We start from the raw sequence: 272,003 nt of genomic DNA, 5'->3' as shown, positions 1-272,003 counted from the left end.
AACGGATTCATCTAGCACTGCGGTAAAGAGTCCAGGTGTGGGAGATCGGTGGGGCAACCCCTGAAACCGCGGATGAACGGGAGGACTGCCCATAGTAAACGTGGTTCCCCAGGCATCACGTGCTATAACCGGAGCTCCTCCCCAGAGGGATCTGGAAGAGGAGGCGGGTTTTCCCGGCAGCTGTGCGGTGCCTGGAATTGCGTATGTCGTTGTGCTGAATGTAGACCTCACGCGGGACTCTCCCTTCACCTTCCATTCCCCCACCCCCACTCCTACTGCTTGATTTAGGCTCCCGTCTGGTGCAGTCTCAGGCACAAAGATACAGCTTCTGTAAACGTCTGTGGCTGAGCCCTCATCCCCATCCGGCTCTAGTGCACCCTTCCCGCTTACTAGAGGGACATTTCTAAAACGAAAAGCTTGTCAGAGTCCTCACCTGCTCAGACCTCTCTGCGACTGCCCACTACCTCCTTGAAAAAGACCAAACTTTTTAGTCTGGTGTTCAAGGCTTTTCCACTCTGGGGGCAATATATCTTAGCACCTCGTCTCTCTCCAACCGCCCCACACCAAGGTGCTCCAAATATAATCTCAGCGCCTTTTTACTTTCCCTTTCCTCTCTTCTCCACCTGGTAAACTCCTATTTAGTTTTAGGAATCGGTTCAAAAGCTACCAACTCTGTCTTCCGAGTTCCCTCTTTCGAACATCCATGGCCCAGTGTACGTCTCATGCTTCTTTATCACCCTCTATTGTAATGGTTGCTTATGTCTCCTGGACCTGTGGTCAGCTGTGGGCCCTTTGAGGAGGGAACGTTGTAGATAGGAGTCATCAGTGAATGAATGCTGAAGAAATGAGTGAACAAACCAACTACAATGAAATCTTTCCTGAATGACAGTCCCTTTCCCAAATCTGCATAATTTCATTCCTTAATGCCATTTGGTTTGGGACTCACATCTCTCAAACTTTAATCATTTAGGTTATTCATTTGCTGCTCAAGGGCTCCATGTCTTGTTCATATTTGTACATTCTCACCACTATGACCACCATCAGGACCTAGATTAATGCCTTGCTCTCAGCACTCGCTCTAAAGATGTTGAATAAGTGAGTGTTTTCCTTTAGTAGAAAATGAGAAATGAAAAGAAATCAGAGGAGAGCCACAAGTGACTATGGCAAGAGTAGGGAGTAAAAAAGGGAGAGATCAAAGACTTTAAAGAAGAATCTCATGAAAAAAGGTGGCTTCCATTTCATTTCCCTAGCCTTTCCTCAATGGCCCCAACTTCTGCTGCCCGAGTTTATCAATCCTCCCATACTTCCATGTAGAACACCTGTTTGGGACCTTAATTGGTGATTTTTTTGTCTTTCATTGTGTCATGAACGTGAGTCTTGTCTCTGTAACTCTACTTTGAGTTCCTTAAGTGTTAGGGATTGGGTCTGATTCTGCTGTTTATTCCCCACAACTGGACATACCTTGAGACTTAGCTGGTTCAGTTAGGTGTCTCTTCCTCCAAAATGATTTCCCTGACTGCTCCTTTTTGTAGCATCTTACAGATTCCTCTCATTTACTCACTGCTGGTTGTCAGTGAATTAGTTTTTTCGCGAGCAGAGCTTGTGTCTGATTTATCTGTGTGTCCCCAGTGGCCATCAGAGGGTCTGGCACAGAGCAGACTCAGGACATGTTTATTGAATGAATGAATCAATCAATCAATCTTCAATGCTCAGTAGATGGTTGAGAGTCTTTTGGGGTTGCCAATTCTTAGTGACTAAAATGGCTGCCATATTTGAAGGAAAGAGGGCTATCTTTAGAACCAAACAGGTAATTTGAATTCCAGATCTGCTACTTCCTAGTTGTAGAGCTCTGGGCATCACCTCTACAAGCCCCTGGTTCCTCATAGATAAAATGTGAATGATATTCCTCCCTGGCTAGGAGGTGGTAAATTACATGAGATACAAGTGAAGTTCTGGGCTCATAAGAGGTTTTCAGAAATGTAAGTTCCGGGCTTCCCTGGTGGTGCAGTGGTTGAGAGTCCCCTGCCGATGCAGGGGACACGGGTTCATGCCCCGGTCCGGGAAGATCCCACATGCCACGGAGCGGCTAGGCCCGTGAGCCATGGCTGCTGGGCCTGCACGTCCAGAGCCTGTGCTCAGCAACGGGAGAGGTCACAACAGTGAGAAGCCCGAGTACTGCAAAAAAAAAAAAAAAAAAAAAAAAAAAAAAGTCAGTTCCTTATTAACATATGAAGCGCAGAGAACCACTTCTCAAGTGCCTTTTGCCTAGAAGCTGCATGCATGAGTGAATCCAGGAACCTATGTTGGTTTGTAGAAGAAGGAGACATTCCAGAGCCATAGTCAGGGTGCTGCTAGTTCAGCCTGATCTTTTAAGGCTAAATAAAGCATGGGCAGTAGGTTTGGGCTGGGCTGAAGCTAAAATGATCTCTGCAGACATCAGGTTCCTGGCTAGGGATTAGGAGCATGGGAGAAGGAAGCGGGAAGTAATTCTCCTGAGTCAGTTGCCTACTCAGAAACCCAGGATACCCAGCTCAGGGCTGCCCTCCTTGAAAACATTCTGACCTCAGAAACTGTCCCAGATAACCATGACAACAATTCAGCAGCTCTATTTAGGATTTCCAAAGAGATCAACAGTTGCAGATGAGTGCTGGCTTGAACACTTTGCTGGCAGAAGAGAGCACCTCCCATGAAACATGCTCACTGGGAAGCCTCCAGGTTGCAGAGAAAGCAAGCTCTCCCTGGACGTTAAGGTGCTACCAGATTTTTTTTTAATTAAAAAGATTTTTTTAAAAACCCTCCCTCCCTGTCCATTAAGGGCTGACACACCTTCAGAAAAGTTGTAGGCAGCTAGTGAATGGACCCTGCTGGCTACAGCCCAGCCCCCTCTGGGGTTTGAGGTCAACCACACCCCAAAGTCGGAGCCTCCCAGGAAGCAAGGCCCTAATATTTCCTTCATCAGCCTCTCTTAAAGCTTGGCAGGCGATATAAATCTCACCCCATAGTCACACAGAGTGAACTCTTCCTCACGCTTGCTAATGTCCTCCACCACTGCCCTTGAAGCACACACTGTCTTCTCCCAACAGCACACATCCAAGCTCCCCAGGGGCCTGTCTAGTGACTTTAGCAATCAGGACTACCACCCAACGTTGCCCAGGTTGTGCACTGTGCAACTCCATAAGGCACCACAGACTATGATGTGAATGCCCATCCCCCTGTTGCACAATGCAGTGGCCCTGCTTTGGTTCATTTCCATGAGACACCGAGGCACATTATGGAAATATGACACTCATACACAAAGCCACCAGATACTACCATAAATTACATGAACACATGCTCATCACATGGGGAAATATGTAAAGCAGTTGATCTTTTTAGATTTGGTGGCCCAGGAGCTTTCTGTAATGGAACTGAAGGACACCGTGTCCTTGGTGTTGTTTTGGGCGGGGAGCTGTAGTGAGAAGACAAGTCCGGGCAAGTACATGGTCCAGTCCCCTAAGAGATTAATACCCAGCAGTTATTTTGCTTAGCAGCGTTAATAAGGATTCTAACATAGTAGAGGAATATATATGTTACAGAAACAAAAAACATATAATATTAATATTCAAAAGCAGGTCTTGTGAAGATAGGGGAAGAGAGAAGGATGGAATTACTTTTGGAATATCCTCTTTTCCAAAACTACCAGAAAGCTCACTACCAGAAGGCAAGCCAGACAGAAACAGAACCACGTCCTGAAGGCAGGTTTTATTAAACCCACCTCTGATCTTCACCCTGTTTCAGTGTTGGAAAGCAGGCACATTTACTTAGAAAGCACCATTGGTTTTTTTACAGTTAATTGCTGGGTTACATTTTCTCCTTTTGTTTGTTGTTTTATAACCTGCACAAGCCCTCTGCATTTTAAATACTGTGTTCTTCCTGCTTTCCCACTTAAGGTGTTGTCATTAACATGGAATCCATAGTTAACAACCCATTTTGGTGGGGAGCAGTGAAGTCAGTTCTTCCAACGCAATGTCACTGAACAAAGGTTTGGAAAGGTCAGGACAGAGAAGTGCTTCACTTGATTTCGCCATATCCCAGCAAAGATTTAGGTGAGCTGGAATGGAGGGTTGACCTTCCAAACTGTGACATGTATCACATGGGATGACTTGGATTCTTTTGTGGTTCCAGCCACATATGTGGATGGGCTGTTGACCTAGATTACCCCTGGCTGTTTTGATTGGACACACTTCACTTCCCTGTATCAAAACCATGGCCAGGCTGCCAAACAGCTGCCATCTCACACTCTGTGTCTAGACTAGAGGATCTTTACCTGCGATGCCGGAAAAAGAAGAGCTTTTTGGAGCTTGCAGGGAAGCTGCAGAGTCCAGAGATCAGAGATCTGGGAGCCAGAGACCAAAATTTTAGCCCCAACATAGCCTTGAGCTCACAGGCACTGGTCCAGTTTGTCCAATGATTTCCTTTCAGCCAGAATTTTTACTGCCAAAGGAGTTTCACTTTGGAACCCGTCAGCAATAAAGTTTCAAAGAAAGTCATCTATATAAAAAAACACTAAAGATGGTCCTTTCCTTTTATGTCCAAATTTCTTGCTCCCCTATTCTTGGAGTGTATATATATATATATATATATATATATATATATATATATATATATGTAAAATATATATAACTAAAGAACAATTATAAGAGTTGATTCGTAAGCATCCAACCTCAAACTTTAGCATGCAGTCCCCATGGGATCCCATCAAATGCAAATTCCCAGGCCCTGCCCCCACGATATTCTGATTGTTTTCTCATAGTATTTTCTCTTAAAGTTATAAGGTACTAAAGATTTTCTCATAATAATGCAAAAGCACAGAAAATCCAAATGAAGGATGCCTAAAGAAAGTGCCTTTCTCACATGAAAGAAGTTTGCAAGAGTCCATATAGCACTGGTGGGGTAGTTTCAAGAAGTCATCAGAAACCAAGGTTCCTTTTATTTCATTGCTTTTCCCTCCTCAGAATTCAACTTCTACCTAGGATCTAAGATAGTTGATCTAGTTCCAGCTATCACGTCTGTATTCCAGACCAAAGGAAATAGAAAAAGATGAAGAAAGACACAACCGTTCTTTGAAGGAACTTCAGAAGACATACACGTCACTTTCGTTCTCTTCTCATTGGCCAGAATTTGGCCGTATGGGCACACCTAATGGCAAAAGAAGTTGGGAAGTATAGTCTTTATTTCATGCTTTATGTATTAAGCTAAAAATGTATATTCCATTATCAAAGAAGCAAAGGGAGATGGTTATTGGGGGTGGGGCATGTAGACCAGAGAGTTTTCATGACTACCTGAGGTCTTATAGCCAAGTCAGTGCCCTCATTTTGCAGTTGAGGAAACTGAGGCCCAGGGAAGGGCCTTGTCTAAAATAACTCAGTTATTTTGCCCAGGTATCTTGACTCAAAACTCTTCCCTCTACTCGGTGATCCTCAAATTTTAGCAAGCATCAGAATCACTTGGAAGACTAGTTAAACCAGAATTTCTGATTGAATAGGTATGGGGTAGAGCCAAGAATTTTCCTTTCTTTCTTTTTTTTTTTTTTTCATTGCCCTATTACTTTTATTTTTTAAAAATTTTATTGGAGTATAGTTGCTTTATTATATTGTGTTAGTTTCTACTGTACAGCAAAGTGAATCAGCTATATGTATACATAACCCTCTTTTTTGTATTTCCTTCCTGGTCTTGCTCACTGAATTTTTCTAAATAGAGAATCTAATGACCTTACTCCATTGCTTAAATACTATCAAGTGGCTTCCTTATGTATGCAACTCTATTTTTCAAACTTGAGTGATTTTCATTCCAGCATCCCAGTTTTTGCCATATGGGTGTAGTTCCTTCACTGTCATTCCTTTAACATTTTTTATAAACTGGTTTATCTTTAAAAAACAAACAAATAAATATTCAGTCAAGACAACTTGATTAGCCACCCGAAATGCTATAGCCAAAAGGTATTTATCACATTTAAAATTATGAAAACAAAATAATGGTATTGAATTGCTCCTAGATCCTGTGAGTATATCACAGGCCCTAAGTCTGAGGCTTTCTTTCTCTTCATTAAAAAGGAAGATTAATAAGGTTAGAGAGAGGTGCTAAAGACTTACCAGCCCAACCTGGAAAGGTCGTCTTTACATAATGAGAAAGGCTGAAAAAGAATGGAAAAGGAGTGAAATTTCTCATTGTGTGATTCAAGATTATATACTGTCTTGTCTGTGTACCACCTACAACTATCTCATATACCCCACTGGGAAGGGACCCATTCTCTGGAAAGCACTGCCAGACTCCTGAATGTGGTACCCCAGGCACCTGATGAACTGGCACCTGCCTAACATTTTAGCATCATCTCCTGCCACTCTCTGAGAGCACTGTTCCAACCATTCTGAAAAACTTGAGGTTCCAAGTACTTACAATGGCATGAATACTATTTGCTGGAAGTAACAGAATGCATGAGTAAGAGTGACAAACAGTAAGTCGTGATTTTTCTCACACATCAAGAAGTCTACAGGTGAGCAGTTGCTGATGCTGGCTGGTCAAGTATGACAGGGCTGTGGGTTGGAATCTCTGGATGTTCTTGGCCTCACCTTCAGGGTCTTAAGATGTCTGCCACAGCCCCAGTCATCACACCGTGACATTCAGAAGCAAGACACAGAGGGCTTCAAAGAGCTGAGAGTTTCTGGTCACGAGCTTTCCTCTGATCAGGGAGGAAAGGTCTTCCTCAAGGACCCTCCAAGCACACTTCCTGTTATATCTTTTTGCTCAGGATGGGGTCACATGCCTTGATCTAGACGAGACCTGGGCCCACCTTCCCCGAGACCAAAGGACCCCAATGTAAAATAAACAGAATCAGAATTCTGCTAGCGAAGGAGCAGGAAAGTCTTTGGAGGAATCAACAAGTGTGTCCTATGCTCACCACACAACTTTCTTAGGCCTTTCAGTGTATGTCTGTCTGCCAAGAACAGCTACCTTGTTTGCCAGGGGAGCTCAGACTCAGGCACCCTCACTGCCTTCTCTGACCCCCCAGCAGAGGTGGGCATCTTCTCCCAGGTTGGTACAGATGCTTGGCCACATAACTGACTATTTATGTAATTGGCTATTTAGATCCACCCACTGGAGTTGCTCTTCCAGGTCAGTCACTTTTCTGTTGTGTCTGCCCTAAGCCCAGCATTATGCCCAGCACACAGTAGGCCTTTAATGAGAGTTTGTTGATTTATGGTTGAAATAATCAGTTTTCTTTCCTCTTGATATACAAGTCATAAGGAAGTCCGAAGTAATAAATGTTAGGTTGACTTTAACAACAAGCCTTGGAAAATTTGGGGAATCTCCTAATAGCGTACATCAAGTTTCTACTGGCATAGCATAAAATTTCTACCACACTGCTGATCTTTTGGCAAATCAGTCACTGTAAATCCTGGCAAGTGGCTTTATAAACTTAGTAAACCATTTCAGTCTTGTGTAAAACACATTGTACAGGGTAATAGCTTCATTTGGCCGAGTCATCTTAGGTGCAGTTCCACGATTGCATAAAGCTAGTCTTTATTGATATACCCTCAATGTTAAACAGCCTGTTAATGAAATGGATTGCCTTGAAGCCATTGAATAGTGCACATACACACACGTACACACACACGCAAAGTTATCACCACCTGAAAACAATGGCAGAGGCAGTAATTATATAATATTAACAAGCAATATCACATACAGTTGGATGTGCCAGTTTCTAATGTAGCTGAGCTGATTCTCAGTAATGGGTTTCTTGAAATGACCTGGCCCCCACAGAAGTACCTTCAGGTTCAACAGCCCATGTAAAATATAATAAATGCATAAATAATTTAGCAAGGGAAATAGGTAGCATTACGGCCGCACTTCTGTGCTTTTATTTAAAAGCCTGGCAGCTTGGTAGTTAGAAACCACTATGTCCAGGGGTGTTGTAATTCACCATTTGCTTGGAGTTGAAATGAGGCAGAGGAGAGCTCCAGGCCCCTAGCTCATTTCTTATTTAGAGGCAGGTTTTTTTGTTTGTTTGTTTTTAAATCCATTTGGCTATTTAAATTCCAAAAATAGAAAGAGGAAGAAGAAACACGCTTCAAATTTAGAAGTTTAGAGGCTAGTTGGAGTCCTCTTAGGCAGGCTCTGGGATGTGTTTTTTTAAGCAAGTGAGTTTAAAAATTAGTTTCATTGTGTGCGTGTATGTCTTTTTAATCCATATATGGCAATTGATGAGGCAGTGTTTTTCAAATTCAAGTTCTTTTTGTTATCTCAGACACATAATTTTTGCTTTATTGTTGTATGACCTATCTTATTTATTATTCACCCAACATTATTTGTAAATGGACTCAATTTTTTAGAACTTAACTAAATAAGTTGGAAAGAAAAATTCTGTTATCACTAATGTAAATAGAAAAATCAATACACCATGCCATAAATGGATACTGTCATTTATTTTTTCCTAACCCACACTAAAATAAATGAGTCAAGCAAATGCCTAGTAACAGAAATAAGAGTTCTTCTGTGCCATCTAAAGACATCTCAAAAACCGTCGGTGGCACTTTTAGGGAAGCCTGGCTTACTGGTTGAGTAATACGTACCATTTGAATCAGGCAAGATTGGTTCAAGTCCCACCTCTGACATTTGCCAGCTGAATGACTCATGAGCAGGTCCTTTTGTCTCTCTGAGCCACAGTTTCTGCATCTGGAAAATGGGAAAAAAAAATTGTTGAGCAGTTAGTTGAGAGGATTATATAGGTATATAATTATATAGGTAATATATAGGTGATATACTTTATATAGGTAAAGCTCTTAGGATGGTGCCTACCTATAGCAAGTGTCCAAGAAATGTCACCTATGATTATTATTCATTTGTGATTGGGGAGATGTGGGTCATCACAGAGAACCAACCACCAACAAATTCAGTCAAGAACAAACAAAATGTGCTAGATGTCTACCATATGACAGGCTCTGTGGTAGGCCCTGGGGACATGGAGGTAATTCTTGAAGTGACAGACGTGTACAGAGCTAATGACAGTGGTACATGGGAAGTGCAGTGAGAGGTAGGTTCCCAGGTTATTAGGGCAGGCCAGAGGAGGACATGATGAAAGTCAGTGTCAGGGAAGAAAAATGAGCAGATCCCCAAATCAGGCCTTTCCTGATAGCTTATGGGGGACATACATCAGTACTAGGAGGTACGAAGTAAATTGGATTTCTGCTGGGGAGGAGAAAGTGCATGAAATTCAGACATACATACAGCAGTGGAGACATACCATTTACTTATGGGCTTAAATGACATTAATGAATTGGTGAATATCATTTTCAAAACTAAATGGTGGTCAAGCAACTTGTAAATGGAATTTTAATTTTCTTTCCTTTCATAGAGGTCACAGTGATTCACAGATATTTTTTAATTTAGCCAGCCGGATGATTTTTGTGTTTTTTTCACTATTATTGTAACTTGGTAATGTAAAAATTATGCAGTTTCATAGGAAAACCCAGATTTGTGTTCTCTCTTTAAAAAAAGTGGAAGATGTAGCCATCTGAATCCATTCCCCACACATGGCAAATTAGGGCCTGCATTGAGTAGCTGCTGCTCTTGTAAGATGGGGCATTTGCTCTACAACACTCCCAAGGCGACAGTGCTGCCCTAAGACTCCAGCAAGTGGGGCCCCTGCCCTTGACCCCATGCAACCAAGGGATGCCTGCACTGCCTGTCTAGACCATGCTGCTGGGCCCTGGAATTCCCTGGCCACATGACCCAAGCCTGCTTCCAGAGCCTGCAGAGACCTCTTTCCCAGTTAGTTCTCCCAAGGGCGAATAGCACTGCTAGGGAGTATACCCCATGCCCAAGGGGTGGCCAAGACAAAGCTGGAGGGAGGGAGGGACTGAAGCTTGAATGTGCAGGCCCTGGTGTCCATTCACCTGTACAGAGTTCCTTGCTGTGGGGGATGGAGTCAGGCATGGGAAGAGAAGAAGATCAGACGGTGTGTTGAGTGGGGTGGGGAAGCCCTTGGCATGGGGACCAGTTCTCCCCATCATCTTCAGGTAAGGAACCCTGAGGAGTCTGAGAATTCTACATTGAACTTGGCCTTCCAGGTCATTATAAAGGTACATTTGTCAGGGTAGGATACTAGAAGTTACTTCAATTTGTTAACTCGATTTATAGCTTGTAAAGTATTTAGTGATCTGGTAGATTGACTTCCATTTAAACTTTTTCCCAGGGCCTGCAAAATATGAAGAGTGGGCCTGCTGGTGGATTTCACTCCTTTCTCCCTGCTGCCTGACCCCCATTAGTGCTGAGTTTGTGGTTCCCAGTAGACTGTGAGCTTCGTGAGGGTGGGAAGTGTACCTGATGTTTGCACTTTATCCCCTCACCCCTAGCACAGTCCTCGGCTGTGGTACCCAATTCATACTGAATGAGTGAGTGTCTAACCTGAGAGTTGATAGTTCAGGTTAGTCCCCTTGGAATTATCTTCTGTCAGAGATGTCCACACATCCCAGATTAGTTAAAATTGTCTCCTTAGCAACTTCATTAATTGCTAGAAATGATTTTGGTTATTTCTGTTTTACTGATGTAAAATGAATTTATGTACACGGTAACATAATCTGAAAGGTTTTTTTTTTAAAAGTAAAAAGAAGAAGAAAAGAACATCACACATCACCCTAATTCCACTGGTAAAGCCATTATTAACATTTTGATATATTTATTTCATTTTTTTTTCTATGTTTCTTTTTTGTGTGTGTGTGCAGGCTGGACACGCAGGCCCAGTGGCCATGGCCCACGGGCCCAGCCACCCCGCGGCATGTGGGATCCTCCCGGACCGGGGCACGAACCTGCGTCCCCTGCATTGGCAGGCGGACTCTCAACCACTGCGCCACCAGGGAAGCCCATTTCCTATGTTTCTTTTCAGAGTTGAGATCCTACCCAGAGATTGATGACAATAAGCTGCCATGTTCCAAAATTTGAGCAGCTTTCTGGCTGCTGTTTGTCACTCCCCGTGATGCATTTTAAAAGATAAATTGCATAAGAAACTTCTAGATTTCATGGAGAAATATTGAAGTGAGGAGGATTACAAACATTTTCCCAAGAGGTGAATGATATGGTTCTAAATTTTTGTGCGTGCAAGAGTTTGTGGTTTACCCTACTTACCGATCATTCATCATTTTTATCAACATCATAATCACTGTCAAGGGTCAAATATTTGCCGTCTAATTTTTTACAGCCTTTTTCTGTTAAGCTTGATATGAAGAATGCTGCATACACTTGGCCCCCTGTCTTTCAAAGCCAACAGACTGCCATGCATACATGCTTTTTGTGCTGCCAACGGTCCACAAACACTGATCAGGTGATGCCTAAATACCATGCACCACTGAAATCCTGAGACTATCCAGTGTAACAGGGGAGAGGTGACTAAATTCCAAATTGCAATAAGCATGACAAGCCAATAAATAAGGGTGCCATGGGGACACAGAAGAGAAGCTGCCTTACTCAGCCTGAGATCCAGGGAGGGCTTCCAAGAAGAGGGGATATTTGAGAGCTGTCTGGAAAGCTGAGCTGGGGGTTGGCAGCTGCAGAAAGGAATCAGGTGTTGGGTTGAGGCCCCTTAGGGTGTGGCTGGTGCAGAGGAGAGGACCTTAGCCACCTTTAATGACTCTGCACTATGTATCAGGGGCCATGCTGGGTCCTCAGAAGACAGAAATGTCTAGGCTAGTGAATGAATACATGAACAGACCTTTGGGTGACATCCTACCTGATAGGATACTTCAGAACTACATCCTGATAATTAAGCCCAAATCCAAGGCATTCTAGAAAATCCCTAATTAAAGTAATTTAAAATGTCCTCTACAATTTGGCAATATCTATTAAAATAAAAAGTGTGCATATCCCATGACCCAGAAATTCTATTTCTTGGTTCCTACTGTAGAGACAAAACCTGTTCAAATCACTTGCTTGTGTAAAAGGGTGTATTTTGCAGCACTTTTGGTCAAAATGAAAAAGTTGGGATCAACCCAAATATTTATGCATAGATGAATGGCTGTCAAAACTAGGCTGAATCTATCCCATAGAAATGTATGGAAAGTTAGTAAGGTTGATTTATATATACACAGTAAAGGCTATGAGACAGATAGATGAGGAAAAAAGTTACATAATATGCATACAATATGATATCATTCACGTAAAAAAATTCCACACACAAAAAGCACCATGTTTTCTATAGTTACAGAGATATGAGAGTTTTTATTAGTTCATAGATATACATTCTATATAAGCACGCAGATAACTAATTAAATGCATTGATTAAGGGCTTTTTAACTGAAAACAGTGGCTGCCTTTGAGGGGTTCAGAGATTGGAGGAAGTGGCGATAAGAGATACAGGCCTTACCTTTTAAATCTTTTTACAAGGAGCGTGTATGCTGTGAATGACTTCTGCAATTAAAGGTTAACTAAAACGGTGAAAATGTTCTTTCAGGGTAAGTCAGTACCACTTATTCAGAATCGAACTGAGCAACATGAAACAAGACACTAAAATGTTCCTACCCTATGACCCAGTAATTTTCCTCTTGGGAGTCCAGCCAAAGGAAATAACCCCAGAGAGTAGCAAAGATTTTCATATAAAGGTGTTCAATGCAGTATTATTTATCAGAGTGAAAAAAAAAAAAGGGAATCATCTGAAATGTACAGTAATGGGTGAAAGCTTAAATGGTAAGTTTGCATAATGGAATGCTGAGTAGCCATCAAAACCTGTTGCAGAAGAATTTTGTTGACTTGTAAAAATGTGACCAAAGTCACATTAATATAAAAAGGTGAAGGTAGAATGATCTCAAATATGGTATAAGCACAAATACACATACATAAGACCCATGGTGGTGGGGTAAGGGACCCAGGAGAGCTATTTGACTGTGCCTCATGTTCACCTAAGGTCTCAGATTTAGATTTTTGACATCGTCTCTAAATGCAGTTCTATAAATAATCACAGGGATACTCTGAATACTCGCACATAGTCACAGATATACTCTTGCTAATATCATGTGACTCTGATTGTTGCCTGTAAATATTTAAAATACAGCACAGTTTTTTTCCATCCTGCTTTAGCATTTGCTTCACAAATAGAGGAAGCCAGACTGCTCTCACTGTCTGAGAGACCCCGTTCTGCCACAGGTACAGAGGATCAGAAGGAAATACCCCAAACGGGGGTATACAAGCTGGTTGTCTCTTGGTAGTGGGATTTAGATGTTTTTAATGGCGAGTTTTCTGTTTTTCCTAACTTTTCTACAATGAACATGATAAATTAGGGGTTTGGAGTAACATATACACACTACTGTATATAAAATAGGTAAACAACAAGGACCTACTGTACAGCACAGGGAACTCTACTCAATATCTTGTAATTACCTATAATGGAAAAAATCTGAAGAAATAAATATATGTGTATAACTGAATCACTTTGCTGTACACTTGAAACTAACACAACATTGTAAATTAACTCTACTTCAATGTAAAAAGAATAGCTTCTAGAATAAAAGTTTTGAAAACAAACGGGAGAAAAACAAAACAAAACAAAAAAACAAAAGAGGAAGCGTCCTCCTTTAAAACACAAAAGCAGCGCCTGGCTGGAAAATGTGCCACATCAGGATGTCCCCGGGCGGAGTCCTCGGCAGGCTGGCACCAGGGCTGGACAGAAAGAATGTGGCTGGACCCTGCTCCAGTGTGTCACGGGAAGGCCAGCGCGACTCCGGCCCCCACCCCCCCGGTCCTGCTGGGTGAGGCCAGAGCAGTTCCGCAGACCAGAGGCGCAAGAGGATTCGGGTTCAAAGCGGGACCTGGGTTTTTCGAGGGAGTGGGTAGATTGTCCCGGCTCCTGATCAACCAGGCGAACCTGCGCCCGTGGCTCTAAATCAGAGTGCACAAGAGTAGGGAGGAGCAAATTTGCAGGAACAAATGGGACACTCAGGTCGGGCCGATAAATAAATCCCTTTATCAGGGGACTTCAGAGCGGAGTATTTATTTGCATAGCCGACAAGCTCCACACTGGTTGGCAGGCACAATAGGGTGAGAAAGACAAGAATTACTAGATTACGGTGGAATCTCTTATTAATAGATTTGGGCCTTAACTCTTGACAGGTTCAGGGTGTGTGTGTGTGTGTGTGTGTGTGTGTGTGTGTGTGTGTGTGTGTGTGTGTGTGTGTGATTGTGTGTTATAGTCAACAAAAGTGAACACTCCTTCCCACCACCCTCCGCCCCCAGGCTTTTACTTCTCACTAACAAAGCGGGTGTAACTGGTTCCATCAGTCGAACAAACACAAGGCCATCAGTTCTTCCCCTGGTGAGGAAATCGCTCCTGCGTCCTTACGGGAGGAACACGTGCTCTGATAGGTCAGGGAGCACATTGAGTGTCTGGTGGTGAACAGCTGGGGCCAGGAGCCAGCACCCTCATTAGAGGAAGCTGCTACTATTTCCAGCCTGCCTCTATTCACTGAAAGCAGGTCATTACAAACACAGCGCGTTTTTGCATATTAGCCAAATTAAAAGAATAATATGTTCTCTCCTTCCATGTGCTATACTGATAAATCCCAATTTATGAATGAAACATGCTGATTAGTTAGTTAAAAAATAATTAGTCCCAGAATGTGTTTCGGCGTCGGAGACAATGAAAGCACACACAAATACTGTTTCCCAAGTACTCAGTACATGTCTCTGAAAGAAAAATATTCATAAGATGCATTCATGAGAGACTAATGATAAAGTAGCCTGATTTTATTTTTATTTCTTTCTCACCATGTGGGTTAACGTTTGGATGTTATTTGGTGCCTGTCAGGCTGGGTCGCTTTAGAAATATGGGTCCAGGTGATGGCTGTTATCCTCGACTGAATCTTGATTTTTCAGATTGTCAAGAGAAAGGGTCTCAGCTCAGAAGCTCCATCTCATTCTGGAGAGAACCTTCCAACCCTGCTGTGGCGCCTTCATTTCTGGGTCCAAAGGTTAATTACAGAAAGACTGGCAGTGGAGAACCAGAGGGTAGCATCCAGTGGGGTCCATTAGATGTTCATTGTGTTCCCACAGCTGGGAAAACCAATATTGGGTTTCAGACAAAATCTGAGTGTTTTGGCCACTGAGAATCAGAAGGTTCCAGACACTCCAAGGACATAGGGGCATAAGGATGACTGCCAAGCCAAGGACCTTTAACCCAAATACCAGCTGACCATTCCTAACCCTGGAGGCTGTACACAGCACAACTGCACCTTACCACATACTACAGATTGTACTACAATGTATATTATAAAAACCACCCTTGCAAATGCCTTCACTTGCCTATCCAATGTATGTGGTACAGTAAGATGGTTTAGCTTCCATTTTTGGACCAGATCATGGTTTCTTTGATTGAGCCCCAAAAGGAGTATATGTTTGCATTTAGGAACTTTGCTGTGTGGAAATCACACCAAGATGCTTTGGCCATGAGAGGCCTGTGGGAAGAGAGATGAATCAGGCTTCACCCCATAGTTACTTCAGGGCGCAGGCCATCGAGAATTAAAATGTGTTTTTTTTTCAAATATGTATAGTGCAATTTACATAAGTGAAACAGTCCTACTTCCCTGCAGGGTATGGGCTAAGGGAATAAGATTTGATGTCAGACAGGCCTGGCTGTCCAAACTGTTATCATATTTCTCTGAGTTTCCACATGTGTATCTGTAACTTTGGGATAATAATAACTAACACCGATATAACACTTACTATGTGCCAGAGGATTTTAGGTGATATGTCTTCGCTCCTCTGATCTTGGCAATTCATCTCCCTCTGACAGGCAGCAGGGAACATGTAGCAGACTACAATAAATGACAGCTCCACTACTGTCTTATTGCTGCTCTTCAGTTTCATCCCCTGTGACTACCCATCCCACGGCCTCCATTTCATTCAATTATTCAACAAACATCTCCTGACCACTCTGGGCCTCTAACGCACCAGAGATAAAGAGGTCTCAATAGTCCCCCTAACTGACTCTCTCTCTTGTCCCCGCTCTTGAAGTTTGTTTGCCTAATGACCAAACCCTCACAACTCAGCTCAGGCATCTCCTCCTCTGTGAAGCTCTCTCTCAATCCACCACGAGCTGATATTCACCCAATTCCGTGTAAAGGCTGGAATCTGTTCTGATGGGTTAGGCAACCATTCTGCCTGGTACGTTAGTACCAGTTGTAATATATCTGGAAAACCCCCCCTCACCTCCCGCCCCATCCCTCCTTCCCTTACTCCACTCTGGGGTCCCACAGCACTTTGCATGCATCTCCATCTTTACTTTATTATCCTGCATTTTCATTGTTGGTTTTTCCTCTCCTATCTCCCCTACTTGAGTGTGAGCCCCTGGAGGGCAGGTTGGAGCATCACTCATCTCCAGGGATGGCCACTAGAAAATATCAATAATGGAGAGAGAGGGAGAGGAGAGAGCAAGATGGATAGAAGGTAAGAAACATGGGGGGAAAGGGAACTGGTATATTTTTGGCCCATGTGCTGATCACCATGAAGAAGTGGCCACAGGCTAAAAAGCTGTCTTTATAGACACCTCCCCCAGCCATCTGCCCCAAAACTCTGGCACAAGAAATCTCTGCCTTTCCTATAAAAATGTCAGCTCATATGCAAATTGTATATAAGTGTTGAGTATTATCTGAGTTTTACATTTTGAAAGGGGAAAAAAAAAAATTTCTTGCTCTTGCCTGTGTCTGTTTCATTGTCCGGCCCTTTGAGGCGCTGGTCTGTGAGTGTCTGTGCCAGTGTGTGTGGCTGAGAATGGACGCTTTATGTGCAAAGGAAGCGAGGCTTTTCTTTGGCTGCTTCTCTGAACCCAGCTGCCAGTCACAGGGCTGGCTGCCTCCATCCACTTCAAGGAAGTCTCTCGTCTGTGTTTTAGCTCTGTATTGAGGAGGCTGCTGCCTTTTCAGGCAGGCCTTTAGAATATCCCTTGAGTCAGGAGTGTCCTGGGGCCGTGGAAGGCCCACAGCCCAAGTGCCAGGTAGCACAGGGCTAGGGCACAGAGCCCTGATATGCGTTCTTCCTCGGGAAGCTGTGCTACAATGGAAAGGAGTCAATCAGATAGCACCAATGTGGCTCTAAGTCTCCAGCTGAGTGATCTCAGACAAGCTCTCTGACCTCTCAGTTTCCTCATCAGAAAAATGGGGAGAGCAGAATTGCCACCTCGATACAGTTACTGTGAGGAATAGGTGAGATAATGCATCTGATCACATTTGGTGAACGGAGAGGTTAGATGCACACGTCAATTTATTATTAACAGGAGGTTCAAGTTGAAGTTCTAGCTGAGGCACCAAGGTATGAGAGCTGCTGCATTCCACAGGAGGGGCCAGGCCAGCCAAGTGCAGAATTGACAAAAGAAAATTCCAAAAACCTGTCAAACCCTTCTCAAAGCTCTCCACCACTTTGGAAGGTAGAAAAGGGGTGGGCTGTTGAAATTTCGGGAAGGTTGTGTGAAGCCTTCTTTGGAGAAGGAGTTTGTGCTTTCACCCTGAGTCTTAGCCCATTGGGACTCTCAGAGAGCTTGTTTTCTGTGTCCTGCAGCTGGAGGACGTGGTGGGCCTGGGCCTGACCTCTGCTCAAGGGAGCTGCAGTGGCTGGTGGCAGCAGAGAAGGGGAAGAAGGGACATGGCCCTACGATGGCAGGCCAGAGATAGGTGAAATGGGGGCCAGGTATTGGGGACTGGGGGGCTGTCACATTCAGAACCGCAGTAGGAATGTCAGCCTGGGATCTTTGTGAAAGAGATCCTGTCCTGAAGGAAGTGCTGGAAGGGAGAGGCCAAGATGGGGAATGGCGGGGACCGGCCAAATGGAAAGCCTGGACTTGTCATCATGGGTGGTCCAGCGGGACATCTCCAGAAAACCTAAGCACGAAACTGTCAACTTCAAACATCTGTCAGACTCAGAGAGGGCAACGCCAGCCTTTGACAGTACCAAACAATTGAGAACTTTCCTATCCCCCTTACTTTCCTTCTCTATCCACATGTGATCCTTGGAGGGACCAGAAACTAGGTTATCATGCTAGTGGAGGAGCAGAAAGAGCCAACCCGCAGGATCCTGCTGGCAGCAGGCCCTGGTGGAAAGACGGGAGAAGAAGTAAGTTATGAATTGAGGCAGTTGTCCCTGACTTAAAGTGACCACATGACCTTTTATTACCTAACAGTGATTAGAGAACTCACGGGACTGCTCATAATCTCATTCAGGAGTGAGGAACAGCTTACTTGCAATGAATAGGTTTAAAGGGAAACAGGAGACAAAAATCAAGTTGTTTTTATAAGAATCCTGCTTGTTCAATGTATTGGATACATTATTTTTACTAAGCTAGCACTAACCATGCACTAAGTACTGTGCAAAGCGCTTTATATTTTCAAAATAACCACAGAGGTAGGTGCTATTATAATGTCCATTTGGCAGGAGAAGAAATTGAGGTTCCGAAAAGTGAGATAATCTGACACAGGTTGCAGGATGGATGGGGAGAAGCCAGGACTGGGAGCCAGGCAGTCAGGCTCTAGACTGCCATCCTGCCTTCCCAGTTCTGTGTCTCAGTAGGCAGATCAGACAAGGGCTAAAGTTGTCCAAGTATACGCAGCTAAAAATACTTCAAGGGTTCACAGGAATTTTCACAATCCCTTTGGGGAAGGACTTCAAGGAGACATGTTTTGATTAGAATGACTTGGTTTTAAATCTCAAGACCCTCTCAAGCTAGCTTAAGTAGAAAGCAAGGAGAAGAACATTGTCATAAGGATACAGGGACATATTTTGGAAGGCTGTTCAGCCCTCTCTGCCTCCATCCCTCTCCTTTCTAGTTCTTATTCCTCCTCCTTTTCCCTCTGCACAGTCCTTAATCCTTTTGCAGATTGTGGCTGCCTCAACTCTCGGGTTAAGGGTCCCTCAGTGCCAGGCCTGCAGAGGACAGTTGGCTGAATCCTGATTCCAAGTGCAGAGAAAGATTCAGTTCAATATATACTGTGCCTGGCATAATCTTAGGCACTTGGGATTTAACATTGCACAAAATAGGAAAAAAAGAAACAAAACAAAACAAATGCTGCCTTTGGTGGTGGTGTCCCTTCCAGTGAATTCTGATTGGTCTGTCTCAGGTCAGCTGACCTCTTCCTCCAGCCCAATCAAATGTGCCCAGGGGCGGGATCACAGAGGATAGCCTCTGTGGCCGGAAGCCCAGCCAGGAGGCTGAGTTGGGTGTGGAATCCAGGGCACCTATTTCCTGGAGCCAACCCAGACAGAAGATGTCAACCTGCCTTGGATCTGGGTCTAGCAAGGCTTCAGCCCTTCATAGGGGCAGCTGCCCGCTGCTAGGTCCTATTGGCTCTCCCTCTCAGGAGGACCCCTCCCTCATCAGCCTTGTCCCCAGTCTCTTTCATGCTGGGATTGACACACATTGTCCCCATTTTGTGTTGGATGAAGCCAGATCTTACTTTCCTGTTGCTTTTTATCCATCTCTCCTCTGTGAGTGAAGGCCTTTAAGGAGGAAACAGGGTAGTCTCCCCCTGCCCTGGTGCAGACAGACAGGGGAGGCAGAGGACAGACTATATACTGGGGCTCTTGTCCCCCCAGGTGGTCTCCTCTGAGGCAGTGACACTGCTGTGTACAGCTGGGCCTGGCTGTGGGCGCCTGGCTGAACCGGGCCTTGTCAAAGTGCCCTCATCCTTCGTTGTCCCACAGGCAGGAATGGTGATGATCTCAACAGTTAGGGTCCTCCCCTGCTTCCTGTTTGATGGTCACCGTGATCAGCTTGGATAATACCAGCCACTGCTTTTCAATTGTCTGGGTTCTGGGCCTCCCGCCTTCCTACCATTTCTACAGCCTTTTTTTTCCTTTCTTTCCTTTTATTTATTTATTTTTTAAAAATGTGAGCTACCGCGCATTCAGTAATGGAATAGATTACATCAGATGCTGTGTTTGCCAGCCTCAGTGCTAAGCTACGCATCTCACTGCTGCAGCAGAGGATGATGCCAACCTCGTTTATATTGGGATGGAATTCACAGGGCAGAATCCCCTCAGACAGGCTTCTGTAGGATCCCTGAGTTTTGTCAGTTGAGAAGCATGTTACTGTCTTCTTGGTGGTTAAGAACGTGAATGTCTGAGTCAGAGCAGACCAGGATTCCATCCTGCCAGAGCCACTTAATATGCATGACCCTACGTGTGTAACTTAACCCTCAGTGCCCCAGTTTCCTCGTGTACAATGAGGTTAATAATGGTTTCCTTGTTGCATCATTGGAAGTTGAAATCGGGATAACGTATGGAAGGTGCTTAGCATAGTTCCTGACAAGCATGGTAATGACCCAACACACGGCAGCCATTGTTAATATCTTCGTTACATCCCTTCTCAAGCTCTGTCCCCCAAATAATCCCTATGGCCATACAAACAGTGTGCTGGAACCAGGCTTTGGAGTCAGACAGACCTGCAGAGCTCTCACAATCACATATAGCTCCTAATCCTGTGAGGATAAAGTAAGTACATAATCATAATAAGCATATATAAGTGCTTTACACAGCTAAGTCATTTCATCCTCACAAAAAATCTAAGAGGTAGGTACCATTATCGTATACACTTCACATATGAGGAGACAGGCATTAACAGGGGCCTTAAGTAACTGGTTCAAGGTCACAAGTTGGTAAATAAATAAGGCGGGGAGTGGGTAGAGTCAGCATGTCTAGTCACTCTGTCAATTCCACTCTCTACCATAGGAGTTCAAAAAAATGTGAATTATATTTCTACATGTTGCAGATGTAAAATGACAAGGTGACAGAGCAGACTGGATGCTTAAGACAATGTCTGTGTGAATCTGTGAATCCTTAGGGAATATAGGCAAGTCGATGATACAACCAAATGAGGTTAAGAGTGCCTACTGTATACCAGGGGCTCTCCTGAGGGTTTGGCGTGTGTAATTGCAAATTAATTCTGAGAACCACCATGCGTGGTAGATGAATAGGCCCTGGTGGCTCATGTGAATTCTGTCCACACATACATTTGAGGTTCCTGATCTCAGATGAGGCTTGAAAAACACTTTTCCTTAGAGCTGGGAAGAAAAGTGACTGGCTGGTCCAAACCAGAGAGCAAACAGGATGTGCAGAGATTCGGAAGGGCAACTTCATCATGGCCAAATTTCCAACCTTATTTTCCACGTGGGCCAGAAAAATATATGCGCAGAGCAAAGTGATCTCCAGGCTGAGAACCTGGAGGTGTCAGTCAGGCGCTGGCAGGAAACAGATGGCATGTTCAAATTAGGCAATTCGAGGAGTGTTTAATAAAAGAGCTATTTACAAAGGTGTGGGGGAACCACAAAGATAGCCCAATTCCCTAGGACTGGTAATAACTGAGTTCTGTCACCTCGCCTAGGCCTGAAGAGAGAGGGGAAAAAGTGGTGACCAGAACCGTGAGACAGAGTACTGTGTGGAGAGTTCCACCTGGCAGGAGCTGTGGCCTTGGGTAGATGGACTCAGCCAACCCACAGAGGCCCAGCAAGGTGGAAGCAGGGGAGTAAATACCCCAGTCTCCCCTTCCTCCCACCTTCCCATCTCCTGTTCAGGCTCCCCATTGTTTGAGCCTAACCAGGAACCAGAGGGTAAGGGGCTCCATTGATTGAATCCACCAAGGTCAGCCTCCCTGGGGCAGGCACAGAGCAGGGTGAAAGTGGGTGGCGTATGGGTCTGGATATGAGCACAGGGAAGGTTTCTGGGACACTGGTTCTCAACTGGAACCACAGAGAGGCTGTTGCCCCCCCTCCCCCGGGACTGGAGATTCAAAGGCAAAGAGAAGTTTTGAATCTTAGGGTTGGTGGCCTGTTCCAGGGAATGTGGAGTTGGATGGCTGGTACCTGACTAGACGCGTGTTGGCCAAACTGGGAGCCTGACATCACCTTCTGTCCCTCCACACTTTGGATGGAGTCTCTCAACCAATTCGAATCGAATCGACTATTGAATCTCATTTTTCTCTATGGCTATATGCTCTTAAAAGTCAGAAGTAGCCAAAGAGGACTTTGCAAACATAGGATGTCTCTGACTACAAACCCATTTGTGTCCTTCAAATGTGGCATAAATTTCCCTTTTGTGATGTCTCTCGTGATGTTTGTGTGCATGTGTCCCACTTTTTAAATATAGACCCCACAATGGCATGTTTTATTCATTTCTGTATGCCTGGTACCTGACATGAGACTGACATACTGTAGGATCCTCAAAATATTCGTTAAATCTTTATGTCCCTATAGTCCTCAGCAGATTCCAATTTAACCAGCATTTATTAAACCCCTACCACTTTCTAAGCACTGTGTCAGGTCATTTTCATATCAGTTCTCTAATTTAATATTCCCAACAGCCTCTGTTATTCTCCCCATTTTTACAAATGAGGAAACTGAGGCTCAGAGAAATGAAAGAGGCAGAACCTGGATTTGAACAGAGTTCCACTTCCCTGGCCTAATGCTCTTTCCTTTCCTGCTCAGAAGGTGTCCTTTGATTGGTCATTGAACAGTAACTTCATGCATATGCATGAGCTGACTGCATGAATGAGCTCAGGGGAGGCTATGTGTGTGTATGTGGTTTGTGAAGCTCTGAACATCACTAATGGTGCTGACCTGTTCACAGCGCTCATCCCAGGTTGATGGCTGCTGCCAACTAAAGCACTCATCAATATCCTCCCTGTAAAATCTCCCTAAACCACCCTGCAATATGACCATGAGAGCGGATCAGATGGATGCTGCCCCTGAACTCAGCTCCAAGTTGGATGCAGGAACCTGGCTCTCTCATAATTGGCTTGCTCCCATTGATTCAAAGCACATCTATTTCTGACAGTTTCCTCTGTCAAATGCTGAAAACATGAAATTGTCAAGTGCCTACCCTTCAGTTGTTCTGCAGTGGAGCTGCCAAAATTCTAATTGGCCAATAAAATCCACCTGTCTTAGAAGAGCCCCAAACACACCCACACTCACCAAAAAGAGAACAAAAGTTAAAAGCTGGTCCTTGTTATGCATATTCCATATGCTCTGAACTTGCATATAGTTCTCTCAATCCTCATAGCAACCCTGAAGATAGCACTATTTATTGTTAACTGTATTTTATAGGTGATGGGCCTGAGGCTTCCAGATGGTGAGGTGTTTGTCCAAAGTCACACAGCTGGGAAGTGACAGAGTGCGGACTCAGGGCAGATCTGGACTTCTGTCTCTTGCCCATGGATGAGACCAGCCCGAGGGAGCTTTCTGCTGCTTTTAAACCTCCTGGCCTCAATCACAGGTAGTATCACCTCGATTCTTGCTTATTACCTTCTGCCCTATTTTACTGAAGATTCAGGGCAGATTTGAATCTGGCCTAGAAAAACATCTTCCTGACCCCTCAGAGAGGGAGAGAGAAAGAGAGAGAGAGGGAGAGATACACAAAGGAATGTGTTTCTAGGCTGTTCTATAGAACCTAAGGCATTTCCATGACATTTCCTGCCAGTCCTCAGGACATTTTAAGTGCCTCTTCCTATGGCCCTTGTCACAGTCTGCCTTGTTGATTTCAGCCCTACCTCCCCTTCTAGGCAGGGAGCTCTTCAAGGGCAGCATCTGCATCTGTTCCTTTTGTCTCCTCTCACACTCAAAGTCTCAGTGTCCATCAACATTCACCAAGCACTTTCCACGTCAGACACTTTCATAACTGTAACCATCTTTCCTGTTTGTGGCAACCCATGTGGAATGGATTGTACGATTAACCCATTTTACAGATGAGGATATTGAGGCTGGGAGTGGGGAAAGAAGTTGCCCAAGGCCACAGAGCTAGTCAAGGGCAGAGCTGGGAGTTGAGCACCAGCTGTGTAGCCCCACTATTGGTGATCTTTGTGCAACATCAGCAGCTACAGCTGCTGAGCAGGTGCTCTGTAAATGTCCTCCTTGAATGACAAAGGAAGGAGGCAAGGAAGGAGAAGAAGGAGGGATATTGAAAACAGTTGAAGATAGCAAAATAAAGAGAAACAACAGAATTTTTCAAAGCAGTAAACTGATGGAAGATTAGAGAAATGGGTCTAGGGTCTAACTTCCTTTCTTCTAAGTCCACGGAAAGACAGGCACACCCCCAAGATCAGAGACAGGAAAGCACGGAAGCAGCTGGAATTTGAGCTTCCGAGTGGACCTTTCACTGGACTTTCAGTGGGGATAGACACACTCAGAAGGTCCACCTCACAGCATCAAGATATGCCTCATAGCTCTGTGTCCAAACAGTAAGATTCTTTTCAATGAACTTGAGCAATTTATAGATATGATATACATATACCTACACGTGCAGTGAAGTTAGAGGTCTCTGCCCTTGGAGTTAAGTGACCAAGGATCAAATTCCAGGTCTATCCTTTCCTAGCTGCCCAGCCTTGGATAAAACTTCTTACGTCTCTTAACCTCAGTTTCCTCATTTGTAAAATTGGCATGACAAGATTCCTCATTTCACAGGGGACTAGTAAATCAAATTAAGTAGTGAACATAAGCCCCTAACAGGGGCCTTAGTTAAATGTTTCCCACATCATTCTATCTAATAAATTCATTTTAAATGAGGAGAGACAAAGTAACCCCCACTGCTACAAGTTCCAGCTCTCCACCTTGGTTAGCACATGGAGTCAGTACAGAGCAGAGAGGGTTTCCAGGGACTCTGGAGCCATACTATTGGGGTTTAAACCTGGCTTCACCATTTGCAAGCCAAGTGACCTGGGACAACTTACTTAACCTCCCTTTGCCTCAGTTTTTTCACCTGTAAAGTGGGAATAATTATAGGACTTCCCTCTTAGAGTTCTTAAGAAACATGTGGTCCCTTGGAACCCTGCCTGGCACACAGCAAGTGTTCAGAAAATGATAGTTATGACAGTATTGTCATTATTATTCTGTGCTGAGTGTTTTTCTTATGGCTGTTGCATTGCCCCCTCCCTCACTTCCCTCATATTCCAACTGCGGAGCTGCAGGACCCAGATCTGCAGGCCAGAGAGGCCTTACTTAAGCGAGGAGAGAGCCTCTTCATCTTTCACTGATGTCAGGAGGACTCCTTATCAATTATTGAACAGTTTTTCCAGGAACCCAATCTAGAGAGTGCAGCGCCCTGGCTGCTGCAGAGCCTGGCTGGCGGGGGCTCCCGGAAGGCTCTGGGCACAGTGAGGATTGTTATCTGTCTGCTCTGTGGGCGGAGGGGTCTGGTGGCTGCTGGAAGAACTCCTGCTGCAGGGTGGGACTCAAAACTCAAGCCTCCCGGCAAGGTCCTTGATCTTCCCCCCCGGGCCCCGCCCTCACAGATCCGTTCTAACAGCCTGAAAATAGAAGACCTATTCTGCACCTGGTGTGTTTGAGCCCAGAGGCTGGAAGTCATTCTGAATACTTTCCCCTCCCTTGCTGCTCACTTTCAGGCCATCCGTAAGTTCTGATAATTTTGTTTTTCAGCATGACCCAAATCTTCCCCCTTCCTCCATTCTTGTTACCACATCCTAGTCCAGGCGTGCTGGGGCTCCCACAGCAGCGTCTCTCTGGCTTCCCTGATCCCCACCTGCAGCCACCATCCCCACCCCCAGTGGGTGCACATGCACGCATGTACGCACGCGCGCGCGCACACACACACACACACACACACACACACACACACACACACACACACACACGGTGGCGGCAGCAGCAAAAGCAGTGGCGGCAGCTAAGAGCAATGTTTCTAAAATGCAAATCTGGTCATGTCACCTACATGCCTAAAAACGTCAGTGTCTCGGTGTTCCTCGTAGGAAAATATTCAGCCCTTCCATGTGTCCTCAAGGCCTGTGGTTAATCCAACTTCACCCCAAGCCCTTTTGTCTTCATTCATGACCTTCTGGCCACACTACTCTGTCCCTGTCACAGAGCCTTCGCACCTCCAGGCCCTCCCCCGTCCTGTTCTGTCTTCCATATCTGCCTCCTGCTTATCATGCAGTTCTCAGATAATGTCACTTCCACAGAGAAGCCCTCCCTGACCCCCCGTCTAAAGCAGTGACCCCACACCCTCACCCCTTCTTCCCTCCACAGACCCTGCATATTTCCACCAACCACAATGATTGTCAATTTATCAGCTTCCTGATTTAGAGTCTCCCTCCCCCACTAGAAGGTGAGCCCAAGAAACACAGATCCTGTCTGTCTTGCTCACAGCTGCACTCTCATGACATCCAATAGCTCCTAGTGCCTGGCAAGTGGGCAGCAAAAAGTTATTACACGGGTGCATGGGAGCTAGGTGGTCATGTTGTGTTATGGGGTGAGTGCTGGACCCGTGTTCAGAGCCTTGGGTTTGAATCCCAGCTCTGTGACCCCTGTGTGCTGATAAGTCCATCCTTGGACCCCTCTGAATCTGCAGTGGAGTCAGGAGACCTGGGTTCTAGCCCAGGCTCTGCCACTCGCAGGTTACGTGAGATTGGACAGCTCACCTTATCTCTTTGATCCTCTGTTTCCTCATCTGTCAAAGAGGAGCATACTGTCTACCTCACAGGGGACTTGTCAAGATTCCTTGAAATGGTGTGTGTGGAATCTGGGCAGGTAGACAGAGACTGACACATTCTGGGAGCAGAGCCTAGGGTCTGTCAAATCCTACAGGCATTCTGCACTGCACGGGTAGACGGATCCTGTGTTCATGCCAGGGAAGCCACAGCCAGAGCGGTAAAAAGCAACCAGCCCAAAGCCTAGTAGATGGTGCCCACTTCAAAAGAGCCAAGCCAAAGCACCAATACCCTCCGGACTTCACCGAATTTCCCTTGGGGAATGGGCTGCCAGGGAGCTCAGAGATACCTTGGGCCCTCAACCATAGACTTTTCTCCTGTAGTGTGAGTCTCCATTGTGCAAACTGGCTATAACCCAATGGATTATTTACAGTATACAATTGGCCTTACCGGGCCCCCTGAGGGAACCACAAGGGTGATAGGTGAATGGCTTTGAAGTTATAACATTTGCTTTGAGAGACTTCGTCATAACACTGGCTGAAAAAGACGATAAAGAGGATAAAAACATACCTAAGATACTTTGCCCCGATGTCAGAGCTGGTGGCCGTAAGGGGAATAGCACATGATCAAACACAGCAGGAGCTGCTGACATTTAAGTTTTAAGGCTGTGAACACCCAGCTACAGAAACACTTTTACTGCTGGGACTCCTGGAGGAAAAATTATTTGTGTTATTGCGACGCTAAAGCTCTCTAGTGCAAACCCCATTATTTTTTTCTGCCATCGGAACACTTTATTTTATAACCATGGCCCTGAACTCGGGGCTGCGCTGGCATTAAAACCAGAAATGGGCCACCAATGCTTAGCAGGTCTGCTTTCATCTGCTTGCCAGAGCGTTCTTTTTTTGTTGTTGTTGTTGTTTTCCAATCTTTGGAAAAACATTAATGCAGGTAAGGCACTTAACTCAGGACCTGCTATATAGTAAGCGCTCTGTAAACATTATCTGTTATTATTCCTACTCCTGTTTTATTAACAGGAGTGTATATAAACACACTATGTAGTCAACAGCCTCAGATCCTTTTGAGGTGGAATGAGGTGAATGGTAAAGAAATCCTAGGAGTCTCGAGGAGGTTCTAAGTGCGTGGATGGAGTGAATTTGGTTCCGTTGCCAGGTGACCCAATATCCATCAGGTAATGCCTGGCTGTCTCTTAAAGTTGGCCTAGGTAAGAAGCCCTGGATTGGATGGGAGGAGGAAACTTATATAAAGTAAGAACCTACCAGGTACCTACAAATGACCTTATCACATTGAGACCTCATGGCAACACTGGGAGGTAAGCCTTATTTTCCCCAACTTATAGAGACAAAAGCCGGGTCTCAGTATAACTCAGTAACTCGCCAGGGGAATAGAGCCAGAAAATGGCCAGGCTGGATTTGAACCCAGATCTTTATGACTCTAAGGACGGCAATCCTCTTCTCTCTGGTATCAGTTCTCAGGTCTTGGCCACTGCTTTAGGAGTCTGCAGCAAGTCTGAACTTGCAAAGTTTGCATTTGTTGAAAACTTAGCACCCTAAATTGCAATTTCTTTCTAAGTGTTCATTCTCCATGTTGCAGGCAGCCCTGCTTCAGACCTCCGACTTCTCTTAGCTGGTCAGACCTCTCATCTGTAATCCAATCCACGATCCTAGCAGAATCCAGTCAAAATAAGTTATCTGCTGTCAGGGCTGCTTAAATATTTCATGGTGGCCTGGATCAAGCTGGAGGACAGAGCTCTCTGCTATGGGGGCAGGAGAGGCAGCTAATGGGTCAGCTGCAGGCACCAGATGTCCGGGAGCCGGGGACATGGCTCGTCAGATGAGGCAAGCAGAAAATGGATGCTTCAGGTTAAGCATCTTTTAAGGGCGGGGATGCATGTTTATAAGAGGTCAAATTTTTAAATGCCTGCTTTAGATGGACATTGAAACTGGCCTTAAAGAAGAAGCTGCTTTAGTGTTTTTATAAGCATTATATCAGCCCTTGCATGATCTTCTAAGACACACACACACACACACACACACACACACACACAGAGCCGTGAGGCTGGCTGAACTCAGTCATTGGCAAATGGGTAAACAGAGGCTCATAGAATTTAAATGACGTGTTCTAGGTTACCCTGGATGTAATGGCAACTCAGGGGTCTGATCCCCGTTTTCTATGGCTCCATCTAAGAGAAGTAACAGGTTATTGAAAAGATCTTGGAATCTGAAAAGAGAGGAAACCGAGGTCCTCTTCCATTCACTGCCTGTGGCCAGATCATTTTCCCAGTCTGCGCTAAAGTTTCCATCTTCTGAGGAATTCTTGGGGTCCATTGCCAACGTGACCTTTTTCCCACTGCAGCAGATCAGGTGGGGGGGCTACTGGCAGAGAAGACAGGGAGATGGACAATAAAGCCATTCCAATCCTGGGCCCAGCATCTCAGTCTAGGGGCCATAGGCATCAATCCTGGGCAGAGAAACCAACTGCAGACCAGGAAGTTACTTATGTGTTGGCTGTCTGTTTTTTAAGGGTTCAAGTGCAAAGGGAGAATGCTGATCATTAGGGGGACATGCGAGAGAGGTTAATCAACTGGAAATTGCCTCTGCAAGCTAGGGAGCCCACGCTGCTAGGGCAACAAGGAACCTGAATCCGAAAGGAGGGAGGGGAAGTGTTCTGAAAGGTGGTGTCTAGCAAGGTGGCAGGTGCCTTGGATTAGAATGCCAGCTCTCCACTTCTCATTCACCCGGAGATGACTTCTTGAGTGCTTACTACATTCCAGGCACTGGGCTAGGTCCTAGAAAGCGAGATGAATAGCCCTCATGGGCCCTATGTTGCAACACAAGGGAGGATGGTGCTGTCCCTAAACAAGAGATGGTTTCATGAATTCCCAAGGGTTCTGCAGGAAACAGAACAGGATGGGATGGGGTGACTGGCAGGAGGCACATTCAACAGGGAAGTGGCGGAGAGTGACCTCAGAGGTGGACCTGAAGGATGGGGTGGAGCCAGCCAGGGGGAGAGGGTCAGGCAAAAGGAAAAACCTCGAGGCTATGCACACATTTTTCAGCTGAAAGTAACGGAAAACCCAACTCAAGGTGGCTTAAATGATAAGGAAGTTTCTGACTTCCCCGACTGGGAGTTCTCAAGTTCAAGGGTGAAAGGCGGGGAACACAGCAGTGTTCAAACACGTCATTCGAATGTGGGGGTCTCTGTGTGTCACTGCTCTGCCAGTCCCGGCATCCCAAGGCTGGATCCCCTTTAGGGTCCTAGGATAGCTGCCTGTAGTTCCAGGCACATTCAGACCTGTGTCTACGGGAGGGAAGAAAACTTCTCGTGGGTCATTTTGAAAAGAGAAGATGATTTCCCCGGGAGACCCCACCCCCACCCCCGACACACACACAGGACACTTCTTCTTAAACCAGAACTGGCTCACAAGCCCAGCCCCAAACCAATCACAAGTGAGAGAAATGGCATTATCCATGATTAGATTGGGCGTCTAATCGTGATGGGTTACGATAACCACCCCCCACCCCCCGTGGGTGGACATGTCTAGCCAAATCAGGATTCTGTTAGCTGTGGTGGGAGGTCGAAAGAGAAGGCAAAGGTAGCAAGAGGGAAGTGTCCTAGGAGAGGGGAGGTCAGGGAGATGGGCAGGAGACCCCTGATTCGCTTGTGAGCAGGCTATTACTCACTCATCCATGAGAAATGAAGGTGATAATCATATATTTCATAAATAAAGGCACCAGCAATTATAAAGCACACCATTATTTTATGAACTCCTAAGAAAGAATCACCACTGTCAAACTATGACATGCTATTAATTGTAAATTATGCTCTGATTTCTCAGATGTTAACATGAAGAAAAAAAATAAGTGTGAGTTCAAATCATTGAAATATGGTGGTAGCAACCTCTGGGGCAGAGGCAGAACTGGAATTTAAATCCACGTCCCCTGTTTCTCTTCCTATGTGGTGGTTTGATTTCTGTTTTTCTTCCAGTCTGGTGATACAGTTCCTGTAAGGGTTGTTATAGCCACACCTTAAAAGTAGGGCTGACACGTTTGACTCACGATGGGGTGGAAAACATACACAGCAACGAGTGAAAACAACGTAAGTTTGAATTCTTCTTGGGCCACTCAGCTGTAATGGGACCTTGGACGAGACCCTTGTCCTCCCTGGGTGTGTTTCCTTTTCTGCTTCTCCTCGTGCTATGAGGGTTCGCAGAAGCAACGTGAAGGAGCCTTCTAGCCCATCACCCAACACGTTTGCAGGAGCCCAGTTATTTCCCTTCCTTTCTCTCTTGCAATTGGGTAGACTCAAATATAATTCCCCAGAGATAGAAAGAGCCTTTGCTCTCAACGCCCCTTCCAAGCCCACTGGCCCTAATGTTGCATTTTGCCTTTGAGTCCACGGTAACCGGAAATGGACATCACCATGGGCTCCTCTGGATGGTGGCTGAATCAGCTGTGTCCAACCTACCCCGTGCCACCAATGCACTTGCTATTTCAGTCACAGTCACTAAGCGCTTCCATCTAAACCTCTTGAGGCTACAAGGTACCAAATGTTTTGAATTAATTGGCTTCTATTTTCTTCCCGTACGTGTGCCTTGGTGCCTTTTTAGGGCAAGATTGACTAGAGGAATCCTTTCTGAATTCTGGCAGCCCTGATTCAACTTGGAGTTAATTATCTGTTATATGCTATACAATTCCCTCTGTACTTTTTATGACACGGAGTGGAGGCATAACTTATCCAAGTCTATCATTTGAGACTTTTTTTTTTTACAAAAAGAAAATTATTACGTGTGTGCCTTATAAAAATATTCATTCTGCCATCAGTGTACATTTACGAGATGTTTATGGAGGACATACCTCTGTGCCAAGCTTTGCACTATGTCCCTTATAATTCGTTACCAGGTTAACTGCTCACAAGCCTGTCAGGTCAGTGGTCTTATCCGCCATTGGCAGAGGAAAAAACTGAGTTCAGAATGAAGAGGGAGGTCTGCCAGGAGCTGTGTCCCTCCGTGACTAAATTTTCCATAACCTCCAATAACTCAGTTTCCTCCCTTTGTCCTCCAGCCCTAGGGCTGGTCCCAGCTTCCCTCTGTTGCCTCAGCATCCCTGGTTGTCCCCTAACCATGTGCTGTGAATGGTCTTTCCTCCAGGGCTCTGGCTGGTCCACTTGTCCAAGAGCACGCAGCTGATAGGGAAGGGGTGACTCTGAGATCCCACGTTCTCCCTCTGTCTACCCTCTGCATTATTCTGCCCTCTCGCTCCCTGTTATCCTGAGAACTTATTTTTTGAGGATAAGAAAAAGAGAGCCGTGTTACATCTTCGAATGTCTCTGTATTTTTGATAGGACATTTAGAGGAAGACAGGCCTTTTTAGTATCCGGTGAAAAGTGAATGTGTTTCGCTTCCAAAATTCTATTCAAATTGAGCCAATTGACATCTATCACCTAGTTCCTTTTGAAAGACTCTTGTTCAGTGGTAGATTCAAAGATAACTATGCAGAGCTGTGCTCAGTTTCCCAGGGCTGTCGTAACAAAGTACACACACTGCGTGCTTAGAACAAAAGAAATTTGTTCTCTCTCAGGTCCAGAGGCCAGAAGTCCTAAGCCATGACATCAGCAGGGCTGTGCTCCCTCTGAGACTATGGGGGAGTCCTTCCTCACCTCATCCCACCTTTTGGTGGTGGCCAGCAATCTTTGGTGTCCCTTGGCTTGTAGCTGCAGCACTCCAATCTCTGCCTTCTCCCATGTGTCTATGTGTCTCCTCTTCTTCTAAGGCACCAGTCTTATTGGATGAGGGGACCACCTATTCCAGATTGACCTCATCTTAACTAATTACATCTTCAGCAGCCTTATGTCCAAATATGGTCACTTTCTAAGGTCCTGGGGGCAGGGGTCTGGATTTCAACATATCTTTTTGATTGACACAATTTAACTGATAACAGAGCTGTCGCGGAAGATTAAGGGTCAACTTGGTAGGGGTCTGACAGCCACTTGGAGATGGGTTTAGCAAAAAAGATTTAAGAAAAGAAAAAGATCAGGAGCCGCAATAAAATTTAAGGGCAACCTTTTTTTTTTTTTTTTTTTTTAATGACCTTAAGCAGTGTTTACACACTTTGGCTCACACCCATTCCTACTGGACGGGTGAGGATGATGGTGGTGGAGACCCCAAGAGGTGGGCGATTAGACAGATCATTTTCATAGAACTAACAGGACCTGAGGACACACGCAGTGTTGGGTAGGGGTAGTGGAGGGTGACTGGGAGATGACAGTAGGCTTTTTAAAAATCCCCTTTTCTTGTGTTTCAGAGTAACATGTACTGATCTGCACCAGTCAGTGTAATAGGCAAGAGCAGGGGGCTGCAAGGGCAGAGGGACAAGGGAAGCCTGAGGCAAGGGGCAAGGGTCTGGAGGAAGAGAAGCTTTGGAGGGGCTGTCTACAAAAAGGCAAGAATCAGCACCCCTCCCTCCATCCCTCCCTCTTTCCTTCTTTCTTTTCTTCCATCCATGTTTCTTTCCGGCCTCCTCTCCCTTCCACAATTGGCTCCCAGTATATCCCACATCGTGATCTTGCTAAATAAGGTTAGGCATTAGGCTGCCTGAAAGTCACAGGTTAGGATCCAGCCAAGCAGAAGCAGGGGCCACCAAGGAGGGTGTGTGGCGAGGAGGCTGTGGATGTGTAGATGCATCATCTCCAGCAGTGATGGGACACAGCCCAAGCTGTCTGCAGTCTGAACAGGCACTTAATAAACAAAGGCAGAAGCACTTCAAGAGCATTATAAAACAGCGATTCTCTTTTTATAACTTTCTTTCCTGTTTAAAAAGGCTGCAGTTCTGATTGCAGCAGGAACCCTCACTAATAGGAGCCCCTGCCCTACAGAAATAGAGGGTCCGGGAGGAAACTAAGTCAGGTGAAGAGTCCCACTCTGTGTACTCTTTTCAAGACTTCTTGTTATAGGAAAAATGGGATTGATCTTCTTTGTGTTTAGCTGTGAGTTGTATTAATGACCAGCTATGTGCTCAGCAAAATAATCATGACCAAGGAGAAATTGTTTCAACATTTGAATTTCCCATATTTAAATTCTTAATTTTTTTAATGATAAAGACTACATGTACATGAGGAAAAATATCTAGACAGTACCAAGGAGTAAGCACTAAAGAATAGCTTTTCCCTCCATCTCTAATTCCTGGTCCCCCAGAGGCAACCTCTATTTTGGGCTTCATTCAATGAACAATCTTTATAAAGTAAAAAGTCAATGTCTTCTTTGCTGATAGTGTTCTAACTGTTCCAAATGGTTTGCTTTAAAGTAACATAGAGGTTTTCTTGTTTTGTTTTCTTTTGTTTCTTTTTTCCCCAAAATAAACTTGTTTCTCTGGAGACTAAGCTTTTCTTCTACTAGGTCATACCACCTCAAGATTAACCAACAAGGCTAGGACATAACCAGTCAAACCTGGAAATACCTTGTGAGGTGGGTGTTGTTATTCTCATCTGTAGGAGTAGTTATCCCCATTTTACTGATGAGCAAACTGAGATCCAAAAAGACTAAGTGACTTACCTAAGGTCATAGGAGAAACAAGGTCTGACCACAGGTCTGGTGAGCTCTCTTCAGTATATGGAGCTGCCCTCTCACTTATTCCAAGAAGACTGTTAATCTATTTCAAGGTCAGTGATTCCCAAATAAATAAATAAGTAAATGATGGAATCAATTGATCCCTCAATTCCCAATCCTGCTCCATGTAGGTGATTCAGGAGGTTATGCAGGTAAGGGATGGTGCATTCAAAGATGGCTGCACACTTTTTGCCTCTTTTCCCATGAAGAGTCTATTTCGAATCTGGATTGATGTGTGACTTGCTTTGACTAAGAGATTTCAGCAGAAGTGATCATGAGGCTGGGCTTCAGGAGATTTGCAGCTTCCACTTTCACACCTTTGAAATACTTCCTTTTGGAATCCAGCTGCCCATGCCACGTGGAGAGACCATGTAGAGAAAAGAGTAGTCTGGTTGACAGCCCCAGCTGAGTTCCCAGCTGACAGCCAGGACCAACGACCAACCACAAGAGCAAGCCATCTCAGCTGAGCTGTGCCTCTAGATGAAAGTAGCCTCTGCCAACACCGTGTGGAGAGGAAGAACTGCTCAGCAGAGTAAGTCATGTCCTTCGCCATATGATAGCTTACAAACAAACTTCTGATGATTTCATGTGCTGCGCTATACCCTTTTTATAAATTTATCTTCTGTGTAAATAGGCTGGAGCTCTGATTGCAGTAGGAACCCTGAATGATGGGAGCCACTGAAGGCATTTTTGCTAAGCAGTGTCAGGATAAGTCTACATTTTACAAAGACCACTTTGGCTGTGACTTGGAGAATGCCTGGGAGAGGGAGAACACCAGAAGGCAGGGAGACCAGTTAGGAGGTCACTAAGGGTGATGATGATGTCAACTTGGCAGTGGCAGGGAGAAAATAAGCACTTTGGGAAAATACTGAAGATGTAGTCTTTATACGTCTTGGTGATACAGGGGGTAAGAGAGAGGTAGGAGGTAAGGAAGATGTCCAAGTTTCTGACTTGATCAACTGAAGGGATGGAAGTTCCAGTTACAGAGATCAAGAACCCTGGAGACAGAAAGGTGAATATTAGTTTCCACCTTTCCTTAGTAGGCAATAGTACTGAGCAGTTGCTGGCTTCAGATCCACACTCCAATTTATCCTCCCACCTTAGGCGATCTGAAGCCTGGGTGATTATTCCAGTAAGCACGTCTGATCATGACACATTGATACTTAAGACCCTTCATGGCATCCCCCTTCTTTTAAGATGAATCCACAGTCTTCACTGGCTTGCTCCTTACTCTTCCAGCCTCCTCCAAAACCTTGCTCAGCAAGTTCCAAGAACATGTATTTCCCACTGTGCACCGTGCTTTTGTCTATTTCCAGACCTTTGCTCCCACGATTCCTCTTGCCTGGATCATCCTTCTCCTCTTCTTTGCTCTGATGAATATTTTGTCAAGATTCAGTCATCACCTCCTCCAGCAGCTTTCCCATCTCAGGGTAGGCGTCAATCCTCCAAGATCCGAGAATACCCTCTGTTTACTTTTGGAGCCGCCCTGCTCAGATTCCATTGTAATGGCCTGTTTATGTGTCTGGCTCTCCCACTGGACTGAGAATTCCCTGAGTATTTGTGTCCTCAGAGCTGGCTCTGAGCTGGGCTAGGACTTTTCCCCTGCATTACCTCATTTCTTAGCTGTACTACCATCAGCAGCATTTTTATTATCGTTCTTGCTTCTCCTTTGTAAGGGAGTGCTCTTGGGGCAACCCTGTCCAGATGAATTCATAAATGTACTTAAGAAAAAACAAACAGCATTTCAGAATTGAACAACTAAAGAAAGAAGCCCAAAGTTTATGCACAACTTCCTGTGGTAGTGGTTTCAACAAGAGGAGAATGAATCCCCGGGTAATGTTTTACAACTCAAACAAGTCTCAGGGGACATATGGAGAGTCTAAGGCATGTGAAATTGCACAGGAAAATTGGAGAGCTTCAGCAGAAGCCAGCTTCTGGGAGCTAAAGCAGCCTGGCTTGTCCCTACTTCTTTGATCCCAGACCCCTTGCCCAGACGGCTCGCAAGCTGGGGCTTCACACTCACACCATACACCCGGGGGGCAATGCCCCAGGCCTCCTGCCTAGGGCTGTGTCTTGGGCTGTAGAGCAGTGCCTGCGAAGAAGTCCTAGAGTCCCCGTACTGTTGGTGCCACGGGAAAACTCAAATTCCCTCCAAATGCTCCCACTGTCCCATCCCTGCCCTTCCTCAAGGACTCTTGGCTGCAAATTTGGGTGGTTGGAGTGGGGAACAGATGCCATTGGATCCTACCATCAGCATTGCAGGCATCAGATCCGTGGGGGAGACTGCAAAAGGCCAACTGGGACAAGGCCAATGATACAAATAGGTGCACTGGCCAAGGGTAAGGTGGTAGAGAAAGGTGGGGAATGAGGCAAATCAGGTTGCCCTGCTGCATCCAAATGCATCCGCTGCTACCCAGCTCCCAGTGACTTTTGCCAGGAGGGAATGTCAGGTTAGGGATGCCAGATCTTCTCATGTCTCTTCAGCTATACCCAGAAATTGGAATTTTAATGTGGAATCTCTCCTATTGTTAAATATCAAACATGAATTTATAAAATTTAAAAATCTCTTCCCAAGCAAAGCACAGGCAAGGTGTCCAGTTGGTGACCTCTTTTCTGTTGACAGCATGTGTCCAAATTATAATCTGTATCTGAATGTTTTCTACTGCAGGAACTTTCCCAGGTCTGCGTTATTGATAAAGCCACAGGTAGAACAAGGCAGTGGAAAGATTTTTGGGAGTCAGGAAAAAAATGGGTTTGAAACTCAACTTCATAATTTTCTAGGTATGTGGTCTTCACTGAGCTTTACTTTTCACATCTGTAAAATGGGTGCAATAATTGTCCCCATTGCAGGCTCTTGGTTGCCTGCAAGCGGTCATCTCCTACCCCTACCCCCTGATTGGCTCTTCCTAATAGGAAATAATTTTGTTCAGGCATTGGAGGGGCAGCAGTGAGCTTACTGCACATATCTGAGAAGATTATGCCCATTCTTGGAGATACCTTATGTATCAAGCAAAGCCATAGTGCTCAGGAAGACCTTAGTTTCTTTCGTTCTGTCTTTATTTTCATCTGAAGACATCTGAAAGGGTTATTGTCCACCCAAGCCAACTTGATACAGGTCCAGCTTGAACTAACAGTCTGAAATATACCTGGAGGGCTGCTCTCAAAAAATATTCATTATGCAAATAGAAAGGACAGTGAAATTTCCCCTGCGTAACTTCCCATAGAACCTCTCACCTCCAGCATGTTTGAGAAACCTCTATGAAATGTGCAATATGGGGGGCTTCCTTGGTGGTGCAGAGGTTGAGAGTCTGCCTGCCGATGCAGGGGACACGGGTTCGTGCCCCGGTCCGGGAAGATCCCACATGCCGCAGAGCGGCTGGGCCTGTGAGCCATGGCCACTGAGCCCGCGCATCCGGAGCCTGTCCTCCGCAACGGGAGAGGCCGCAACAGTGAGAGGCCCACGTACAGCAAAAAAAAAAAAAAAAAAAAAAAAGTGCAATATGGGACTGGTTTCTACCTTCAGTACAAAATGTCAGTTCAAACCTTTGCAGTGGAAGGGCTTGAGATCAAGAATTTCCCTGTACAGCTCTTTTCAGAAGACTCCCACTTGGTGACTTTGGACTTCTCTAATTTACTAAACACCCACCTAATCATGCCCAGAAACCAGTGTAACTATTTACCATTATCTCTCATCATAGAAACCAGTGTAACTATTTACCATTATCTCTCATCATAGTGGAGTCTCTTCAAAGCTTCCCTCCCTAGACTTGCCTCTTGGCTTGCTGTCCCCTTATGACCAGGCTTTTTCTTCTGTTTTCCTTTTCACGTCTCTACTCCTACTTCCTATGAATCCTTTTCCTATTCCCCAAGCCCTGCACATTTTCCCTTTTCAGGCTGTGCTGATGTTTTCTGCCCAGCTGAAAGGGCTCAAAGGGAGGCAGTGTGGATCAGTAGAAACAGTCTGGCAAAGCCTCCCTTAAGAGGAACCCCTGCCCAGCCCTCTCTCAGTGGAGTCAGTGGGTCCAGGGGCGTTTGGTAGCAGCCAGTTTCTCAAACTTTAATGTACATATCCATTGCCTGGTGATCTTGCTAAAAGGTTGATTCTGTCTAGGGTGGGGCCTGAGATTCTGCAGGTGCTGTGAATTCTGCTGGTCTCCAGACCACACTTGGAACAGCAGGGTTCTAGACCTACACTGCCAAACAAGGCAGCCACTAGCTATCGAGTGGCTGTCAAGCACCTGAAATGTGGCTGGACTTAACTGAGATGGGCTGTCTGGAATTCAAAGGCTTAGCACAAAACAAAGGACATACAATTTCTCGTGAATATTTTTTTACATTTGCTTACATGTTAAAGGGATAGTATTTTGGATATACTGGGTTAAATAAAATGTTACTAAAATTAATTTGCCATGTTACTTTTTACCTTTTTTTCCTAATGTGACCTAAGAGTGAATTTTATTTTTCTTAAATAAACTAAACCTATTTATTTATTTATTTTTGGCTGCATTGGGTCTTCTTTGCTGCGCACAGGCTTTCTCTAGTTGCGTCAAGCGGAGGCTACTCTTCGTTGTGGTGCACTGGATTCTCATTGCAATGGCTTCTATTGTTGCGGAGCACAGGCTCTAGGCACGTGGGCTTCAGTAGTTGTAGCATGCAGGCTCAGTAGTTGTGGCTCGCAGGCTCTAGAGTGCAGGCTCACTAGTTGTGGTGCACGAGCTTAGCTGCGCCGCGGCATGTGGGGTCTTCCCAGACCAGGGATCGAACTCGTGTCGCCGGCACTGGCAGGCGGATTCTTAACCACTGCGCCACCAGGGAAGTCCCAAGAGCAAATTTTAAATTCCATATGTGGCCAGCACCTGTAGCTCATGCTATATTTCTATCAGATAGCGCTTTTCTAGGTCATGCTCCATGCACACATACTGGGGACAATGGAAGCCTTGCCCAAACGGCTAAAAGCCCAATTCCGGGACCTGCATAGACTCCTACCCCCGTCTGTCCTCCCAAAGGCTGAGCAAGCTGCCTATGTGCAAACCTGAAAGCCCAGTGGAGGTCAAAGGGCAGCTGTTGGAGGGGAGAGGGTGTAGATGATGGGGCTTGGACATGAGGCTGGGGTACTGTCAGGCGTTTGCCTGAACAAGGCCCATCTCAGGACAAAGACCAGGGTGGGGCAGGGGCCAGGCCTGGGGCTGGGGACCAGCTCTCCTAACGTCATCAGACTGAGGCACAGAATTCTGAGGCATGTGAGATTTCTCAATTCCATCTTAGCTTTCAGATTGTTAAGCAGATGTATTTTTCAAGGTATGTGGATAGGACATATTTTATTTAACAGTTTGTTAGCTTGATTTATAACTTTCAATATTTAGACCTATGATATGTGGGCCTCTGTCTGTGTTCTTGCCCTGGGCAAGTAAAGTAATTACCACAGAGCTTCGTAAGGGCTGATGCGGGATGTCTAGGGTGCACTGGGAGCCCAGCGGAGGGCCATGCTTCACAGGGACCTTGAAGAATGTTGAACTTCAGAGGAAAAACTCATAGCTGAAGGACCACTAGCAAGTACAGTGGGAAGAAGTTGAACCCATTTATTTTTCCATGGCAGAAAGGCAGGAGGAATGTCCTGGGCATCTAGCTGCTGAGCTGGGGATCCCGGTGAGCAACACAGCCAACCAGCTTTGCTTGTCTCCACTGCCTTACATTTGCAGCCATGGACCATCTGGTTGAGACACCATCCATCTGCTTCCTTAGGGGAAACAGAAGATTGATTAAGTACTGTGAGGGCCCAGGCTGCAAACTTAGTTCTTTGAAGCCTCCTGACAGCAACATCACATGCAAGATGCAGGACCACTGGGATTTGAATTCTGGGTTCCCCTCTCTGAGTCTCAGTTTCCTCATCAGTATAAAATGGGCTTGATAATACAGGCAGACCTCAGAGATTTTGGGGGGTTTGTTCCCAGACCACCTCAATAAAGCAAATATTGCAATAAAGAAAGTCACATGAATTTTTTTTTGTTTCCCAGAGCGTATAAAAGTTAAGTTTACACTATACTGTACTCTGTTAAATGTGCAATAGCATTATGCCTAAAATAACAATGTACATCCATTAATTAAAAAATACTTTATTGCTAAAAAATGCTATCATCTGAGCCTTCAGCCAGTTATAGTAGTAACATTGCTGATCATAGATCACCCGAACAAATATAATAATAATGAAAAATTTTGAAATATTGTAAGATTTACCAAAATGTGACATGGTGACACAAAGTGAGGGGATGAGGTTGGAAAAATGGGACTGATAGACTTGCTCAACTCAGGGTTGCCACAAACCTTCAATTTGTAAAAAAACACAGTATCTGCAAAGCGCAATAAAGTGAGGTATGCCTGCAATAGTACCATAAGTGGGTCCTTAAGAAGATGAATTGAGATACTACTTAGAAAGGACCTAAAACAGTGCCTGGCTCTGCCCAAGCACTATACAAACATTGGTTATCACTAAATCCATCTTACAGATGGGACACCAAGGTATAGAGCAGTGAGGGAATCTTGTTTAAGGACACCTAGTTCAGTGACAGAGCTGAGGTTCAGACCCAGCTTTCCTGCACTTCAAAGCCCATGCTCTTTCCTGCTGTCACGTTGCCTCTTCCATGTGCGCATTTCTCAACCACAAAGATAAATGCGTCTCCTCTTTCATGTGGGGTGCATTCGCTGAGCTGGAGAGAGAAGGCTAAAAATACCACCGGGTGTAAATCTGATCCAGCGAGAAGGGGTGAGTTTGGTTGGGTTGTACGTGGAAGGAAAGGCCCAGCGGACAGAGCATGAGACCTTACAGTGGCTCTACCGTTCCCTTCAACCTCCTCTCCTGTGGCCTCCTTCCGGCTTGCTCCCTAGGCTCCAGCCCCACAAAGCACGTCCCTGATCCTGGAACAAGCCAAGCTGGTGTCCTCCCCGGGACCTCATGCACATGCCCAGACCCAGATCTTCCCAGGGCTGGCTGCTGGCTCAGATGTCATAATCAAAGTGGCCCTTTCCGACCACCTTCCCTAAAGTGGCCTCGGTCACCTCCTCACACCGGCCCCTCACTCTATAGCCCAGAGCCCCTTCATAGGCTGTGTCGCACTTAGCACAATTTGACATCCCCTGTCCATCTGCCCCTCTAGAACGGGAGCCCAGAGACTGCAGGCACTGTGCTCATCTCGCCCACTGCTGCGTCTCTAGAGCCTGCAGTATACCTGATACCTATTCATGTTCAAAAATATTTTTTGAATAAACAAATGTGCGCCTGTAGGAATGAATGAAACCTCAATTCTGGTCTCGATTGTGCCACTCACTTGCTGTGTGATCTCAGGAAAGTCCCAAGACCTCTCTGAGTCTCAATCATAAAATGAGAGGGTTGTACTAGATTAGGAAGTTCAAAGGCTACTTTGTGGGTAATACTGGGATCCAATAGGAAGTGGATCAAATGTGCCCATTCTGGAGCCCAGGGAGTGGCCAAGAGGCTGTGACAGATGTGCAGGCCAGAGAGAAATGAGTAACCCAGGCTTATCAGAAGATAGCATGTAAAGATCACAAACTGTCTCAGGTGACAAACTGTCACTAGGGACCCAAGCCAACTATAGACTATAGAGTTATATATACTGTGGTTGAAACTTCTTTGTCTCTCTCTCTCTCTCTCACACACACACACACACACACACACACACACACACACACACACACACACAAAACCCCTTCCACCATCAATCTGCTTCATTATCATCTGGGTTTACAAGATTATGTGATAATGGCAGATTTTTAAAATTTTAATATTTTGATAAATTATTTTCCCACTAACAATTTATATATATCTAATTGACCCCTTTCTATGTGCATCTTACAATAACATGTACAATATTATATATGTACAATAATACTGTACAATACAATAATACCATAAAGTAGAAATTTATAAGTAGAGACCAAATCAAGATTACGGAAAGATAGATTTTAACAGATTCAGACCAAGTAGGAAGTTAGAACATAAACAAGCAAACAGAGGATTCTAGGCTTGAGTTTTTTGTTTTTGTTTTTTTTTTTTTTTGCGGTACGCGGGCCTCTCCCGTTGCGGAGCACAGGCTCCGGACGCGCAGGCTCAGCGGCCATGGCTCACGGGCCCAGCCGCTCCGCGGCATGTGGGACCTTCCCGGACCGGGGCACGAACCCGCGCCCCCTGCATCGGCAGGCGGACTCTCAACCACTGCGCCACCGAGGAAGCCCTAGGCTTGAGTTTTGAAATCAATTTTTCCTCTTGGTAGAAAACGAACAAAAAGAGCTACAATTTATTGAGTCATTTTTATGTGCCCAGCACTATGCTAAACAGGTGACAGACATGAGCTCAGTCCTCCCCCAGACCTGAGAGGATGGATTACCATCACACCGACTGATGGGCTTAGTGGGTTCTCATACCTTGCCAGAGATCAGGCTGCTCTTAAGACGAGTCCTTTTGACCCCAGGTTTCTGCCCCAGAGCATGAGACTCTTCCTCTCTGGGGAGTCTGTGACGTTTGCTGAGGATGTGGGTGTTGGTCACAAAGCCAATTTTATTTCATATCAACCCCCAAAGGAAGACTCTTACAGGAGATTTCATCCCAAGATGAATGCACAACAATGTCCACATCAGTTTCAGAGGGAGAAACTGATGAAGCCACAAAGATCTCACCAAGATCCACCAGATTGCTATAATGTGGTGATGTATTATGTACAAAAAATAAAATGTTCATTATAAGGTGGCAAATACGCTGCCCTCACAATTGCTTGCAGGAGGCAGAGGGGGACAAGGCCCGGGCAGCCAAGCCATTCAATTTTCCTTGATTTTGCCCATATTGCGCCATAATGCCATCCTTATTCAAAGACAAATACTAAAAAGGACAAATCCTGTCGTTTGGAGAAAACATACCCAGAGCACTCTTCGTCTACACTCTCACTTAAGTGTAAGCCTGGGTTCTGGAGTGTGAAGTTCAAGTTCTGGCTGTACCCTCACTAGATTCCTTTGGCCAGTTATCTACCTCCTCTAATAATAACAGCTCTGACCCCATAGGATTATTGTGCAGGTAAAGAGTGAGATGCTGGCAGTTTTCTCCCATGTCTGGCACACAGAAAGTGCCTAATAAATGGGAGTTATAATTATTCAGTAGCTTGGATTATAGCCCATCCCTGGACCAGTCACGCTGGCCAGAGGGATGTTGTACTCTCCTTGGCCTGGCTTGGGTCACAGAGTTACACTCTGAGAGATGATATTGATTGCAGCATGGGCATGGACTAGGGGCTGCAGGAAGGAAAGCGTGGGAAGCAGTGATTAGGAGCCTATTGAAGGGATCTAGGCAAGAGATGGTCGTGGTTTGAAAGAGGGTGGTGACTGTGGTGCCAGAGTCGAGGTCCAGGCATTGTGTTCCTGGCAAGCTGCGGGCAGTGAGTAATGTGTTCTCCCAGCTGTACTAGTAGCTCTGCTTCTTCTTATCCATGTGCATAGGGACAGAGGATGCCAAACGGACCAAGGTGAGGCAATACATACCACGGGCACATCTACAAGGCTGAATAACAGGCTATCCTTCCGATTATCAGGTCAGGCCACCAGATAATGCCTTCCTTTGATCTTGGATTTCTATAAAAAGGAACCCCATGGAGGAAGGGCTTACTGTAAAGCCAGAAGCAAGCTCAAGAGCACACCGCCAGTCATGTAACCACGGGTGACAGACAGTCCTTAGGCATGGGGAGTTGGGAACCGTCTTCTCCATGCCTCTACTGCTCATCCTTGATTGCAAGCGAGTCCCTGGGTTTCAAAACAGGAAGTAGCCCAACTTGGGTTGCTGTTCTTCCTGGCAGCTTCCCTTCTCAGCAGCCCCTCCTTCAGACAGAGGCGAGGCAGCTGTTCCACAAAGAGTGAGACCACACCCTTCGTGGAGCTCTGGGGCTGGAGACATGAATGGCCCTGGACGGGGGACCCTGGGAAGCATGGCAGAGCTTCAGCATGGCCCGCTACCGCTCTACAAGGCACACTTGGGATTAATCAAGCAAGAACCGCGTGAGAGGGAAAGAGACATGATAGGCATTGAGAGCTAGCCATGTGCCAGAGGTTGGGTTAGGAGGTTTTATCTTGGAGATGGCTTTCTGTGACCCTGAGAGGTGGGCATTGTATCTCTCTTGGGATAAGATCAGAGTTAGTAAGTGACGCAGCCGGGACTCAACAGCTCTGTCGGACTCCAAAAGTCTGTACTTTCTTAGTCAATCACCTGGTCGTCTTCACGTCCACAGTGAACCCATGACTCCACTGAGTTGGAGAAGCATTCAGAGCAGTCAGAGACTGCCAGCATCTACTTCCAGGAGATAAGAAGAGCCTCGTAGTTGTGTATACACATACACAGATATGCATGCACTTTGCACATTGTAGAAGGTAATGAAAACGTTAGGGTTTATCATTATGAGCAGCTCTCCTATTTATCATACTGATTCCCCTCTTAAATTAGAACAGTCTAATTTCCTTGAAGTCGGGAAGCACCTCTATCTGTTTCATCTTGTTCACCCAAAGGATGGTACCCCATTAATATCTCACACGTGGCAGGTGCTGGCTGTGTTATGCTTTAAAGGAAATGAATTGAATTATATGTTTTATCTGTGCTCTGCAGTTCTTCGGAATTTAAAAGGGAGCCGGTAGGCCACAAATTTTACTGCTTTGTCAACGGTAAAGAGCTTTTCAAAAGGGAACATTTTCTTTAAACTCCAAAGGGATTGGTAAACATGGGTTTGAAGGAATACAAGGGCACGATATTCCAGCACTTTTCTCAGAAGGGGTCTCATGTCTGACACGTATGCAATTGTGCTGTGTCCAAGACTCTTATTATGCTTTTAAGTTTGGCTTTGATGAGAGCCTGACCAACACCCAAAGACCTCTCCAGCCTAAACTAAGGCTTGTCTTGCCAGAAACGAAAGTTCCCAGCCATTAATCAATGTCTGGTCCCTATCAGGCTGAGAATAGACCACTTGCCTGTAAAGATGTTCAAGGAAACTGCCAGTGGCTTCCGGGAATAGGTGGTATGAGTGGGAAAAACATAAGTTATCAGGGGGGTGGGGTTGAGTGGATAGACAATGAGGGACCATTGTCAACGGTTTTATCCAGGTAGAGTATGATTTTACGAAAAATTAAAATAAAATCAAAGGAATAAAGTAAGGTCAGTGTCACTTCCTAGTTCATTCTGGGTTGGACTTCAAACACTGATTATTTGTGTTCAGTCTTATCCATGAGGCAAGATGTGATTGCAACTGAAGTACATTGATTAACCCAAAATAACTTTCCCTCAATTTGCTGGATGCTCGAGAATACTCTGGAGACCTCACTTTTGTTTTGAGTTAAGCCATTTGGGAGCTTGGCGCTGATCCTTGTGCAACCATTCAAACTGAGTGAACCAGAAAAATGTCAGGAACTACACAAGGACATATAGCATAGTTTAATTAGTTTAGAGAGAGGGTGGGTCCCCCCCTTCTCCCTAAACATCACTCAAGCAAATTGTATTTTTATGGTACTTGTTAAAATAATTTCATGGTTGCAGTTTTGTTCTCATGCTAACTGAGCAGGACCGCGTGGGTTATTAAAAAGGGTAGTCAGCCTGGAAAAGTTAGGTGCATTGTCTTTGCTTTTAAAACATGGAGGGGTTTAATCACCTGGCTTGTGCAATGGCATATGAAAGAACCCACTCTTGAATGTCAGCGCAAGGCTGAAGCGCCTGTTAATAATAGTCACTAGCTAGGAAATTCTTCTGCTGACTTTTATCAGGAATTTTCCATAGTAAGCGAGGCTGCCCACGGCAAGCTGGCCTGTGGGATTTTCATTCCATCACGTACATTTTTCTGTTCGTCGTGGTAAGGAGAACATTACTTACTGGAGCATGTGACCAGAGTTATGTTCTCTGGGAATGGAAACCTTGCTCTTCCTCTTCCTCGGGACAATTCCTCAAAGAGATTGGAGAACTGTTCTCTTTAAAGGAAGACAAGCCACCCTGGTTTCAAATTATTGGTCTGCTGCATTCATTCCAAGCCCCCAAGTCACTCTGTGTCACTCTATCTCATCATACACATCTTGCAGTCATCAGGGCAATCAGGGCAGCCCTCCCACCTTGTGTGGGAACCAGGTTCAGAAATGATGGCACAGAAATATCCCTCCCCTGCTGAAGAAACTTCCATGGCTCCCCAGGGACCACGGGATAAAATTCGGACTTTTAAAGCCTGATAATTCAAGGTCGTTCATAATCTAGCCACAAACCATTGCTGGCTTCTTTTCCCTTTCCCCATGCTGCCCCAGCTAGACCCCAGCCACTGTGAGTGGCTCTTTTCGGCTCCCTTAACAAAGGCTCTTCCCAACTTCACACCCATTAGGGTAGCTACTATAAAAAAAAATAAAATAAATTAAAACAGAAAATAACAAGTGTTGGCTAGGATGTGGAAATATTGGAACCCTTGTGCACTGTCGGTGGAAATGTAAAATGGCACAGCTGCTGTGGAAAACAGTATGGCAATTCCTCCAAAAATTAAAAATAGAATTATCATATGATGCAGCAATTCCATTTCTGTGTATATACCCAAAAGAACTGCAACCAAGATTTCAAAGATATATTTGTACATCCACGTTCACAGCAGCATTATTTACAATAGCTAAAACATGGAAGCATCCCAAGTGTCCAGAAATGGATGAATGGATAAGCAAAATGTGACATATACATGTAATGGAATGTTATTCAGCCTTAAAAAGGAAGGAGATTCCACAATACGCTACAACACAGATGAACCTTGAAGACATCATACTAAGTGAAATAAGCCGGTCACAAAGAAAATAAATACTGTACTTCGATGAGGTACTTGGAAAAGTCCAAACCCTAGGGACAGAAAGCAGAATGTAGTTACCAGGGGCTGAGGGGAGAGGGGAATGGAGAGTTATTGTTTAATGATATAGAATTTCAGCTTTAAAAAATGAAAAGAAGTATGGGGAATGGATTGTGGTGACTGTTGCACAACACTATGGATGTATTTAATACCACTGAATTGTACACTGAAAACTAGTTAAGATGGTAAATTTTATTTTATGTGAATTTTACCACAATTTACAAAGAGAAAAAGAATGTCCTTCTCCATGTCTGTTGGACAAAATCCTTTTCATCTTTCATCTGTTGAGGCAAACTCAAATAGCATCTCTTGCAGGGCCTTAAAGGCTGTGCAATGTGGACAGTGAGGCTGCCTCAACAGCACTTTTTTTTATTTTTTATTTCTTTTGCGGTACGCGGGCCTCTCACTGCTGTGGCTTCTCCCGCTGCGGAGCACGGGCTCCGGACGCGCAGGCTCAGCGGCCATGGCTCATGGGCCCAGCCGCTCCGCCGCATGTGGGATCCTCCCGGACCGGGGCACGAACCCGTGTCCCCTGCATCGGCAGGCGGACTCTCAACCACTGCGCTACCGGGGAAGCCCATCAACAGCACTTTTTAGACCTATCTCCGACTGAAGCATTTATAGAAGGGTGTGTGTGGGTTTCTGTGTGTGTGTGTGTGTGTGTGTGTGTGTATGTAATATAAAACTGTCTTTTAAGCCATTTACCCATCAGAGAAGCTGGTGACTCCCTAGAGCTTTGCTATTCCAATTGAAGTTTTCAGCCTCACGTGAGAGTTTATTAGAAATGCATAACCTCAGGCCCCATCCCCGATCTACTGAATCAGAGTCTGCACTTTTACCAAAGCTTCAGGTAAATCATTTATGCATTAAAGTTTGAGAAGCCTTGGTCTCCAGGGCCCAACTTCATGAGGGTCATCTTTCATTCGTCCATTGTACATGGTTACACAACAGAATCAGTATGGAACTCTTTAAACATCACATACACCTAGGCCTCACCTGATTCAGTAGGTCTGGAGGTAAGTAAGCCCTGAGCAAGTATAGATTTTTAAATTTCACGGGTGATTAAGATGCACAGGTAGGGTAGAGAACCATTGGCTTAGCCCAGTGGTCCTTAAACTTGAGTGTTGTATCAGAATTACCTGAAAGAATTACTCCTTAATTCAGGTTGCTGGGTCCCACCCCAGAATTTCTGATGGAGTAGATTGGGGTAGGTCTCAGAATTTGGACTTCTAACAAGTTTCCCAGTGATTCTGCTGCTTATGGGGATCACACTAAGAGCCATAGGCCTAACACATAGGAAATATTTGCTGGATGTATAAATAGAAATGATGATTCGAAAAAAAAGGATGGTACATTAGATTCAAGAAATGTCCAGTGTTTTAGTTGTCAGTGGTTGTACAACTAGCCATCCCCAAACGTAGGGGCTTAAAGCAACAGTAATGCATTATATTTCCAAATCCTGTGGGTTGACCGGGCTCAGCTGGGCGGTTCTTTTGCTCCACATGGTGTAACTGAGGGCACCCATGACCTGCCTTACACTGGAATCTTGGCTGAGCTACACTGCTCAAGGCAGCCTCTCACCCTCAGGGCCTCTCTCCATGTCTTGACTTTGTACCCTTCACTAGTCTGGCTGAAGCTCCTTTAGAGCATGCAGCTGGCTTCCAAGAGGGAGAAGGCAGAAACTGTCAGTCTTCTTTTTAAGGCCTGAGTTTGGAAGCCCCAGAACACCACTTTTGCCATATTCTGTTGGTTATTATAAACTAAGCCTCAAGGCCAGCTTATATTCAAGGGGAGGAAAACTAGGTCTCCATCTCTTAATGGGAGGAGCAGCAAAGAAGTAGCCGTCACGAACCCCCTGTATCTAGTTTTTACAGAGGACAAATTAAGAGACTGAAAGAGAAGTACATAAAATCTCATTAATATGTCAGTTGGTCAGACCAGCAATGTCTATCCCAGGCATCTCTTGCTCTCCACGCTGGATATCCATCGCTGGGAATTCAGTGGTGGGTGTCAGCTTTGCTCAACATTCCTGCCCAGTCAAGCTCTCCTTGTGATCTCATTTTCTTTGGACCCAGGCTATTTATTATGCCAAAGATGGAAGGAGCTTGGGAGAATTGGTCTGTGGGTAAAAAACCACACCTCACTGAGGGTTCTATAGGACTCAGATACTGAGGTAGTGAAAGCTCCTAGTTAGTGCAATGAAACACTGATGAATCTCTTAACCTTTGATCATCAGATGGCAAAAAAATAAAAAAGTTTGGGGAATGAATGAAAACTTGAATGACTCTGCCCACAGTCCATTCAAGTAGGAGTTGTTATTAGTAAAAAATATTATTTTGGTTTTTCTTCCTTGAATAACCATCCTTTCTGGACAGTCTACAGAGCCCTGTCTCAGGGGCATTATCACATCATCATTCATCAGGTGGTACAATTAGCCTCATGCTGCCCATGAGGAAGCTGAGTTTCTAAGAATAGAAGTTGCCCAAGATCATGATAACTGAATAGCTGCTGGAGTTCAAACCCAGGACTCCTAGCCACGAACCCTCTCCATGACTCTGTTTCAGGAAACTCCTTCCAGGAAAGAACTTAATTGAACATCCTGTTGTCAACCTAACATACCAGGAGGGAATATAGTACAGTTTCGATCTCTGTTACTTAAAGTGTATACTCAAAGCAGCAGCATCACCATCCTGTGAGGGCTTCTTGGAAATGCTAAATCTTAGGTCTCAACCCAGAAGCTACACTTTAACAAGGTCTTTAAGTGATTTTATGTCCCCCAAAGTCTGAGAAGCACAGATTTGGCACGGTTTTAGAGTCAGAAAGTCTGGGGTGAAATCCTGCCTTGGTTACTTACTAGTTGTATGACTTGGGCAAGTAATTCTCTAAGCCGCAGTCTCTTTATTTGTAAAATAGTAATTTTAAAAAGCACCCGCCCTCCCAGCGTTATTGTGAAAATTCTATAAGTTAATGCACAGAAACCGCTTTACAGACTTCCTGGTTCATAGTAAGTGCTCAGTAAGTGTGAGCTACTATTATTGTTAAAAATAATCACCTTCCCCATCAGCCAGCCAGATGGCTCATGACTCCTTGCTGTGAAAAGCAAAATTCTCCACCCATATTCAGAAACTGCAAAAGAAAGAAGAGACAGAGACTTTGCCCTTGAGATGCTCTCGGTGCAATGAGAAAGGGAGGGCAGCTGCGTCGGAAAACAGACAAGCAAACTTCTCCCACGGAAACATCCCCACGGAGTCCGCACTCTCACAGCCTAGATGGGCTGTTTGATGAAGTGCCACAGGGAAGAGGCATGGTTCTGGAGCTTGTTAACTAACTGATGAGTCAGGAGCGACAGCCACTGAAGCGTGAAGGTGGAAATACACAAACAAGGCTCAGCATAGCCAGGGCTGCCAGGGCACACGTCCCCTCCCTCTTCCCCCCACCGATGAGAGCGGAGAGTGGTGGCAGGCTGGAGGCGAGTCTAGAAGGGACGGGGGTAGTGTGGGGTCAGGGCTGGTCCTACCTGGGGTAACATGGGACACGGGGGCCTGAGGGGCTGACTCAGCCAGGACCTATAGGGGAATGCTGGGCTCCAAGTCCTGGGGACAAGTACATTGATTCTAAACCCAGAGTGGATAACGGCAGGATAGATGTCAGCAGTCAGGAGTCTCCAGATACATGTTCTATAAGCACTAGGAGCCAGAGAGGGTGAAAGTGAGGGTCAGGGTCCTGAGGGCTGCCTTGAATCATGATCATCGTAACAGTAACAACTGACATCATCATAATAATATAATAATAACAGTGTCAGAGAGGTGCAAACTACAGAGAAGCAGGGGAGGATGCTGTGTCTGTAAACTTTCTTCTCAGCCAATGAAACCTAGATGGTGGAAGGCTTGGCACTATTCTTCCTGCTTCTAATTTCCTCCATGTCTTGGGTCTTTGTGAGTCTTTCCCCCAAACCCAATTCGGGTTTTGTTTTTTGTTTTTTTTTATAGATTTTAAGCTATCTCGTTTTATTTATTTTTTTAAATTAATTAATTAAATTTATTTATTTTTGGCTGTGTTGGGTCTTCATTGCTGTGTGTGGGTTTTCTCTAGTTGCAGCGAGTGGGGGCTACTCTTCGCTGCGGTGCACGGGCTTCTCATTGCGGTGGCTTCTCTTGTTGCAGAGCATGGGCTCTAGAGCGCAGGCTCAGTAGTTGTGGTGCACGGGCTTAGTTGCTCCATGGCATGTGGGGTCTTCCCGGACCAGGGCTCAAACCCGTGTCCCCTACATTGGCAGGCAGATTCTTAACCACTGTGCCACCAGGGAAACCCCCAATTCGGTTTTAATTTGCTTTACCTCCTCACCTTCTCTGATTTCTCCACACACCTCCTCAAGTCTCCTTATTTATGAAGTTCACAGATGTGATCCCCAAATAGGAAGATGCTTTGGCAAAATCCCAAATTATACAGCATGTGGTTAAAAACTGAAACTGTGCGCCTCAGATTGGACTTGAACCTACGCAGCTGGGACTCGAACCCAGCCAAAACCTACAGTCTTCCAAGTGAGATCACACACCTGGTTTCAGGACTTAATGAAGCTCAGGTTCTTGATGTCTCATCTCAGAAAGAATCAGTGAGAGACAAAGTGATAGGTAAGAAGTGGATTTATTTAGAGAGAAACACACTCCACAGACAGAGTGTGGGCCATCTCACAAAGTGAGAAAGTCACCAGGGTATGGGGTTGTCAGTTTTTATAGAGGTGAGTAATTTCATAGTGGGAGGAGTATTTTCCCACTCTAGCTAATGAGTGGGGGGAGTATTCTAGCTATTTCAGGAAGGGGCAGGGATTTCCAGGAATTGGGCCACTGCCCACTTTTTGATCCTTATGGTCAGTCTTGGAACTGTCATGGTGCCTGTGGGTGTGTCATTTAGCTTGCTATTATGTTACAGTGAGCGTATACTGAGGCTCAAGGTCTAGTGGAAGTCGACTTGTCCACCATCTTAGACTCATTTGGTTCTAATCAGTTTATGTCATGTCCTCCAGCTATGTCATTCTTTCAAAAGTTGTGCCCTGCCTCCCTCCCTCCTGTTTCAAAATGACCCCAGTGGGCCAAAACAAGCCATGAGCAAGCCCCTCCTGTAGAGATTGGCTAGAACCATTCAGCTGAAGAGGCAAAATGCCCTACACATCAGTGGAAAGAGACTTGGTCTTGGCTTGGAAGATCTCTGTGTAAATCCCAGCTCTGACACCAATTAGCAGTGGGATCCTGGGTAGTGACTTGCCCTCTTTAAACCTGCGTTTCCCTTTCCTGTGCAAAATCCTTGACTTGCCCCTATTGCCCTGCATGATCTAGGCCCTGCTAACCTCTCCATTCTCACTTCTCACAACTCTCCATTAGGATACTTTTGGCTACAAATAACAAATGAGCAGTCACTTAAATCACAAGGATGTATATTGTTTATTTGGCAAGAAGTCTGGGGGGACATGCTTCCAGAGTTGCTTCAGCAACAGCTCAAGGTCTAGATATTGGTTCCATGTCTCCCCAATTCTCTTGGCCTTCCCTTTATTATCACAAGATGGCTGCCACAGCTCCAGGCATTACACTCACAAATAACAGTGAGGAGTGCTCTCTCTCTCTCTCTCTCTCTCTCTCTCTCTCTTTTTTTTTTCAAAGATTTATTTATTATCTATTTATTTTTAATTTATTTTTGGCTGTGTTGGGTCTTAGTTGTGGCTCGTGGAATCTTCATTGAGGCATGCGGGCTCTTCGTTGTGGTGGGCAGGCTTCTCTCTAGTTGTGGCGTGGGAGTTTTCTCTTCTCTAGTTGTGGCACACAGGCTCCAGGGTGTATGGGCTCTGTAGTTTGTGGCATGCAGTCTCTCTAATTGAGGCATGTGAGCTTAGTAGTTGTGCTGTGTGGGCTAAGTTGCCCTGTGGCATGCGGGATTCTATTTCCCTGTCCAGGGATTGAACCCATGTCCCCTGCATTGTAAGGCAGATTCTTTACCACTGGACCACCAGGGAAGTCCCTACAGTGAGGAGTTCTCTTCATTGGCTTCTTTGCTTTAATCTGAAATTTCCAAGGAAATGTCTCCTGACATCTTTTTTGGATGATACTGTGTCACATGGCCTTCTCTAGCTGCAAGGGAGGCTGGTAAATCATATATCTTGCTCTCTCTCTGTAGTATAAAGCTGGTAAGACAGACGTAGATTGCACATATATGTTGAGTCAAACAATATTATCTGCTACATCTCTAACCAAAATCTTGTCCCTCTAATGCACCAATTCACTCAATGTTCCCCCAGAAGAGCATATAATTTCAGCTTCTATGTCATTGCATATAATGGTTCCCTCTGCCTGGAATGCCTTTCCTCACCTTCTTTATCTGGTAAACCCTCACTTACCTTCCAAGATTCAGTTGTGCAGCAAATTCCTTTAACATCACTTCCACTCTAAAATCTGGGTTCAACAGACCTTGCCTCTGTGAACATAAAGCTTTTCTGATTGATTTCTACATCCTAGAGTCTAGCATATTACCTAACAGAAAACAGGTACCCATTAAATGTTTATTGACTAAATAAATGAGGATAATAATTACCACCTGACAGTTATTGTGAAGTTAAAAATGGGATAATTTATGAAAAAAAGTTTTCATATTTTATTTCATAAAAATAATGCATATTATTTTAATGTATAATAATTGATGTAATAAGTAATATCAGCTAGCACTCACTGAGTACTTATTATATGCCTGCCACTATTCTAAAGATCTTACACACCTAACTCAACTAATCCTAACAAAAACCCTATGAAATAGGTTGATTAGTCAGCATAAGCTAGATCTTGCTGAAGTAACAAATAATACTTACATCTCAGTGGTTTAAACACCAAAAATTTATTTCTCACCCATACTAAACGTCCATTGTAAGTTGAGGGGATCTCTATTCATTTCAAGAATTTGGGAACCCAACCGACCATCCTGTAATTACAACATCCGGGGCACATGGCCTCCTTGGTCTAAGTGGCAGAGAAAGAGAGCATGGAAAACCAACCCCAGCTCTAAATGCTTTTGTCTAGAAGTGATACACATCACTTCCACCTACATTTCATTGCTAAGGGCAAGTCCCCTGGTCACTCCTAAGTGCAAGACAGCGTGTGTAACTGAAGGAGTTAGTGAGAGCTGGTAGCGTCTACCACATAGACACTACCTTTAATTAACAGATGGAGAAACTGAAGCAGAGAAAGGAGGTAATTTGTCCAAGATCAAGCAGCTGGTAAATGGTTGATCCAGGATTCAAACTTGGCTTTTGTGAATTAGAGCCGAGGTTAGCAAACTTCTATCAAGGGTCAGATAGTGAATATTTTAGGCTTTGCAGGCCACACAATCTCTGTTACAGGGACTCATCTCTGCCATTGCAGTGCAAAAACAACCACAAACAATATGTAAATGAACGGGCATAGAGGTATTCCCATGAAACTTCATTTGAAAAATACAGGATGGGCCTGATTTGGCCAGTGGCTGGCCATGGTTTGCTGACCCTTAAGTGAGAATTCTGGCTCATGACCTCAAGGTTACCCTGAGCTCTGAAGATTGTGAAATTATGAACAAATGTGAGATATCATAACCATTTGCTACCAAATATCTGCTGCATTCCTCCCTAGCCGGCCAGAATCCAATGACTTCACACACTTTAATGGGTCACTGAGCTTTCATCCAGCCAAGGTTAAAGGTAACCAGCTTCTCTTTGGGGGCTGGCTAATTATTACTGTACAAGTTTAAAGGGAATGACAGACACAGGTAATTTTCTTACTGATAACGAGGACAGGAACCATACCAAGGACCAAGCAAACCAGTATTAAACCCCCATTAGCTGCGTGGGTTCATTCCTAATGGCACATTCACCGATGGGACAATTGTTCTGCTGGCCTGTGCTAACCAGCAATCGAAATCAATGGGAGGCTCTGGGCACAGAAGCAGGTTTTTTTCTGGGCCACCTAACACAGACCTTGTTTTTCCAGCTGACACTCTGCCTGTGTCAGCTAATTCCCGCTTTGGAAAATGCATTCCAGGGCTCATAAAGACTTTAAAGTCACACTATTTTCTCACCATGTTATTAAAACCCAAATGGCTTTGCTTCTTCCTAATATGACCAGATTTCCTGGCTAGCTTAGGAAAAAGGCCCGATTGTCACAGAATCTGGGTTTCCAATTGGAAAGACAAAGCCCGAGGTTTATTTGTGGATTAACTGTTTCTAAATGATTCAAGCACTGCGTTGGGAAAAGAAGAACATGGAGGTGGCAGTTTTACGAAAATGCACGTGTGTTTGAAAATCTGTAAGGCAGGATTCAACTTCACCGCTCACTTACTGCCTGCAGGAACCTGGGCAGCTCACTTCACCTCACTGAGCCTCAGTTTCCACGTTTGTAAATTGGCAATGATGAGACCAGTTTCTCAGTGTTGTCCTGAGGGTGGCAACAGGGTGTCAGTGCCCAGGAGGCCCTCCCAGAATGGCAGCTCCCATGGAAGCAGGAAGGTCCTGGGTCTGGACAAGCCAGAAATAGCTGAGAACTGGCTCTGGAAAACTGGCAGAATCCACCCCAAACTGGGCTTCCTGGTGCTAATTGGAAATTAATCAGGAGAAACAATCACCAGCCAGAACAATTAGGAGAAAGAGCTAATGGAACCTGCCTACCCCAAGCCCTGCTCATTCTGGGATGGCAACCAGTCCTCCCCCAAGGCCAGTCGGCAGCTGCCTTGAGGAAGGCAGGCTGCATTGGGGCAGAGGGCGAGCGTGCCTTATTTCAGTGGGGCTGTCTTCATCTCCACCATCAGCTCTCATGGATGCTGCGCTTAGCTCACCAGAGAGGGCAGCCAGGGCCATCCCTCAGAGGCCTGGGGAGGCCTGTGTATGTCCCCAACAGGGCAGGTCACCAAGGAGCAGGGAAGGGCCAGATGTTGCCCTGGGCCCCAGCTTGCCCATGGCCGAGCTACAGGCAGGGGTTCAGACTAGAAGCTTTAGAAGCATGGATGGGCTTTTGGGGCTCAGCTCCACTTTATATACCCCTTTTTCAGATAAGAAAACTGAGGTCCAGAGACAGTTAGTGATTTGCCTAAGGTCAGGCAGAAGGGTTGTAGCCACGCTAGGAGCTGAACTCATATCTCTTCCTACTGACCTATCTGCCTTGAAATCCCTTTAGAGATGGGACAGGTACCAGGGTTAGGTTGAAGAGGCTGGGGCTGTGTTTAAAGAGAAGGGAACAGTGTGAGGTCAAGAAAACAGATTTCAACAAAATCTTGTAATAATCTATAATGGAAAAGAATCTGAAAAAGAATATGTATACACATACATATGTGTATATACATATGTATGTATGTATATGTATATATAACCGAATCACTTTTCTGTGCACTTAAAACTAACACAGCATTGTAAATTAACTATGCTTCAATTTAAAAAAAAAAGATTGCATAATGAATGAATAAATAATGAATAAACACTGACCAGATTCCAAAAAAAGAAAACAGGGCTTCCCTGGTGGCGCAGTGGTTGCGAGTCCGCCTGCCGATGCAGGGGACACGGGTTCGTGCCCCGGTCTGGGAAGCTCCCACGTACCGTGGAGCGGCTGGGCCTGTGAGCCATGGCCGCTGAGACTGCGCGTCCGGAGCCTGTGCTCCGCAATGGGAGAGGCCACAATAGTGAGAGGCCCGCGTACCGCAAAAAAAAAAAAAAAGAAAACAGATTTCTAAAATTCTGAGCTAGGTAAAAGGAAAAATATTTCCTCATGATGATACCCACGTTGGAACAAGGGATCCTCTCAATCCCGTCACCCTCAAATTGTATTCAAGTCAAGCTAACCCCCAGTGAGAAGGGTTACAGCTGATGAACTAGAAGACTGAGCACAAACGCTATTTTTGCCCGATTTGCTTTGTGGAAAATTTTCTCATCCTGGCCCTGCCATTTCCTGGCTATGTGTCCTTGGGCAAGTCACTTCCCCTCTCTGAGTTCCAAATTCCCCACCTGCAAAACTGGAGTGGTGCTAGAATTGACAATCTTTTGTAAACTGCAAAGCATTGGACAAACATAAAGCTTTGGCCAGAGGCTTTTATTTCTTTGTAAAGCAGATTGACGCAAAGAATTCCCAGCTGGTAGCTGGTGTCTCCATTCCTTTAAAAAGGGTAGAGAAAAATGCCAAGCAGCCATCCTGCAGAAACTGGAAGCTCCTTCTTGTTTTAACAGCCTCCCTGTAAACTGTCCAGGGGGTGACCGGCTCTCCTCCACGGAAATCTGCAGTAAATTGCATTCCAGGCCGGCTCACCAATCATCAGCCATGCGATCCTGTTTATCCTGCCCCAGCCTGGAATTTGGCCTCTTACGAAATCCCAGCTCACAAAAAGGAGAACAGGTTGGACCAAAACTGCATAGCCAGTGAAGGAAGCTTTCCAGAAGGCTAGGGGATGTTTATTAAACAGACACGGACCAGGACCCACCCATCAGGTCTCAGCCCCAGAGTCCCAGCTGACCTTTCTGTTGACACTGATTTGAGAGTTTGAGGTGTGATCTGACCCCCCCAGAAGGGACAGCTCCCCAATTCAGATAATCACCTAGCCCCAGGTCTTTACTGCCAATGACGGCAGCATCGCCTTAAATTATTTGCTGGTCACCTTCGGTGGGGCGGGGATTGTGTAATCCTTACAATCTCTCTAGAAAGGTTTTATAGAAGTGGAAGTTGGGCTTCTGATTCATTGAGTCATTTGGCCAAGGTCACTGAGCCAGGAGGGTGGTGCCGACAGGGCAGCTGCTATTTGTGGGTGCTGGCACACTTCCCTGCTTTGTGGGGTAACAGATCCAGCTGCCTGTCCACCTGAGCTGGGCATGAGACCCAGGCTAATCCAATCATAAGACCACATCCTCCTGGAAAAATGAGAGAGGAGCATGTGACCAAGCAGGACCAAACAGACACTGTTTTAAGCACTTTACATCTCTGAACAACTTTACGCCTTGTCACAATGCAATGATACTGACTCCCATTTTACAGGTGAATAAACTGAGACCCAGAAAGGTAAGTGAAACAGCTGACCTTAAGTGGAAGGGCTGAGAATCAAATAGAGCGGTCTGACGCCAAAGCCCGTACTCTTAACCACTAGGCTGGCCTGAGCCTGAATATATCTGGTGTGGACTTGGGCTGTGTGACCAACCATCAGCTGGCTTCTCTTTCACTTCCACTGCACTGCTTCTCAGGGCTTTTGTTTTTTGTGAGAACTCCCAATCCCTCCCCTCCACCCTGCTTCTAGGTCTCGTTCTAAACAGTCTAATCCAGTCATTCTGCCTCTCACAACTTCTGAATCATTCTCTGTCTCCTACAGACTCAAGTCCAAGTACTTAGCCTACTACTGGGTCTGCTCTGCCTCTCCTGATGGCTAGACTACACACACACACACACACACACACACACACACACACACACACACACACACACCCTTGCAGGTAGGCCAAACCACCTACAGTTTCTGCAAAGTGTTAACTTTTCTTCCTAGGGCAGCACTTTCCGTACATGTAATGGGAGCCACATATGCAATTTAAAATTTTCTAATAGCCACATTAAGAAAAATAAAGGGCTTCCCTGGTGGCACAGTGGTTGAGAGTCCACCAGCCGATGCAGGGGACACGGGTTCATGCCCCGCTCCAGGAGGATCCCGCGTGCCGCGCAGTGGCTGGGCCCGTGAGCCATGGCCGCTGAGCTTGCGCGTCCGGAGCCTGTGCTCCGCAACGGGAGAGGCCACAGCAGTGAGAGGCACACGTACCACAAAAAAAAAAAAAAAAGTAAAAAGAAAGCAGTAAAAATAATTTTAGTAGCATATTTAATATATTCAAAATATTAACATTTCAGCATGTAATCAATATAAAACAAATTATTAATGAGTTTCTCATTTTTGTTCTAAATGTTCACAATCTGGTATGTATTCTAGACTTATGGCACATCTCAGTTTGTACTAGACACATGTTTCTAGTGGCTACCAAATTGGACAGTGCAGCTGTAGAGAAAGGCTTCCCAAATGTTTTCAAGTCACAGTACATGTCGGAAATGATCATGCTTGTACGGTCTCCTGGAGTAAATAGTTGACCATGATTAAGGCCAGAGGCAATAGGCGAGGTATCCCAGTGTTCCCCCACCCTGCCAAACCCCTTAAGGGCTGGACCATATGCATATCAGGGAAAGGCATCTTGTCTGGGGGTTTCAGCCCCATTCCCCCTTGAAGCTGAAGCTGGATGCCCTTGTCTTCAGGATCCTGCTGAGGATGAGTGATCAATTTCTGGGCACACACATCTCCAGCCGTGATATACGGGCTGGGAAGCTCTGTGCTGGAACTTCCAAGCTTTTGTTGCCTTCCTTCCTTCACTTCTTTGCATCACTTCACTGCCTTCTGCTAAGCACCACAGCCTGCCCTGTGGCTTCATAAGCAGCAAGTTAGGCCAGTGGTTCTCAAAGTGCAGTTCTCGGGCTGGCAGCATCAGCATTACCTGAATCTTGGCAGAGAAGAAAATTCTTGGATCCTACTAGCCCAGACCTACTGAATCAGAAGTTCTAGGGGTGGAACCCAGCCGTCTGTGTTTAAGAAGCCCTCTAAGTGACCCCGATGCTCTCTAGGCACAAAAGTAACATTAATAATATCAACAACTATACTTTCCATTCACTGAGTGTTTTTTGTGGCCATTCACTTACTAAATGACTTTCAGGCAATCCTATGGTGCCATAACCAGCCCCATGTTACAGAAGAGGAAACTGAGGCATAGAGATGAGTGACTTGGCCAGGCCACACAGCTTTTTCACATCCATGGACTGGAAAATGTGTCAGCTGATGACAAGCAGTTAAATTAGGTGAGTAGATTTTAGTGGAAATTTAGGGGTCAAAGGAAAGAAGATTAGCTCAAAGCACACAGCCTTTCAAGATGACTTGCTGGCGCTTAAGTCATCTCTTCCCTTCTGTTATGGCCGTCATGCTTTATCCCCCCAAATCCATGTGTCGAAAGCCTAACTTCCAATGGGATAGTATTAGGAGGTGGGGTTGGGAGGTGATTAGGTCTTGAGGGTGGAGCCCCATGATGGGATTAGTGCCTTTATAGGAAGAGGAAGAGAGCTATTCCTTTCTCTCTGCTCTGTGCCATAGGAGGACACAGAAAGAAGACAGCAGACCAAGAAGAGGATCTACATCAGAACCTAACCATGCCGGCACCCCGATATGGACTTCTCAGCCTCCAGAACTGTGAGAAATAAGTTTGCCATTTAAGCCACCTAGTCAATGGTATTCCATTATAGGAGTCAAGCTGTCTGAGACATCTTCCCATCTATCTCCGTTACTTTCTCCTTCCTTCCTAGAATTCCTAAAATTCAGAATTCTAAATTCTTTTCCCTTTGTTATCCAAAGTAGTTCAGCATCTTCTCCCAAATATGGGTGGCATGAAATAACAGTTGGTATCAGGGTTGATGGGGCCTTGTAAGACATACATCTTCTGTGGTTTTTTTTTTTTTTTTTAACTTTTATTGGAGTACAGTTGAGTTACAATGTTGTATTAGTTTCAAGTGTACAGCAAAGTGATTCAGTTTTACATATACACATATTCATTCTTATTCAGATTCTTTTCCAACGTAGGTTATTATAGAATATTGAGTAGAATTCCCTGTGCTATACAGTAGGTCCCTTTTAGTTATCTATTTTGTATATAGTAGTGTATGTATGTTAATTCCTCTTCTGTATTCTTCTTGGTGTCCATCCTGCCGTGGACTGCCTACTTTAGTCTGGTCCCTGGATTGGTGCCTGCCGAGGGTAACGGTCCTCACTGGCCTTTGGGGCATTGGGTGGCCACTATCGCTGAAGTCCGTGGTCCAGCTATTTGCCTCTGGTTTTAAAGCCCATTTACACTAGCCCTTCTCTGGGTCTCAGTGTCCCTTGCTGGGGCCCCTGGGAACTTGCCAAAACCTTGCACACCTCATGCCGCCTCGGGTTCATTTATGCAGCTGCCCGTTTCTGTCCCTGCACTGCTGGGACACACTCTGCTGTCCCTGACAGCTGGACATGACCTTGTGTAGTGTCCCCCTTCAGCTGTGCATCCTGTTCACCATGCCCGGGAAAGCAAGTCACAAGCACTCCTCCTCTCCCACCCCATCCCCTGTTCTCAGCATCCTCCCTCCCACCTGGATGTGTCTACCATGTCGTCCTTTGCAGGTCCTCTCTGACCTGGGAAAACCAGACACACATCCTTCTGGCCTCTTCACTTCAGCGTCTTCTTCTCCATGGAACAATCACATGGGACCAGAAAGAGCGGGCCTCCCCTTCCTTGCCTCCTTCAGCTCAAGACTTCACGGCAATCTCATCTTCTCCTCTACCCTGGGGTGGCCTTCACAATGCTCCTTCCCTGAGGCCATGATAGATGGAGCGGGCAGACAAGAGCAACACTTCCAACAACTTGCCAATCAACAGTGGAAGATCCGCAAATATTATCCTGCCTTCAACTGCTTTTCCAAATATTTCCCAGTGCTCAGCAGAACAAAGGGTTGCTATTCAACAGTCACCACCTTCCTGAGAAGGCAGTCAGGGTTAGAAATAACAACTTTTTCATTCATTGTGATGATTACATACAGGAGTGATGATTACCATGTTAATGATTCATTTAGTCTGCCATGGAAGAGAGGGAAAAGACAAACAATGCAATTAAGAAACACACTTGGCGTTGGCTTATAAGCCACCTTCTCCTCCTCTGCCTCACTGAGGCATGGCAGAAGTCCGCCTCTCAAACCCAGTCCCCGCAGTCACAATTTCCTGCACTCTCCTTCCCTTAGATCTACCCCAGATACTCGTTTTCATTCAATTTCCCCCACCGAACAACTCATCGCAGAAATGGAAACAAAAAGAACATTGAAGTACCAACTTTACCTATTCTGACAAAACACATAAAGTGATGATCATATTCAGCACGTGAACCCATTTACAACAACTTGGCAGTGAGCTGCCGGAGCTATTAAACAATGTTCATCCCCTTTGACCTAGAATTTATCCTACAGACATAATTCCTGAAAGGAAAAACTGTCACACCCATGTTCATTGTGGTGATATCTCTAATAGCTTCAAATTGGTAACCTCAGAACCAAATGACAGGGGAAAGGTGAGGGAAAATACAGTCCTTTGAAGCAGTGTAATATTATGCAGTCATTAAAACTGACGGGAAGATTAGGTAGCAACATCAAAAGTGCTTGTAATTTAACGTTCAGCATAAAGAGGCAGAACACCAAATTGTCTCCCTGCAAGTTCTCCCAGACCCCCCAACAGCCCGCGTTCACCTGACCCTGATCAGTCTGGTCTTTCCTCCCTAGCTTCCTGTCTAGCCCAGTTCAGGCCTCATCCTTGCTAGCATGCATGCAATGGAAATTCTCAATTTTTGTCTACATGTCCACCTCTGGCCCTAGATGATGCATTTTAGGAGGAAAGGCACTCTGTTTTCTCTCTCCTGCTTCCTGACCTTAGAAAATGTTTAATAAATGTTTATTGAATTAAAGAATCAATGACAGTAACTGACTACTGTTTATTGAGCACTTACTATGTGGAAGGCATTGTGATCTGCATTTCCCATGCATTATGTCACGTTATTTTATTCTGAAATAATCTTTTGAAGTTGATACTATTATTATCCCCATTGTACAGATGAGAAATTGGAGTTCACAGAAGTTGTCACATGTTCAAGGCCATGCATTTGATAAGGAAAGGAGACAGAACTTGAATCCAGCTCTGTCTGACTTCTGAGCCAGTGTTCCATTTATTTTAAGATACACAAGTGTGTGTGTGTGTGTGTGTGTGTGTGTGTGTGTGTGTGTGTGTGTGTATCTATATCATCATAGCATCCACAGAGAACATGGGAAGAAAATCTGGATGATTTACTTGGCTGGCGAGTAGTGAGATGGGGGGTAATTTTTTTTTCTGTTTTGTATACCATTTCTTTCAATGTTAGGGTGGCCTGAAAAGAGAGGAATACGCTGAAGTTTCCAAGCCCTTGTAGGGTCGAGTCTGCGTAACCTGAATATCTTAAAGGGAGACACCATGTTGGTCATTTAACTCCTTTTCCACTGTCAGGGTCCAGGAGACATTCAGCTGCAAAGAGCCAGTCATGTGTAAGACCCAGGCCTGTGATGAGAGACAGGAGCAGAAAGCATCAGCTGCCCTGTGGCACGCTGCTGAGCGAGTCTGGCTCGCCTGCCCACGGCACAGGGGCCAGTATGTGTTCACCACCCCTGCTACTCTGCTCTCGCCGCCTTTGGTGGGAGCTGCCCGGCAGATGTTTTGGGGCGCATCTCATCACTGGGGTGTGAGTACTGGGTGGAGGCAGGGGCGCATGGAGGATGGAAGCACACTCCATGCCACCCTATTCATGGATGTCCCAAGGGCTAGAAGGCTGATGCTGCCTCTAACTGAGTTTAGACAATTCAAAGAAGATATTCATCACAGTGCTTTAAGCTTGCAGCTCATTACTGTACCACTCTGCCTGTGTGTCATGAGTTAATATATTTAATAAATCCTGTAATTATCTTGTGAATAGCATAATTATATTGCTTTGGAATTTTTTTCAGTGTTGAAAGCATACATTTGGCAAACGCAAATGTTTAAAATATATCTCAATTTTCCTAAATTTTGTTTCAGCATATCTTCATTTTTAAAAAATTTACTCAGAAATACTGAAAACATTGAAGTGGCCCAGGGCTGTTTTATTTTCCAGGCCCCTGGTGTCTGAGTTCGTATGGTTTAGAGAAGCTTGTAGCTCTTAGTGCATTTTGGACCATCCAGGGTGCTTGCAAACGGATTCTATTCTTCATGTTGAAAATAAAATAAGGGAAATAGGAAAAAAGCAGAAAATAAGATGAAAAGAAACAAAATTTAGGTTTATAAAAGAGCAGTGGGGAACTTTTATTTTAAAATAGGGATCAAATTCATTCATTTTCATCTGCTTTTTCCTCAAACAGCACTAAAATGACAAAGGAATATAAAAGGTATAGTTTACCAAAAAATAGGAACTCAGATATATCAATTAATTTTATGAAAAGGGACAACATACAGGTGAACAGTAATCAGCTTTGCCAACCAGAGGAAGCTTTAACCTAAGCCTACAAGAGAGAAGTCAGAGGACCCCAAAACATCACAGGAATTTGATAGTAGGTAGCTTGGAGATGGGGTGAGGAGTGGAGCTGAAAATAATAGGAATGGTTGCAGAAGTAGGAGACAGCAAATACCACCAGCACCACCAGCACCACCAGCACCACCAGCACCAGCAGCACCACCACCACCAGCAGCAGCAGCACCACCATTACCACCACCACCATTACCACCAGCACCTCAACAAGCCTCACTGATGAGTTTTCAAACAGCTTTTCAGCTCTTAACCATGAACAGCAGCCAAAACTTCTGGAGCAAAACAAAAAGAAGAGGGGAACACAAAAGTGACAGACATGATGCCGAGGGCAAAAGAAAACTGCCAAGGAACAAGAAGAAGAACAATAGCAATAATATCCTCAGAAAGGGAGGGCTGGCAACCCCATCCCTAAGACAAGAATAAGAGGCTGTATAAATGAAAGGTCAAAGGATAAGAAAGAGCATTTTTGAAAAAGGAGAACAAAATAGGGACTCTAAAGGCCTTTGCCCTCCCAGACGTTAGGGAGGGTCACACATCGGAAAACTGAGCCACAGCTTTGGGCAGCAGGGCACCTTGTTCCCATCAACCTCTGGCAAAGATGCATTTGAAAACTGGTGGATTTGGCTAGCAAGTTAGGTCCTGGTATTTATTGTACATCTGTACAACAATCCTTTAGGTATGAATTATTATCCTCATTTGATACATAGAATCTCAAAAGGATACAGTTTTAGATAGAAACATGAAATAGTCAGTTTTGCAGGTCATTGCAATTTCTATGGTTCAACCTAATATTTGGTCTAAGGTCACACTACAGCGTTTCTGGCCAAAGACAAAAACGTTAAAAGAGAAGACATCATCATCCGGGGGTCTCAAATTGCTGTTTTTCTCACGTGGTGTCCTTGAATGTAAAAGGAAAAAGAATGTATATTTTGGTAAAGGTTGCCGAAACCCTCTTTCCTAGCTTGACCGTGGGTGGTTTGCAGCAAAACCATAGCGTTAAAGGTGAGTGAGTCCGTGTATGTGTAGGGGGAGGGGCAGGGGTTAGGTGAAGAAATCAAATTATTGCATTGCCCAACGTCACAAAGAGACTGCGTTTGTGTGTTGGTGGGAGTGTGGGTTGGATACAGAAAGCTCTCTGCTGGATCTTTTCTTCAGGTTGACCCTGTATGGAGGTTCAGTTCTTGATAGAAAAGCACAGCTCTTTCGGTGACAGGCACCAACCAAGGAACTTCTTTTTTCTTATGACTGCCCTTGTAAACTGTTAGCTTGACTCCTTTTTTCCAGCTATCTTGGATAAAATCTTTGAGAGGTGGAAATTCAGCCATCACTTCTTTGGTCACTTATCCTACATAGTAACAAACCTTCCCCAGACACTTATGTTCCCGAGCATAGTCTCATTTCCATAATTAAAATTTCCAGTTTGGATAATTAAAAGAACTCCAAATTTTATTTAAAGTGAAGGTGTGTCTCCTCCCCCAAGCTGGGGTCTGCTTAGGGCCCCTGCCCAGGCCATCTTTGGCCCCTCCAGGTAAAATGGAGGGTGGGGCTGGGTAGAGCCCATCTTTCTATGGTTCCTGGTACCCATGGTCCCTGGCTTTGGTGTCCCCTGACTCTGGCAGAGGGTTAAGCCTGAGTCTTTCTCTCCTGGGTATCCCATGGGTCCTTGGAAACCTTATCATTGGGAGTCTCCCAATGGCAATTACTGTAAGATACAGATCATCTCTGCTGGCTGGCTGTGTACCAGCTTCACCTCTTGGAGACTCCTCATTGGGGTCATTGCACCTGCGTGGCCTGTTTGGACAAAGCCTCCAGCCAGCTCTCTCTTCTGCACGATGCACACATCCATTGGAAAGGCTCATGCATTCTCTGCCCCATCAAATGTCTGGAGTGATGCCCGTTCCCAGCTCAGCACCCCTCCGCTCTTCTTTCCCCAGCCCAGCCTTGTCTTAACCACTGACCTCTTGGATAGGGAGCAAACACCAGCCCTATATGTCATGCTTTTGTTTTTTTTTTTTTTTGGTGGTACGCAGGCCTCTCACTGTTGTGGCTTCTCCCGTTGCGGAGCACAGGCTCCGGACGCGCAGGCTCAGCGGCCACGGCTCACGGGCCCAGCCACTCCGTGGCATGTGTGATCTTCCCAGACCGGGGCACGAACCCGTGTCCCCTGCATCGGCAGGCGGACTCTCAACCACTGCGCCACCAGGGAAGCCCATTATATTTTTGTCATGTTTTTTTTTTTTTGGTAACACCAGCCTTATATGTTCCCCCAAACTCCAGGGGCAAAGGCCAAGCTCTCCAAGTGGTCCTCTGAAGGTCTCAGATGAGAAAGAAGTACTCCTTCCCATCTCTTGCCTTGAGGCGGGGCCGAGAGCATTCCGACTTCTCCCAAGAGCGTCTTTCCTCTCAACTTTTTCAGTCTCAACACTTGGATACCCTCGAGTGGGTGTTGGGCTCAAGGTTACAAAGCTAGATTTTGTCCCCCACCTCTGTAGGTCCTGCGTAGGTGGAGGAATTCATCATTTTGCAGTAGAATGGGTCCTCTTTTGATAAATTGACATTCCATCAATGTGCTCCATGAGCAAATATGTGCTTGGTAGGTGTGGGAGTAGAAGAAAAGGCTTGTTTATGGGTCTGTTTGTGCCTGTGAGAGTATGCAGGGCCGAATGTCTGTACATAGATACGCACTGTGTGCTCGGCGCGTGGAAATGATCTCAGTAGGTGTACGCCTGGTGTGGGCATGCACGCATGTGTGTGTATGTGAAGCGTGTACTTGAGCTATATGTGCACATCCAGATCTCATCTATAAACACCAGACAGTGGGTTTTCCCTGTGACCTCACATGTGCCAGTATATGAGGCTCCCTCCACGACCCCTCTGGTAAGTTGTGGGAAGCCAAAGCTCCTGAGACCAGTGCGTGGGTCCTCATCAGCCTGGGAGGCGGACATACCCTTCTTACAGGCAGGCACACTGGGAAGGAACAGCAGCCACATCTTACAGGCAGGCACACTGGGAAGGAACAGCAGTCACAGCTTCCCTTAAGTAGAGCAAAGCACTGGTCTCCCTACTAGGAGACCTAGAACAATGATTTGATTTGCCTTAGAGCAAAAAGCTCCTCTTCTGGTTTTGCCTCTTAGTTGAATGCAACGGGGAGAGAGCAAGAGATTCCTGCAAAGATTATGGCATTTGTGAAGAGAGCTTATTTCCCTTCCTCTTTGCACGTGAGCCACACGAATCCATGTGAGTCTTAAGTCCCTGCCATGTGACTCTCATTCTCATGTTGGTGGTGTCACAGAGCAGCTAGAGCCATTGCACCAAGGTTACTCTGTGTGTGTGTGTGTGTGTGTGTGTGTGTGTGTGTGTGTGCGCGCGCACGCGCGCGTGCATTTTCGGGCCCTCAGAAGTGCCAATGAACGTCTCTGGACTATGTCTTTCTGGAGAGCCAGGGACCCATTTCCGTGGCAACGTACAGAGAAAGCCAGGGACTCGGGGTAAAGTTGCCAGATGCCATGACCAGGGCAGGCTTGCCACAGTGCACAGGAAGGAAAATTCCCAGGTTGAGTGGAGAGGGTTGGGAGAGAGGTTTGTGCTCTGCTTGTAAAGAATTTGCTGTGCGTTCTGCTGCATGTCACCGGCAAACTCAGCATCCCAGGGAGAAGTGTTTGCATTTCTCCTATCCTGTCCCCAGAGAATCCAGGAGTCCACCCTGGTACCCTGGGCACACAGCAACCATTTCAATAACAGTGCCAGCTAGAGGGGCTGGCTTTAGACAGAAACTTGACTGCAGAAATGGGGAAAAAACCCAGTCAGTCTCATTGTCCAGGTTGGCTCAGGCCATGGGATTACCCAGTAAACTCATCTGGAGTGTTTAGATTTGAGGTGATTAAGACAGTGATGCTCTTTCTTCTAGGAAAGACACAACACAGTGAATCTCAACCATTCATAGACTCTTTTCTTTCTTTTTTTTTTTTAAATTTATTTCTGGCTGCGTTGGGTCTTCTTTGCTGTGCTCAGGCTTTCTCTAGTTGCAGCGAGCAGGGGCTACTCTTTGTTGCGGTGCGCGGGCTTCTCATTGTGGTGGCTTCTCTTGTTGCAGAGCTCTGGCTCTAGGACAGCAGGCTCAGTAGTTGTGGCATGCGGGCTCTAGAGCGCAGTCTCAGTAGTTGTGGGCTTACTTGCTCCTTGGCATGTGGGATCTTCCCGGACCAGGGCTCGAAGCCATGTCCCCTGCATTGGCAGGTGGATTCTTAACCACTGCACCACGAGGGGAAGTCCCCATTCATAGACTCTTACAGCTTGAGAACCCCTGCAGGTCACCACCTCTTTGCAGATGGGCACACTGAGTTCATGCATTCATTCACTGGGCACATATATACCAAGGACCCACCACGTGCTTGAGATGGGCTCTGGGAAGACAGTAGGTCATGAAGCAGGCCAGATCCCGGCCCTCACAAAGCTGACATTTCATGGGGGGAGGGTATTGATGATGATCAAGATTAATAAGTGTGATACATAGTACGTCAGATAGTGATAGATGCTATGGAGAAAAATATAGCAAGGTAAAGGGCATAGAGGGGGAGGGGCGGTCCTAGAGAGACATTCCCCTTCATAAGGGAGGCAGAGAGGCCTCGCTGATAAGATGACCTGTGAGGAGAGATCTGAAAAAGTGGAGGGAGCACACCATAGAGATATCAGCAGGAAGAGCATTCTGGTTTGCAGGAGGGAAAGTGTAAAAGCCCTGGGGCAGAAGCCTGCTAAGCATGTTCAAAGAATTGCAGGAAGTGCAGAGAGGCTGGAGCAGAGGGCCAGAAGGAGGGTGGTAGGAGTCAAGGTCACAGGGGTAACAGGCCAATGATGTGGGCTCTGAAGACCTCTGTAAGGGCTTTGTTTTGCCCTGAGTAAAAAGAGAGGTCATTGGGGGTTTTGATCACAAAAGACACATGATATTACTTATATATATTTTTTCAAAACAATTTTTATTGTGGTGAAATACACATAAAATTTACTATCTTACCATTTTTAAGTGTACAGTTCGGTCATATTAAATATATTCACAGTGTTGTGCAACCACAACCAGCATCCAGCTCCATAATTCGTTTCATTTTTTAAAAGTGAAACTCATTAAACAACAACTCCCCATTTCCCCTCCCTACAGCTTGGCAACCACCACTCTACTTTCCGTCTCTACGATTTCGCCAACTCTAAGTACTGCATATAAGTGGAATCATACAGTTTTTGTCTTTCTGTGACTGGTTTATTTCACTTAGCATAATGTCTTCAATGTTCATCCATGTTATAACATGGACTGGAATTTCCTTCTTTTCCACAACTGAATAATATTCTACTGTATGTGTACACCACATTTTTTCCATCCATTCATCCATCAGTGGACACGTGGGTTATTTCTACCTTTTGGCTATTGTGAATACTACTGCTATGAATATGAATGTGCATGTATCTCTTCAAGATCTTGCTTTCAGTTATTCAGGATATGCACCTGAAGCCCAGATTCTTAACCAGTGCCCTGTCAACACGGTGATGCCTGGGCGAGGGGTGGTCTTGCCTTAATGGAGCATGTCTAATAGGCACTGGACATGTAGTTCCAGGTGTTAAGGGACACAGATGGCTGAGCCTACTGTGTGACCCAAAGGGGGAAAAATAACAAAGAAGATCCAGACTCTGCCCCTGAGGTGCTCACAGAGTATAAAGAAGGAGCCAACCCTATTAACCAAAGGGACTTAATTTATAATCTTCTGATGAGGATGTCTTATGGTCCTACTGTACCCAGAGCGGAGTAAATAAATGTTTTAGATCTACAGGAGCAAAATAATGATGATGAGGGGGTGCTAATCTTTACTGAGTGTTTACCCTGTGCTAGATACCGTGCTAAAAGCTTAACACACAAGCTTAACACACATTATCTTACTGAACCTTTGCAACAACCTTGCAAAGTATGTACGGTTATCATGCTTTTACAGATGAGGAAACTGAGGCCAAGGGGGGTGAACTCATCTGCCCAAGGCATGCAGCTGGTGCCAGAGTCGGGGTCAAGCCATCTCTGCCAGACTCTCAGACCCGTGCTCTTGTAAGCCACTGCCTGCCTGCTCTTGGCCCTACCATCGGGTCACTCACTGTGCCTTTCCCTCCTCTGGCAAGCTGGGTGAATCAGGCTTACGGAGGGGCCGCGTGGGCCAGGCCCCGTCCCCAGCAGTGAGGAGCCTTTGCCTCTGACAGAGGCACCAGCAGATTTCAACACTCTGATTTCCTCATCTTCCTTTCCCAACATGTGGCCCACTGGCCCCATGACGCAGCAACAGTCAGGGAGAGGGTGTCGGAGGGTGACATGTGTAAGGAGATAGACTTCACCTGTTGTCGGTACTGCCCGATCGCCTCCCCACTGTGCCTTCGGCATCCCCTGGCAATCTCCGTGCCACACAGAGACCTGAGTGGCCTTTTGAAAGTGTGAAATTGATTATGTTGTGCCAATGGCTATAGTCTTTTTGTAGTTTCCCGTCGCTCTTGGAATAAAAGTTGCACTCCCTACCCCAGCCTACAAAGTCCCACGTGGCGCTGCCCTACTCCCCTCTCCCGCATGATCTCACCCCACTCGCTTACCATCGTTTGGCCGAGCTGGCTGGATCCTGTTGCCTCCTCCACTCTGATCCAATGTCCCTTCTCCGGAAAGGCCTTCCTCAACCTTAGACCTCCCATTCTATCACATAACTTTTTTTAAAAAAATCAATATTTCTTACTGTGATAAAATATGCACAACATAAAATTTACCATTTTAACCATTTTTTTCTCTTTTTTTTTTTTGGCGGTACGCGGGCCCCTCACTGTTGTGGCCTCTCCCGTTGCGGAGCACAGGCTCCAGACGTGCAGGCTCAGCGGCCATGGCTCACGGGCCCAGCCGCGCCGCGGCATGTGGGATCTTCCCGGACCGGGGCACGAACCCGTGTCCCCTGCATGGGCAGGCGGACTCTCAACAACTGCGCCACCAGGGAAGCCCCATTTTAACCCTTTTTAAGTATACGCTTCAGAAGCATTAAGTACATTCACAATGTTGTGCAACCATCACCACCATCCATCTCCAGAACCTTCATCATCTCGGAAAGGTACCCTGTACCTGTTAAAAAATAATTCCTCATTCCCCTTCCTCTCCCAGCCCCTAGTAACCTCTATTCTAATTTCTCTTTCTATCAGTTTGCCTATTCTAAGTAACTCATTATAAGTGGAATCATATGGTGTTTGTCCTTTTGTGTCTGGCTTATTTCATTTAGCATCATGTCTTCAAGGTTCATGCATGTTGCAGTCAGAATTTCCTTCCTTTTTAAGGTTGAGTAATATTCCACTGTGTGTCTGTTCCACATTTTACTTAATCATTTGTCTGTTGATGGATACTTGGGTTATTTCCACCTTTGGCTACTGTGAATAATGCTGCTATAAACACTGGCATACCAGCATCTGTTTGCGTCCCTGCTTTCAGTTATTCTGGGTATCACAGAACCTTTTGAATCATCTCTATAACACACCACTACCTGAAATTATTTTGCTTATTCCTTTGTTTGATAACTTGATTTCCATGTCCCCACATGTCTCCTTGGATTCAGGAACATTGTCTGTTTGGTTCCTGTGTTACCACTGTGACCCGCTGATGGTAGGTGCTCCATAACCATTTTTTTAAATGATTGAATGGATGGCTGAGTAACACTGCGGATGGGGCAGCCTGTTGGGCACAAGACTGGTCACTTCTAAAATAAGGACATGTCTGAAGGTCTAAGATGTTGACAGGCATTCACAGACATTATTTTTTAAGATTTTTCTCTTTTACAAAAGCAAATTTAAATCAAAATGTACACAAGTGACATGTGCATCACAGTGCATGGAAATGAAAAGTGCTTGCACCATGGACAAAGCGTCAGGAAGCTGGAGAAATCAGGCAAGTATTCTGCCGATGGATCAGTGTGTCTCTGTTGCTGGCGTCGGGTCAGGTGAAGGTCTGGGGGACTCTGGCACAGGGCCCAGTCTCCCCCCAACGCCCTCCTCCAAGTGAGCACATCTCTTTGCAGGCCCCAATCATGTGGGCTGCTGTGAGGAGGAAGAGCAACTCAGGAAAGGCAGCAGCCCCTTAAACCCCAATGAAACCACAGTGTCAGTGAAGGAAGGTGAGGGGAGAGGCCTGGGTCCTAATATCAGCCTGCTCTCCTCTCCCTGTCTGAGAGTGGAGCGGAGTCATTTGTCCCCTTCACTGTTCATGTCAACTACTTCTTCCAAGTCAGCCGTAGGTCCAGTCCCCCATAATACCTCCCCTGTACCCTTCATCATGTGTGTGTACATATGTGTGCGGGGGCGTGTGTGTATGAGTGCATGTGTGTGTGCGATATTGTGCTTCACAATAAATACCTTTTTGGTCTTCATCCCAGTTTCTGACACAGAGCTCCTAAAACCCTTAGAATTTCCTAAGTTATAAGAACAATAAAGTTGGGAGGGAGACACAAGAGGGAAGAGATATGGGGACATATGTATACGTATAACTGATTCATTTTGTTGTAAAGCAGAAACTAACACACCATTGTAAAAGAGTTATACTCCAATAAAGATGTTAAAAAAAAAAAAAAAGAATAAGAAAGTTGTCTTTGGATATTTGTAACAAGCCCCTTTCAACCACACCTGAGTTTGTTAATGAAGTAAATTTTGGAGAGTCCCTGAGAAGGGAGGCTGGTTACCAGGGAACCAACCAGGATTAGAGGGTTGGAATTTTATTTTTTTTTTTCTTTATTATTTTATTCGATAGACATTTATTGAGCATCTACTATTTACCAAGGATTCTAGAACAGTTATCCTCAAATTTTAACATATGTATGAATCACTCAGAGATTTTTCTAAAATGCAGATTTTAATGTGAGGGGAGAGGGACTTGGATTTTATTTTCTAACAGGTTCCCATGTGATAGAGGGAGTTGGAATGTTCAGTCTCACACACCCCCTCCCCAAGACTCCATGAAACCCCAAAATAATGGGCTTTGGAGAACTTCCAGTTGGTGAACACACGGACCTGCAGGTAGAGTGGGGCACTCCTGGAGGGTGTGGAAGCTCCTTTCCCCATGCCTTGCCCAATGCATCTCTTCCAGTTGGCTGTTCCTGAGTTACATCCTTTTCTAATAAGCTGGTGATCTATTAAGCACAATGTTTTCCTGACTTCTGTGAGCTGCCCTAGCAAATTAGTTGAACCTTAAGGAGAGGGTCATGGGTTCTGATTCATAACTGACAGATCAGAAACACAGGTGACAACTTGGACTTGTGATTGGCATCTGAAAGGGAGACTGGACAGTCTTGTAGGACTGAGCCCTTAACCTGTGGGCTCTGATGTTCTCACCAGGTAAATGGTGCCTGAACTGAGTTAAATTGTAGGATGCCCCGTCGGTGTCTGCTGAGATTTGAGTTAATTGCTTGTGGTGTTGGAAAACGCACTATGGAATGTGTGTGTATGTGAATATGGGTGTACACATTTGTGGATGTGAGTGCAAAGCATGCATATGTGTGTATACGTGTATGGGTGTGTTTAACTGCCTGACATTAGGACTCAGATTCAATTCCGAAGGGACAGTGCCACTTATAAGCTTGGGACATTGGATAAATCACAAACTCTCTGAGCCTCTGTTTTGTTGTCCATAAAAACAGATAAATAAAAACTCTCCTGCTCTGGGGATCTGTGAGTTAAATGAGGTGATGTCTTCAAGCATTGCCCACGGGGCCAGGGTCTGGCTCACGGTAAGTGCCAATAAATGATGGTTGTCGCTTTCGTGCTTTTCACTTTATTACTCAAACTCGTGGCCAAGAATCTTTTTGTCAGGCACCAGTTAAACTCAATAAACTATATTCTGCTCCTATTCAGCTGGGGGTAGAGTGCCAAGAGGGGACATCAGTCAAAGAAATGAGAGAAGGTTTGATTCACCGAGCACATGGCAGAGGGGCACGTTTTCTAGCCATCCTCTGTGTTTTATTTATTTATTTTTAAAATATGTATGTATGTATGTATTTTTCTGGCTGCATCGGATCTTGGCATGTGGCAATCTAGTTCCCTGACCAGGAAGAGAACCCAGGCCTCCTGCGCTGGGAGTGCAGAGTCTTAGCCACTGGACCACCAGCGAAGTCCTTCTCTGTGTTTTATAGCCATTTCCTCACTGAATCCTCACCTCAGCCCTATGAAACTGGCTGATTTACAGATGCCCAATTTACAGATGAGATGCTTAAGGCTCAGAGAATAAAAGGTCACACATCCAGCCAGCGTGGAGCTGGCATTCAAACCCAGGTCTAGGGTCCTTAGGGCCAGTGTTCCCTGTGCTCCCTGACACTAAAGGATGGCTCGAGGGCCAGTGAGGCTGCTGCTGCTGAAACAGTCCCAGGCAGAGGACCTGCGGAAGAGAGGAAAAGAACGTATGTGATTCTGGAGCGGAGAGTGAATGTGAAGTGGGCAAATGTGTGGATTGAGACTGGAACAGTGAGCGAGGACCAGATGACACAAGGGGTTGAAAGCCACATGGAGGAGTTTGGGGTTGATCCTAAGGCCAAGGGTTTTAAACAAGGAAATGAGGTCAGATGTGAGCTTAAGGAAAATGACTTTTGCACATCTAATAACAATAAACCTAGAGTTACTCCAAGGAAGAATACAGGACCAATGGCAGTGACCTGGAAGGATGTTTCTGGGAAGCGTGTGTGAGGAAGCAACAACCCACTGGGGGCTGCCGGATCCCCATGCTGACCACACCTGTCACAGCACCCCAGTCTCTAGGAAGTGGGCCAGGGGCTGGGACCCAGCTCTGCCCCTCTCCCTCATCCCACGGAGCCAGTAGGTCTGTGCTCTAGGCAGGAGTTCCAGTGACCCACACAGATGTCGGTGGAGGAATTGGATCCAGTGACCACAGGGCCACTCTTGGAAAAGGGAGGTCGGCAGAAGCAGTGGGTACCACAGCCATCAGGAACACACACCTGCAGAGTGTCAGAATTACCCACTGGGGCGTTACTTTGTGCTCTGTGCTCTTATGCTCACTCCTCCTTTCTCCAGTGCCAACAGGTAGCCCCACGCTATAAATAAAAGATGTTCAATGACAGTCTGCCTCCTTGGCTTCTGTATTTCAGAAGCCTGAACTTGAGGTTATTATCCTGCAGGGAAGAGAGAGCCAAGGGCCTTTGAGTGCAATGAGACAGGGGAGACTCCCCAAGACAGGGAAGAGAGCGGAGATCAGCAGTGTCAGTGGAGGCGACTGCGGAGGGGGGCCTTTAACTTATGGAGGCCAGACCCTGGTATAGCAGTAGCAGGGATGTCTTCCAAAAGGGGAACACGCAGGAAGGAGAACGAGGAGCTCAACAGCAGCCATGGCTGGAAAGATGCCCTGAAGACCCATCTCAGATGGGAGTCTACCATTCTGTGGGCTGCCCTAAAAGAGAGGGTTCCCCTCACCTCAATAAAAACTGAAACCAAATTTCCAGTCACCTTGGCAAGAACGTGGACTCAGGGTCAGATGTAACTGGATTTCAAGGAAATACAATAATACGACATTTATTGCACAGTCAAGTTTATGGATTCATACCCTGTAACATTTATTAACAGGACATAATCATAACACTGAGGTTTTCATCAGGAATTGTCTGGTTGCTAAGAACAGACTTTTACTTGGAAAAGGGAGCCAATCGTCAAGATATAGAGCAGCCTGACAGGCTTGGGCTGTAGGAAACGCGCTCGGCTTCAGGGGAGCCAGAGCCTTCTTTCCACATGTTTCTGTGGCTCCATGCTTGGGGCGGCTTCTCTGACCACGTGATCCACTCTCCCTGGCAGAGCCATATTGTCTGCAGGTTTTCTCTTCCTGCTTCAAGCTCTGGTCCAGCTCTCCATCATGCCCTGGGGAGACAGGAGCATGAAATGATAAAGACCCAGGCCACATCCTATCTGTGGAATTTTGTAACTGCCTCTGCCAATGGAGTAACATTATAGACAAATGGCAGCAATGTAGACAAATTCTGCATCCACATACCTCCTTCTCCCCTCCCCACTAAATATAGCCAATGTGTCTATATTATTAATAAAGGCCCATAATGAAGACTTAAAATGACAGATAGACCTAATGGCATATGATCACATGATCTTGGTGGAAGTCCTCCCCAGTATACAAAGCCCATGTTAGATTCATTTCTTACATTCTTTATCCTTTGTGCCAGTTCCAAGAAATGCTTTATTTCAGAATAAATAGAACTTATTTGGAATTTTTTACTGGAATTTCAGTACACAATATGTTGTATTTACATGAACAAAGTGAAATGGTTTCTTCTACAATACCTAACAATTATTTTCAATATATGTATGAGGAAAAATATATTGAAATTTTTGTTCCTGGAGAATTGGAATGTATCTTAACCAGCTGCATGCCATAACATGACAAGTATGGTACTTCACTGGAACTCAGTTTCTCCATCTGTAAAATGGGGATACTAACACAGCCTACTTTGCAGGGTGATGTGAGAATGAAATAAAGGGCACAAGGGAACAAGTGTGCAACAAATATTAGTTATTTTTCTTCAGAATATTGCATGTATAGACTAACCCTATCTAATTGATCCAGGACCTGAATATCTTGGTTTAAATTCTCCAAAGGATCAATCTGATTGCTATGGAGTATGGATGGAGTATGTCTCTTTAGGGTCAGGAATCTTTTAGAATCTGCTCCAATTAGCTTGGCCAGTGGGGCGAGGTCACGTGGCACAAACATGGCAGCCTAGGCCGACCATGTGGCTGGCTGGTGGGGAGGGTGATTGCCAAGAAACTGGATGGGTAGCTTTGCAGTGACACGTGTGTCTGGAATCAACAGTCAGAGGATTTAGAGTCCCAGAGCTGGAAAGGCAATTGAGATCATCAGGCCCAGTCGTTCCAATTTTATGTTTAGAAACCGAGGCTCTAAGAAACACGATGAGCTCCTTGAGGTCGCACATGAACTGGAAGCAGAGGCTGATCCAAAAATACCGTTATCTTCCTACCAATCCCTATCCAGTGGGCAGGAGCCCTAAAGGGCATGGAGGGGAGCCATAGCAGACCCGGCCACCAAACCACCTTCCAGGAGCCTGTGAGTTTGATGGCATCACAGCTTCATCCTGTCAACAGCCTGGACTCCCAGACTCCAGGAAGTATTCAGCCTCCTGGCCCTTTGCGGCCTAAACCCGACCACCTGTCTAACCAGATTCCACCCGTTCCATCCAGACAAGCAGGTGTTCCTTCCTCAGTACCTTTGCTCAGTGAGCAGTTCCCTTTATCTGGAATGCCCCCTTCTCCCCACCCATGTGAGTTCCACAGACCCGCCCGCAGGCCACCGCCTCTGGGAGGTCTTCCCTAAGGCGTGCCCCTGTCACACCCCCAACTCCCAGCTTCTGTGTCTTTTCCTGTCTCTCAACTCAAAAGGCCACTGCCTGCTCCATCCAGGGGGCACTTAGTTATATACTACTGGCTAGTTTCAATTGTCTTATATGTTCTCTCTTGAGCTTAGAAAGCTTGTCTTACACATTTTGCATCAGCAAAGCACCCAGTGCTGTGCTGGGTGTTTTGAAGGTGCTCAGTAAACATCTGTGGAAGGGAATGAGTGAGTGAGTGACTCAGTAAACAATCAAGCAGATGACTGGAGTGACCGTCAGGTGGGATCCCCTCCTGCCCTCACAGTCCTGTGAGTTGAACCAGCAAAGCCTTCTTGGCCCCTGGATTTCCTGGGAAAGGTGTTGAGGGCCCTGGTGTACACCAGTGACTGCAGCCCCTCGTGGAGGACTCACTGGGATGGGGCAGCCAGGAAGCCTCACCAGCCACTGCCCATTAAGTCTCACCCCGATGTCACTCCCATTTCACTAATGAGGAAACTGAGGCTCAGAGATGGAAGTGACTCCCTGGGAGTCACAGAGGCAATCTGTGTCTGACTGGGGACTCAGACTGGGGTGAGGCTGACCCCACGGCTCTGACCACCTACCTCATGCACAGGCCATGTGTGGGCCCCAGGGATGCAAATGGGCAGGACACACCCCTGTCCTCCAGGAGCTCCTCAGGGGCCTGGTGAGCTATGGCTGGAGACCAGCCCTGAGGACACTATTGAGGTCCCACGTGCCCAACGGGACAGAGGCTAAACAGGGGTTGTGGGAACTTAAAGGAAAGCCAACGAAAGCAAGTGACCTCTTTCTCTGCATAACAAAATCTATAAGGTCCCCTAGACCTTCAAATCTTCCCTGTAAGACAGGTGGGATAAGGATAATGAAGCTTGATTTACAGGACAGCAAACAGAATCAGAGAGGTAAGTGACTGGCCCAAGGGCAGGCGGAGACCAATGGGGGGACCTTCTTTCCCAGCCTTCTCTCCGACTAACCACTTCTCTTTGCACTGTCCTGCAGGGAAATCCCATTCCAGAGGGTCAGCTCGTGGTTTTCAAACTCACCCTTCTTTATTTGGCTGCCCAGCCTTTGCTTGGGCCATTCCCCCTGCCTGAATATGCTCTTCTCCACCTAAACTTTCCAAGGCCCCGGCTTTGCAGGACCCAGCCCAGATCTCACTTCCTCTCAAAACCTCTCCAGGTCTCCTCCAATCTGAATAAACCCCTCCATTCACCCCAAAGAATCTCTCCCTATATCATGCTCTGATTTAATACTTCATTATTATTATTATTATTTGTTTTGTTTTGTTTTGTTTTGTTTTGCGGTACACGGGCCTCTCACTGTTGTGGCCTCTCCCGTTGCGGAGCACAGGCTCCGGACACGCAGGCTCAGCGGCCATGGCTCACGGGTCCAGCCGCTCCGCGGCATGTGGGATCCTCCCGGACCGGGGCACGAACTCGTGTCCCCTGCATCGGCAGGCAGACTCTCAACCACTGCGCCACCAGGGAAGCCCCTTCATTATTTTTTAAAATTATTTTTTAATTGAAGTACAGTTGATTTACAATGTTGTGTTAATTACTGCTGTACATCAAAGTGATTCAATTATACATACATATATTCTTTTTTAAATATTCTTTTCCATTATGGTTTATCATAGGATACTGAATATAGTTCTCTGTGCTATACAGTAGGACCTTGTTGTTTATCCATTCTGTATATGAAAGCTTAACATCTGCTAACCCCAAGCTCCCACTCCATCCCTCCCCTAAACCCCTCCCTTGGCAACCAGCAGTCTGTTCCCTATGTCCATGATTCTGTTTCTGGTTTCATAGATAGGTTAATTACTACTTCTTTAAATAAGAATACAAGTGCAGGGCACAATATCTGGCACATCTTTGAGGCTCAGAGCGTGCTCTCTGGAGTGAAATGGCATTCGGCATTCCATAAACTCTGGCGGGGTGAAGGTCTGAATGACTGAATGAACGTTTCACTGCTGTGGAGAGGATTCATTTCAGTGAGATGGCCTACAAAATTCCCAGCATAGGGACTTCCCTGGTGGCACAGCTGTTAAGAATCCACCTGCCAATGCAGGGGACACAGGTTCAAGCCCTGGTCCAGGAAGATCTCACATGCCGCAGAGCAACTAAGTCTCTGCGCCACAGCCCGCACGCCTAGAGCCCGTGCTCCACAACAAGAGAAGCCACCGCAATGAGACGCCCACACACCGCATCAAAGAGTAGCCCCCACTCGCCGCAACTAGACAAAGCCCACATGCAGCAATGAAGACCCAACGCAGCCAAAAAATAAATTAAAAAAAAAAAAAAAAAAGTTTCCAACATGGAGTGAGGCCCTGAGCAGGTGCCTGTAACATGTTCACTGGCATGAATTGGTTTGAAGCAATGCTGTCTCCTAGGCCACACCCGGCCAGCATAACTAGACTTCCTGATTGGGGCAAATGCCAACACAAAGGCCCCAGCAGGCCTGGTGCCAGGGAGCTGCCCACTGATCTCGAAAAAGGAGCAAAGTTTGTGGCCCTACCCACCAACCCTCCGTCCTGCCAGCTCAGTGGCTGTCCATACCTCCCCAACTTCCTGGGCCCACAGTTTGGGGAAGAAAAGGAACAAAAATCAGGTTCAACCAGCTGGCCAAGCTGTTCTTTTAATCAGCACTTGTGGAGCCCTGGGGCTGGGGTCAGGAGGCATGGCAGCGAAGCAGGCCAGGGTGCCTCATGGTTAAGAGCACAGGCCCTGGGTCTAGGTAAAATACTGACCTTGTGGGTACCAGGTGCTATGACCCCTGGCAAGGCCATCTCCCTCTCCTCACTTAAAAAATGCAAACAATACATTGCCATATGCTAGTCTGAAGACAAATACTGACTCGGGACAAGTTTTTTACTCTTGCACGACACAACGAGAAAAATAATGACAATGAATATACATATATGTATCCGTATCTATAGATCTCTCTATATATTATGTAGATAGATACATAGACATAGATAGTGATGTGGTGATATTTATCACCATAATAGGTTTCCAATTGCCCTCCCTTAAGAAGGATTGGCCTTTATTCTGAGATTATATCTTTCCTCTATTTTTATTGTTTTGCGGTTGAAAGGGCTAAGGGCCTTTGTTCTTCATCCCCTCTGCCTGGAATCCTTAACCCACACACCTGTCCACCCACAAGACTCACTCCCTCACCAGCTTCAGAACTTTATTCAAATGTCTCCTTCTCAAGGACACCTTCCCTGACCCCTGTTTAAAATTACAGCCCATCGTGGTGTGCCCTATCCACTTCCCTGCCTTGTTTTTCCTCCATGTGGTACTTAACACCATCGGACCTATTATTTATTTCCTGTTTTGGTCCATTGTCTGACTTTCCCCAGGAGGACAGGGATTTTTGTCTATTTCATTCACAGCTATATCACACTAACCCTGAAATAGTGCCTGGCACATAGTGGACCTGCAATAAGTATTTGTCAGATGAATAAACAATTGAATGGATATTTGTGTTTGTTGTTTTTTGTTTTTTTTTTTGTGGTATGCGGGCCTCTCACTGCTGTGGCCTCTCCCGTTGCGGAGCACAGGCTCCGGACGCGCAGGCCTAGCGGCCATGGCTCACGGGCTTACTTGCTCCGCGGCATGTGGGATCTTCCCGGACCAGGGCACGAACCCGTGACCCCTGCATCGGCAGGCGGATTCTCAACCACTGCGCCACCAGGGAAGCCCTGGATATTTGTTTTTTTTAATGTGTTTCCTTGGCAAAATTGAAAATGAGCAACTCACTCATTTTTCAGCTCCCCAAATCAGGCATTGGAAAGGCGAGAATTCTACTGCTCTGTGAAATCCTTAAGTCACTGAGCAAATCTATATAAAAGTTTTGGTAAAACTCACTAAATGGTAATAATGATTCCGCTCTTCCTCCTGTGCCCCTACCCCCATCTCCTCCCCTCCCCTCCCTTAGTCCTCCATCCTTATCTGTCCTCACCAGGACCGTCCCCAGCCCTGCAGAACTCACAGGAACCCTCTGGCCTCTCCATTTGCCTAATTCACTTACTTTCTTGAAAAATCCTGATTACAGGCCTGGCTTGGGAGAACCAACCAGGCTGTAAACAGGCATGTAATGAAGCCTGGCCCACCTGGGAGAACTGGGCACCTGTATTGGCAAGACTGTGTTTATGATCCCAAGTCACAGATGAAATAAATGAAAGGTTTTTGTTAGTTTGCTTGCTTCTCGATTCTGGGCCAGCTGTTTAGGGAGTATGCTCAGTCCTGAGGATAACTGTGCCCTCGGAGGTGCCAGCCCCAGGCAGGAAGGTCTAGGGAAGCTGCTGAATGATACCCGCTGGCCCGAGGAAGGGCAGGGTCAACGTTAGGACCCTGGGCCAGAGCCAGAAGGAAGCTCAGAGACTAAAGAGATTGACTCTGTCATTATGCAGCTGGGGAGACTGAGGTCCAGAGCGTTACGGGACTGACTCAAGACCTCACCTGGAAATAAGAAAACCAAGCACCTGATGTTTTCTTCCTGACTCCTTGTCCAGCACCCTCTGACCAGGACAAGAGGGACTGCAGTCCTGGGCCCTGCAGTCCAGAGGATCCCACTAGGGCCCTCTTCCTTCCCCACAAGTGAGGAGTCTTGGGGAACGAGGGGATGTGCCCAGTTGGAGGCCATGCATCTCCCCTCCAAGTGGGACTCTGGGTTCCCAGGACTCTGGGATTCCTGGTTAAATGTCCCAGCCCACTTCCCAGGTCTCTACAGGCCTCTCCCCCATTCCATCTTCTCTTGGGTGGCCAGTGGGTGCTGCTTGCTGGGCGGGGGTTGGGGGCAATGTGTGGGCTACTTGCCCCCTTACAGCGCAAGAAAACACGGAGGATGGGAAGGCAGCTGCCATGTTCTGCTGTAAAACTGCAGAGTTAGGCCTAATTCCAGGTCATTAGGAAGCCCTGTCACATAAGGCGGTAAAGCATATTTTAGCTGTTCATTAACTTGGTGTATGACTTTTGAAATATGTAGACTATGGTTTGTGACCTGATCTGGGGTGAATCTCTGCCTGGAGTGTATGCTGCTACCCAGTGCCTCCAGCATGGACTGGTAGGAGAAAGGAGAGGAAAAAAACATCAGGTTCTTGGTTTTCTTATATCCAAGTGAGATCTTGAGTCAGTCCCAGAACTCTCTGGACCTGTCTCCCCAGCTGTACAGTGACAGAGTCAGTGGTCTCGTGGGGGAGAGGAGACCCCCAGGCTTCTTGAAGGAGGGAGTTGGGAGAAGGGAGTGAGCGTGGCACCCTCCCCCTCACACAGGCGCTTTGAATCTAGGGCCCCTTCACATCACCTTTTCAGCTGAGGAAGCTCAGGCTCACAGGCTTTGGCCAAGGTCACACAGCCAGGAGCAGATGGCCAAGGGTCTCTTGCCTTTCCCAAACAAACAGCAATTTAACTTTGAAATGACAAAACAAGGGGACCAAAAGAGAAGGCCCTCCTGTAAGGCCCCTTCAGCACATGCAGGCTTTGCTGGCTGGGGATCTGCCTGGCTGCTTGACCTGGCCAGCTGGGGTGGGCAGGAGCCCACGTGCCTTCTCCTTCTGACTACTGCTACAGTCCAGTCATCCTGTGACTTCTCAGGAAGGAGGCTGATTTATGAGACTGACAATGTAGGAAATAAAAACTGGTACCAGATATGCCAATGGATATAAGAGGCTGGGATGGGGTTTCTTGGGAAGTCAGACTTCCCTGTATGTTTCCCCGGGAGTCCCAAATCTTCGCTAAGTCAATTTCCTATGGAAGGGAAACCTTTACTCTGCCAGAGCTTCTGTTTAATTGTTTCTGATGAAAAGACCTGAACCAGAGGTCTCTATCAGACCTGACCTCTCCCCCATTTAGAACTTCTAAACACTGGTCCCATCTGCTGCTCCAATTTCCTCTCTTTCCATCTCTTCTCCCTGTGCCCTGGGCTCCACTAACAGCTTCCTAAGCAACTTTTGCTTTTGCACATGCTTCTTGCCCCGGGATGCCCTTTCCCTCCTTTCTCCAACCAGCCGGCAAGTTCTTTTGGAAGTCAGCTCAGTCCCTGTCCCCCTGGCCTGGCCCCTCCCAGTTCCCCCCAGGCTGTCTCCTCTTTGCCTCCTGTGTATTGCCCAAGCCCCTGGTGCTTCCTTCTATAAAAGGACTCTATACTGTGGGCTGATTGCTACCTGTCTGTCTCCTAGAGTAACTAACTCCTGAGCGACTTGGGGGCAGGGACTGGATTTAATTCTCCTCTCTGTCCTACTAAACAACTCAAGCCTGGAATGCTCGAGGTGCCCAGGAAAGGTCAGCTGAGGGTAGGAGCCCACGCTCTCAAAGGGTGTGCTCTCAGCGTGACCTTATCTGCTATTTACTGACAGAGGACTGATTGGGACAGTTATTATTATCCCCATTTTATCACTCTGGAGGCTGAGAAGCCCTTGACCATGCTTGTCTCTGGGCACTGGGGCATCTGCAAAGCAGTCCTGGTCTCTCCCCTGCTTGGCTGGGGGCAGGGGAGCCACACAGCACTGGCCACGTGCTGCGCAACCAAAGTGCAAGGTGGCGGTTGACTGTTTTCTCAACAATCCCCAGACTTTGCCCCAGGGCAAGGAGGAAGGGTGAAATGGGAGTGCTGGGGTGAGGAGGCCAGAGACCCTCCCTCTCCCAGGAACTGGCAGAGGCCCAGGCAGGGGGCATTTCCAGACGGGAGCTGAGTCCAGCTGGGACACACCAACTCAGGGCTGGGGAGGAGGGGAAAGGTCAGTTGCAAAACCCCATCTGTGGCAGCCTCGCTGCTGAGTCATGTTCCTGATGCCAGTGGGGGACTAAAGTCGGGGGCCGCAGGCTCAAAACCTCCCGGTTAGCATTGAGCTTGTTGATTCTCTGGCCTTCCACATCTAATCCTTGCTGGGACCCTACTAATCTCCTTCTGTAGGGCACAGCTGTTGTTTGGGGTTTTTTTTTCCCAGCATATCCCCCTTTCTTTGGGTGACAGCACCCCAGTGTTCCATGGAGACCCGCTTCCCCCTCAGCCTGGGTGAAGTTGGAGTCTTTCATCCTCCCAAACACTAAGTCTGGTCACATGGCCCGGGCGTAGCCAATCAGAGCATTCTCTCTTGCCCTTGATTGGCTCTAGGATGGGAACATGGTGGACCCATAACCAGTGAGACTCAGTTCCAAGATAGTCACCAGAAATGCTGGGAAAGAGACGTTCTTTTTTTTCTACAGGGATTGCTAGATGCTTGTAGCAACTAGAGCCTCCGCATGCATGGTGGTCACCTGAGAATGAGGTCACCCCAGAGACAAGTGGGACCGAGAGAGCATGCAAGCAGGACACCCAGCCTTGCAGCCATCTGTGAAACTCAAAATGTACCTCTCACTTTTCAGCTACATGAACTAATACTTTCCCCTTTTCTTATGCATGTTTTAAAGTTGGGTTTTTGTCATTTGCAAACAAAAGATTTCTAACACCACCTGGATAACATTTATTCTATCTTCTCTCTGCTTTTACTCTCTATGTCCTAGCTTAAGCCTTGTTGTTGGCCTTCGTATCCCTACCCTGGATTATTGTACCAGACCACCTACTAATAATGACAATAGGATAACAGTAGTAGTTGAATAACTGCTACCTACATGCACTTCCTACTTATTACAGTGACCCTGCCAATTGATATTCTCCTCTTTCTCCTCTTCCTGATGAAGAGACCGAGGGTCAGAGAGATAAAGGACAGTTAGCAAACAGCAGGGCTAAGATTCAGACTCAGATGGTCTGACTCCAAAGTGCATGCTCTTTGACCACAGCCTCATCCTGATTAGTTTAACTCTAGATGGACCTTGTTTCTCCCACACAGATTTTTTAGGGTAGAAACACTTTGGTCCTTTGGAAGCACAGAGCCACAAGCAGCCAGACTGTCAAATATCCTGGACTTCATGGGCACTTTCTAGGGGCACTGACTCTACTTTTGGTGTATAATTTTTCTTCTGCCTTCGTTTTCCTTTCCCCCAATTTCCATACTTACCTTTAATTTTGCTGCCATGCTCTGACTGGCCAGGCTTGGATGGCCTAACCAGCGCTGGGCAAGCACTGAGGTCAGCTGTGCTATCTGATTGGGTTGCCTTGGATCATATGCTCTGCCCTGAGACTTGATCAGTACCACCCAAACCAGATGGGTGGAAAGGGGGGAGATGATTCCTCAGGGACCAATCCAGGTGCTATTACCAGAAGGGGTATCCGCTCCTTCTCACCCACTGTCCAAGACCTCAGCCACACAAAGCAACAATCATTTATTTGGTTTTGAGGCTGCCAAGCCCTCAACTGAACATTTGCAGGACAAAGAGGGGTTGGGTACAGACTTGTCGCTGATCCAGAGGGTGAGAAGTTCGCTGTCTGAGAGTAAATATACTATGGTAGAACCTCTAAGATGTCCTGGGATGAGGTCATAGCCAAAGAAGCATACAGCACCATGGGAACAATTCGTTTTGCTTGGGGATGGGAGAGGGGGCATAAGAGAAGCCATATTGAGGAGCTAACACATGACCTGGGCTTCAAAGGGTGTGGTTGCTTTCATTAAGAAGGAGTGGTAGGGGAACAGCATTTCTGGCTGAGGGAAGAGCATGTGCAGCAGTGCAGAGACATGAGAAATCTGGTGTATTCTGGGAAGAGAGTATAGTTGGGTGACAACGCAAGACAAGGAAGGGGAGGAGGGCAAGTGGGGCTTAGCCTGAGGAATAAAGGGAAACAAAAGCATAAAATCAATCACTATTAGATAGGGTGATCTTTCTTGGCCTTTTACCTAAGCTTTGCTTAGACAGCCCAAGAGGAAGTTGGTACTTCCCCAATCTGCAGTTTCCCTCAGGAGAGGAAGGGTTAATTCAGAACAAGATGAAGAAATGCCTGGAGAGCTGAGTGTGGAAGGGAGAGACCAAGGCAGCCTGAAACTTGAGCAAGGGAAAGGGGGCTGGGGAGGATGGGGGCAGGCCAAGGAAGGGACAGGTCAGTTGCTGAACTCATAAAAATGTCCATGACGAGCCCTGCACTGGACCTTGGGGATACAGAAAGCAGTAAGACAGGGCTCATAGGCTGGCTGGAGAGACACACAAGGAGGTGGAAAAGACAATAAAGTGGGCTGAGTTCTGTGGCTTGGGCTATGTAGCAAGTGTCTATGGGGAACACCTACCTCAGGCCAGAAATAGAAAAGGCCTCCTTGAGGAGGTAACATTGGAACTGGGCTTTAAAGGATGAATAGGAGTTTGCTGCCTAGAGACTGAGGAAGTCTCATAATTCCCTTATCCCCCCTTTTATTAATTATTATCAAAGCCACACTGTAGCTACTTGGCCAACGTCTGTCCTTTCTGCTGGACTCCTCAGGGACGGAAACTCTATTTGTCTGGTTCATTGAGTTCTCGCCTAGACCTAAAAGAGTGCCTGGCATAGAGTAGGTGCTCAATAATGTGTGTGTGCAGCCTGGGCAAAGGCTCAGCAGAGAGTGCAGACAGAAGCAGCAGCAAAAAGTGTGGTTTGGGACAAGGCAGGTAGGACAGGCAGAGTCCAGGGCAGAAATGGACTTGGTTGCCCATCTGAGCAGTTTGGATTTTTATCCTCTAAACAGGGAGGGACATGATCAAATTTGTATTCACCCATTTATTTGACAAAGACGTATGGAGCACCTATTATATGCCAAGTATTGTGTTAGACCCTAGGGATATCATGGGAGCAAGACCAGCTCCTTCCTCACGGGAGCCAACGTTCTTATGGGAAACCAGCAAACTTGTAAACCATTAAGAAATAGTGTATCTTCAGCTAGTGATGAAATGCTAGGTAGAAAAACAAATATGGGTAGGAGGCTAGAAATTGATGAGAAGCGGCAGGTTCAGTGCCAGATAAGGAATGTGTCAGATACGAGTGTGGTCACTGAAAGGAGCAAAAAACCTGGCTCACAGTGGCCTAGTGTGTAGGAGTTTATTTGTATCTCGCAACAGGAGGTCCAAGAGGTAAGCAGTCAAGGGCTGGATGGGGACTCAGTGGTGATGTCAAGAAATCATGTTCCTCCATCTTCCCGTTCCATCTAATTAGCTTTATCTCTGATGCTTTAACTTTTCTTTTTAATGAAGAGAATGAATTCATGCATTTCATATTTATTTCAAAGTACATAATTAAAAACACTTAAGTTGATGCTTTGCTGACATATAAATTTCTCTATCCAGAAAAATTCAGAAAAGTATAATGCTCACAAAAATGACTGGTATGAGTTTTGGGTGTTGGGAAATAGGGAAAAGGGCCAAAGCTATAGCTGGGTTGATGTGATCTATGATTGGATGGCACCCATGTGTATGCAAGGTATTCAATTCCTATCCTGGGTGAATTCAGTGGAAGCAGATATTCAAAGCCAGAAACGGCCATGAGAGTATAACCCCAGTGTGCCCCTATCTCCCATAAAGAAACATTTTAGGGAGAGTGTCAGGCTTCCTAAATTTTATAGAATGGGAGATAAAGGATAAGCTGACAACAGCTGACACTTGGTTTACTAAAGGATCATTCTGGGGTGGTGGGGAAGATGGATTTGAGGAGGAAAATCTGCAAGTCCTGGGACTGATGGGGAAGCCTGGATTAGGGCAGGTGACAGGAATGGAGATGGGGGAGTAGCTTTGAGAACTAAGGGGGAGAATGCTGACATAGTGACAGTTCATGTAGAGCTGAATGAAGGATCACACCGAGGTGAGGGGACCTAAATGCAGCTGCAAGAATCAGTGAGCCACTCCCAAGTCCCCAACAATATCAGGCCCCGTTTTGGAGAGTTGCTTGTAAGAGGCAAATTCCAAGATGACTTTCTGAATGCTAAGAAACTCCTGAAGTCAGCCTGCCCTTCCTTTATTGGTGGAGCCAGCCAGTCATGGAATCCAAATACTCACTGGGTACTGGGCATTCATTAGTGTCTTGGTAGCCAATGACAAATCTATTTTAAAACAAGCAAACAAACATGGCAGCAGATCTTTGAGGAGTTTGGGGGAATGCAGACCAGGCAACCCAGCCCTTGGGCCCTAGTCATTGGACACTTGAGTTGGTCACTGATTAGGGGAGATTTTGTTGACAGGTGGTAAAAATTGCTCTAAAAACTTGGGGCCTGGAACCTGCCTGGTGGCACAGTGGTTAAGAATCCACCTGCCAATGCAGGGGACATGAGTTTGAGCCCTGGTCCGTGAAGATCCCACATGACATGGAGCAACTAAGCCCGTGCGCCACAACTACTGAGCCTGTGCTCTAGAGCCCACCAGGCACAACTACTGAGCCTGCGTGCTGCAACTACTGAAGCCCATGAGCCTAGAGCCCGTGCTCCGCAACAAGAGAAACCACAGCAATGAGAAGCCCACGCACCGCAACGAAGAGTAGCCCCCGCTCGCCGCAACTAGAGAAAGCCCGCACACAGCAATGAAGACCCAACACAGCCAAAAATAAATAAATAAATAAATATATTTTAAAATTAGTTCCTTAAAAAACAATAACAAAGAAAAACTTGGGGCCAGGAATTTCCTGGTGCTCCAATTGTTAGGGCTCCGTGCTCACTGCCGAGGGCCCAGGTTCGATCCCTGGTCAGGGAACTAAGATCCCACAAGCTGTGTGGTGCAGCCAAAAAATAAATACAAAACAAAACAAAAAACCAACAAACAAAAATAAACTTGGGGCCATGTAGGGCCATGAATATCATCTCCTGAGCAAGGAAGGGAGGATGACTGGTCTCAGAAAAGCTCCTTCCCCATAGATTATGATGCATATTTGTCTTTAATGTAACTAGCTGAACTGGTTTCAGGTAATCAAATAGTCCACACTGCCTGGGCCTGGCACTCTTCTAAGTACTGGGGAACAAAACAGAAAAAATCTATCCCCTCAGAATTCTGGTAGGAGGAGACACCCAAAGCCCTAAATAAACAAGTAGTCTCTATATGGTATACTAGTTGTTTCTTTTTGTTCTTCTATGTGAAGCGGTGCTCTTGGAGCTGAATCCATCCTTCACTGCATAATTCACTTGTAAGTCATGCTGTTTTTTTCTTCTTCAACCCTATAGTCAAAAGGAGATTTGGTGCAGACATGTGCCAGTCAATCAGCCATAGGCAAAGTTCTGGGTACCTATTTTCCCAAAGTCTCTCATTCCAGTATTTGTGAGAATTAAAGATGGGAGCATTGAAGCCCCAGAGGTGAACTGTCCAAAGATCAGTCGATTGACAAACAAGATCCAGGTTTCCCAATTCACAGGCTGAGATGGTACAAATTCTCCATTACCTGATGGTAAGACTATTTGTTCTATTCTCCAGACCAAGCTGGTGGCCCAGGGGTTGATATGCACATGTCTCATGGTAAAGATATTATTAAGTGTACTGATCTTGACAGGTGACAAAGAACTTTCACATTTGTCACCTCACTCCATACGCCACATAGACTTGCTAAATTTAGCAAATGAAGTTACAGGACACCTTAGTTAAATCTGAACACAATATTTGAAACATACTTACACTAAAAAAAAAAAAAAAAAATCTTTACTTGAAATTCAAATTTAACTGGATATCTTAGTGCATTAGGGCTGCTATAACAAAATACCAATCGACTAGGTGGCTTAAAAAACAAACATTTATTTCTGAGAGTTCTGGAGGCTGAGAAGTCCAAGATCAAGACACTGGCAGATTTGGTGTCTGGTTAGAACCCTTTTCTGGGTTCACAGATGGCCATCTTCTCCTATGTCCTCACGTGGAAAGAACAAGGGAGCTCCCTGGGGTCACTTTTATCAGGACTCATCGCATTCAGGAAGCCTCTGACCTCATGACCTCCCAAAGGCCCCACCTCTTAATACCATCACATTGGGCATTAGGATTTAGCAGATGAATTTTCATGAGACACAAAGATTCAGTTTATAGCACTGGACATTCTGTATTTTTTCTGGCAACCCTAACCCTACACTCATCAGAGGCAGGCAATATCAGTGTCCCCATCTGATCATTGAGGCTCAGAAAGAAAATTTTCTAAGGTCAATCAACCAAAGCGGTGGCAGAACCTGGCCCCCAGGTTGGCCCCTGGGTGCCATCTTCAAGGCATCAAGGATGCCCTGGGGTGGAGTGCGGTGGTGGTCTCGGGGCTTGAGGGGGTGAACAGTGTAAGGGAAGGCCTTAGGAAGGCCGTGAGTTGTGGACCCCACGGTCTTCATATTAGAGGGCAGAGAAGAGAGGGTTTCCATTCTTAGTTGTAACATGTTTTCGGTTTTAGTTTACTGCACCAGGGCCTCGGCAACCCAGCCAACAAGGCTGGAAATGCAGGAAGCCATCTGGAGCTGAGTGCTGAGTCATAGGGCCTGGAGAAAAACAAGAACATAGGCAGAGGAGGGGGTGGGGAGCAACCTCCCTGGAGATCTCGGTGGGCACTGGAAATAGAAACTGCTCTCTTTGAAGCATCTGTTAGAAGGTCCAAGATCACCACGTGACTACAACCCCCTTCCTATTAAGCGCCAACTGAATGCAGAGCTCTGTTCTGTGAGAATGTCAATAAGTCAGGTGGTGTAGCATAAGTTTCTAGTTTTTGTGGGGGGTGGTGGTAATGGGTTTTTGTTTTTGTTTTTGTTTTGTTTTATTTTTCAAATCCTGGCTCATCCTCTTCTCTTACTACCCCTCAGCCCTTGGACGGTTTACTTAAGCGTTCTGACCCTGTTTCATCTTCAGGAATAATAATCCTCATCTCATTAAGATAGTGTGAGTGTTAGTTAGTTCAATGAACTAACATTTTTTAAAAGTGTCTTGCCTAGGTTTAGCACACAGTAGATGGTCCGAAAAGGGTAGGTTTTGTTATCAGAGAGACCTAAAAATATCTTCCTGTCAGGTTGGTGTGGGGATTAAATCAGATAATGTATCTTCACTCTCAAGAGAGCGCTGGACCCAGGTCTTAGCAAGAAGTCAGCTAATGACAGAGATTCCTTTCTCCTGGTTTTGCCCCTAGATCCTGAGATGGCTGGTTCTGGTCCCCCTGGGTGCTGTTTAGTAAGGTAAATACACACACAGTGAATTCTTATATGATATATGTTCATTCCATCCACAAATGTTTCCTTTAACATTGTTCATGTCACTGGTTCAGCCTCTTTGGAGGTAGAGACAAATGAAATGAAGATAAACATTCCTGTTTTTCCATTGTTTTTAGCAACTGTTCTGTGTTAGGCACTTTGCAAAGCACTTAGTATCGGATTCTCAGAGCAACTCTTTCAGATCGGTACTATTATAATGCCATTTTATAGACGGGAAAACTGAGGCTCAGAAGGATTCAATACGTCATCCAAAGGCACAGAGCTAGTAGGTAGCCGAGCCGAGGCTCAATCCCAGGCCTGACTCTTCCAAAGGTCCTGACTATTCTACAATGGACCAGATCCCAGAGGGAGAAAAACCCTCAGTTGGAGATTTCAGCTTATTCAGGCACAAAGGTAACTAGACAGCACAGGGCAGTGAGATGATGAAATGCCAGAGGAGAGACTGGCCATCAGAGTAATAACAGTTCTGGGATGGGAGGGGCTCCCTGAGGGACTTCCTAGAAGTTGGGGGCCGGGAGTAGCACTAGACCTTGAGAAAGGAGATGGAGGAAGGTATAGAGAAAGCAGGTGAGCAAAAGCACACAGGACTTGGCCAGGTATGGGCAGGGTTCAGCGAGAGGCCAGCTGGCCGAGCCCAAGGAGTGTTTTGGAAGCAAAAGGAGGAATATCCAGTTGGGACAGAATCTGGCTGGGGCAGGCTGTCATCAGGTTCCAGAATGATAAACTCCTCAAGTCCAGCTGAAGTGATTTCTAGCCTTAGAGAATCACTGCTTAGAGGATGCCTACAAAACACGTGCTGGGCCTAGTCAGCAGTGCTCGAAGGTGTACCTGTTGTTGGAAAGGAAGGTTTCTGCAGAGTCAGTAGACATCACCTGTCTTGCCCAGTGGCCCCAACCTTAGGTAAGGAGATAATGACATTCCCTTTGCCTTCAGAGGATTCCACTAAGAAGAACAAATGCTAAGGGTCATCATAGCAGACTCAGAGATGGTACCTTTTTTCTTCAAGCCAGTCTGGCAGTATATATCAAGAGGATGAATGCAAGCCCCCTTTGTTCCCATGATTTTACTGCTAGGACTTAATCCTAGGGAAATGGTCATAGAGGTGTACAAAACAGTGTGTGTACAAGGATAGTTGCAATAGTATCACTTGCAAACACAAGAATCAGAAATGTACCCCCCCCCAAAAAAAAAATAGAGAACAGATTTGTGGTTGCCAAGGGGAAGGGGGCATGGGGGAGGGATGGATTGTGAGTTTGGGGTTAGCAGATGCAAACTATTACACATAGAATGGATAAACAACAAGGTCCTGCTGTATAGCACAGGGAACTAAATTCAATGTCCTGTGATAAACCATGATGGAAAAGAATATGAAGAAGAATGTATATGTATTATAACTGAATCACTTTGCTGTACAGCAAAAATTAACACAACCTTGTAAATCAACTATACTTCAACAAAATAAAGTAAAAAAAAAAATGTCCCAATAGTCAATAACATGGACTTGGTTAAAAATGATGATATATCCCTTCAATGGAATACTACACTGCCATTAAAAGTCATTGTGGTCACACCACATTAAATGAAAATATCAAGTTGCAAAACATTCATATAATATTATCCCAGCTTGAAAGTACATTAATCTAATTCATTCACTTATTAAGTAGTTAATGTGCTGTGTCCCAGGCAATATTCTGGGCACTGTGGGTATGGAGGGGAGCAAGTTTAGTGTATTACTGGGGGGAAGTCAGACAACGAGCATATAGACTATGTTCAGGAATAAAAAAGGTAATTCCTGAGAGTTGTACAATGCCATGAAGAAGATATAAGATGGGCTAGTTTAGAGTGAGTAACAAGGGAGGGATTATCTGAGGAGCTGACATTTTGATTGCCACCTGCATATTGAAAAACATCTAGTCATGAGGATCTGGGGAAGAGCCTTTCAGGCAGAGTGACAAAGGCCTTGAGGGACAATGCAGTTGGAGTACTAGAAAAAAAAAAATAAAGAAAGAGAAATAGTGTGTGAGTAGGGAGAGAAGAGGTAGGGGAGAGGTAGGCACAGGCAGGATGATGTAGTCTGAAAACCAAAGTGAGGTGTTTACAAGGGGTTTGGATTTTATTCTAACTGTAGTGGGATGCTGCTGGATTTTAAGTCAGGCAATGATTATATTTACACTTATATCTATGTAACCAGATGGAAATACACCAATGGGTTAATAGAGATCATCAAGGGATAGTGGGGTAATGAACAATTTTTTATTTGTTTCTGTGTGTTTTTCTGTAACTACCAAACTTTGGCAGTTAGAAGCAAACAATAATTTCTCTTAAAAAAAAAAATTCACCAGTGTGAGCTAATGGCTGACAATTATGTGGAGCTGCAGTAAGAAAAGACTTTTGCCCATGCCGTCTCATTGGATTTTCGCAATGACCCTGTGAGTTAAGTCAGACCATTTTAATGAGCTCCATTTTACAGGTGAGAAAATTGAGGTTGGAAGTTGCAGAGACTCTGGCAGAAAATGTTAGAACTGGGACCAGAATCAAGTTTCTACAGCCTTTGCCCAGGTTGGCTGATTTTGCCACATAGCCGAGCCTCTGGGTGGGTCTGCCTTAGATGTGACCAGATACCCAGAGGCCCCAGGAAGAAGTCATGGAATTACTCCTCCCTGCTTGGAGGAGGGTGGGAGGGACCTACTGCCCCCAACTGCAAATGGCTAGTGCAAGAGCACGTGTGTGCAAGAAGAGGGGTCTTGCCCACATGGTAGATGCTCAATAAACATTTGTTAATTAATGAAATAACTTGCTTTCAGGAAAATGCTGCTTACCCTCAGGAAGTGGTTTAGCTGACTTCACAATTCAGTAGCTGCATGATCGTAGGTTAATTTTTCTACCTTCCAAGCCCTGAGTCCTCCTTTGTAAAATGGAGATAAAATCTGTACTCGTTCACCTCTGTTAAGTGTGATAGTTGCGGGCAGGCTCTGGAGCCCAGCTGCCTGGGCTTGAATTTACTTCTACCCTGTTCTAGCTATGCCCTTGTGGAGGTGCTTAGCCTCTTAACACCTCAGTTTTCTCATCTGTAAAGTGGGAGTAATAATACTTGTCTCCTAGTGCTGGTGTTAGGACTAAATGAATGGATAGAGAACTTTGAAGAGGTCTCAGCACATAGTATTTGCTCCTTAAATGTCAGATAATGTTAGCATTAGCATTATAGGGAGCTTGCATTAAGGGAGAAGCTTTCAGAAGCACAGAAGAACTTAGCACAGGGTGCCAAGCAGTAGAAGCTGCTGCTACTGCCTTTCTACCACCATGCCTACCATTATTACTGCTTCAGTGGTTTTTCATAGGAAACATATAAATTCACTGTCCATCTTTTTGTTTAGAAAGGAGACCCCTTACCCACCAGGAGGGTCCTTTGCCAAGTTAAACAAATAGATCTACTCTCTCCCATGTCAGGAGGTTTCTGTCTGTTCAAGCTCACGGGAAGAATTCCCTGGCATTTTCCAGTGTCTGTCTCTAATTCATTTAAGGATCCACTTTTTACATTTCAGGTTTGACATTTGCTTAATGATATGAATGGAGCCTCCTCCGGTGAGTGGCCTGGGGTCCTGCGACCTCTGACCTCCACCCCTGTTTTCAAGCTTCAATTGTTTGAGGACCACCAATAATTGTGCAACAGCTGTATACCACTGGGTCTAGTCTTTCCCTCATTATTTTTCTTGAACTTGGCTCACATTTAAAACTCAAAATACATTTATTCAAAAGGGAGATGTACTCATTACCATAAATGGAAAGCCACAAATAGAAGCTACTCATAAAAAGAAATATCATGAAAATAAAGCAGTATTATTGAATTCTAGAGGAATAGGGTTGCCCATTGAAGACTCTGGGCTCTTGAAGCCTGTTTGATTTCCATTTAAAAGAGAGATTTGGAGAGGTGTGACAGACCTATTAGTACCACTGTAAGATTGTCTGCTTGGTGTAATAAGAAGGATTGAAAACAATTTAAAGAGGAAAAACTCCCGATCACATGATTCAGTGTTTTTATTTCTCTGTCTCTTCACCTTCTAGAACTTTCTCCTGTCTTCCAGGGGCCCCCTACCATGCAATTCAGTTCTTTTTTTTTTTTTTTTCCAATTTATTTATTTATTTATGGCTGCGTTGGGTCTTCGTTGCTGCACACAGGCTTTCTCTAATTGTGGCGAGCGGGGGCTACTCTTCATTGCAGTGCGCAGGTTTCTCATTGCGGTGGCTTCTCCTTGCAGAGCACAGGCTCTAGGTGCGTGGGCTTCAGTAGTTGTGGCACACGGGATCTAGAGCACAGGCTCAGTCGTTGTGGCGCACGGGCTTAGTTGCTCCGTGGCATGTGGGATCTTCCCGGACCAGGGCTCGTACCTGTGTTGCCTGCCTTGGCAGGCGGATTCTTAACCACTGCACCACCAGGGAAGCCCTGATTCAGTTCTTTATTGAGAAGAGTTAAGGAGAGACCAGCCCATCCTCTGCTTCTCACTTGTTAGGTCATTTTAGGAAGATTCTTAGCCCTCTCTGAAGGCTAGGGGGCTGAATTAGAAAAATGTTCTTCTCTGATGATTTCCAGGCCCCCAAAGAATGTTGGCTGCCCATCCATATTTTTTACCTGCTGATGGAGCAGGAGTGAAATCCATCCAGAGGATGGCTTCCTGGAATAGTTCCGGTTTCTGGATCTCCATGAGAAGCCAAGATGTGTGATTCACCACACAGCCACAAATGAATTCACGTTTCCCGGGGGTGGACTTTCTGCATGTTGAACTGAGTGGTTGGATGGCTATGTTTCAACTGAAAAAGAAAGTAGCCAAGACCCCTCTCTGCCCAGCCTAGATCCTCGGAAGAAATGACAAAATGACCTCAGGTTTAATCCCCTTGTTCGGCAGCACCTGCAAGTGCTTCCTTCCTCAGAGAGTGTGGGAGGAGCTGCTGAGGCATGCTCCTAAATTATTCCTCTTTTCAGGTCTTCGACCTGCTTCTAAATCAGCTGGGATCTGCCATACCTGTGCTGCATCCAGATTCTTTAGCCTGACATGCAAGCCCCTCCCATCTGGTTCCAATCTGCATTTGCAGCCATGGCTGCTGGGACGTCCTTCCTTGAAGCCCCTGCTTCTGGCAAGTTTGTTCCCTGGCACATAGTAGGTGTGGAAATGTAATGGAATAAAAGAGTATGTCTTATGCTGGACTGCCTCTACTGACCATTTCAACATGTAGCTCGAGTGTCAGGGACAAATGGTGCCCAAAGGCTTCCTATATGCCTGGCCCTGGTGGGGTGACCATTGTCTCGATTCGCTGAGGATTTTCCTGGTCCTGGCACTGGAAGACCAGAACCAGGAAACACCTGGGACAAAGGCAAAGCAGGATGGTTGGTCACCCTGCTGGGTTAGACTACACATGCTCTATCTCCGTGGGACCTCCAGCATAGTGGGAGAGGATGACAGTAAACAAATTATCCCGCAAAGACATAAGTAATTACAAGCCATGGTGAATGCAAAAAAGAAGCCAGCCCTGAGCTGAGCACTGTGGGTACAAAGAGGAAAGGGCATAGTTCTGGCCCTGGAAAATCTCCTGGTTGCAGCTAGGAGAGAGAGGTACACACAGCTTATTTAATATCAAGTACCAAGTGCAATGGATCAGAAATCTACCCTCTCTTTTCCCTGTTCACAATGCACTGTTTCTATTTTAATTGCGGTTTCAAGCATCAGAATCCCACTCCAGTAAATTAAATAGATATACATCTATCGAAAGGGTATTACAAGGAAAAGCTGTAAAACTAGGCCTTGGAAGAGAGAGAAACGATTGCTTCTTAGGGAGTTGAGAGAGTAAAAAATATGCCAGAACAAAAGAACATGCCTTGTTCCATTTCCATTAGAAAAATTGTCTTGAGCCATTCTCTGCCCTTGGGTTTCTCTGCCCAATATTCTAATTCCAGGAAGAAAGAATTCAATAGCCAAGCCTGGGTCTCATGACAGCCCCTTGGCTAGGCTAGGGGGGCACCGTGATTAGAAATCCACCAAAGTAGTTTGCGATGGGGGATGGGGCCTGGGGGGTGGGGGTGCGGGGGTGCTGCTAATGGAAACTAATGGAAGGGCCAGGATGCTGGGAAGGTGAGGGCTTCAGTCACCTGCTACCTCCTCTTCACGAGGCGGTCCAGACACTGCCTTCCCTAGGGCTTCCAGCTCTGTGGTCACTGCCTTCCAAGGAGCTCTCTGCTGGACTTATGTCTGGAATATTCTGTTACCATGGGCAGCCCCATGCTGACAGCTTCATTCCCCGGGCACCTTGACCGTGACCAACTTGGAGCATGTGCTGTGTCCTTGGGTACAGCTGGTGCAATTCCTGTAACACTCTGTAAGTGCTGATGAGGACTTTCTGGAGAGTTCTAAGGAGCCCAGTGCCCTCCAGCCACGCCAAACCAGTCTTCTTTCTGCTTCTTATATACTCAGCCTACTTTGCTATCCCTTCCACCCATTTGCCTGCTTTGCTGACCTCATGGCACAGCAGTTCTCCATCAGGGGCAGTTTTACCCTCCAGGGGCATTTGGTGACATCTGGAGACAGTTGTGGTTGTCACACTAGAGAGTGGGCTGCCACCGGCATCTTGTGGGTAGAGGCCAGAGATGCTACCAAACATCTTAAAATGCACAGGACAGACCCCACAACAAAGAATTATCAGGCCCCAAATGTCCCTAATGCCAAGGCAGAGGAGTCCGGTGGCATGGCTGAATGCCCACGTCTCCGCTCAAAATTTCTCCACTCTAAGAGGCCTTCTCTGACCATCCACCCATTTCTTTCTCTCTCACCCCCAACTGTATTTTCCTAAAATGATTTTGTCTGTATATTCAGTTGCTTGTTTGGGGCCCGTCTCTTGTAGGAGAAGGTCAGCCCTAGGAGAGCGGGCCCCCATGGGGCTTGTTCTCCGCCACCTGGAGAGCAGCACCTGGCACACTGTGGGTGGCTCAATACAAATGTGTTGAATGAATGTTTAATAAAGGAGAGTGGCCTCAACTCCTCAAATAGCAGAAGTCAGAACACTCAGCTATGAAGCCCAGTTCCTCTAGGGCTGGCCATCTTTGGGTGCGTTTGTTTATTTCCCCAGCCAGTTCAAATTCAGCCTTTGGCAAGTTTCTGAAGGCTCCTGGGCCTCAGTTTCTGCATCTGTTAAGTGGGGCTATGATTATTAGCCCCTTCTTTGCAGAGATGTGGTGGAGATGAAATAAATTAACCCACAAAACACTTAAGAAAATGCCTGACTCAGAAGCGCCTCTGTAAATGTCATCTCTCATCATCATCATCATGATGACTTGGCCAGAGTAGGCGGTGAAGATGACAGAATGGGCTCTGGGGCCCTCCCAGAAGATCAGGGGATTAATGCATCTTGCAAGGCCAAAGCTGTCCCCACTTGGTTTTGCCAGCTCTTGCTTCATCCATGAAATAACCAGATGAAGCCTTTATCCATCTCTTGTTTTAGAAGGAGGCTATCAGAAACTGTGGATTTAATGTGGCAGATGGTGCTGTCCTTGAATTATGAAACCAAAGGAGGAAATTAAAGTGCTCTGTTGCAACAGATATGGGCCAGCAGGGGTAGAGGGCAATGGCTGGGGCACAAAGGAGAGTGGAGGAGGTGTTTTAGCAGCTGGACAATGGCTATTCTTGAAGGTAGCTGGAGTCCTAGAATAATATGATTTTATAGCCTAAAATAATTTGAGGCTACCCCCTTCATTTTATATAGGCAAATGAGGCCCAGAGAGGGAAAGTGACCCCCAAGGTCACAGAGCCAGTTAGTGGCAGAGCAACCCACACTTCTTGTTTTATTGAACAGGGTTATTTTTTTGCTGCCCCAGGCAAAGGCCAGGGGCAGCCTCTGTCCCCAGGCATCCTGACTTTGGGCACCTCTGCTCTGCAGAGAACAGGGCACAAGCACCCAGTGTCTCTTCCCAGAACATCAGGGGGAGTATGAGTCAGAGTCCTGGAACCCTGTCTGGGTCCTAGAACCTTAGTTTGCTTATCTATAAAATGGGAATAATAATAGGCCCTACCTCACAGGGTCACTGTGAGAATTTGATGAGTTACCATCACATAAAGTATTTAGCCATGGGCTTAGCACATAGTAAATGCTGCATAAATTGTTAGTTCTTATGGCCCCAGAATTGACTTCAGGGTCTAAAGGTCCTTAGGTTGTGAGCCCCTCAGAGGCAGTGCCCATCTATGGGACACCTTTTGTCCTCTATGCCGTGCCAGGCAATTGACGCCTGCCAGGGGCTCCGTAAATGGTAGTGGCTGACAACAGCCTCCCTTAGGGACACCCATTTCTCAGTAGGCACCATGAAGCACCAGAAAATGCTGCCAGCAAAGCATGTGACTTTTGTCACTAGTTTAGACTTTAATCCTAAACGGATAAAGCAACCCTCCTGTCCAATGGTGGTGAATCGACCTCGTGATGAGGGCTGTGTTTGTTTTCCCAGCCTTTCTGGCAGCACGGAATCTTTCCCCAACTAGCTGTGGGCTATTTGCATTTAAATTGGTTTTCTCTCATTATAGAAATCTCTTAGGTCAGCTGGAGTTTCCATTTTCCTCAGCATCAGTCTGGAAGCTCCATTTCTTGCTCGAGGGTCCCTCACGCCTTCCTCCCTCTTGCCAACAGTGAGATGTGGTTACGTATTCTCATCGTGGGGACCAGATAGCCTGAGAAAGTCGCCCAAATCCCAGGCAGGCTTGGCGTGTTTCTCCCAGGAGAAGGTGGGGGCTGGGGGGAGGGGCTGGAGGATTCTGGCCCTGTGATTGCAGGAAGGAGACCCTGGGGTGGTTCAGCTTCAGCATCTCGGCCTCATTTTCTCATTTACTCAAAAAATATCGATCGACTGAGCGTGATGCTAGGTGCTTGGAATGCAGAGATAAATAAGACGCACTTACTGCCTCCCAGGGGCTCCCTGTCTAGCAAAGGAGAGGGAAAAGCAAAATAATACAAAAAAATCATAACACAGTCAAATAATTGCCTTAATAAGGATCAGAATAGATTCCAGCCAGAGCTAGGCTTTCAGATAATGCTCATCATAAACCACGGTCACACACACGTGCACACACATGCACATGTGCACACATACACTAGCTAACATGTTTATAGCACCCACCATGTGCCCGGAGATCTTTCTAAGCAGATAATATATGGCCTTTTACTTTGCTTCACTTTATTGTACTTCTCAGATATTGTGTTTTTTACAAATTGAAGGTTTGTGGCAACCCTGTGTCAAGCAAGTCTATGTGTGCCATTTTTCTAATAGCATCCTGTTGTTTTTTTTGTGTGTGTTACGCAGGCCTCTCACTGTTGTGGCCTCTCCCGTTGCGGAGCACAGGCTCCGGACGCGCAGGCTCAGCGGCCATGGCTCACGGGCCCAGCCGCTCCGCGGCATGTGGGATCTTCCCAGACAGGGGCACAAACCTGTGTCCCCTGCAACGGCAGGCGGACTCTCAACCATTGCGCCACCAGAGAAGCCCTAATAGCATCCTTTTTAAATTAAGGTATGTACATTGTTTTCTTAGACATAATGCTGTTGCACACTTAATAGACTACAGTATAGTATAAACATAACTTATATGCACTGGGTTACCAAAAAATTTGTGTGACTTGCTTTATTGCAATATTTGCTTTATTGTGTTGATCTGGAATCGATCCTGCAATATCTCCAAGGTATGCCTGTAAATACATAGATATATATATTTATACATAATATATAAATATATATTTAGTAGTATATAAATTTAATCTTCATGGAGGCCATAAAGGAAGTGCTATCATTATCATTGTTTTCTAGATGAGGGAACTGAGGTACAGCAAGATGAAATCACTTGCCCAAGGTCATTGCTAATCAACTGTAGAGATAGATTAGAACCCAGGCAGTCCAGGTCCAGAGCCTGTGCTATTCATCCTGTTACAACCACACCTGACAAAGAGTGATGTTTGTGTTTTCTAGTCTAGTTCCTCTTTCAAGACGTGCTTGTCAAGATCCACTACACTGCTATCCTGAGCCACCTATGGGCTGTGGACCATGGTTTGTGAAGATTGAATTGAACTATAGAAGGAGGGCCCAGTTCTGCCTGGGAAAATCAGGGAGGGCAAAACAGGGAGAAGATGCTTGTGGTGGATTTGAAGGATGACTAGAAAATTTCCAGATGGGTGGGAGGAAGAGCAGAGTATTTCACTAAGGACGACTGTGCCAATCCCCAAAGTATGAGCAAGTGTGGAAGTCTAGGTCTGGGGGGCCTCAAATTTCATGACAATGCTCAGGTGTGATGTGGGCTGAGTAGGTGGTGAGCCATGAGACTGGGAGACCAGCCGAGACCAGACCATGGCAGGCCTTGAATGTCATGTTCATAGGTTCTGTCCTGAGGGGAGGGGGAGCCATGGAGTGGTTGAGAAGGAGAGGAACATAGTTGGTTAGAAAGATCACTCTAGCTCTGGTGTGGAGGGCTGCCTGGACAGGGAGGCAAGGAGACAGTATAATCAATAGAACCAAGAGGTGTAAGAGCCCTACTTGACTGGGTATAATCAATAGGGTTAGGTGGGGGGTTTTCCTGCAGAGAGGCACTCCTACTGCCCAGTGATGCGCTGTGGAGCTGCATCTACCCAGAGAAGATATCCTTATCTAATTCACCCAGACACCTTACAGGCTGGTGGTGGCTCTCGTGTGTGATAGTCAAGAGGGGCTGGGACAGGGCTTAACTAAGGCTGTGGCATTTGAGGAAGAGATGGGGGACCAAATGTACGAGACAGAGTGGGGCAAAGTAATCTGGTCTTGGTGATCAACCAGATGTCAGGGCTAAGGGAGAGAGAGATCAGATGGTGCCCGGTGTACTGGTTGAGCTCAATCAGCTTCAATCCTGCTTCAATCTAACACCAGGGGTCGGCAAACTTTTCTGTAAAGGATCGGACAGAAAATATTTTAGACTTTGCAAGCCTTGTGATCTCTGTTGCAACTACCGAACTCTGCCATTATAGTGCGTAAACAGCAATAAACAATACGCAAGTGAATGGGCATGGCTATGTTCCAATAAAACTTTATTTACAAAAACAGGCTGTGGGCCATATTTGGCCTGAGAGCTGTCATTTACTTACCCTGCTCTGTGTCATCAGGTGGCCCAAGCACCAAGTAAGGTGACCAACTAAGTGTGCCAGGTGGCCGTTAAGGGAGAGAAAGGCTCACACCTCAGCAGGTACAGATAGACCTTATATCTCTCCTTGAATTATGCCCACCTGATCACAAAAACTCATTTGAAATTGAAGAGTAATTCCATTGTCTAGTCCCTGGAGCCCAGCTCTGGCTGGATGGAGGCTGATGTCTCACTGCAGATGGTCATTCTCTGTTACAGTCACAGTGGAGGTCCTGGGCTGATAATTCCATTAAATGCAATGCAACAGAAATACTAGCTCACCTTCATTGAATACTCACTCTACACCAGACACTGGGCTTTACTTGAATGATCTTCTTTAATGCTGACAAGACCTCTGTGAGGTGGGTATGTACTATGATGTATCCCGTTTTGCAGATAAGGAGACTGAGGTACAAAGAGCTTCAATACCCTGAGGCTTGGAACCAGGCAGTCCAATCCCAGAACCTAGGTCCCCAACCATTCTCCAAAGCTGATGTCACAGGCCCACATGGACAACCACGGTCCTGATGGCAAACCCACATGCTAGCCCTAAAACACAGGATAAAGCTGGTCAAACACTTGGGAATCTTTTGTCCTCTGGCCTGCGTGGCACTCTTATTAAAGACAAGCAGTCCAGCAGAGATAAACCCATCTGCTTCCAAACCAAACCAAATCAACAAAGCAAAGCTCTCCAGGATCTCTGTTATTGAGCAGAGTGGTTGTCAGAAATGGGTCCAGATGAATAGATTGATGTCTGAAGGCATTGCATCTAAGGAGGTGGGGACAGAAAATGAAAGAAGACAGCTGATCTCCATGTGTCCACTCTGCAAATGTCCACCGAGGGCTTCGTGGTCCCCCGTACCTGCCCTCCTGGAGGGCACTGGCTGGGAGGGAGCCAGACACAGAGCGGACCATTCAAATGCCCTGGACGTCATGCACGGTCGGGTGAATCCAGGGTAGGCTAGGGACACAGAGCAGGGACATCTGTCTCAGCCTGAGCAGAGGCACCTAGAGCCCAGAGCAGAGGATCTGGGGCTAGAGTGGTGGTGAGGGGTATTCCAGGGGAGGGAAGAGCATGTTCCAAGTCTAGGGGGTTTGAGGTCTTGCTGGAGTGAGGGGATCATGTAGAAGGGATGTGGTTGGACATGTGGGAAAGCTGGCCCCCGGCAGTTGGCCTGGACCACTCTGGGCTGGAGGCTGCCTCAGTCTCCGCTCCTTTCTGCAACTAGAACAGCCCCTGAGTTCTAGATGATACGCAAATTACTTGCCAGGAATATGGTGATGCCAAGAACACTCTGCATCTTGAAGTCGTAAAAACAAATGATAGTAAATCACTTCTATCACATCGTCCATTTCACCCTCACTTCCAGAGGCCACGTCTTGCCTACACTCACTGACAGTTTGAAAGTGGGCAGGTATTCATATTTCCATCACCCCTGTTGCACTAGCCAAAATATTAACGGCTCTCGTTTGGGGGGCCCTCACAGTGGCTAGCAGTGAGCTAAGTGCTTTATAAATAATATCCTATTTAACGGAGAAGCAGTCTGAGGCTCAGAGAGGCATCATAACTTGCTGAAGGTCACACGTTAGGAAAAGAATAGAGCCAGGATCCAAACACACATCTGCTTGACCTCCGAGCCCTTCCCACTCGGCCTCTCTGCTTCGACTTCATAGGATTTAAGGACTTTGTGGATTTCTGAGAGCATTTTCATCTATTATTATATTTGCTCCTCCAAAGAACCTTCTGAATTTAGCAGGTAAAGAACGCTGGCTCAGAGAGGTAAAGTGTCCTCCCCAAGGTCACACAGCTTTTGAAGGGGACAACTGGAAACTTGAAGAGAGCTCTTACCATTCCAAAGCCAAAGCTCTATCTCCTTTATCATGGCTCCCAAGTCCAGAAAGAAGATGGACAGCTACTGTTCCACCTCTGGATGTTTCTTATTTTTAAAAAAATACCCCAAACTCATGTTCTTTCCATCTCTACATTGGCAGGTATTCATCAAGCAATCAAAAGACAAATACCTAGGAGAGCAGAACGTGCAGATCACAGCAACATGACCTCACAAGGAGCAGATTGTGCCGAGCAAATCTAATTTCCTCTGGCAGAGTGGCAGCCTGGGAGATAAGGCGAAAGGCACCGACGCTGTCGTTCCCCTGGTTCTGAAGCACAAGTTAGATTAGCTCCACAGAAACACCTGGGGGACAGGGAGGGGGGCAGTTCACCCCCCCCACACCCACAGAGGCATGCACACACGCACAGTCACTCACAGACACCAACACACACACACACACACACACACACACACACGTCTCCAAAGACACACATGCAAGTCGAAAGATGCCCACAAATGCATAGGCACAGACACACATCTATCCACACACCCCCAACTCAGACACACACAGTCACTTGAATACACACGCAGACACGGAGACACACATAAATACAGACACATGCAGAGATATACAGCCGCACAGAGAGAGACATACACAAGTACACATACACACATACCTGCATGCCTCCCCTCCTCATGCAAACACATAGACACAGAGGTACATGCACACGTTCATACATGCACAGAAATAGAGGCACACACAGACGGTCACAGACACACATACACACACCGAGACACACAGACGGTCACAGACACACATACACACACCGAGACACACAGACGGTCACAGACACACATACACACACCGAGACGCACCCCCTTGCTGCCAGTAGGAGCCTACTCTTCTCAGAGTCCTCCTCTGTAGCCCTCAGATTACATCCTTCCCAAATTGGAGCCTCTGAAAACTGAATACCTCTTGGTGTCCGTGCATATTCTCGACCCTGCCTCACTGGATGTCTTGATCCAGAAACTTGAAACACACCCTGGCAGCTGCGTGCTGTTGGGAAAGATTGTTGTGGACTTTGGAGTCAGGCTGGTCTGTGTTCCAGATGAGGCTCTGCCAGTCACTAGGTGTGGGAACCTGGGCAAGTCTCTTCACCTTTCTGAGCTTCAGTTTTCCCATCTGCAGAAAGGGCTGATAATCCCTGTGATGAGCCCGTTGCACTTGAGCCCTTTGAAGTTCTGGCATTCGGCAAGGATCTGTCCGTGCCAAGCATTTTCCTTATTTGAATGTCTGTCTTCCTCCCCAGGCTGGAGGCACCTTGTGGGCAGGGGTCTTTACTGTTTCTACCCAAGTCAGTTTCCAGGGCTTAGCAGTGTCTGCCAAGCACATCGTAGGTACTCAGCAAATATTTGTGAAATGAATCAAACAAGCCTGTATCCTTAGTTCCTAGCAAGGGCTGGGCACAAAATATGTGCTCAATTACAGTTAAAGTGTGTTGAGAAAAGTAATACATGAAAGTATAATCGCAACCATGGACCAAGTTCTAACTATATGCCAGGCATGCCCTTTACCGCATTCCACACTCTCCTCGAAACAGGCATTCATTCGTAGGTGAGGAAACTGAGATCCAAAGAAGTTAAATAATTCACCCAAGGTTACCCGGCTTCCTGGGGGTGGCAGTTCAAAATCAGGAATCTGTTGATCACACACTCAAAACCTAACTCTAGTCTCCGTGAATAAACATTTTCCCCTGGTGACACAACTCAACTAATGGTGTCCACAGCCAGCTCTGCTTCAGTTAGAATGTGGAGTAACTCTTTAAGTGCATCATTATCTTCAGTTCCGGGTTGGCTTCTCAGTATCCAGCATCTGTCTGGCGTATCTTCCATATGGTCATGGCTGCATTTTAAAAATATCACAACCCCAAACTCCTGATGTCTGCATTTCTCCTTGGTCCCTCTCAACGAACAGCCATCCATCCATCCATCCATCCATTGATCTATCTATCTATCAATCTATCATCTATCACCTGACCATTTTCCATTTAAGGCCCATTCTGTCCCCAGATGTTTTGCTTCTGTGTTCATATAAACCACACAGCCCCATCCTGCATCTGTCAAATCTGTTTTCCTCTCTCTTGCATTGGTACAATCTGTGGGCTTAAAACTCAACCAACCAGTAGGCCAATTAAGCTACTTTGCATAACAACCACATTTGGCAGCAATTGATGGCGCATGGTTAAGCATCTTGCAAATCCTGAAAGGTTGCTACACTTGCACCAGGCTTGCTTCTGCACACCTCAGACAGCCTCAAATCCCCACCACCAGCTCCCACCAATTTCCCTGGAAAAAAAAAAAAAAAAAGGAGGATTTCTTGAAGGATCTCTGCCTCTGTCCAGGCACTGTGCAAAATGAAAACAGCCACAGGGCACGGAGGCCATAATTACCCCTCCCCACAAAGGAAAATTAAAATGTCCAAAGATAGTGGCCACCTCGCAGGCAGGGGGCCAAGGCAGGCAGCAGTGACTCATCGGCCGCACCAGGCAGACACTGTTCCCCTGCAAGCAGGCTCCATGCTTACTCACAGCTTTGCCAGGCATACGATCAGAACAGAGCCATCTGAGGGCGAGGGAGGTTCTATTTCTGATAGCTTGAACCCTAACATGATGCAGGTGGGTTGTTGTTTTTTTTTTAACATCTTTGTTGGAGTATAATTGCTTTACAATGGTGTGTTAGCTTCTGAACGTAGGGGCAGGACAGGAATAAAGATGCAGACATAGAGAATGGACTTGAGAACAAGGGGAGGGGGAAGGGTATGCAGGTGGGTTTTAAGGCTTTTTTTAAAGTCACTCTCTTGCTTCCCAGTTTGGGCTCTATTCATTGGGATAGCCCTTGTGAACAGAATAGATTTTTAAAATATATATAGTGTATGTATTAGCCAAGCAACCTATATTTTCCCTACCCTTGCCATCTCAAATACCTCTCCCCATCTCTCCCTCAGCATCTGAATGAAATTCTACCATGATCAGTTCATTTCATGGGATTGAACTGGGTCCTCGGTAGGGGGGGGCGGTCATTCGTTAAAACAGCAACTTTTGCTTGTATAGAGCAGATGGGTGGGAAGGAAGGGATGCGAACACAGCAAAGGAGAGAGCCACTGTGGGCTGGGAACAGTTCCAGGCACTTTACAAAAGTCATCTCCTCAAACACTCACAGTACCCGACTGTCTCCGTTTTAGAGACGCTGAAAGGGACATTCAAAGAGGGGAAGTGACCTACTCAGCACTTGCAGAAAGACCAGGATGCAGGTTTGTTTGGCTCCAAAGGCTACACTCTCCCCTTGTATCCCCATCACCTCCCAAATGTTTTATAGTCTTACTAAAATGCTGCTAGACACACTGCACTTTGTCCACCTTGGGATGAGAAATAAATGACATCTCAAGTGTCAATGCTGATACACTGGTGGAACCAGGAAAATGTAATGTTTCCTGGAAAACTGGTCTATTTCACCGAAACATTGAAGTTGAGGACACAGCGCGCATCTGCTAGCAGGAGGGATCAGTAGAAAGGCCAGAAGTCCAGAGGATGGTGAAGCAGAAAGCAAGCAAGCACCTGGGTCCCTGTTGGCATGGCTGAGCCCCTGAAAGCAGCCCTGGAACTCCCTTCTTCAGTGAATCCTAACATCTGTATTTATCTGGGCCACGGGTGCATGTTATGCTTATCTGCTGTTGAAATGTCCTAGTTGACCATGGTCCACAGCAACTATTAGAAAGTATTGGAGGGCTTCCCTGGTGGCGCAGTGGATAAGAATCTGCCTGCCAATGCAGGGGACACAGGTTCGATCCCTGGTCTGGGAAGATCCCACATGCCGCGGAGCAACTAAGCCCATGCGCCACAGCTACTGAGCCTGGGCTCTAGAGCCCGTGAGCCACAACTACTGAGGCCCGCGTGCCTAGAGCCTGTGCTCCGCAACAAGAGAAGCCACCAAAATGAGAAGCCTGTGCACGGCAATGAAGAGTAGCCACAACTAGAGAAAAGCCCACGCGCAGCAACGAAGACCCAATGCAGACAAAAATAAATAAATTAATTAAAGTACTGGAGTTCTGAGGCTGCCTCTCTGACATACTTCTGAGTTTTTCTGCTCTAGAGCTTTCTGCCGAGAAGCTTCCTTATCCACAGAGTCCTAACTCCAAACTGGACTTCAGACTAAACGAATTCCCACCTCCTCACCAACCTTGGGGTTGCCATCTTGCCAACTCGGTAAATGGCACCATCAGAGGTTGTGGAGTCGTCCTGAACTCTTGGCTCTCCATGTCCCCACATTCCCTCAGTTACCAAGTCCGGGTGGCCCTGCCCTCTAGTCTCCAGGGAATTGGTCCCCTGTTCGCCTTGCCTATCTACCCACTGCAGCCCTGTCTTTCCTTGTCCAGGTGGCTGGTACCCTGACTCTAGCCCATCCTCCACCCCGGCTCAGAGAGAACATTCTAAAGCACAAACCTGGCCACCTCGCCACATGCTTTAAAATCCTCTCATGGATCTACATTTCCTGAAGATAAAATCCCAGTGTCTAGACCTGACATCTAAGACCTTTTGTTACCAGATCCCTGCTCACTCCTTCAACCTTATCTACAGCTGCTCCGCAAGACACAACCTGCATTCTATTCAAACAGGCGGCAGCCACCCACAGGCCCGTCTCCATTCCTCCCCACCTTTAACCAGGCTCTTCCCTCGACTGAACGGCCCCGTCCTTGATTATCTCTCTCATTCTTCAGCTCAGCTCTGGCCTCCCAGGCCCACCCCCTCCCGTCTGGTCAGCCCAGATGGGGCGCCTCCTCTGGTCCTCCACACCCTCTGGCGTCACTTATCACCTGGTGTCAGGAGTCTTTCTTGGCTTTGGAGTTTTTTAAGACGAGATTCTCAGGAGATTGGAAAGATCTCATGGCTTAGTTAAAAACATTTGGAGGGAGAGATGAGCAGAGCAAGGCACTCCCCACTCTCCTGTTGGCCAGAAAAATGTCCCCCGGGCTGTACAGAAAATGACTGGGAAGAGGAGGAATGAGAAAGTCGCTGTCCTGGCTAAAGAGGCTTGCATGCTCTGCTCCCAGGGCCTGGTGTTGGGACAAAGACAAATTTCCCAGAGGGACAATCTGTGGGATCTCCGAGCAGAAGGGAAGGAGGACCCCAGGGAGGAAGGAAAGCCCCAGAGAGCAGAAGTGTCCACATGGCATGTAGGCGATTGGGAACTTAGACGTCTCAGAGTTTCCCACAATCCTGTGAGGCATAAGAAGTAATACAATGACTCCTGTGAACCCCATAATGTCACAGAGGTAACAGAGTCACCTGATCTGAGACAGGGCACAAACATGGTGACCTGCATGGACCAATGGCTAAAAGATAAATGCCACTGAAACTGACATTGATGACCGGTGGCCTCCCTCCCATCACCTTTGCACACCAAGCATAGATGTGATTGCTGGGGAATGGAGAGGATGGATTGACTGTGATTCAGTTGTGATCCAACCCGGCAAAATGGAGGCTCAAAATAGAAACTGAACTTAGTTCGGTATAATAAAGAAATACATATTTTCTATTTATCCCACACCTGAGTTTGTAGACTGAAAATCATACCCATTACAAGTGAATGAAGGAATGAATACAGTTGATAAAAGAAGCTTGGCCAGAAAAACACATGTATTCAGAGCTGGGTCCTGACCTGAAATAAGGGTCCGTCTCTTTTCCCTATTTTGACTTCTGGGGCAGCCCAGTATGAGATGTCAATCTGTGAGCTAGGGACTTCCCTGGTGGTCCAGTGGGTGGAACTCCACGCTCCCGATGCGGGGGGCCCGGGTTCGATCCCTGGTTGTGGGAACTAGATCCCACATGCATGCCGCGACTAAGAGTTCGCATGCCGCAACTCAACATGCTGCAGCAAAGGTCCTGTGTGCCAAAATAAATAAATATTAAAAAAAAAAAAAAAAAAAGAATCTGTGAGCTAGATCCAAAGTCTGTCTGCTTGATGATTACAGCTACAGCTAAAGGGTCCCAATGCAGCAAACCACACAAGAGAGAGAATTGAATGGTCAGGGTCCAGGCTTCTGCTTGAAGGTAACCTCCTGGGCTACCCAGGGCTGAGTCATGGCACCCATTCTTCCTGTGACTCAGGAGAAGGGTGGTCAGGAGAGGCTTCTCTGCAAAAATGAGGCTGGAGAAGAAATCTGAAATTAGGCAGTGAGGAAGGGAAGAGCTACCAAGCAGACAGAACTGTATGTGCAAAGACCCTGTGGTAGAAAGGAGCTGGGCTTGTTCACGGAAGGAAATAGAAGACTCCTATGTCAGGAACCCAGAGAGAGAAGGTGACTGATGAAGCAGGACATTGATTGGTGCTTGTAAAACGTTCCTCCCTCTCTCCCCTTTAGTTGGGCTGGACCTAGTGACTTGTTTCTAACAAACAGAATAAGATAGCAATGGGATGCCACCTCCAAGATTAAGTTATAAAAGACCTCTTGCTCCCACTCTGTCTCTGGTTTTCTCACTTGCTTGTTCTGATGAAGCAAGCTGCCATATTGTAAGCTGCCGTACGGAGAAGCCCTCGTGGCAAGAAACTGAGGAAGCCTCCGGCCAACAGCCAGCAAGCAGCTAAATCCTGCCAACAGCTGCATGAGTGAGCTTGGAAGCAGATGGACCCTGAGTTGAGCCTTGAGATGACTGCAGCCTCATCGGATAACTTGGTTGTGGCCTTGTGAGAAGCCCTGAGCCAGAGGACCCCAGCTTCTCACAGAGGACACTCACATTCCTGACTCACAGGAACTGTGACATAATAAACCCGTGTTGTTTTCTAAGTCACTAAGTTTGGGGGTCATTTGTTACACAGTGATAGAGAACTAATGCAGCTGATAAGGTAGGTAGGTGGGAGATAATGCAAAACATTTTTGATTTCAGTGGTCATTTTTAGGGTTTTTAGTAAATTCTCCACATGGAACTTGTATGTAATTCAGCTAAGCTTCTGACTCTGAACCTTTCTGATTCATTAAATCTAGGTAGCATTTAAAGTTGGTTGTAAGCTAATGCTAGATTCTCTTACATGGAAGCGGTAGGGGGCAACAGGAGGTTGGAAGGGAGACAGGAACAACCTATGCTGACAACCTATGGAGGACCAGGTTCTCAAGATGCTTTTGGTTCCTGGGGAAATATTCCTAGCGTTGACCTAGGCAGCCCTTTCCAGTGAAATTGAAGAAGTTTTGAATCGGCTATGGAAGGGACAACATTCTCCCATTTCTTCTTATTAATAGAACCCCTATATTATTGGGGCATCCACTCACCCAGTCCATTTCCCAGCCTCCCTGGCTGTAGGGGGAGCCAATAAGCTATAAGCAGGAATCATTGGATGGAGTTTATGGTGGGTTTTTGTTTGTTTGTTCGTTTGTTTGTTTGTTAAATTTTTAAATGCTGACTCATCTGAGAGGTGCACACTCTCATACTTCTCTTTCTCCTTGCTGGTGCCTGGAATGGGGGCATAATGGCTGGTGCTCTGGCAGCATTTATGACCATGCCATGACCTTCACGGTGGAAGCTACACTGTAAGGATAGCAGAACCAAAAGATGGAAGGAGCCTTGGCTCCTTGGAGGGAACTGCTAGGGAGTCACCATTCCAGTCCTCAACTGTTTGCAGTTTCCTATGAGAGAAAAATAAATCTTTACCTCGTTTAAGCCACTATTATCTAGGTTTTCTGTTACAGGGAGGTGAAAAACCAGTCAGTCCTAAGTGATATACTTGCATTCTAAGTAAGGCATTTAAGCAGGAGTTTGGGATTTCACTTTTAAATTGCCAAGATTCCAGACTCTCAGAGAAAGAATTTCCTTTATGCCCCAATTGGTTAAAAAGTTATTAGGATGCTCTCCAGAGGAGAGGGGGACTAAAATTTCCTGAGCTTTGCCCCATGCAGGGTAGTCTACCCATTATTTGTACTTACCTCACCATGTATTTGTGAGATGGGATTATCATCCCATTTCACAGATGAGGAATTGGAGGCTCAGACAGATTATATCACCATCCAAGGAACACAGCTAGGATTTGAACCTGGAGCTGTCTGACCCCACAGCCCATACTTTTTCTGTGGCTTTCCGACTGTCTCCCAGGTCTAGAACTCTGAGTCCCAGTTCAGGCAGAAGGTGGGGCCAGTCAGACCTTTCTGAGGTCCCTGGATCAGGCTGCCCAGCCCTCACCCAAATCTTCCAACTGCAGCCACCGACTGCAGGCTTCTCCGCTGCAAGGTGACTAAAGCAGACGGCCCAGCTGGTCCTCTCCCTAACTCACTGTCATTCTGTTTACTGGCCATCTGGCCCTCATCTCTGTGATTCTCTGACTGTCTCTCCTCAAAGACCCTCTTAAAGGGACAGAGGCCCTCCTTGGTTTCATAAAGGACCTCCATTCCTAAGCAAATACATACCCAACCTTGCCCAGGGCAAGCCTGACAAAGAAAAGGCCAAAACATCAGGGATTTCTGGTAGCAACACAAGTCTATTTCTAACCTCAGATTATAGCATCCAAAAGGATTACCTGTTCTAAGCAAACACACTCCCACCCGCTGGCAGGAATGAGATCAGAGCCACCTGACTCCTTGGCAGGCTCCAAATATTCTCCACCGAAACTTGCTTTACCCTGTTCGAAACTCCTCTGTCTGTCCCAGGAGAGACTGGAAATACACTCTTTCCAGGAGCTGCTGGAAAATTAACCCACATTTGGAGAGACCTAGGTGATGCTGAATTGGGAACAGGAAGGTCCATTTGAAAGAAAAAAAAAATGTTCTTTGTAACCAGGACAAGGCTAAACATGCCTTCTCTCCATTGGTCCAAATCTGTGCCAGCCTCCCACTGGCATCCGTGGGTGTGCTGAGAACAAGCTATGGATTTCTATAGAGACCGTCACCATGGCACTAGGGGCCTTATTCTGCTATTTCAAGAGGGAAAATAATCAAAAGGTCAAAGGAAGAAAATCTACCATAGAACTTTTCAAACTACAAATATTTATTAATGCTTTAGTGAGTGCCTGGCACCACATTTGATGCTGGCCATAGCAAGATGGGCTGGGAGAGATGACCCGTCTTGCAGGCCCCAGGAGTCAAGCACAACACTACACATCCGTCATCTGATTTCGTTCTCACAACAACCTCAAAACGGCAACAGTATAATCCTCATTTTGTCAACTGGGGAAAAAAATGAAGTTAAATAACTTGCCCACGGGCATCTGGGATTTGCAGTCAGGACTGTGATACTGGACCAGACCGAATCTCAGTAGAGGGTCCACTCGGGGGTGGGGGGATTCTGTATGTAAGTACTGCTTGGTCTGTTTAACGGAGACATGGGGTGAATTAGGAAGCTGACGGGGGAGGAATCAAGATGGTGGAGGAGTAGGACGTGGAGCTCACCCCCTCCCACAAGTACATCAAAAAATACATATACAGGGCTTCCCTGGTGGCGCAGTGGTTGAGAGTCCGCCTGCCGATGCAGGGGACGCGGGTTCGTGCCCCGGTCCGGAAAGATCCCACATGCCGCGGAGCGGCTGGGGCCGTGAGCCATGGCCGCTGAGGCTGCACGTTCGGAGCCTGTGCTCCGCAACGGGAGAGGCCACAGCAGTGGGAGGCCCGCGTACCGCAAAAAAATAAATAAATAAATCTACAAGTGGAATGATTCGCACAGAACATCTAGTAAACGCTGGCAGAAGACCTGAGACTTCCAAAAGGGCAAGAAAACCTCCATGTGACTGGGTAGGACCAAAGAAAAAAGGGGAAAAAAGAGAGAGAGAGAGAGATAGGGAGCCGACAGGGAAGTGGAGGCAGCTGGGGAGATCACGGAGAGAGTCTCATACCTTCTGTTGGCCTGCGGGGCAAGGAAACAAAACAGTGTTACCAGCCCAGTGGGGGCTGCAGGGGAGAAAGGGACCCTGGGATTGCAGCTGGGCAGAGAGTGGATGGGAGGGGGGTGGTAATGGAGAGTCACCAGCACAGGGACTCCGGCTAACCACACCTGGGGCATGCTCTCCCCCCTGGGTGGTGCCAAGCCCCAACCAAGCAACTGAGGATGGAAGGGGGATGCTTCATTGCAGGAACTGGCGATTTACTGCACTAATCCTGGTTAACAACCACCAAACCCAGTGGCTTACACTAACGAGCATTTTTTTCTTGCTCATGCATCTGAGGACAAACTCTGCCCCTGCTGGGGTCGCCTGGGCTGGGCTCCAGGCTCCAGGGTGAGTTGAGTCTGCACCACTTCCTCCTCCTCACCCCATGTGGACCAGGAGACATGATTTTCTCATCTCAGATGACAGGCATACAGAAGACCAAACCTCACAAGCACACCGAGACACTCTGCTCACCTCGTGTCCACCCACATCCCATAGGTCAGCACAAGTCTCTTGACCAAGCCCAACAGTGGTGCCAGGGGGAGATAAAGCTAGTTGACTGAGAAGCACTGAAAACCCAGGAGGTGAAGGGTACGATGTATAATCCTGTTCTATGGGAATGAAGAACTAGAAGCAATATTTGAATCTACCATCTTCCCCAAAGGAAAATAAAAATGTTAATACCAAAAGAGGAACAGAGGTAGATTCAAAACTACCCAGATCCACCATAGTGGTCTCATGCAATGTTCATTTGGACAAGCTGGAGAAGTTTGGGGGGATGAAAGTATGTTTGCTGGATTCCTTGGGTCAAGATTCAAAAGTCAGCGAGTTGGTAGAGGCCGGAGAGGGGCAGGTCTCTAGCGGAAACTTCAGGACTCTGAACTCAGCAACATCCTATTCATGACATTGATGAATGTCATGATGATTAAATTCCGGAAGTTACAAAGTTAGGGGTCACAGCCCAACCTATGATCCTGAGATACTCGGAACCCTAAAATATTGTGAATGGCATGTATGAGAGACTGAATCCAATCACATGATGTTCACAGGGTAGTTACAGGTCCTGCCCGTTGGGACTCAAAACTTGACCACAGGGATACCAAACTGGGGGCTTTCACTTAATTCTGTGCTTCTAAGTACAGCCCCTCTCTGAGCCTCAGCTGTCTCATCTGCAAATGGAGCTGATAAGACCTGCGCTGGAGAGATGGGGTGAGGATGGGTGAGCAGCCCTGTAAGGGAATTGAGCCTGGAATCCAGGAGGTGCTCCAAACACGTGGGTGCCTGCACACTTTACCTGAGTACCAGCAGCAGGTGTGCCTGTCAGCTAGGGGTTCTAGTTGACTCAAAGATGATGCTGTGCTGGGTGTGCCCAGCCGGAAGGCTGAGAGCAAGCGCTCACCATGGCAGGTGAGAAGCCGGTCACAACGCTCTTTAGCCCTCATCTGCAGTGGCCCATTCGACTTCAGGTATCTTGCTTAGAAGGGGACTTTGATGAAGGGTAGCAGGTCTAGGAAGTGTCCCAGGAAAAGGACAGGAACTCAACAGCCTTTCTAACAAGAAGATCAAAGGAATCAGGGATCTTGAGTGAGGAGAGAGTCACGATGCCAAACATTTGCCAGAGAGAAGTTGAAAGGAGTGACTTCTATTTGGGGAATGCTGCAAGCAAGGCTGGATCCAAGATTGGAGCTGTTGGATGCAAATGGCAGGCTGTGGATTTGGGCTCAAAGTAGGGAGGGATTTTGAACCCATCAGAGTGGCCTGAGTTTGGAATGCATGGCCTCATCATAGGGCTTGGGTCAGACGCGCCTTGTTCAAATCCTGGCTTAGCTGCTTACTCCCTGTGTGACCTTGGGCAAACGCTCCATTTCTCTGGCCTCTGCCTGGGTCAGAATCTTGCTCACATAAAATGCTAAGGAAGGGGTAACAGATGGCAAAGAGTCTCTGATTCTGCCTGCCGGTAAGAATCATCTCTTCCTCCAGAACCAGTGGGGAGGCAGAAGCCATATGAGGGGAAATATTGACACCCCCCTTGGCACCGGGGGAGCATGAGACAATGTGAGGGTCATTGTTTATTGCCCCCTTCCCAGCAGAATGTCAATCTCTCAGGAGAGAGGAAGGATGAGGGTGCTGTTTGACTTTTTGGGCTATCCCTCCAGGGCCTAGCACTAGACCTGACATAATGGCGACTTTGATCAACATTGGAAGGAAAGAAAGAAAGAATGAGGGAGGGAAGGAGGGATGAAGGAGAACATTCTATGTGCTCAGCGCTCCTCCCTTACAGAATCTTATCTTCCCAAGAACCTAATAAATTAGGAATTATCATCCCTCATTTTCCAAATAAGTACAAATTGGGCTCAGCAAATTGCCTTTTGCAATTTATGAGACCTTGGGCAAGTTACTTAACTTCTCTGTGCCTCAGTTTCCTCATCTGAAAAATGGAGGTAATAATAACGTCATCTAGCTCATAGATGTGCTATATGAGTACTCTGTGTTAAACCTTGACTAAACCCAGTGTCTGATTGGAAGATTTTTTTTTCCTTCCATGCCATTCACCTCTACAAATATTTAAGTGCTTCCATTACTGTCATCAGTGCCTGATATATAAATTAATTTTCTTTCCCAGGTTGATGCCTGAGCACAATTTTGGTAAGCCACAGCTGTCCATGTAGCTTTAAGGCGGATTATTTTGGAGGATGGTGAAAATGTGGCACACAGCAAAGGAGGGAAAATCACTATCATAAAATAGCGCCAAAGCAATAAATGCAGATCATGGGATTCATGAGGACGACAACCCATCAGTGTCCATGAATATTTGATCAGGTCGGCTTCTAGGAGCATGGTCTGGAATTTGCAGGCAGGCTCTGTGGTTTGGGCTTGCAAGTAATGCACATGCAGGAATGAAACTGACTCCTGCACCTGGGCAGCCCTCCCACCTGCAATTTCTGCCTTGCCAACTCGAAGCAGGTGGTGTGTCAACCAAAGGGACCAAGGGCCCCCCCCCCCCCGCAAGAGTGCCCCACATGGCCAGAGGCTCCCCTGGCACTGATCTGAGCTGATGCCATTAGCAAGGGCCAAAAGCCACTTGGCCTGCTAGGGAAGAGCTGGGCTAGAGTGAACCAATCTCCAAGCCCCAAGCTGTCCTCCAGCCCCTCTCAGGGACAGGTCTGGGAGCAGGTCAGGTTTCTGGCTGCTGCGGCCTCTCTAAGCAGATCCCGTTACACTCCAGCAATGCCTGCCTAAGCCAGGGACACTCAGTTGGGGGAGGTCAGACTTTGGCTCTGTGGAACCTGGGGTGAGGGCCATTCGCCGGGACCTGGCAGTATCTACCCCTGCATCCAGGCCTATGGCTGCTACTTGAAGCTGCACTACAGAGGGAATGCCTGGTTCGAATCCTAGGTCTGCCACTTTCTAGCTCTTGAGCGATTCAGCCTCTGTGAGCCTCAGTTTTCTCATCTTTAAGTGTGAGGATATAAAAGTATCCAGCTCTTGCGTTTATTAGGAGACACAAGTGATATAAGCCATGCAAAATGTTTTGCATAGTGCGTAGCCCACACTTAGTGTTTAATAAGTCTGAGCGGGCTTCCCTGGTGGCACAGCGGTTGAGAGTCCGCCTGCCGATGCAGGGGACATGGGTTCGTGCCCCGGTCCGGGAAGATCCCACATGCCGCAGAGCGGCTGGGCCCGTGAGCCATGGCCGCTGAGCCTGCGCATCCGGAGCCTGTGCTCCGCAACGGGAGAGGCCACAACACTGAGAAGCCCCCATACCGCAAAAAAAAAAAAAAAAAAAAAAAAAAAAAAAAAATCTGAGCTACTTTTATCATTTCTTCCTATTGCTGCTGTTCAGAGTACGTTCCTAGGAAACAGAGTTCCACATTGTATTTGGCCAAGGTCATCTCTGTTAGACCCAAATGGAACAGTGAAATAGTATAATGTCCAACCTTCTCTTCGAGACTGAGACTTCGGGGCCCACCAGATAAGCAACTTCCTCCAGGTCACACAGGTAGCTAGCTGGTGGTTGGGCTGAGTCCGAATCCAGACCTTCTGAGGCTGCTCCTCCTCCTCCGCCTCTTCCTCTCCCCACCCTCCTCTTCACTGCACTGGCCGGCATACAAAGTGTTTGCACGTGTGTCTGTGCCCATCATGCCAGGCTCCTACAAGCCCAGATTTGAAGCCACGTGCAGAGTAAAGGGAATCAGGGCCATGCAGCCTCCTCTCATTTGTCTTTGTCCTTCTCTCTTGTAGCGCATTCTTTTTTTTTTTTTTTTTTTTTTTGCGGTATGCGGGCCTCTCACTGTTGTGGCCTCTCCCATTGCGGAGCACAGGCTCCGAACGCACAGGCCCAGCGGCCATGGCTCACGGGCTCAGCCGCTCCGCAGCATGTGGGATCTTCCCGGACCAGGGCACGAACCCGTGTCTCCTGCATTGGCAGGCGGATTCTCAACCACTGCGCCACCAGGGAAGCCCCTTGTAGCGCATTCTGGGAACCTCCTCTGAGCTCTGGGAAGCCCTGACAATTAGCAGCCTTCTGACAGACTTCTTAATGTCCAAAGGAAATCAGCACAGGCAGCTTCTCCAAGATTTCAGTTTGCCCTCAAATTTCAGCCCCAAGCCTCAATAACATCTCTGTTCCTCACTCCCTCCATTTCAAAGGAGAGTTGGAGAGACACACCTGCCTTTGGCTTCTTTTTGTGAAAGTTAAAGCAAATGCTCAGGGCACAGGCCTTTTCTCTTCACAAGGAAGAGGAAAGGAAGAGTGGGGTTTGCAAAAATCATTCCCCAGGCACTGAGCTTGCTACTAAAACTTGAAGGTCACCTGTGTTGTTATGAATGTTATTTTTTTCCATAAACCTGAACTGAATTGTAGTCCAGACAAAACAATGTCTGCCTCAAAACAAAACAACCTAAACCTGTAAGCCACGAGATATAGGATGGGGGCAGGGGGAGGGGTGCAGGAGGCACAGGCTTTGAACCCAGACAGACTTGAGTTTGATTCCCAGCCCTGCCAAGCACTGGCCCCGAGTCCTCGACCACATCACTGCACATCTCTGGACCTCTGTCTTCTCAGCTGAAAAACAGGGACAACACTGTCTACCTCGATGATTCTTTGTCAGAGGCTTTGACCAAAATGAGATGATATATGAAAAGCCCCGGACACAGAAGCACAATCAATAAGAGTTTTCATTAAGTGTGACTGCCACCATGGGGTCATCAATCCCCCAGCAGCATTTAAAGCAGAGTTCCAGGCTGGTTCTGCTGCTAGGAGGAACCTTGAAAAATCACTGAACCTCTAAACCTCATTTTCCAGATGAGGAGACTGAGGCCCAGAGAGATAAATTAGAATGGAAGTAGGGGGGAAAAAAAGCTGGAGATGTCACAGAAAGTCTGTTCCAGGGCCAGTACTGCTGACTCAAGGGGCTGGAGAGGGACAGACAAGATGATAAGGATTTTCGAAACTTATTTACAAAGCCACACCCACAGCCTCGACGCTGGTGACGTCAGTGCCTCAGCCAAGTGCCCCAGTGATCCCACCGCAGGATTTGCAGCGGGGTTCAAGGCTGTGGGCGGACTGACTGGTCAGCAGAAGGAGTCCTCAGGTCAGTTCCCTTTGCCGTGAAGCGAAAATAATACCTCCATCTCAGGCTCGTTGTGAAGACAAATACCATACAGAATAAAAGAGCTGCTAACTCATCCGAGTGGCAGGCCCTGTGCCGACTGCACCCCAAATGTTCGCCATTGGTCCCCAACAGCCACAGGAGGCAGGAGCCAGTCATTTCCTCTCATTTGACAGATAGAGAAGCAGAGGCTTAAGGAGATGAAATAACCCACTCAAGGTCACATAGCTGCTAAGTGGAAGGAAGAGTGGGGCCTTGACCCCGGTCTGTCTGTCAGACTCCTGATTTCTGTGCCCTTACTCATGGCACTGTTCTGGACACGGCTGGTGGGCCCTCGGTAAGTGGCCACCACAACCAGCAGCGACAGGGGACAACTCTGCCACCCCAGAAGGAAAGGAAGGCCACTGACATGCAGACCCTTGTACCCAAATTGTTTGGGTCTAGCAGACTGTTACAGAGTCCAAGCTCATACTACTTGCCTCACGACAGACCAATAAATCAAGAAATGAGGTGTTGGGGCAGGGAATATTGACTTTATCTGGAAGCCAGCAAACAGAGATGATGGACTGGTGTCCCAAAGAACCATCTTTCCTGGGTTAGAATTCAGGCTTCTTTTATGCTAAAAGGGGAGAGGTGTGGCTGATTGTTGCAAACTTCTTGGTGCTGGAATTCTCTGCTCTTACAACTGTCCATGCAGGTGCAGTCACAATGTTCCTATACACTTCCAATGAGACAAATGTTATTCTCTGTTCTGCCACTTTTTATCTCTATATGAATGCAACAGTGTTGTACTTTTAAAGGTTAGAGCCTTGAGATTGGGCTACCTTGTATTTTTCAGGCTATTGGCAACATGCTTAACTTGTAGCAAAAGCAATAGAATGCAAAGGTTAAAGTAAAAGAAACAGACCCAATATGGAGTCAGATTTATTCTTCCCTATTACAGACCATCCTTCCTAACACCTCTGAGTGGACTGGGAGGGGGGGGAGGGTCAATGGAAGGACAGGCTTCTTGCCTCCTGTCTTAGTCAGCTAGGGCTGCCACACAAACCACCACAGACTGGGGAGCTCAAACAATAGAAGTTTATTTCCTCACAATTCTACAGGCTAGAAGTCCAAGATCAAGGTGTCAGCAGGGTTGGTTTCTTCTAGTAGATGGTCGCCTTCTCCCTGTGCCTTTGAAGGGTCTCCCCTCTGTTGTCTCTGTCCTTACTTCCTCTCTTTATAAGGCCATCAGTCATATTGGACTTCATTTTAACCTAGTTACCTCTGTAAAGACCTTATCTCCAAATACAGTCACAGTCTGGTACTAGGGGTTAGGACCTCAACATATGAATTTGGGGGGACACAATTCAGCCTGTAACCCTTCCCCTGACTGTGAGAGGTCAGGGTGCCTGCCTGGGCCTCACACTCTGGCCGGCCTCTCAGCAGCAGGGGCCTCTGAGCCCAGGGATCCCGGCAGGATCAGAGACCATCACACACAGGCAGGGCCTGCTCCAATGTCATCTCCTCAGAGGCGTTTTCTGACCATCCTGTCTAAAAAGGAAGACCCTTCCCCACCCCTACACACTCTTTGCACAGCGGTTCTCATCACCGGAACTTGCTATATGAGTTATTTGCTTGCTACTTTCTTGTCCGTCTCTTCCATTAAAATGTCAGATTCACGAAGACAGAAATTTCGGTTTGTCCCAACTGTAACCCCAGCACTAAAAATGGCACCTGGGTCAGGGGATGGGGCAGTGGAGGGAGGGATAAATAGTTGGAACACAGGGGATTCTGAGGGCAGTGAAACTCTTCTATGTGATACATGTCATTATGCATTTGTTCAAACCCAGAGAATGCACAACACAAAAAGTGAATCCTAGTATAAACTACTGACTTTAGTTAATAATAACGTATCAATATTGGCTCATCAATTGTAACAAATGTACCTCACTAATGCAAGACATTAATAATAATAGGAGAAATGGGGTTAGAGGGTTTAGAGCAGTCTGTATTTTCCACTCATTTTTCTGTAAACCTAAAACTGCTCAAGAAATAAAGTCTACTAACTAAAAAAACAACACATACCTAGCACATAGTAGGTATCCAGTAAATCTGTGCTGATGACTGAAAGAACCATCTGGTCAGCCTGAATTTATGGAGGTTTACTCCACACCTAACATGGTGATGTGAGAAACCTAGATAAGGTAAAAGGCATAGACCCCTCCTCTCCGCGCCCCCCCACAAAAGGGATACAAAATTTGCTGGGAAAACACAAGGTCAATGGTAATTAAGTGTTAATTCTAAAGGTCCTGAAACTCCTGTGGTGAGGCTGGGCTGCTGAGCACCTGCAGACAGTTCCTGTCCACCTGAGGTTGCGGGAATGCCTTCTCCTCAATAAACTGACTCCCAACCATGGAGGGACAGGAGTGGCGGATTCCCTCAGGATGACAGTCGAGGGGGTGAGGCACATGTTTTCTCAGGGGCCCCCAGCAGGATGCAGCCCAGTTGCACACGGTGGGAAGCTGTTTGTTATACACACTCAATGGTTTTCCTCCCTTCCCTATGTCACGTGAGGCCTCACCAAGCTTCCTGGGGTTGCCTCCTACCTAAACTACTTGCTTCAAATCCTGGTCTCAGTGTCTGATTCTGGGGACCCAAACTAAGACACTGTCCACTGAAAAACACGGTACAGAGAAGGCACTCCGTAACTGGCAACTGCACTTATCACTAGTACAATTAACAACAATAAAAACAAGAATCATGATGATGAATAACTAAGGCCCAAGAGGGGAGGTCTCTTGCCCAAGTTCACTCGCAGTGGGTAGAGGGCAGAGGGGGATCCTGATCTAGGTCTGTGTGACACCAATGCCCGTGAGGTCCCACGCTCCCACATACCTATTCACTCTGGCCAGTGAGTGCAGAATCTGCACCCTGCTGCAGATTCCAGGGCTCCCAGGGAGCTGCTATTGGAGGTCAGATGAGAAGGACACTGGAGTAATGCCAGAGAGCTTCCTGGAGGAGGTGCCACTGGAGCCTCCACGGAAAAGCACAGATTCTGGAGTCAAGCTCAAATCTGTTGTTGGATTCTGTGGCCCTGGGCAAGTCATTTTACTTTGGGTCTCAGTAGTCTTATTAGAAAATGGGAATATGGGGCCCTCCTCACAAGATGTTTATGACATTTAAGAGGACAGATTTTAGTCTGAGACAGCTCTGGGCTGGGGTCCGAGTACTGTCATGTGCAAGCTTAGAGATTTTTAATCTCTCTAAGCCACAGTTCTTTCATCGGTAAAATGAAAATAATAACAGTACCTACCAAATAGAATTGTCATGAGAATTAAATAGGATAGCACACGTGAATGGTTTTGCTCCGCTCATGAAATACAATGAATGATCACTCAATATTTTGATACTTTTAATCAAGATGTTAGTGGCAGGGGAGTAACTTTGGATAACAATGTGGCAGGTCAAATGTAAAATGCCCGTACTTCTGACCCAGCAATTCTACTTTTAGGTGTTTATTCGGTAGATGTATCAAGATATATGTGTGAGGATGGGGATCGGAGCATTGTCTGTAGCAGCAAAACACTGGAAGCAAGTCAAATGCCCGTTGTTAGGAAACTGGTTACATCAATCGCAGCTAGACCCACAAAGAACTAACATGCAGTTGTTTTTTCAAAGGCGAAATGCAGATTTGTATGTGCTCATAATACATTGTTAGTAAAACAGCAAGTGGTGTAAGAGTTGTATATATTAATCCATCTTTGTTTAGAAAATAAAGGCACACACATGTGCTTAGAAATATTCTAAGAAGATTTTCAGGAAGCTATTCACAGTGATTCTTCTAGAGCGGCGGTTCTCGGCAGGGGTGATTTTTGCCCCCCCAGAAACAGCTGACATTTTGGTTGTCACGCTGAGGGGGTGGGGCGTGCCACTGGTACCTAGTGGGTTGAGGCCAAGGATGCTGCTCAACATTCTGCAATGCACAGAACAGCCCCACACAACGAATTATCTGGCCCCAAATGAGAAACCCTGCTGAGACAGAGATGAGGGCTCTTGAGCTTGGGAATGAAGGCTTATTTTTAATATCATGCTTTTCTAATGTTTGAATGTATTCCATTCAGAGGAACAACAACAACAAAATCTGCCCGCTCTAAACTATGAGATCAGGCATGTAAAGCGGCAGCACAGGTGTCTTCTCACGTGGTGTTCTTTCCACCACTTTCGGTTTCCGCATCTGCAGAAGTGGGTGTGCCGACGCTTGCTCTCAGGGGCGGCCGCAAGGCTCACGTAAGACAAAATGTACCAGGTTGCATCTCAGTGCGCCGTGGTCCCTCTTCAGGGGCAGGTGGAGGCACCCCAGAGACTCTCCTGGGGTGTCTGAGGGCAGGGCTGGCGGCCTTGGCTGGTGCAGAGGGAGAGGAGAAACAGGAGACAGGCGGCAGTGGCTTGTGCTCGGGGACCATGGAGCCTGCAGCTGTCAGAGGCAAAGCGAGGGGAGGCTCCAGGATGGACCCCTGGAAAAACAGTCCAGTGGGCAGCCTGCCAGAACCCACTGCACGAACAAAGGACATAGGCTCATTCAACACAGAACAGAGGGTTCCGCATGGAGGAGGGCCCGGCTGGTGGCCACGTGGGCCCGAGAACCCGCACTTGTTTTTTTCCTAAATAGCTAACAACAAAAACCTAACATAGGGATACTTACCACTGACTCCTAGGCATGCATTTTACATATATATTTTCCTACTTCATGCTCACACCATCCAAGATCATAGGAACCATCATGTTACAGGTGGAGAAACAGGTTCAGAGAGAAGTGAGATCTTCACAATTCCAGGTCGGTCATTCAGTCACCGACCTGCCTGGGGGGCAGTTGCCCCAAATCCCTTCTGCTACTGGCTACTCTTCTGCTGAAGATCAGATAACTCCACCCACTTTCCAGACCAGGAATGCTTCTGAAAGACACAGCCTGAGTTTGAATAGCCACATCCTTCTTTGGGAAAGAAGAGTCAGGAGCCCCACTGCTAAAATCAATTTTGCTTCCCATGGCAGTGAACCTGACTTTGCTGGGTCCCTGTGAGACAGGGCTGCCAGGTACCGTACAGGACACCCTGCTAAATGTCCCCTGCAAAATGTCCATACTTATACTAAAAAATTATTTGTCGTTTATCGGAAATTCAAATGGAATTGGGTGTCCAATATTTCGATTTGCCAAGTTCGGCAACCTTACCATCAGAGCAAAGAGGAGATTAGCTCTGCCCTCTGTCCCGAGGAGCAGGTCTCGTTCGGGAGAGAGTTTGCATCTGTTTCCTTGGAGGTCTTGCTCACTTACCAAGGGAGCTTGGAGACTGCAGGGAGGCTGAAGTGGTCACTGCCCCTGACAGTTAGCCTGTTTGGAGGGATTTTTCTGGAAGCTGTTGAGCACAGGTACCATGGAGGACAAAGGGTTGAGAGCAGACGGCAAAAGCTAATGGAGACCCTCTCTGGCACAGGTGTCTTCCAAGACCCTACTTCACATTGGTAAAAGTTTGCTCTTTCTTTCTTTTAAAGTACTTTTTTTTTTCTAGGGTAGTTTTAGGTTTACAACAACATTGAGAAGGAGGTGGAGAGATTTCCCATATACCCCCTGCCTCCACACATGAGTACCTCCCCCATTATTAGCATCACTCACCAGACTGGTATATTTGTTATCAAGGATAAACCTACATGACACATCATAATCCCCCAAAGTCCACAGTTTACATTACGGTTCACTCTTGGTGTTGTACATTGTATGGGTCTGGACAGATGTATGATGACATACATGAATCTGTCATTATAACATCCCACACAGTATTTTCACCACCCTAAAAATTCTCCGTGCTCCACTTTTTCATCACTGCCTTCCCCCAACCCCCGGCAACCACTTTTTTTTGGTGGAGCGGGGGCTGTGTTGGGTCTTCGTTGCTGCGTGCGGGCTTTCTCTAGATGCAGAGAGCGGGGGCTACTCTTCGTTGTGTGGGCTTCTTATTGTGGTGGCTTCTCTTGTTGCACACAGGCTCTAAGCACGCGGGTTTCAGTAGCTGTGCCTCACGGGCTCTAGAGAGCAGGCTCAGTAGTTGTGGCGCACGGACTTACTTGTTCCGTGACATGTGGGATCTTCCCACACCAAGGCTGAAACCCTTGTCCCCAGCATTGGTAGGCGGATTCTTAACCACTGAGCCACCAGGGAAGTCCCAACCACTTTTTATTGTCTCCGTAGTTTTGCCTTTTCCAGAATGTCATACACTGGGAATCATACAGCATGTAGCTTTTTCAGATTGGCTTCTTTCACTCAGTAATATACATTTAAGGCTCCTCCGTGTCTTTTCATGGCTTGATAGCTCCTTTCTTTTTAAGGATGAACAATATTCCATTGTCTGGATGTAACACAGTTTATTTATCCATTCACCTATTGAAGGACATCTTGGTTGCTCCCAAGTTTTGGTAATTATAAATAAAGCTGCTGGGCTTCCCTGGTGGCGCAGTGGTTGAGAATCCGCCTGCCGATGTAGGGGACATGGGTTCGTGCCCCGGTCTGGGAAGATCCCACATGCCGCGGAGCGGCTGGGCCCATGAGCCATGGCCGCTGAGCCTGCGCGTCCGGAGCCTGTGCTCCGCAATGGGAGAGGCCACAACAGTGAGAGGCCCGCGTACCACAAAAAATAAAATAAAATTAAATTTAAAAAAAATAAAGCTTCTATAAACATCCGTGTGCAGATTTTTGTGTGGGCATAAGCTTTCAGCTCCTTTGGGTAAATACCAAGGACTATAACTGCTGGATTGTATGGGGAGAGTTTTGTAGGACATTACCAAACTGACTTCCAAAGTAGCTGTACCATTTTGCATTCCCACCAGCAACATATGAGAGTTCCCGTTGCTTCACATCCTCTCTCCAGCACTTGGTGTTGTCTATGTTTGAATTTTCGCCATTCTAACTGGTGTGTAGGGGTATCTCACTGTTGTTTTAATTTGCATTTTCCTGGTGACTTAGGATGTAGAGCATCTTTTCATATGCTCATTTGTATCTTCATATGCTCTGAGTATCTTCTTTGCTGAGGTGTGGGTTTGGCCCATTTTTTAATCAGGTTGTGTGTTTTCTTACTATTGAATTGTAAGAGTTCTTTGTATATTTGGGATAACAGTCCTTTATCAGATGTGTGTTTTGCAAATATTTTCTCCCAGTCTGTGGCTTGTCCTCTAACTCTCTTGATACAGTTTTTTGCAGAGCAAAGTCTTTCATTTTAGTGGGGAAGTCCAGGTTATCAATTATGTCTTTGATGGTCATGTCTTTGGTGTTGTATCTGAAGAAGCATCACCATATCTAAGCTCATCGAGGTTTTCTCCTCTATTATCTTCTAGGTTTATAGCTTTGTGTTTTATATTTAGGTCTATGACCCATTTTGAGTTAATTTTTGTGACGGGTGTAAGGTCTATGTCTAGATTCATTTTTTGGTATGTGGAAGTCCAGTTTCTAGAACCATTTTTTGAGAAGACTATTTTGCTCTATTGTTTGCCTTTTGATATTTTTCAAAGATCAGTAGACTATATTTATGTGGGTCTATTTCTGGGCTCTCTATTTCTGTTCCATTGATCTATCTGTCTATTCTTTTGCCATTACCACACTGTCTTGATTACTTTGTAGCTTTCTAGTAAGTCTTGAAGTTGGGTAGTGTCAATCCTCTTTGTTTTGTTTTTGTTTTTTTTCCTTCAATATTGTGTTGGTTATTCTGGGTCTTTTGTCTCTCCATATTAACTACAGAATCAGTTTGCTGATATCCACAAAATAACTTGCTGGGATTTTGATAGGGATTGCATTAAATCTATAGATCAAGTTGGGAAGAACTAACATTTTGACAATACTGAGTCTTCCTATACACAAACATTTTTTCAGTTTTCTTTTCTTTATTTTGTTCATCAGAGTTTTGTAGTTTTCATCATATAGATATTGAACATACTTTGTTAGATTTGTACCTAAGTGTTTAATTTTGGGGCGTGCTCATGTAAATGATACTGTGTTTTTAACTTCAAATTTTATTTGTTCATTGTTAATATAGAGGAAAGCAATTGACTTTTATATATTAACCTTGTGTCCTACAACATGTTACACTTCCTTATTAGTTCCAGAATGGATGCTCTTTCTTAAAGAGGGACCACAAATTGTATAGGCTCCAGGGTCCACCAAACCTGGATTGGGTCCTGGCTGAGAAGGCAGCAGGCCTCCTTAGTTTGGGAGACCAGTGGTTGATGGTGTTTATTGAGCCTCTTCTACAAGCCCAGCCAAGAGCACACTTAACCCTGGGCGAGACCTCACTGTGGGCATTCTACAAAGGAGTAAACAGAGTGGTGGAGTAACTCCCTCAACATCACATAGCTGGGAAGTGGCAGAGAAAGGATTTGAACCTAGGTTGAGTGTCCTCCTGGCTATGAGGGCAGTGCTCAGGGCTCTGTTGCCCCTGGGACTTGTGGGAAGGAGAGGGTTTATACCCCGAGGGTCCCTGCTGGTCCAAGCACTGCAGGAAGGGGCTGACCCCTCAGGGAGGGGTAGGGCCCTAGTCAGGGCCAGAGCAGGAGGTGGTTCTAGAAGCAGAAATGAAAGCTACAGAATTATGCTCAACAACTAAAAATATCATCAAGCACAAATTTTGTGCCAGCCACTGTTGCTAAGAGACTTCACAAGCACAATTTCTTTTAACCCTCACAGCAGGCCTGTGGGGTCAGTTTGATCATGAGCTGCATTTTGCAGATGAGAGAACCAACTCCCAAAGAGATACTGTGGATGCCCAAGAGCAGCCCCTGGGTAAATAGAACTGAGATTTGAGGTCAGGTCTTCTGAGAGAAGGGAGGAGGCTGGAGACTCAGGAGAGAAAAAGTACTGGGCTGCTGTTGGTTTCTGATGGCTGCTGTAACAAACGGCCACAAACACAGTGGCTAAATCAATGTAAATGTATTACCTGACAGTTCTGAAGGTAGAAGTCCAAATGGGTCTCACTGGGCTAAAATCAAGGTGGTGGCTGGGGATGTCCCTTCTGGAAGCTTTAGGGGAGTGTACATCCCCTTGTCTTTTCCAGCTTATAAAGGTCACCTACATCCCTTGGCTTATGGCCTCTTCCTACATCTCCAAAGCCAACAGTATAGCTTCCTCCAGTCTCTCTGACTTTCACTTTCTGCCTCCTTCTCCCAAATTTTAAGGACCCTTGTAATTAATTGTGACCACCCCCGATAATGCAGGATCACCTCCCCATTTCAAGATCCTTAACTTCATCATACCTGTGAAGTCCCTTTTGCCATGTAAGGCAACATGTTCACAACTTTTGGGGATTAGGACATGGACATCTTTGGAGGGGGCATTGTTCTGGCTAACACAACTTCCTCGGCTGGAGCTGAAGGTGGGTGTGAGGCTGGGTTAGCGAGCGAAGGGAAGCCACGGAAACAGGTGTTGCTGAGCTAGGGCCATGGGATCAAGGGATGTTCCTCCCTGAGAGGTCTCTGACCAAAACTCTGAGGAGAGTATGCCATCTTCCAAGGGAGGGGTGATTCCTGCCCACTGAACCACACCAGGGGCCGCATGGCAGGGCACAGTCCCTCTCAGGGGTGTCATCCAGGTCTGTATCACTGGGGAGGAATAGAGAAGAGCTCAGACAGGGCAGGGGAAGTGGCCTGGTGGTTCATGTCTGGTCATGTTTGAATAGTGTGACCTTTTGACCTAGAAGTGCCATTCATCTGAGTTTTTCCTACCAATAGACTCACCCATTTGTGAAGTGACGTGTGCAAACTTAATTATTGCAAGATAATTTGTAAATTGGGAACAACCTAAATGTCCATCAATAAAGGACTATCTTGGTGGTTTAAGATTCCATACAATGGAATCCTCTGCTGGCATAAAAAATGGGAAGATGCTCTTTACACACTGTCATGAAAAATATCTCTCAGACAAAAGTAAGGTACCTGATATTGCATGCTACAACTAGTGCAAAAATGGGTAAAGGGAAAATATAAATACACACGGTACTTACATGTCACAAAACATCTCTGGAGGAATATACAGGGAACTGATAGCACTGGCCACCTCTAGGGAGGAGAAGTGGGTGCCTGAGAGATGAGTGGAAAGGAAATTCCATGATTTACCCATTTTCCCTTTAAAAATTCTGAACCATATGAATGTATTACCTATCAATAAATAAAAAATTAAAACATTATTTTAAAAATCCTATGCAATCACATGCTCACAGAATTACTTGATAGTCTGAGTTGGAAAAAACTTCAGCTCTTTGACCCAAACTGATGTTCTTGAGCATAAGCTCCTATCCATGGCCCCCCTTTAAGGGCCAGGGTGGGCACGATACCCAAGTCACTTCCTGTCACCATTCCTTCCTTCCATGTATAGTGACAGCCAGGCTGAGTGTGTGCTAGTTTCCCAGTATGCTTTGCTAGCTTTCCTCCAGACCTCTGCACACAATGGTTCCCTATCTAGAGCACCCCTTCCAGCAACAATATCCGTGTTCCTCCTCTTCCTGAGCACACAGCTGGATTACATTTCCCAGCAGCCATTGCAGTTGGCTATGGCCAAGAGACTGAGTTCAGAACAATGGAATGTGAGTGGAGTATGTTGCTATGTCCAGGCTCAGCCTATTAAAACTTCCCATGAACAGTGCTGCTCCACTTCCCCATCCACTCTCTGAAGAGAGGAGACTCCAAAGAGCTAGAGGAGACCCCAGACATAAGGAACCTGAGACCCTGAGTGACTGTGTGAAGCAAAGTCCCACCAACTTTCTGGACTGTGTCAGGAACAGGAAACAGACTTGTATTAGCTTAAGCCACTGAGATTTGGGGTTGTTACAGTAATTGGCCTATCTTGACTAATATTCTAAATAACTTTGATTCCTTCTTCAGGTGTTGGCTTAAATGTTACTTTGTCTTTTGGGCTGACCTCCTGTTTGCCCTATGTGCCTGGAGGTGGGACAGAAAGGTGGCTGGATACAACATCGGGGTGTGCCTGGGGCGTGCCTGGGGCTTGGCCTGGATAAGGCCAGAGGAGGGCAGATAGGCATTCACACTTAATATCACACTTGGCTGTAATATCTTGGGGCCTATAGCCAAGTAAGTTTAACTGGTATTTGTAGTGAGAGGGATTTAGGGTTCCTCCACAAGAGACCATGAGTCCAGTGACTGTGGCTGAATCACTCTACCAGGTTCCTTTCCTAAGAAAGTGGCAACATCCTTTCTGGTGTGCTTATGAAGGCCACATCTATTCTGTAAGAATGGGCCTTTTTTGAGGCTTGTTTTATGTTGATGGTTATAATTAATCAATCATTAATTAACTTATTTGTTCACCTAACTTTTATTGAGCTCTTTTTCTGCAACAGGCCCTGGTCTGGGCACTGATATTATAGAGGCTAACACCCAGCTGTTGCCCTCATGGGGCTTACAGTCTAAATGGGGGACCAGGTCCAATTATAATGCAGTGGGCTGAGGGCTAAGATGGGAGGGGGATCTTTCTATATGAGGCTGTGGAGCCTAGAGGAGGGGCCCTGAAATTTAGCTGAGGGGTCTGATCTGCAGCCTTCAGGAAGAGTAGGAGTTGGCCTGGAGAGGATAAGGGAGGAGAGAACAGTATTTGGAAAGATGGAAAAGTGAAGGAATGTAGAAGGTTTGGTGGACTAACCTTACCTGAGGTTAAGTCTGCAAATACTAACAATGCACAATCAACCTAACAGTAGCCCACATTCCTTGACTTCCTGCTGTGTGCCAGGCATTGAACCAGCTATTAGATAATCTTCTCAAGAACTCTATGAAGTAGGCATTAATGTTCTCTAGTGCTATGGACTGAAATCTTGTCCCCTCTAAATTCATATATTGAAGCCCTTACCCCCAATTGACTGTATTGGGAGATAGAGCTCTTAGGAGGTAATTAAGTTTAAATGAGGTCATAGGGTGGGATTCTTATCCAATAGGACTGGTGGCCTTTTTAAAAGAGGAAGAGAGAGATCTTTCTAGCTCTCCATGTGCATGCAACAGGAACAGTTATGTGAGAACACAGTGAGAAGGCAGCCACCTACAAACCAGGAAGAGAGCTCTCGCCAGAAGCTGCACCCTGCTGCACCTTGATCTTGAAATTTCCAGCCTCCAGAACTGTGAGAAATATATTTGTATTGTTTGCACCACCCAGTCTGTGGTATTTGTTATGGCAGCCCAAGCTAACTAACACAATTAACGTTATTTTTATTTTCGTGACCGTCATCATCATTATTGGTTTAGTCGACATTTTTTTTCTTCCACTTTTATTGAGATATAATCGACATATAGCACTGAATAAATTAAAGGTGCACAGCATAATGATTTGAATTACATACATCATGAAATGATTACCACAATAAGTTGAGTGAACATCCATCATCTCATATAGATACAAAATCAAACAAATGGAAAAAATTTTTTTTCCTTGTGATGAGAACCCTTAGGATTTACAACTTTCGTGTATACATACCGCAGTGTTAATTCTATATATCATGTTGTATATTACATTCCTAGTATTTATATATCTTATAACTGGAAGTTGGTATCTTATGACTGCCTTCATCCAATTCCCCCTCCCCTCACTCCCCACCTCTGGTACCCACAAATCTGATCTCTTTTTCTATGAGTCTGTTTGTTTGTTTGTTTTGAAGTAGAATTGAGATACAATACTATGTTAGTTCCTGTTACACAGCATAGCGATTTGATATTTCTATACATTTCAAAACGATCGCCATGATAAGTCTAGTTACCATCTGTCACCATACAAAGATATTACATAATTATTGACTATATTCCCCACACTGTACATTTTATACCCGTGACTCATTTATTTATTTTGCAACTGGAAAGTTTCTGCCTCTTAATCTCCCTCAGCTATGTCTCTCCTTCTCCCACCCCTCTCTTCTGACAATCTGTTTTTTCCTGTATCTATGACTCTTTTCCTGTTTTGTTTGTTACAGTCCATATGTAAGTGAAAATCATACCATATTTGTCTTTCTGTGTCTGACTTATTTCACTTAGCGTAATACCCTCAGGTCTATCCACATTGTTTCAAATGGCAAGATTTCATTCTTTTTTATGGCTGAGTAATATTCCAGTGTGTGTGTGTGTAAGTGTGTGTGTGTGTGTGTGTGTGTATAGATATAGATATACTTTATCCATTCATCTGTTGATGGACACTTAGGTTGCTTCCATATCTTGGCTATTAAAAATAATGCTGCAATGAACATAGGGGTGCATATATCTTTTCTAAATAGTGTTTTCCTTTTCTTCAAATAACAGTGCAAAAGTGGAATTGCTGGATGATATAGTTCTATTTTTAATTTTTTGAGGAATCGCCATACTCTTTTCCATAGTGGCTGCACCAATTTACACTCCCACCAACAGTGCACAAGTGTTCCCTTTTCTCCACGTCCTCTCCAACACTTATTGTTTGTTGTCTTTTTGATAATAGCCATTCTGACAGGTGTGAGGTTGATATTTCATTGTGGTTTTGATTTGCATTTTCCTGATGATTAGTGATGTTGAGCATCACTAATGTGCCCGTTGGCTATCTGTATGTTTTCCTTGGGAAAATGTCTATTTAGATCCTCTGCCATTTTTTAATTGGCTTGTTCATTTTTTTGATGTTAAGTTGTATGCATTCTTTGCATATTTTAGATATTAATCCTTTATCAGACATATCATTTGCAAATATCTTCTCCCTTTCAGTAAGCAGCCTTTTCATTTTATTAATAGTTTCCTTCACTGTACAAAAGTTTTTTAGTTTGATGTGGTCTCTTTTGTTTATTTTTGCTTTTGTTTCCCTTGCCTGTGGAGAAATATCCAAAAAAATATTGCTAAGATCAATGTCAAAGAGCTTATGTACTGCCTATGTTTTCTTCTAGAAATTTTATGGTTTCAGGTCTTACATTTAAGTCTTTAATGCACTTTGAATTTATTTTTGTATATGGTGTGAGAAAGCAGATGACATGATTCTATACATAGAAGGTCCTAAAGACATCACCCCAAAATTATTAGGGGTGATGAATAATGAATTCATTATCAATGAATTTGGTAAAGTCGCAGGGTTCACAATTAATGTACAGAAATCTTTTGCATTTCTATACACTAACAACAAACTATCAGAAAGAAAAATTAAGAAAACAATCGCATTTATAATCGCATCAAAAAGAATAAAACATTTAGGCATAAATCTAACTGAGGTAAAAGACCCGTATTTGGAAAACTGTATAACATTGATTAAAGAAATTGAAGATAACACAAACAGATGGGAAGATATATCATGTTCATGGATTGGAAGAGCTAATATTGTTAAACTGACCATAGGCCCCAAGGCAATCTACAGATTCAATGCAATTCCTATCAAAATACCAAAACAGAACTAGAACAAATAATTCTAAAGTTTGTATGGAAACACAAAAGACCCCAAATAGCCAAAACAATCTTGAGAAAGAAAAACAAAGCTGGAGGTATTACACTCCCTGACTTCAAACTATATTCCAAAGCCACAGTAATCAAAACAGTATGGTACTGGCACCAAAAAAGACACATAAATCAGTGAAACAGAATAGAGAGCCCAGAAATAAACCCACACTTATATGGGCAATAAATCTACAACAAAGGAGGCAAAAATACACAATGGGGGAAAGACAGCCTCATTAATAAATAGCGTTGAGAAAACTGGGCAGCTACATGCAGAAGAAACAAACTGGACTAGTAGACATTTTTTGACCACCCAACATTCATCTTGCTCCTTCCCTGCTCCAAGAGTATCCATTCAATTGTTTGTCTGTGCTGCCCTGAGTGCTGGGGGATTCTGGCCTCCCACCTGCAACTCAAGTGGTGTGTCTGATTGTGTCAATGTCCTTCTAACTCTGCCACAGTGATTTGATCAGTCTCTTTTTTGGTCTTTTCCTGGTTCCTCCTCATTTCCCAGTCTCTGCATGTAGGAGAACCCAGGACTCAGTCTATGCATCTCTTTGATTCTTGAAGTACACCCCTTTCCCAGGTGATCACAGCCAAAGTCATGGATTTAAATTCCATTTCAGTGGTTCTCAACCCTGTCTGCACAATGGAATCACTAGGGAGCTTTTAAAATTCTCAATGCCCGGCTATGGCCCACCAGTTCCAGCAGACTCTGAGGACTCACCATCATAGTTTTTAAAGCTCCCCACATGAATCCATTGAAGTTGGGTTGGGAACCACTGCTGCAGGCAGGAGATGAAGCAGGGGAACCAGCTAAAGGCCAGGCGAGACTTGGAGATTATGGGCACTTTGATGAGGGTGGCAGTGGACGTAATATGAAGTGGTAGATTCTGGATATATATATATATATATATATATATATATATATATATATATATATATATATACATTTTTTTTTTTTTTGGTTGCACCAGATCTTAGTTGCAGCTCACGGGCTCCTTAGTTGTGGCATGTGAACTCTTGGTTGCAGCTTGCATGTGGGATCTAGTTCCCTGACCAGGGAATGAACCTGGGCCCCCTGCATTGGAAGTGCAGAATCTTAACCACTGCGCCACCAGTGAAGTCCCTATTCTGGATATACTTTGAAGGCAGAGTGAACAGGACCTTTTAAAGAATTGGAGGTGCAATGTGAGACTAAGAGACGAATCAAGGACAATGCCAAGCTTCTGGCCTGAGGACTGTAAGGATAGAAAACCCACTCACTAAGACAGAGGACACTACAGGCAGAGCGGGTTTGGGGAGGGGTCAGGAATTCGACTGAGGCCAGGTTAAGTCAGGAGATGATTATTATGGTTATTAGGCATCCAAATGGAGACCTGGAGTTAGAAGTTAACTCAAATATGGACATCCAGGGAGAGTTTTAAGTCAGAGATAAGGATTTGGCATATAGACCCATGGCTCTCAACCCCAGGTGTACATTGGAATCATGTGGATTTCAGGGGAACTTTTAAAGATCCTGATTCCCAGGCCCCATCTCCACTCAATTGTATCAGAACCTCTGGGGGTGGGACCCGGGCATCTGTATGTATGTATGTATGTATTTATTTATGGCTGTGTTGGGTCTTTGTTGCTGTGCATGGGCTTTCTCTAGTTGTGGCGAGTGGGGGCTACTCTTCGTTGCAGTGCACAGGCTTCTCATTGCAGTGGCTTCTCTTGTTGCAGAGCATGGGCTCTAGGCACGTGGGCTTCAGTAGCTGTGGCACACGGGCTCAGTAGTTGTGGCTCACAGGCTCTAGAGCACAGGCTCAGTAGCTGCGGCGCATGGGCTTAGTTGCTCCATGGCATGTGGCATCTTCCCAGACCAGGGCTCAAACCTGAGTCCCTTGCATTGGCAGGAGGATTCTTAACCACTGTGCCACCAGGGAAGTCCAGCATCTGTATATTTAAAGTTCTGCAGGTGATTCTAATGTGCAGCCAAGATTGAAAATTTCTGTTTTAAAATTAGATCATGTCATTTCTCTGCTCAAACCCTCTATGGACTTCCTATTTTACTCAAAGTAGAAGCCAAAGTTCTCACCACAGGCCTCAAGGGTTGTACCACCTGCTGTTCCCCTTACCTCTCTAACTTCACTCCTCTACCCTCCTCCTCACTTTAGTCACTTGGTTTCCTTGTTCCTCAAAAATATCAAGCATTTCCTGCCTCAGGGTCTTTGCACAGGCTGCCTGTACTTCCTGGAATACTCTTCCCCCAGATGCCCTCATGGCTCACTCCCTCACCTTCTTTGGTCTCTGCTTAGCGCTCCCCCCCACTTAACATTGCAATGTCCCTGACTTGTGCTCTCCATCTCCCTGCTCTACTTTATTTTTCTCCATATTTTTCCTCTACTTATCACATCTCAAAATACTGTGTATTTTACTTTCTTCCTTGTTTTTGTCTTTATCTTCCTGCTAGAATATAAGTCCATTTTTGGAACTTTGTTTTGTTCATCACTATGCTGAATGTAGTAGGCTCTTAAACATATGTTGAAAAGAAGAAGAAGTTAATCCAGTCTTCAGCCAATAAGAGCTACAGGACCTGATTTGGAAATGGGCATATATTAAAAAGAATGAAATAATGCCATTTGCAGCAACATGGATGGGCCTAGCGATTATCATACTAAGCAAAATAAGTCAGAAAGAGAAAAACAAATACCATATGATATCACTTACATGTGGAATCTAAAATATGACACAAATCAACATTTCTACGAAACAAAAACAGACTCACAGATATAGGAAACAGATTTGTGGTTGCCAAGAGGTGGGGTATGGGGGAGAGGAGGATTGGGAGTTTGGGATTAGCAGATGCAAACTATTATATATAGCACAGGGAACTATATTCAATACCCTGTAGTAAACCGTAATGGAAAAGAATATGAAAAAGAACGTATATATGTATAACTGAGTCACTTTGCTGTACAGCAGAAATTAACATAACATTGTAAATCAACTATACTTCAATAAAAACTTTAAAAAAAGAAATGGGCATGTGACCCAACTTGGGCCAATGAAATGCAAGGGAGGTAGATTGGGGTCTTCTAGAATAGCCACAGGAAGAGACAGTATGTGGATGTGAAGGCTGCAACTGTCTCACCCATTGTAACCTTGTGTGGTGAGGGGATCTAGATGGAGGTCAAGGCCATTGCACCAGTAGGGTAGAGTTGAATGAAGGGGAGGTTCTAGGTTTGGACAATCCCCAAATTTGCTGTTTCCTTGTTTAAGCCAGTCTAAGGTTTTTTGTTGTTGTCATTGTTCATTTTTATTTTTAAGATTCCTAACTGTATGAGAGATAGTTGTGGTATTTTTTAAACAAATTAAAACTAATTATTAGAGGGCTTCCCTTGTGGCGCAGTGGTTGAGAGTCCACCTGCCGATGCAGGGGATGCGGGTTCGTGCCCCGGTCCTGGAAGATCCCACATACCGCGGAGCGGCTGGGCCCGTGAGCCATGGATGCTGAGCCTGTGCATCCGGAGCCTGTGCTCTGCAACAGAAGAGGCCACAGCAGTGAGAGGCCCACGTATCACAAAACAAACAAACAACAACAACAACAACAAAAAAAAAACACTGATTAATAGAGAAACGCACCTCAAAACCAGATTGAGGTATCACCTCACACCTGTCAGAATGGCTATCATCAAAAAGTCTGCAAATAACAAACACTGGAAGGATGTGGAGAAAAGGGAGCCCTCAAACGCTGTTGGTGGGAATGTAAATTGGTGCAGCCACTATGGAGAACAGTATGGAGGTTCCTTAAAAACTAAAAATAGAACTACCATATGACCCAGCAATCCCACTCTTGGGTACATATCCCAAAAAAATGAAAACACTAATTCGGAAAGAAACATGCACCCCAATGTTCGTAGCAGCACTATTCACAATAGCCAAGACATGGAAGCAACCTAAATGTCCATTGACAGATGAATGGATAAAGAAGATGCACTATATATACAATGGAGTACTACTCAGCCATAGAAAAGAATGAAATAATCCCATTTTCAGCGACATGGATGGACCTAGAGAATATTAAGCTTAGTGAAATAAGTCAGATAAAGACAAAAAATATATGATATCACTTATATGTGGAATCTAAAAAATAATACAAGTGAATGTATATACAAAACAGAAACAAACTCACAGACAAAGAAAACAAACCTGTGATTACCAAAGGGGAGAGGAAGAGGGGAGGGACAAATATGGACTATGGGATTAACAGATACAAAGTAAAAAAAATAAATAAATTAAAAATAAATTGTTAAAAATTTTAAAAAGACAAATTAGTTTCCAAGTACAGCCCAAATTTTTCTCAAGACATTTAAAGGCTTCATTCCTGGGCCCGAGACTCAGCAAGAACAGCAGGTCTGGAAGCCAAGAGACCCAGGAGTGAGTCCCAGCTCTGCCATGAGCTAGCCAGTCTGTTTCTCATTCTGGGCCTCAGTTTCCCCATTTTCTAAAGTGAGACGTCTGCGTTAGCCTTTAGGTTCTCCCAGCTGGCAAGTCCCTGTTTATCTGAGATGACTGGGATTTCATTCCTTAGCCTCATCTTCCCAGCACTCACAAATTAAGCAACTAGACCACGATCGCCAATTTGGCCCCCTGACCGAGGAAAACAAATGAAGGTGTTCCCTGCTCTTCTCTGTGACACATGTTACCCTGCTAATTTCATCCACGACATAACTATAACCCAGTTACAGTGATGGTGCAGGATCAGAAAGAGAGGGATGTCAGAGGGGGTCTCAACTTCCTTCAAAATCTCAAGAGATACATGATCTGAGGAATGTGGAGGCCCAGCTAAGGATGCATTCCCCATAGCCCTGTCCTCTGAGGAAGGCCACACTTCTTGAAGAGCCTGGGAGTCAGATTTCATGTAAGGTCATTCCCTCATTTAACAAGCACCTCCTGAGCCTACTGTGGGTGGATCAGGCCCTCAGCAGTTGCCAGAGCTACAGGCTGCTGATGTGAGTGTCATTAGGACCTCCCCGCGTCAGCAGTTATACAAGCATTATCTCTATGTTCACCATATCCCCCCAGGGTTGCTACCATTTTTTTCTGTTTTGTACTGAAGGAAACTGGGGCTCAGAGAGGATAAGAAACATGCTCTGTGTCTCACAGAGCAAGAAAGTGCCACAGCCAACATTCGAATCCAAGGAGTCAGCTCCTGATTCCTGAGCTATGCTTTTAGGCTCTTCATAACAGCACTTGCCACGGGAATCAGATCCCATCCGTCCGTTCATTGGACGTGTGCATGCATACTTTTTGGGCACCTGCTCTATACCTAGTCTTGTCCTGGAAGCTGGGGCTTCGGACAAGAATCAGACCCTCTCGAGCCCGAGGAGGGGCTCCAAGGTCTCAATACAGAGTCTAGCTAGTGAGATGGACCAAGCGTGGAGGCCTATTCCTACTCAGGCCCAGAGAATGTGGCCCACTCATTCATTCACTCACTCACTCATTCATTCATTACCTCACTCATTCATTCGCCCAACCCCTATGCCCCATGCTGTACCAGGCCTTGTGCTAAGACCTGGTGCATTCCTGAACAGGAGAAACCCAATCATGACCTCACAGATACTTGAGGGTCTAAAAGGAGAGTCAGACAATCAACACAGAAGCAGATGAAATGGTTCTGGTGGGGATGAGTGCTGTGAAGACAATAAAATTGGATGAGGAATTAGAGTGACTGAAGGGGCGGTGAGGGTGGCCAGGGAAGGGACCCGAGGAGATGACTTTTACAATGTAGTCAGAAAAGTGAGAAAGAGCCAGCCCAGAGAGTAGCAAGTGCAAAGCCCATAGAGCCGGGGAGAATAGAGTGGTGTAAGGGGTGACTAACAGCCTGTTTCAACCGTGGCTCCCATGAGGCCCCGGGGCATGGTCAGGCCCAGACCTACACGGTCCATATCTATAATGAAGGGTTTGGAGTTTTCTCCAGGAGCCAGTGCCGTCTCCCTACCCAGCAGCCTCTCCTGGAAACATTCCAGCTCACAGACAGCTATGACTGTAGTCGAGGCCCTGCTTGCTCCCTGGGTGGGGCCGGACCCATGTCACCAATCCCTGCTATCATGGGTCAAGGAGTGTGGCTTTCCTCAGAGGACAGGGCCGTGGGGAATGCATCCTTAGCTGGGCCTCCACATTCCTCAGATCATGTATCTCTTCTCCCACCTCCAGGGCTGGGGGCCCGATGAAACCAGCTGTGCTACAGCAAAGAAAGGCTAAGAGGCTGGCCTGAGGTCATTCAGCAGGTCCTTGGGGCAGGTGGGTCTAGAATTCAGCCTCTTCTCCAGTTTCTGGCCATGATCCTCCATCCTTGGTGGTCTCTAGGCAGAGTATATGCTTCCTTCTTTTTCTGAACAATTAGCCCAGCCTGGGCTTGAGCGAAATGTGGTGAAAGAGGAAGGTTTTCTCTGTGTTTTCTTTTATTAATGTCTAATGTTCCCTTTTCTGTAATTGCCGACCCATTCATTTATTTGTTCCATGCACTAATTTATTCAATTGATTAAAGAATTACAAAGCACACACTCTGTGAATTACCAGGAAGGACAAGTAGAGACTCTGTCTTCCAAGAGCTCACAGCTGAGTCAAGGAGTCAGGGCATGACAGAGGGCAGGAAAGATGAGAGAGACAATTGCATATAGTTACCATACAATGTGATAGAATCATATAAAAGGCATAAGCAAATTACTGTCAGAGTACTGAGGAAAAAGTAACTAACTGCTTGGGGAGTCAGGGAAGGCTTCACAGAGGAGGTGACATTTGAGCTGGGCCTTGGAGGATCAATAGAAGTTTGCTAAGCAAGTCACATAGGAGATTGTTGAACTAGGTAGAGGGGCCTGCATGTGCAAGACACAGCAATATGGAAGGCCTGTTTAGGGCAGAAACAGGATGAGACCAGGCTAAAGAAAATAAAAATAGCTATCACTTATTGTTTGGAGTGATATATGTCCATGTGTTTGCATCCATTTAATTTTCACAACAAGCTGCAGAAGTATCATGTTGTGGATGGAGAATTTGAGATTCAGAACAGTGAAGTCAACTGCCAAAGGTCACACAAATGATAAGAGGCAGAGCCAGGATTCAAATCAGGTCTGCCTGACTCTGGTACCCTCTACTCCTCTGTCTCAGGCTGAGATGTCAGGATAAGGACAGTCATGCCAAGGAATCCCATGGAAATTTAACTTGTTCCAGAATCTGCAATGAGGTGGCCTGCAGCTTTGTGGAGGACATTTCAGAGTTATCTCCCAGGACACTTTTCCTCACTCTCCCTGTTAGGACTGAAGTCTTGGGCCTTAGCATGGCAGCAGCCTCCTTGGTAATCCCTGTCTCCAACCATCCATGTCATGCAGGCCTTGTCCCATCAACTCTGAGTTAAGGAGGGCCATGGGGACAACCGACATGGCCTCATTTTCAAAGATGTCTCGGTGCCCAGGGTTGAGGTCTCATCAACAATCAAGGGGCTCCCGCAGAGGTGGGGAGCTAGGGGTGCTGACCGGCACGTTCTCCAAAGCCAGGCAGCAGACTAATTACAGGCTGGCTCTGTAATGAGAGGTGGGCAGGCTGGACGACAAGGAGTGGCCTGGGGTAGAGAGGGGTGGGCAGTGTCCAGGCCTGCAGGAGCACACTCCCGTTGGCCCCCAGCTCAGCATCTAGCTGGCTCCAGACCACATGCATGCTGGCCCTGCAGAGGACGAAAGGAAGGTGGGAAAGAGAATTGTGATGAATACCGCCCATGGGCCAGGGACTAAGCTGGGGCTTTTACCTCCACTTTCTCATGTACTCCCCCAATCGCCTAGAGAAACAGGTGTAATTTACTGAGTTTTACAGAGGAGAAAATGAAGGCTACCAGAAGCAAAGCAAATTGCTCAGACACCTAAGAATGGTAGAATGAAGATTCAAATTTAGGTCCGGATCAATCTGAAAGCCTGTTTTCTTCCAAGAAGGAAATGGAGGAAGAGGCGGGTCCATTTTGGAGCTGAGAAACCGTGAGGAACAGGAGGGAACAGCAGAGAAGCAAAATGTGGAGATGAGGTTGGCCGTGGGATTGCTGGGGATCCCCCAAATGCATGTGAGACAGAAGCCCGGGGCAGCCTTTGGGATGTTGAAGTGCAGGGTGACATCACAAGACTGAGTGGTTTGGTTACAAACTGGGGGCTGTTGTATTTTGCTTTTCTTTCTTTGATGTCTTCCCTTGCTTTTCTCTGGGCTATAAATCCCTAGGAAAGCAAATCTCTCCTCAACCCCTGAAACAGACTGCGCCTGAGATTGCCTCCCCGCTGACAGTCCTCAGAAGACTCCTCCTGCATGTGTCTTCCTCCTTGGAAGGTCCAGGTAGTTCTTTAGGAAGACAGCCACGCTTTTCCCTGGGGTCTTGGGGCATGTTTAGAAGAGATTTCAGTTGTCAGTGGCTTGCTTACATCTGCGTGGGCCAAGCAGCTATGGCTAACCTCCCTGAGCAAATGCCGGGGCCTCGTGGCACAAAAGCGAGCTAAGCGTTCTCAGCCCCTCTTGGCAGGGTCACCTGCTCCTGATTCACCATGGGGCCTGCCGAGCTGGCTGTGGGTGCAGCTGCTTCCTGGGCTCAGATCACTGCATGAGCCCCAAGCTCTGACTGGAGTCTGGCTCCCCCAGCCTGGCAGGACTCGTGCCTGGGTATGTCTGGGGTCTCTGAGAGAGCTTTCCGTTTGTGAAATGCCCATTCACAGCCGGAAAGCACCTTCCTGTGTCCAAGATGCTTCCCTGCCGATTCCAGTGATCTAGCAGGGTGAGCAAAGGTTGGAACGCAATAGACTGAGTTTCAAATCCTGGCTTTGCAACTTCTTAGCTGAATGACCTTGGGCAGTTGATCTCACCTCCGGGAGCCTCAGTGTCCTCAGATGTAAATTGGGGGTGATAATTGTTAACCCTCACATTTGTTCATAATAGTGCTACAAAGCTGTGTAAGACCTCGGCCTCTGGGAATAGAAGTCTCGATTCAAATCGCAGCTGTGCTGCCTGCCAGCAGTGTCATCCTGGGCACCTTGTTTGGCCTCGCTAAGCCTCAGTTTCCTCATCTATAAAATGGGGATAATGAGACTCTTTAATCCACAGGGTTGTGGTAAAGATTAAACACCATCTAAAGCAGTCCATTAGCCATTCAACATCTCTTTGCTGAGCACTTACTCAGGGCTCACCCGGGGATGTAAAAGCCCTAAAGATGCCCAGGGTACTTGCCTTTTCCTCTTTTTTAGGAAGACCATCCATTCAGACACAAATAATTTTCTTTCATCATCCAGGAATCAGAAAAGATGATATCACATTCACTGCAAAACACCTCTCTTTCCAAAAAGGGAAATTTCCAGTGATAGTAGCTAAGGAAACAGGCCAACAGGGCAGGGCTCTCTGTCAGCATCATGAAGGCTGGTGTAGGAGCTGAAATCACTAATGTCTATGTGTAGAGATGTCACGCAGTAGGTCTTTGCACCTCAGAGTGGCTGGCAAAGGCAATGCAAGCCTCCACTTCTACCCAGAGGGATGGGTTTCATTCACTGTACCAGCAGATTAGCTGTAGGATGGCCCCCATCCACCCTGGGAAAACAGGTGGCGGTGTTGAGGGTCTGGAAGAAGGCTGGTGATAAGAGACCGGAAAGGCCTTATGTGTGTTGTTTTCAGAGGCTCAAATCACATCTTGTCAGCCCCATGGCCGCTTTCTCCTTGTGCAAAGGCAGAAGTAGCTGGCATTGCCATGGCAACCAGGCAGCATCTTCCAATTTGCCCCTGAGTTTTCCATAACAATGGCAGAGTCACCTAAAACATGTTTGGAAAGTGAGAGCCATGAACAGAAAATCACACCAGGGAACTGCAGGGAGCTGACAAGGAGGGGCAGTCATGTTTCGTACCTTTTCAGTTAACCAAGAATTCAGTGAAATGACACGGGATCAACCCAAATTCAGGCTGAGAGAAAGAAACATTTTTAAGACTTACCTGTGCTGAGATCCCAAGAACAGGGGTTGCTCTTTGCCTTGAGATCACAAGCACAAACTGTTGTCTGCCAGGCTCTGGCTTAGAGGCTGGAGTTAGAATTTAAGGCAATTTTTGAGATTCAGATTTCCAGAAGGTTTGTCAGCATTAGGTACCTGGCATCAGAAAGGTGCCTCCATATCTGTCATCCCATCCACCTCATGAAGGTCCTGATCTCTCCTTACCTTTTTATATTAGCCACATTATTAATTTTAATGTTTCTATGAGCCACATGAATCAAAGTAAGAAGAAACAGGTGAAATTCATTTAAATCATATACTCCATTGAGTCCAATAAATATATGTAAAATATTATCATATCAATATGTAGTCAATAGACAAATTGTTGAGATGTTTTATATCCTTTTTTCTTACCAAGTCTTAGAAATCCAGTTTGTCTTCTATCCTTACAGTGCATCTCCGTTTGGACTAGCATATTTCAAGCCCACAGTAGGCGCATGTGGCTACCATATTGGATGCTGCAGTTTTGATATTGGAAGTGGAGGCTTGGCTATGTGAGATGCTTTGTCTCAAGTCACCCAGTTCATACACTTCAAAGCTGGGAATCCAGTCCCTATGTGACCATAAGAGGTGCTTTGAGTAGCAGGGATGGTCTTGGTAAGGAGGTCTGCTACGTCAGGATTCCTCAATGTCTGTTGACATTTTGGCCAGGATTGTTCTTTGTTGTGGGAAACTATCCTGTGCACCGTAAAATGTTTACAATATCCTTGGTCTATACTCACTAGATGCATTAGCATCCCTTGAATTGTGACAATCCAAAATATCTCTATATATTCCAGAATGTTCCCTGGGGAGCCAAACTCATCCCCATTTGAGAGTCACTGTGCTAGAATAAGACAGAGATGGGGGGACAGGGAGGTATGGTATTGGCTTATGTGACCAAAAGGTGGGAAAGGCAGGGGTGAGGTTGGGTCTCAGAGACACACAGAATCAGCTACTGGAAAATCACCAGAATATCCTCTTTTCATCTTTCATTGTTGCTTCTCTAGCCCCATCAACCTTGCTCTACTCTACGAGCCTGGAACCAGGGCTGCTAATGGGCTCCAAGCTCTCACATCTCAGCTTGACCACAGAGAAGGACTCTCTGCCCCTTACCATTAGCATTCATTCCCAAACTCCCAAGACAGGTGTCTGATTGGCCCAGCCTGGGTCACATGGTCACTCCTGGGCAGGGGGTAGGCAGATCATGAGGTAGGAGCAGGAGGAGTAGTTCTCCCAAAGAAGTGGGTGAAATGCCAGGAAGATAAAACAATGATGACCCCTTCAGGGCAGCAGGATTCCCAGGAGCCAGGAATGAGACAGAGAGAGGATTATGTGGGGACCAGCATGAAAGCTCACGTCCATCCTCAGAAAAGACAAGCATGGTAGGTGGGATGGAGTGGGCAAAGAGGTTAAAGCCCAGGTTGAGATTGATAACAGAATCAGGATGACTTCTTCACTAAACTTTGAGCTTTAGAATGTCAGGAATCTCATTTTTTTTTTTTTTTTTGTATTCTCCTCAGCATGGAGCAGAGCACTGGGCAGATAACATATGTGATGGTTAATTGTATGTGTCACCTTGGAGGGTGTTTTTGAGTGAGATTAACATTTAAATCAGTGAACTTTGGGTAAAACAGATTGCCCTCCATATTGTGGGTGAGCCTTATCCAATCAGTTGAAGGCCTGAATAGAACAAGAAGACAGGCCTCCAAGCAAGACGGAATTCTCCAGAAAACTGCCTTCAGACCTCATCTGCACCACTGGCTCTCCTGGCTCTCCAGCCTGCCAGCCCACGCTGCAGATTTTGGACTCGTCAGCCTCCATAACGGTGTGAGCTAATTCCTTGTTTCAGAGAGACAGATAGATAGATATAAAACATATATATATACTTATTCTGATTAATACAGAATAGTATTAATACTTCACTGGCCACTTCTTGAAAAAACAGAAGGAAAATGAATTTATGTTTTCTGTAAGAGTCAGGAAGAAATACAGTGTTTAAAGAAGGAACGTGGAAAATTCAAAATGGCATTCAATGAGGCTCTTTCTTCTCATCAGATATTGGAGACACTCGAATTTTGAGAGGGGGAGATGCTTTTTTTAAAAAAATTATTTATTTAATTTATTTATTTTTGGCTGCACTGGGTCTTCGTTGCTGTGCAGGGGCTTTCTCTAGTTGCAGCAAGTGGGGGCTACTCTTCATTGCAGTGCATGGGCTTCTCTTGTTGCAGAGCACGGGCTCTAGGCCCGCAGGCTTCAGTAGTTGTGGCACACAGGCTCAGCAGTGGTGGCTCACGGGCTCTGGAGCGCAGGCTCAGTATTTGTGGCACACGGGTTTAGTTGCTCCGTGGCATGGGGGATCTTCCCAGACCAGGGCTTGAACCTGTGTCCCCTGCAATGGCAGGCAGATTCTCAACCACCGCGCCACCAGTGAAAACCCGGAGATGGCTTTAAATAAGACCCAAGTTGAATTCAGGATGGGCCAGGCTGGAGTGGGCCAGGCTGGGCTGATGGGGTGGGGGAGAAGTAGGGCAGTGCTAGATGGGACCAATTAGAATTGGCCACAGATGGTGAGGAGGGTGGGAGATGGAAGCCGAGTTGGGGAGCCCTGGGGAATGTGAATGGGAGTTGCCCAGGGTTGGTGGCCATCCTGGAACATAATGATGAATTCTTACTGGGACCCTGTTTGATTGTACTTGGTAGCTGGGCCCCCACAGGCAAACAGGCTGGACACCTGAGGGACGGGAACCTGAAATAAAGGTATCCTTTGGGAAGCTCAGAGAGTAGATGAGTTTCCCAAGGAGAAGACAGAGGCCTGCAATGGATCCTCACGGGGAACCAGCCCTGGGAAGCAGAGACAAGGAGCCAGCGGAGGGAGGAAGAGGCTTGGTTGGCAACGCCATGCAAGCCCTGCCAGGAGCACAGGCTCACTCCTGAGACTCCACCCCGACCCCTGCTTAGGGGACACAGGGGCAGCTCCCTCACACCACTGTGTGCCCTTGATCGTGACTTCTCTAAGCCAAGCTTCCTTATCTGTACTCAAGTGTTCCTCCCTGCCCCCCACCCGGTACGCGGGCCTCTCACTGCTGTGGCCTCTCCCGTTGCAGAGCACAGGCTCCGGACGTGCAGGCTCAGCGGCCATGGCTCACGGGCCTAGCCACTCTGCGGCATGTGGGATCTTCCCGGACCCGAGCACGAACCCGTGTCCCCTGCATCGTCAGGGGGACTCTCAACTACCGCGCCACCAGGGAAGTCCCTTCCTTATCTGTAAATGGTGGGTAGTAATTGCCACCCCACAGAGTTACTGTGAAGATCAGGTGGGATTATAAATGCTAAGCACGAAGCACATAATAGGTGTTTAATAAACCTCCTGGACTGCCTGTTGGCATTGGCAGCTGCCTGTTCCTAGAGTACACGCCCTAGTTGGCCCTGCATACGGGGAAGATCGCTCTGGCTTTTTTCTCCTCTAAAAGCGACCATTGCTGGGCACTCCCTGTGAGCCAATTGCTTTTCTACGTGTTTTATGCGTAGTCACTCACTCCTCAAACAACCCTCGGGGGTGGCACTAGGGTTATTATCCCTATTTTGCAGTTGAGAAAACTGAGGCTCAGAGATCTACCGAAAGGCACACAGCTCTTAAGTGCTGGGGCTGAGTTTCAGATCCAGGCTGCTGGACTCAGCGCCTGTTCAGCTCTGCTTGGCCACCCTATGATGTTCTGCCACCAGACTCTAGGCTCCTCGAGGGCAGGAGGGGCCCTCACTGACAATCTAGCCCTGTGGGAGTGACAGATGCTCTGCAGAGAATTCAAACAGTGCAGCGGGAGAGAGAGCAGGACTCGGCCCCTCCTCTGGGCCCTCAGTGCATCTTCTCACAGAACCGAGGCTCTCGGGGGCTGAGCAGTCTACACCAGGAACAACAGCTAGAGTGATCTGACAGCTGAGAGGCTGAGAGTGCCGCAGTGGCTACTCTAGGCCGGATCTACCCAGAGCCAGATACTGGACTGTGAATGTTGAACCCAGCACTTACTAACTTCAGGGGCTTTGGGCAAGTTATTTAACCTCTCTTGGCTCAGTGACCTCAAATAGAAGGCAGATAATGAAAATACCAGTGTTAGCTAATATAGGTAAAGCCTGGCACATGGTGAGTGCTGAGTAAACGTCACTCATTTTCAGATGAAGTGCTGAGGTCTAGAAATGAAAGACAACAGCTGCCACTTAACAGGCATCTGAGATGTTCCAGGTCCTTTCTCTGCATTATATTCTCGGACCCTCACCACCTGCCTGGGAGGCGGGGATCATTATTCCTCGTGCCTGACCAATGAGGGAGATAAGGGACAGAGAGGGCAAGGGAGTGTCCCAGATTACACAGCTGAATGGCCAAGGCAAGACTTCACTTTTTCCTGACTTGAAACGCCTCATCCTCTCCTGCCCTTGGTGTGTCATGGAATGTTGAAGGGGAGCACAGACCTGTTCCCCAGATTGAAGAGAACTCAAACAAGGGCGGAGGAAGAGGAGGAGGAGAGGGGATGGAAGAGGAGAGCAGGGCAGTGGCATCCCATTGGTTGGATGGACTCTGGGAGAGGCGCTTTCGAAACACTATCACTCTGCACCATTATTATCCCCATTTCCCAGATGAGGAAGGTGAGGCTCAGTCAAGGGAAGGGCCCATCCAAGGTCACACGGCCAGTAAGCACCAAGTCAGGATTAGAACCACTGAACATCAAGAGGCCCTCCTGCCTCTGCTCAGGGCACCCTGGAGAGAGGAGTGGGAGGCAGACAGGGAGTAGGCAGGGAGGTTATAATCTTACTTCCACAGATGTCCAAAGAAATGCTTGGGGCCTGGAGCATTCAGGGGAGCAGGATGCTGCTAAATGGATTTCTGAATCCCATGTGGATTGTGAGCAGGGTTAGTTCCCTCCCAGGAGAGAAAGGGTATGGGGGACAGAGCCAGGCTTCAGTAAGCACACGGGTCTGTAGTGAGCACCTCCCTCTGCATGTTTCCATTCCAGTTCCAACCACACCGTCTGCTTTCTCTCTGTCTCCCTGCTGGAATGCCAGCTCCTAGAAGGGAGGAACTGGGTCTTTCCATCTCTGGCCCCTGGCAATTCACACAACTGGCCTGCAGTATTTGAACTCACATCGAATCCTCTGCTCCAAACACCTGTCCCATCACTCACTATCCCCATTCCCTTTGTTTTTCCTCAAAGAACGTATCACTACTTGACACCAGATTTTTATTCATCTATTGGTTTGTTGTCTATCTCCATCACATATGCTAGGCTGTGATGATGAGAGACAGTCTGTTTTGTACATGGCTGTGAGCAACTAGTAGAATTTCTGGCACATGGAGGCACTCCATAAATACTTGTCAGTTAACTGAATGAATAGTAGGTATTCAATATGATCTTTTAAAATCAGTGACTGGGCAGTGGTATCGTATGCTGGGCAGTTATGTGTTTTATTGCATCTAATCCTCACATGCAGCTTTTGAGAAAGAATTACCTATCTTTTAAAGATCAGATGAGAGAGGAGAAGTAACTTGCCCAGGATCACACATCTAGTTGGTGGCATTGGTGAGATTCATGCCTGGTTCTACCTGACTTCAAAGCTATGCCTGTTCCACTTCTCCCTGCTGCCTCTAACTGAATGGGGAAATCAGGAAAGCACAGTGCTTGCTTTGCCAGGAGAATGTGTGGCCTCATTTTCTGGTTAAGGATACATAGCTCACAAGATTTGTGATCTGGTCACCAGAGGATAAGGACCAACCAGGCTGAACTAAAGAAAGCATCCAGCTGCCCCTGTTCAGTGAACTTCGATAAGCTGTGAATGACATAACTGAACTCATCCAGAAGGCCTCATGACAGCCCCGCTGCATTCATTTCCTGGTTTTACAGGGGTTCAGAGAGGTGAAGTAACTTGCCCAAAGCCACACAGCCAGCTCCTGGGAAAGCTGAGGGGAGATTTGATCCCAGCCTCGTTTGACTTCAAAGCCTGTGTTTTTCCCAAGCTGTTTTTCTTTATGTTTTTTTGTTTTGTTTTGTTTTGTTTTTTTGCAGTACGCGGGCCTCTCTCACTGTTGTGGCCTCTCCCGTTGCAGAGCACAGGCTCCAGGCGCGCAGGCTCAGCGGCCATGGCTCACGGGCCCAGCCGCTCCGCGGCATGTGGAATCTTCCCAGACTGGGGCACGAACCCGTGTCCCCTGCATCGGCAGACAGACTCTCAACCACTGCACCACCAGGGAAGCCCTCTCTTTATGTTTTATGCATGCACTGGCAGGTCCTGGAGCCAAATTGCAAAGCCATCCCATAGGCATCTGTTCTTACCCTATTCCCATAGTATTTCAAATCCTTGGCAGCTGATTTCAACTTCAGTGTGAGTTTAATAGGGGTTTCAATAGGAGCCCCTGGAGACTGAAACACCTTTGGGGTCCAATCGAATAAACCTCTGAAGAAAATTCAAGCATTTGGGCAGAGGACTGGGTGTAATCAATAACCATGATCCTACCTGCCTGGCTGCCACTCCCCTTTCCTGGGAATAACTCTGTCGCCACTCCAACCACTGAACCTCTCTCTGGAGAGGCCATGTCATATATGACCCTGCTCCCCAGCCTCTGTTGTTTGGTCCAAACTGAGCCAATCATGGTACCCTCCTACCTCAAGCAGTTTTGATTGGCTGAACCCAGACCAATCAGAGACCTTCTCTAGGACTTTCTGAAAGGGAACTGAGGGAAGAGGTGAGTCCTTCTCCAGGTGATAGGATATGCAAAATGTTCGACTCAACAATCAAGAAGTAGCAAATTCTCAGAGACATTTGAGAGTTGAGACAGCCTGCTTTGTGTCCCTGAGGACACGTGATGCTGGGGGGTGGAGAGGGGCGGTTTTCTACAGATGCACTGTTCAGTGCCACAGCCTGCTTCCCCTAGGGATTTCTCCACGGAATCGCTGCCCCCATAGGGGCCAGCCTCACTTTGGCCCCAGGATCCCCTCCAAAGGCTTGACTCCTCATCCCTTCTCTGGCCTGAGCCTCGCCCAGCTGGGCCTGGAAGGGCAAACCCCAGAATTCCTGGCTGAGCCCAGAGCCTCTCTGTTGTCATCTGAAATTCACCCACAGAGATCTCCCACCCACTTCGGCTCCCTTTACTCCAGGAGGCGGGGGGGTGCAAATGCACGGGGCGCACAGCCACACTACACACACATGTACATGCACACACAGAGATGCACACCCACTCACCCTCTCACAGCACGCTCCCGTTTATAGATTCAAATTTGCACTTTGCAGAGTACTTCGTGCCCTTCAATACAGCCCTCTCACTTCCACGCATGCGCACGTGGGCACAGGAGCATCCGCAAATGCCCCCGACATCCAACACACACACACTCACATTCACACCACACCCCCACGATCCTCTTCCCTGGGACAATGCAGACTTTTCCCGGGAAGGCCTTGTACCCCAGCATGTGCAAAAAGGGCAGGAGGAAATAAGCAAGTAGATGGTGGGCTGGGGCAGGGGAGGAGGAACATGTGGCAGGAACAGAAATGGACTTTACTCCCAGCAGTCCATAAAAAGGTAGTTTTACTAATATCTTGTTTCATTCTGTGACCCACACCATGAGGAAGGTACCATTTGGACCCCTGCCTCACAGACGAGCCAGCGGGGCTTAGAGAGGGCACACAACCATCAGGTCACAAGCTGGGTTCTGGCCCGGGCGGTTTGGTTCCAGAACTGGACTACCAGAGCCAGAGCTGTGCTCACTTAACCTGTGTCTGAGCCAGGTCAAGTTCACTGCCCTGGGCTTCCCTGGTGGCTCAGTGGTTGAGAGTCCGCCTGCCAATGCAGGGGACGCAGGTTCGTGCCCCGGTCCGGGAAGATCCCACGTGCCGCGGAGCGGCTGGGCCCGTGAGCCATGGCCGCTGAGGCTGCGCGTCCGGAGCCTGTGCTCCGCAACAGGAGAGGCCACAACAGTGAGAGGCCTGCGTACCGCAAAAAAAAAAAAAAGTTCACTGCCCTAATCGGGACTGAGGTTGCCCTTTTGCTAAACAAAGTTAAAGGAGGTATTTTCTCATTCCCTCCCCACCATTGGATGGAGAGTGTGTGATTTCATAGTTAACACTTGGCAGGGGTGAGAAACTTGACGCCTGTCAAAGCATTTCCAAATAGCCTACCTGATTGGATTTACACAACCTAGACAGGAACCTGGAGGCTCAGGAAGGTGAATAGGTGGCTAAGTCGTGCCCCGGGCTAGTGGCGGGGCCAACCCGAAGCACCTGGCGGGTTGCCTGAGTGGCCCACGCTTCTTCCTGTGTCCTCCATCCAGGGACGGGTGGGATTTGCTCCCCCAGAGAAGTAACCATCCCTGCTACCTCTAGCTTCTCCCTCCTTTCTTTCACTCAACGATAATTGAATGAATATTCAACACCTATTACACACCAGGAGCAGATGAACGCTGCCTGTGTGTGGTTGGGGGAGCTGAGGGTGGAAGTGCAGGGACCCTTAGGGGCACATGGACGGAGCCCCTCGGGGTCAGGAAGGCTTCCCTGAAGAAGAATGATGCCTTCCTGGAGAACAGTGGATTTGAAGGAATGAATGAAGTGACAGTGGAGGAGAGGGGTCTGTGCTGAGGCCCAGAGGTCAGGAAGCCCCCCTACCCACCCACCAGTCAGCTCTGGGGATGCAACCCTGCACAGCCAGTGCCTCCGAGGCCACCGACTCTTGTCAGAAGGGCGCTCCTTCCGGTGTCACCCAAAGGCCGACTGCTGCAGGGCCCCGGGGACTCCCCAGCTTTCCCCGTGCCTCGCCTGCCTCCCTCCATCTCCAGGGAAGCACGATTCATCTCAGGCCTGATTTATTAGCCTCGTCCTGGAATCATCCCAGATGCTGTCATTGGTCTCATTTTCTGACCTGCCTGAGGGCCAGGGAAGGAAATTCATTAGGCCGGGAGAGCTGGCCGCCAGGCCCATCTGTCTGGGCATCTGTCCCCCTCTTCTCCCTCCCTTTTCCCCCTCCCCCGCCCCGCCCTTCCCTTCTATCCTCTCCACCTGCAAAGGGAGGAGTTCTGTGCCTGCCACTCCACCCAGGATCACCAAGACAGTGACACCACTGAGCTGTCGGTTCCCCAGGGGAGGATCCTGACCAAGGAAAGACGGCAGAGAGCTCCTCAGAAGCTCCTTGAAGCTGCCCTCCAGCACTGCCTTCCCAGGCTCCCTGGGCATCCTGCCCTGACTGAGGAGACTAAGCGTTTTCCATCTGGGGGTGTGGAAACCTCTCTCCCAGTAACTGAAGGCAGGTACACCAGACCTGCCTGTTTTCATGCAAAAGGTGTCTTTCTGAGCAAGTCATACGGAAATCAGATCTCCTGACACAGACTGTTGCTTTTTTTTTTTTTCTTAACATCTTTATTGGAGTATAACTGTTTTACAATAGTGTGTTAGTTTCTCCTTTACAACAAAGTGAATCAGTTACACATATACATATGTTCCCATATCTCTTCCCTCTTGCATCTCCCTGCCTCCCACCCTCCCTATCCCACCCCTCTAGGTGGTCACAAAGCACAGAGGTGATCTCCCTGTGCTATGCGGCTGCTTCCCACTAGCTATCTATTTTACATTTGGTAGTGTATATATGTCCATGACACTCTCTCACTTCGTCACAGCTTACCCTTCCCCCTCCCCATATCCTCAAGTCCATGCTCTAGTAGGTCTGTGTTTTATTCCCGTCCTACCACTAATCTCTTCATGACATTTTTTTTTCTTAGATTCCATATGTATGTGTTAGCATACGGTATTTGTTTTTCTCCTTCTGACTTACTTCACTCTGTATGACAGACTCCAGGTCTATCCACCTCATTACAAATAACTCAGTTTCATTTCTTTTTATGGCTGAGTAATATTCCATTATTTGCAAATGAAGCAACTGACAAAGGATTAATATCCAAAATTTATAAGCAACTCAGGCAGCTCAACAACAAAAAAACAAACAACCCAATCCAAAAATGGGCAGAAGAACTACATAGACATTTCTCCAAAGAAGAAATACAGATTGCCAACAAACACATGAAAGAATGCTCAACATCATTAATCATTAGAGAAATGCAAATCAAAACTACAATGAGATATCATCTCACACCGGTCAGATTGGCCATCATCAAAAACTCTAGAAACAATAAATGCTGGAGAGGGTGTGGAGAAAAGGGAACACTCTTGCACTGCTGGTGGGAATGTAAAATGATACAGCCACTATGGAGAACAGTATGAAGGTTCCTTAAAAAACTACAAATAGAACTACCATATGACCCTGCAATCCCACTACTGGGCATATACCCTGAGAAAACCATAATTCAAAAAGAGTCATGTACCAAAATGTTCACTGCAGCACTATTTACAATAGCCAGGACATGGAAGCAACCTAAGTGTCCATCAACAGATGAATGGATAAAGAAGATGTGGCACATATATGTAATGGAATATTACTCAGACTGTTGCTTTTAAAGCTGAAGGCAAGAGGGGACTTGCAGAGCATTCGCATTCCGACACGGGGCAAGCAAGATGATTTGAAGGAGTATTTGGATTCATGCCTGTTATTTTAATATGTATTAAATAAATTTAAAATATATATATATGTATAAGTAGCACATCTAAACTTTGATTACATAAGATATAATTGCTTTGAATAAATAAAATTTAGGTATTAACATTTTTAAAAGCAGATCAGTTTTTTTAAATGCTAAGCAAATAACAGTTATAGGATGTGTACAGATTTGGCAAAAACATCAGAGTTTAGCACACGTTGCTTTAAATGAACGAGACAGTGAATGCATTGCCAAGGTTAAACTTCTTGAGGTGAAGCAAACCTTGATTAAGCCAGCCTATTCCATGGAGGGAAATTGCAACGCTAGTTTACCTGCTGCCTAGCACCCACTCTCCCCAGCCCACAGAGGGAAAGCATTCAAGCCAGAGTTTGCCTGTGTGCAGTGACCCTAGAGCTTTAAGCAAACACCACCTCAGGTCTCGGGAAATGTTCAACCTCGGTGACTGGCTGGCAGCACAAGGCTATAGAACCTCTGTCCCTGACATCTGGCTCCATGGGGGCAAGCAGGAAGCAGGAAGGGAGAGCCTGGGTCCCATGATGCTCCTCCCCATGGTTACCTCTTCTGACCTAAGGAGAGGTAAGATCCTGAGACCCTCGGAAGCTGCAATGAACAAATGAAGAGCAGTGTTTGCAGCTTCATCTGTGTTGATAATATCCTGGAGTCTCTCTCTCACACACACACACAGACACACACACACACACTGCCCACCGTCACCACCATCTACATGCACACACAAACACACGGCCTACATAGTCACTGGTACGCGTTTACAGGCAGACACACCGTATACTCAAACACAGATATGTAGCTACAGACACGTCCCCCACAAACATCTGTGTACATAAAAACACACCAACACACCTTCATGTGTGCACACACATCTACACAGACTCATTTCACACACACGTAGGCACAACCATGCCCATAGTCACCTACATATACACGTACACATGGACACAGCACTAACACAGTCAGAAGTAAGCAAGCCCGCAGACATGTCCGCCTGGATATTCAAACACAGGCAAACAGAAAGAAAGGCACCACGTACAGAAAGAAAGGCACCACATACACAAAGAAAGATACCTAGGCACAAAGACACATAGCACAATCTCAAACTTATACCCACATCCACAGATCCACCATGACACATACAAATCAATACACATATGGGTAAACTCACACACATGCAAACACACGCACACAAGCAGAGGATGTGAATACATATTCTCAGCTATAGTACAGAACAGCCCGCCTTTAGCTTGGGAATGTCACATCAGACATAATAGGATTTGCTGCCCACGTGCCCCCTTGGCTGCCAGCTTCCCAGTTCACAGATGATGCCCTGGAGATGGACCTGAGCCACGTGTCTGGGTGCAGGGAGGAAAGTAACCCCCCGTCCCCACAGGGAGCTCAGGGGCTGAGGGAATCAGAAGGAGACCGCTCCACTGTCCCAGGGATACATGGGAGGGACCGAGATCACACCAGGCCCTCACCCCACACAAGTCTTTGGCACATGGTTTGTATTAGACATTCCAACTGCTGCTACAGCACGAAGCCACCTGACCCTGGCACTCAGTCACAAAGACAGGAAAAAAGGGGGAACCAGAGACCATTTGTAATAGTGGAGTCAAGCAGACCAGAGTTCAAATGCTTCCACTGCCACCCCAAAGCTGTGGACCTTGAACAGGTAACTTCACCTCTCTGAGCCTCAGTTTCCTCATCTGAAAAATGGGTGTGATGTTAATCCTCGCTCAAAGAATAGTGTGAGAACTAAATTAGATGGTGCATATAGAGCACCTAGCACAGCTCTCATCACACAGTAAGCACACTGTAAATCAGGAGTTCTCAGCCTTGGTGCTATTGACATTTGGGGCCAGATAATTCATTGTGGTGTATGTGTGGTTGGGGGCTGTCCAGCACAGTATAGGATGTGTAGCAGCATCCCTGGCCTCAACCCACTAGATACCAATAGCATCTCCCCTTCCAAGTTGTGACAACAAAATATGTCTCCAGACAAAATGCCAAATGTCCCCTGGCGGGGGCAAAATCTCCCCCCGTTGAGAATCACTGCTGTAAATGTTGACCGTTATTATTATTTTTTTGCTAGGATTGTCATCATCACCATTAGGATGACATTAGCTATAAGACAGTAGGAACAGAAAGGGGACCAAGGAGAACATGCCCTGACTCCAATAGCCACTTCCCTCCTCTCTCTCCTCCTCCCCGTGGCCTTTCTCTGTGTGTGCTCCTGAAGCCACATCTCCTGACCAGACCTGGCTTAGCTGAGTAGCTGAAGAGAATGTGGTGGAGGCACCTGCAGGAGAGTCGGGCTGGAATCTCTTTCCCTAAATAAGCAGACTGGCCAGGAGCAACTATGTGCCTGGAAACCAGGCTTCTGGGGAAGAAGTTCAGGATGTATCCAACTTTTGTGTAACCTCGGGTGGGGTGGGAGTAGGGGGCCAGGACTGGGGAAGACAGAAGTGAAGAAAGTCACCTGGGAAAGTAAAGGGGCAGGACAAATGACTTCTTGGAAAGTAACCTTGCCATATCTATTAAAATACAAAATATGCATATCTTTGGGCCAAGTAATCCTTTACATGGGAATCTATCCAACATAACAAACACAAGTGGACAAGATTTATAAGTCACATGTTTATTGCAGCAGTGTTTGTAGTGGCAAAGATCTGGAAACAATCCTTGCATGTCCACCAACTAGGGACCGGTTGAGTAAATTATGGGTCACCCACACAATGGAATATTAATGCAATTTTTAAAAGAAATTAGCTATATAGCCAATAATCTGGATTGATGTCTATGGACACAGTTAAATGAGAAAAACAATGTATAGAATAATGTCAATAACAGAATCCCACTTTTTGGTAAAAGCAACTGAAAGCCCTATTTTTGTATGTGTTTCAGCGTGAAGACTACTAACATTAGCTGCTGGGCAAGAAAGGTGGAACAAAATGAATATTGAGAGATTAGTTTTTGTATATATGTGTATATATAGATTATGTGGATCATTGAGTGTTTTCACTCATAGTAATGAGAGAACCCTACTTTGTTCATTTCTGCAGAAGAATTTAGTAAGGAATGTTGTTAAGTGAAAAGAACTCAGTAGTGAACCAGTCTCCAAAGCTGAGGTTTTAAAGTATGGCAAGTGACTCATTCATTCATTGATTCATTCAACAAATACTTCCTAAGCGGGTATTGCTCTAGGCATGGTGGACACAACAGGAAATGAGATGCATCCCTGTCTCCTGGAGCTCACATCCAGGGGGAGAAGCAGACAGCAAACAGATGAACACCCGTGTATAAAGCATTGCATTGCGTGGTCATGTTTGCGTGAAAAATAGGGCGGGGCAGGGAACAGAGAGTGATGGGCGGTGGCCTCTCTTCTAGATGGGGTGAACAGAGAAGGTCCCTGGGCACAGACCCGAAGGGCCTGAGGGGGCAAGGGGCCAAGGGGAAACCCAGGCAAGAGTGTTCCTGCAGAGGACCCACGAGGGCAAATCCCCGAGCGACACGCTTGGTGAGTTCAAACACAGAAGGAGGTTAGTGCAGGAGATGGTGGTATGCGGGCACAGGAAGGACTTTGAACTTTAATGCAGATGAGCTGGGCGCCTTTGAAAGGTTTTGGGCAGAGGAACACAATGGTCTTATTTCCCCCGGCCAGATTGGCTGAGGAGTCTCAAATTTGTTCTAGAAAAGCAGGCTCCATTGTTTCTGGACTTCTTCAAGACTGCCATCAGTCCAGGCCCTACACTGGAGGGTCCGAGTAGAGGTCCAGCCAAGGTTCTGGTGGGCTCAGGCAGAAACTATAGGTGCTGCACGATGCCCCAATCATTCTTACAAACTAAACTAGAAAGGAGATGCCCTTGGATGTGAAGCGATGGGCATTCTCATCTGTCACTGGTGGGAGAATCCTCGCAGAATGATCTTTCTGGAAGCAGTTTGGCACTCCCCAATTCAGCTGAACACACACGTACCCGGGGATCCACAACTGCACTCCTATCTGTGGACCCTCCAGGAACTCTTGCACACAAGAGCCGGGAGATGCACACTTTTGTGCTCAGCAATACTATTCACGATCGCAAAGACGGGAACAGCCCAAATGTCCACAGAGAGGGGAACACGTGAAGAAACTAGGCGATATTCCTCCAATAGAACACAACACAGCAGTGAAGACCAATCAACCATTGCGTGCATGGGCTTGGGGGCTCCCAAACCCTAATGTGCGTGAAAGAAGCAAGTCACAGGCCACATACAGTACGGTTTCATTTATGCAAAGTTCCCATGCAGCCAAAACTAGCTATCCATTGTTTAGGAATCCATAAATAGGCCATACAAATATAAAGAAAAGCAAGGGAGAGATTAATACAACATTCAAAACAAGGTGGCATAGACTTTGTAATTTTCTTTAAAAACTGAAAATAGTTGATACTTCACTGTATAGCTCACTTAAAAAGAAGGCAAAATTTATGAATGTCTCAACTTATTTTGTTGTTAAATTGGAGGTGGCAGGTAAAATTGTCACTAGACTAAATGAATCCCTCTCTTCTCCCTTTTCCATAGGTTTCCAGCAAAAGAGTGCTCCACATAGGTTGGTTGTATTGTTTAAGCCTTGAAATAAGCTACACAATTATACCCATTTCAGAGGTAAGCAGAGTGGGGCTCAAAGAGGTACAGTCACTGACCCAAGGTTACCTGGGATTCAAATCCAGGTCAGTGTGACTCCAAAGCCAGAAAGAACTCAAAGCACTGGAAGAACTGAAAATAGGCCAGGGTGGCTGGAGTGTAGTGCATCAGGGGCAGAGGATGGAGGGATTTGTAGGTCATGGAGAAAAGCCTGGGTTTTATTAATGGTGCCCTGGGGAGCCACCAACAGGTTTCAGGGCAGAAGAGTGAAAAAGGCCAGATCTGCATTTTATAAATTTCTCCAGCTGCTGGGTTAAGAGTAGATTGGGAAGGAGTGAGAGTGACCGTGGAGACCGGCAGGGAGGCTGTGGAGTCATGTGTAGACGGAGGGGAGCTAACGGGTTCTTGGGACATTTCAGGGAGGGTCACAGAATCCGGCAATCGATTGAATTGGGGTCTTGAGAGGACAGAAGAGGTCAAGGATCATCTGAGTTTTGATTTCAGCCACTGAGTGGAAAGTGGTGACATTTGAATTAACTGAAGGAAAAGCAATTTGCGGGGGAAGCACTTTAATTAAATAGGACTTCTGGTTTCTGTCCCGGTCCCCACACTGGAGTAAATGAGCTGCCTGAAGAGTCACCACCAACACCTAGCAGAGGCCATGCTCTTGGCCTGCCCATGCACCCCAACTCTCTTTCTCTGCAGGTCAGTTCTTTCCCTGGGGCCCCCTCTGCCCTTTGTGCAAACTGATGTCCCTGTCTAAAGGCCTGTCTAAAGCCTTGGGGGAGCCCAGGTTGGGCTGCCAAGCTGAGACATCCAGTGCGTTTGGTGTTGGTCGTTCCTCTGGCCTTTGGTGACATTCTCTAGTCTCCTGCCTTTTGCAAAGTTGGAGAGAATCCTCAAAAATCTGTACTGGCCCATGAGCTACCAAACTTTGCTTTTTGGGTCCCCTAGAAGTTGGGTAGAGCATGAAAAGCAACTGAACTTCTTTTCTTTTCCCCTGAGCATCGCCCGAATTATTTAATAATTTGCTTTTCCTGGAGATGGTAGAATAGAGTGTGTAAGCCAATGGCATTTGGAGTCACACAGTTCTGGGCTGGAAACCAGCTCTTGCTACATTAATAGCTGTGTGATCTTGGGAGGGGTAGCACAGGGCCTGGCACATAGTAGGGCCTTACGTAATGGAAGGTGGTAGTGATTTAAGGAAGGTGAGACCGGAGAAGAGAATTTTGGCTGGCGGAGACCTTAGAGATCTTCCTGCCGTTATATAGGTGGGTTAAACTGAGGCCTGGAGAGGTCAAAGGGCCTGCTCTAGGAATCCCATTAGACGTAGGATTGGGGAGTAAATGCCACACCCTGACCCCCAGTTCAGTTCTCTCTCCAGACCTCCATTGGGAGAGCAGGGGACACGAGTGAAGGCAGCAGAATGTACACAACATGTGTTTTCAGTTGACTGCAAGGTGGGCCTAGAGCAGAGGGGCACACAGGTGTTCCACGGGCTGGGTGGGTTTGCCTGTTTGTACAGGACAGGCAGCACAATGATTAGAAAAATATCTGAACTAGTTGCTACAATTTACAAATCAGGAAGTTGCATATAAAAATCCAAATTTCTGGGCTTCTCTGGTGGCGCAGTGGTTGAGAGTCCGCCTGCCGATGCAGGGGACGCGGGTTTGTGCCCCGGTCTGGGAAGATCCCACATGCCACGGAGCGGCTGGGCCCGTAAGCCACGGCCACTGAGCCTGCGCGTCCGGAGCCTGTGCTCCGCAACGGGAGAGGCCACAGCAGTGAGAGGCCCGCGTACCGCAAAAAAAAAAAAAAAAAAAAAAAAAAAATCCAAATTTCTGAATTTTTTTTTTTTTTATATCAGAAGACGGGGCCACCCTGGACCTGTATTCACTCATGGCAACAAGCTGTTGGAGCTGACCTGGTGCTGCTTCCTCTGGCTGGCTCTGTGCACTCTGTTTGTCACAGTCTCCACCCCTCTCTATTGCCTCCTGGTTACCACAGCCTGGTGTTGCCTGCAGTGTACCATTATGTTTGACCTACTTTGTTTTGAACACGTGGCCCACTTCCCTCATCTATGTGACCTGCCTTGTCCTATGGTCATGCATTTATGATTCTGGCCCTAGAATGATTTTTTTTATAAAAAAATGTTTTGGGAGACAGAGCTATATATACACCTGTACCATATTACCTCTGTTGTGTAACCCTGAGTCATTTCTCCCAAACTCATGGCAAATGAAATCTTCCTCCTCACATCCATTTGCAAATAGAAAATCTTGCCTGTGGTCACAGTTGGGCCCTTTCTCTAGATTCCCCACTTTTCCTTTCAGTTTGGATCTTACCAAGTGTTACAGTTCTTACTTTCCCACATTCTTTCCTTCCCCCCGCCGCCCAATCCCTTGCCTGTCCATGAAGTGCCTCTCCTCCCCTCCTCCCTACAGAAGCTCAGCCCTGTGCTCTGCCTGCTGCAGCTCAGAGGGGCTTGCCCTTCCTTTCTGCATCTGGGTCGGGTGGTGTGCGGCAAAAGGATCCAAGGCCAGACAGCACTGTGAAATGCACTCTTTCCCTGGGAGGTGGGGCAGGGGTGGGGTCAGATGTCTTGAATTTCTTATAGCAGGAAAAACAATCATCAAATCCCCACCCCCATGGGTTGCCATCACATCCAGAATAAAGTCTAAGGCCTTGGCCAACCAGTGGGGCCACCAAATTTCCCAGCCTCATCTCTCACCTTCCCCGTGAAGAGCAGGCACTCAGGCCAGGAAGCCACAAGCTCTCATCTGGTCTTCTGCTTTGCCTGTGCTTCTTTCTCTACCAGGACAATCTCCTGTCCATCCTTTAGGAATCAGCTTAAACACCACCTCCTCTGACTCTTTGTCTCACCAAAGTGGTTAGATTGTCTTGCTCCTCCTCTGTGCTGACACCCTTCTTCTGTGGCCTGCATGGTTTTACTATGTTTATAGATCTGTCTCTCAGATTCTGAGGCTCTCACACAAGCACCCTCTGGTTTGTCTGTGTCAGCAGAACCTGGCACAGGGCCTGGCAGGAGGATTGGCTAATAAAGACGTGAGGAACTGAAACAGTGCAGTATGGAATTTCAGCCAAGACACAGAAAGGGTGTTCACGATTGGAAGAGGTTGTCCTTGGGTCTTTTGAGAATGTGTCTCCTGTTTCATACCAACAAAATCTCTGTCTTTCAAGGAGATGATCATGGGCTTCCTCCCCACTTGCCAGCCACAAGGCCCTTCCTCTTCTTCATTCCTCTCACAGGAACAGGTCCTTCCATCAAAGACACTGGACCACAAAGTGCCTTGAGTTACTACTGACCATTTTATGGGTTTAAATCTTGTTAATCCAAACGGACAGTAATCTCTTCAAGGGTAGGTCTGTGATATTCATCCATCCATCCATCCATCCATCTATCCATCAGTCCGTCCATTCATCTGACCACTCATCTATCCACCTATCCGTCCAACTATCCATCCAGAGATCCACCCATCCATCCATCCATCTATCCATCCAATCAAGCATCTACACTATACCATACACTCCAGTGGGTACTGAGGATAAAATGGAGAGCAAAATCAGATGGGACCTCTGCCCTCACTGCAGCTAACAGTGCAGTTTGGGAGGAGACATGTAAATAGATAATTACAAATAAGTGTAAACTATCAACTGCAGCAAGTACTTTTGAAGGTGAAATCAACAGTGCTATAAAGCTCTGTTACAGGGTGACTGCTGGTGTGGGGGACAGGCAAAGCCCCGTGTGGTGGCAGCAACGAGAACATGGGTGAGTGTGGTACAGATGAGCAGGTGCTGCAGAGCTGGGAGGCTGCGTCCAGGAGCCCTCTCTTTATGTATTAGCAACAGTAAGACATTGGCCTGTGTTTAGGCACCATTACACCATTGAGCTGGCATTCCAGGTGCTTCGCTGTCCATTCATTTATACAAACATGCCCAATAATATAGATGCATTTTTCCTGTGATGTCACTTTCTGTTGCATAATGCAAAGTGTATATTTATATACCATATATGTCTATCTATAAATATACAGACACACGCACATATGCACAAGCACATGTGCACATTGCTTCTTTCTTCTCCCTGATGCTCGGTCTACATAAAGTAATTCATTGAAATGCAGATACCGTCATCATCATCATCTTCATAATTATATAACTATCACATCTTATACTCCTATATAAGATTTTATATATATATATATATATATATATATATATATATGATATTTATATAACTCTTTAGTGAGTACCACTTTACCAGGAAAATCATATGCATTGTCTCTACTCCTCACAACAGCCCCACTGGATAGGTTTGGTTTCCCCATTTCACAGATATGGAGACTGAGGCTCAGAGACATGAAGTTACTTGCCCAGTGTCACACAGACAGAAGTGGGGGGAGGCAGCCCTAGAGTCCAGGTCTCTGTGATTCCACCTCCCTGCTGCCTCCTTTCTAGAATTTCTGGACCCAAAGTGACCTGAGACAGTGGTCAGACAGCTGGCTGAGTTAGGAGCTGCCTGTGGCTGCCGAAGAGTTTGCCTCTATTTAAAGAAAGAGCCATTCAGCAAATGGGACCATGACCGTGGCTGCACAGACCAGCTGGGTTCTGGGGACTCGATGGAGCTGCCCAGCCATCAACAGCCCCTGCACAATAGATTCACTGACCCGGCGGTCAGAGGTGACCCCCAGAGGGCCCCTGGCCGAGGAGAAGGAGCACAGACCTGTGATGGCTTTTCCTGTGGACCACATAGGGAGAGGGCCTCTGACTCAGATGGACAACCTAAGGCCCACCGGGAACTAGTCCCAGACCTTTGGGGTCAGACTTAGATTCACACGCAACCAGCTTGGGTTATGTGTCTGACATTTGTTAGGTACTTTCACATGCATCTTTTCACCAATCCTCAAAGTGATGCTTCAAGAATAGTACTATTTAATATTATCATTTAGAGAGGAAGAAAGGGAGGTGCAGAGAGGTTAAGTGTCTGACCCAAGCTCACACAGCTACTAAGTAGTAGAATTCTACTCAGTACAGTGTAGCATCCGTTCATCCATCCATTCATTCATTTAATCAACGTTCATGACATGTCTACATGTACCAGGCACTGTTCTAGGCACTTGGACTTCACAGATAAACAAAACTGACAAAATCCTCATCCTCATGGAGCTGATATTCGAGTGCCACAGTGCAAGAGTCTGTGCAGTCACTACTGAAACAAAGAAAACTAAGACCCAGTTCTTGCCTTTGGGGTGCTGTAGTTTACTCGAAGAGACACACAGGTGAAAAATTTAAAAGCACTGTTAACAGTTCAGGGTGCTTTGATGTGGTTAGCAGAGAGGCTGTGAGAACAAAGGGTGGGCATCAGGGAAGGCTTCCTGGAGGAAGTGTTACCTAAAATGAGCCCTGCAGTGAATGGAGCCCAAACCTATTCTCTTTTGGCTGCTGCACCCTGAAATCCTGACAAAGCTGCCCAGACCTGACTTGTTCTCTGAAGTACATCTTGATCAAAGGCCCAGAGGCAGGAGGCTGCTCTGTGGTTCAGGGAACTCTACTTCTGGTTACAAAGGTCAGGGATCAACCTGGCTACAGAGGACAATGGACTCAGATAGCCTTGGGCTTTCAGGAAGCACTGGTGAGTTTTAAGCAGGAAAGTGGCCCAATGCCACTGGTGGCTTCAAAGATCCCTCTGAGGCTGAGTAGAGGCTGAAGTGGAGGGGGTAAGGATGGAGGCTGGGAGGGAGCTTCGGGGGTGTCCAGGCAATGACAGAGGGACTGAAAATTGTTTTGTAACATCTTTTTAGAGGTAAAATTATCCCTGCTCATTAAAATACAAGAAAGAAAGAAAGAAAGAGAGAGAGAGAAAGAAAGAAAGAGAGAGAGAGAAAGAAAGAGAGAAAGAGAGAGAGAGAGGGAGGGAAGGAGTGAGGAAGAAAGAAGAGAAGGAGGGAGGGAAAGAAGGGAGGGAGAGAGAGAGAGGGGTGGGGTGGAGGGGAGAGAAGAAAGAGAGAAGGAGGAACGGAAGAAAGAAGGAAAGAAAATAGAAGGATGGGAGAAACATACCTAACAGCAAAGTCAAGCCAATGTTCTCCTTGAAAACATTTTATTATGAAATATTTCACACCAATGACTACATGCAGTTTATACTAAATTATAAAGCATGATAATAAAATAAACACTCATGACCCCACCATTCGATGTAAGCATTAGAACTCGCCAAGGCCTTCCTAGCTGAGGCAGATCCACCTTGATGTCCTCCCTGTTCCCCACATCCAAAGCCACCATGAGCTGACCACACCCTGCATTTCATTTTGGCCTCTTCCCCTTGCTTTGCTTCGTGTATTTACCAAATACAAATGTGTCTCTAAACAACATAGTGCTTATTTTCTTGTTTTCAAGCTTTATCAAAAATGCATCTTAGATCCTTCTGTCACCTGCATTTTAATAAGTTCAGTATCCTGTGTCTCCAATTTATCTATGTTGATGCATGTGGCTGTTATTTTTTTAAATTGAAGTATAGTTGATGTATAGTAATGTTATATAAGTTGCAGGTGTACAATATAGTGATTCACAACTCTTAAAGGTTATACTCCATTTATAGTTATTATAAAATATTGGCTATATTCCCCATGTTGTACAATATATCCTTGTAGCTTATTTTATACCTAATAGTTTGTACCTCTTATTCCTCTACCCTATGTTGCCCCTCCCCCCTTCCCTCTCCCCACTGGTAACCACTAGTTTGATCTCCATATCTGTAAGTCTGCTTCTTTTTGGTTTTATTCACTAGTGTACTGTAGTTTTTAGACTCCACATATAAGTGATATCATACAGTATTTGTCTTTCTCTGTCTATTTCACTAAGCATAACACCCTCCAAGTCTATCCATGTTGCTGCAAATGGCAAAAATTTATTTTTTATGGCTGAGTAGTATTCCATCACGTGTGGGTATGTCTGTGTGTGTGTGTGTGTGTGTGTGTGTGTGTGTGTGTGTGTGTGTGTACCACATCTTCTTGGTCCATTCATCTGTTGATGGACATGTAGGTTGCTTCCATATCTTGGTAATCATAAATAATGCTGCTATGAACACAGGGGTGCATGTATCTTTTCAAACCGGTGGTTTTGGTTTTATTCTTTCGAAAAATACCCAGGAGTGGAATTGCTGGGCCATATGGTAGTTCTATTTTTAGTTCTTTGAGACACCTCCATACTGTTTTCCACAGTGGCTGCACCAATTTACATTCCTACCAACAGTGTATGAGGTTTCCCTTTTCTTCACATTCTTGCCATCATTTGTTAATTGTGTTTTTTGATGAGTGCCATTCTGACAGGCGTGATATAGTATCTCATTGTGGTTTTGATTTGCATTTCCCTGATGATCAGCGATGTTGAGCATCTTTTCAGGTGCCTGTTGGCCATCTGCATCTCCTCTTTAGAAAAAAATGTCAATTCAGTTCTTCTGCCCATTTTTTAATCGGGTTGTTTGTTTGACATATGAGCTCTTTATATATGTTGTATATTAATCCCTTATCAGTCATATCATTTGCAAATATTTTCTCCCAGTACATGGCTGTAGTTTATTCACTCTCACAAGTATATGGTATATACCATTGTGCATATATAACCCAACTTACCTACCCATTCTCCTATCGGCAGACCTTTGGGTGACATCCAGCTCTTTGCCAATCTCAAAGAGTGCTGTTATAGGCATTCGTGGGCATAGCTCGTGAACACCTGTGCGTGAGTTTCTCTAGGCAACCTTGAGGGTGGAACTGCTGCTTGTGGGGCCCAGTGCCCGCTCCAAGCCTCTGTCCTGAGCAAGACCCAACCGCCCCAATGTGGGCCTCGCTGCCGGCATGCGGGAAGCCCGGGGTGAGGCAGCCGTGTGCATGCAGGCCCAGGCCAGTCCCCAGTCATCTCCCAGGACTCAGCAGGCGCCTCACATGCCCCTCATCTGCCAGAAAGTCCAGCAACCCTCCAGCTGGCTACTAACTAGGTCTCGAGAGAGCATCGCTCTCTGAATTTGTTCCATTTCCTTCAGCACTTGGGCCTAGTGAGGCTCTGTTCACAAGCCACTGGCCCCAGGGGAGGTGGTAATAATAGCAGCTCTGGAGCTGACTGCACACCAGGCACTGTTTAACTAACCTTCCATGCATGTTAACTCACTTAATCTTCATAACCAACCACACGAGGTAGGTACTGTGTTATTCCCATTTTACAGATCAACAACCAAAGCACAGAAAGTCGAGGCTCTGGCCCAGAGTAACACATGCTAATAAGTGATGAGATCAGGCTTCAAACCCAGGCAGCCTGGCCCCTGCACTCCCTGCCACTCTGCTAGGCCATCTCCCACAAGATGGAGAGAGCCAACCCCTTGCCCACTCCTGAATCCATCAGCATTCTTTTACTTGCAAAACAAAACCAAACAAAACAATTCGAATGAATGAACATAAGCAAAAAGGAGGACTTAGTGGATGACAAAAATAAATCCAGAAAAGAAAGGTAGGAAGCAGACATTGGGGCCTGCTGGGTCCAGGGAGGCAAACACTCTCAGACACCCCTCCATCCCCACCTTGACATCTCTGAATGTGGTGCCTTTGCTCTGTTTACCAGAGAGGGGCAGGAATGTGGCTGCCTGCAGCCTTCACTTACCTTCTAACACACCCACCAATTCCTGATAAGAAACAAAACCCAAACAAATAAACCAAACATAGGAAAGGATCCTGATTAGCTCCACCTGGGTCCCCTGTCCTCCCCTGGAGCATCGCCAGTGGCCAGGGGAGGTCGGGTGCTGGCATTGGTGCAAAGAGGCTCACAGGCCCCAGCCCATAGCCACAAAGGTGCACCTGTTCCCAGGAGAGGGACAGCGCAGATGCAACCCCTGAGGCCCGAGTGAGGGGAGAGTGACCGTGAGCACAGCAGCCGCCCCCAATGGTAGTTTCACATACCACCAGGGCCCTGACTGGAGGAAGCCCGGGGGGTCCCTGCCTCCCCTCTGGACACTCATCTTTACCCAGGATTCAACTAGACTGAAAAGAAGTCCCCCTTTAACAGCTTTCTATTCAGCATTCAGGGAAAAGAGGTTTCCTCCTGGTGTTTTTGTTTGTTTGTTTTTTAAAAAATATTTATTTATTTATTTGGCTGCGCCGGGTCTTAGTTGCGGCATGTGGGATCTAGTTCCCTGACCAGGGATCGAACCCAGGCCCCCTGCATTGGAGCGCCGAGTCTTAACCACGGGACCACCAGGGAAGTCCCGCTTCTGGTGTTTTTAATGAACAAAAACCTCCTTCCACACACCTCACCCATGGAGGGCCCCAGGACCAGCAGAAGTGTGGACATCCAGGGCTCAGGGGAGCTGCAGAGCCTTGGGAGGGGAGCCGGGGGTCCCCTCCCGGCCTGTTGATTACAAGCACTGCAGCCCAGGGTGCCATTCACCCTGGCCACTGCGAGGAAGCCCCGGGGCTGTGGGGGGTCATGGCCTCACCCTCAGGGCACAGGGAAAGGAAGCAGAAAGCCAGGCAGATGACACGCGAGTTGACATGAGAAAATCCTGCATGGGCTGGCCTGGCTCGTCGCTGCCCATCTTCCCCCTGAAGTCCACCCGACCCTCCCCCAGCCCTGTGCTCTGGCCACCCCTGTGGACCCCCACAAAAGTCTGATGTGTCCTCAGTGAAACCAGGTCAGAGAACATTCGAGAAGCGATTCGGGGAGGCCAGCAGACGCAAATCTGGACAGAACAAAGCCAACCTGTCCACCAAGGAAACTCAATCCGCTCGCACTCTGGAGCTCCCTCATAGCAGAGAAGAAAGGGTGCTTTCATGGGCTCAGCCCTCCCTGCCTGCAAAATATGTCCCGCAGGTGTCCTGTCCTCTCTCCAAGCGTCTGCCTCCTGGGACGTGTGGCCCCTCACAGCCCAGGGGTGGGCCCGGGGAAGGGACCCCATCCTTGGGCCACTGAGGAGAGGGGAAGGTGGGAGAGGAGAATCAAGAAAAGCCCCAAGTCATGAATGACTTCAAGGTTAAGGCACTGGAGATTAAAAAACAAAACAAAACAAAACAAAACAAAACAGTGTGTGTTTGTCCTGGAAATTGGCTCATGGACAGATTAAATTTAGAAGTAACTGGGGCAGATACGCAGGGAAGCATGTTTCCTTAATGAATCCGTCTTTATTTAACTGCTTAATCATTTACTGGGCCAAAAAATCTGGAGGTGACTCCAAAAGTCACAATGATGAAGACAGTGATGGACCGTACCCTGTTGATCGGTTTCAGGGCTGGGCTCCTGTGACATTACCTTGCCATGCCGATGGGGTGAGGATGGGCTGCGCTGACCGCCAGGATAACCCCACAAGACACAGCTGCTCTTTGCTCAGGAGCAATCGTCTTGCCACATCATTTTCCTAACAGGGAGGTGGCTGGAATAGGCAAAGTCGATTTGGGTGATGCTTCCTCTCACCCTGACACCTCCTCCCTTCAGCTTCCTGGGTTCTCATAAGCCCACAGTTATATCATTACACACTGCAATAAGGGCACTGAAGAAAAAGTGGAGAAAGCTGGGTTCAGAGGGAAGGGGGAGGAACAAAAGGCTGGAGCTCGGGCATTTTTAGGGTGGAGAAGCTATTCTGTCTGATACAGTCTTGGTAGATGTAGGCACGACACGTTTGTCAAAACCCGTAGAATTGTTTAACACAGAATGAACCCTAATGGAAACTATGGACTTTAGTTAATAATAATGTCCCAACTGGTTCAGCAGTTGTAACAAGGGCACAGCCCTAATGCAAGATGTTAGAAATAGGGAAACTTGGGGGAGAGGGGGTATATGGGAACTCTCTGCACTTTCTGTGCAATTTTTCTGTAAACCTGAAACTGCTCTGAAAAATAAAATCTATTTTTGAAAACAGTGAAGATGATTATAAAAGACTATAACAGGAGGCTTTATCTACACTTGAGCACCTGCAGAGATGCTGTTTGAATCCATAATCTGGCTGATGGTCATTTGGCCATGGTTGCATATCTGCCTGCAGGGATGGGAGGGAACCACTGTTTAGTGAGTGCCTGTTCTGTGCAGCTCATCACTGGCCACTGCCCACCTGTTACATTTGCTATGGGAGTGGGGAAAGGGGATCATTCTTCTAGGAGATGTACCAGAACAAAGATGGGGAGAGGCAAAGAGAGGGAAATGTGTATAGCTCCAAACAATAGAGCCAAAATAATAACATGATTTTATACTTTGGGGGGAAATCTTCTATTTCATAATACGAATTGTGGGAAAGCTGGACAAAGTGTTCTTGGTTGGTGGATGTGCGTGACATATTTATCAACAGGCCATGGAGAGGTGGAGCCTTTGAGGAAGAAGGAAGAGATTTTTGTATTTAATAAAAGAAGACACAGAATAGAATAGGTTGAGAAACACTGTACTATTGCATGTGAACTCACCACCACACTGAGAGCAAGATGGCACGACTCCCACTTTCCAGAAGAGGCAACTGAGGCTCAGAAAGTTTAAGTCCCATGCCCACGTCACACAGCTGAAGTTGCAAAGGTAGAATTTGACCCCCAACTAGACCTACCAACGCAGTAGCCATCATTGCGAATAGGGTGGTGCAGGGGCCTCCAGAGGACGCCAGTGGCATTCCTGGGGAGATTGGAAGTCACGGTCCAAAGTCAGTAGGTCAGCAAGTCACCCTCTGCCTGCATGGCCTGCAAGGGACAGCAGTGGGGAGACCCCACTGGGCTGTGCTCCAGGGAAGAGAGGGACCTGGGATCTTGACGCCATCCAGAAGTATCAGCCCAGGAAATAGAGTAACAGCCTCATTTATGCTGGATGTCACTAATGCAGGACACACTGTCAATCCAGCCTGGGCTGAGCTGAGGTCCAGGCTGTCCTAGGTGTTCAAAAGTTTTATAGAGCTAAAATGGGTGGGAGGACGCTTAACCAATCTCAGCTAACTCTTCAAGAATTTCAGGTTATCTGATTTTTTTGTTGTTTTTTAAAGGAGGTCATTAATCGTACAACAGGTGATTCCAAAAGCATGTTTCCCTCTTCCTCCTAAAAGCAGGTGCAAAAGGACTTCCAAAAGGCTAAATGTCATTAGCCATGTGAGGACGTGAAAACAATAAACGTCTGGGAACGTCATGACGCAGCACAAGCTCCTCAGCAGGGAACAGTTGGACTCTGCCACAGTGGACGTGTCCCCTACCTGCCCTGTCCAATACGGTAGCCACCAGCTACACGTGGCTATCAAGCACTTGAAATGTGGCTGCCACACCAGAGAAACTGCATGTGTCATTTTATTTAAATTAATTAATCAGTTTAATCGCCACATGTGCCGAGTGGCTCCCACTTTGGACAGGGCAGACTTCAACGGTTCCTGTCTAAGTGCTGTGACTTCTCTCCCTTTTAGTCCAAATTCTTATTCTCACCAAAGCAGCCATGACAACTCACCTCCCCATCGTGGTCCCCTGTCACAGAAGCCTTTCACACCTGCCAAATTGGCACAGACCTTGGGAGAGATGGAGGAGAGAGGCCTTGGAGGGGAACCCCTGTGGCCCAGAGAGGAAAGGTGACATTCCCAAGGTCTCCCAGCTATACATATATATATATATAGTTGGCCAAAAAGTTCGTTCAGTTAGTAAATACGATGTTCAGTAAACTTCTTGGTGAAAATGAAAAATGTCTTTTATTTTTACGTAAAATCGAACGAACTTTTTAGCCAACCCAATATCAAGCGCCAGCCTGTGCCAGCCTGGGGGACACAGCACTGGAGACAGCAGACAGGACCCCTTCCTGCTCCTTCCACAGGTCCCAACCCAGCAAGCCTGTCACAGGCGCCCAGTTGCCTGAGCTGGAGGGCTGGTGCTTTGGAGTCAAGGGCACAAGTCAAAAGACCTCGATTCCCCAGCATCTGATTCTCATAAGGCACTCTGCACTAGAAAAAAAAAGAAAGAAAGAAAAAAGTTTCCACTGACGAATATGCTTGGGAATCACTGAAAACAAGATTTCTCCTCCAGGAGACTGACAAATGCTCATCAGCATTTTAAGGAAGGGGACAGGGAGGAGGGAGGCAGTTAGGGGAGTGGACAGAAGCCTGGGTTTGGGGTTGGCCTGCCTCACTTCTAAATCCTTGCTCTGTCCCACTAACCAGGGGGGTGACTTGGCAGGGACCTTTCAAAGCCTCAGTTTGCACGACTGTAAAATGGGAATGATGGGAACACTGCATCTTATATAGGACAGGGCGTGGGTCTGCACCCAGCCTGGGGTGATGTTCTGTGACGGTTTCCTTTTCCTTCGCCTGGCGGGAATATGGAGGGCAGGGAGGGGAGGTTGACCAGGGAGTATCTGGCTGGCCAGTCTAGGCAGACCTTGGCCACTAGGTAAAGAAGGAGGAGCCTGTAATCAACTGTCACCAGGGTTCCCTGAGGAGCATGCAACACCCTGGACAGTGGAACGGAAGGCAGAATATGCACTCCACCCCGAGCCTCCCTCCTCACGTGCCCCAGGTTCTGGCCCCTCAGGCTGCCTAGCCCAGCTTGGGGTCCTTCCAATTCAAGCACAAGCCAGCTTCAAAGGGGACCCAAGCCAGTCCTCAGAAAGGACAGGCTGGCCTGTGCACACGTCCACTCACCAAGAGCCCACCGTGGCTGAAGCCAAGGCCCTCAGGAGAATGTGAGTGACCTCCTGGGCCCACAACAGAGACAGCCCATTAAGAGCAAGCATCGACACAGTTTTCTGTGTTTTTTCTGGTGGAGGCAAAATCAAAATGTAACAACCACCTCCCCGAGGCCACATCTCTGGATTGCAAATCAAAGACCTGGGGTGAATCCTGGCTCTGTGACCTTCGTGCTGTGGACAAGTCACCTCCTTTCAAATCCCACGTGCTAGCTCAGAGCCTTTAGGAAAGCGATTCAGCTGTCCAAGCCTCAGTTTCCTCTTCAGAAAAATGGGGTGAAGAACCTCTTATACTTGGGTAGTACCATGCTTACAGTAGCTATTCCCTAGACCAGTGGTTCTCAAAGTGGGAACCTCGGACCGGCAGCATCAGCAGCACCAGGGAATTGGCTAGAAATGCAAATTCTCGGGTTCCACCTTGGATCTACTGAATCGTAATTCCGGGAATGGGGCCCAGAAATTTGTGAATTTTAATGAGACCTCCAGCGGTTTCTGACACTCACGATTGCAAGGCACCACATTAAGTGGTAGCTGTCTGGGCGTTACTGACGGTCTCAAAACCCTTTCCAGCTCCCAGTCTGACTGTGGCTGGCTAAGTCCAGGGAGTGGGGTCAGACAGACCTGGGAGAAGTCCTGGTGCCTCTACTCCTAGCCGGTGGTCTTGGGCAAGTTTGTCGCTTTCTCTGAGCCTCAGTTTCCTCATCTTTGAAATGGGAGTAACACTTGTTTGGCAGTTTGCCATAGGCACCGGATGTAATTATCTCAGTGCCTGGAACACTGGAAGACCTCAGGAACTGGCAGTTACTATTATTATTGTTGGTTTTCCTCTTAAACAATCAGGTACCAGGGATTTTTTGTTCTTAAAAAGGGTCAAGTTTCTCTGGCCTGAATCCCCGTCCACCCTTCCATCATCCCCCAAACAATGTTCCCATAAGGAGTGGTGAGTAAATTGCCAAAGGGCCCTCTGCTACCCATCAGGAGGAAGGCTTTCCACGTTTGAATGAGGCAGAGGATTTCAATTACCCAGGATTACAAAGGAGGACTTCGGATGCACCATATGGTCTGGGTCTGGCCGCCCTGACGTTCTGCGTGATCGGAGGCTCTTGTGTGAGATATTAACATAATATCCCTTCCAAAAGCGATTACAGAGTTGCAGGCAGCAGAATGTCATTTGGTGGCCGCAGCCCGCTCTCATCAACAGCGATGACTAAACAAGCTAATCAAATCAGCACAAATTTGCACATGGGCCTGGCAGCTGGGCCTGAAATCGCCATGGCGAAGGCATAATCCTGCTGTAGGATGACTTGACTAATGGGCTCCCGGTGGGCAGCCAGGCCCTAGTGGGCTGCCTGGCAAGTCCTCATGGCAAGGGCGGCTGCACCCACAGGCAGGCAGAGTCAGGGGCCCGGAAGGGACAGAGGCCAGGTTAGCAAACAGCAAATAGCCGGAGAGGAGCAGGAAGGGCCGGAACCTTGCATCAACCTCTCCAGCCTCACCATGTTTGTGTGTGGCGTGTGTGGGGTGCATGCGCGTGTGTGTGTGTGTGGAGGGAGAGGGAGACAGAGAGAATGGCTGTGACATGCAACAAGAATGTGGGCTCCAGAGGCTGCCCTTGGTTCAAGTTTCAGTTCTGTCATTTAATGTGTGTCCTTGGGCAAGATGCTTAACATCTCTGAGCTCAGTGTCCTCCTTCATAAAATGGGGATACCTTGTGAGTGTTCAATGAACAATGATTGTTATTGTTGTTGTTGTTATTATATTGCTCAACAAACTTCACGTGGGCCTTCTATGTGCCAGGCCCCAGGCTATGGGAATGCCAAGTTAAGAATGACACTGTCCTTCCTTCAGGGAGTGTATTATGTAATGGGGGCTCCAGATGAGTAACTAGAGAATGACAATATCCCATGATGAGCGCTGTGACAGAGTCGAGAGAGCAGGGGGCTGAGAGCACGGAGCAGGGACACCCCAGCCTTGGGGACCTGGGAAATCATCCAAAAGGTGATACTACAGCTGAGTTGGGGAGGGTGGGCTGGGGTTATGTAGGAGAGCAACAGCGGAGTCAGAGCCCGGAAGTCAGAAACACAGGGGCCTGGCCCGTCAGGGGGAGTCCCCGGAGGGGCAGACAGACACCTGCTGCCCAGACCAGCGGGCAATCTGCCCGGGGGCACGGGCCTCCTCAAGTCAGAGACAAGATCAGAAGGTACAGCCATATCCGAGGAGGCTGGGATAAAGACACACGTGTTACTGGATAACTTCATCCTCCAAATCTTGGCTCCCAGACATATAAACAATAGAAGAAGCCGAAGGAGGCTTTCTAGGGCAGCAGGAGTGAAAAGCGGTTAGAAGGTGCCTGCTCGCCTGGCCTCACTCACTGTGAGCCTCTGGGCAAGGCCCTTCCCAACGTGACTGCTGGGAGGGATGGGCTTGTTCCTGCCTTCTGCAGATTCGGAAGTTGAGGTAAGGCAAGGCTATGGTTCCTTCTCCAGCGTGGGAGGGCCCTGGCTCGGTGCCTTCTGCCTCAGTCACCTCCTTTCTACTTCACAAGTTGCCACAGCCAGAGAAGCCTGCAGGATGATTGGCCTGACATTTGTCTCAAAACAGAGGCACCCCCTTTTAAAAACTTAAATCACTCATTTAAACGAAAACTTTATAATACTGCCCTAACTGAAGAGCCAGTATCATTTGCCATCGATAGAAGATGGCTGTAAACAAAACACGATGATACATTGCTAGTTAGATGCTGTCACATCCTGAAGACTCTGGGCCTCAGGTCTGGGGTGAGGGGCTGGGAGGAGATTAGCAGGTGTTCTGGGAGGTATTTAAAGACACCCCAACATACAGGTGAGACTTTACCAAGGTGAGACTCTCTCCCTGCAGAATCATAAGCTTGAAGGAGACCTGAAGAGGGGATGCAAGCCTCGCTGGTTAACACAATGTCATTTAGTGCCAGGTGTGTGGACCACCTCCGTGTTCTTGCAGACCACAGGTAATATCCCACCTACTTGTCCTGCACCTTGGGAAATGCTGGCCCCGATCATCTTAAAAGGCGTTTCCAGCTAGAAAACTCTTCAATGCAGTGAATGTATCAACTCTATAGGACAGGTAGAAGTGACCAGGCATGAAGCACCGGGCCACGCCCCCTGTCCTCTCTACTCCCGTCCAGTGAAGCAGACCTGGATGACACTCCTGAGAGGGGCTATGCCCTGCTGGTGGCCCCTGTGTGGTTCAGCAGGCAGGAACCACCCTGCCCTCGGACGATCACCGTGCCCGGTGTGCTGTGCTCAGATTCTTTTTCAGAAACCTCTCAGGGAGGACCATCTGTGATCCCTCCTATGAGCGCACCTCAGAGACACCTGTTTCCATGGCTTCCCTTCACCCACAGGCCCAGCCCCACCCCTACCCTCAACTCCAGCGCAGTGACTTGACCCCCACCTCCAGAACAGAGGCAAAGCCCACGAGGCCGAGGTAGCCCTGATCTACCCATGCAGCAGCCCTGTGCTGCCACCCTCCTGACTCCCCAGCTCCTCCCCTCTCTCAGGAGGCCTGGCTTCAAATTCTAGCTCTGCCACTTGCCTTCTGGGGTCCCTCTGAACCTCAGTTTCCTCATGTGTAGTCATATAACTGACCTCATGGGATTGTTTCAAGAGTCAAGTGAAATAATGTTGACAAACACACCAAAATACTATTAATAGACTGAACAGGTGAATGAATGAATGAATGAAACTAGTTGACCTATGGCTGACAAGAGAATCAGATGTCAAGTCTAGAGACCTGGGTTCTAGTCCTGGTCCAGAGCTAGCTGACTGCATAACCTTGGGCAAGTCGCTTTGTCTCACTGAGCCTCAGTTGCCCCATCTGTCAAGCAAAGAGATTGGGCTTGGATTTCTGCAGAGGTTGTCTCCAACTTTAACTGGTAAGCTATGATTCAGGGTATGAGACCCTGAATGTGTCTGCAAGCACAGTCTACACCTGTAATTTCGCCAGCACTGGGCAGTGTAGCCAGGAAGGTGGTTAGCTGAGGGGGCAGGAAAAATCCCTCTTTTGCAGCAGAGTTGGCATGGAGTTTAACAATGCAGGTGAAAATAACAAACCTGCCATTTCCTAGCTGTGGGGTGATCTTAAGAAAGTCATGTGAGGGCTTCCCTGGTGGCGCAGTGGTTGAGAGCCCGCCTGCCGATGCAGGGGACACGGGTTCGTGCCCCGGTCCAGGAGGATCCCACATGCCGCGGAGCGGCTGTGCCCGTGAGCCATGGCCACTGGGCCTGCGTGTCCGGAGCCTGTGCTCCGCCACGGGAGAGGCCACAGCAGTGAGAGGCCCGCATACCACAAAAGAAAAAAAAAAAAAAAAGTCATGTGAGCTGTGAGCCTCAGTTTTCCTCATCAGTAAAATGGGGACAATTTTCCCACTCTCTGTGGCACGTTATGAGACTCGAATGAGAGTGCTGATTCTTACTACTTTCTGGTTCTTGCTACTACATGTAACACTCTCTCAAGAAATGGTAGAATGCTTATTTTTTACGTTTTAAATTATTGTCATCCTGGTACAAACAGCCTTCACACTGAATACAAGGTCTAAAAGTAAAGGCAGGAAGTGAAGTCACAGGAGTTTGGGGTGCTCGGTTCTTCAGTCCCCTCTGCCAACACAGCTGGGGTGGCCAAACCTGGAGAGGCACAGAGGGGCAGCAAGGGGGGGCCTCTGCTGAGAGAGGAGGCCAGGCCTCAGGGATGGATGGTGGTTCTGTCTCCCTCCTGCCCCTTCTCAGCCCAGCCGAGCACACAATTCCCTGGGCCCCTGGAGGCTAGTACAGAAACCAGATCCCCCCCGTCCCCCCCCCCTACATCCCTGACTCTTCCTAAGCCCATGCCACAACCTTAACAAACAGAAATAAAGAATGCTGGGCACATGTGTGTGTTTGTGAGCACACAGCAGAGCAGTTACCAGTGTTGGACAGGAAACAGGGCCCCAAGTCTGAATCCTGGTACCACCACCTGCCAGCTCTGCAACCTGGGCAAACACCTCCACCCTCTGGGCCTCAGTTTCCTCCTCTGAACAATGAGGGCTGTGTGGTAAGGATGCCATTACATCACATAGGGAACCGATTAGCACGGTTCTGGTTCACATTGCACAACCCATCGATCCCAATTGTTCTGTTTTGTTTTAAAGTGTGGCCGTGCATTTCCCTTTAAGCCAACCTGGGATTACGAAAAGCAAAATCAGGAAGGGAAGCCTGGCCTTGAAACCAGCCCCTTGGCTCTCTGAACTTCAACATGTGACATGGATTTCAAGCAGGGGTTCTCTACCCTGGCTGCACATTCAAAATCTCCTGGGGAGCTTTGAAGAATCCTACACGGGGGCCACACCCCAGGCCAACTGGTTCAGACTCACAGGGGCAGCACCTGATGCAGGATCATTCAAAGCTCCCCAAGTGCTCTCAGTGTGGAGCCAGGGTTGAGAACCAGGGGCTTAAAGCAAAAGGACAAGCTCAGGGGTTAGACTGGCTTGGGTTGAAATCCTGGTTCTGGAACATCTAAGTGCAGCCCTACGTGAGGCACTCAACTCACTGCAGTCCTAATGTTTTCATTTGTTAAAAATCAGCAGTAGTAATATAGCCTCACAAGGACGGTATGGAGATTCGCTGAGACAGCAGGACTCATTACGTACTCAATACAGTGAGAGCTGGTTACCCTATGAGTCCTCCCAATAAATTTAAATTCATAAGATGACGTTAACTAAAGGCAAGTTTAGCCACAAATATTCTAGACCATAACATTTACTTACATATTTATTTCTTTTGATTTGCTTGTTGGTGTTTGTTAAACCCTACCTTGTCTTAGGAAACATGTAAGACTACCAGGTATATCTGTAGTACAAGTATTGTGAAGTTATTCAGTTATTCAAAGTAGCACCTCTCGCCAGCAAACATGAATGCTTTCCCAGCTTGGTTCTTCTCGGCTGTGTTTCTAGGAGGGAATCTGGGAGCCGCTCAGGGGAGCTGAGAGCTAATGAAGCCAAACAGGGCAGATGCCCTTTGACAGCTGTCCCCTTCCCCGTTGTCAGAAGGGCCCTCACCCCCACCAGCTGTTTGCCTGGTCTTGGAGGAAGCTGCTTTGGGACCCTGCAAACCTTCCCTGACAACACAGTGAACTGCACCTCATAACCCACTGGTGCCTGGTGCAGAGGAGGGTGGAATGTTCCAGAAAGGCCAGTGGGTGGAGGAGGACTCAGGAGAGCAGGGTTCCAGGCTCGTGAAGCTCATTGGCTGTGTGTCTTCAAGCCGCTGCTTCCACCCCTCTGAGACTCAATGTCCTACTCTGTAAAATGGGTGTAGCCAAGGCCACCTACCAACTTCCCCTACTTCTCATGCGGTTTCGAGGTGAGACGCTGTGGAAGGGCACTGGGTGAGTTTCCTGGGGCTGCCGTAACGAATCACCACAAACTGGGTGGCTTAAAACAACAATGACTTATTCTCTCACAGTTCTGGAGGCCAGAAGTTTGAAATCAAGGTGTTGGCAGGGCCACGCTCCCTTCGAAGGCTCTAGGAGAGAATCTTCCTCCATCTTCCAGCTTCCGGTGGCCGTTGGCATTCCCTGGCTCTTGTCTCCATCAGTCCCGTCTCTCCCTGTATGTCTTCTTCTCTGTGTGTCTCTTTTCCCATCACTGAATTTAGGGTCCACACAAATAATCCAGGAGGATCTCATCTTGAGATCCTTCATTTAATTGCATCTGCAAAGACGTTTTTTCTAAATAAGGTCACATTCAGTTTCCAGGGATTAGGACATGGGCATATCTTTGAGGGGCCACCATTCAGGCCATGACAGGTACCTTGTAAACCATTTTAGTGTTTTTTGGGGTTTTTTCGCGGTATGCGGGCCTCTCACTGCTGTGGCCTCTCTCGCTGTGGAGCACAGGTTCCGGACGCGCAGGCTCAGCAGCCATGGCTCAGGGGCCCAGCCGCTCCGCGGCATGTGGGATCTTCCCGGACCAGGGCACGAACTCGTGTCCCCTGCATCGGCAGGTGGGCTCTCAACCACTGAGCCACTAGGGAAGCCCCATTTTAGTGGTTTTTGAACTACATTCTATTGCTAGGGGGCCAGTAGGTTTCACAGTGCATGCCGATGTGACGGGTTGGTGGTGGAAGCCGGGGGAGTGAGAACCACAATCACTGAGCACCTACTATGTGTCAGGCAATGAGTGCTTTTCATCATTTATCTCATCTTATCCTCACATCAACGAAGCCAGAATTCCTGCCGCTTTCCTCAGATGGGGAGCGCAAGGCTCAGAGGGTTGAAAGAACTCGGCCAGGGTCACTCACAGAATAAGGAGTGGAGCTGGCATTGGAACCCAGGCAGGCTCTGCCTCTGTTGGCCATGCAAGTAACCACTGTTATCACCAACCACAGCAATCCACGTCCACCCAGCACACAGGCCAGAAACCCTGGCTCCTCCTTCTTCCCCATGGTCCCCATCAAGCTAGCACCATCCGGCTGATTTTAACTCTGCACAGTTCTCGAATCCACACGCACTTCTCCATCCCTGCACAATGCCCCCGGTTCAGGCCTTCATCACCTCACTCCTGGACCACTGCCCTAGTCTCCCCTGACTGCTCTCTGGACTTCTGGTATTTCCCCGCTCCCTGCTCATTAGATTCATCCTCCTCTCAGCAACTAGTATCAATTTAGGAAAACTGAATTCCAGCCATGTGGGTCCAAATTCAAGCTTCTTAATCGCAGGTACAGTAGGGACCACTGTCTTCTGGCCCCGCCTCCCTTCCCAGCCTCGCCTCACACCCCTCCTCAATCACACAGCAAACTCCCCTAGCACCGATGTGCTTGTAGCTCCCCACCTACAATGTGCTGTTTGCACCTCAGGGCCTTTGCACATGCAAGTCTCCCTGCCTGGAACACCATTCCCATGTCTAGCCTCTTGGTCCCATCTTCCAGTCTGCATATTCTTTGAGGGCAGGGACTCTGTCTGTCTTGTTCACTGTTTTATCCCTAGCTTCAGCATAAAGCCCAGCTCCTAGTAGGGGATCAGTAAACACTTCTGAATAATGAATGGACAATTTAAATAAAGATACCCTTAGGCTGAACTCAGTACCTCTTTTCAGAGGTCTGGTAGCACGTGTTCCCTTGTGGTATTATATCGAAATTCTCCATCTCCCTCACTAGTCTGAGAGCTCATCCAGGGTGGAGGGACTCAACCTGAGGTTACAGACCCATGGTCTCAAGATGTCCCCTGACATTCTGTGTTAGGTTTACCCGCATGTTTTCTTTCTTTCAAACAAAAATTTAATTAATTGCCAACCTTTTAACAGTGGGTGATTTCAAAACAATCCAAATTTAGGCTTCTCTTGAAAAATATCATTATCTGGTCACCCTGGGCTGGATCCCTGCAGGACAAGGACAGGCCAGGGTTAACAGTTGCCCCTTCAGCCAGGACATCTGCTGTCCAGTCCTCACAGGTCTACCCAGCCCACTTTCTGCATCTCTGTCACCTGCCTGCCCACTCTGGCATTTGAATTTTCAGGTCTCAGGACACATCATATTCATCCGAGAAACTCTTCTTTTGAGGACATAACAGTGTCCTGATTAGGTCTCTGCTATGTGGCATGTCTTATACATGAGGCCAAATAAGCCAATACTTCAGTTGAATTAAACCTTTTCTTCTTAGCAAAGAGGGAAACAAGCTCAGTTACTAAAGTCAAAGTGCCCATGAGATTTTTTTTAAGCACAAGTTGTCCAAAGTCAGCACAGCATCCACCCAAGGAGGGCACAGGGCTAGGTGCCCTAGGGCAGTGCTTCTCTTTTTTTTTTTTTTTTCCATATGCGGGCCTCTCACTGTTGTGGCCTCTCCTGTTGCAGAGCACAGGCTCCGGATGCGCAGGCTCAGCGGCCACGGCTCACGGGCCCAGCCGCTCCGCGGCATGTGGGATCTTCCCGGACCGGGGCACGAACCCGTATCCCCTGCATCGGCAGGCGGACGCTCAACCTCTGCGCCACCAGGGAAGCCCAATGTGCTTCTCCTTTAATGTGTGTAGGAACCGCCTGGGGCAGGGTTGGGGGGAGGGTCTGTTAAAAGACACATTCAGATCAGTGGGGACAAGCAGGGCCTGAGACTCTGCATTCTAACAAGCTCCAAGGGGAGGACAATCCTTCTGGTCCCTGCACACTCTTTCAGTGGCAAGCTCTGTGATGCCACCACCCCTGCTGCCTGTTTGAAAGAAACATCTTCCCAATCATTAGGGTGTCCTTGGGACAACCATTTGCCTGGCATCACCATGATAAAGCCCTTTGAGAATGCCCAACTCTTCATTTTAGTCCAGGAAAGGGAAACGTGGAAAGCAAAGGACACACAGCAGGTAGGGTGGGGCTCGGATGCCTTTGTCTTTGCAGCTGCCTTCCCCGCTCCCTACGGCTGACCCCCTGAAGTCCCCACGTGGGCTATCTCACGGGGTCTCAGGCTGTGACCCCCACAATAGGATGGGGGATGCTCTCAGAAGGACCTGAAGATTCAGGCTCAAGTCAACCTTAGTCACAAACCCCAACTTGCCAACTTGGTGTTTTTTTTGAGCAGCCTTCACAGTTAAGCTCACGTTCCCAGGGTGTTATTTTTCCAGGTGGCAAAGGGAAGGCCTTTGCCCTCACAAGGTCAGGGATCTCAGAGGAAGCAGAAAGAAAACTGACGTGTGCAGAACTTGTCCCCAGGGCTTCTCCCATGGAGCTGTAAACAGGAAGTTGCAGGTACACTCTTCAGGAACACCCTGGGTTCTTCTGCCGGTTTATTTTGCCGCCATTCTGCCCATTCAGATAAACTGGGGAGAGGATGATCAGAAACTCACTGAGCCTGTTGGCAGCCTGCACCTCCCCCTGCACTGACGCTGGCCAGATCTGGTGATAGCAAGGCTGCTGGGCGGAGATTTGCACCCGGGGAGGGGGCAGGCGGTGGGGGGTGCTACAGGCTGCAGGGATGTGCCCTCTGATTACTCTAGCCCACTCTCCGCCAAATTCCCTCATGCCACCCTACCCCACCGGCCCAAAGAAACATTTCTCAGGGCCATGGAGGTTTGAGAAGCCAACCCCTGGATGTGGCTGCAGCTGGCATAGCTTTCAACAGCAGGCGAGAGGAGGAAGGGGAGGTGGGGTACCCAGGCTCATACCAGGCTGCTGGCTCTAGGCCTTCATTATTGTCCCCTGTTTTCAAAGTTCCAGCTCCAGAGGAGGCTGGGGAGAGCAGAGTTTGGGGATTTGTTCAGCCTAGGTATACATAAATAGCAGCAGACAAAATGTCCTTTATCAGCTATTTCCCAGGAAACAGAAAATTCTTCTCATCGCCAGATTAATAAAAGGACAGGGAGACAGCCCTCTCTTCTTCCCTCTCCCCCATGCAGAACACTAAGTCATTGTTCTGACACCCACCGGGAGGGTCCCTGTTGGAGAGAAGGCAGGGGTGGGCTGGATGACTTGGGCAGCTGCTAGGAAGACAGGTTCGCTGCCAGCCGGAGCACAGAAATTCTTTCCCAGGAAAGGGGAGGTGACGTAGCCTGCTGGGTAAACTGGAAATTATTAACCACAGGATGAGTAGAATCAAAAAGAGCTGAAAACCGATTGTTGGCTTTACCGGGAGTTGTAAACATGCTAGGGAAAAAAGGACAAATATATTCGAAATTTTTTTTTTTTTTTTCCTGAACCAGGAAGCACCATTTCCAATAATTCTGTCAAGTAAAGCTCTCAAGTGTTCTCTCCTGCTGGTATTTCAAGGTTGGTTTTGTTATTTCTTCACACAGATGGCCTAGGAAACACTCACTACACTCAATATATTTTTCTTTTCTTTCTCCCTTTTTTTTTTTTTCGCCCAAAGAATCTGGGTCTTTGTAATCTGCCCATTGCTTATTTTCTTTCTATTTCTGATTTAGATAAAACATTGACTTAAAAGGACCTTCGAGACTATTTACATCACAGGAGAATTTGAGATTCTTTTTTATCATAAAAATAATAGGTCCAACTTCCTGCAGTCATCAACTAACATTTTATCGAGCAGTTACAGTGTGTCTGGATGTGTGGTATTTCTATTTTTAAATGGATTTTTGTTGTTGTCGTTATTGAGTTGTATGAGTTCTTTACATATTTTGGATATTAACCCTTTATCAGATATATGATTTGCAGATACTTTCTTCCATTCTGTAGGTTGCCTTTTCATTTTGTTGATTCTTTCTTTTGCCGTGCAGAATTGTTTTAGTTTGATGCAGTATCCCACTTGTTGATTTTTGCTTGTCCAGAAATCCAATTTCTGGGTATTTATCCAAAGGAAATGAAAACAGAATACTGAAAAGATACCTACACTCCCATGTTTATTGCAGAATTATTCACAATAGCCAAGGTATGGAAAGAACCTAAGTGTCCATCAATGATGAATGGATAAAGAAGATGTGGTATATTTACATACAATGGAATATCATTCAGCCATGAGAAAGAAGGAAATCCTGCCAATTTGTGACAACATGGATGAAAATGCAGGGCTTTATGCTAAGTGAGATAAGTCAGACAGAGTAAGACAAGTACTGTATGAGACCCCTTATATGTGGACTCTAGAAAAATTGAACTCATTAGAAACAGACAGCAGAATGGTCATTACCAGGGTCTGGGGCCAGGGGGTGTTGGGAGAACTGGGGAGATGCTGGTTAAAGGGTACAATTTGCAATTAGAAGATGAATAAGTTCTGGAGAGCTAATGCATAGCATAGTGATTATAGTCAACAATACTGTATTATATACTTTAAAGTTGCTAAGAGACTAGATCTTAAGTGTTCTCACCCCCAAAAAAGAAATGATCATTACTTGACTTATTTGACATGATGGAGGTGTTAGCTAACAGGCTACGGTGGGTATTATAATTACCATAATAAATATGGTAATTTATTGCAATAAATACAGTAAATGTATCAAATCAACTTACATGTATACAATGTACAGCTTACATTTATACAACGTAATATGTCAATTATATCTCAATAAAAATAAATTTAAAAGACTGATGTGTGAACAAACCACCCAGAGACTGTATCAAAACACAGAGCCTGAATCAGTTGCTGTGGGGCTCTGGAGTCTGCATTCCTAACAGTTTCCATGTGATGCCAATGTTGCTGGCCTCTGGACCGCACATGGAGTAGCAAAGCTTATACCCCAATCTCATCTAATCCTTATGTCAGGCTGGTGAAACTGATTTTATCAAAAGAACTTAAGGAGTTTTCCAAATGAAAGGGAGGAAGACAGGCCTGAAACACTCTTCAGTTTTGGAACAGGCAATGCCAACATGGAAAGGTGAGCAGGTGTGAATAAGATACTTGTGGGCAGGGGCAGGCCCAGGCTTGAGACATCCTTCTTAGCTACAGAAGACAGGAGTATAGACCTTGGGCTTTGGAGACAGAAAGACACAGATTCAAGTTCCAGCTCTGCCATTCTCCAGCTGGATGGTCTGGGCAAGTAATGTCACCTCTCTGAGCCTTAGCTTCCCCATCTGTAAAATGGGGGTAAAACCTACCACCCAGGGTAAAGAGCAAGTGAGAAACCACATTTCCAGCATTTCACATCTACCCACCACCTGGTCCCTGCCCCGCACATGGTAGCTATTCACTCATTCAACAAACTTAATGAACACCTACTAATTTTCAGGTCTGTTCTACACACTAAAGAAGGAAAGGAAATAGACTGATGTGGTCGACATAATAATGACCCAATGGCCCCCCAAAATGCCCACGTCAAAATCCTTGGAAATTGTGAACGTGTTATCTTACATGGCAAAAGGGATTTTGTAGGTGTGATTAAGGTTAAGGACACTGAGGTGGGGAGACAAGCCTGGATTATCCGGGTGGGTCCAATCTCATCACATGGCGATGAAAGTGGACAAACTTCCACATGTCAAAATGCGAGCAGCATTTCTAAATCTTCCAACCCTACTCTGCTTAGATCCTGCTCAGAGCAACCTTGAGCTTCTGAGAGGAAGTTGGAACCATCTAAGAACCAAGTGTAGGCTTATGTTCCTCACATCTTGCAGTTCTCATCTGGGTAGCTTTCAATTTGCAGGGGGTGGAAATGACCTTCACTCACTTCCAGTTCCTCTGCAGCTGCTGAGGCCTGAAAAACCCCAGAGTCATGGACACGTGGCCCGTGAGCAGCTGCTCTTTGACTCGAATCTCTCCACTTATGGGAAGCTGGTTTTTCTTGGAAATCAAGGGAGATTGTGGGATAAGTCTTGAGCAAAATCAAATGCTCCAAGCAAGAGAGATTGAACTGGGGCAGGGTGGAGGCTGTTCATTCTTAAGAATATCTTTTTCTTGCTTTAATACATGCAAATTTGAGCCCAGAGGATTTGGGTATGAAAAGCTACACAATCATATACCAAAATGTGTGTTTTTAGGCCCAAGACATTTTTATGATCCTGACCTTTGTACAGGTGTGTACATTGCACTGTATTGCATGGCATCCTGTAGAACTTATGTGGCGTGTCTATGATCCACTGCATTCAACAGCCGATGATCGTGACCCCATTAAGGAGGCTGACTATTTAGTCACTGCTAAGCATTTCATGTGCATACGGAGCAGTAACAAGGATAGGACAAGAACAGGAATCCCAACTCTGCCAATTACTGGCTTTGAAACCCTGAGCCAGCTACCTGAATCTCAGTTTCTGCATCAGGAAAATGGGAACACTACGACCATATTTCATCAGTGCTAAGATGCACAGTTTTTCACATTTTAGCAGCTCTGAAATCAGAACATGCCATACAGCCAACAGAGCTTTAGATGCGATAAAAAATGGTATTACCTGTCCAACAATCTTGTCGTGAGGATTAAAGGAGATCATTACACTTACAAAATTCTGAGCCTTGGCTCTGACACATAGTCCTCAAATATCTATCAGCAACTGACACTGAATTTCTATCTCCAGCGCTGGGCTCTCCCACACCTGTCCAGTGATCATCTTAACTTGTCCAAGTAGGACCTTGATCTTGCCCCATGCCTGCTCCTCCCCAGTCTTTCCCTTCTTAGTAAACCGTACGTACCACCTTTCACCAGCTGCTCAAGGCCAGAAATGTAAGAGTCATGCCTGAGTCCTCTTTCCCTCATCCCTGGGGCAAAATCCATCCCCTAATTCCATGAGCTCCATCTTCGAAATACATCAGGAAATTGACCACTTCTCCCCACCCCCACTTCTACCACCCTGGCCAGAGGCACCATCCCCTGTTGCCTTTGCTGTCACAACAGCCTCCTGACCCAGCTCCCAGCTTCCGCCCTTGCTGTGTTCCCTCCCACTCTCCAACCGCACAGCACCCAAAGGATCCTTTAAAAGCTAAGTCCCTCCCCTGCTCGGAACCCTACTAGCCTCTGTCCTACTCAGGGCACAATCCACACCTTCACCTGCTACAAAGCCCTGAGGACCTGGCCTCTCTGACCTCACATCCTCCCTCCCGTGATGCTTCCCCCTGGCTAACATGTCCCTTCCACTCTGGCCACCTTGCTGTCCCATGCACTTGCCAAGTTCATTCCTGACTCAGAGCCTTCACAGTTGCTATTCCCTCTGCCTGGCATGCTGTTCCCTCCCCTCCTTCAGGTTTCTACATTTATGTACAAGAAACAATTATGTACTCATTTGCTTATTGTCTCTCTCTCCTCCTAGAATAAAAGCCCCTTGAGGATGTCAGAGACAAACCATCTTGTTCGCTGCTGTTTATCTTCAGCACTCAACAGTGCCTGGCATATAGTAGATGTGCAACATATATGTGTGTTGAGTGACTGAGTGAATGAATTAGTATGCATTAGGTATGCTTTCTAGACATATGAGGATATGCATGTGTATATGTTGTTATATGCACATATATTTACATACACATACTATTCATATCTATATCTCTATATTCATATCCCTATCTATATCTATATTTATCCATAAAACACAAAGCAGAACATATTCACAAAGGGATACAAGATTTTATTTCTGGCTCTGTATTTATGGAGGAATTCTAGAGGCAAAACAATGTTGTATTTGAAGAAACCTAAGCCCAAGGTCATACAGCTACCAGATCCATCAGAAGCCACTTTGCTAACTGCACTGGATTGCCTCTTAAAAATCTCAGCATAAACTATGGGGAAGGAAAAAATAAAAGCCAAAGAATGTTAGAGCTAGAAGGTTCTTCAAGACCTTCTAGCCCAGAGTCAACAAAATGTGTCCTACCACTTTCCCCTCTTTTGCCCTTGGCAGACATCACCAATAGACCACAGTACTTTCCCCCACTGAACTTCTGAGTCCTTCTTAACATATTGCTCCAGGCAGCCTCTGCCACTTAACTGAAATGATCTGCTGTCCCAGATCTGGCCCACCCCAATCAAGTTTTGGACTGAGATTCTGAGGCCCAGAGAGGAGCCATTATTTATCCCAAATTTCATAGCATGCCAGAGGCAAAGCCCAGGTCACCATGCTGGACACCTAGTTTATGTTCCCAAGGTCAGATATTAAGCTGGAAAGGAACTTAGAGATTATCTTTAATATGAAATCACATAGTCAGAAAGTCATTTTTTAAAAAAAGATCTTTCATTACTTCTGATTACTTCAAAAGATTGTAATCATTTGCAGCCAAAGGCAACTCACTAGTAAAATGAGCTCAGGAATCAGACCACTCCTGGCTGCCAGGAAGTTGCTAAATAGAACCAATTTAGCAATCAAGAGACCAAGAAGAACGTCCTGCCTTTGGGGAGACCAAGAGACAGTTCAGCAAAAATAGAAAGGGGCTGAACAGCTTGAATGGTGGAAAGTGAAGGAAGAGCAACACATTTTCCAACTAAAAATGGAATCACAACTGTGTTCAGATTCCACCCCTCAGGCAAGGTAGCCCTATCCTCAGCTCGAGACTAAATCCCAATTGTCCAAGCCAAACATGCAGTCCCACTCCTCTGACAATAAAATGTACAAAACTGCATGTGACAAAATTCTGACCATAGTCCTGCTGCAGGACTCGGGAAAGTTTGCTCACTTTTAAAATGAGAAACACAGAGAAATTCAGTCTCTTTTGCTTATGGCAAAAAGTTGTTGCAACCGAGTGTGATGACTGGGCTGTGGCAGCCACCTTGGCACCATGAGGGAAACAGGCTAAGGCAGGACTGACAGGCCTAAGATCGAAGGAAACCGGATGCTTGGTAACATGAAGAACGAGGGAGTCAACAGGCCCTGAAGACACTCTACATTGAATCATAGATCCTCGTTTGTTTAAACTGTTCTGAGTTAGGGTTTCTGTTACCTGCTCCCCAAAGCATCCTAACTTGCACATGAAATCACCTCTCCTTTCCTTCTAGAAATTCAAACAGGCCTAGTCAAAGCTCCAGACCTCTCCCAACTTGCAGGCATTGCACTCCCACCCTCTCAATTATATAAAGACAGAGCAGACCCTTATATCCAAAGGCAACTGGGAAAGCTCTACCATTACCAAAACGTATTCCTGGTGTCTGAATACCACTCTGAGTGAGGCATGGTTCTCTTTAGGTAGGCAAAAGGTCCTGGGATAGAATAAGTCCCCTAATTGTGAAGGAATTAATCATATCTCTTTCTTCTTGTAAGAAACGTGGGCAATGTGTATTACTGGAGAAGCATGTGCCAAGACAGGAGCAAATGTACAGGGGTTTTATTAAAGGAAATGCCCATGGGATTAATGGGGGAGAGAGTGAGGGCTTGGACAGCAGTCAGACCATGATGCACTCTAACCCTGAGTGAGGGAGAAAGGGAAGATTGGGTGGAGATGTCCTAGGCTGTTGTGCTATCACAGTGGTTTGGAGGGCTGCCAAAGTCTACTGTCAGAGTAGTCCTATGTCTTCCAGGGATGGCCCACCTTTGTTTTTCTGCCACACAGATGCAGCAGGGGCCCCTAGTCAACCTTTGTTTTTCTGCCACACAGATGCAGCAGGGGTCCTTAGTCACTTACACACCCTGTAAGCAGAGGGCTGCAAGGGACATTCCCTGGCTGTCACAGGCAGCTCAGGAAGAAAAAAATGGGCTCGTGGGGTGGGGGAGAAGGAGACATGGGGGTCCAGCTGGAGATCAAAGTCTGTGTGATGGTCATGTGCCCTGTCACCCAGGGACTCAGTCAACCTCTTTCAGTGAAATTAGCTCAATGCACCTATATGTCACCTGGGTACCTGGTTGCTGTCACTGTTGTGGGAACTCAAGGCCATGGTGTGGTGTGGGCTAGGGTGGCATGAGAGGAAGCTGGGCTCACAAGGTCCAGGAGCCACAGCACCTGGGTACTAGTATACTCTGGACTCTCAAGGGCCATGAACTTTGGGGCAGTTTGAGGCAATTCACCTGGTGAACCCCACCTGCCCTCTGACTTATTCATTGTATTGGAAGGATATAAGCTCAAGTGCTGCATCAGAGATGCAAAGACACAGTGGCTTAAAGGAGAGAGCAGTCAACATGTCCCCACATATCGGTGCAAGTGCAATGTGGGAACTGGGGCCCAGGCTCCCACACTCTTGTTGCTCTGCCCTCCTTGGAGTGCTGCAGAATCATATTGATGGAATAACGCTTTGGCAGCACATGTACATGCCAGGCCCCATTCTAAACACTTTATAGCTGTTAGTCTTTTAGGTAGTAGTATCTCAGTTTTACAGAAAACAAAGAGGTTGAATCACCAGCTCCACCATCTGTGCTCCTGGCAACCATACCCTTCAGTAAGATGCACGGGGTGAGGCGGGAGCAGTGCATGCCCTCCCCTCTTTTTTGTTGTTGTTTTTGGTTTTTTTTTTTTGTGGTACGCGGGCCTCTCACTGTTGTGGCCTCTCCCGTTGCGGAGCAGAGGCTCCGGACGCGCAGGCCCACTGGCCACGGCCCATGGGCCCAGCCGCTCCGCGGCATGTGGGATCTTCCCGGACCGGGGCACGAACCCGTGTCCCCTGCATCGGCAGGCGGACTCTCAACCACTGCGCCACCAGGGAAGCCCGCCCTCCCCTCTTTAAGGACACAAGACAGACACCATTAGTCAGATGGCCACCCTTGGCTACACGGCTACAAGGAAGGCTGAGAAATACAGTCTTTGTCTGGGCAGGCATGGGCAACAACTCCAGTGAAATTTCTACTCCTCTGCCTGGAATGGCTCTCCCAATCTTTTTGTCATGATTTAGGCTCCCTTTACCATCATTCAAGACTCAGTTCAGTTCATCTTCACTGGGAAGATACTCCCATTCCCCACACTGGATGGGTTAATGCCCACCCCCACCCCAGGCTCCCATAAGTTTCTGAGATTCCTTCTATTTCAGTTTTTATCATATGTTATTGTAAGATCCTCCCTGGGCCCAACAGGCCAACAGACGTTGTTCGGCCCACATAGTGTTTTAAAGAAGACAGAAAAGAAAAATCATACAAAATTCCAAATATTTGTTTTCTCCTTAAAAATCATAAAGTACAGCCATACTGAGCAGTTATTCTTGTATAGGAACAGTCAACTGGGATTGAGTGGCTCCCTAATCCCTGTGCAGAGGACACAATACTTTTCACGCAGACCCAACAACTCCCTACTGTCTCACACCCTGTCTGCTTCATTTATTTATGTTGCCTGCCTGGCCCCTGTAGGAAGGAGGAAGGAAACCCCCTGGACCACAGGTTTCTTTGGGGGCAAGGTGCATTTCTTCTGGGTGTACCTTGCACTTGGCACACGGTTCGTGCTCAAATGCACTCACTGAGCCTGTGACTAGATCCACGGAAACATTCAGAATTAAACTGCATTGTGGCACCGGCTTACACTCCACCCACCCCTCACCCCAAAGGATTTATATTTAATTGTCTTTGCAGAATTGGAGCCTGCGAGCAACTTCACACTGGAGACCCTTCCCAAACGTTAGAAATGCAGCAGCTTGGCCGGCCTCGTGCTCCAGCCTATCAATAGCCGGGCTGTCTCTGGTAGTGTTTCCTGGGCAGCCGCATTGTTCTTAGTGGCAGAGAAGCAAAGGCGACCTTCTAAGTCTGACCTTCCCCCTGCTTTGCTTAACCCTCCCTGGTGCCCTCCCTCGAATCTCTTTCTCTGCATGGCACGCCCCACTGTCTATTCTGCAGGATGGTTTTTTTATTTATTTTTTTTGTCAGTACTCATCAGTGTGGTGGGGATGGGAAATAAGAGCCCTGGCCCATGTGAAAGTGCTTTACCGGGGTCTCCAGGGAGAATCCTGTGCTGCTTGCAGCGCCAGAGGTCACCGTCACCTTGGCCTTGAGGTGGCCTGTTTACCAAAGTGAAATGAAGATATCAGTCAGATGTCAGGGAAATGCTAATGGCGGGCGCCGGGGAGGGAGCTGGGTGCGCGATTGGCTGGGCCCCGCTATCCCTTCCTTCCCAGTTCTGCAGCACAAAAGCCTGGGTGACTTAGCAACTCAGATAAGAGGTCAATAGGCAAATGTCAGGTCCCTGATTGAATGCTCCTCTTGGCCTGGTTGCAGAGCCTTCCAGACTGCCTCTCTCCCTTTTCCACACCCCTCTACACATCTATTCAACTGGAGGAAGGGTAAGTGTTTGTTTGAAACCCTGGCCCACCCTTTCCCTATCTCTGGCAGGAAAGAAAGCCTCATCCCTCGGGTCCCAAGGTCTGGAAGCACAATGAGATCCGGCATCATTATCCTCCGGCCATAGATGGGAAAAGTAGGGTGTTGACCATGGCTCATCACTTAGGAGGATGGATGGGACTGGATTCTGCAGCAGAAAAGGACAGGAAACAGTGGAGCCCTGTTTACGGCTGTGTGATAGATAAGCACAGCCGTGCAGCCTCCCCACCCTGGGCCTCATTAAGAAGTCACTACCTGAAACAGGACCCCAGCGTCACGAGGCCCAAGATGAAGCAGGCCTATTAGGTCTGTCTCCCAGGGGAGCAGCTCCTTTTCACATTCCTTCTATTGCTTTTCCACCCTGGGGGTTAACATCTGAGATGCGCTTCCCCTGCTCTGCTCCGGGGAGTCAGGCTATACCTCTGCTAGAGCTGGCTAGCACCCCATCATCTTCAGACAGCCCCCTTTGCGCCCTCCCAACTTCAGCTGGCTCCTCCTTTGAGCTCTTTTGCGAGAAGCTAAAGAGTTACTTTGTTTGTATTCAACACCCAGGTTTTTCTGCAAACTCTTCCTGCTCCCCAGTCAGCAAACTGCTTCATTCCTCCTCTGGGCTTTTTCCTCCAGCCCTGCATTTGTCACAATCCCTCCAGGGAGCCCTGCCCTGATACTTTCTAAAGCTAGACCACTCTCTAGTCTGTTGATGGCATTTCAGGGCAAAACAACAGGAAAATGATGATCTTTTCCACATTTCCAGAATCAAGTTTAAATTATCACCAGCTTGCTAAGGCTCTCCTTGCCGCCTATGAAAGAGCAGTGTTAAAAATGTGGTTTCATTTTTCCTGCCACAAGGGTGGGGGTTAAAAAAAAAAGCCCCCTGGTTCCTTCCAAGCCTGAGAGCAGAACTTTGGGGTGCGTTGGTCATGACAAGTTCCTTTTTTGCTCCCACCGGCCACCGACTTTGTGATCATTTGCAGCAGGAATGCACAGTCCTGCAGAGAGGGTAAAAGCAAGAGAGCAGTGCTCACCAGCAACCCAGCAACAGGGACTCAGGAGTTCTTGTAAAGCTTGGAGGATGACTGATGAGCTCCCCTGTGGGAAACATGGCCTGGGAGGCAAGGATGGCAGGAGATGAAGTCCCTGGGTTGATGTATGCGCATTCTCCCTTCTCATATTTCACGGGAAATGGGGAGTGTCTGGGTGGTGGTGAGCATGGCACGGACTGTGGAGAAAATCACCCACTTAAAGCTCAGGAAAAACAGTGACAAACAGAGAAGTCTCAAATTGTTTTCTTTTCTTCAGGAAATCAAGTGATGTCTAGAAGGACTGGCCCTGTGTGTGTTTGGGTTTTTCGGAGAATGGAGGGTTCCACAGGACCACAGGGACCGGGGACTCTTGTGGAATAAGTGGGAGGCCTCACACGTATCCCTATCTGCTGGCTACTTTCCCTTGGTGCCCTCCACCCACCCCCAGAGCGATTCCCAGCCCTGGAAGGTTGACCCCTCTGGACTGTGTCACTCAATCTCACTCAGCCTCTGGTTTCTGGTTGTTTGCCCAATAGGAGGCACTAAAAAGAAATGGGAAGTGAGGAAGGGAGAGAGGTTGGGGCATTTCTTCCCCATTGCCATCTTCCTAAGGCACAGGTCTCTGGCGGTTGTGTAATGGCAGACCTGGGGATGGTAATGGCTTCTGCTATTATTAGTTGTATCAGTTATCTACTGCTAAGTAACAAATGACCCCAAATGTAGGGATTCAAGGCAATCATCATTTATTTGCAGATGATTCTGCAGTCAGGGCTGGGCTCATCTGGGCAGTTCTTCTGCCAGTCAGGGAATCACTCATATAGCTGCCATCATCTGACAGGTTGACTAGGTGGATGGCCTGACTGAGGATTGGTGCTGTCTGTTGGCTGGGTGCCTTGGTTCTCCTCTACGTGGCCTTTCATCATCTAGTAGGCTAGACTAGGCTTCTGTACCTGGAAGTCCAGGTCATCTTCCAAGAAGGTGAAAGCAGAAGCTGCAAGCCTTCCAGAAGCCTTGCTTTGGACCTCTCACAACACCACTTCTAGCACTAGCACAACACCACTTCTAGCACTTGACCAAAGCCAAGTCCCAAGACTAGGCCAGAGTCAGGGAGTGGGAAAATGGACTTTGTCTTTTAATAGGAGCAACTGCAAAGTCTTTTTGCAAAGGGGCCTGGATACTGGAGTGGGAAGAATCTGTGACCATAACTTGCAATCTAGCACCATAGTTTTGGGATACCTCAAATTCTTTGGTTCTCTTAATTTTCCATTCCCATGTGAGTGGTGCCTTCATTAATCTCTCTTCAATAGAATCATCTGAATGAAGTTCTATTTCCTGCTAGGACCCTGGTAAATATACCTTACGACAGTAGCACTATCTCCATTCACTGTATAGTTATTATTGCCATTGTTGTTGACATGTAGCCCTTGACTTGCAAGCAGTTTGATTTGCAGAGTCACACTTATATCCTTTGTGCATTTACTTACAACTGTGGCATTTCATGTCCAATGCAGCCCTACTCATATGAAGAAAAGCTGTCTCATCAGGAGCAGCTAACACTTTTCCAGCACGCACTATGGCCCAAACACTGTCCGAGAATTCTGTGTGGTCAAGATCTGACTCGGTGCACACAGCAGACCTGAGAAGGAGACACCACCTCACAGAAGAACAAACTAAGGCACTGAGAGGCAAACTAATTTGCTCAAAGTCACACAGCAATTGGGAGAATGACTGTCAAAATCTTCCTAAAGAAAATTTTCTGATTTTTTTGGCATTGATATTTTTTCAGCTTGTGAAGAGTCAGAAATCACAAAGAATTTAAGAAATTTGAATGTTGTCCAGCATCACATGCAATAAAATGGGCATGATTTGCTCTCCTTTGTACAGTGTAATTGATAACCGTGTCAGAATACTACGAAATATGTAGGGCATAGGTATATAGCATGTCTTAAATTTATCCCTGTGTATGTTGATTTCTATAGACAGCTAGGCATCAGACCCGTGGTCTGGAATGCATCCCTGAAAATCAGACATGGCTTATATTATTTTGCCTTGCCTCACAGTTACACAACACAGACTATGGCTATTCCACTATATTCCACTGCGGGTTTGCTTTGAGTATCCACCGTGCTCAAGTCTACTCTCACTGGCTTGTTACTGCAGGGCTGCTGGTGCTCAAAAAATCAGACCCTTGCCCACAGGTGAGTTTCTGGGGCCTGGTTAGTAAAACATATGTCAGAGAGCACTCAAACCTCCATCCAGCTGTCCACTGGGGTGTGGCTCTCAATGTCCAGAATAAGCAAAACCCTAGAAATATTATCTTGAAGAAGGGCACCGTATTTGTTTTGTGGAAGGTGTCTCTGTCATTGGAAGATAAAATGATTCCATTCTCCCACCTGGAGTGCCTGAGTAGCTTTCTGATTGGCAGCCCTGCTTCCTGCCTTGTGCCCATCCAATCCATTCTCTATCCAGAAAGCAGAGTGATACTCTTAAAACATAAATCAGGTCATCTGTCTCTCCCCTGCCTCCAAACTACCACAACACATTCAGCATCTCCCTCAGACTCCTTCCTATGATTGTACCTACTTCTCCGACTTCACCTCATGCCCTTTCCCCCTTGGTCACCCAGGCTCCGGCCATACATGCTTCCTCGTTGCTTAACAGACATGCCAAGATCACTTCCTGCTCAGAGGCTCTGCACTTGCTATTTCTTCTACCTAGGATGCTGTTCCCTCAGATCTCTGTGTGGCTGGCTCCTTCTCATCGTCTTGCCTTGAATGTCACCTCCACCGAGAAGCCCTCCCTTCTTGCTCTTTCACATCACTCAGTAATCACAGCACTCATCACTAGCAGTATCCTTCTAGTTACTCAGCTGTGTACTTTCTTTTCCCCGTGAGCAGATGAGCTCCATGAGAGAAGCAACACTGTCTGGGGTCACAGACACAACCCACTGATTCTGGGTCCATCTCCAGGTGGCTCCCAGTTCACAGTTCTAGCCACAGCACCAGCCTGCTTCTGGAACAAGTGCTGGCATTTTGTTCTCAGCAGCTCTGGAAACCAGATCTCATTCCCAAACCTCGTGACTCAGTCAGCAGCAAGAGAGAAGGCTGGGTTGGGGACACAAGGGTGCCTTCAGTCTTCGGAGAGATAGCAGCCCTCCAGGGAACCGAGCCACAGATAAAGCCTGAGAATCAGTCCCGAGAGCTGCCCTGTTCACTGGAAGCTGACCCTCTCCTAAACCCTGCCAGCTCTCAGCATCTCACGAACTCGGCTATCTCCCAGCCTTTTGAACGTGCCAGTATCGCCTAGCTACGGAATTACCACGCAGATAGGGCTCCAGGGATGAAATTAGATTTCCCTTTGCAGAACAAAGAAAACACACACTCCTCTAGCCCATCCTGGGAGAGCTGCATTGGGAGGGCCTGCTTCGGGAACAGGCATTGAAAGCCCATGGGCTGTCTTGCTTGCTTCAGCAGTTCCTGGCAAAGTGCAACAGAGTTCTCCGGCTTTGAAATCTAATTGCCTGCCCATGGCTGTGAATCCAACTCCAAAGGCAAAAAAAAAAAAAAAATGTTTTAAGTGAGGGGGTGAGGGGGACGGGGACAGTTCTCACAGAACCAGCCGAGATGACCCCCTTTTAAGCTTTGGCATGATACCTTTGGGGGAGGCCAATTTTTAATACTCTAGTCTGAGAAGCTCCTGTTTAAAAGAGAAAGATCCATAAACGCAGCTTCTGTCAGTAATGAGAAAATGGAAATCACAGGCAAAAATCAGAAAACTCATTCCCCCAGAATCTTAATGATCTCCAGAATAATTGTGCTGGTTTCTCAAATCAAGGAGTGAACGGTGACAGCTCCGGATTTTCCTGAGGGTCAGATGGGTTCATGTTTTTTTAATTGGGCTCATTTCTAAGCCACGTGCTTGTCATGATGCCTTAATCCCTTCGCTGTCCCCCAGAAAAATGCCTTCTCTCTCCCTCTTTCCCTCAAACAAATGCAGCTTCTCAAAGGCGATATGAGCCTCCCTCTCTTGCAAACAGATTTCTTATCATATGACTGCTCTGCTGTGAGTGAACTTGCATTTCTCTTGCATAAGAGAGCAATTTCCTGAAGGTAAAAAAAAAAAAAGGGAAAAAAATCCAACTGCTATAGCCGCTCCTCTCCTCGTTTTCCATGTAAATATCTGGAGCCTCAGCTCCCAAATATAATGGGAAAGAAGTGGCTTTATTTTGGGAGGATGAATATCAATCTTTCAGATGGCAGTGAAATGCTTTCTTGCATTTGTTTTATTTGGCGGGACTCACAGCAGGAAGAAATTTGTTAACAATTTCAAGGGTTTTCCAGGCCAGAAGATATCTTCTGGTAAGATCTCCTAGCAGCTTAGAGTTCAACAATAATTAACAAATTAGAAAACTCTACCATTATGGCCGAATATAAATTAGTGGCCTTAATTTAGGAGGCTTAAAACAAGGAATGAGATCTTAAAAGTAATAAAAATAATAATGAGCCTCAGGATTAAAAAAAAAAAAAAAAAGGAAAGTGTAATTTCTGAAGTGTGCTCAGAGGTGTGAAAGGTGACAGCAGCCACCGATTAAATAATGAAGCGCCAGCTCTTTGACAGATATTGGCCATACCACGAAGTCTCAGGGGAGCCTCAGATCTCTCTTGGCCATTTTACTCTCCTTCTAGGTTCTGGCTACCAGCTTTATCCCACCCAGAGAGGACAGTGAGTCCTGTCCCGGCTCGTGTGATGGTCAGCTCCTGCTAGTGGGGGTGGAGTGTCAAAGAAATAGGAAAGAGGGAGGGAAGGAGACTAGAAGGGAATAGACGACCATTCTACAGTCATTAACTGATTGAATAAAAGCTTGTTACGTATCCATTATGTGCCACTCATACTAGGTGCCCAGGAGACAAGAGCGAGAAAAGCAAGACCCCACTCTAGCCCTCTTGGAGCTTATGGAGGAGATAACTTCAACCACATAAATACATAAATAAATAAACACAAGACTGTTGCTTTGCTGAGTGTCACTGGGATGGATGCAGGAATAACCAGGAGACAAGACCTGTGTGGTGGGCAGCACGTCTGGGGTGTGAGGGAGTTTGGGGTGAATGGCCACTAGGTTTGAGTGCTTTCACATGCCACGTCCTGCCTAAGTAGTCTTACAAGCGTCATCTGATTCACTTCTCACACCAGCCCAGTGGGGCAGATGCCATTATGATCCCATTACAGACAAGTCCCCTTAGGCTCAGAGAGGTAATATTGCTCGCCCAAGGCCACGGGGCTTTTGATGTGGAAGAGCTCAGACTCAAAGCCAGGTGGACCTGTCTCCATCACCCATGACCCTGAGCAAACAGCACATACAGCCCTCCCAGGAGTGGCAGAGATAGGCAAGGCCAGCCTTCCCGTCCTCGCCTCCCTGCACTTGCCTCCCCCTCCTCTCTCAGGCAGGCACGCATGCACACACTCATGCTCTCTCACAAGCACACAGTCTTTACACACACGCACGCACACACGCACACCCCCTGCCCTCCTGCTCCCAGAAGCCAAGGTGACCCTCAGCTTGCTGCCAGCTTCCCCACTTCCTTCCTCCCCAATTGAAATGTTCCTTCGGGTCCAGTGTGACTCAGGCTATGAGCAAAGGGAGATGCTGAGCTGCCACCAAGGGTGCAGCTGAGCATCCCTGAGGAAGGGGCATCTGACCTGGACCTTGGAGTGTGAACAGGCATTTGGCCAAAAGAGCAGAAAGAAGAGCTTTCTGGACAGCTGCACGTGGAAAAGTGTGGGCATGTGAGAAGCAGAGCACATCTGGGGAAAGAGGATAACGTCGGGTGGCTGGCTCAGACGTCCCCCTCCCCACTCCCCTCAGCACCCCGCCCCTACAGCCTGCTTCTCCCCAGGATCCCCCGTCTCAGCAGAGGTACCACCAGCTCCCCAGGGTCACAAGCCACAAATACAGGCGGCACCCGGGCACCTGCCCACTCACTCGTCCAAGTGGGCGGCACATCTGCCCACTCACTCGTCCAAGCTGTCAACAAATCCTCCTAAATATAACGCGAATCTGCCCACTGCTCCGCCCCATCTTTGCTGCTGCTGCCCGCCTCCCCGCACCCCCCAAGCTCCTCCTGGACTGCCGTCACAGGCTCCTGACAGCGCCCCCGCACCCATCACCCTGCGCTCCTGGAGCAGCCGAGGTGGCCTTCATCTCTGCACGTCAGAATCCCTGCTGAAAACCGCTTCCCAGGGCGCCGCTCAAACACTCCTCTCTGACAAAGACTCCCGCCCCCAGACTAGGTCAGATCCCCGGTTTTATGCCTCATGACTTGCTCTTCTTTCCCTCCCTGACGCTCAGCAAAGTTGACACTTCCACATACACGTCTGGAATTGCTCGGTCTGACACTTGGAGCTACAGGAGGGTAGATACTGTCCCCACTCATCCCCGGTCCTACACACAGCAAGCCTGTTGTAAATTTTTTTTGAGTGGATGGGTAGATGCTAAAGCCTGCAAGTATGACACAGATGGGACCTGTAAGCGAGTGGGGGAGAAGGACGCATTCCTGGAGGGTCTCAGTCACCACAACGAGTGATGCAAGGACGGCCTTGGCAGTCTCTCTGGATGGAAGGGCTACACTGACCTCCTTCTTCCCTGCTGCGGGCAGACTTTGGAAAATGGCTTTGGGCTCACTGCAGGGCCCCCCCTCTCCACGAGCAAATATGGACTGCTGAGGAAACAAACCTGGGGAAGGTATCTGGAAGGCGAGGTGCTGACACCTGCCACCCATAGACAGGCGGCACCTCGGTCCCTCCCACAAGCTTTGATGCCCAAGGCTCAATAGGGCCCTGGAAGTTGGCAAGGTGGCCAGCACCTTCCTCGGGCTCCAAAATTCCAGCCAGGAAGCTGGGTAAGATGGGGGGATGCCTTCTTGGTGGGCTGTACAACGCTAATAACATTTTCTGCAGCTGCCCGAGAGGCAAAGAGGTAGATAGTCTTACTCGTGATGACTCCAGGCCCCCAGGCCAGCCAAAGAGTCCTGGGAGTCATATCAATGCATCCGAGAAAGGAGGATCCTCTGGAACCTAACGCCATGGCCCAGCCAGAAACATACCATGGAAAACATTCATTCATCCATTCCTTCATTCACACGGCAGACGATGACAGTCTTCCTTGATCCGGGCCCCGGGGCTACACCAGATCTGGTCCTGTCCTCGTGGTATTTAGAGCTGGTGCAGGGTAAACAGGTGGGATGCTAAAAGAACCTGGGCCCTGGGTATGTTTGGTTTATTCTTAAAAGAAAATGGCTTCCAACATTTAAAACAGGCAATTTCACATCAAAGTCTAGATTTCCGGCTTCTCTTTGAAAAAAAGCTGGAGGATTCCATTCCCTCTTGGCATTAATTTCTGCCACCCCCCTAGATGGTCATGAGCTCTGCACCCCATCAGCGCTCCCACTCTCTGTGCACTTACACTCAGTCCTATTAGCTCTCTGGCCCTTGTCAGCACCTGAGACGGACAGTCAGTCATCAGATAATCCACCTACTGGGTGATCACATGTGCGATGAGGGACACAGAGGAAAAACAGAAGAGGGTTCCTGAGCCCTTGGCCTGATGGGGTTGCGGCCTTCCCACTACGGAATGCAGGGAAGCCTCCTGTTGGCCCCCGTTCATCTGGGTCACCCAATCCTGTCCTCTGAGGTGGAGGAGCTTCAGACCCATCGATGTTCTCGAGACCAAGGCAGCCAGGTGTGGAGCGAGTCACCCGGGCCTCTTCCCAGTTCAGATGCCATGGAACACATTTCAAATCCCGACAGACGTCCCCCCAGCTCATTCGATGGTGATAAACCCATCTCCCTGAACAGTTAGCATCTTCAGCAACACCAGGCATGACACCCACTGCACCCCTGATCTAAAACCCTCCATGACTCTCCATGGCCTCGGCTTGATACTCAAGGCCTGCTCCGCCTTGGCCTTGTGCCCTCCTTACCTCACCCTACTCTTCTGTCCCACAGAGCCTGGTCCCAGCCAAACTGCCCCAGTGTACACCTCCCAGGGGACGAGTGTCCCCTTCCCTAGCCTAGTTCATCACTACCCCCAACACCTTCCCTTCTCCCTGCCTTCATCTGTCCCTTCCTGACCTCTCTCCCAAGGACCCAAGCCAACCGCTCCAGGAGGCCTTTCTGAGGCCCTAACCACTCCCTCCTGTGTCCTTGTGTTTAAGTCAGGTGGTTTTCCATGACAAAACACACTGGGAGAATAGACTCACAAATCTATACTTGCCAGGGCCAGAGCAGACCCAGGGCTGGTGTAAGGATGGCAGGAAGCTGCCTATCTCTACACCTCTCACCCTGCCTCCCCACCCACCTTTGGGCAGCCTTTGTCCAGGTGGCAGTCCCTGAAGGACCCAGGCTCACTTCTTGCCAGCATGACAAGCCCATGGAAAGAGCCCCCTTTCCCATAGTTCCAGCGAAAGTCCTTCAACTGACCCTCAGCGCCCTGGACCACTCACTGTGGCCGGAGAGAAGGGTCAGCCACGCCTAGATTACATAGGGTGAGACTAGAGGAAGCATCCTTTCCCAAAGGAACAAGTTTCTGGCCGAAGAGGGCTTGGATGCCTTCCAAGCACACCCAGTAGATGTCATTGGCCCTTTGGCCCTACGTCTCTTTAATTACGTACCTTACTCCGCCAGGGCCCATGGCTGGCTGGCTCACTTTTGCAGCCCCTCCAGGGTGTGGCTTTATGCCCTACACATAAAGCTTATGGAATTAAACTCTAGTAATTGACATCATCTCTGCTAAGAAAGACCATGACACATATGTCCTCAAAGTGCCGTGTCTGTTCATTTTCTCTAACAGACAAAACCTCCCTGAGAGCAGGCCTGGTTTCTCTTTCTTCAGTGTCATCCGTGGTCTACCACAGCACTGGGCACCTGGCTGACCAACAACTCTCTATTGATGAGAATCCTAGAGCACATCACCGGGAGGATAGAGGCTTCCAAGGCGGACAAAGCTGGGTTTAAGCCAAGGTTTCTTACACCTCTTAGTATCCGTGCCTTTGTCAAGGGATCAGTCAGGATTCAAGTGGGGAAGAGGCCACTAGGGTCATGGGATAAGGGCTTTATTATTGAAGTTCGACCTTACACCTGGTGGGAGAAGGAAGGTTGGGACAGGGGAGTGGGAGGGTCAGATGGCTGACGGGCTGGTGGATCCGGGAAGCCGAATGGGACTGGGAAGGGGGAGCTGGTGGGGGAGAAACCAGGGGGCTGCTGCCTTCATGCATCTGCCAGAGTGTCTGGGGGAGGAGAGCTGGACACAGAGCCAAAGAGAGCAAAGGCCCCCAGGCACCACAGGCCCTTCAGCATCTCACCGCCACCACATCCAACGAGGTCCGAGCTGAGCACGGCCGCTGCTCGCCTCCACTTCCGGATTCCCGCACACGTGCTTCCTTCCAGCAGTCACACCCAGGGCCACGCAGGGAAGCGGATTCCGGACAACACAGTCCAAATCACCTCAGTCAAATAGTGGACCCCTCTGAGCCCCTGTTTCCTCATCAGTGAAATGGGGATGTTACTACTTAGTGCAGGACACAACAGGCACACAAATTTCATTTACTATAATAATTATTTATATACTAAAAAGGTATTATTACTTATTAACCTTTGCCAGAATCTGCTTACTCATGGAAACTTCTGGCCCTTCCCTCCCACCGTGGCAGTGCCTTTAAGAATTTCCACCCCAAATCATTCAGGTAGAGAAAGACAAATACAGTATGACCTCACTTAGACGTGGAATCTGAAAATGTTGAACTCATAGAAACAGAGAGGAGACAGGTGGCTACCAGGAGCTGCGGGGTGGGGAAATGGGGAGGTGCCGGTCAAAGGGCAGACACTTTCAGTTATAAGATGAATAGGTTCCAAGGATCTAACGTACAGCATGGCAACTACAGCAAACAATTCGGAAAGTTGATATGAAAGTAAATCTTAAATGTTCTCACCACGACAACAACATCGTGATTATGTGAGGTGACAGATGTGTTAACAAGCCTTATTATGGCCAACACTCTGCAATATATCCGTGTATCAACTTACCACATGGTACACCTTAAGCTTTCAAATGTTACGTGTCAATTACATCTCAATTAAGCCGGCAAAGAAAATTCCATCCCCAAAGCCCCCAAGCTCTGGCAGTGGCCTCAGAGAGCAGCCATGACTAAATTTAAGTCTCAAATTTGAACCAACATTAATTATTGCCCCAAAGGAGTGGCCTATGTCTGTAGAGTGCTCTGGCCTTTCACAGAACCGGGGGCCTCTGGTCCAAGGGCCCACTTAGATTTCCATTTCCCACCCAGCCTGCATCTGGGGACATACTGGTGTGAGAATTGGACAGGTGGCATGAGGTTCTAACCTTTCAGGTGTAGGCTAGTCACCACTTGCAGCCCGGGGAGAGCTGCCACTTCCTTGGGGAGCCCTGACTCCACAGCTCCTATAGCTACAATTTGCCTCCCCAAAGGATAAAACCAAATGAACATCTTGCCAGGAAGCAACAGCTATCCTGTGACTTCAGAAGACATCTTTCTCTGGGAACTGCAGAGCTGGGCTTTAAGGCCCGTGGGCCACCTCCTGGGGTGGGGCTGGAGGGGACTGGGAGGAGGAAAGGACTTCTCAGCTGCTTGGGGGAGACAGAGAAAGAGAGAAAGAGAGAGAGAGTGAGAGCAGTTGTAATACCATGGCTATGCCGAATACTCCAAATAGATTTGTTTAGTTCAAAGACTAATATTCAGGGAAACAGGACAACTTGCTCTGGGCTGCTCACAGGTCCCTGAAGGCTGGTTCAGGTGAGACCTGTGCTGGGTGGGTTGAGACCTGGTGGAAGGGACCCACTTCCTCGGTGCTGGGGAAACTGAGGCTAGGATAGGGGAAGGAACCAGTCCATTGTTACCTAGTTTGTCAGCAGCAGCTCCAGCAAACACGTCAACGGCTCATTTGTTCATTTAGGCAACATATTTATCGAGTGCCTCCTATGTGCCAGGTGCTATTCTAGGTGCTGGCAGTATGGCGTGGGATACTTGAAGGGTCCACTGCTGGTAGAGTGAATGTGTACAATGACCCCATGCCAAGCTTGCTGCAAGCGCGTGCGGCGCGCTGCTTGATCCTCATAGACAAAACCCAAGCAGGTGCGATCCCGTAGTACAGCAGGAGCTCAGGCACTCGCCAAGGTCACCCACCCAGTCTGCCTGAACTCTGCGACCACAAGGTGCCTTCGCCTCTTTTCCACATCACCACCCACACGCTTGACTGGTGTGACTCTGAGCTCACAGCCCAGAGACCCCAGTCACCTAAATCCCTGGGAGTTGGGTCACTGGGGGCTCTGAGAGAGGCACATAGGAAAGGATGCTGGGAACATGGGACCCCATGGCAGCAGGTCCCATTACAGTAGGAGGTCACTTGGGTCATGAAAACCGGGAAATAGGACTTGCTCTATAGTCAGAAAGATCTAAGTTCTTTCAGAAAGGTAAGTCACTTGACCTCTCTGAGCCCCGGTTTCCCCATCTGTACAAAGTGAGGTAAAGAGGACAATGCACACAGAGGAGCCTGGTCCAGTGCCTGGCTCAGAGTAGGCGCTCTCTAAACGGCAGCTGTGATGCACTCACCTGGGAACGGGCAGGGAGCCCAAGGGCAGGGCCTCTTCCACAGGGCCTTCTGGCTCTGGCCTACCGGTGTGTCCCATTATCATCCTTCTCCCTAAAAAGCTGGGGAGGCCAACCACTGTTCAGGGGTCCAGCACAGCCCATGCTTGGTGTCCACTGGCAAGGGGCTGGCATTTATGAACTGCATACATTGACAGTAGCACTCAGCTCCGTTTAGAGAACGTGTCATCACTGCGGCCCTTCCAGACTGATTCATGGGGGTTAGCGATGGTGACACCGCACTTCTGATGTCACCTTACAGTTCACAAGTCTCTGTCACATGTATTAGTCACTAATCCCAGGGCCTGAGTTTTAGAGCTGAAACATCCCTAGGAGGGCAAGAATCATCTAATCCAGCGGTTTACCAAGCCTAGGGGCTCATCAGATTTACGTGGGAGCTCTGCAGATGCTAGCATGAGAATGGTTTCCTTTTGCATGCACACCGCTGTACCCTCCAGCTGTACAAAAGGGTATTCGGTAAACAGACCCCCAGCGTCTCCTCTCCAGAAGCAACCACTCTTTCTTATGTACCTTCCAGAAGGCAATCCATATAAGTGCAAGCAAAACTATTCTCTACACTCCTGGATGCCCAATCCACACACCGTTTACCTCCCTGTTCTTATTACCAGTGTATTTTGGATGTTTGTATCCATATGCCAGGACATGAAGATATAACTAACTTTTCATGACTGCATAGCATTCCGTCGTACAGAATTGGCCCCTGATCGATGGACATCTAAGGACATTCTAATTACGTGCTCAAACAAGGCAGCAGTAAGGTTTCTAGCACTTATATTCCTTTATATGTAAATCTTTGTGTACTTCTGTGAATTCACTAAAGGATATTAGGGAGGTTTAAAATGACTGATTCTTGGGCCTTCTCAAAGATATTTTGATTCCATCGGCCTAGGGTGACACCCAGGAATCTGACTTTTGTAAAGCACTCCCATAATTCGGATGGACACCCACATTGGGAATTTCCTGGTTCATCTTGTAAAAGTGGAGTGTGCTGCCCTGTGAAACTGAGTGGTCTGTATCAGGCCACTGATGCCCAGGTCAAGCACTGGGTCCATTGTAGTAACCTGGTGAAAAGCCTTGCATTGTCACCACTACCAGTGACCAAGCATGGGCATCCCTGAGCACATGCCAGGCTCTCCCCAAGAAGCAGTGATCATTAGTCAAGTGGCTGTGGAGCCTGGCTAATCTCAACCAGTCCCAACTTCATGTAATTTTATTACGTTTGATATCCAGATGGACACACAAAAAGCCAGTAACAGTGGCTGCCTCTGAGGAGAAGACTGGGCATAGGGGAATCAGGGTAAGAAAGGGGACTTTTCAATGATTAACAGGAATTATTATTATCACTATTACTTTTAAAATCTGCTGAGTGAAAAACAGAAATAATCAGAGAATAGCTGGGTCTACTACATTCACTAACCGTATGATCTTGAACAAGTTGCCTACCGTTGGAGCCCTGGTCAGGCACCACTACAATACTGATGGACAGCAGTAAATGCTAAATCAGTTCATGGATGTGAAACACTTGATGTAGCTGTAAACAGCTACCCAAGCAGCAGCATGAAGCATCAGGAGACAGAGAGAGGCAGGGGAGGTTTTCACCATTCTGTAAAAGGGCAGAAGAACACATAGAAACAAAGGCCATGAGCTTGAGACTGGCCATAAGGCAAGGTCAAGGATGAGGACAGCGTGACCGCCCAGCCTTTCTGAGGGCCTCTGAGGCCATCACAGGCCTGGATCAGGCTCTCTGCAGAAGCCTCTACCTTTAGGTCATGGACCCAGGAAGCGAAGTCATTTAGTGGGATGTTTTCTGCCCAGGATGGCTCTATGGGACCACATGTATTCAGGGAGTACAACGTGCCTTCAGACTGCCAGGGGCCCCGTGCCTGGGATGGGGACCCATGGCTGGCTAGGACTAGGGAAACAGGAGCTGCCTGCTTCTCAACAAGGAGTTTCCCTGGCTGGCCTTCCCTGGGAAGCAGCAGCATTTAACAAGATGAGAAGAGCTCAGAGAAGCAAAAGCCAGTTGGGAGGTGGAAGATGGGCCAGGAGTTCCCTGTGAATTATCTTAACTATGGGAAAAAAAAAAAAATCAGAACATTTTGGAACCCTTTCTAGAGCTTATAGTGAAAAATAATTGCTTTTTTTCTGTTGGAACAAAGGCAGTGGGTATGTTTCTCAGTCTAGAGCCTAAACTGGGAGGGCTCTTTGGGAAGCACGTCAGACACTGGGCTTCTGTGGGTCAGATCTGGCATGCAAATGTCTTCTCCATCCCACTCCCCCACCCCCGACTCAGACAAAACTGAGGGATTTGAATACTCAGTGCTTTTGAAGTATTGAAGGAGCTGGTGCTCTTGGGCCAACCTACACACCTAGCAGTAAAAGGCATGGCCTTCATGATGGCTATCTCTTTTAGATGAAGCATGCCCTCACCTGTTTGCCACAGTCCTCACCATCCCCTATCACAGCACAGCAGCCTACATCTCTCCCACTATGCTGACGTAGCCCCTACCTTATGTCCTACTATGCTAAATCTAGCTACCATGCTGAAGTCCTCAGTAAGAATCAAACCAAATCCACTGCCTCGCTCTAAGATGCATTCCTGTGATGTTGCCAAATGATGTGCTTTCCAGTTACTGATTTCCATTATTAATTGCTGCCAAAATTAGTTTCCACGGGCACATCTTGGCTGTAAGTCAGATGCCCTACTGTTTAAGGACTGTGTGATTGAAGGAAAGCTGCTTAATGTCTCTGAGCCTGTTTCCATAGGACTGATGTGAGGATAAAATTGTATTATTATTATGTTTCATGATTTTGTAGATTGATTCAGTGGTTCTTTTGCTTCACATGGTGCAGCTGAGGCTGAGGGATGGCTGGAAAGTCCAAAATGGCCTTGCCCATATGACTAGTAGTTAGCTCTGACCCCACCATCTGGGGTCTCAGCTGGAGCTGTTGGCCGGGAATCTTGGTTCTCCTCCATGCACCTCTCCACATAGCTGCTTGTGCTTCCTCATAGAATGGCCGTGAGGGATACTGCAAGAGGTGAAGACAGATGCTACAGCTCTCTTAAGGCCCAGAAGTTACCCAGTGTCACCTCCATCACATTCTGTTGATCATAACAGGTGTGAGGGCCAGCCCCAAAGGATTCAACGCCAGGGAAAATGGACTCTGCCACTGGTGTGGACAAAGCAGTTCTCCTCACAAAGAGGCATGGGAGGTAGGGGATATTTTTGCAGCCACTTTGGAAACACAATTTCCTCCAAAAAGACTTTGGCAGTGCCTAATACACAGAAGACTGTCAACAACGTTAATTTCATTCATAACACATTTAGTAAGGGCTCACTGGGTGCCAGGCCTTAACCTAGGCACTGGGAAGATGGAATTGGTTCCACCCATCAGGGAACTCACAGTTCCAGGTAGGAAACAGGCAAGCAAAGCAGTAATACAGCACAACATGCTAAGTGCTTTGCCAGAGGAATGCATGGGGATTGGAAGGTGGATTCAGGCTGGGCCAATGGAAATCAGCCTGGCAGATGGGCTGGCTCTACTGGGAAAGAAAGTCCCTTTTCACAGGAATGTTAGGCTGGCCGCAGGATGCCGGCAGCTGCTGCAGGCAGCCCTGCCATCACATGGGATCGGCCAGCACCCGTCTTGTCATGTATGGGGAGGGCTTGTGACAGATGCGCCAACCAAATTTCCTTTCCTGCTAAAGTAATTGGGTTCGGGTTTCCCTCACTTTTTGTCAAAGAGATCCCTACAAACACTCCACTCTTGTGGCCCTCATAAACTAATGGAAGGGACCGACGTGCAGCAACGAATCATGCTTCAGTGTTGTAAGGGGTAAAACAGAGATGGGGGGGGTTATTTTGAAGGGAAGGACTGGGTTCGTTTTCTTGGAGGCAGGTAAAGAAGTTCTGGACCGTTTCCTGGAGGAGGCCACCCACCCCACATACCTACCACAGGGCTGGTCATGTTGACAGAGGCTCTGTATGTACCAGTAGAAGAGGTGGCAGAGTCTTAAGGCAAAACTGGTAGAGACCAGGGGATCCCATTTTAAACCTGCCCCTTTCCTAACTTCCTAAATTCCAGGGTTTTTAGAATTGGCCGCCCTGGCGTCTATGTGACAGAAACAGAATCTCCTTAGCAAAAGCAGAGTCTTTTAATAGACCTCCAGAGGTTAATGGGCCTGACAGATCTTTGACATTTATTGGATTTTACAAGCTAGTAGATCCGACTCAGAAAGCCGATCAGATGTTCCAAATCGATGGCCCCTTTGGGGTACTGTCTTCACACAGAACCATAACAAGGTGACCTTGGATGCCTGAGTCGTGAAAGAACAGAAAGAGGACGTCAAAATCCTAGGAAGTGCTAAACTGATCAAGGCCTACACAGTGCCCCTGGGGTCCCTCCGGTCCAAGATGCTTTGCCCATAGAGTCTATAATCGCACATCCCTTCCACCTCACCCTGCCTGAACAGCTACAAGCACCAGTCTCCCTTTAAAAAAATCTCTACCCTCATTCCACAAACATTTGTGGGAAAGCTTCGTTATGATGTCACTGAATAATGAACATTTCCTGGACCACTGTTCTGCACTAAACACGGTTCAAGCAATAGGGGACCCATATTTTCACACCCTTTACTGTGGGGGAAACTGAGGCTCAGAGGTGGTGAGTAACTTGCCCCAACTCTTAAATGATAATAATGATTATTTATGCTATCATCAGTAATATTAAACGACTGCCTTTTTATCAAGTTATTGTGCCATGCACTGTTACATACTTTACTTGAACAATCTCATTTAAAGTTCAAAACAGGGCTTCCCTGGTGGTGCAGTGGTTGAGAATCCGCCTGCAGATGCAGGAGACACGGGTTTGTGTCCCGGTCCGGGAAGATCCCACATGCCGCGGAGCAACTAAGCCCGTGAGCCATGGTCGCTAGGCCTGCGCGTCCAGAGCCTGTGCTCCGCAACGGGAGAGGCCACAACAGTGAGAGGCCCACATACCGAAAAAAAATCAAATCAAATCAAAAATAAAGTTCAAAACAATCCTAGGACATAAATACTATCATCTTATTTATGCTATAGGTGAAGAAACCGAGGCTGAGAAAGGTAAAGCTGCCCAACTTACAAAAAAGGAGCAGAGTCTGGGACTTCTCTGGTGGTCCAGTGGTTGGGACTCCGTGCTTCCACCGCAGGAGGCGCGGCTTCAATCCCTGGTCGGGGAACTAGTATCCCGCACACCGCACAGTGTGGCCAAAAAATTTTTTTAAAAAAGAAAGGAGCAGAGTCCAAGCAGAACCCAGATCTGCTCAAATCCAAAGCCCGACCTCTAAGCCCAGAGCGCACCACCTGTCAGGGATGAAGACCCATATGAGGACATCACAGCCTCTCCGGAACAGGTAGGATGGAATGGGGAAAGGCCTCCCCTGAAAGACAAAGAGGAGAGGAAAGGGAATCCTGAGGGGGCAACAGGGGTGTAAGAACAGGCTGAGACCCATGTGCATTCCAGATCATTCCACTGAAGGTACTGGTACTCGCTGAGACCCCTCTGTGTCTTCTCTAATGTGTTATTTTTGTTTCCTAAGTGATTTGCCACAGGATTCCTCAGCTGTGGTGAATATGTGTCGTTTTTCCTGCCCAGAATCCCGTCTTTTGGAAACGGTACCCTGATTTCCTTTGGGGAACAGCTCCTCCCACTTGGGTCCAGGTGGGTTTTATGGTCACCTTGAAGCAGGCTTCTTTATTCTGTGCAGTCATGTGTGGCTCATCTTAGTTATAGAAATGCCAGGCAGACACTCATGGTCCTGGGGGAAGGGGGAAGGAGGGGCCAATGGCTGTCCCTCTTCAAATCCCATGGAACAGAGGTACAGGGTGGAGATGGACAAATCTGCATAGAAGCCATTGGTAACTGAGTATTCATTTGGGTGGCTCATTTGAGGGAGAATTCGCCGCCCCATGAGTCTAGCTGGCGGGCAGAGACCACCTCCCACTACAAAAGCTGAAATTCACTTCCCAGCCTCCCTTGTAGCTAGGGAGATGGCACGTGAGCTAGGCTTCTCCTATCAGACATGCCCTCTCAGGACAGCGTGGGCACTAATGACACAGGGGAGCAGGGACTGTGTGCAGAGCGTGGCAGCCACGAGCTGAATCCAGTTTCCAGTGGCAACATCAGGCCCACGATGCAGGGTCCAGCCCTGCTAGTGTTGGTGGTGCTGGTGGCAGTGTCTGTACCCAGTGGAGGAAGTGTCATGTGGTTTTGGAAGTTGTTCCTAGCTGAGCGACCTCCAAGTCTGGGCCTCTGGCCCTCGGAAAGACTCTGGAAGCTAGCCAACAAGCAACATTTAAGAAATCCTTTCCTGCTTCAACTGGCCAGGTTTGGTTCCTGTTTCCGAGCAGGGACAGAAAAGGCAGAGCTGGCCATGAACAAAAGGATGCAAGAACTGGTAAGGTTCTCCAGAGCTCACCTCACCCATCTTTGACTGCAGCCTGACCCCTGGAGACCAGTGAAGAACTTGAATCTCTTGCACGATTCCAAGGGAGGGAGAGATGGAGCCAGGAGAGAGATTCTAAACCTTCTGCTAAACTGGGCGACTGGGGGCTATGGTGTGCATGGTAAAACGACACGTGACCTCTTTCGTGCACCAAGCTGGGGGAAAAGTTAAACCACTCCCATTCAATAGTTTAATAGAGACATCTTCAGAGGTGAATTTCAGGCACTTGTGGTTAGTTGAAGGAGGGAGGGGGAAGGATGTGAAAATTTGGGGCAATGGAGCCTCGCCTGGCACTGAGGAAAGGATAAATCCATCGCCTACTCCACTCACTGGTTCTGGGGCTAAGTGATCTGAACGTATGGGTTAAACTGGTCACCACAAGCCCTTCCTAAAGAGTGGGGGCAGAGTGGTCCTGGGGTTCAAAGAGTCCCCAGTTCCTCCTGGCTGCAGTCCCTTCTATGCTAGCACACGCCACAAAGTCAGGCTTCCAGAAAGCTTCGGGCTTTAAAAATGCAGAGTCTGGTGAATTCCGGACATTCTGAGCCACTGCAGGGATAGCACCCTCCATGTCCCAGCGAGGAAAGCCTTCTGAAGGCTCTCCTGGAATCCAACTTATTTGTCCGTAGGTTGTTTTTGAGATTTTCAGTAGAGAATCAGTGTCTTAATTCAGAGAAGCCAAGCATATACATTTAAAATGCCAACAAGCAAAAGCTCATTATTGCTATGCCAAGGGAGAGGCAGCCATCCCACGCAGAACCCCTCAGCTCTAAATTTACAACTGCAGCCAACTTCTGAACTTCAAGTCCTCCCGCGAGGCTCAGGTGGCAGGCCCTGGCTGGACGAATTTGGTTGTCTGGGGGGCTGCAATTGAAATGTTCTAAAACTGATTGTTCTGATGTTTTCACAACTCTGTGAATAAACTAAAAGCCATTAACTTGTATGCTTTAAAAGGGTGGATTGTACGGTATGTGAATTATATCTCCATAAAGCTGTTACCACATTACATAAAAGGAGCACGAAGAGGGCGGACTGGGTTTGACTTTCAGCCCTTCTGCGGACAGGGTGGGGCGTGAAGCTAGTTTCCTAACCTGGCTGACCTTGGTTCCACTACCTCTACAGTGATAGGAAATAATCAAATTATACTTACGTCCTGGACTCAATATGAAGAGGCAATGAGAGGCCATCTGTGACACTGCCTGAACCATGGGTCACAGCCGGTAGGCGTGTGTGTGCCTTATCAAGTCCCTGTTATGCACCAGAACTTGGGGACACAGAAACAAATGACACCTCGCTCCTGCCTTCAAGGAGGAAGCAGTTTAGGGTGGGAGACAGGCAGTGACATTATAGCATCATCGGTGCTGTGATTCAGAGACCGGACTATGCAGGTGAGGTAGCTGGAGGGTGCAGAGAGGACAGATGTCACTCCTTAGACACGCCTTCCCTGACCCCCAATCCCTACAGCCCCGTACTGTCTGCCTCGTCACCCTCCTCGCTCTCTCCATGGCACTGTCGGAATGTATTCTTGCGCACTTACTTGGGTGCTTCCTTCATGCCTGTTTCTCCACCGAGACTGGCAGCTCCGTGAGAGCAGGGCCCTTGTCTGTCTTGGTCCCCAGTGGCCAGAACAGTGTCCTGTACTTGGTAGACACTCAATAAATATTTGCTGATTGAAAGAGAGTATCAGGACGAGCCTTGGAGGATGAGTAGGAATTAGCCAAGGGAAGAAGCCTGGCTCCTCCAGGCTGAGAGTGCCACAGCCAAAGCCACAAGGACTGGAGACTGTTCGAGGTAACGGGAGGGGATGGGAGGGGAAGTGGCAGGAGAGGAAGATGGAGACACAGGTGGGGCAGCTCCAAGAACAGACCTGGCCCTCACTGTGGAAGGAGGACTCTAACCACTACTGAGTCCTCCCTCTCTATCAACTCCAGTCTATGAAAATCCCCCACAGATCCTGGTAGGAGTGCTGAGTGCAGCCCATGTGTTTCTATAGTAACCGTCACCATGGCACCAGAGGCCTGGATCCAACTTCCAGCACTGCTGAGGCCCAGAGCTCCTACCCCCTCACCCAGCATCCTCCATCCCACAACATAGAAAGGAGACACAGCTGGGCACCCACACTAGGGGTGTGCAAGGAGGGCTGTGGCCAGGTGTGGGACACAGGCTGTCAGGATTCAACATCAGACATTTCACAACAGATGCACCTGCCAAGGGCGGGTGCAGCCTGAACCTTTACTAGCAATTTCAACTTGCATTGCTTTGCCCAGGCAGGGGATGGGGAGTCAGGTTTGAACATGCAGCAAGGGGCAGAGCAGACTGGCCTCCACGTGGGCCGGCAGGGTGGGGCGTGGAGCTCAGGAGGCCTGGAAAAACCCCAGTTCCCTCAGCTCCCAGTCCTGTGGCCTCGCTGAGCGTCACTCTCCCATCCTGTACAATGCAGAAGATAAACAATGATAGTAGCAGCCCATTTCAGATATCAGAGAAACAAGCACAGTGCCTTGTCCCTGATAGGTACTTGATAAATATTTAGTGAGCGAATTAGCAAGTAATAATAAAAACCACCATCATCTCTCAGTCAGCAAAGGCACAAGTCCCTATCTCCTTCTCTCTTCGCCCCCTTCCCTGCCCCATGTTCTGTTCAAGCCCAATTCTGTCACATGAGCTTCTGATCATCTGTTCTCCACCACACTCCAGCCTCTCGGAGGAGTAATCACAGGTTCCTGAGTCACAGATTTGAGTTCCAATCCAGCGCTGTGACTTGCTGGCCTTGTGACGCCAGGCAAGTTGAGTCATTTCTCAACTGCCTGCTTCCACTGGGATCCCTTTAGTTGTAAGACTCAGAAACCCAACCAGACTGGCTTCAACCCAAAAGAGGCGTGAAGTTGGGGTTCCAGATTTAGCAAATAAAAATACAGAAATACAAGATGCTCAGTTAAATCTGAATTTCAGATAAACAACTGATAATTTTTAGTATAGATAGGTCTCAAATATTTCATGGGGCATACTTACAGAAAAAAAGAGTCATTGTTTATCTGAAACTCGAATTTAACTGGCCAACCTGTGTTTTATCTGGTGACCCTAGGTGGGGTGGGTACTTTTAACTCATGAAACAAGCTGGATCCAGAAGTTCAAGTAACATCGTGAGGACTCTCTCTCTCCTCATGTTCCCATATTGGCCTTTGCTTTCTACAGCCTCACCAAACCTGGCTCTCCACGCCTGAGCTATTTTCGCTCTGGACTTCAGTTTCCTGATCTGTGGGTTGAGGGGACTGGACCAGCCAGAGGCCGCAAATGCCAATGACCCCGGAGTTTAGGCCAGGACTTTAAATAGCAATGGCAGCCCCGTCTGAAGGGGGCTGGAGCAACTCAGCTCTGGCCCCTTGTCAGGTGGAACGGCAGGCCCAGGATTGCCCGTGCTCCACATTTTCCCAAAGAACAAGAAAGCTGAATAGAAATGGAAAACTCTCTCAGTTTCGAGGGGTGGTCCCCCAGCTGTGACCTCTGGACTAGACGGCCCAGCCCTGTGACCTAGGGCAGGGCTCTCAGAGGTGTTCCCAGGAACCACCTCCCATAGACACCTGAGGGGACTATTTAAAGTGCCTTCTCCAGCCCCACCCAGACTCTGGGGAGGCAGCACCCAGGAATCTGCGTTTTAGCAAGCATCCTCAGATGGTGCTTATGCTCACTAAAATTTGAGGATTACGAATTCTGGATTCTCCGTTTTAAGAGGAAATCAAACTCTTCATCTGCAGCCATTACAGTGGGGGCAGGGGCGCCTCCCCTTTAGCATTTTCCTCCCAAGCCATGCCAAACCCGACCCCACTGCAACCTCGGAGCACAGCAGGCAAAGGAACCCAAGCTTTGTCGAGCAGGAGCTCCTGCCACACGCTCATCACTATGCCGGTCCCGTTGGTACAACCTGGAGGGTAGGGATCAGGAAGGAGAACCAGAGACTCCAAGAGGGAGGTCACTTGGCCAAGGTCACAAGGCCATCAGTGGAGGAGCTAGGGTTCAAAGCCCAGTCTGAATGGCATCAGGGTACCCAGGGGAGCTTCCTACCAGGCCAACCTATCTCTCCCCAGATGGGAACAGGAGAAAGGTAATCATGGTGTTGAGAGAAGAAAGCTCCTGTCCCCTCCTAATGAGCAGCTAACACCACCAGGGCAGAGCACTAGTCATCTACGATGGGGAGGAGGACATGGCAGTGTCCTGAGGAGGGAGAAGGAGGATGAGTGGCTTTGATAAGAGCAGACGGTTCCTGGGGACAGGACAAGAGCTGCCACAGACATCAGTTCTGATGAACTCACATGGCCCTTAGCTGCCCACGGCACCTCAGAGAAACAGGGATAGTGGCTGCCCGCCTCTGGCCTTCACCGCCCAGCCCTCAGGCCCACTTCCCACCAAGTTCAGCTTGAGCTATGTGCAATCACTGCAAAACCTAAACCACAGGATGCCCATGCAACGGGCAGCTGGGGGTCCCACAGCACTTTGCCATGGGTTCCATCTCTGGCTCCCTTTACCTGGAGCAGTGCACGTGCTTATCATCTGGCCATGGTTTAGTAAGGTGAAGATTCAGAGTGAACATTCATTGAGCACCTGCTGCGTGCTCTGTGCTGTGCTCACTGCAAATGACTGGAATTGGGGGTGCACTACTCTAACAGAACAGAAAAGCCTCACTGCCTCCTCAGTGCTATGGGCATAGAGCAGGGAGAGAGGTAACTGTCATCTGGGATGGAACCAGGGAAAATCTGGTGAAAGAAGTGGCCCTGGAGCCAGGATGGGAAGGGTGTGTTGGATCCAAGGCGCAAAGAGGTGAGAAGGCAGGGGTCATTCTCTGTGTGTAAAGCGATGGAAGCAGGTTCCAGTCCTGCCAAGTCTGCCTCCCTCACTCACACTTCCAGTCTGTTTCCTTAAACCCAGGGCTTCTCAGACTTCAGTTACTCGTGGAAACCCTTTGCATGCTTGCCATATCCATGTGGGACCTCGGCTCTTAGTTATGTCACATTTTTCCTGAAATCAACTCGCCGATTTCTATTTTATAAAATTTATGTTAAGAAGACTCTTTCTCTCATCGTAGCAACTGGAAAATAGGTTTCACTTGCTATACATAGATGATCATCATAAAAATAAGAACACTGAAAACAAGATAACGTTCCTGAAACCCAGCCAGGTTCTGCAACTCGGGGAGCTGCTAAGTCTTCAGCCTGCTCTCTCGTTGTCGTTAAAAAGAGAGAAGAGCTACTGTTAGGGAGGCGTTAGGGACACCCCAGCACCAGCCTGAGAGCTTCTTGATATAATCAGGGTTGAGAGATGCTCTCTCTGCGTCCCCCACTACAGGAACCCTAGATACTATTAGTGTCCCCAACACTTGGGGAAACTCTGTCCTACCTAACCAAAATCTGAGCCAAACCCCAACCATACACGTGTCTCCACCATTCCCGGCAGCTGTTGGTTTGTTAACTATGCTCGTTGGAGACCTCAAGCTCCATGGCTGTACCTGGGGCCTGCCGCGATGGGTGAGCACTTTGCATAACAGCAATAACCACACCCCTCGCAATGGTAGTAACAGCCACCATCAGAGTGAACATTTATATAGCTCTTATCATGCACCAGGCACTGTTCTAAGCATTTACACATACTAAATTTCTTCATCCTCACAAAAACATTGATGACGATGGTGCCATTACTAGTCCCATTTTATGGATGAGAAATTTGAAGCACAGAAAGGTTAAATACCTGCCCGAGAGCAATTCTATCCTTTGTACATATTGGATTCCCATACACAATTTCATTTTTTCTATTCATTCTTTCATCCAGCCATTCAACAGATACGCATTGAGTATCTTTTGTGGTTCCTTTGAAGCAATGCTTATTTTTAAATGAAACTTGCTGCTTCCAGCTCCCTGTGTGCTTTGACTCGCATCCCTCTGTTCCCTGCATCCTCAAGTGGCCTCCGATTGCCTCTGTGGGCTGTGCCATGGTACACTACCCAGATGGCCCGTCAGGACCGAGGCACTCATCCCTCTGGCTTCCAGCGCTGTTGGCTACTGGTGGCCCTCACTGAGTCCTTCACTGGGAATTGCACTAGACCGCAGAGAACTGCATGGATGTCGGTTCTAGTCATTCCCCCTGGGGGCAGCCGGCAAGCAGGGACTGACCATTATGGGGGAACAAGACTGAAACCCCTTGATTCAATTCAGGACAACTCTGAGGGGTCACCAAAGCTCCCCAGGGGATGGGCTGAGGCCTCTGTTGCAGCTGCACCCTAGCCCACCTTCTCTGGCTAGCCTCGCTCCACTCCCTCCCTCACAGGTGTGGTTCCCAAGCCTGCGCCCCCAAAGCCCATCTGTCTCAGAGTCTGTTGCCTGAGAAAGTCCACCTAAGACGCCGTCCAGAAGCATTTGTCCCCAACCAGCGTTACAGCCAGCCCTGTCTCCCCAGCGGTCCCACCCCCATAAGCCCAAGCAAAGGGAGCCCGGGTGCATCCGACCTTCTCCAAGGGCCCTGGCGGCACTGAAGTCCCTGGGTCACCTCAACCTCCACAAGCCAACCTTGGAGGTGGTTGGATTTCTTTATTTATATGTCTTAGTACATTAGCTAATTAGCTTTGTTCCCAGGCCCCATTGCTGTTTCCTCAAGTGGGTCGTGGCCTTGACTCTGATGACAGGCAGCTGCTCAGGCCACTGGGGAAGATGCTCTCTTTCAGGCCCACGGGGAGCAGCCCAGAGAAGGAGAGGAGAGAGGAGATTGGATGGCTGGGTGTCAGGGAACAGTCATCGCTCCCCCACCTCTACTGCCTTTGAGCAACGAGAATGGAATCAGCATTTCCCCTCCTGCAGAAGGCAATATCCCAAGCCAGGCCGAGGAAGGCCCTAAGTGCTAAGTGGTCCACCTTTACTCTTCTTAAGTGGTCCATCTTTAAAAATAGCCTACATCTGCCTCAGGCCTGACCCCTAGCATGTCTTACATTTAATTACAAATTATTGTCTCAGCAACTCTGCAGGCTTCCCAATCTGGCCTAAACCCAGCGATAAAGGCCGAAAACAAATGGAAATAGAACCTGCAGTCTGCAGAGGCCATTTGGGATGTGGATGTGAGGGCTCACGGGTAATCCTACTTAGCATAAACTGGGCAGCAGAACTTGGTTTGAGGGAGCTCCAGGGTCACCACATCCAGCCCCTGCTTAGAGTCACAGGAGGGAGGACCAGGCAGTCCAGACACTGTCCTTCAAAGAACAGAGAAACAGAGTGACATGGGGACCAGGTGGCCTGGCCTGCCATCACCCCCAAAGGCCTGGACTCCACACCTATTTAATGAGCACCTACTATGTGCCAGGTCATGAGGCAGCGTCTCTCAAAAATCTTTGGTCTTTACATACTTAACAGTTATTGAGGACCCCAAAGCAGTTTTGCTTCTATTTATCACATAAGAAACTAAAATTGAAGAATTATGCAAATATTCATTCATTCATTCATTCATTTGTTTAAAAATAATAATAACATGGTTACCAAAAGGTAAAGGAAGAGAGGAGGGATAAATTAGGAGTGTGGTATTAACAGATACTACTACGACACACAAAACTACTACTACCACTATACGTAAAATAGATAAGCAACAAGGATTTACTATACTGCACAGGGAACTATATTCAATACCTTGTGATAATCTGAAAAACAATCTGAAAAAACACACATATATATGAACTGAATCACTTTGCCATATACCTAAAAAAATAAATAAATTTAAAATAATAACAAACCCATTACATATTCACATGTACCATATTTTATGAAACTATTTTACAGAAACAAGACATTTCATTAAGAAAAATGTCATTGTTTCATATACTTGTAAATCTCTTCAATGTCCAGCTTAATGGAAGACAGCTGGATTCTCAGATCTGCTTCTGCAATTGGTTTGTTGCAGTATCTTGTTCTGGTTTAAGTGTGTAAAGAAAACCTGGCCTCACACAGATATGTAGTTGGAAAAGGGAGAAGTATTTTAATCGCCTTTTCAGATAATGATGGATATTCTTTGGTACTATACCAAAACTTGACAAGTGTTAGGGGTTGTTGCAATGGAAGATCTGAACCATGTTGATGAACTCTTTTACTCTGTCACATAAAACCCACTGGTCTGTCTTGGACTTTGAATGGATCTTTTACCCAGGCATGATTTTTTATAACATTTTATAACATTGTTCATTTGAAAAGGACTGCTTCACTGACCTTGCAGATCTTCCAAATACTGACACATTACACAGTATCAAAAATTCAAATTCGGGCTTCCCTGGTGGCACAGTGGTTGAGAGTCTGCCTGCCGATGCAGGGGGACACGGGTTCGTGCCCCGGTCCGGGAGGATCCCACGTGCCGCGGAGAGGCTGGGCCCGTGAGCCATGGCCGCTGAGCCTGTGCGTCTGGAGCCTGTGCTCCGCAACGGGAGAGGCCACAACAGTGAGAGGCCCACGTACCGCGAAAAAAAAAAAAAAATTCAGATTCATTAGTATCACCATAGTTCTCATCAGAGACTGCTTCATGAGAAGATGTCAAGCTCAGAGTGGCAGATAAAGTTTTCCAAACTTCTAATTTTCACTTAACAGCTTGAATTTTATCACTGGTGACAAATACTGCCTGTTGCTTTCGTTAAAGTGACAGGCTCACTTTGTTCATTTTTGAGAAAATATCTGCCCAAATTTGAAAACCCTGGTGTGTCAGCTGTTCTTTCAAGTAAAAATGATGTGCCATTAAAAAAGTGACCAATCCAGTGGACAATTCAATTATACGTGTTTTTCTTGACCTTACCTTCAAAAACCATTGTGCTTTGGTATGCGGCAGAAGTGCTTTCTATGTAGCTTTCTTTTTTTTTTTTTTTAACCAGATCATTAAAAAGACAGGTACTCAAGGGAGGAGAGATTTCAAAAGTTAATCATTTTACTGCTTCATTTAGGACATTCTTAAGTGAAGCTGGTATATGTGTGATAGTAAAGGACACAATGATTCCTTGTACACTTTGGTGCTGCTTCCTTGATTTGTACTAAGATGCCAGCAGTTTTACTCACCACCAGTCCAGATATCAACAGGATGAAAAATGCAAATAATGTGCCAGAGTTATTATGAAAACAGTTTTAACCTCAAGAACCCCCTAAAAGAGTCTGGGGGATCCCTAGGGGTCTGCAGACCTGCTTTTGGAAACAGGTACAAAAAAGAAAATAAACAAGAGAGTTCATATTATTAGTAAATAATATTGGCCACCATCATGGAACACCTACTATACACCTTACACTTTACATACATTATCATATCTAATGGTCTCCAAAAACCTTTGAAATGCAGGTAAGTATCTGCTTTGCTTGGAGAAGTTGGGTAACTTCCTCAAGGACAACAGGGCAAATTTGTGAGGAAGATCAAGATTAAAGCCGACTGCCTGACTCCAAAGGTCACTTTTGTTCTTTCTACTTCCTTCCCTAAGCCAAGAGGAAGAGCAGTGTCCAGGGCCTCCAGTGCTCCAAACTTCAGTTGTTCCCTACAGTTGACCAAAAAAGACCTAGTCCCTTCCACTCGGCATTCAAGGCCTCCCAATCCAGCTCCACATTCCTTTCCTAGCCCTGCTAGGAAATCCCTAGCCCTGGGATTCTATGAATCCCAAGTCCAGCCACACTAGGATCCTTTCATCCAGACTTGCTCCGGGCTTTTCCTGAGCAGTGACCTCCACCAGAAGTCCCTTCCCCCTTCCATCTTGATCAACTGTTGGAATCCTACCAGTCTTTTCAGGCTCAGACAACCTCTCCTTTCTAATTGTCTGCATCTCTTATTTGCGTTCACGTCATGCATCATGGTCTGCCTACAGCTACTGATCGATTCATTTATCCACTCCTCAAACCTAATGACCCATCACTGGACTGCAGGCTCTTTGATGGCTGGGACCACACCGGTCTAAGAATATTATCTCTTGGTTCTTGCACTTGCTCTTTGAGCCTCCTGTTTCCCCCTCTGTAAAATCGATATTAGCACCCTACCTCATAGAGTTGTGGTGAGGATTAAATGCATTAATGTATGTCAAGTGCCTAGAAAACTGCCTGGCACATAGGAACGACTCCATCAGTGTGAGTTGCTTCTGTTGTTATCATAATAATAATTATTTCTGTCAAATATCATTAAGGGAGAGGGGGTGAGCACCTTCCTGTTCTTACCAGTTTCATGGCCCACTTTCCCATCATAAGGGCAGGCTCCAGTAACACAATGCATTTTAAGCCAGTCTAGAAGCGTGAAAATATGTCCAGATATTTATTACTTTGATTTGCCTGCAAGCAGTTCTATTCCTGGGGACTTATTCCAGTTGGGTCCCTCTGTTCTGTTCCTCATGCCTGCCAAACCTCCATGGACCTGAGAAGTCTGAAAATAACTGAACCAGGCCCTCCAGGCGAGTCGCAGAAAAGGCCCAGGGCGCTCAGGGCCCTGATTAAAACTTCAGTGGGGTTGGCTTTGTATCAGCTGAGCCGCCTTCCTTTTTCAGTTCTACCCAGCCACCCTCTCTGGGCTCCGAGCCCCTTCAGTCCCGCTGGGCACCCCAAACCAGAAAGATAATCAGTGTCTTAAACTTTGATCTCTGCTGCTGTCACTCTGATCAGCAGGTGAGGAGAGCTCTCCAGTCCCTGGGCTGTGCCCCGCCTGAAGCAGGCTGGCGGCTTGTCAGTGTGCTGGGTCTGTTTTTCAGGTCAGTGAACAGAGCGCCCTAGAATGCGAGCTGCCTCAGGTTTGGTTACTCTGTTCTCCAGATATGATGAGCTCTTGGGATTGTGTGAATTCTGAGGAGGGCAGGATGTGAGCATGAGCTCCAAAGGGCAACACAAGCAAATCAGTTACATCCGGGCTCCCGAGTCCTATTTCCAAACATGCTTCCGGCCTGCAGATACCATTATTAGAGATGGTGAGCCACTCCATGCAAAGACCTGATGCCATTTCCAACTCGTTTCATCATCTTTCTAAGGTTGGTACAAAAGTTCTGCCCGATGCCATGGAGGGTACCATTTCTGTGGCCTTGGATCAGCTGCGGTCACCATAGCTAGCACTTTCTATACTCCAGCCACTGGGTGCAGCTCTTCACCTGCATTGTCTAGTTTCACGCTGAGCACGGCCCTGGGGGGACTCTGGATACCTCTGTTTGACAGATGAGGAAAGTACAGCTCACAGTGGGTAAGTCACTCATCCAAAAGATACCTCTCCTTAACCCAGGAACCAGGAACCAAGGCTCGTGTGATCAGCTTCCATGGTGTGAGGGCTTTTGCTCTGGCCCCCTGGCTAATTCTCTTTGCCATCCATCACGCTTAGCTGAAATGAACTGGGGAAAAGTTGGAACTAGTATTTTGGGAGAGTCTTCACCTGCACCAGACCCATGCATTATCTTATTTCCTCCTCAAAACAGCTTTGCGAGGTGGGGATTACCACCCTCAGGTTAGAGGAGAGGATCGGGGGGCTCAGCTTGTCAACTGGCTTGCCCAGGTCCACAGTCAGAGCAGGATCCAGACTCAAGTCAGTGTGAGCTCAGAACCCAAGCCCCTCCTGCCACATTCATTGCTCCCGTTGTATTAGGACATCTGGTCCTCCTGGGAGAGCCGAGGGAAACCTCTCCCAGACAATGGGCACAGCTGACAGGGCTGGTCACTGTCAGTGAGAGAAAAGCCCGACACCAAAAAGATTTGGGGGTAGGGGACTGCAGTGCAGGGGAGACAGGTAGGAAAACAAGAAGGCAGGTCCCCACAGTGTAGGAACAGGGAATCTAGGGACAGACAAGTTGGTTCTATGACCATACCTGTTCCTTCCATCAAAATCAGGAGTGCCTAGCCCTCCAATTCCAGATCCTTCCAACTTCAGGACTCAGTTTAAGCACCACATTGTCTACAGAGCCTTCCTCCAGCCCACAGTGACCCCGATCTCTGCTAGCATCTCATGTCTGTGCCTCTCGATCTGTCTTTCAATTATGTACACACTGTGATCTGTCTCGAGTGTCCTGAGACAGAAAGTCCCCATCAGAGAGGAGGTTCCCATTGAGATAGGAAGTTATTAAGAGGGAGGATATTGTCCTATTAATTCCTTTTTTTATCCCTCACAGAATCCAGAAGACTGGCATAAACAAATATATGTGCAAATACATGTGGTATCGAACCATTGCCATTTTAAGGAGAAAAACAGAGGAACTCCTATAAGTTAGGTCAGCAGTTCCACGGTTATCTGATTTTCCTCTAACACTAAATCTCCTAATTGTTACTATACCCCAAATCAAAGCCAAATAAATGTGGATTGATTTTAAAAGGAGGAGAGGGAAGAGAGGCAGAAGGGGGTATGGGAGAAGAGGTGGAAGAAGGGGAGAAAGATAAGGGGGAGGAGGCGAGAGAAGATGAGGAGGGAGGAGGAAGAGGAGGAGGAGTGGGAGGAGATGAGTGGGGAGAACAGGAAGAGATGAGTGGGGGGAGGAGGGGGAGGAGGAGATGAGTGGGGGGAGGAGGAGGGGGAGATGAGTGGGGGGAACAGGAAGAGATAAGTGGGGAGAGGAAGAGGGGGAGGAGATGAGTAGGGGGAGGTGGAGGGGGAGGAGGGGGAGGAGATGAGTGGGGGGAGGAAGGGGAGATGAGTGGGAGGAGGGGGAGGAGGAAGAGATGAGGGGGAGAGGAGTGGGAGGAGATGAGTGGGGGAGGGGTAGGAGACGAGGGGGAGGAGATGAGGGGGAGGAGGAGATGAGTGGGGGAGGGGGAAGGAGATGAGTGGGAAGAGATGAGTGAGGGGAGGAGGAGATGAGTGGGGGGAGGGGGAAGGAGATGAGGGAGAGGAGATGAGTGGGGGGAGGAGGAGATGAGTGGAGGGGGAGATGAGGGGAGGGGGAAGGAGATGAGGGGGAGGAGGAGGAGGGGCAGGAGATGAGTGGGGGGAGGAGGAGGAAGAGGGTTTGGCACTGCAATGGGACACAGCTTCAAACTGAAATGGGTACAAAATGAGACTAGAGACAGAAATAGCACTCTTCTCAAGCATGAATTCTATTCTGCCCAATCTAAAAAGAGATTTTTCTGCCACGCAAACCTCCCCTTCTGCGCCTGCTTCATGTAGATGTAGGCATAATTGACTTCATCGAATGTGGAAACCTAACCCGCCATAGAATGAAGTACATTCGGAACTCCGTCAGGTTAATCTCGACAGAAATCTGGCAACAAGGTCAAATCTTGAAGCAAAACAAAACAGACAAGCGGGAATTTGCAGCCTGGCCATGCCTCACGTGGCACGGCGTGGGCAGGCCCTGTGAGGTGGTCCAAGGGGTGGGCAGGCAGAAGCACTTTACTTCTAGTTAACATTTAACATCCTGGAGACCCCCAGTGCCCCTCACAGAGCCTGACACAGGAGATGCTCCACAAACCTCTCACCGGTTCCCATCTCTGAGCTTATGAACACAGTCAATAACTGTCAAATTTAACCACTTTCATTAACATCAGGATTCGCCAGCTAATCTCAATACTGGCCACATTTCAGACTTTCTCAACAACATGGTTTTCATATTTATTCATTTTGGCAGTATTATTAGTAATGAACTTCACAGATGATACGGGCATTCTGGGTATTTATATGTGGCTGGCACCTTACCTGAACCTTCATACCTGGACCATTAGATCAGTTTTTGTTGTTTTTTTTAATTTTTTGCGGAACGCAGGCCTCTCACTGTTGTGGCCTCTCCCATTGCGGAGCACAGGCTCCGGACGCGCAGGCTCAGCAGCCATGGCTCACGGGCCCAACCGCTCCACGGCACGTGGGATCTTCCCGGACCGGGGCACGAACCTGTGTTCCCTGCATCGGCAGGTGGACTCTCAACCACTGCGCCACCAGGGGAGCCCCCATTAGATCAGTTTTGACCAAACTGGATCTGTAACATATGCTGTATGTCTTGCTCTTGTGTTTTCTCTCACTTACTTTGTTCAGAATTAAGTATTTGTAGGTTTCCTTGTTTTGTGTGTCTTCAGCCCCTTAAAAATACTGATGTCTGTGAAGACCAGAATCATTTGTATTTTGTTCACCACATAGTTCCCCATGTATAGTATATAACATGGCACTAATATAATGCATGGCACATGGTAGGTACTTAACAAACATTTATTGAATGAATGAATGAATGGGGCTGGGTTAAATGTCTCTTAGCTCATTTTGACAGGAAGAGCCTCAGGCTCCATATCACCAGAGGGTCCTTTGTGCCTGACCCCAAGCAGGCAGCCCTTTGTGAATTGGTTGGTAACGCCATTGTGTGTTGGGACCCCAGATCCAACATCCAGGGTGGCTGCAGGTCCTCTGTCTGCACAGCTGGGACCAAGGAAGGCTTGGTCATGGGAGTGATCTCCGGTTGGAGGCCTGAAGGATGGGCCCACTGTGGAGCTTACTTGACCACTGCCCCAATCAGGATCCAGCTGGGGAAGGGTATCTCTGATTCCAGCAGGACTACCTGCACCCCTGGTAGCCAGCACCAATGTGTGCTGCACACACTAAGAGCAGCAGGAGAGCCTGGTGGCAGACAGGGAAGCATATTCACCCCCTCCACCCAGGCATGACCCCCAAGGTCAGGGAGACATGCACTATGAGAAAGTGGGCCACACATAATAATGACGGAGGTACACCTCTATTCTGAATGATCTGTCCTTTAATGCAGAGTCACAGCAGGTGTAGGGCAAAGAGGGGGCCAGAGCAGGCCTCCAGGGAGACATTGGTGAAAGCACTCCACCCTCAGTACATGTTCTGGACTCTGGGCTCAGCCCCAGTTCTCCGGGCAGCGTTCCTATGAAATGAGCTCTCCCGGGGCTTCCCAGAAACCATCTGCTACCCCCGTCCTGCTGCTCCATCAACCCTGGCCACACTTGCCCCCTAACCAGTCCTGTCCCCACCTCCACGCCTTTGAACTATTGCTTCCTTCCCAGGTCACTCTTCCCTCAGGCCTGAGCACGGTCACTCCTTGTTATTTAAATCTAGGTTCAAATACTGCCCGCAAGAGAAGCTTTCCCAGACCACCTACTGATCTGGACCCCAAATGATTTTGATCTTGACTTTGCTTGTTTGTTTCTTGCTGGCTTATGAACTTCAAGAACTGAGATCAGGCCACCTTTCACTTACTCTTTTAGCCCAAACCCCAGCACAAGGCAGCATGTAGAAGGCACTCAATAAATACTGATATTTGTATGAACGAATGAGAGACTGACTGAGTGAATGCACATCCTCAGTTAAACAGGAAGGACCAGCCCAGCTTCCCGGGGTCCCTTCGATGCCAGGCCAGTCCAGTAATGAGACTAATCCCAAGATCCGTGGATGATGAGGCAGAAGCTCTTGAGAAGAGTCTCCCTATCTCGAGATGGGCTCTGGGTCTAGGCCTGGTTAAGTTTTTTTTATTGAGCACTGACAATACAGCAAGCAGACATGCAGGCCTTTGTTTAATTCACAGCCTCCCTCTGCGTGGTCACCACGGTGATTCCCATGTCAGAGATAAGGAGACGCACTTGAGGATGTTAAGCAACTTGTTCAAGGTCTCTTGGCTATGAAGTCACAGACCTCGCTCGGCCTGGCCCTGAGGACCCAGTGCTTAGATACCTCTCTCCTGCTTCCCTGCAAATCCCCACGTCAGTCTGCAAGTCCACGCCCCGGGGGGGATGAGGTAGGAACAAGAACTCTCTGAATGAAGCCGTTCCTACTCCTTCACCCAACAAGCACCTGCAAGGCCTTTGCTCTGTGTGGGTCCCAAAGCCAAGGGCTGGGGACACAGAGCCACGAGGCTGAGCCCCAACCTCCTGCAGCTCAGGGACACCCATGTCGCAGTGAGTCACCCATCACAGTGATCTTCTAGAAAGTGTTTTCTTAATTAAGGGTAATTAAAATTCCTCCAGTTTTTGAGGATTTCTTAAAATTCCTTTAGCAGGGTGGTGAGGGGGGCGGTGATGGTATGTGGAGTGAGTACTAATGTCTGAAATCAGGGGAGACCCTTGAGGTGGTGGGGGAAGCTTGGCCAGATAGCAAGCTGACTAGGTGGGCCGGCCTCCCAGGGCTTTCCCCACTTTGGAGCCGTTTCCTCATCAAATTCTGACTGCCCCCCTCTCCAGCCCAGAGCTCTGTACCCTGGCGGAGGACCAGAGGGCAATGGCGGGGGGAAAAGTGCCCTGCTCAGCATTTGGCAGAAGGTCTTGGGGTACAGACACCAGGACCTCTGCTGAGACACTGGAACTTTTTAATTTGAAGCCCAAAGTTTGTGCGCTCGCACTCTCTCTCTCTCTCTCTCTCTCTCTCTCTCTCCCTTTCATTCATTCATTCACTTCTGGCACACTGCACATTCTCCCCTCCTCCCACGGCAAAGCCCATTGTCATTCTGGTGGCATTTCAGCCCACTGCAGGCGTAAGGAGGCCCCCTCTTCCACATTTCTCTGTCGAATCGCTGACAAGGACAAAGCCGTTAGGAACGAGATTCGGTAACTAGTTTTTTAATTTTCACGGCGGAGGTTGTCAGGACAGTGCAGAGAAAATTGCCAACGATTCGGAGAGTGGCCCACGAATCTGGGGCAGAACAGGCGAGAACAAGGGAGCACTTCAGCTGGGGTGGGGGTGTTGGCAGCCACTCGGATGAGAAAGTTCTCTTCTTCCAAATTTCTTTGATTCAGATCCCGTGCTAATGGAAAAAGATCGATTCAGCAATTTTTCACCCTTCCTCAATAAAGTGTTTTAGAGGGCTGAGAAAGAAAAAAGAGAAGGGGTACTCCAGGGATCCTTCTGTAGAGGGGGGATAAGGATCAGTTGATCATAGGTTGCTCAGAAATGGGGGTTATTAATTTGAGGGAGAGGTGTCATATTCCCCAAATTCACTTTGCATCCTTGGATTACAGCACAAACATATCTCCAGATTAAGGCACACTGTCAGAGTGAAAAGATCTGCATCCCAACCCCAAGCTCAGCCACAGAGTTGCTGTGTGGCTGTGGGTTGGTGGCTCTCCCTCTCTGAACTCTGAAAATGGAGGGGATTGAATAAAACAACTCCTAATATCCTTTCCCATCTCTGTGCTTCTCTGCCTTTACCAAGCCCATCAGGAATCTTTTCATTACCTCCAGTCTGAGGTCTCTGGTCTCTTGAGTAGACTCTCAGATGGATCTGAATTGTTAAGGACTGGCCTGTGACCTCCCAAGAGGTAAGTGATAGAACGGTGGCATCAGGAAGAACAGTTTTCATTTAACCCTGTCACGCCAACCAAGATTCCCCAGCTGGATATATTCGCGCGAGCTAACATAGAATAATGTGGTGAACTTGCACTGGGGTTTTGTTTTACGGTTCCCAGAACTCTCTCAAATACATTCTCTTTCAAATACATTCCTTACAACCACTCTATAAGTGAGGTTCTATAATTGGCCCCATTTTACAGAGAAGAAAAGTGAGGTTCACATGTCCAAAGGCTGACCAAGTCTGACCAGAGCCCCTGCCAAGCACCCTTTGGCTTGCTCTGGCCTAAGACAGACAAAGGTTGCTCCCAGAGAAGCAGCTCGTGCAGGGGAGAGAGGTCAGGTGCATCTCACCAGATCCTTCCTTCCAGCTCCTGGCTCCCATGCCGCCCCACGCTGCCCTCTAAATTGGTTGAATCCACCCAAGTCTCTTAGTTGGGGATTTAAATTGAACGTGAATTTATCGAAGGGATACTGAGCAGCTCACAGATGAGACAGCAAGGCTGGAGAACTTGGCTTAGAGAGTAGGCAAGAGAAAAGGGAGGTCACACAGCCAGAATCACAGACCAAACTCCTGCAATGGAACCAGCCCAACAATGTCACCACTGCAGCTGCTACAAATGCTGAGCCCATGGTACTGCCACTGTAGCACTGTCTTCTCTGGCCTTGGCCACGTGCCTGCATCTGAGCTGCAAGGCAAGCTGGGAAAGTGGTACCTGGCATTTTCATCTATAGGAAGGCTCTGCCTCCCAACAAGTCTCAAGAGGGTAGAGGTTACCCCCAAAATAGGAAGGGCATTGAGATGCCAGGCAACCAAACAGATGGTAGGTGTGCACTGTTAGGTTAGGATGGGTAATGCTGTGATAACAAAAAAAATCCTAAATTTTTAAAACACCAAAGATTTAATTCTTGTTCACTCTACAGATCCATCAGGGGTCAGCTGGGGGCTCTGCTCCCGGTCACAGGCTGATGGAGCACGCACCATCACTGCCCACTGTCACGTCAGCAGATGGAAAGAGAGATCTGGAGCAGCCATTGAAGGCTGTAGTCCAGAAGTGACATCACTTCTACTCATGGCTCATTGGTTGGAACTAGTCACAGGGTCCTGCTTTGAGGCCAGCAGTTACAATCCTGCCTTGGGTCTAGAAAGCAGAGAGCTGGGACTATCCAGTGAATAGCATTACTGATGCCCACAGTCTACTACATGGAGCCTGCCAACCAGAGCCTTCCTAGGGAGGGAGGAGAAGAAAAAGGCACTGAAATGGAGTCAGGAGACCTGAGTTTCATTCCAGGTTGAGCCACTGGGACCTGTACATTCCCCTAGCACCCCTAAGGGACAGAGGAAACCTTAACTTTGGAGTGTGATCACGGAAGGGGTCCACTCAAATTGCACATGGCAGCAGCAAATGCTCAGAGCACAGCCCACTAATGAAGCACTGGAGGGGCCAGGAGTAACCAGAGTCAGGAGCCAAGCCAGCCTCCTGGAGCTCAGGCAGGCAGGCAGCCTTGTCCTCACTCATAGGCTCCTTAGCCATTGCACTGTTTCCCCAGAAAGGCGGGCACTTCTCAGTAGCCCTAGTATCCCTCTGGAAATAAAGTCTCCACGGGCAGCAGGAGCTGAGATATTTGGTGCATCCACAGGCCTCCTGCGCCCATACTCTATTTCAGCTACAGAGAGGTGACTAGCCAGACTGAGTCCCAGGAAAACACAGGGGAGCGAAGCACTATGAGTGAGGGTCTGCCTGTACCTATGAGGGGCCTCAAACACCCCGGGTCTGACTGGCCCCCAGCCTTTGCTGAAGTTGTAATGTTGACACTTCTAAAGGACTGAGAACAACTACTGGTACCATTGTACACCATGACCAACAGACTAAACATTTAAGCTTCCTTCAATACCCAGTCCAGGGAAAAGTTCAGGTTAACTTCTGAGATAAGTGGTCTTCATAAATACAGCACAGACCACTAGTTTCCTCCCGACGTGCATTTGCCACTTCTTCCTTAATAACATGAACACCAAATTTCAACCAGAGGTTGTACCAAAAAGGTCCAGCAGCACTTCCCAGCCTTCCCGCAGCTCCCTCGGGCCTGGAGACTTGGGCAGCCACCTTCGATCAGAGCTCTCAAGATGGCGGAGGAGCCTGGGAGCCTGACGGTCATGGAGCTGCAGTCAGCCTTCCTCCAGACTTTTACATGAGATAGACAAAATTCTTCTATTTTGTGGTTTATAATTACTAGCAGCTCAGAATTCCCTGGCAGTCCAACGGTTAGGGTTTTGCGCTTTCACTGCCGAGGGTGCAAGTTCAATCCCTGGTCAGGGAACTAAGATCCCGCAAGCCACACAGCACAGACAAAAAAATAAAGTAAATAAATAAAGAAAGAAAACAATTACTAACAGCAAAATTCAACTGTGACAATCTATCATAGAGGTAGAAAAATAATTGTTAACACTCCTGTCTTCAAAGGGGTGTGGAGCTTTTCAAGAGGATAACCTCATGTTTGGATGGCCTCTTCCATGGGCCTGGAGGTGCAAAAGTGGGCCTGGAGCTGAGTTTGGAAGAGAGGGCTTGAGAGGGCTGACTTGTGGTGTATCCCATCAGGAGTATCTGGCATTTCACAGGCAAACCATGAGTGTGGGAGTGAAGAGGGAGGTGGAGCTGGGGAGGGGAGAGAGGAGGTAATGAGTTGCACTGAGGCTGGTGCACCCATGAGGAGAAATAGCTGACCATGAATCCCTCGGGACATGTAGAGTCCTCTAAGAACAATACGGTTGAAAGTACAATTTGCAGTTTGTTTGTTTTTAATGTTGCTGAAATGTCAGTCTCTCCTTTGATACTCTCAGAACTTCAATCTGTGCCAAAGAATCAAGGTGCTGAGTTTCACATGAAAATCCATAAACTAAAATGAATACAGCAGAGGCCGGAGCTCCGAAGCAGAGATGACCATGGAGAAGTTGCAGAAATTGGGGAAGGGGTCCCGCTTGGCCTTCTGCAGGGCCTAGGAAGGCAATGGGGCGGGGCGGGGGGAGGTGATGAGGAAGGAGTGAGCAGTCTTAGCCAGATCTCACGGGGCAGGGACGCCCTAGCCAACACCTACCACATGAGATGCCTCTTTTAGCTTCCTCATCCATCTCCCTGCCCCCAGCTTCACCGGGTCCAGTCACACTCTGTGCTGTCCCAGAGAAATCTTTGTCAGTTTTGCATCTGATACTGCTCCTGCCCAATTTAAAACCCACTGTCTCCACTCCAAGGTCACATTCAACCTCTGAAATGGTAGTATTTGAGGTCCCAGCTTATTTCATCAACCTCATCTCTTTCTGGTCCCCACTCCACCCCAAATACATGCTCTGCAACCAATGGGGCTGGCAACCCTTTTCAGAATATATCCACACTCTTCAAGACTCTGGGCCTTGGCTTCCCTGGTGGCGCAGTGGTTGAGAGTCCACCTGCCGATGCAGGGGACACGGGTTCGTGCCCTGATCTGGGAAGATCCCACATGCCGCAGAGCGGCTGGGCCCGTGAGCCATGGCCGCTGAGCCTGCGCGTCCGGAGCCTGTGCTTCGCAACGGGAGAGGCCACAGCAGCGAGAGGCCCGCGTACGGCAAGCTGTACCCTCTGCCTGGGACCCTGAACCTCTCTCCTCTCTACCAACTTATCCAGGAAAGGTCCTTTAGCCGCAGCAGAAATGAATTCTGGCTGGTTTAATCAGTAAAGGTATGCAGTAAAGAATATGGGGTGGCTTCCAGAATCCCTGGGAGGGCCAGAGATCCAGGCTTGGAGACGACATGGACAGGAGCCACCGCCAAATCACACCGTGGAGATGCCACTGTCCCAATGCTGGCACAGAACAGCATCAGGTGCCTCTGATGTTGCCTGTGCAGGTACTGGACACCCTGCGGGACCCCACCATGGCCCTTCTGGAGGCAGACACCACCTCCCCCAATTATGGAGCTTGCTTCTTCACATGGTACCTGCCGTGTCAAGTGCCAGATTGGCCTCTGATGGCTGAAGTCAAGATCACATGTTTGGGAAGCCGGGAAAGCAAGTCTCTGGGCTCCCAGGTAGAAGGGGGTCTCCCCATCCTGCCAAGACTCATAAGGTGGGGAGGGTGCAAATACAGGAACATGTTCAAAGGCACTTCTACAAAGAAGGGCAATGCCCACAACACTCATTAGGACCCTGTTTGAGTGCCACCTTCTGTGGGATGGCCCCAGAGCTGCCTCGATCAGTTACCGGCACCCCTCTGCACCCTTCGTACCTGCCTCCATTCTCAGGCACCACTACTGATGGCCTCCCTCTAGGTATAAACTCCCTTCTTTTTACAGACAAGAGATGCAAGGGCCAGAGGGGAGATGTCACTGATATTTTCAAGGGAACCTTTAATCAAAGGTTATCATTTAGGTAGAAGTAGCCACCTGGGAACAAGGGTGAGGGCTGGGAGCAGGAGCTCAGGCAGGGATGACTGAGAGCTGTTGAAAGACCCACATGCCAAAAACAATCACCCTTTCAGACCTGTTGATGGGGGTCTGAATTTTCTATCCAAAGAGGCAACCGTTCCTAACTTTGGCCCATTGTCAGAACCTCCTAGAAAACTTATTATAAATGCAGATGGGGCTTCCCTGGTGGCGCAGTGGTTGAGAGCCCGCCTGCCGATGCAGGGGACGCGGGTTCGTGCCCCGGTCCGGGAAGATCCCACATGCCGCGGAGCGGCTGGGCCCGTGAGCCATGGCCACTGAGCCTGCGCGTCCAGAGCCTGTGCTCCGCAAAGGGAGAGGCCACAACAGTGAGAGGCCCGCGTACTGCAAAAAAACAAACAAACAAACAAACAAATAAATGCAGATGGCCAAGACCCACCTCTAAGGATTGATTCTGCAGGTCTGAGGGGATGGTGGGGCATCTGTATTTTTTATGAGGTCCTCAGAGAATTCTGATGAACACCAAAGTTGAAGAAAGACTGACCTAAGCTGTCTACAAAGGTACACAGAGTAAACTAGGTGGATTTATAGTCATTCCTAGACATGATCTGAAGGGATGGGGCCCAGGAGAAGGAAGCTAATTCATTCATGCTTTTAGTTAATCATTTGTTAGTTAGTTTTTACATTCAGTCATTCTGCAAGTGATGGGTTTAGTGGAGGAATGGGGTCAGGGTTATATCAGTCAGGATGGGCTAGATTATGCTGCAGTAACAAACAACTCCACACCCTCAGTGGCGTAAAACAACCAAGGTTTATTTCTCACTCCTGCTGGTTCATTAGGGGCCAACCAGGGCCCCTACTCCATGTCCCCTCACTTTGGGTCTCAGGATGATAGATCAGCCACTATCTCAAATTGTGCTGGTTATCATGGCAGATGAAAGGAGAATTCTTGGAGGGTCTCATGTTGGTACGTTTTTTAAAATTTTTTATTGGAGTATAGTTGCTTTACAATGTTGTGTTAGCTTCTGCTGTACAGCAAAGTGAATCAGCTTCATGTTGGTACTTAAATGTCTTGGCCCAGAAGTGACACAACTCTCACTTCTGTTCACAACTCACTGGCCAGAATCAGTTTGTAACTGGCCCCTAACTAACCCTTAGGCTGTTGGTTTAGGACTGCTGCACCTCGACGTCACAGCAGGAAGAGGCAATGATTCTATCAGCAAGGCAAAGCTTTCCCAGATACCCTCAGCTTCTATCTCCTTGGCCAGAAATGGCACCTATGGTCACTCCTAGCAACAAAGGAATCTACGGAAGTACACACTTCAACAGGGCACACCAAAGCCCCAGACAAAATTGGGTTCTGTTGATAAAGAAGGGGAATGGATACTGGATAGGCAACTAGAAGTAAATGATTCAATATGTGTGTCACTGGAGAATGAGAGACGGCATTGTAGGTGTGAAGACAAAGGCAGAGGACGGATCCAGACCACAGCAGCAATAGCATTGAGGGCTCGACTGTGAACTTGGCTTCACTGAGCCCACCAATGTAGGGACTGGCTGAGTGGTTCTCTATGTCATCACAAGATTAAAACTAGCAAAGTAATTAAATATGTATTAATTCTGAATATATATTATTCAAGATTTCTGCCCACAACAGACTACAAATGAGTACATTAGGATGCTGCTTCAAGACCATATTATTAGCTATTAGTGGCTACCATGTGCCACCTTCTGCATGTATATTATCTCTACATTTCACGACAAACTGAGGCTCAGAAGATTGTCCTAGGTCACATAGACGATAGCAGAGGTACTGGATCCAAACCCAACCCAGATTCCAAACTTCCCATTCTTTTCTCTACATTATATCAGGTTGCCTCTTCCACTCAGCATTCTTTAGTAATAATAATTCAAAATGACAACGTGTTAAAAACACTGCAGCCTGAAATGTTATCTAAGATGCATGTTAGGTGGGAGAGGCAGTGGTAGTATTGATTGGTGCTGAGGGCACCTGTTTATCAAAGCCCTGTTTTCTGAGTGTGTATTTGGATCCAATCTGTCATTAGAGATGTTGGAAAACATCGCAAAGAAACAAACAAAAAGCAGCCACGATCCTTTGATGCAGATGTACCCAATACACTACAGACAGGTAATCTCGAGAAATGCTGGATGCTGTCAATTAAGAAATGAATACCTGTCCAGCCTAAGAATTAGTAAGGCTCTTTGGATGAAAACAAGGAAGCAAGGAGAAAAAGGGCCACACCTTGAACATGATGAACAAGGACCAACAACCTGTCTACCCCAAGTGGATGTGGTGTCTAAATGCAGCCCTGGGCTCTGGAATGCTCTTGCTTAAATAACCGGATCTTGGATTAGAAGGTTGGAAGGTTACCAAGACAACACATAGACTGACTTCTAACCTTGGGGCCTGCTCCCAGCCCCAGGCTCCTAGTCCAGTTCAGTCACACATATGGAAAGCTCACTAGAACACCTGACCTCTCTGTATATATAGTCAATATATTGAGTATATTCTGCCATTTGGTGGAGGGAGGTATCAAAAATCTTGATGGCCTGACCCTATACTTAGAAGAGCAAATTTCCCATTTACTCATGCATTACTTTTTTCATCCATTCATCTATCATATATTTACAGAGAGCCTGTATGTACCAGACACTGTTCTAGGTGCTGGGGACACAATGATAAACGAAACAGACAATCCCCTCCTTCATGGAATTTAGAAGTTAGCAGAGGAGACGGTGGTTAACCAAATAACTTCCCAGCCCAAATGTGAATTTGTGACTGTACTATGTTATCAACATTTGCTGAGGACCAGGAATTATGCTAAATGGATTGCTAAAATGGAACTGAGGCTCGGAGAGGTGATGCAACTTTCCCAAAGTCACACCACCTCAAAGTGTTGGAGCTGGGCTTCCAATCCAGTGCCACCTGATGCAAAAAGCCCACGCACTTGGCTGCTTTTTCACATCTCCCTTGGCAAACTGTGTATCTCATTTCTAGTTTCTGCCCTTTCTCCTTTGAGATCTGGGTTTGGCCTGCAGTCTTTGACATAAAATATTCCAACACCTAATACGTACAATTCACTGGGCTCAGGAAACTTGTTACAGACAAATTTTAACAATGAGAGGCAGCAATTATTTTTTCCTAAAGGATATCTGAAAATGAGATCACCACCTGGGCCAAAATTAAAACAGTATTCTGCATAGAAATTTCTAAAGGTCCTGGATTATTAATACAGCAATGGCACTCCCTGGTGACTATTATTGTGTATTACATGCTCCTTGACTTAGGGGAGGAATGCATTTTGGATGTAGTGGAAGCTTCCTACTGCAAATTTGGATGAACAATAAGCCTCCCCTAGTCTTGATTTCCTTCACTCCTCGTTCCCCGAACCCCACCACACCCAATTTATATCAATTCCAGAGGCAAGGTCACAAGTATAGGGTGCAGCCTCTTTTCACAGTTGAGAGTTCTAGCAACTAGGACACAAGGTCCCCATAAGACTGACAAAGGGTTAAAACCATTTGCTGCCAATCTCCAGGATCACTTACCCATTTGGTCATGATGGATTAATCCATCATCTCCTACTTTCTTCTCTGAAAGTAGTGGCTACAAATGACACCCTCCTCCACCCACCTCACCCCCTACACACACACACACACACACACACACACACACACTCTCTCTCTCTCTCTCTCTCTCTCTCTCTCTCTCTCTCTCTCTCTGACTCTATCCCATGATTATAGGAAATAGACAAAAATTTACACATCTACTTTGAGCTAGGCATTGAGCTATGGGCTGGGAACACAGTGATGAAGAGCAAGCTGTGGTCCCGGCTCTAAAGCTTACACTGTAGCAGGGGAAACAGGTGGCCAATTAGCCTATAAATTATTCACTTTTGATTACAATAATTGCTACAAGAAAGAGGTTCTGAGAGTCTATACCAGTGAGACAAGACCAGATTAGGTCAGAGGGTCAGAAAAGTTACCCTGGAGAAAGAGAGTAAGGTGTGCTGTGCCAAAATGGAGAAGAGGCTGGTCAAAGTCAGGGAGCTTGGAGGAGAATGGACATGAGGCCCAGGCAGTCTGAATGGGGCCTCTCCTGGGGCTAAAGGTGGGTGATGAGTGTGGGACAACTAGGAGGAATAGTCATTAGGTAAAATCTCCAGGATGCTGAAGTATTAAGAGAGAATGTTGGTCATTAACTTAACCTTTGAGGAAGATTTAGCTTGAGTTGAACGATGAGTATAAACTAACATCCCGATTTTCATTTTAAGGGTTAAACTCTGTTAAATAGGAAATGGTAGAGTGGAGAGCATCCCAGATCTCTGTCTATTATGCCTCTTCCCAGAAGGCAAGGGTATTGAAGAATTTATTATTTACAACCCCTCCATGGCTTATGGAAGATGAGGAAATAACAATAGCAAGCAGAATTGCCAGGGGTTGTGGGCAGGAGTTCAGTCAATAATGGACAAAAGGCTGAATGGACGAGAGGACAGTGGTGGCAGTTTCAACGGTAAACTGGCGCTACAAAAAAAATCAAGAAAAAAGCCTTACCTTTGATGCCAGCTAGCTCTCAGAATGTAGAATACCTTAGGTTAAACATTGCCAAGATTTGGATTCAGGAAACCTTTGTTCAAACCCTCCTCTTCCACCTCTAGCTACGTGATCAGGGTAACAAACTTTCTGTGCCTCCATTTCTGCCTCTGTAAAATAGCAATGACAAGATCTGCTTTTTAGATTGTGAAGTAGTGTATGTGAAGTACTTAGCATCATGCCTGTAATATTCCAGTTACTCAATATTCGTTTATTATTATTATTATAGACAATATTTAATATCTGGAAGGAAATGCATAAAATAGAAAATCAGGGAAACTTTTTTTACAGCAGTTTTCCATTATTTTTGAATTTTCTAAAATAAATATGCATTTCTATTAAAATCAGAAGGGGAAATAAACCCACAATATCTGAATAAAAGAAATTTGACTAGTCCACTGCTTCCCACATTTCCTGGATCGTATTGTTCAAGAAAGGCGCGGGAATGCATGTTAAAAGCACAGATTCCTAGGCCCCGACCCAGAAATATTGAATCAGAATCTCTAAAGGGACAAACCTGTGAATCAATACTTTCAATCAGCCTAGCAGACGATTCTTATAATCAGGCACTTTGGGGACGCGCTGATTTAAAGAGAGAGGGCAGTAACGGAGCGAGGAAGGCCAGCTCAGGCTGCAGCAATCACGAGGGCCTAAGCCTACAAGTCCCATACTGCCCCGCAAACTGGAGACGAGAGTCCGGAGCCTGCCGGGAGATGTAGTTTCTGTCGGCCAGACCTCTGCCTATAAGAAAGCCGGAGATGACTGCCGGAAAACCTCCTGCCCCACAATGCAGAGGTCGGAGGTGTCGTCACCCGGAGAGCGCCCTGGATGGGGTGGGCGGTTTCTGCCGCCTCTATCACCACCTCTGCTGCCTCAGAACCTGCTGTCGCCGCCGCCGCTGCCGTCCGAACCGCCACCCCTTCCTCCTCCCCCGCCACCGCCTCCTCCTTCTCCGGCCCCTCGGCCACCTCTACACGGCCCAGGCCCTCTGTCCTTGAGAGGAATCCGTATTCAGTCTCCTTCGCGGGCCCGGGGCGCAGCCATGGCGGACGGCGGGGGCGGAGGGGGCACCGGCGCGGTGGGCGGCGGCGGCGCCGGCCAGGCCTCGGCGGGGGCGACGACAGGCGCGACGGGGGCCGGTGGGAGCGGCGGCCCCATCAACCCGGCCTCACTGCCTGCTGGGGACCCGCAGCTCATCGCGCTCATCGTGGAGCAGCTCAAGAGCCGGGGGCTGTTTGACAGCTTCCGCCGGGACTGCCTGGCCGACGTGGACACCAAGGTAGATTAGGCCGCCTGGGCTCAGGCAGGCCGGGCTGGGCATGAGGCTGCCAGGGTTGCATTTCGCATTTCCAAAGGAGAGAGAAAAACAAAAGACACCTTAAAAATCTCAGCAGCGAGGAGACCGCTTAGGGCAGTATAGGAAGCTTTCTGAGGGGTGCCCACGTGGGTTCGGCTCCCAGCCCCATCACTATTCTGTGCGACTTAGCCCAGTCGCATCCCTCAACTTGGGGATCCAATACCGGTTTCACAGCCTATCTCCTGTCTTTCCCAAGATGGGACTCCTTTAAGGCCTTCAGTAACAAATCTCAGTATGTTAGAAAACAGTGGAGAAAACCAGGTAAGTAAGCGCGAATGGTTTGAATGCACAATCATCAGCCTATAATAACTATTTGTTCCTGTTCTCTAGCTTAGTGATTTGCAGACTTGCATTCACAGTTAATTAAGGTACATTGTTGTAGAACCAGCACCCTGTTTTGTTCTCCATCATTGATTGAAAGGGACTTGGTGCCTATTTTAGATCGTAATGCCGTAGGGCAACCAAGTCAACAGGTAGTACAATGCTGTTTCACTTTACCTACTTGCCAATGTTCATTTGTATTCAGTGAAGTCACGTGTGTTAAGTGTCATACCAACAGCAGTTGCTGGAATATTCGTTTACTCCCTTTTCAGAAGCTTCTCCAACAAGACTGTGGTTGTAGACTTAGGAGGCTCTGTTACTGAATGGGCTGTGAGAGGGAAGTGATTTCTCCTCTCTGAGCCTATCATGGAAATCTTTTGCGTACCTCACAGCAAGATTGTGAGCTTAAAACTAGGCCTTAAAAATAGGGAAAGACCTTGCCCCTTCTTGTCCATGTACCCATTAAACATTTATTGATGGGGTTTGTGGATACAGGAACGAGCAAGTCACTACCCAGTCCTCAAAGATTGTATTCTAGGGTAGAAAACCGAAACGTAGACCAGATAGTATAAATAGTAAGTGGTGTATGCTGTTATTCTCCAAGATTAAAAACTCAAGGAGAAGTGCTATCCTTGAAATGGGGTATTTAACTTTCCTTATTTAAGGTTCCCAGGTACATATTGACAGAGCTTTCACCTTTTCTAGTACTGGGTGTTCTCAACTTCCCATTGCAAGTTCTCCACTCATGTTTCATTTGTCTCACTGTGTTTGTGTGGCCTAATCAATGTAGTAAACATTTCTTTAAATCGGTATTGAGAATCTGTTGGGGGAGAGGGAATTGGAGCCTTCACCACTTAACACCTCCTTAGATGTTCTTTCTGGTAGTCCCCTGGTTGTCTTAATTCTTGAAGATCGTGTGTTTTAGGCACATCCTTTGTTGCTTTAGTCCCATGGTTCTCAAAGTGTGGCCCCTGGATCATCAGCATCACCTGACAGCTTATCAGATTTGCATATTGTTAGGCTGCACCCCAGACTGCAAACATAAAAAGTGTACTGATGGTGCTTGTAATTTACTGTGCAGTGCATCCAAAATATGAACAAACAGAACAAACTGATAGGTGAAGAAGAGACGGAGGTAGTGACAGTAAGTATAATAAAATGTTAGTGGCAGGCACATTAGGTCCTTTCACTTCATGAACTGAAGGGATTATTCTGTATTGTCAGGGTCTATTAAGGTTTGGTGGTGACATTAGCTGTCCTTTGTCCTTTTCCCTGTGAACCGTTTCTATCTAAAACTGGGTGAGTTATTTTGAATCGTAGAAGGTATAGTATCAGGATTAATGGTTAAAAGCTACAAATCTGATTCTAACTCCTGTGAGCAAAGGGGAGAATCTGTTGGCTCATGGAATCTAAGTAAAGATAGAATGAACAAACTGCCAGAGGGTAGGGATGCATTTGGAACCAAGGATGCTCCACTAGGGCTGTCTTTCATGCCTATTCTTCATAGCTCTCTTAACTGTCACTGCAGAGCAGAGTCATCCATTTGGTTACTAGTATCTATTGGATACATCTTACAGCTTCTTCCTCTAGAAACAGCTCCAGTTCAAAAATTCCCAGGAAGTGTCTGCATTGTCTCAACATGGGTAGGCACCCACCCCTGTAGCCAGGAGAACATGGCACCCACTGCCCTACCCACAGTAATGGGTAATTAAGAGGGGAAGATGGTTACCAGGAAGAAGGAGTTGCTAGGCAGACAGTACATGGGTATCTGTGAATTTTAGTCCTCACCAATCTCCCTGCCTTACTCTCTCCAGGTTTGGTGAAGAGTCTTTATGTCTGTGAGTCATGGCCTTTGGGAAGAGCCCATTCATGGAGTTGAGGCCTATTGATTCCTTTGTCAGTTTCATTTACCTGACTGTTAGCAAACTTTTGTCACAGTAACACTACATAATCAACCAAATCTCAGTGACTTATAACAAGCATTTGTTCTCATGCTGATGGGGCTACGAGTCAGCTAAAGTTCCTCTCATCTAGATAGGCTTGGTGCTCAGCTGTAGGTGGCCTGGGCTTGTCTCCAAGCTGTGGGTTGGGGTAGGTCTGCTGCACATGTGCTCATCCTAGGTCCCAGGCCAAATGGACAGGGGCTGCAAAGGACATACCCTCATCAAAGGTCACCAGAGTACAAGAGCCAAACCAGGTGGCACAGCCACATTTAGGACCTCTTGTCACTAACACTCCATTGGCCAGAGCAAATCACACTGCTAAACGCAGTGTCACTGGGGTAGGGAAGTATTCTCTGCCCACAGTGGGAGGAGAGAGGATTGAAGGGTGAACGGCAGTGCACACTGCTACACCTGGTTTGGAGAAGAACAGCTAGTGGTGCCAGAAGGTCTTGGAGGCTTAGAACATGCATTCCTTATGTTCACATGGATTCCTTGTGTTCTTCAAGTTCCTTTCTGATTTTGTTCTGATCCTAGTTGGGTCTAGAACATTTGAGACCAATAAGTGCCTCTCAGGCTTCTTTTGGGACCTAAGTTTTGCTTCCCTTCAGCCTTTCCCAGTGTTCCATAGGCTTTGACTTCAGTGTGCATTCATGAGTCATGCTGAGGGTTGGGTGGCCCTTCATTTTATGCAGAGAACTTTCCTGAGGTCTTGCTTGTTGCCAAGAAGACCCTGTGAGGTAAGCAGGGCAGTAATATTTGTTTTACAGACAGAAATAACTGAGACAGGTTGACTGACCTATTGAAAGTCAGAGAGCTAGTAAGCAATGGAGCTGGACAAGAACCCATTTCCTTTGATTTGGAAACAGCCTGGGTCTAACCTTGGCTTTGCCACATTTTAGCCTTGTAAGCAAGTTGTTTACTTTTTCTAAGCTTGTATCCTCTAACATGAGAGCAGGAGAGAGCCATTAGGACCTCCCTTGTAGAGTTATTTGAAAAGTAAGTGAGGTAATAAAGCATCTGGCATTGTACCTACCCACCATAAAGCAGGCACACATGTTGGTCATTAATCCATGCTCTGCCATGCTGCGTGGTGATCTTCATGGACACGATGGGAGTGTATTTAAGGACCTGAAATTCTGCGTTTCTATGAAAAGCAGTGTTCTGAATGACTAATTTCCAAAACTTTGGTGCATGTAACTTCTGACCTTGCCCCTTCTTTTTAATATTTTAGCCAGCTTACCAAAACCTGAGGCAGAAAGTGGATAATTTTGTGTCAACACATCTGGACAAGCAAGAGTGGAATCCTACGATGAACAAAAACCAATTGCGAAATGGTCTGAGGCAGAGTGTGGTTCAGTAAGTAAGCAGAATTGAAAGTGAAAAGGCAGTAATCACAAGCATGACTCGCGAGAAGGCCAATGCGAAGCACTGTTTGGTCCAGGTGCATGGTACTTTCCAGCAAATATGACATACAAGTTACAGCAGACCCCGCCCCTATTAAAATTAAGGTTCAAGTAAGGAAAGAACTCATTTGAAATTCTTGCTACCCACATAGGCCTCCCATGCACACCTCTACCAGGAAAGATATTCCAAATTGTAAGGCATATTTCATACTCTTTGAAGTTTTCAGTGTAATGTGAACATTCGCTGGAGCTCATACCGATATATCAATGTTTGGGTCTTGGGCAAGAGCAGCTGGATCCTCTCACAAGTCAGTGTGGGTTACACACACGCCCCTGTGACGTGTAGTGGCAGCTTTCAGGAAGGCTTGGAGTCTTATTAAAGTATATTCTTCACAGAAGCAAACTGAACCTTAGTTAATGAGGTGCTACTGATTGCTCATCCAAGTGACTTCTCATTGTCACTGGCACAGAAGTGGTGGTGGCTCATGAAATCCAGTGTCCTAAGATAAGCTGTTTCTAATCCATTCAGAATCCTTGTTTTGCTCTTAATACCAGCGCTTATGTTCAGGTTTTCTTGATCCACTATCTCTCCTGGAATATCTAAAAGCTTGTGAAGCCTTCCTCTTTAAAAACAAATATCAGGGAATTGTGCTGAGTGAAAAAAAAAACCAGTATCAAAAAGATAGTGGTGCATGATTCCATTTCTGTAACATTCGTGAACTCACATATAATTATAGGGATGGAGAATAGATTAGTGACTGCTAGGGCTTAGGGTCGGGGGGTGGTGAGTGTGGCTAAAAAGGAGTAGCATGAAGGGGGTGGGATACAGGTGAGTATCTTAACTGTGGTGGTGATTACATGAAGCTCCTCATGATAAAGTTGTGCAGAGCTACCGACGCAGACACACATGAGTGCAGCTGTAACTGAGATGTAAACGAAGTCAGGAGAGTACCCGTGCTGGTTTTCTGGATTTTTGCCCCAACCCCCCCTTTTTTTTGTAGGTATAATTGACATACAGCATATTGGTTTCACGTATAATTAGTTTCAAACATAAAGATTAAATATTTGTATATATTTTGAAATGATCACCACAGTAAGTCTAGTTAACATCCATCACCACATATAGTTACAGAATTTTTCCTTTTTCCTGTGTTCCTGGCTTTGATATTGTACTGCAGTTGTGCACAGTACAAGCATTCGGGGTGGCTGCGTAAAGGAGTGCATGGACCTCCCTATGTAATTCTTTGCAACTTTCTATGGATATATAATTTCAAAATAAGAAGTTTTGTAAAATAGAAAAGGATGTTTATTAACAAGTTGGCACTTTCAGTATGGCTGTATGGCTTTCATCATTCAGATGAAATCTGAATCTTTTTAAACGAAACTAAAATTTATAAAAGCTCTCAGAGTTAGGGAAGAAGCATGATACCAAAAGATGCCCAGTGCCTTGTCATTCTGGATTTATTACCCATTGTATTTCTGTTTCTCTAGGGAGCAGACTGTGGCACAGGGATCCTTCAGAGATAAGGGGATGATAGCTTCCACTTACTGAGCAACTATTTCATGTCTGGCACTGGTCCCTATATGTGTTATTGCTAATCCTTACAAAAAGCCTGTTTGACAGCTGCAGCAACAAATCAGATGAAACTTTTTTTTTTAACCCTACCTTCTAAAAGATTGGCAAGCATATTAAGAAACTAAATCAAAACACCAAATATTTGAAAGGGTGCCATTAATGGTATGAAAACTGTCAACATTACTGTTAATTTCTAATACACAATGATGTCATTCTTGAGGTATGCATGTGGCGCTTCTCTTTATATACCGTTAATATGAAATGTTACACAGAAAGGTGCTTAGAACAGAGATGCAATATAACAAGTAATTAGAACATCCCTGTAGTCACCACCCAGGTTGAGAAATAGAACTTACCAGCACCCTCCGAAACACCCCGGCCCTGCTTCCCTCCTTTCTTGATATACCTTCCTCCTCTCAGAAGGTTACCATACTTCTGAGTTGGATGGTCATTCTTTCCTTGCTTTTTTTCCATAGTTTTACTACCTATGTAAATATTTCCTCCTTTTTGATTTGATCTAGAATATATTTAACCTGAAAACATGAATTTGGATGTAATACTGAGACATTTCTATGTGATTCTTGCTAGCATTTTGAATTTGAGGCAAATTCTAATGAAGTTTTAAAGTGAAGATTTGCTACTTAACCCTATAGATGAAACACTGCAACCCTCAGCATTGGCTGGCTGGCCTGGCTGTTCAGGCCCAGAAGCTATATCCCAGTTCTGTAGCGTGGAGGGCTTAACAGGAAATCAGGCTCTACTGTTGAACCTAATTATGACTGATAAGTCTTTTAACTGCATATTTATTCATTTCATCTTCTGTTTTAGGCTCCTGACAAGATCCTGTTTTCTCCAAACACTTTTAAAATCTCCAAGAAAGGGAGCTACACTCTTGGTACTTTGTTTTCCTTGGTCAGGCTTTCACCTCCAGTAAAGACCCCTGTGAATCTGACCTGGGAAGTGGGGTGGTGTAGGTGGACAGCCGTTGGCTTGTGCCTAAGGAGAGGTGGCATTGCTTCCCCACTGACCCATGGCCTGCTGCTGACCTCTCTTTGTTCCATGGTGCTCATCTCTAAGGGCACACATTGTCTATTGGGGTCTGCCCAAAAGTGCCCCTGTACTCTAATGGTGGTCTGTTTATATCTGGGCTTTCTGTCGATAAGCTGTCAGTTCCCACTGGAACTAGGAAGCACTTTATTCACTACTCACCCTAACCAGTTCAAGGCCTGTTTCTCATCTCACTTATCACTGTGTGTGTTCACCCAGTTGTCTCCTTGGCTGTACCCTGACACACCATTTGCCCCATTACTGCAGGACCTATTTTTACCCAAGCAAAAGCTTGAATGGCCTAAGAACTCAAGTCTAAAGGAAAGTAAGTAAAACCTGTCCACCACGCTTGTGATGGTATTTGACTGTTTTAATCCTTTGAGGAGAACAATTCAGTTTGACCCTGCATGGACTATTTTCCAAACTCTTCAAATGAGATGTGTTTCCTATGACCATAATCTTTCCCATTACCCACCCCTGGTGTTTGAATATAGACATCTTGACTAATTTTTGCTCTATTTCAGAAAGGATTGGGGATGTATTTTAGCCCCTTAGGAACTGAGAACCAGTCTGTTTCTTGTCTGTTTACTTGTTTGCTTCCAAGTTACCTAGTATGTGTCATAGGTAACAACCGAAGGCTTTGTTGAATTGCTGGTGATGCTGTAAACTTTCTCAGCCTTGACTGATTTGTGTTATGTAAGATTTAGGGCTTACTAGCCAGGTTGCTGCCGGAGGCTGCTTCTCCTGCTTTGACTTGTGAGAGGATAGATATTGAAGGAAATGGAATCAAGTGGGAGGCTTACTGGCTTTGACAAATTGAGGTTTTCAACTCTCCCCATGCCGTCGATTCTTTCCTACCATATTGTTACTTGCTCTTTGTCTTTGGGATGGTTTTGTTTGGTTTTTTGTACAAGGTTGGGGTGGGAGTGGATGAGATTGTGAATTAGGAATAATGATAGCTGCTGGTCGTGAATTGCCCTCTAAAGATATCATGGCTTGAACCCTATGTGGTAAGTGACCGCCCTGTGAAAGAACTCCCTCAAGGGGCTGTACTTTGGACCAGATGGACATTTATTGGGCTCTCCTATGACACTTGGAGGCTAAAAAATGGAATGATCTATTTGTCTCCTCAAGGTCAGGGATGTTGGAAGCTGGAGTGGACAGAATTATTTCCCAGGTGGTGGATCCCAAACTAAACCACATCTTCAGGCCACAGATAGAACGAGCAATTCACGAGTTCCTGGCGGCCCAGAAAAAAGAAGCTGTGCCAGCACCCCCTCCAGAGCCTGAAAGCCAGGACCCTCCAGCTCCATCCCAGGATGCTTCCTAAGGTCCAGTATCGCGTCTTTGTTCCAGGAACATTCACCTCTGGCTTATAGATATAGAAAATGGATAGAAAAGGGGTAAGCCATTATTGAGGGTCATGTTTCTTGTCTATTCAGAAAAGTATTTACTGCAAATGGACTTCATTTTGTTATGAGTCATTTTTTACTGAGAACTAATTAGTAATGTTTTCCTGTGTCCATAAGTATGATTTTCTGTGCCAGCAGAGCTAAACGTTTAAGCTGTGAATAGATGTTTCATTAGAAACCAGCTGAGATGATTGGTGTGCACAAGGCAAATTCAGATGAAAGTCTTGTTGTTCTGAAATTGTTTAAATGAGTCTCTCCCCTGGACATGAGTTAACTTGGGTTTACAGTTTTTATATAAAATCAAGCAGTGCATTCTAAAGTGGCATCCTAAATGGGGCTCAGAGTCTGCTTTAAGCCCTGCTGGATTTCCTTGTATTTAGTAAGGATTTCAATTCACCACTGTCAGTTACTGTGGGATTCTTCTGTTATGAGCACTCCTTTTTTTTTTTTTTTTTTTTTTTTTTTTAACATTTGAAATTGAATTTTAAAAATCAGCTCTAGATGCACAAAATAATGCTTTTTGCAGAGCTTGGGAGACATTAGTAAACATAAGCAGCAATCACCAAGTAAGCAGTGGCAGACTCTTAACTCAGCCATTGTTGGTAACCATCAGGGTGTGCCTCATCCCCTCATTCGACTTCGGTGTCCTCTTTGTAAGATTCTTTAAGATGTCTGTTACTTTTGATAAATAAAATAAGCATCAGTGAGTGAACGAAGTGAGAACATCAGGCTCACATGGGGCACTCGAGAGAAGTTGTCCCTTTGTGCCTATCTATATTAGGAGAAGACCTCGGTTCCATCCTGGAGTGTAAAACAGTCATTTCAAGTCTTTCTTTCTAGTTTAATTCCTTTGGGGACATAAAATTAAACATAACACCCAACGAACATTTTGATATGATTATCTTTTCTTTTTAGAATATGCCTGACACGTTTTGGAAGCTCCATTGAATTAATGGTAAAGAACTGGATTCAGTTACGTAAGAGTACAACTTCAGAGTGAAGACGCGCCAAGGTCATCACTGACTTCACAATTCAGCGTTGACTGTGGGGTGGTGTCCAGATAAAGTAGGGAGCAAGTGGGCCAGTAGGAGAGTTGACCATGTGGGCCCCACGTCGTGCTGCCGTCTGACCAGCCTGTCCAGGGGGTGACAACCCAGTAGACACTACAGATACATTAAGAAACACTACATCAACTTGGGGTTGTCCTGAAACAAACCTTTGTACTTGAACTTAGAGACTGTGTATGAATTTTAGGGTTTGTGCTTGGGGATAAGCAACAGCTACAATGAAGGACCATAACCAGTCTCAAAGATGTAATTTCAAAGAATGACAGTAAAGGTTCGCCAGGAGTAGGTATTTGACAATGCTTATTTGATACTCTTTCTCAGAGTTTCAAATAAGAGCGTACAAGCCATTAGCATCAAATAGCTTTAAGGTTGTTGTGATGCTCTTGTCCATGACGCTTTAGCTTCCGTTTCCTTTCCCCTGTAAGAGGTGTCAAAACATGGGACCCTAGAATGCATGAGGAAACGTAGACTTAGGTATAAGGAAAAACATTTGCAGGCTCTCTGTCCAGGGCTTCTTCCTATCCTGCAAGGGCTAGTGAGTCTTGGGTGTGTTTATTTTATTCTCATGTTTGTGTTTTTTAGAAGGTGGATAATTAATAAGTGGCTTAAGTTTTTTAATTAAATCATTTGATACTCTGAAGCTTCGACTAATTCTTAGACCCCAGGTGCACAGTGTAACCTTTTTCCTCAGCCTGCATGCTATTCCCGTGCACAACACGACTTAATGGCAGTGAAGGACTGGTAGACATGCCTTGGAACTACCGTCGTCCTGCAGCTAGTGGGTGTAGCTGGAAGTGAGCAAGACGTTCCTCTCTTCCCCGGACTATTCCTGATGCCAGTCTTTAGTTGAGCCTAGTGTGCTCTATCAGGGTTTCCCAAACTTGTTTGCGGAAGTGTCACCTGGGGATTTTAAGGAAAAAAATGCATATTCTGATTCAGAAGTTCTGGGAGCACCTGAGAGTGTTTCTGACAGGTTCCAGGTGATGACTTGGCATTTTGCATCCCAAGCCTTGGATGATATCAAAAATTACTTCAAACTAAGTGTCTTTCGTTCTTAGTTGAGTCTACTCCTGGATATTGTTACTCAAACTTTAAGCTGTTTAGACTTCCACCTTTACCATCAATACCTGTAAGTTAGGACTGCACTTCCATATTTAGCTAGATGTTTGGGCAACATGTGCCCTTAGTCTAAAGCAAGCTGACCACATGTTTAGGGCAGGCGGCAGTTACTTCTGAAGTGTGTTCTGCTTCCAGCTGAAACAGGTTGGCGTCCTTTTCAGTTTGGGATTCAACTACCAAGTCCTCAGTACCCAGAGAAGGGCCCCTCTAGCCCTTTTCACTCCACTAATAGGTAAACATGGAATGACCAGTCTTACCAGTCCTATGCTCTGCAAGGAAGCTTCTCAAACTAGTATCCCCTCTTCCAGACCATGAGCCTCCTTCCCTGGGAGGCCTCTGCCACCAGAGGGAGGCCTCAGCAGAGCCCCTTTCTGTCGACCTGACCAAAATCCTGCCCATCCAACACTGACCTCAACCCAGTGACAGGGCAGAATAGGGCAACCCAGAGAGGTGCCCTTCTGCCCAAGGGAGTGTTGTGTATGCTTTTTGGCGGACAGTTTTGGGTCCATCTCAGTTCTCTTTTTTTCCATTACTAGAGAAGGGTGTACCAGTTGATGAGAAACACCCTAATTTTCACAGAATGTTAAATATGCCAGGATACCAAGGAGTTTTGTTCTTTTTCTTAAATCAGTGTTATATCCACTAAGTCGCTGTAGACTAGAGATAATTTTTTCAAATGAAACCATCAGATTACAGGAGTAACTAAACTCATCACTACTGTTGGGACGGAGGGCTGACTCTGACTCTTAGCTGAGCCAAATTGAAATGGAAGTAGTGCCCATATTCCCTTGAGTAAATGTAGTTAAATCAGCAGGCTGGGAAAATGAGATCAGACAGACAGCACCGGAGGGACTGGGAAGCCCAGAGCCGCCTCTGCTCTCTCCTTAATAACGGGTCACCCGCGAAGCCTATTTTCATTCTCAGCAGAGTCCTCATGCTTGTGTATTAGGTTAGGCATGCAGAGCCTAGAAAATTCGTGTGTTCTGAGATAAAGTAGAAGAATTCCTCCCTGAGAAGGATGAGGCCACCAAAAATATCTCATCGTGAAACACCCTTGCTATATATTCACTCCTAAACAAGAAACTAGTTGTCTCGGACCTCAAGGCTTTTCTCCCTATAGTTGGAAAAACCACTGCCATTTGCAAAAGCCTCGTGAAGCACAGAACTAACCTTTGTAAGACATCACCAAATATTACCAACCTTTAGAAACCATCAAAGCCTTAGAGTCACGGTGATACGAAGAACCCCATGCTCATTTTTGTAGTCCATTTCTTTGACCTGGGGCAGTGTCTACAATTACTACTGGAGACGATCGCTCCCAGCATGTTCCCAGTTACTAGCCTAAGTGCTTGACTGGTATTGCCAAACCACCATGTCCACCTAGCCACGACTATTTAACTCCTTCTTGGCTTATAGTGAAGTCTGTGGCTCCTAGATCAGATTTTCAATCATTTTATCCTATTTCTGTCGTTTAACATTAACTTCCATTTACTCATCGGGGATGGATGTCAGGATTCCCATGCATTCTGTAACACTCATTAGCACTGTGGACTGAATAAATACTAGCAGATTCGTTACAGCAGTGCTTCTGAAAGCATACCACCCAACCACCAGCAAGCAGCATCAGTATCACCCTGGAATTGTTAGAAATGCAGCCCTGATCCCAGATCTACTGAGTCAGAGACTCGGAGAAGGGGCCAACAAGCCTTCCAGATGATTCTGATGCACACCAAAAATCATTTTCACTTTAGGAAAACTTTGGAAAGTCAGTGATGCTGACTGGTAATGACAGTTTAATTATATTAGTGGATAAACAGTGTCTACATAGTGTATAAAATCAGTGTCTCTTCTGCTCCTGAGGCACAAGACTATTATCTCTCTCTCTCTCATTTTTTTTTTTTTTTTTTTTTTGCTAATTCTCCCATTAGTCCCTTGCAAGGACTGTGCATTTGGCTATTTTGGCTTAGAAATGTCTGCGTGTAATTTAAACCTTAGCTTTCAAAAGCTATAAGCCATCTTCTGAAGATGTGTTCGCTAAGCAGCTCAGAATTTTGCCAGGAACTCTGCAGAAAGGCCTTCAGTGGCTCCTAAAGTTAGAGGAGAGATGTGCAGGGACCCAGCAAAGGTCAGGGCCTGGCTGGTGCCTGAGGCTGGCACTGAGGCTTGGGCTAGAAAATCACGTCTGGATCAGCACTGGCAAGAGACCAGTCTGCCTCCCTCAGCTGCCCTAAGGCTGCCGAAGATGGCGTGAGAAGCAGACAGGAAAGCTGGTGCAGCCAAGCTTTCTTTAGCACTGTGCATTGCACACCGTCCATCACCTTACCCGTGGAGGAGCCAGGGGGTCAGCTTTTATGGTCTTGTCCCTGGGGATGGGCTCAACTCCAAGGCCGTGCAGTAATAATTACCTGTCCTCTCAAACTGGTCACACTGCCTGAGACCTAGCCAGCCTTTCTGACTCCAGTCTCGAGGCTGCCATTTGGCCATTCCTCCTGAAACACTGCTTTCATCAAGTATCGTCCTCACTCACAAACCTTTGAAAGGAAGAAGCAAGTGAACTAGGCACCTACGAGGTGGTAGGCATTTTCGTAGGCGCAACTTCATTTAATTTTCATGACCCTGTTAGGTAGGATCTATCCTCCCTTTTATGGATGAGGAAACCAAGACTCAGAGAGGTGAAGCATCTTACTCATTACACAGCTATTAAATAGGGAAGCAAGGTTTGAAGCCAAGCCTCTCTGAATTCAAAGCCCATATGTCCCCGTCTGCCTCACCGTTTGCTACTCTGCCGCCCTATTACTTAACAGAACAAGTTCCAACTTGTCAGTCCTCCGGGGTCCTCCATTCCAAAGGTAGGCTCAAGTCAAATCAACTTGACCTCCTTCTACATCTCAACACATGCCCTTAGTTCTAGCCAGCCTTTGCTCCCCTCACTCAAATGCATGTCACAAGGCAGAGTTTGCCAACTGACAGGCTGCTCTGCTGTGCCCTCTAACCATGTTCTATTGGCCAAGGAGTTGTGACTGTTGTCTAATAATTACCGATATTTTTAAATGGGGAGATTTCCATATACACCTGTATTTCGGGCTCCTAAAGGAAAATGTCAAGGTTTGGAAACACTTTCATATTCCCACTGGATAACAATCAGCCCAAGTTTGATAGCAGCTCACCATTTCAGATGAGTGGGACATGCAGATGCCACTGGCTGGCTTCACCCATTTCCATCACCCTGCTGGCCCCTGAGGACATTTGAGTTGGAAATACTTGCCCTAGAGGGTCATTATCTTGTGATTATTTTAAATTATGCAAAAACATCTCTTTAGCTGTCTTCTAGACCTTAATTTTCCATGAGACTAGATTGTTAAGCTACCCAATTTTGGTTCTAGAATTTTCAAGATAGGAAGGGTGCCTGCGGTTCCCTCACATCCCTGTCTGGGTGTCTACATAGAACCACCCAAGGATGCGTGAGGGTGACAGGATGTAGACAGCATGGAGAGGCGGGTGTGAGGTACAAGGAGGAAGCAGGCAGAAAAACAGCACCCAGTGTTCTTGGAAACCTCTCAGAGGTGCCCCAAGAGGCAGTCTCCCCGAGCCAAGGCCAGAAGAAGGCTTATGTGTGGAACTAATCAGAGTATGTAGCTTAACATTTTGTAAATGAGAGTGAAGGGTAGCAGAATATGCCGCTCCAAAATATCACGGTGGGAGTTGAGGATGTGCCTCGACAAAATAAGCTGCTTTAGTACCCTGATTACTTTGAGCTGTAGGCCCTTGAAAAAGAGCAAATGCAGGGAGAGGCTTTCTCTGAACTCCTCTTATCTGCCTAAAGACAGATCCTCCAAAAGGAACTCAGTTGTCATTGAGGGCCCCTCTTTGGGTAATTGTTTGATTGATTGATCCAGCTAATTATCTTATTTATTTAAAGGAATAATGCTTGTATGTGGGAAGACATCCCAAGGGTACAAATGGGTTTAACAGGAGAAGTTTCCCACCGTGTCCCTCCAGGCTCCCAGATACCCTCGCTGTTACCCGGTCTATACAGACCTCTCCAGAGACAGTCTGTGCATATGTAAGCATGTAAGTTTTCATATCTGTCTTCAGCTGTGACACACTCCACCTCTCTAACTGTCCACAGAAGAAGTTCCTAGGAAGGGGAAGGTAGTGGGCTGGGGGCTGAATAGTCCACAAGTCTTGGAGGTGGGAGGAGGGGTAGTGGGGAAAACGGCAGCCGCCCTATGGAGTTATGGAGTCAGTGATGCATAATGATCAGAATAAGAGGAGGTAGTCTGTTTTGAGAACTTGCTCTGTGCTGTCCACTACAGCCGCTACATGAAGGGCTTCCCCGTGGCGTCTCTGACTCTGCACTATGAAGACAGTGTCCTTGTCACCAGTAACAAAGAAACAAGCAGTCACCTGAGATCTCAGTAACAAGTGTCAGAGCTGAGAAGCTGTTCACCTCCAAAGCCTAGCTTTTTCTCACCCTCCAATTTCTTTTATTGTGGCAAAATATACATACCATAAAATTTACCATCTCAACCATTTTTTCAGTGACATTAAGTACATTCATCTTGTTATGCAAATATCACCACCATCCATCTCCAGAACTTTTTTTTTTTTTTTTTCGGTATGCGGGCCTCTCACTGTTGTGGCCTCTCCCGTTGCGGAGCACAGGCTCCGGGCACACAGGCCCAGCGGCCATGGCTCACGGGCCCAGCCGCTCCGCGGCATGTGGGATCTTCCCGGACCGGGACACGAACCCGTGTCCCCCGCATCGGCAGGCGGACTCTCAACCACTGCGCCACCAGGGAAGCCCCATCTCCAGAACTTTTTATATTCCCCAACTGAAACTCTATACCCATTAAACAATAACTCCCCATTCCCCCTCCCGCAACCCCTGGCAACCACCATTCTACTTTCTGTCTCAGTGAGTCTGACTACTCTAGGTACCTAGTGTAAGTGAAATCGTACAATATGTGTCCTTTTGAGACTGGCTTATTTCACTCAGCATAATGTCCTCAAGGTTCATCTATATTGCAGCATGTGTCAGAATTTCCATCCTTTTTAAGGCTGTATAATATTCCGTGGCATACACACAGCACATTTTGCAAAGCCTAGCTTTCAACCACAGCACTGAGCAAAGATGCCTGACTCTTAGTAGATGTTTAAGAACTTTTTAAAACCTTTTCCTTTTTCTTTGAAATGATTTCAAACTTACCAAAAAGTTGTAAGAATAGTACTAATAACTCTTTTTCCTGAACCACTTGAGAGCAGTTGTTGACCTGATGCCCCATCATCTCCAAGTACTTCAACAGGTAATTCCTACAAACAAGGACAGTCTCCTACATAGCCACAATAAGAGCATTAGGAAATTAACATTAATACGTTACTACCATTAACCTGCAGACCTTCACTTTTGGCAGTTGTCCTGATTATATCCTTTACAGAGAAAGGCTTCCGTTCAGAATCACATGCTACATGTAGTTGTCGCTTCTCCTTTGATTCCTTCAATCTGGTATAGTTCTTTATAAAGACAACAGGCCAGATCTTTGGTAGACTGGTCCTTGGGTTTGTCTGACGATTCCTCGTGGTGAGATTCAGATTCTGCATCTTTGGCAGAGATATCGCAGAAGTGATGCTGTGTTCTTTTCATAGCATCCTACTAGGTGCATGATTTAGATTTGTCCCTTTGCTGGTGATGTTTGCCTTGATCACTTGATTAAAGATGTGTATGGGCTTCCCTGGTGGTGCAGTGGTTGAGAGTCCGCCTGCCAATGCGGGGGACGCGGGTTCGTGCCCCAGTCCGGGAAGATCCCACATGCCACGGAGCGGCTGGGCCCGTGAGCCATGGCCGCTGAGCCTGCACATCCGGAGCCTGTGCTCCGCAACAGGAGAGGCCACAACAGTGAGAGGCCCGCGTACCGCAAAAAAAAATGTGTCTGCCAGGTTGCTGTTTTATCCCTTTGTAATTCATTAATATCTTGTGGGGAGATACTTTTAGACTTTGTAAGCATTCTGCTCTTCATCAAACATTCACACCTATTGATGTTTCTCCACTGAACTAAGTATCGCTGTGACAAGGGCCCAAGTGGTACTTTTCTAATTTCATCATTCCTTCTACAATTATTAGTTGGCATCCTACTGTAATGAAAACTCTCCCTTGTCCTCATTTATTTATTCTCTTATTTATTTCTATTCATGTTGACCCATGGATTCCTATTTAATCAATGTGTTCTATTAGCGTTAGAGTTATTTCTTTTGATGCTCAAATTGTCCCAGTTTGGCCAATGGGTTTTTGTATCCGTGGGGCTTTTCTCCATCTCTCTTTCAGCACTTCCTTCCTTTCTGGCACAAGAAGATGCCCCAAGCTCATGTTGTACTTTCCCTTGGGATCTGCCATTTTTCCAAGGAGGCTTGATTCCTTTGGCTGGTATTTAAAAATCAAATCTGAGTGCTATAGATGTGCCTCTTTCCCCAGACCCTCTTGGAATTCAACTAGTTTCCTTCCTTCCTTTAAGAGTAATTATTTTTTCTACCGCTTTCCCATTATCCTGAACACATTCACACCAGATCGGTACCACTGTTCAGAACCCACCTCCCATCACTGGCACCACCTCAGGCTCCCACTGATACCCCTCATACCCCTCACGCTGTTCTGGCTCCGGCACCACGCTCAGATCTTCTTCCCCCACTCTCCCATCTCCATGCATGCTTACTTTGCTCAGCCCCACCTGGTGGCCCTGTGACTTTGCAAACCCTTGACCTGACCCCCACCTCAAGGTCCCACGGTATGAATGGGCCAGGGGATAGTGACAATGAAGAGATGAAATGGCAGGAGCAGTGGAATCAAATCCACACCACTTGACAGCCCCTGCCCTGTGAAGCAGGTGGCTTGGCTGACTTCAGGCTTGTCCGCAAGAGGAAACAGTAGGGTCACCTCCCGGACGGTGTGGACCACAGAGAGGCCTTGGGGTCAAGCTCACTCTTTCTTTTTTCTTTGTTCACGCTGTCTCATCATCCCCACCCCTCCCCCATCTACTTTTTGGGTCCTCTTGCCATGGCTCAGTGTCAGCCCCTCGGGTGGCAGGCCGCCTGTCTTTCTGATGTCTGCTTATTCCTCGTCACCAAGTTAGGCCACCTGAAAAATACCCACCAGTTTGGTGAAAGTCCACAAGCTGTGGAAACTAACAGAAACTTATTTATATTCCATACGTTATTAATAAGCTAGGATTTCACTGATGTCCATTTGAAGCACAAATCTCTCCATAAACGCTTGGCAAGCGTGGATGAAAACACAGAGAACGTTATTCGCTGAAATCGCCGGAAAAAGAGTATTGTGTTACGTCATTGCACTTTTCCTCATTAAGTTCACCGTGGGAACATTTTGTGGTTTGCAGTTGTAAGATGAGTCCTATGCAACCTGGAGACCCAGGACCACTTCTCTCCTGCCTTGGCCCAGGCTCCCACCTCCTTACAAGTCCCCGAGGAGATGTTTGCACAGTTGTTGCTGGCAAAGTGGTCCTTTATGATCAGCAGAGCCTCTGGCCCCAAACCCTGATGCAGAACTCCAGGAAAATAAGCTGGACCACATGGGGGCTGTGTTCACCCCAGCCAGCTCTCAGATGGCACAGCCTTGAACCAAAGCCAGCTTGAAGAAGGTGGCTCTGCCTGCTTCCCTGTGCTGCACCCAAGTCTTGGAACTTACCACTCCAAGGGGATGCAGGCCTCTCCCACCCGAGGCAGAGGAAGAGAGGGAGAAAGATGGGTAGCAGGGAGGGCCACGTGGGGTGGAGCAGAGCTGAGCCCTGGAGCTAGAGAGGGAGGGACAGCGTGAGATATAGAGAAGGCCCTACCAGGGCCCATAGAGCCAGCCTGTGTTCTCATCACATGCCTCCAGAACAGAAAAGAAAGAGGTAGAGGATGCCAGGGCCTGCCCTGAGGGAACAGAGTTACCTCTGTGCCCACTCTAATCTCATATGACAGTCAGAGAAAGGCAATGACCAGGGCACTGGACCTGCGAGTGGAGACCAGCGACATCACACTAACCCTGCCACCCCACTAGGGCCCTAGAATTGAACTGTTCCAACAAGGGCTGTTCCCCCTGGCCAGGGGGGGTCTCTTCGTTGAGATAAACCCAAGTGCAGAGTGAGAGGGACTGGAAGGGCCAAGGGAGGCAAGAGCAGGCCTTCCACAAATCTGTCAAGGGTTGTTGTAAGATGGAAACAGGGGGCTTCCCCGGTGGCGCAGTTGTTGAGAATCCACCTGCCATTGCAGGGGACATGGGTTCGAGCCTCGGTCCGGGAAGATCCCACATGCCGCGGAGCGGCTGGGCCCGTGAGCCATGGCTGCTGAGCCTGCGCTCTAGAGCCCACGAACCACAACTACTGAAGCCCATGCACCACAGCTACTGTGCCTGAACTCTGGAGCCTGCAAGCAACAACTACTTAGCCCGTGTGCCACAAGTACTGAAGCCCCCGCGCCTAAAGCCCGTGTTCCACAACAAGAGAAGCCACCGCAATGAGAAGCCCGCGCACCGCAACAAAGAGTAGCTCCCGCTCGCCACAACTAGAGAAAAGCCCATGTGCAGCAACAAAGACCCAACGCAGCCAAAACTAAATAAATAAAATAAAATAATTGGAAACAGGAGGTGCATGGTTCCCGGAGGTTACCTAGGGGATGGTTTTTAGGTTCCCTCATGTAAGTCTGACTTGTGGCCTATCCATTCGTGAGGAGTGACACAGCTACAACTTCAAGGGACAGGGTCGCCTTACTCAACCACTACCTCTGTTATCTGGCAGCTTTCTCATTCCATGGGCTCTGAGACGTGGCACTCCACTCATGGCCAGGCTCTGCGGGGATAGAAAAGGAATAAGATATAGAAAGAGGAGAGAAAGAGGAATAGGGGAGGGAACAGCTGCTAAGAAGAACCTCAGAAACACTCACGTCCCTTAGTTCACCCCTTTCCATCATTTATCCGTGAGTTACCCGTGCCTGCAGAGCACTGGTCCGTGCAGAGCACATAGTAAGCACTCATTAAATATTGTGATTGCTCATAGTAGCAACCGAAGCAGTAGGTGTTGTTGTTGATGACTCATTTAACCAACGCCCCAGAGTGCAGACTAGCCATTATACCCCTATTTTACAGAAACTGAAGTCCAGAGCTGTGAAGTAGCCTGGTTGCCAGCTGGCCTGAGGGCAGCATAGCTGGGGCAAGGGTTTGTCTCCTGCCGGAGATCAGGGAGCCTAGCTCAAGGCGTGGAACTAGAGCAAGATCCAAAAGATGGGGGGAAAGGGAAAAGAGAGATCATAAGCGTGAGGCGTGGACGCAGCCTGGGAGAGAGGAGAGCTGGGGGATAGGAGGGTCCCCAGAAGTTTGGGGGGGTTGCAGAAGGCAGGAGGCAGCGGCGACCGGTCTGGGCTCTGAAGTGAAACCCACCTGGGTGAATGCACCGCATTCGGTAGCTGAGTGATCTGGGGCAAGTCTTCCTAACGCCCTGAGCCTCCGTTTCCTCTTCAGTAAAATGGGGGAAATGGTGGTTCCTACTTCACGGAGCTACTGATGGAATTGATGAAAGAATGTGCAGCACACAGCTCTTAATCATCACTCAGCAAACTGCAGTTATTATCATAGAGCCAAAGAGAGATGGCAGACCCATCCGTCCTTCTCAGATCCACACCACGTGTTCATGACAGGAGAAGGGACCAGTGAGACTCCGCCATGCATTTTCCTAGAGGAAAAGTTTCTATCAGAAGAGAGCTGCTTGGCTCCTTCCCTCACAGTTTAGAGGAGCTGGGTGATGTGCCCCAGCTCTGTCACTTCTACCTGTGCGACCATGGGCAAGTGACTGGTCCTCTCTGAACATCAGTTTCCTCATCTATAAAATTGCCTTGAGGACTATAGAAATTCTTTAAACAGAAATACTGGTATTGATTTTTACCTGGAGAGGCAAAGTAACCAAGCTGGAGAAGGCACAGACTTCGACTTCAGAGAGATCAAGCTCAATTCCCAGCTCCCCTAAAAAGTAGCTGAGCAGCCTTGGACAAGTTTCTCAGCCTCTCTGTTTCCTCCTCCATGTGGCAGAGCTCCTCCGTGTGGCATAAATTACTGAGATAATGCATGTGAAGCCCTGGGTACTATCTGGTATGTAGTAAGGACTTTAAAAACAGTAGTTGTTATTATTATTGCCTGTCTGTTTCACTCTTGGCCTGAGCCAGATCCTGGCCTGACCTTGACTTCTATCTCACCCTGCTTTTACCCCCGGTTTTCCAGTCGAGTGTGGCCTGAAAGCTGTTTTTGTGGGGCAACCACCCAGCCCCAACCACAGCGCTGGTCTCATCAGTGCCACCGCTAGAAACATCCAGAGGCAGTGTAAGTAAACACGTGCTCCCTGCTGGCCCTGGAGGCCACCAGCCTCGAAGGAGGTCAGGTGGAGGGTGGCAGCCTGGTTGGATGGAAATAACAACCAAGCCCAGGGACAGGGCAGGCCACGAAAGACCCTTGGCCAGGCAAAGCAGCAAGACAGGTTCTGAAGCCAGAGGGTATCCAGGCCAAGTCCCCAGCTTCTGTCTCACCACCCCAACTGGGCCTGGCATCACCCACCCCATCCCAGAGCTAGCATCTGCCTCTCAGTGCCCCCCCACTGGCCTTGCCCCCAGGAGTGACCACAACAGCAGCCTTGACAAAAGTACACACCCTGGGTACCTTACACACAGCATCTCGTGAATGCCCTCACCATCTGAGGTGATGGGTGCCATCACTGATGAAGCAACGAAGTCTCAGTAAGACGACTGGCCCCAAATCATAAAGTTGCAGGGATGCCTGGAATCGGAATCCAAGTCTGGCTCCAAACCCCAGGTTTCACCCTGCTCCACCCTGGAAAATCACTTCTACTTGCCCTGGAGTCAACCTTCAGAGCCACGCAGGCTCTGCTGACCCTTCTTTTGTCAGCACCAAGCACACTCCAACACCCAGTGAAACAAGCAAGTTTGCTGAACGGCTCTACAAATGGATACAGAAACAAGAATCCGAGTGGGAAATGTTTCTCTGAAGGAGAAGGGCGTGGACTGAGCACTCATCAGGACTTCACATACTGCTTTGCAAGTGCTCATTCATTTCAGCCTCAGGACCACCCGATCGGGTCAGTGGTCTGATCCTCATTCTACAACTGAAAGAATGGAGACTAGAGGTTAAGTAAGGTACCTGCCCAAGGATTGCATTGCTCTTAAGTGGCAGGGCTGAGTGTGGACCCGGGACTGGGATGCTGACATGGTGAGGACCACAAACGCCTTCCCCTCTGTGGGGCCACCACCCGGCATGGACCTGGCCCACCATGGGTGAGCACCACGAGTCTGGTCATTGAATAGACCCACAGGTAAACAGATTACTTCTTAGGCTCCTTGAAGTTCTAGAAGGATAGTATAGGTGTAAAAAGTGTGGACTCCAGAGCCCCATGACGTAGATTCCTCATCCCGGCTGCCCCCAACCAGCTGTGTGTTCTTGAGTGAGTTACTTCATTCTCCTGTCCCTCAGTTTTCCCATCTGTAAAATGGGGATTATAGTGGTGCCTGCCTCAGAGGGCTGATATGAGGAGCCAGTGAGTCAACATTTGTAACATTCTTAGAACATTTCCTGGCACAAAACAAGTTTCAGTGGAATGCTTGTTAAGTTAAAAAAGTTATATGTATATATTGTTGACAAATAAAATGCACAACCTAAAAGTTGAGAGTTGTTTCATTCTGCGGACATTCTTAGGACTTCAAGCCTGGGAGACAGCCTCTCAGATAATGCTGAGAAAACTGTTCTGAAGAGGAAGGCGGGGAGCCAGGACATATAGGAGTTTTTGCAACAAAACCAGATAGTTCAGAACAAAAGGTTAAACTAGAAAACTAAAAGAAAATTAAAATTAAAATTAAAATTAAAAGAAAACTAGATATCTCACAGTAAGGAATTCAGTGCTCTTCTGTGTATGGGAAGATACAAGAACCTGGCCTCACTGAAGTCATTCCTTTGATATGCACCTCAGCTATCTGGGGCCAGTATCCTCTGCTTTCTAATCCTGAGATTTCTCAGGTGCACAGTCTGGAGGTGGCTGCAGTCTGATGGCTGCTAGATGGCGGGCAATCCTTGTTTCTATCCTGAGTTCCCTCAGGGCTCACTGCCCACATGGCAGTAATATAATGGCTTGAAGGCTGCAAACACATTTACTGATTTGGTTTTAGTTCTCAATATAATAGAAAGAGATATATATTCATATATTTATAACTCTACTTCATAGCTGTCTCAATTCATTTTTGGAAGTCACATTGTGTGAACCTTTAAAATTATGCAGTTATTGAAGCTAGTATCTGACCTGATAAAAATATTACCTCTCAGTTGCTTGTGGATTTAGATAACTTTGCACAAAATCTTAATTTATATTTTGTTTTACATTAGAGATGGACATCAGGCCTTGATCAGGAACACTTGCGCGGGTGGTGGGGGTTGTTCCCCATTAATCTTGGCACTTGAGTTGCTTTGCTCCCTTTCTATTTAAGATGAAACAACGCAAAAGGGGTGGTTTTAAACGCCAAAGCTGAGAACATTGTGCTGCTAGGGAAAAGCACAGAGCAGAGCTTCTCAGAAGCCCTCAGGTGAAGATTAAAAATGCAAGTGACTCGTGGGAGATAGAAAGGGGCCATTCCCGGGAGGGAGCTTGGTGAGCCCCCCTGTTCCTGGGGACCCATCAGAGACCAAGGGCAGCGCTCACGCAGCCATTCCACACACACCCACTGTCTGTGCCTCTGGAAGCCAGGCCCTGGTGTCTGTAATAAGGTGTCAGGCCTGCCTCTGGGGAGCTCACTTCAACTGTGGGTGCAGAGGCAGCATTGAAATAGTGTAGCTGAGCCTCACAAGCCCGCCAAGGCCCTGCTTTCAGTCCTGCGCATAGAAGGATGGAGAAAATGTCCTCTGCCAGGATCCTCAGAGGGAGAATGTTTTATCTCCTTGAAAGAAGTACTTTGATAGAATGATCAGGATGCAGGGTGAGACCCATAGCACATGTACAAATAAAAAACGATATGACTGAAAGGTTCAGAGACCAGGAGACAGGAAAGGGACTGAGTCTTCTCCAAGGACGAAGAGGGTAAATTCTGTTCATGAGGAATGAGAATGGTAGGGGCTGCCAAGGGGCCACCGGAGAGACAGCCTGCTGGCAGGATAACCAAAGAGAAGGCAGAGAACGGAACTTCCTGAAAGGAGAACTTTAGGGTTTTTACTGTGGAAAACATGTTTTATGTTTTATGCTTAGTGAGTGGGCCTCTGGCCCACTTACTAAATCTTGAGTGAAGGCTACATTGACCACTGCTGCTATGTGTGAGTGGATGATTTTGAAAGCACTCAGAGTGGCTGAGTTTTATAAAAATAATAGCTCTCATATGTCAGGCCTTATTCTGTGTGTTTTACATGGATGGACTCATTTAACCCTCATGACAGTCCTGTAAACTGAGTCCTATCATTACCCCCTTCTTCCAGGTGAGGAAAGTAAGGCTCAAGGAGAGAAAATAACCTGCCCCAAGCTCACAGTTAGTGGATGGTGGAGCCATGATTGAGCTCAGGCAGCCTGGCTCTAGGCCTGGGCAAAAAGGACCCCTGCTCCAGGCCACGCATTTTAGACGCCCCTGCTCTGGTTCTGCCTTGGATTTTCACTTTTAAAAAGTATTCGAAGAGGGCTTCCCTGGTGGTGCAGTGGTTAAGAATCCTCCTGCCAATGCAGGAGACACGGGTTCAAGGCCTGGTCCGGGAAGATTCCCACATGCCGCGGAGCAATGAAGCCCGCGTGCCACAACTACTGAGCCTGTACTCTAGAGCCTGCGAGCCACAACTACTGAAGCCTGCATGCCTAGAGCCCGTGCTCCGCAGCAAGAGAAGCCACCGCAATGAGAAGCCCATGCACTGCAACGATGAGTAGCCCGCGCTCGCCACATCTAAAGAAAGCCCGAGCGCAGCAATGAAGACCCAACACAGCCAAAAAGAGAAAAACAAATACCGTGTGCAACCAAAAATAAAATTAAAATAAACAAATTTATATTATAAAAAAGTATTTGAAGCATTTTATTTTATGAGAGAGAACCACTAAAGTCTTGTGCCATGTTCTATGGATATTCAGGCGTGCCTGCACTCTTATGTACTGTGAATATATTTAAAAGTTAGCCAATGTGAACAGGTGAAATCCTTTTATTACCAAGTTGCTTAAAGGCTTTGCAGATGTATTGTTTTCCTGAGGAACTGGTAGGCCCTATATCACCAATATGAATCTGGGCATATCTCTTTTTTCCTAACTCATCACTTGAATCCTCCCTCTCTCTAAAACTCTATTATTATAAAGTTTAATATCTTGCTTTTGAATATTCCGAAGACACCAGGGCCTTAGTCCTGCTTCTGAAATACAGGATGTAGGGAGAGCTGGAAAGTCCACATCCCTCTTTGATAAGAGCTCTTGCCTCTCTGCACCACAAGGGGGCACTGCTGAACACCAGTTCTGCACAGCCCTATGGACACATAAACCACTGTGAGGTGGTCCCTGCTTTCCTGTATCTGCTGTTTCTGCAGTGGTGTCCCACTTTGGTGTCCCCAAAGTTGGCTCCCTTGGTTCATGTTCAGACATGATTCCCCAGGATGAGACCCTGAGCAGCTTCCACTGCTGTCCCACTGTTGAGCCTGAATCATTCACCACCTAGCCTCCCATGTTTTTCTTGGTAAGCATTATGGGCTGAATGTTTCTGTCCTCTCCTCCCTCTAAACTCATATGTTGAAGCCCTAGCCCGCAGTATGACTGTATTTGGAGACAGGGCTTTTATGGAATTAAGGTTAGGTTAGGCCAGATCCAATTGAATTAGTGTCCTTATAAGAAGAGAAACAAACCAGAGAGCTTTTGTGCTGTGACTCCTTGCCATGTGAGGACACAGTGGGAAGGTAGCCATCCGCAAGCCAGGAAGAAGGCTGTCACCAGATTCTGACCAGGCTGGCACACTGATCTTGGACTTCCAGTCTCCAGAACCATGAGAAAAAGAAATTTCTGTTGTTTAAGCTGCCCAATCTATGGTATGTTGTAATTGCAGCCTGAGCAGACAAAATGAGTTTGTCTGTGGGGCACTTCATCTCCATTCCTTCCAACCTACTTTGATCAGGGTCATCCGGGTCCTACCTGACAGAGCCATTTGGGGAGGGAATTCCAGGATACAGAGTACCCAGGGCCTGGTCAAGAAGTAGGGGAGACATAGGATCCAGGTGAGCACATCCCTTGACCTTTGTCCTGTAGGGAGGGGCATGGCCAAATACTGTATGTTTTCACTTATATGTGGAGTCTAAAAAATAAAACAAGTGAACAAACATAACGAAACAGAGATAGACTCACAGATAGAGAACAAACTAATGGTTATCAGTGGGGATAGGGAAGGGGGGGCAATATAGGGGTAGGGAATTAAGAGGTACAAACTACTATGTATAAAATAGATAAGACACAAGGATACAAAGGTACATTCAAATGTACAGCACAGGGAATATAGCCAATATTTTATAATAACTTTATATTGTGTATAATCTATAAAAATATCGAATCACTGTGTTATACAGCTAAAACTAATATAATATTATAAGTCAACTATACTTCAGTAAAAAAAAAATGGTATGGCCACTTTGGAAGACAGTTTGGTGGTTTGTTCCAAAACTAAAGATACTCTTACCATATGATCCAGCAATCATGGTCCTTGGTATTTACTCAGAGTTAAAAACTGTGTCCACACAAAACCTTCATGCAATATTTACAGAAACTTTATTCATAATGGCAAAAACTGGGAAACAATCAAGGCGTCCTTCAGTAGGTGAATGGATAAATAAACTGTGGTACATCCGGACAATGGAATGTCATCCAGTGCTAAAAAGAAATAAGCTATCAAGCCTTGAAAAGACTTGGAAGAAAGTCTTAAATGCTTTTGGAAGAAAGCATTTCTTCCAAAAGCAATGGAAGAAACTTAAATGCGTATTACTAAGTGAAAGAAGCCAATCTGAAAGGGTTACATACTGTATGATTCCAACTAGATGACATCCTGGAAAAGGCAAAACTATGGAGACAGTAGAAAGGTCAGTGGTGGCCAGTGGTTGTGCAGGGGGAGATGAACACAGAGGATTTTTAAGGCCGTGAAAACACTGCGTATGACATTATAATTAATGATGGATACATGTCATTATACTTTCATCCAAACCCATAGAATGTACAACACCAAGAGTGAACCTTAAGGTAAACTCTGGACTGTGGGTGATTATGATGTGTCAATGTAGATCCATCTTTGGTAACAAACGTACCATTCTGGTGAGTGATGTAGGTAATGGCAGAGGCTGGAAACGTGTGGGGAGGGGGGTATATTGGAAACCTCTATACCTTCCTCTCAGTCTTGCTATGAACCTAAAACTGCCCCCCACCGCACCAAATGAAGACTTTTTTTTTAAAAAGGCATGGAAATGTGGAATCGTTTTGTTTTTTAAGAATCAAGAGCTGGAGATACGTGCCAGAAGAGGAAGAGGAATTATATTCTTCACGACTTCTTTATTGTTTGCTATCCGCCTTCATGTCATCCCCTCCAGCAGTGAGTATCACTTTGCCCATCTCTCTGGAAGAGGCTGCGAAGGCTGCAGCAAGCATTTGGAAGCAGCTGAAAGCTCATTTCAAATAGCTGCTAGGAGAGCAATGGCTCATCTAGACACATCTTCTCAATTCAGGGTTCAGGAATGCAGAAATCTCACTCAGCCCTGCACCCAGCCCCAGACAGCCCTCAGAGAATATTTTCTGTCCCGTTGCAATGGAGCCGTGCACAGGGCACGTGACCTCTGCGAGAAACTTGCATCTCAGGTCTGGAAGGAGGACAGAGCAACCTAGAAATTCATGTCTCCTGCGGCCTGTGTGCTGGCGTGTGGGCGGAGTGCCGCACCAGGCAGCATGATGTGACGAACAAACCCCAGCCCTTAGGTGACACCACCTCCATTGGCAGGGACTGTGTGACTGTGTTCCAAATTGCTTTTGCCTTTCATTGCACAGCCCAACCCAGAAGAGCCTTTCCTTTCATCACAGAGTGGAAAAATTCTTGGTGGCATTCTCCCAGAGCTGGGACCCAATCACAAGTCCCAAGGGCCCCACCTCCCCTGACCAGGTGCTTCTGGGGCATTCATGGCAGAGCAGGTCCTGTTGGGAGCTCTGGACACATGGTTCAGCCCTGGCCACACATTCAAAGAGGGGAGGAAGGAGGAGACAGATTATTTTGCTGTCGTTTTGTAACTGTTTGACTTTTTTTTTTTTTAAACAATCTGCTCAGAGCAAAAAAATGAAAACTTTTCCACTGTTGTTTGGGAAACTCACGGGTATATTATAGCAGGACTCTGGGTCATGTCAGCCAGCCTGACATGGTAGGGTTGAGACAGCCCAGGGCTATAGAACTGATGTAGCTACTCCTCCCTCAAGGACGGGCAGCATAACTCTCCCTGTGCTGTAAGTGTGGGCTTCACACAGTGACTTCCTCCAAAGAGGACCTACAGAAATGAGGCAAAGGTAACTTGACAGCCAGGTGTCAAGGTCAACATCAGCAGTGATTAGTCATGTCGATAGTGTGTTCCCTTGACATGAGGTGATGTGAATGGCACTTTACCTCTGTGGTCTTCCTCCCCAAAGCCTCTAACCTCAGTCTAATCCTGAGAAAAATAACAGACAAATTCCAATTGGGGGCTGTTCTGCAAAATACCTGAGCAGTACTTCTCAAACTGTCAAGGTCATAGAAGCAAGAAAAGTCTGGGAAACTGTCACAGCCAAGAGGATCCTAAAAAGACATGGTCACTAATATAAGTTCACTAAATATAAGGATCCCATCTAGGATCCTGGAACAGAAGAACATTAAGTAAAAACTAAGGAAATCTTGGGACTTCCCTGGTGGTCCAGTGGTTAAGACTGTGCTTCCAGTGCAAGGGGCCCGGGTTCATTCCCTGGTTGGGGAACTAGATCTTGCATGCGGCAACTAAGGCCCATTGCAGCCTAAATAAATAATAAAATAAGTATATTTTTTAAAAACTAAGGAAACCTTAATAGTTGTTAATAATAATATATCAATATTGACTCATTGATTTTGATTACCATGCTAATATAAGATGTCAATAACAGAAAACTGGGTGTAGAAAAAATGGGAACTCTCTGTATTACCTTTGCAAATTTCTTCTGTAAATCTAAAATTGTTTGAAAATGTGAAGTTTCTTTTAAAAATGAACGGATTTGTTTTCATTTTTTGCCTTCCTTGTTTGCCCCCTTACATCACCTTCTTACAAGCCTTGGCATCTTTGATCTGGTCTTACATCTTTTTTAATCTATTTACCAGTTTATTTACTTTCTCTCCCACTTCGGGGATATTTATAAAAGTTCAGTCTACCCAGCCGGTAATTCATCCAGAGATGGACACACCAGTATCCATCAATCCTCCTCAGGCATTTTTAAGGGAGCTCCCAAGGGTCTGGGACCAACATCCTATTCAAATGCGTTTTGCATGGCTACTTGGCTAAATCAGATATTTCACAGGGAGTTCAGGCTCTCCGGGGAGGAAGGGGAGGGGAAAAGGAGGGGGAAAAGAAGAAAAGGAATATTTATAACTTGTGTACTGCTAATATTCTGCGGACTGTTTTGAAAGAAAATAAAGGAGCCCCCCAGCCCCTCAAAAGAATTGAACTGCACCCCAATCCCATGCCCCTGGTGGTTCAAAGACCTCTCAGATTTACCAGGCTCTCCAAGGAAGCAAGAGACTCAAGCAAGACCCAACCCAGTTCTTCCTCTGCATCCTTGCCCCTGTGTACGCAAACTCCGGGAAACTCATCCCCTCCCTTGATTTCCACAAAATCTCGCTGACTCCAAGCATTCGTTAGAAGAAAGAGATGTTTTTGAAATTCAAGGGCATGGAGGGAGATGAAGGAGGATTTTTTTGTCTCAGCAACTCAAACACTTTCCAGCTAGACACTGGCATCACTATCTGTAAATGGCCACCTGCTCTGGAGCCTCAGGACACTTTCCACTGGTCCCCTTTCCCCACAAGATCCCCAAAGTCACCCCCATCCTGGGCTTTTCTCTATCTCCCCCTCTTAGGAAAAAGAATAAAAATATTTTTACTGCTAGGGTTCTTGTCCATGCCCTTGGAGTCTGGGTCACACCTTATATCCCAAGCAGCTCACCAAGATATGTTCCCAAAGACAGTCCCCTTCCTAAGAGGGATCCTGCTTCCAGCAGTTAAGAAAATCTTTGCCTAATCATGTCTGGCATCATTTACCAGCTCATCTTCTACCCTGGCCCTGTTCCTTCTGCATTCATCTACCCTCTTCCAACCAAGAATAAACCCTAGCTTTTAATGTTAATCTTTGAAGCTGGGTTCATATAAAATATTTGTCCATGTCATCATCTTATTAAACTCCTATCCATAAACTTACCTTCAGTCAAAGTTGTAGGCGAGGCAAATGTGCTTTGCTGCCTTGGATTACGTACACACTTCTACTCAACACTAAAGGGAGACCAACCCATTACAGAACCACAGTTCTTACTGCCCAGGTCAATCTTGTCCTCTTTGGATAAAAATTTACACCTGTAAATATTAAAGTCAATAATAAAAAGAACAAGATATGACAAAATATCTTTCGACCCTTACAGAATTACTTTTTCTTAAGCATGCTTTGGTATTTTGCCTTGGGCGCTGAAAGATGCCATGAGAGGATGTCGTAAGAGCTTCACTTTTATTTACTATGAGGATGTTGCTGAGGATAACACTGTTTGGATCTCGTTTCCTTCTTTGTTTTGACTACTAGGAAACTCAAAGTTCAAGTTATAGCCCACCTCAATTAACTGATCGGAATCTTATGACAAACATGGTACAAAAATCTCATAGATCATACAATTTATCCAATTAAAGTATAAGGTTCAATGGCTTTTAGTGTATTCATATGCTGTGCATCCATGACCACAATCAATTTTAGAACATCTTCATTACTCCAAAAAGAATTCCCATATCCGTTAGCTATCACCCTTCAACCTTTTTCCCCCAGTGCTCAGTAAACACTAATCTACTTTCTGTCTCTATAAATTAGCCTATTCTGCCTGTTACAAATTTGCCTAGTTTGCCTATTATGTATAAATGGAATCATACAATATGTGGTCCTCTGTGACCAGCATAATGTTTTCAAGATTCATTCATGTTGTAACATGTATCAGTACTTCATTCCTTTTTATTGACAAATAATATTCCATTGTGTGGAGACACCACATTTTATTTATGTACTCATCAGTTGATGGACTCTTGGGTTTTTCCCACTTTTTTCTATTATGAATAGTGCTTCTATGAACATAAGTGTACAAGTTTTTGTATGGACATATGTTCTCCTTTCTCTTGGATATGCACCTAGGAGTGCAGTTGCTGGATCATATGGCAACTCTCTGTGTAACAGTTTGAGAAACTGCCACTGTGTTTCCATCTTTGCTTTGACTGTCAAAATGCGACACCACTTTATATTCCCACAAGCAGTCTATGAGGGTTTTGTTTTCCCATATTTTTCCCAATGCTTCTTCTTACCTATCTTTGATTATAGCCATGCTAGTGGGTATGAAGTAATATATCATTGCGATTTTGATTTGCATTTCCCTGATGACTAATGATGTTGAACATTTTACCATGTGCTTATTGACCATTTGCATATCTTCTTTAAAAAGCTGTCTACTCAGATCCTTGGCTCATTTTAAAAATTGGGTTGTCTGTCTTTATATTATTGGGTCGTAAGCATTTAGAAAGTTCCTCATGAGATATATGATTTGCAAAATTTTTCTCCCATTCTGTGAGCTGCCTTTTCATTTTTTCATCGGTGTCCTTTGAAGCCCCACAGTTTTCCATTTTAATAATGTTCAGTTTATTTTTTTTCTTTCTCTGCTTGTGCTTTTGGTGTCATAGCTAAGAAACCATTGCCCTATCCAAGATCACAAAAATTTATACTTGTTTTCTTCTAAGAGGAACTATATCTTCTCATTCATTAGCCAGCACCTGCCCATGAACCAGGGTTCCTCTTTCCCCTCACACTATGGCTAACACTTAGCATTACACGACTTTCTAATTTCCACTCATCTGATGGGTATACACGGTAAAGTTTCAGGTTGAACTTTTGAAATAAACTTTTAAAGTTTTTTCTCCTTTTGGGAAAATATGAATGGAGGGGGGGAAGGAAAGGAAGAGGCAGCTGGCTGGGTGGGCAGAACCAGGAGGTGAAGTTTGTTCAACTGCTTGGGCCCCTGTGCAATCCTAGAGGCAGACCGAGTGGTCACGGGCCACCTTGGGGAGAAGGAAGCAATGCAGTTGGACTTTGGGGAGCTGGCTTCCCAGGCAGCTTGGCTGGAAGGAGTCCATCCCATATGACCAAGGCTGGCTGTGGTTGCCTCCCAGAGGACCCTGGGAGCTCAGGGAGGCTGGAATCCAGCCTTGTTCTCACCAGGACGCCCCCTCCTTATGTTTCTCTCTCCCTTCTTTCTGGGGGATTAGAGACTCTATCTTAGGGAGACCTATATCATTTTGATTTTTTAAAAAATTTTATTGGAGTATAGTTGATTTACAATGTTGTGTTAGTTTCAGGTGTACAGCAAAGTGATTCAGTTATACATATACATATATCATTCTTTTTCAGATCTTTTTCCCATATAGGTTATCACAGAATATTGAGTAGAGCTCCCTGTGCTATGCAGTAGGTCCTTGTTGGTTATCTAATCTTATATACAGTAGTGTGTATGTTAATCTCAAGTTCCTGATTTATCCCTCCCCCCAATGTTTCCCCTTTGGTAGCCACAAGCTTGTTTTTTTGTTTTGTTTTTTGTTTATTTAATTTTTAAAAATATTTATTTATTTTGCTGCCCCAGGTCTTAGTTGCGGCATATGGGTTCTTCATTGTGGCATGCGAGATTTTTAGTTGTGGTGAGCAGGATATTTAGCTGCGGCATGCGAACTCTTAGTTGTGGCACGTGGGATCTAGTTCCCTGACCAGGGATTGAACCTGGCCCCCCTGCACTAGGAGCGTGGAGTCTTAGCCACTGGACCACCAGGGAAGCCCCCCACAAGTTTGTTTTTCATATCTGTAAGTCTGTTTCTGTTTTGTAAGTTCATTTATATCAGTTTAAAAAATTAGATTCCTATATCATTTTGTTTAATCTTCACCTCGTTTGCTTTCTCTTCCATTCCTTTCCTCACTCTCTCCTGCCCTTCTTTTCCTGCTCTCCTCACAGGACAGATGT

At 46.9% G+C, this 272,003-nt stretch overlaps 1 protein-coding gene and 1 long non-coding RNA gene across 5 annotated transcripts; one reads left to right on the top strand and one right to left on the bottom strand.

The window, feature by feature from the left end:
• Positions 1-75,680: 75,680 nt before the first annotated feature.
• Positions 75,681-239,263, bottom strand: LOC131755289 (uncharacterized). Of its 2 annotated transcripts, none has more exons than XR_010840279.1 (3): positions 238,972-239,263; positions 238,416-238,564; positions 75,681-76,007 (listed from the first exon to the last, which is right to left on the bottom strand). It is a non-coding gene; the product is annotated as an uncharacterized lncRNA (long non-coding RNA). The 2 variants fall into 2 exon arrangements; XR_009335418.2 differs by lacking the exon at positions 75,681-76,007 and adding an exon at positions 228,687-228,887.
• Positions 239,195-249,220, top strand: BOD1 (biorientation of chromosomes in cell division 1). Of its 3 annotated transcripts, XM_067031890.1 has the most exons (6): positions 239,195-239,733; positions 243,307-243,431; positions 245,883-245,949; positions 246,369-246,426; positions 247,236-247,504; positions 248,429-249,220. In XM_067031890.1, the coding sequence occupies exons 1-5, from the start codon at positions 239,242-239,244 to the stop codon at positions 247,295-247,297; spliced, it is 804 nt and encodes a 267-aa protein (XP_066887991.1). In that variant the 5' UTR covers positions 239,195-239,241; the 3' UTR covers positions 247,298-247,504; positions 248,429-249,220. The 3 variants fall into 3 exon arrangements, with proteins under 3 accessions (XP_066887991.1, XP_066887990.1, XP_058917697.2); XM_067031889.1 differs by lacking the exons at positions 245,883-245,949; positions 246,369-246,426 and having other exon boundaries at positions 239,209-239,733; XM_059061714.2 differs by lacking the exons at positions 245,883-245,949; positions 246,369-246,426 and having other exon boundaries at positions 239,211-239,733; positions 247,236-247,432.
• The last annotated feature ends 22,783 nt before the right edge of the window (positions 249,221-272,003 follow it).

Source organism: Kogia breviceps, chromosome 4, assembly GCF_026419965.1.
Source record: "Kogia breviceps isolate mKogBre1 chromosome 4, mKogBre1 haplotype 1, whole genome shotgun sequence".
In the NCBI taxonomy this organism is placed as follows: domain Eukaryota; kingdom Metazoa; phylum Chordata; class Mammalia; order Artiodactyla; family Physeteridae; genus Kogia; species Kogia breviceps.
This window is presented reverse-complemented; position numbering and strand designations above follow the sequence as displayed.

Bases quoted from the DNA above. Each gene is read 5' to 3' on its own strand.
- BOD1 (XM_067031889.1), top strand. From the start codon at position 239,242: ATGCAGAGGTCGGAGGTGTCGTCACCCGGAGAGCGCCCTGGATGGGGT. The intron at 239,734-243,306 runs GTAGATTAGGCC...TTAATATTTTAG, and splicing joins TGGCCGACGTGGACACCAAG to CCAGCTTACCAAAACCTGAG. The intron at 243,432-247,235 runs GTAAGTAAGCAG...TGTCTCCTCAAG, and splicing joins CTGAGGCAGAGTGTGGTTCA to GTCAGGGATGTTGGAAGCTG.